The 211,274-nt window shown below is 42.9% G+C and overlaps 10 protein-coding genes across 18 annotated transcripts; 6 read left to right on the top strand and 4 right to left on the bottom strand.

Moving 5' to 3' along the window:
• The first annotated feature begins 10,613 nt into the window (after window positions 1-10,613).
• On the top strand, window positions 10,614-19,197 carry LOC106561534 (BTB/POZ domain-containing protein kctd15). The gene is made up of 5 exons (XM_014125601.3): window positions 10,614-11,228; window positions 12,746-12,921; window positions 13,761-13,905; window positions 17,491-17,793; window positions 18,384-19,197. The coding sequence occupies exons 1-5, from the start codon at window positions 11,202-11,204 to the stop codon at window positions 18,546-18,548; spliced, it is 816 nt and encodes a 271-aa protein (XP_013981076.1). The 5' UTR covers window positions 10,614-11,201; the 3' UTR covers window positions 18,549-19,197.
• Window positions 19,198-22,653: 3,456 nt separating this feature from the next.
• On the bottom strand, window positions 22,654-41,548 carry LOC106561532 (transcription initiation factor TFIID subunit 4). 2 transcript variants are annotated; one of them, XM_014125592.3, is made up of 15 exons: window positions 40,294-41,548; window positions 39,890-40,059; window positions 39,249-39,338; window positions 38,779-38,961; window positions 38,381-38,503; window positions 38,060-38,149; window positions 37,602-37,769; window positions 37,244-37,319; window positions 36,810-36,921; window positions 35,432-35,601; window positions 35,079-35,209; window positions 32,799-32,924; window positions 29,505-29,561; window positions 27,815-27,937; window positions 22,654-25,202 (listed from the first exon to the last, which is right to left on the bottom strand). In XM_014125592.3, the coding sequence occupies exons 1-15, from the start codon at window positions 41,504-41,506 to the stop codon at window positions 25,041-25,043; spliced, it is 2,994 nt and encodes a 997-aa protein (XP_013981067.3). In that variant the 5' UTR covers window positions 41,507-41,548; the 3' UTR covers window positions 22,654-25,040. The 2 variants fall into 2 exon arrangements, with proteins under 2 accessions (XP_013981067.3, XP_013981068.3); XM_014125593.3 differs by having other exon boundaries at window positions 38,779-38,958.
• A 263-nt stretch (window positions 41,549-41,811) lies between these two features.
• On the top strand, window positions 41,812-59,966 carry lsm14aa (LSM14A mRNA processing body assembly factor a). 5 transcript variants are annotated; one of them, XM_082957382.1, is made up of 10 exons: window positions 41,813-42,116; window positions 51,899-52,062; window positions 52,244-52,403; window positions 53,032-53,160; window positions 54,313-54,666; window positions 55,529-55,708; window positions 55,960-56,137; window positions 56,294-56,335; window positions 56,513-56,756; window positions 57,204-59,966. In XM_082957382.1, exons 1-10 carry the CDS (start codon window positions 41,996-41,998, stop codon window positions 57,225-57,227), a joined length of 1,596 nt encoding a protein of 531 aa, XP_082813508.1. In that variant the 5' UTR covers window positions 41,813-41,995; the 3' UTR covers window positions 57,228-59,966. The 5 variants fall into 5 exon arrangements, with proteins under 5 accessions (XP_082813509.1, XP_082813508.1, XP_082813507.1 ...); XM_082957381.1 differs by having other exon boundaries at window positions 52,244-52,436; window positions 57,207-59,966; XM_014125598.3 differs by having other exon boundaries at window positions 41,814-42,116; window positions 52,244-52,436.
• A 9,494-nt stretch (window positions 59,967-69,460) lies between these two features.
• gpia (glucose-6-phosphate isomerase a) lies at window positions 69,461-93,431 on the top strand. Its single transcript, XM_014125588.3, has 18 exons — window positions 69,461-69,765; window positions 71,153-71,243; window positions 75,050-75,118; window positions 75,732-75,851; window positions 76,653-76,736; window positions 81,203-81,349; window positions 81,657-81,728; window positions 81,938-81,982; window positions 82,103-82,156; window positions 83,125-83,185; window positions 83,439-83,482; window positions 83,617-83,769; window positions 84,351-84,480; window positions 84,645-84,721; window positions 85,005-85,133; window positions 85,402-85,477; window positions 92,785-92,851; window positions 92,946-93,431. The coding sequence occupies exons 1-18, from the start codon at window positions 69,647-69,649 to the stop codon at window positions 93,067-93,069; spliced, it is 1,662 nt and encodes a 553-aa protein (XP_013981063.1). The 5' UTR covers window positions 69,461-69,646; the 3' UTR covers window positions 93,070-93,431.
• Window positions 93,432-94,109: 678 nt separating this feature from the next.
• hsd17b2 (hydroxysteroid (17-beta) dehydrogenase 2) lies at window positions 94,110-108,336 on the top strand. 2 transcript variants are annotated; one of them, XM_014125590.3, is made up of 5 exons: window positions 94,110-94,509; window positions 94,761-94,973; window positions 106,609-106,767; window positions 107,085-107,222; window positions 107,466-108,336. In XM_014125590.3, the coding sequence occupies exons 1-5, from the start codon at window positions 94,233-94,235 to the stop codon at window positions 107,816-107,818; spliced, it is 1,140 nt and encodes a 379-aa protein (XP_013981065.1). In that variant the 5' UTR covers window positions 94,110-94,232; the 3' UTR covers window positions 107,819-108,336. The 2 variants fall into 2 exon arrangements, with proteins under 2 accessions (XP_013981065.1, XP_013981064.1); XM_014125589.3 differs by having other exon boundaries at window positions 106,582-106,767.
• mphosph6 (M-phase phosphoprotein 6) lies at window positions 108,048-109,806 on the bottom strand. Its single transcript, NM_001141378.1, is given in 5 exon segments — window positions 108,048-108,441; window positions 108,530-108,630; window positions 108,738-108,828; window positions 109,029-109,141; window positions 109,598-109,806. Coding segments are annotated over 5 exon segments (483 nt in total). The 5' UTR covers window positions 109,646-109,806; the 3' UTR covers window positions 108,048-108,311.
• A 3,208-nt stretch (window positions 109,807-113,014) lies between these two features.
• On the bottom strand, window positions 113,015-140,665 carry snx20 (sorting nexin 20). Of its 2 annotated transcripts, XM_014125586.3 has the most exons (4): window positions 140,310-140,665; window positions 139,996-140,159; window positions 138,944-139,432; window positions 113,015-114,128 (listed from the first exon to the last, which is right to left on the bottom strand). In XM_014125586.3, the coding sequence occupies exons 1-4, from the start codon at window positions 140,428-140,430 to the stop codon at window positions 114,120-114,122; spliced, it is 783 nt and encodes a 260-aa protein (XP_013981061.1). In that variant the 5' UTR covers window positions 140,431-140,665; the 3' UTR covers window positions 113,015-114,119. The 2 variants fall into 2 exon arrangements, with proteins under 2 accessions (XP_013981061.1, XP_013981060.1); XM_014125585.3 differs by lacking the exon at window positions 113,015-114,128 and having other exon boundaries at window positions 136,625-139,432.
• On the top strand, window positions 118,335-134,127 carry LOC106561528 (terminal nucleotidyltransferase 4B). 2 transcript variants are annotated; one of them, XM_014125584.3, is made up of 12 exons: window positions 118,335-119,098; window positions 122,449-122,572; window positions 122,765-122,811; window positions 122,928-123,057; window positions 123,221-123,328; window positions 129,234-129,362; window positions 129,643-129,856; window positions 130,124-130,250; window positions 131,865-131,968; window positions 132,071-132,222; window positions 133,181-133,321; window positions 133,451-134,127. In XM_014125584.3, the coding sequence occupies exons 1-12, from the start codon at window positions 118,770-118,772 to the stop codon at window positions 133,637-133,639; spliced, it is 1,794 nt and encodes a 597-aa protein (XP_013981059.3). In that variant the 5' UTR covers window positions 118,335-118,769; the 3' UTR covers window positions 133,640-134,127. The 2 variants fall into 2 exon arrangements, with proteins under 2 accessions (XP_013981059.3, XP_013981058.3); XM_014125583.3 differs by having other exon boundaries at window positions 118,350-119,098; window positions 133,448-134,127.
• A 17,096-nt stretch (window positions 140,666-157,761) lies between the features above and the next one.
• On the top strand, window positions 157,762-161,912 carry LOC106561588 (sal-like protein 1). Its single transcript, XM_014125690.3, has 2 exons — window positions 157,762-160,963; window positions 161,401-161,912. The coding sequence occupies exons 1-2, from the start codon at window positions 157,784-157,786 to the stop codon at window positions 161,824-161,826; spliced, it is 3,606 nt and encodes a 1,201-aa protein (XP_013981165.2). The 5' UTR covers window positions 157,762-157,783; the 3' UTR covers window positions 161,827-161,912.
• Window positions 161,913-176,550: 14,638 nt separating this feature from the next.
• Window positions 176,551-199,002, bottom strand: rbl2 (retinoblastoma-like 2 (p130)). The gene is made up of 21 exons (XM_014125580.3): window positions 198,325-199,002; window positions 197,374-197,504; window positions 196,747-196,947; window positions 195,670-195,734; window positions 194,781-194,909; window positions 190,430-190,590; window positions 190,173-190,237; window positions 189,948-190,089; window positions 189,669-189,832; window positions 186,870-187,083; window positions 186,478-186,615; window positions 186,147-186,311; window positions 185,888-185,960; window positions 180,833-181,084; window positions 180,358-180,620; window positions 179,952-180,128; window positions 179,723-179,794; window positions 179,425-179,521; window positions 179,078-179,328; window positions 178,764-178,937; window positions 176,551-178,492 (listed from the first exon to the last, which is right to left on the bottom strand). The coding sequence occupies exons 1-21, from the start codon at window positions 198,457-198,459 to the stop codon at window positions 178,325-178,327; spliced, it is 3,237 nt and encodes a 1,078-aa protein (XP_013981055.3). The 5' UTR covers window positions 198,460-199,002; the 3' UTR covers window positions 176,551-178,324.
• Window positions 199,003-211,274: the final 12,272 nt, after the last annotated feature.

The following is a 211,274-nucleotide window of genomic DNA, read 5'->3' as shown; positions in this document are numbered from 1 at the left end:
TTGATTGGTTTGCGCTTAGTGGGACTATAATTTGTTTTTCAACAGGACAATGACCCAACACACCTCCAGGCTGTGTAAAGGGCTGTTTGACCACATTTTCATTTACATTTACGTCATTTAGCAGACGCTCTTATCCAGAGCGACTTACAAATTGGTGCATTCACCTTATGATATCCAGTGGAACAACCACTTTACAATAGTACATCTATATCTTTTTTGGGGGGGGAGGGTAGGGGGGGGAGGGTTACAAGGATTACTTAATCCTATCCCAGGTATTCCTTAAAGAGGTGGGGTTTCAGGTGTCTCCGGAAGGTGGTGATTGACTCCGCTGTCCTGGCGTCGTGAGGGAGCTTGTTCCACCATTGGGGTGCCAGAGCAACGAACAGTTTTGACTGGGCTGAGCGGGAACTGTGCTTCCGCAGAGGTAGGGAGGTGAGCAGGCCAGAGGTGGATGAACGCAGTGCCCTTCTTTGGGTGTAGGGACTGATCAGAGCCTGAAGGTACGGAGGTGCCGTTCCCCTCACAGCTCCGTAGGCATGCACCATGGTCTTGTAGCAGATGCGAGCTTCAACTGGAAGCCAGTGGAGTGTGCGGAGGTGCGGGGTGACGTGAGAGAACTTGGGAAGGTTGAACACCAGACGGGCTATGGCGTTCTGGATGAGTTGTAGGAGTTTAATGGCACAGGCAGGGAGCCCCGCCAACAGCGAGTTGCAGTAATCCAGACGGGAGGTGACAAGTGCCTGGATTAAGACCTGCGCCGCTTCCTGTGTGAGGCAGGGTCGTACTCTGTGAATGTTGTAGAGCATGAACCTACAGGATCGGGTCACCGCCTTGATGTTAGCGGAGAACGACAGGGTGTTGTCCAGGATCACGCCGAGGCTCTTAGCACTCTGGGAGGAGGACACAATGGAGTTGTCAACCGTGATGGCGAGATCATGGAAAGGGCAGTCCTTCCCCGGGAGGAAGAGCAGCTCCGTCTTGCCGAGGTTTAGCTTGAGGTGGTGATCCGTCATCCACACTGATATGTCTGCCAGACATGGAGAGATGCGATTCGTCACCTGGTTATCAGAAGGGGGAAAGGAGAAGATTAATTGTGTGTCGTCTGCGTAGCAATGATAGGAGAGACCATGTGAGGATATGACAGAGCCAAGTGACTTGGTGTATAGCGAGAATAGGAGAGGGCCCAGAACTGAGCCCTGGGAGACACTAGTGGTGAGAGCACGTGGTGCGGAGACGGATTCTCGCCACGCCACCTGGTAGGAGCGACCTGTCAGGTAGGACGCAATCCAAGAGTGAGCTGCGCCGGAGATGCCCAACTCGGAGAGGGTGGAGAGGAGGATCTGATGGTTCACAGTATCAAAGGCAGCAGATAGGTCTAGAAGGATGAGAGCAGAGGAGAAAGAGTTAGCTTTATCAGTGCGGAGAGCCTCCGTGACACAGAGAAGAGCAGTCTCAGTTGAATGACCAGTCTTGAAACCTGACTGATTTGGATCAAGAAGGTAATTCTGAGAGAGATAGCAAAAGAGCTGGCCAAGGACGGCACGCTCAAGAGTTTTGGAGAGAAAAGAAAGAAGGGATACTGGTCTGTAGTTGTTGACATCGGAGGGATCGAGTGTAGGCTTTTTGAGAAGGGGTGCAACTCTCGCTCTTTTGAAGACGGAAGGGACGTAGCCAGCGGTCAAGGATGAGTTGATGAGCGAGGTGAGGTAAGGGAGAAGGTCTCCGGAAATGGTCTGGAGAAGAGAGGAGGGGATAGGGTCAAGCGGGCAGGTTGTTGGGCGGCCGGCCGTCACAAGTCGCAAGATTTCATCTGGAGAGAGAGGGGAGAAAGAGGTCAGAGCATTGGGTAGGGCAATGTGAGCAGGACCAGCGGTGTCGTTTGACTTAACAAACGAGGATCGGATGTCGTACACCTTCTTTTCAAAATGGTTGACAAAGTCATTCGCAGAGAGGGAGGAGTGGGGGGGAGGGGGAGGAGGATTCAGGAGGGACGAGAAGTGATGGAGAGTGATGGAGTGTTGCATCAGATGACCTTGCCTCTCCAATCACCTGACCTAATTGAGATGGTTTGGGATGAGTTGGACCGCAGAGTGAAGGAAAAGCATCCAACAAGTGCTCAGCATATGTGGGAACTCCTTCAAGAGTGTTGGAAAAAAGGGGGGTTGCAACTCAATATTAGGAAGGTGTCCTTAATGTTTTGTACACTCAGTGTACATGGCCATGATCCCAGTCACCTTGTCGTGGTTAAATGCGGTGATTCACACTTTCAGTTTTGCTCGAATGCTGCCGTCTATCCATGTTTTTTTTTCTAGCATTATTACTTAGACAAATAACTTTGGGAAATTAGATCGGCGGTCACTCACCTGACTTGGATCTTTTGTTTGAACTTACCGAGGAAACCCCATTAATCCAGGGTGCTCTACCAAAACATTGGTGCCAGAGAAGAGGGAGGAGAAGTAGGGTTCTTGTCTTCAGACAATATTACTCACTAACGTTCAGTCCCTAGACAATAAAGTAGACAAGCTCAGGATGAGGATCTCCTTCCAAAGAGACATAAGGAACTGTAACATACTCTCTTTTACGGAATCATGGCTCTCTAGGGATATAATGTCCCCGTCCATACAGCCAGCATGGTTCTTCGTTCATCGTGCGGACAGGAAGAAGGAACTCTCTGGGAAACACAGAGGTGGAGGGGTATGTCTCATGATTAACTACTCATGGTGTGATTGTGGTAACGTAAAGGACCTCAAGTTCTTTCATTCTCCCGATCTGGAATACCTCATCAAATGTCGAGGGGAAGAGATGTCCTCTAACCCCAGCTTCCTTATTCCTAGCCCCAGGCAGCCCCCATCCTTACAGTGGCTGCCCAACCCAGTCACTCCAACCTCTGGAGACCCAGCTGAGAGCTCCAGGTCACTGGTCACCAAACGCCACAGGAAGCTGCTGCTAAAGAATGGATCTCTAACCCCTAGTCGCGTCCCCACTGGTGAGGAGTACCATCGGTTACAGGGTATGGCCCAAACCCAGGTGTCCTGCCGCCACCTGCTGAGGGAAGTCTGCTCCAAATACCAGCCTGGTATCACAGAACACCCTGTGTCCTGCCTTCAGGTGTTCCGCGTCTTTGTGGTGGACAGGCATTGTAACTATAGTGGTTAATTTAATTTACAGTACATGTCACTACAGTAGGTGATTTACACGTATAATTGTATTTCATTGCAACTCATGTTCAGGGCTGATCTAGAGGTCCCCCTGTCCATGTAATTTTATTCATCGTGATCTAAAAGGCAGAACACGTCCGAAGTCAGAACTCCTACTCTGAGGTGCTAGATGCATACAGCCCCAAATAACTATTCATATATTTTTTTATTAATAATAGGTCAGGCCTGCAATATTGTGAGGTGCACCGCCCACAACGATGCCCACTTCGCAAACCAGCTCTGCCGACTGGACGCCTATGACCATGCGGTTCTGGCAGAGCGCCTCTGCTCCTACACCAAGGTCCTCTTTGTATGTGAGCCATTAGAGGGGCTGCGATAAGTTTGAGCGCTCCAACGGGTACTTCCACTCAGCATTCGGCCGGCCCATCATCTCCCAGTACCGGGCCAAGGCCTCGCTCTCCGCCCTGAGGACCGGCGATGGGGTCACCTTCAGGGAGTTTGTCCAGTACATGTTGGACGCGAGGCAGCATGGACATCCACAGGAAGCCAGTCAGCCAGCTCTGCAGCCCTTGCCTGCTGCACCATGACTTCATCGGGAAGTTTGAGAACATGACGGAGGAGGCCAACTTCCTGCTACAGAGCATCGGGTGCCTGCCAACGTCAAGGCAGAAAGGACTTCTTTCACCGTTGCTCAGATATACTTTGAACAGCACAGAGAGACAGAGGGTCTATGACCTTTACTACATGGATGTTTAAGTACCCCAAGCCCTTTCAGTACTGAGGTACTGGCTGGAGTGCCAGGTTGAGATGATTCATTTGAGATTTATTAATATGAACACTACGGAAGAGATTGTTATCTTGTGGGCCTTGAATAAGCACTACAGTTAGGGAAAAAAGTATTTGATACCCTGCTGATTTTGTACGTTTGCCCACTGACAAAGAAATGATCAGTCTATAATTTTAATGGTAGGTTTATTTGAACAGTGAGAGACAGAATAACAACAAAAAAATCCAGAAAAACGCATGTCAAAAATGTTATAAAATTATTTACTTATTAATGAGGGAAATAAGTATTTGACCCCCTCTGCAAAACATGACTTAGTACTTGGTGGCAAAACCCTTGTTGGCAATCACAGAGGTCAGACGTTTCTCGTAGTTGGCCACCAGGTTTGCACACATCTCAGGAGGGATTTTGTCCCACTCCTCTTTGCAGATCTTCTCCAAGTCATTACGGTTTCGAGGCTGTCGTTTGGCAACTCGGACCTTCAGCTCCCTCCACAGATTTTCTATGGGATTAAGGTCTGGAGACTGGCTAGGCCACTCCAGGACCTTAATGTGCTTCTTCTTGAGCCACTCCTTTGTTGTCTTGGCCGTGTGTTTTGGGTCATTGTCATGCTGGAATACCCATCCACGACCCATTTTCAATGCCCTGGCTGAGGGAAGGAGGTTCTCACCCAAGATTTGACGGTACATGGCCCCGTCCATCGTCCCTTTGATGCGGTAAAGTTGTCCTGTCCCCTTAGCAGAAAAACACCCCCAAAGCATAATGTTTCCACCTCCATGTTTGACGTTGGGGATGGTGTTCTTGGAGTCATAGGCAGCATTCCTCCTCCTCCAAACACGGCGAGTTGAGTTGATGTCAAAGAGCTCCATTTTGGTCTCATCTGACCACAACACTTTCACCCAGTTGTCCTCTGAATCATTCCGATGTTCATTGGCAAACTTCAGACGGGCATGTATATGTGCTTTCTTGAGCAGGGGGACCTTGCGGGCGCTGCAGGATTTCAGTCCTTCACGGCGTAGTGTGTTACCAATTGTTTTCTTGGTGACTATGGTCCCAGCTGCCTTGAGATCATTGACAAGATCCTCCCGTGTAGTTCTGGGCTGATTCCTCACCGTTCTCATGATCATTGCAACTCCACGAGGTGAGATCTTGCATGGAGCTCCAGGCCGAGGGAGATTGACAGTTCTTTTGTGTTTCTTCCATTTGCGAATAATCGCACCAACTGTTGTCACCTTCTCACCAAGCTGCTTGGCGATGGTCTTGTAGCCCATTCCAGCCTTGTGTAGGTCTACAATCTTTTCCCTGACATCCTTGGAGAGCTCTTTGGTCTTGGCCATGGTGGAGAGTTTGGAATCTGATTGATTGATTGCTTCTGTGGACAGGTGTCTTTTATACAGGTAACAAACTGAGATTAGGAGCACTCCCTTTAAGAGTGTGCTCCTAATCTCAGCTCGTTACCTGTATAAAGACACCTGGGAGCCAGAAATCTTTCTGATTGAGAGGGGGTCAAATACTTATTTCCCTCATTAAAATGCAAATCAATTTATAACATTTCTGACATGCGTTTTTCTGGATTTTTTTGTTTTTATTCTGTCTCTCACTATTCAAATAAACCTACCATTAAAATTATAGACTGATCATTTCTTTGTCAGTGGGCAAACATACAAAATCAGCAGGGGATCAAATACTTTTTTCCCTTACTGTACAGACACAGATGTATTTCTTATTTACATCTGGTTACAATTATGATTTGAATTGATTACTTTGAGCATAGGTTGTACAGATTTGTTTTCTCTTTTACCCCTTTTTTCTCCTCAATTTCGTGATATCTAACTGGTAGTTAGTCTTGTCCCATCGCTGCAACTCCCCTACGGACTCGGGAGAGGCGAAGGTAGAGAGCCATGCGTCCTCCAAAACACGACCCTGCCAAGCCGCTGTGCTTCTTGACACACTGCTCGCTTAACCCAGAAGCCAGCCGCACCAATGTGTCGGAGGAAACACCGTCCAGCTGGCAACCGAGGTCAGCTTGCAGGCACCCGGCCTGCCACAAGGAGTTGCTAGAGTGCGATGGTACAAGGAAATCCCGGCCGGCCAAACCCTCCCCTAACTCGGACGACCCTGGGACAATTGTGCGCCGCCTCATGGGTCCCCTGTCACGGCCGACTGTGACACAGCCTAGGATCGAACCCGTTTCTGTAGTAACGCCTCAAGCACTGCAATGCAGTGCCTTAGACCACTGCGCCACTAGTGAGGCCCCGGGGTTATACAGCTTTTAGTCATAATGCTTTTTATAGTGTTAAAACTGATGTACTTTTTGTCAAATGCACTTTTATTGACTGGCAAACAGCCTACATACAACATCCTCTCAACAATCAACAAGATATCTCTCTCTACTTGTTTTGTATTTTGCATGCAACAGACTTGTTACAATATATTTCTAAAATACAGAAACACAGGAAATAAGGGACAGGGAAAATATATAGAGTTGAGTGGCATTACTGTATAATATCTCGGTTCATCACATATGGCCTTCCAGATGTATCTGTGGGTTCATGATCTTTGAATCGGTTGGTAATGTACATTGAAACATATGTTTGAGGTTTTCTGGGTAATTGTATGGGCCTCGTTACAGTACAGATGATCACACTAAGTGTAAAGAGTTAATGTACAATTGTTCTACATGTCTGTGCAGAAGTGTTGTATGACAAATTATTTAAATCTCCTAGCCTTACACTGCCAATATACATGTACATTTTTGTTTGGGTTTTCAAGCACCGTTACCATGATTAACAAGCCATTTCAATAAAACATTTATATGTTGTTTTTCCACATCTGATTTAAGGAAGTGACAGAAATATGACCATTTTAATTAATTTCAAAATGTTCAGTGTACAATAGAGCCGTGTCTCACTCCCCTAGCCCTGGGGGGCTGCAGGCCCCCTCCCCCCAGTGTCTGGAGGGGGGGCACTCTGCTGCCTTGTATTGGCGCATAGGAAATGAGACAAGATATATTTCATTTGAGCCATCAGCTCTTAGGACATAAAGACAACTGATCTGTTTCTTCTCTTTCCACATCCTTCTCACATCAGACATTCAGCATAAAATTCATAAATTAAGAAAATTAACTGCCAGTGCCTGGGGTGACTTTGCCAGCTATTTAAATCTGTAAATTCACAACATCTTTCTCATACGTCATCTAATTGAACTAACTGCAGGGTTTCTTTTAAGTAGAAAAAAAAGAGAATAGTATGTCCCAAATGACACCCTGTTCCCTATATAGTGCACTACATTTGATCAAAGCCCTATGGGATCTGGTCAATAGTAGTGCACTATACAGAGAATAGGGTGCCATTTGGAACAGAGACAGAATCAAGTCCTTCTGTTGGTTTGCACTAATGCAGAGTAAGACACATGCACAGCATCACCCTGGGGCAAAAACAAATGGAAGAACAGGATTTAACACTGGAGTCTTGGTGTCGAACAGACGTTGTGTGTATGGATTGCTCTATTTCCTAGTTTGATTACACCGATGAAGAGAATGCATGACTTTCATGTAAAATAAATTGGAAATTAATAAAGCAATGAGTTTTATGTCCATCTCATCCTTCTCACTCGTAGCTTCATAAGAGAGGAAATGCATTGGGCAATGCTTGAAATGGTTCAGTTAGGCTAGCCTATGTATATTTTTCAGGTTCATTTTTATGCCAGACATTATTTTTTTGTGTGCTCTCAAAATGTTTTGTCATGCATCCTTAGAATATTAATACAATTGAGAAAAACTAGTTGACAATAAATCTAAACATATGGGCAATTTATATCTGTGCTGTATACAGTACCAGTCAAATGTGTGGACACACCTACTCATTCAAGAGTTTTTCTTTATTTTGACTATTTTCTACATTGTAGAATAATAGTGAAGATATCAACACTATGAAATAACACATATGGAACCATGTAGTAGCCAAAACACTTATTAAACACATTAAAATATATTTTATATTTGAGATTCTTCAAAGTAGCCACCCTTTGTCATGATGACAGCTTTGCACACTCTTGGCATTCTCTCAACCAGCTTCATGAGGAATGCTTTTCCAACAGTCTTGAAGGAGTTCACACATATGCTGAGCACTTGTTGGCTGCTTTTCCTTCACTCTGCGGTCCAACTCATCCCAAACCATCTCAATTGGGTAGAGGTCAGGTGATTGTGGAGACCAGGGCATCTGATGCAGCACTCCATCACTCTCCTTCTTGATCAAATAGCCCCTAACACAACCTGAAAGTGTGTTTGGTCATTGTCCTGTTGAAAAACAAATTATAGCCCCACTAAGCGCAAACCAGATGGAATGGCGTATCGCTGCAGAATGCTTGGGTAGCCATGCTGGTTAAGTGTGCCTTGAAGTCTAAACAAATCACTGACAGTGTCACCAGCAAAGCACCATCACACGTCCTCCTCCATGCTTCACGGTGGGAACCGCACATGCGGAGATCCTCTGTTCACCTGCTCTGCGGCTCACAAAGACACAGTGGTTGGAAACAAAAATCTCACATTTGGACTCACCAGACCAAAGGACAGATTTCCACCGGTCTAATGTCCATTGCTCGTGTTTCTTGGCCCAAGCAAGTCTCTTCTTATTATTGGTGTCCTTTAGTAGTGGTTACTTTGCAGGAATTCGACCATAAAGGGCTGATTGACGCAGCCTCCTCTAAACAGTTGATGTTGAGATGTGTCTGTTACTTGAACTCTGTGAAGCATTTATTTGGGCTGCAATTTCTGAGGCTGGTAACTCTAATGAACTTATTCTCTGCAGCAGAGGTAACTCTGGGTCTTCCTTTCCTGTGGCAGTCCTCATGAGAGCTAGTTTCATCATAGCGCTTGATGGTTTTTGTGACTGCACAAGAAACTTTCAAAGTTCTTGATGTTTTCCAGATTGAGGGACCTTCATGTCTTAAAGTAATGGACTGTTGTTTCTCTTTGCTTATTTGAGCTGTTCTTGCCATAATATGGATTTAGTCTTTAACCGAATAGGGCTATCTTCTGTATACCACCCCTACAATGTCACAACAGAACTGATTGGCTCAAACTGTACCTTGTCACAACACAACTGATTGGCTCAAACGCATTAAGAAGGAAAGAAATTCCACAAATTAACTTTTAACAAGGCACCCCTGTTAATTGAAATGCATTCCACCTTATGAAGCTGGTTGAGAAATTGCCAAGAGTGTGCAAAGCTGTCATCAATGCAAAGGGTGACTACCCTTTTTGGTTACTACATGATTCCATATGTGTTATTTCATAGTTCTGATGTCTTCACTTTTATTCTACAATGTTGAAAATAGTAGAAAAACCCTGGAATGAGTAGGTGTGTCCAAACGTTTTACTGGTACTGTATATCAATTTCCCATACGTTTTAGATATTTTTTCTCAATTGTATTAATATTCTAAGCATGCAAAAAGGGACATCACAGCTTTTCAAATCAACATCAAATCAGAGTTTATTGGTTGTGTGCACAGTTTAGCAGATGTTATAGTGGGTGCAGCGAAATGCTTATGTTATTAGCTCATAGCAATGCAGTGAAATGTCAAAGAAGTACACAAATAATCAAACATTTGGAATTTCTCTGCAATGCTGTGTGCAATGGAACCCAAAGTGGTGACCATATGAATAGATCATGCTTTGACCAATTTTGATGGATTGCAACAGATTTAAAATTGGCCTATATTTTGTTACCAATAGCATACCAAACTGAGCTTGTGTTTGAGGAGTAAAACGGATCTGCCTGCAAGCGCTGGGGGCAAACATCTCCATCTAACAGCGCACAATAATTGAAATGGTGCATTTGACCGGAGGCACCTGAAAGGGGGCCTTTTGCAATGGCATAATGCATGACGATAGATGTAATTTGGCTTCAATGCCAGGGGGATGTTTGATGTTAGAATATTAGCTATTGGGGACAGGGGCGTCACACACTCAAAAAATCGAATGGGGCCCAAAGTATGTAAGAATGGCTGGGTGGTGGTCCCGTCCAGAAGTTGGACAAATGTTCATTTTTCAAACACCTGAAACAGCTTTTCCTGCAATCTAGAGCCGTAATGAGTGTGGTTAATTCTAAGTAAAAAACGTACAATTTTTCTGCATATCTAAGCATACCTATTGAACTGTGTATCCTCCTCACTGGTGGTTCGTTTTAAAAAGAAAATAAATATGCTTCTCTGCATCTCTGCTCAAATCTGAGTAAAGGATTGAACGAAATGAGTCTTATTCAGTACATTTAGTTATTGCTTGCTTTTCTAAAGTCTACCATGTCAGCAGGCATGCCAGCTAAGATAGTTAGACAAGCTAGCTACTCTAATTTGATTGAAAGCCTGAAATGGCTTCTTGGTAAATAGTAATTAAGTTGGGAACCTATGTGGGCTAAAGCCAACTTCTTAAAATTGATAGGTGACTAGTAGTATTACAGAGAAACAAACACATGTTATATATTTATATATGTGTGTGTATATATATATATATATATGTATATGTGTGTATATGTATATATGTTTTCATGTGTGTGTATGTATATATATATATATATATATATTATATTTTTTAAACAGGACAAATCTGAGGGGGCACGTGCCCCATTGCCCCCTATGGGCATGACACCTCTGATTGGGGCCAGAGAAGAGAATACTACAGGACAGAGAAGATCTGCGCACGCTTTGTGCGTCAGTTCTGAGCGGAACCTATCATTTTATAGTTTGATTGATATTGACCGTAGTCTACTTTAGTAGACATTGTATCAACAAGTTAAACGTATGTTTTTTTTATACACACTGCCAGTTATTAACACTGGTAAATCGGTTGAGTGAATTATGACACTAATCTGATACGGAGCAAGATTGAACCGAACACCGTTACCCGTGCAGCAGACCAGACCGCTCTCCGTTGGAAATAAACCGCGATATTTTTGGTAAAATCAAATTTACTTGTGAAATAAGAAACGGGGGATCAAATTTTCATCTTGAAACGAGTTGAGGCGAGAGATAAAAAGCTGCTCTATTGTAACCTAATCCTTGCCCTTCGGGCGTTTGAATAGCCTAGGGCAAGAATTCTACTAGCCCTCCTTTTATTTAGAGACGGACTAGCTTTCTTCTCATAAAACTCGACGGATTCATCATATCAGAAAAAGCAAGGCTCGGACAAAGACGGATTTAAAGCAAACGACGACCCAACTGACATAAACAGAGATAAAATCGGAAGGGAGAAGAGATTCCTATGTCTTCTGTATCCGTGTCCTCCCAGGTAAGGACGCAATATGTTTCATTTGTAGTTTTATTTGGTGGAGAACATGTAGTCTGTCTGACACTACAGTAGAATCTTAAAGACACAGCTACTCTATAAAATCATTGCGTTGGTGTATATTTTCCGTGATTAAACCACAACGTTTTCAAACGTTTGGACTCCACACACCAAGAAAAGTGAGCCGGCGGTAGCTCTATTTGGATACCAGTGGATTGTGACATATTTGTTATATTTTACCGAAACGCAGGAGAACGCAAACTTCAGTGACTGATAGAATCCCCAATTACGTCCTAAATTGTTATTCACCGTTTATTGCCGTGCTGTCAGAACTGAGAGCGTTTGGGGGAATAGCCTAGAGTATATCAAGCCCAAACTTGCTTTTAGAACGTTATTATAGGCTATTCGTTACTCTTTCTATTCAATACATGTGTTCTTGATTGAATTCATGTGTGAAATAATATGTACAGTAAGGAATATTACATCTCAGAATATGGGGAAAATATGGGTGAAATGTATGTAGTTTCCTTTTGGTTTTATAACATGAAATGTTTTTCTTTTTAAATCGATTTCTTAAAATACTGGTTTCTGGCTAAGCAGAGGAGATAACACCCTGGAAATGAGGACTCTGTGTGTTCTGTTCAGCAGCCCCAGGCATCTTTCCCCTGGCAAAACACTGAATGAAGTTCACCTCCTGTTCACCTTTATGGTTCAAAGAACCTCTTTACAATGGAGAGACTTGGTGGGGGGTTGGTTGTTTCAATTTGTCCAGAAGCTGCACTTTACCCAGTGCCCTGGGGTCATGAATGCCCTCTGTTCCTTCAATGTGGGAAACTTCAACTACTGTCTGCAGGCCATGAATATTGTATTCATGTTAATTGGGGAACGTTCAGGCTTATTGTATCTCTGAAACAGTTTGATTGGCTGCTAGCCCTACTATAGTCTAAACTACTGTACAGTCTTGCACCTCATTTGCTACTACTTCATGTCATTACTTCATCAGTAGCCTAACTTTAAAGGTCCAATGCAGCCGTTTTTATCTCAATATCAAAGCATTTCTAGGTAACAATTAAGTACCTTACTGCGATTGTTTTAAATTAAAATGGTAAAGATAGAAACAAAAATAGCTTCTTAGCAAAGAGCAATTTCTCAAGCAAGAATTTTACTAGGACTGTCTGGGAGAGGTCTGAGTGGGGAGGGGAAAACTGAAAACTGGCTGTTATGCCTGGTGATGTCACCAGCCAGGCCAAAACTCCATCCCACCAAAACAGGCTGGAATTTTAGGCGGTCTTTTCAAGCAGCTCTTACACTAAAAGGGCATTAGCATAATTTTCACAATTTAACAGTATTATTTCAACCTCATAAGGTATATATATAAAACACAGGCAAATCACGTTTTTGACTGCACTGGGCCTTTAATGAAAAGTAGACATTTCACTATTTTTCACTTTACTACTCTCAGGGCAGATACAGTACACACTTCTAATACAAAGACTATCTGTTTCCATGTGTTGCTGTAGGAGGGAAGGAGCATGTCCAGGATGTCTATGAGTCGTTCTCCAGTTTCTCCAATGAATGCCCAGGGCATACCATCACCGGCCCAGCTGACTAAAGCCAATGCACCGGTCCACATTGATGTGGGAGGACACATGTACACCAGCAGCCTGGGGACTCTCACTAAATACCCAGAGTCTAGGTAAGGCAATTCAACTGCCTTCATTTTGCTGGACCCCAGGAAGAGTAGCTGCTGCTTTGGCAGCTAATCGGGATCCATAATAAATACAAATACAAATACGGGATGCATCTGGCACCGTGGCATATGGCACCATATTTTTTCATGAGAAATAACATATTATTGAGCGATACAATAAGTTCATGGACAGCTTCATACTGACACTGCATTATGACTGATACATTACTAAAACACTTATAGAAATCCACACAACATCATGTTGAAACAATACCTTTGGTAACCATGATCATTTTTGAGAGATCTAGCAAAAAAGAGAGAGAAAAGGCTGGAGAGAAAAGAAAGGGTAGATTTTAATTGCTTTTTGGAGGACAAAGAAAGAGTAGAGAAGGCAGAGAGAGACAAGGCTGAGCAGCCTGGAGCTGTGAGGTGACACTCCTGCTGGAAGAGTAGAGGACCACCTCAGGCAGAGAGGAGAGAAGGCTGAGCAGCCTGGAGCTGTGAGGTGACACTCCTGCTGGAAGAGTAGAGGACCACCTCAGGCAGAGAGGAGAGAAGTAGAAAGATGAGTAACTGGGCTTATAGAAAGCAGTTGGCATTGATTTCTGGAGAGAGAGAGGACAAATGTAAATAACCCAGTATGTGATTCAGAAGTTGTAGTAAACCCTTAGTATTTTCTATACTAGAATAAACAACATGCAGTTGTAGCCCACTTCCTGCCTACAATGTAAGTGATGATCAAACACTAGAAACAAGTTTTACGGTTTTCTAAACATACTTCAAGTACTACTTGATTCAAAGTATGAATTTAGAGCTCTCAACCATTGTCTTTTTCTGTTCTCCAGAATCAGTCGTCTGTTTAATGGAACAGAGCCCATTGTACTGGACAGTTTGAAGCAGCACTACTTCATCGACAGGGATGGAGACATATTCAGATACATTCTCAGCTTCCTCAGGACCTGCAAACTACTGCTCCCAGAGGACTTCAAGGTACAGTACACACTACAGGACAGCTCTCTTACAGCTCACATCTCAAAGAGTAACATAATACATTACATTATGTACTGTATGTCTAACAAAGGTGGTTTGGTTGAACTATGCTCGCGTAATAAGGTAACTTGCCCTAGCCATGAAGATTTGTTATTTCTTTGAGCTAATGCCTAGGCTGTTGTTCAGCGGGCTAACACAGTCTCTGAACCAGAGGCACCTCATTTCCACACATACAAACAATTACAAACATAGTATCTCTCACAGAGATTTCAGGATGGTTAGGCAAATGCAAACATGACCGTAAAGTCATAGAATTATTCTGCTCTGCCCAGAAACACATCTTTATCTTCATTCTATCACTGTGTACCTCTATAAGCGCTATGTGTGTGTAAACTCTGTAGCTTTCTGACACTTTAATCAGGTCTCCATTTTGCCCTGGGCTCCTACAGGGGTCGATTCTGCATGGCTGGAAGCAGGGACACTGTGTTTTTTGCTAAAGTGATATGTGTGTGTGTGTGTGTGTGTGTGTGTGTGTGTGTGTGTGTGTGTGTGTGTGTGTGTGTGTGCGCGCATGTATGTGTGCGCGTGTGTGTGTGTGCGCATGTATGTGTGCGCGTGTATGCCAGAGTGCTTACATATGTGTGTGTGGTTGTGTATCTGGCATCTCACTCATCTCTCTCTCTCTGTAGTTAGTGTAGCTGTGTTATTCTGTGCTTTGCCCAGGATGACTAAAGTGCCCTGCAGATAGAGCCTTCTTTTATAAAACACATCTATCCCTCGCTTCAAGCCTATGAAGGGAGGGGAGCTAAGGAGGCAGGCTTTGATACAGAGAGGAGCCTGAGGGTGTAGCAGCTCTGTGTATGCCTGATGTCAGAAGCAGTTTGGAGAAAATGCAGAGGGAAAAATAAGCAGCTCTCTCTTTATCTCTCACGCAGTAATTATGAACAGAAGTGTCTGCTGTGTGTGTGTGTGTGTGTGTGTGTGTGTGTGTGTGTGTGTGTGTGTGTGTGTGTGTGTGTGTGTGTGTGTGTGTGTGTGTGTGTGTGTGTGTGTGTGTGTGTGTGTGTGTGTGTGTGTGTGTGTGTGTGTGTGTGTGGGGGGGGGGCGTGTGTGTCAAATCAAATGTGATGAGTCAAAAGAGATTAGTGCAAAAAGGGTCAATGCAGATAGTCTGGGTAGCTATTGGTTAACTGTTTAACTAACTATTTAGCAGTCTTGTGTCTTGGGGTAGAAGAGGTTCAGGTTCCTGTTGGTTCCAGACTTGGAGCATCGGTACCGCTTGCCGTGTGTGTGCGTGTGTGCGTGTGTGTGTGTGCTGCAATAGTATCATAATAATGAGCATGCAAGGGGAAAAGACAGGGGAGGTGAGATGTACAGATGTGTTTTCTGTGTGGAGATAAACATTTGGTATAAATGAATCCATCACATACATTCCACAGAAGGAAATACTTATGTACTTCAAATCAAATCAAATGTTATTTGTCACATACACATGGTTAGCAGATGTTAATGCGAGTGTAGCGAAATGCTTGTGCTTCTAGTTCCGACCATGCAGTAATATCTAACAAGTAATCTAACCTAACAATTTCACAACAACTACCTTATACACACAAGTGTAAAGGAATGAATAAGAATATGTACATAAAAATATATGAATGAGTGATGGCCGAACGCCATAGGCAAGATGCAGTAGATGGTATAGAGTACAGTATATACATATGAGATGAGTAATGTAGGGTATGTAAACATGATATAAAGTGGCATTGTTTAAAGTGGCTAGTGATACATTTATTACATCAATTTTTCCATTATGAAAGTGGGTGGAGTTGAGTCAGTATGTTGGCAGCAGCCCCTCAATGTTAGTGATGGCTGTTTAACAGTCTGATGGCCTTGAGATAGAAGCTGTTTTTCAGTCTCTCGGTCCCAGCTTTGATGCACCTGTACTGACCTCGCCTTCTGGATGATAGCGGGGTGAACAGGCAGTGGCTCGGGTGGTTGTTGTCCTTGATGATCTTTTTGGCCTTCCTGTGACATCGGGTGGTGTAGGTGTCTTGGAGGGCAGGTAGTTTGCCCCCGGTGATGCGTTGTGCAGACCGCACCACCCTCTGGAGAGCCTTAAGGTTATGGGTGGAGCAGTTGCCGTACCAGGCGGTGATACAGCCCGACAGGATGCTCTCGATTGTGCATCTGTAAAAGTTTGTGAGTGTTTTTGGTGACAAGCCGAATTTCTTCAGCCTCCTGAGGTTGAAGAGGCGCTGCTGCGCCTTCTTCACCACGCTGTCTGTGTGGGTGGACCATTTCAGATTGTCTGTGATGTGTACGCCGAGGAACTTAAAACTTTCCACCCTCTCCACTACTGTCCCGTCGATGTGGATAGGGGGCTGCTCCCTCTGCTGTTTCCTGAAGTCCACGATCATCTCCTTTGTTTTGTTGACATTGAGTGTGAGGTTATTTTCCTGACACCACACTCCGAGGGCCCTCACCTCCTCCCTGTAGGCCGTCTCGTCGTTGTTGTTAATCAAGCCTACCACTGTTGTGTCGTCTGCAAACATGATATTGAGTTGGAGGCGTGCATGGCTACGCAGTCGTGGGTGAACAGGGAGTACAGGAGAGGGCTGAGAACGCACCCTTGTGGGACACCAGTGTTGAGGATCAGCGGGGTGGAGATGTTGTTACCTACCCTCACTACCTGGGGGCGGCCCATCAGGAAGTCCAGGACCCAGTTGCACAGGGCGGGGTCGAGACCCAGGGTCTTAATGACGAGTTTGGAGGGTACTATGGTGTTAAATGCTGAGCTGTAGTCGATGAACAGCATTCTTACATAGGTATTCCTCTTGTCCAGATGGGTTAGGGCAGTGTGATTGCGATTGCGTCATCTGTGGACTAATTGTGGCGGTAAGCAAATTGGAGTGGGTCTAGGGTGTCAGGTAGGGTGGAGGTGATATGAGCCTTGACTAGTCTCTCAAAGCACCTCATGATGACAGAAGTGAGTGCTACAGGGTGGTAGTCATTTAGCTCAGTTACCTTAGCTTTCTTGGGAACAGGAACAATGGTGGCCCTCTTGAAGCATGTGGGGACAGCAGACTGGGATAAGGATTGATGGAATATGTCCGTAAACACACCAGCCAGCTGGTCTGCGCATGCTCTGAGGACACGGCTGGAGATGACGTCTGTGTGAGTTGTAATTGTGTTATGCCGTCCTTAGGTTCTCTTCAAGTAAAGTGTTACTGATATGTTTAATACTTTGAATGCACTAATATATTACAATAGTGCCCAACACCTCTGGGCATCCTGAAATTTAAACCCTGTGTGTGTATTATAGTTAAATTAGCTTTGATTTCAGGCAGTGTATTAGTTAAATCCTTTGTTGTTATCAAGTTAAACACGTTTATCTATCCGGACCATGACAAAGCAGTTGGCTAACAAATAACCACATCAGGCTGTACCCATGTCAGTTTGTTTATGAACATTAGTGTGTGTGTTTGTCGGTGCGTCTATGCTTTCTAGCGTATGTGTGCACGCGTGTGTTGTGTGTACAGTATGTATCCTTGCTTCAACAGTATGTGTTTGTTTCTACTATGGCAGGACTTCCCCCAGCTATACGAGGAGGCTCGTTACTATCAGCTGACACCCATGGTCCGCGAGCTGGAGCGCTGGCTGACGGAGCGGGAGGGCCAGAAGAGCCGGCCCTGCGAGTGCCTGGTGGTCCGAGTGACCCCTGACCTGGGTGAGAGAATTGCCCTCAGCGGGGAGAAGGTGCTCATTGAGGAGATCTTCCCCGAGACCGGAGACGTCATGTGTAACTCGGTGAACGCCGGCTGGAACCAGGACCCCACACATGTTATCCGGTTTCCGCTCAACGGCTACTGCAGGCTCAATTCAGTTCAGGTACGGACGGTAATGTAGTTCCATAGGTCAGCGCTGTTATGATGTGGTTCCTTCCAGGTCAACTCTGTTATGTGGTTCCTTCCAAGCTTTACTTTGAGTGCTGTCGGCTCAACTAAGTTCAGGTGCTGTGTAGTTCTAGGTCAAATCCGTCATACGTATAAGGAAGAGGGTATAACAATAGCGTACTCCACACTATAACTATGCAGCCTGAGATCCTCTGGCAGGGCACTGTTGACCATTCCAAAGTCTAGGTTGAAAATGAAAGGAGACCAGGCATTTGCAATTAGGGCCCCTGAACTTTGGAATGGTCTTCCAGGGGAGATCAGGCTTATAGATTCAGTGCCTGTTTTTAAATCCCTGTTGAAGACACACTTTTATAAAGATACTTTTAATGTATGATTGCAATGATTTTAATTGTCCTTCCTCCTGTATTTGTTTCTTGGTTTGTACTTTTATTTTATGAAGTGAACCCCTTTGTTACCTGTATTGAAAGTGCTATACAAATAGTTCTGATTAACTCATGTCAAATGTCTAAAGCTCTTGTCTGTCTGTCTGTCTGTCTGTCTGTCTGTCGCCTGTGCTCCCTGTAGGTTCTGGAGAGATTGTTCCAGAAGGGCTTCAGCATGAGGGCGTCGTGTGGTGGCGGAGTTGACTCCTCCCAGTTCAGCGAGTACGTCTTGTGTCGCGAGCTCCACAGGGGTCAGTCCATCGGCACCACCACCACTATCCGGATCAAACAGGAGCCTCTGGACTAGGTCAGGAGGAACAGAGGGACCCCTGAGATAAGATGTTCCACAACCCCGGTGCTCATCTCCAGGTCCTATCTACACAAAACACTGAAGGACGACTCTTTATGCTTGGGAATATCATGTGCCAATGGCAATGTTTATTGGGCAAGCGAGATGTGAGAAGGTTGTGATTCTATTGAGACTCAAATAGTCTATGGAACTCTTTCTGCTGCCGATTCCAAGGGAAACGGTCAGTCACCTCTGGGCTATTAACAACTACAAGGAACAAGGAAATAGCTCCAGTAATATGGTGCTCAGGTCCAGCTTAGGTTTCACTGGGGACTCCTGTTCAAGCCTAAGGATGGGTCTACAGGTATGCCAGATCCTCCAGTTCAGAGACATTGTCTGCATTTATACCGGCAGCCCAATTCTGATATTTTGCCCAATTATTGAAAAAGTTTCGATCTGATTGGTCAAAAGACCAATAAATGTCAAAAGATCATAATTGAGCTGCCTGTGTAAACACAGTGAAAAATGGCCATGTCCTGCTCTGCCACAGGAAGAACATGGCTCTGTGTGCTTGCTGCATTTCTTGACAACTTCCTACACTGGTCAATCTGAATAGGTCATATACTGTATGTGTAGGTATTTGTACAATTAAATGTTAAATGGACAATATGGGGTCTTTTTCTTTTTAGGATAAATATATTTGTGAAAAATGTAGATTTTATGTGACAATAGAGTGATATAGTGCACATAATTAAGATTTTTTATAACTGCAATTTCAATTAATATTTAGGATATGTGTTTGCTTACGGTAAGTCAACATGTTTTCCATTTGTAAAGTCGTATTGACAAAAAGATAACGGTCTCGACTGCTGTTTGTTTTTTAGAAGACCCTAATCTCTCGTGGACAGACAAATAGCTGGGACAATAAAACCACAATAAGCCACTCAACCTGCCACACACCATCAAAGAAATTAGGATATTTGTGCTTTTCAATCACTTTCTTTATTATTGTTTTTTTTGCAAAGGTACAAACAATACTAAAATTGCATCACCTGAAATGCGTCAGGTTTGAATGCACAGACAGTAGGAAATATAAATAGTCACAAAAATGTGTCCTTCAACACATAATACAGTAGCCGGGTGATTAAGACCCAGACTCTAAACTTGAATATACATACACCACAGCTTTATTTCATTTATCAATTAGAACTATGCACTATATAAACAAATGCATGTTACAGTAAAAAATACATTTAAAGCATTAAAAACCTTTAATGGACAGTCATTTCAAAGTCAAACTGAAAAAGGGCTTTTGACCTCCCAAAAAAATAAGGAAGCAGTAGTATCCCATTAGCATTATAAAAAAGACTTGACAGATCGCCGTGACAGATTGACATTTTGATGTTGATCATCAGCATTAAAAGTCAATCACTCAATAGATATTGTTAAGCGGTGCTGCAACTTCTGCAAATGATGGACTTTTCAGTTGATTGAAAAGTCCCGGATGGAATTTAAGGTCTTGAGAAAACTATATAGGAATGGTGCTCAATATTATGACCGCATTGTTAATTGTCATCTTCATTAACATTGTTGATTAGCCTGAGTGAGTGTGTAAGAGAGCCAGCTCCCTGTGTTCTGTGATGAGGTTGAATCTGAATAATGATACTTATATCTTTAAATGGATCCTGGTAATTCATCTAGATTCACGTCTACAATAGGAGAGATTATTTTATGTATGAACCATTGAATAGAATATTAGATTTGGCGCACAATTTCTTTAACACACAAAAAAACTAAACAAAAAAAAATCTTAAGATGTTTCACTATTCTGCCAATAGTAATAGGAACCCTAAAGTACCATGTATATCAGCCAAACCTGGGTCAAATACTTGAAAGTAATTAAGGTGGGCTTGATTTAGCTTGGCGTTTGCATTTAAAAATGGGACTATTCCATAGGTTCTGTTGTACCAGGCAATCTAAATCGAGCTCATATTTCATATTTGAAAGTATTGGACCCAGGTCTGGAACTAGTATGTATACATGTTGTGTTTTAATAGCAGACATCACAGTACTTCCTGGTACATTTATCTGACCACTATCAAAACAATAGGATTCTCTTCAACATTCACCTTATGGTTTGGTAAATTAAAAGGTAGAATCAGAGAAATGATCTTGCCATGAGCAGCAGATATTAAGATGAGCAAGATGCAGTCATACAGTATCTGCGCATGTGCACGGGTTTGCTTCGCGCTGTTCAAAGCATGGTAGCCGAGGGACCAAAACAGTGGAGAAGTTGAACCTCATGCTTCAACGCTCTTAGTTGTTGAGGAAATTGACCCACTGCGGTTCACTTTCTGCATCTACGTCATATCGCTGAGGCTACCTTTAGAACATGTTAGGAGTTGTTTTTTTCCCCCCAAACTCAGTACTTGCCCAGTACATAACATGCAAACATTATCTTTCATTTTGAAATGGTTCCTTCCTCATCAATATGTTGGGGAAAACGTACATAACGCAGATCAGTGTTTGTAGGTTTTGACCTGGGGCCTCATTTATCAAAGGTGTGTGCACAGAAAAATGACTAAACCAGTTTTCCCACAAAGGTTGGTATTTATCCATTTTAAATTTGAAGTGCATCTCCACGCAAATCTCAGACCATGCGTAGGTACAACTGTATTGCAAGCAAAGATTGTTATTTTGGGGGAAATTGAGGTGTTTGATGCACAGGAATTATAAATAATGACTACCATTTATTCATTGCTCATTCAATAGCCAACCATGCTCAAAAGCAAATAGGCTGGTAGCCTGACAGTATGGGTAGGCTACAGTATTGCTGTGCGATAGGAGCACAATATAATAGCCTATTTCATCTCAGAAACACAATCATGTATTGATAAACAAAATATTGAACAACAATTTGTGTGGGCTGTAGGCAACATTTACTTTTAAATTGTTCAATAGACAATCAATCTTGCAGAATGCATGACCAGTGTTTGGTACTCGCTATTGGCAGAATGCATTTTTATTTTTGAGAGTCTCTGCAAAAGATTAAAACATTCTGCCCACACCTCTACAAAAATGTAATCAAATTTGCTATTCAGCTTTCTTTTCTAAAAGGACATGGCCCAGTTCCAACATTTCCAAATCATACAGCTAATGAGGGTGTTTTTGTTAAAAAAATATAATGTAATTTGGTTCTGATTTATCACTGAAAACATGCGTATATGTTGCATGGGACAGTTTGTAGGATTTATCAATCTCCAGGTATGCCAGAATTTAGTAAGAAATGAACGCACAGTTGATAAATAAGGCCCCTGGAGAGCACAGATCCTGACCACGGTGACCAAACAATCCTGTTGGTCCAAGTTTATATATGATGTGATGCAACATCCTTAGTGGGGTGGCATTAGGCTTAAATAGCAAGGACCCCGACATAAATATGACTACTGTAGGTTGTTTGAGAACGACGCAACAGATTGGGACAGAGACTCAAGGCATCTCGAGGTACATAGGAGTCATGGTAAAAAAAAAGGCGTTTTGTGCCCACCTGAAAATAAGGGAGTCACACACTCTAGGAGCTCAGATGTAAATATTTAATATCCATCGTTTGGACAGCCAAGCTGTCTTCATCAGGGTATCATCACACACACTGCGGGATGACTCGTTTATATAGTGTCAAAAGACACACAGGTGTCTGTAATCATGGCCAAGTGTGGCCTAATATCATTGGTTAATTCTCAAATATAAAAATGGCATACAAAGAACAGCATACATGTCACCCTCCCTAGGAGAGGGGGTGATCTTGATCATTTATTGTTAAAACGAGAGGCTGCCTGGATCTTTAACTTAAAGACCCTTGCTCCCTTCGGTCTCAACATAGACTTTGATCTGAAGCCATTCTTGTGATAATTGTGACTTTGCCATTGTAATTGTTTGTAAGCTTGTGTAGTCTAAAATGAATCTATGATCGTATGCTATCCATTTGTTTTTTTGTATGCTGTTCTTCGTATGCCATTTTTATATTTGAGAATTAACCAATGATATTAGGCCACACTTGGCCATGATTACAGACACCTGTGTGTCTTTTGACACTATATAAATGAGTCATCTCGCAGTGTGTGTGATGATACCCTGATGAAGACAGCTTGGCTGTCCAAACGTTGGATATTAAATATTTACATCTGAGCTCCTAGAGTGTGCGGCTCTCCCTTATTTTCAAGTTTTCTACTCCGCTAGCCAGCACCTCGCCTTAATAGGTGTGTGTTTCTTTTTCTTCTAGCTTGTTGTGTGCCCACCTGCCAGCTTCTAGGCTCTCAGCATTGTAAAGCACACAGCTAGTGAATGAGACTAGACGTGATGTAAAAACAAGGATGTGGCCAAGTGAAAGAGTAGCCAGTGTACCTGTCCCAAGGGGCAGTATGATCTGGGAGCAACGTTAGGGTGGTGTGGGGTTGCTTAGCTTCAGATGCAAGGGGTGATACAGTTAGGGGAAAAAGTATTTGATCCCCTGCTGACTTTGTATGTTTGCCCACTGACAAAGAAATGATCAGTCTATAATTTTAATGGTAGGTTTATTTGATCAGTGAGAGACAGAATAACAACAAAAAAATCCAGAAAAATGCATGTCAAAAATGTTATAAAATGATTTGCATTTCAATGAGGGAAATAAGTATTTGACCCCCTCTCAATCAGAAAGATTTCTGGCTCCCAGGTGTCTTTTATACAGGTAACGAGCTGAGATTAGGAGCACACTCTTAAAGGGAGTGCTCCTAATCTCAGCTTGTTACCTGTATAAAAGACACCTGTCCACAGAAGCAATCAATCAATCAGATATCAAACTCTTCACCATGGCCAAGACCAAAGAGCTCTCCAAGGATGTCAGGGACAAGATTGCAGAGCTACACAAGGCTGGAATGGGCTACAAGACCATCGCCAAGCAGCTTGGTGAGAAGGTGACAACAGTTGGTGCGATTATTCGCAAATGGAAGAAACACAAAAGAACTGTCAATCTCCCTCAGCCTGGGGCTCCATGCAAGATCTCACCTCGTGGAGTTGCAATGATCATGAGAACGGTGAGGAATTAGCCCAGAACTACACAGGAGGATCTTGTCAATGATCTCAAGGCAGCTGGGACCATAGTCACCAAGAAAACAATTGGTAACACACTACGCCGTGAAGGACTGAAATCCTGCAGCGCCCGCAAGGTCCCCCTGCTCAAGAAAGCACATATAGATGCCCGTCTGAAGTTTGCCAATGAACATCTGAATGATTCAGAGGACAACTGTGTGAAAGTGTTGTGATCAGATGAGACCAAAATGGAGCTCTTTGGCATCAACTGAACTCGCCGTGTTTGGAGGAGGAATGCTGCCTATGACCCCAAGAACACCATCCCCACCGTCAAACATGGAGGTGGAAACATGCTTTGGGGGTGTTTTTCTGCTAAGGGGACAGGACAACTTCACCGCATCAAAGGGACGATGGACGGGGCCATGTACCGTCAAATCTTGGGTGAGATCCTCCTTCCCTCAGTCAGGGCATTGAAAATGGGTCGTGGATGGATATTCCAGCATGACAATGACCCAAAACGGCCAAGACAACAAAGGAGTGGCTCAAGAAGACCACATTAAGGTCAGGGAGTGGCCTAGCCAGTCTCCAGACCTTAATCCCATAGAAAATCTGTGGCGGGAGCTGAAGGTTCGAGTTGCCAAACGTCAGCCTCGAAACCTTAATGACTTGGAGAAGATCTGCAAAGAGGAGTGGGACAAAATCCCTCCTGAGATGTGTGCAAACCTGGTGGCCAACTACAAGAAACGTCTGACCTCTGATTGCCAACAAGGGTTTTGCCACCAAGTACTAACTCATGTTTTGCAGAGGGGTCAAATACTTATTTCACTCATTAAAATGCAAATAATTTAATAACATTTTTTACATGTGTTTTTCTGGATGTTTTTGTTGTTATTCTGTCTCTCACTGTTCAAATAAACCTACCATTAAAATTATAGACTGATCATTTCTTTGTCAGTGGGCAAACGTACAAAATCAGCAGGGGATCAAATACTTTTTCCCCCTCACTGTACATGAAGGTGTGTGTAGAGATGGGGGGGCTTTATGATAATGTGGTATGGGAATGAAGGCATGTGTAGAGATGGGGGGCAAAGGGGAAACTTTACTAATCGCAAATGTGTTATGGGCATAGTACAGAGCCCTGTGTTACCCCTACGTTAGGAGAGCCTTATCGAGTAGTAAGGATTTGCATCAGGTCGAGTACAGAACCCTTGTGGACGCCCTACTTCAGGAGAGTTGTGTAGAACAGTAGAGATTTGTATTGGGTCGACTAGAGAACCCTTATGGATTTGTAACGGGCCGGCTGAGTACTAAACTCTGTAGGACGTCATACTTTAGGAGAGCTGTGAAGAAGGATTTGTAATGAGTACTGAACCTTGTGGTACCCCCACTACTTCAGGAGAGCTGTGTAGAACAGTAAGAATGTGTAATTAACTGAGGACTTCACTACTTCAGGAGAGCCTTATAAAGCAATAAGGACCTGGATGTGGCCCTCTCCTGCTCCAGGCAGAAGATAAAGTCCCTGAGGTTGACTCGCGTGATCCGCTGACGGAGCTGTTGGCGGGAGGAGGCAGCTGTGGAAGAGCCATCCCCTGAACCCGAAGCAACCTGAGGACAAAGGGACGACATTAAAAAAGTTACATCTACTAGTAAGTGATTTAGGGTTGTTTTAATTGACTTAAAATATCGGTGTTGGCAATGTGTATCAAAACAAGTAGGCCTAAGTAATAGTAATGAAGGCAGGCAGGGAACAAGCGATGCAGTTTTACTAGCTAGAGAAATTTAAATTCAGCTCTCACGGCCCAGGCTTGTGTGTGCATCACCACAGTTTCATACAAGGTGTGGACACAGCCTGAGGGAAACGGTCACACCCTTAGCCTATGGCTCCAAATCGCCGAAAAAGCTTTCGCAAGATTCTACACCACCTAAATACAACACTTTAAAACAGCCAGTGTCAAACAGTGTGGCTTGAATTGATGCATTGTTTTGAATACTCCTGAAATGTCCTAAAGCTTGTTTGAATGGGTGAGGAAATTGTATATGTCTTAGTGAACTCAGTGTCTAACCCAATAACCCTGTGGAGGTGTATGACGAAATAAAGGGTTAGGATTATTTGGAATTAGGGTTGCAAAGGGTCAGAAACTTTCCAGGAAATTTTCCATGGGAAGTTAAGGCTGGGAATTTTGGGAATTTTCCTTAAATACATCAAAAAAGTTAGCTTATAACAGTGAATCTTTTTTGTGGGATACACATAAGGCAATTCTAGGTTTTGTGGCATATTAAACTATTAAACTATTCCTAATTCAATGGAATTGCAACCCTTTTTTTAAAGAATAAATGGGCAAATACTGTATAATCCAGGTGTGCAAAGCTCTTAGAGACTTACCCAAAGACACTCAGCTGTAATCGGTGCCAAAGGTGCTTCTACAAAGTATTGACTCAGGGAATACTTATGTAAATTAGATACTTTTTGTAATTAATTTTCAATGCATTCGCAAAAATTTCTAAAAACATTTTTACTTTATCATTATGGGGTATTGTGTGTAAAATCTATTTCATCCATTTACAATTCAGGCTGTAGCACAACAAAATGTAGAATAAATCAAGGGCTATGAATACTTTCTGAAGGCACTGTATGTAATGGTTGTTTTGTGAGCCAATGGTGGTTCCTATTATATAAATTGAGTGTATATTCTACTTCTCTGTGCTGAGAGCCTGAGGGGAGAGCTGACACTAGAGGATAGGAATGAGGCTCCAGGTCCATACAGGAACACAATCAGAGCATTATACAGCTTAACAGCCTGCAGGCGTGGTTACCTCCTGCACACAAAACACGCACACACCCTATGCCCAAGGGTGTGTACTCCATACTGGCACAACGAACGCCCCCAACGTTACACACCCAGTGGAGTCTCCAACGAGACGCTACAATCACCCACTGCAATCAAGCATGATGGATAGCACGAGATCACTGCTCTTCTGACTAAAATCGGTCAAAGATCCTCTTGTGATATAACTGTGACCGGTCTGATCAGGGAACTCCCTTTCACACGGGAAGTTGGAGCACATTGAAGTGAATAGGAAATTCAGCAAGTCTTGGAGGGCAGTGGAAGTTGATAAACTATTGATAAAACCAACGCGTTTTGGCTCTTAGCTTTCATCAGGGTTTTTTGGAAAACATGGCAAATAATTGTTCATCTTGTTGTCTTCTCGTCGCTGAACTGCCTTCTTTGTAACTACTCTGCCCTGAGGTTGGAGCCCCATGCAGCCCCAGCAGGCCCCTTAGCTCCCATCTGCAGGCGTGATCAGGGTTGAGATATAGACACATCAGCCTGGCACGAGCCCTACAGGCCGTTTGGGTATGTATGAGGAACGGCATTTCTAACTCATTAGCTACAGTAGAAAAATAAACAGCCCATAAGGGACTACCTTGTTGACTTCCTAACTATTAACTAACTGACTGACTGACTGTAGTCCAACATACCCATATTACAAACTAGCTAGCAACAAATGCAGCTCACCGATTTGAAAGACTAGCCAACTTCCTGACTAGCTCACCGACTGGCTAACCTATCAACTGGTTGACTGACTAGCTTGCTAGATGTACATTTGGCTTAGCAATTCCCCATCCCTTTCACGCTGAGGCATCTGTCAAAGTTCATGATTACACCCTCCCCTTCCCTACAATGTTCCCTCGCTTGCATTCCCTCCCTCTCCTAATCCGTGGCTCTCACCCCGCACAGAGCCCCCTTTGTCTGGGATCGCTGTGGGGATACCTCTGGGCTGGATGTGGGTGGGGGTGGAAGGTGGTGTGACTGAGGCACCCATACTGCAGCCGCCCCGGGCTGTGTTCCCCCCTCAGGCTTATTTCTGCAGAGCTGAAATCTATGGCTCCCCTGAGGGGGTGAGAGGAGGGGGGGCTTGGAGGGGGTAGAGCGGTGCAGACACCCACAACAAGCCTAGAGGCCCACGCTGACCCCCTTCACTCAACTCTGGTCACATTCACACTGCTGGATAGAGAGGGAGGGGGGGGGGGGGGGGGGTGTACTGATGACAGAGTAGAGTGGACAAAGCTATCCCCACTTAAAAAACGATCATGTTTTCTTAAAATGTGATGGAAAGTCAGGTGGTGAAAGTCATTGGGGAATGAGGATATCTGTCAACTTTGAATATCCTATTTGTGTGTTTCTATTCTTACTGCTACATTTTAGCACCCTTACCTCTGTGCCCGATGTGGAGCCCCCTGGCGAGTCCATCTTGCGTTTCTTACGGGGCCCGATGGCAGCCAGGGCAGTGAGGTTGGCTTCACGCTGTCGGATCTGGGCCTGCTCTGCCTGCTGCATCTGAAAGGGGAAAGGGAGAGAGAGAGCCACAGACATGTATAGTTTCCTGTCTGATTTACACCCTGAACAGGATCTATCATTGGTAGCATAAAAGCTGGAATGGAGAAAGTTACAGCGCCAAGAAGGTGCCGTATAATGAGCCCTGAAAAGACCTACAGTTCAACAATCTAATAGGCCTACATATAGAGCTGCATATTATCAGACTATTATTATCTGCCATGAATACAAATACTTCTGCAGCAGTCCTACAAACTGCTAGGGTAAAACAGCAGCCCGCTCCAAAGGAGGAGACTGGGGGGAGAAGAGAAGAGGGGGAAAGAAGTGTTGAGGAGACTAACCAATAGGAGACTAACCAATAGGAGACTAACCATTAGGAGACTAACCAATAGGAGACATAATTCAAGGCAACGTTGACATCCTCATTAAGACACTGTAATGCTAATTGAAAGAGGTGCTGCACATGGTACGCACACACACACCCTGGTGACGAAGTACAGTGACCTGTGACCTGACCCTGGAGGTCAAGATGAAGCAGAGGCCAACAGCCTGAAGCAGGCTAGCGTGTGTGTGAAAGGAACATTGTATCTTCAGGCATTATGAGGTCACAAGGCAGAGAGTGGGGCTCTGTAGGTCTAGCCAAGGTTGCTTCAGGTCAGGTCCTTGCCTGCCTGTCTGTCTGCCTGCCTGTCTGTCTGTCTGCCTGCTTGATGAAGTGGTAAAGGCACTTCATCACACTTTCTGAAACTAGTCTATCACACAGGCCAGAGGCCTGGAGGGCCCAAGGACTGATGGTTCTTTCTACCTGTTAGTAGTATTGATTTATTCATGTCACAGATTTGTTTTATTTCACCTTTATTTAACCAGGTAAGCTAGTTGAGAACAAGTTGTCATTTATAACTGTGACCTTGCCAAGATAAAGCAAAGCAGTGCGACACAAACAACAACACAGAGTTACAAGTGGAATAAACAAGTGTACAGTCAATACGATTGATTGGACAGGGAGTCCATTCACCTGATGTCCAAGGTCTGAATTAATCCCCAATTAGAAAGAGATAATAAAAACCAGAGGTGTTTTGGTTTTTGGCCCACTAGGCGTTAAACCAGGGGTGGCCAACCCTCCTCCTGGGGAGCGACTGGGCTTGTGCATCTTTGTTCCAGCCCAGCACAAACACAAATGATTCAGCAAAACAAATACTGATTAGGCAACTTTTACAATGCACTATAATGTTCAGAATGATTGAACATGTCCTGACCTGGGCTCCCCTGTCCAGATCTTTATGGATAATGCTCTCTGACCTCAGTACCCACTCTGGCTGGTAGTGGCGAGGCACTGTCCAGACAGACAGTGTAGCCCAAGGCAGAGCTATAATACGGGGAGAGCTAGCTTCAAATAGTGGCATGGTTGGGAAGGTAGCAGAACTATATGGACTATATGGAGAATTTGTGTATTTTGGTAGGAAGTTCTTACATACCAGTCTGTAGCTGACAATGGACTACATCGTTTTTTTATATTGTACATGGACATTAATAATATGTCAATTGCTTTAAAAAAAAATGAAGCAATTACCTCCTTAGCTTTCGCCTTCAACCGAGCTTGTTCTGGGTCCTCCTGTCTGGCGCGACTCTATAGAGTAGAGAGAGAGACAGGTTAGAGAGACAAAAAGGTACATGCTCTGTTACGAGAGAGATATCGGGGCGATAGCTTAAGACAATGTTATAGTCAGAAACCAGTGCTTATTATAGCATTTACAGTGCATTTCGGAAAGTATTCAGACCCTTGACTTTTTCCACATTTTATGTTACAGCCTTATTCTAAAATTGATACAATTATTTTTTCCCTCAAATCTACACACATACACAACCCCATAATGACAAAGCAAAAAAAATAACAACAATTGCAAATGTATTAAAAATGAAACATTGATATTGACATAAGTATTCAGACCCTTTACTCAGTACTTTGTTGAAGCACCTTTGGCAGCGATTACAGCCTTGAGTCTTCTTGGGTATGACACTACAAGCTTGGCACTCCTGTATTTGGGGAGTTTCTCCCATTCTTCTCTGCAGATTCTCTCAAGCTCTGTCAGGTTGGATGGGGAGCGTTGCTGCACAGCTATTTTCAGGTCTCTCCAGAGAAGTTCGATCGGGTTCAAGTTCGTGATCTGGCTTGGCCACTCAAGGACATTCAGAGACATGTCTGAAAGCCACTCCTGCGTTATCTTGGCTGTGTGCTTAGGGTCGTTGTCCTGTTGGCAGGTGAACCTTTGTTTCAGTTTGAAGTCCTGAGTGCTCTGGAGCAGGTTTTCATCAAGGATCTCTCTGTATTTTGCTCTGCTCATCTTTCCCTCGATCCTGACTAGTCTCCCATTCCCTGCCACTGAAAAACATCCCCACGGCATGATGCTGCCACCATGGATGGTGCCAGGTTTCCTCCAGACTTGACGCTTGGCATTCAGGCCAAAGAGTTTAATCTTGGTTTTGTCAGATCAGAGAATCTTGTTTCTCATAGTCTGAGGGTCTTTAGGTGCCTTTTACTGCAGGCTGTCATGTGCCTTCTACTGAGGAGTGGCTTCCGTCTGGCCACTCTACCATAAAGGCCTGATTGGTGGAGTGCTGCAGAGATGGTTGTCCTTCTGAAAGGTTCTCCCATCTCCACAGAGGAACTCTGGAGCTCTGTCAGAGTGACCATCGGGTTCTTGGTCACCTCCCTGATCCTATCCCTTCTCCTCCGATTGCTCCAGTTGGCCGGGCAGCCAGCTCTAGGAAGAGTCTTGGTGGTTCCAAACTTCTTCCATTTAAGAATTATGGAGGCCACTGTTCTTGGAGACCTTCAATACTGCAGAAATGTTTTGTGCCTCGAGACAATCCTATTCCGGAGCTCTACGGACAATTCCTTCTACCCGATGGCCTGGTTTTTCCGTATATAGACAGATGTGTGCTCTTCCAAATCATATCCAATCAATTGAATTTACCACAGGTGGACTCCAATCAAGCTGTAGAAACATGTTAAGGATGATCAATGGAAACAGGATGCACCTGAGCTCAATTTCAAATCTCATAGCAAAGGGTCTGTAAACGTATGTAAATAAGGTATTTTCTGGTTTTTATTTTTAATACACTTGCAAAAATGTCTAAAAACCTGTTTTCGCTTTGTCATTATGGGGTGCTGTCTGTACATTTATGAGGATTAAATATATCTATATATTTTTTTATACATTTTAGAATATGGCTGTAACATAATAAAATGTGAAAAAAAGTGAAGAGGTCTGAATACTTTCCGAATGTAATGTGTTTAAAAGGCATAGTACATTCAAATCACAAAATGACACATTCGTTTCCTCACACTGTAAGCAGTCTATGGATAAGGCATGAGACAAATTCATGCTTTGGTTTAGTTTCCAGGGCACCGTTTCCACATGCTAACGTTTTAGCACGTGTCACAAATCCCATTCAAGTCATGGGACCAATATAATTTATTGCGCGTCATGTCCAAAATCATCTATAAGTGACTTTGTTGAGCTTCACAATTGATTTTAGATACTTCGGAATGATTTGGACATGCTTGAAAATTGCTCATAATATTGGTCCCATGGGATTTGTGCCACAAATGCAAAAATGTTATCATGTGGAAACAGTTCCAGGGAAAATAAATCAAGTTTAGTTTCCCTGTGGAAACTAAACCAAAGCATTGCTGTCATACCGTGTGCATAGACTGATTACAGTGTAAGGAAACCAATATGTAATATTGTAATTTGGGTGAACTATCCCTTTAACCACAAGATACATCCAGCCTGAATGAACAACAACTCATAATAGTAACTATAATATAACCATAGTGATCCTATTCAATTACTAAATGTCATAAACCCTCAAAGTTCCAGAATCATAATATCAGCCATTTTGGTCAGGGAGACATCCAAACCAGCCTAATTGGAATGATCGGCAGCAGAGGCGTAGGTAATGTATTTCCTGCTTTTACTTATGGAGGAAAATAAAAGTAAGGCATGTGATATATCAGAAAGTGTAATAGAATTATTTACAACATAAAACATTGTCAACATATACAGTTCATGCAGGTTTTATACCAATTTTCTATATAAATATCCTCTAAAATATATGTAAACAGTCCATCAATGTCTACATTTTTTGGTTTTCTTGGGAAGCTGCGAGTGTTATTATCAGTACTTGTTGCATTTACAACTTGTCTAAGTCCCATCATCAACAGATTTCAGCCAGTGTATGGCTGTGGATGTTGTATGGAACGTTGGCCTATTGGCAGTTAAATTGAAAAATTATTGGAATCATTCCACTAAAACTGGCTGGCTACACTCTTAGAAAAAAGGGTTCTTCGGCTGTTCCCATAGCAGAATCCTTTTTGGTTCCAGTCAGTATCCTTTTGTGTTCCATGTAGAATCCTGTAGAAAGGGTTCTACCTGGAACCCAAAAGGGTTCTTCAAAAGGTTCTCCTATGGGGACAGCCTTTAAGGTTCTAGATAGCTAATTACTCTTAGGAAAAATAGTGCTAACAAACATACTGTGCATATAATCTTCAGATTTGAGTGTGAGTGTGTGTACGCCCCAGTGAAGGTGGGCTCTGTTCAAACTCCACTAATTACCTCTTTCAGGTGTCACATCCTTCCCATCGGGTGGACACACACAAATGCACGCACACACAAGATCAAGTGTACACACACACACACACTTTTGTTGCTCAACTCAAAATAGTGCAGCTATTAACGGGCACTTCGAGTTCAACTTGTAATTTGGGGTAATGCAGTAAAGTGGTAATGACCTAGAGCCAGTGTGCATGTAGTCAGGTGGTGGTCTGTCTCTACTGAACTCTACTCTGTTCTGTAGGTACCTTGGCAGCCTTGAGTAGGACCTCTCTCTCCTGTTCGTCCTTCCTCTGTTTCTCCATCCTTTCCAGCTGCTCAAAAAAGCGGAGCTGGGCCCTGACGTCTGTCGACGGCTCATACCATTCCTCATCCTGCAGAGAGAAGGAAGGGACAGGAGAGAGGGGAGAGTGAAAGCGAGAGGGGAGAGAGGGAGAGAAAGCGAGAGGGGAGAGAAAGCGAGAGGGGAGAGAGGGACAGAAAGCGAGAGGGTAGAGAGGGACAGAAAGCGAGAAGGGAGAGAAAGTGAGAGAAAGCGAGAGGGGAGAGAGGGAGAGAAAGCGAGAGGGGAGAGAAAGCGAGAGGGGAGAGAGGGAGAGAAAGCGAGAGGGGAGAGAAAGCGAGAGAAAGCGAGAGGGGAGAGAGGGAGAGAAAGCGAGAGGGGAGAGAAAGCGAGAGGGGAGAGAGGGAGAGAAAGTGAGAGGGGAGAGAGGGAGAGAAAGCGAGAGGGGAGAGAGGGAGAGAAAGCGAGAAGGGAGAGAAAGCGAGAGGGGAGAGAGGGAGAGAAAGCGAGAGGGGAGAGAAAGCGAGAGGGGAGAGAGGGAGAGAAAGTGAGAGGGGAGAGAGGGAGAGAAAGCGAGAAGGGAGAGAAAGCGAGAGAAAGCGAGAGGGGAGAGAGGGAGAGAAAGCGAGAGGGGAGAGAAAGTGAGAGGGGAGAGAGGGAGAGAAAGTGAGAGGGGAGAGAGGGAGAGAAAGCGAGAGGGGAGAGAGGGAGAGAAAGCGAGAAGGGAGAGAAAGCGAGAGGGGAGAGTGAAAGTGAGAGGGGAGAGAGGGAGAGAAAGCGAGAGGGGAGAGAGGGACAGAAAGCGAGAAGGGAGAGAAAGCGAGAGAAAGCGAGAGGGGAGAGAGGGAGAGAAAGCGAGAGGGGAGAGAAAGCGAGAGGGGAGAGAGGGAGAGAAAGTGAGAGGGGAGAGAGGGAGAGAAAGCGAGAAGGGAGAGAAAGCGAGAGGGGAGAGAGGGAGAGAAAGCGAGAGGGGAGAAAGCGAGAGGGGGGAGGAAGAGTGAAAGAGAGTGAAAGAGAGGGAGAGTGAAAGAGAGGGGAGAGAGGGAGAGTGAAAGAGAGGGGAGAGAGGGAGAGTGAAAGAGAGGGAGAGTGAAAGAGAGGGGAGAGAGGGAGAGTGAAAGAGAGGGAGAGTGAAAGAGAGGGGAGAGAGGGAGTGAAAGAGAGGGAGAGTGAAAGAGAGGGAGAGTGAAAGAGAGGGGAGAGAGGGAGAGTGAAAGAGAGGGGAGAGAGGGAGAGTGAAAGAGAGGGAGAGTGAAAGAGAGGGGAGAGAGGGAGAGTGAAAGAGAGGGAGAGTGAAAGAGAGGGGAGAGAGGGAGAGTGAAAGAGAGGGGAGAGAGGGAGAGTGAAAGGGAGGGAGAGTGAAAGAGAGGGGAGAGAGGGAGAGTGAAAGAGAGGGAGAGTGAAAGAGAGGGAGAGTGAAAGAGAGGGGAGAGAGGGAGAGTGAAAGAGAGGGAGAGTGAAAGAGAGGGGAGAGAGGGAGAGTGAAAGAGAGGGAGAGTGAAAGAGAGGGGAGAGAGGGAGAGTGAAAGAGAGGGGAGAGAGGGAGAGTGAAAGAGAGGGAGAGTGAAAGAGAGGGGAGAGAGGGAGAGTGAAAGAGAGGGGAGAGTGAAAGAGAGGGGAGAGTGAAAGAGAGGGGAGAGAGGGAGAGTGAAAGAGAGGGAGAGTGAAAGAGAGGGAGAGTGAAAGAGGGGAGAGAGGGAGAGGGAGAGTGAAAGAGAGGGAGAGTGAAAGAGAGGGAGAGTGAAAGAGTGGGAGAGTGAAAGAGTGGGAGAGTGAAAGAGAGGGAGAGTGAAAGAGAGGGAGAGTGAAAGAGAGGGAGAGTGAAAGAGAGGAGAGAGGGAGAGTGAAAGAGAGGGAGAGTGAAAGAGAGGGAGAGTGAAAGAGAGGAGAGTGAAAGAGAGGAGAGAGGGAGAGTGAAAGAGAGGGAGAGTGAAAGAGAGGGAGAGTGAAAGAGAGGGAGAGTGAAAGAGAGGGAGAGTGAAAGAGAGGGAGAGTGAAAGAGAGGAGAGAGGGAGAGTGAAAGAGAGGAGAGAGGGAGAGTGAAAGAGAGGGAGAGTGAAAGAGAGTGAGAGAGGGGAGAGAGGGAGAGTGAAAGAGAGGGGAGAGTGAAAGACAGAAGAGACAGGAACAATGGTGCTTATGTAGTTTGTGTACTGCTCATGTTGTTGTTCATACGTTATGCGTGTTATTCATGTACGCTTTATGTACTTCTGTTCATGACAACCCCTACTCTCCCTGCTCTTACCTTGCCCCCGTCGGTGCGGTGCTGGGCAATAGTGGACACTTTCTCCAGCATGGATCTCAGCCTGGCCTGGGTAGCATGGGAGATGTAGTTCACTGTCTCAGCTGGGACCTCGGTCACCCCAAACCTCTTGGCTGAGAGAAAAGACAGCAGCTGGGGTTAAAGGCACACTATATTGGGACAGCCAATCAGTGCCATTATCTGGGGTGGAATGGCAAGGTGTGGCCAGTCATTTATTGATGATCAACAGACATCAGGGCCGAGCTCCACTACTTTCAGCAGCTTGTGTCTTACACCAGTCATTTCCTTTCAAATCCATGAAGGTGAACAAGTGCCTCTCATCTGGTATGACCTACCAGCCTCCATGATGCGTCTGTGTAGCAGACCTGGTGGGAGGAAGGCCTCGTCCTTACAGGAGCGGATCTTGGTGCCCACCAGCTCAGAGTTGGTGGCCATGATGCGGGCGTTTTCCTCGTTCAGGTTTACCCCCGCCATGGACGCCACGTCATTGATGTCATCGTCATCTCTAAAGACATACAGTACACACAGATCAGGGTGTGCCCCAGAAGATCATAGAATTGGCCAGATAACGTTGATAATATGTTGGTTCATTAAAGAAAGCTAAATAACATGAATATGGGTTGATGGTTGCCTAGTCAATTACACCATGTAGATTTCAAGTCAATTTCTCAGAGGATATGAAGTTATTTACACTGATCAGGGACGGGACTTTATTTAGCTTTAGTATGTTTCTACTCTACCGTTGGGCCAAACTTTGTGAAATACTGCCATCCTGTGGTTGATCGGTTTACATACATCATGATGGAAAGGTTTTAAAGTATCTTAGGGGGCTTTCACCCCCCGAATTAGTTTGGAGTGGATGTCTAACTCTGGTGTGTTAACCCCCTTAGTTTGGTTCATTGGGAGCGTTCAACAACACACTGTGGTTCTCTAAAAAAGGATGCTCTCAATCCGATTCAATTCATACTGTGGTGCGGTACGCTGCAGTTGAGAACAGTCTGGACCAAACACAGGAAAATAACCAGTCGTGCATTATTATTGGTTGTTTGACTGAGAACATTTGATAAATACATGCAGCATCATAACTTGATATCTCTGAAACATTCTGTGAGTAGCAGCGCATTTATAATCGCTTCCGGTGCAGATTAGGGGAGATGGGGTCTATACCAGGGATATAGTCAACTGAATATAGTCTATTCCCATTGCAGTTACAGCAGCTATTGCGCTGTTTCCTCACGCATGTTGTTGGAAGTCCAAAGCGAAAGAAATATGAACATTGGGACACACAAGTGATGCTTCATGAAAATCATATAGATTTTTGTTTGTTTGACATTTGACGATGTAAAACCAACCTGATCAAATGAAAAAAATACAATGCAACAAATAATTGAACTCTGAATTGAACTATAGCTCAAAACTGTGTGAGTAAACGCCGTTAGCCCAACAATGCCAAGAGCCTTGAATAGGTTTACATGGTGTCAGATACCCACAGTGAGCCTATAGTTTTCCTCTGCCAACCAGGCTATTACATTGACATGTTAGTCATTTAGCAGACGCTCCTATCCAGAACAAGTTACAGGAGCACATAGGGTTAAGTGCCTTGATCAAGGGCACATCGACAGACTAGGTAAACAGTCTGCTCAGGGATTCGAACCAGGGACCTTTCGGTTACTGGCTCTTAATCGCTAGGCTACCTGCTACCCTATTACGTACCTGAACGTCCCACCTCCAGGCTCATTCAGCTTCTTCTGATTGGCAGAGGCCTGGGCACCAATGCCCACAGGACTTCTGCCCGGGATAATAGCGGGTCCTCTTGTAACTACGCCTGACAAATTAACAAGACATATCATTACAAGCTGTTCAATAGCATGGTGAGTAAATAGGCCTCTGTGCAGTGCTCTTAACCAGGGGTAAACTCAGGTCCTGGGGCATCCCCTGCTGGTACATTGTGTTAGAGCCCAACACCATCACACCTGAGAGCCCTAGTAACAATGCAGGCCTTGAGTAGTTGAATCATGTGGGGAAAACGAGTGCCATTCACCAATAACAAAAACATAGATGGAGAGCACTGGGATGTCATATTGAGCTTGTATGGACAAGATATGTCTGCATAAGGGAAGACAGAGGATGCTATGCAGTACTAGTACCTTGCGGTCGTATGGTCTGAGTGATGACCATGGGCATGCGGGTCTGGACCCCCTGGACCCCTGGTCTTCTCACACCCTGGAAGAGAGAAGGGGAAGAGAGGAGCTATAAGAACATGAAGACAGAAAATGGAACTCACAGTAGTTGAGCGAAGCGGCACATAACAGACAGAACACAACACAATGAATATAAAAGACAACATAGAATGGCCTCAAGTGTGTGTGTGCATGTGTGCTTCTATGCCAATTATAGAGACATAACATAGAACGGCCTTAAATCAATTACACTAGCCCCATCATAGAGAGAACCATTAGAAACTGCAGAGCTTCTCTCCAATGTCTAAGTCCCAGAGGGTCGTACCAGGGCAGTGGTAGGTGTCCTGACGATGCCCGTGGCGGGGCTGATGGTGGTGGGGAGCCGGGGCCTGATGGTGGAGGTGGAGGGGACGGCCAGGGCAGAAGCGGAGGTGGAGGCCAGAAGAGACTGCTGGTTGTTGAGAAGGGACAGCCGCAGAGCAGGGAGGCTTTTCTGTACAGAGGGAAACACATCCGGGTTACATGGATAATGTCGTCAACAGTTGACTGTCTATATTTTGTATAATTATGCAACAGGTCTGCTATGAAAGTTAATGTAAAGTGTTACATAAAGTTTATCTTATACCTGTGCAGTAACACTAATTACCCTAGTAACCTCATTGTAATAACTTGTTCCATAGTACTTTAGTAATTGCATTTCAATTGCATAAAGCATTTCAATTGCAATAAGCTAATTAAAGGGCAGGAATGCTGGGGGCTGAGGGTTAAGGGTTACAAACAAACCTTGAGGAAGGGGATGAGGTACGGCTGTGGAGAGGATTTCAGCTCAGCCTGCAGACTCGTGGTGAATTCCTCAGGCTCGATTTTAGCATCCTAATCAAAGACAGGGGACCGTTAAAAATAATTTTAAAATGAAATGTCATGGACCTTTTCACTCTGCTGACAATAGAACTACAAAACAAAGCATAAAAACACTTTCAAATAACTTTCATTTCTAAACATGAATAAGTCATTCATAAGGCATTTGTTAATGATACAAGGACTAGGTCATCTAGTCATTACAGTTTCCAACTATAGTAGTCCTCTATAGGAGTCTTGACTCACCAGTAGATCCTGCACCAGGGTCTTGACGTTCTTAGATGTGTCAGGGGAGGGGGAGTTGTGGGACGCCAGCTTGATCAGGGTGGACAGGAAGTTCTTGCACTTCTTCACATTCTCTTGCATTTCCTGTAAGAGAGGAGAATGGGTCATTCAGGATGATTACTTTCCATTCAAATGTGCTTCTCATGTCACCACCACCTCTGGTATTATAACATTTTATTAAATCAAACTTTATTTTTAAGAGGATTTAAAATCACAACACACTTCACAGTAAACAACACTTTCCCCAAGGAGGATATTAGCCAAGAAAAAAGGTGGTAAACCCTGCAATGTTCAGGTCTAGCAAAGTGTCAGAAGCAAAGTACCCCTGTTGACAAAAACAAGTAACACAATTGACAAACCTGGGAGACTGTTGCAATAGGGGTTCCAGAGGCACTGGCTGCTGCAGTGTTCAGGGTGATAGTGGGCCGTACAGCACCAGGCTTGACCAGGGCCTGGCCCCCTGTGATCACAGACTGGGCCTTCTGAGGGGTGGTCATTTTCACTGACACAGACGCACCCGCAGGTGCCACGGTTATGGCCTTCTGGAGAGAATGACAACAGGCATAAATGACTACAACTTTATACAGTAGTGGAAACAACACAACCGTTAACACAACACAGCTCAGTTGAGAGACTAAACAACCACTATTACAACATGACATAAATGAAACAACGAAAATAACATCCAAATAAAAACAGGGCTGAAAAATATGTCAAATGTATTTCATACAAATAAATGTACAATCTACTAAGAGGATGTAGTAAGTAGCTACTATAATTAGGTGTGTTCTCTGACATAAGGCGTAGATTGGAGACATGAAGTGCACACCTGTATAGCAGGGCTAGAGGAAGAGGGGGACTGGGCCATTCTTGCCTGGAAAGGGGACGCCAGACGGACAGCCTGGGGCGTACCAGGGGCCTGCAGAGAACAGGGGGAGCATGGGGCCAGAGGGACATTGGATGAAAAAAAGCAGTCATTACGGATATTAGTACCGGGATACATGGTCAACTTGTTGTGACTTCCTAAAAGTGAAATCACACTGGCGCAACACTAGAGGGGAATAGGGTGAAGAGGAAGAAACAGCGGGACACCCCTACAACATCCGGGTAGACCTTCAGTTGAGACAGGGGGCAGTAAATGCCTCTCACGAATGGGACTCTACAGCCGCAGCAGACGCTGCACCAAGACCCGACTACTAACCACAGGCACAATAATCTATGGTCTCATGACAAGCTCTTCTACAATCATGTACAACATCATCTCCCAGAATATTCCTGACCTGAGCAGCATCGATCTTATGCCAAACCCACAAACAAACAGCATGACTGTCCTTGGTCCAATCAAGAGGATTGTGGATGTGGACACTACATGGCAGACACACACCATTCAGATAGACAAAGACGTTTAATATGATAGAATCCATTCCAGCCCGCTCCAGACAACTTTATGCTGATTTCCCCATACAGTACCTGGCTGGGAGTGCTAACTCTGATGTTGGCCCCAGCGGTGGGGATTCCAGGCTGGGGGGAGATGTTGGAGACAGCAGCCTGGCCTTGTTGGGTCTTAGCCTGGGCCTGGGCTAGAACCTGCTGAGTCACCATCACTAGCTGGCCCGTGTCCGTACGCACCAGCACCATGCCTGAGGGAGAAAGACACTCAGGTCACACATCTTTTTCAATATGTCATTTTAAAAATGGTCTACTTTTTTGTTGCTCTTTTGCGGGGTTTTGGCCTAAGCAAAAGTGAATAGCACACTAGGCTATAGGCTACGGACTATATGAATATGATTAATTGAATGACTAATGGATCAAAACATTCCAGGGTGTCAGATCCTAGTTTCAAAAGGTTCTACAACATCAGTAGGGTTCCTTACCGGGTGGTATGGTAAATCCAGGGGGTAACTGAATGGTGGTCTTTTGTGGTGGTCTGACGGCCAGCTGTGGTGCAGCAGTCCTCGTGGTACTTGCTAACAGCCCAGGTCTCTGCTGCTGTACGGGGGTAGCCATCACCGGCGTACCGGGGGGCCTCACGATGGTCACTGTGGGCTGACCAACTCCATTAACAGTTGGTTTCACCCCAGTTGTGAGAGTGGGACTCGCCACACTCTGTGCCTGGCTTATTGGTGAGTTAACAACAACAGGAGGGGGAGACCCTCCGAGAATTATTGATTGGCCAGCAGAGACTGGCTGGTTGGGTGCCACCATTTTAGTGTGCATGAGAGTGTTGCTGTGGTTCATGACCTGAGAGGTGGTGGCCCCTAGGGAACCTGCACCCTGTGTGACCACTGCAGAAACCTTGGGGTCTATTACTCCATTCTGTGAGGCAATGGCCATGGGGCTGGGCTGTCTTTGCAATGCAATAGTGGGAGTAGTAGCCACTGCAGATTGTTGAGGTCCAGTAAAGTTTGGCAGAGAAGGAGGTTGTGAAGTCATGGACACAATGATATTGGAATTGCCCGCACTGACAGTACTTACAACAGTGCTGCTGCCTGACCCGACTTGAGAAGCTGCTGGCGAGTTGACCAACTTCACAGCTCCAGTGTTACCGTTAAAACTCTGTGAACCAGGTGAAGCAGTCCTGATAGTTGTTGTTGTTGTTGTGATGTTTGGATTGGGAACAGTCACCACCGATGTGCCAGCAGGACCCAAAACAGTCCCTCTGTTGAAGCTAGTCGACTGAGCAGGCAAAGTTACCGATCCTGGTGGTGCGGTGGAAATGGTTTGAGATGCGGCTCCATATGTTTGTAGATTGGTACCAGCGTTTAAAACACCCCCAGTAGCGATGGAAGAGGTAGAAGCGCTGATAATCTTATTGGACATCGCCTGATTCGCGATGGGTTCCGCGTTTAACGCCGCTTTTGGGTGTCCTTGTTGTGGCGGCTCCAGAGACCCCGCTTGATCACGCAGTTTCCCTGAGAACTGGCTAACAGCGCCCGTAGTTCCTTCTCGCTTGATATTAGAATATGTGGCGGGCGAAGTCTTTTGGCTGACAAGTTGCGATTCCAAAGAGCCCACTAAGTCGCTTACAGCTTTTTCGTCTACCTCATTGAAGAGCATGTCCTCCAGTGGGTCGGAGGCTCCCGCCATCTTTGATGATAGACCGTTGTGCAAATCGTAATTTAGAATGTACGCATGCGCGTGGGTTTCAAACGTAGAAATAGAATTTCAAGAAAGGACCCCCAAACTACGTTTATGAAGATTTGCGCTGCCTATTGCACCTCAACGTTTTTCATTCTACATGACACCGTACAGTAGTGCTTCAAAACATGTATCATAAAGATATAGAAGGGATCAAATAGGCATACTAATCTGCAAATCAAAGCTATATAATTATTGTTTATATTTAGCAGACATGTTCCAGACTTTGGTGAAACATCGCGAGATTTGGATTTCCCGTTTGCCCCCGTGTTTAGAAAGACGATGAAAAATGAGGTAGCCATATTGTAGTGGAGGACCAAAAATATAGCAAGTCAGAGAAACACAAAACAGAACTAGCCAAAGTTAAATTATTCAAAGAAACGTTCAGTTGGGAGGGAGATAGTTGGCAATTTAGCCATCTAAGACAGGGAAGACACCATGAGTGGAGGAACCCCTTATATCGGGAGCAAAATAAGCCTAATCTCGAAGGCCGAGATTCGTTACGAAGGGATCCTCTACACTATTGATACTGAGAATTCGACTGTCGCACTTGCAAAAGGTAAATAACTCGTGAAAATAATAATGTGTCAGCACTGTTGTGCACCAACTAAATACATACAGAGATGCCTCTAAACAAACGCAATTTCTTCACACCTTGTGGATTGTTATTGTTTCCTTGCTGTTCTGAAAAAGTTGTCTAGTTAGCTAACAAGCTAGCTAATTGACTAGCCAGCTAGCTAAAGTGATGCTTCAAAGGATTTGTATAATTTCTGCCGGAAGCAGTAGCTTTGAATGTAGCGCTCGCGAGCCAAAACAGGTCCCCGAAAATTGCGCACTACGTCATCCATTTTTTGTTTTATTTTTATATTTAACTAGGCAAGTCAGTGAAGAACAAATGTTTATTTACAATAATGGCCTAACCCGGATGATGCTGGACCAATTGTGTGCCGCCCTATGGGACTCCTAATCAAGGCCTGTTGTGGTACAACCTGGAATCGAACCAGGCTCTGTAGTGACTATCACTGAAATGCAGTGCCTTAGACCGCTGCGCCACTCTGGGAGTCCCAAATATCATTTCATAGTAGTTAAACAAATTCCAATTCTTACAAAATGTTAAGAATTTGTAAATGCTTAAAGAGATGCTTCAGAGATTTTGTATAATTTATCTGTGGACTGCACCCACTACGCATCACCACTAACATTAAGCTAGCTAGCAACTTCCTTCACCGTAACGTTTATAGAATTGCACAGCAAGAGGTACCAATGCACCAAGTCTGGAAACAACAAACATTGAATAACAAAGTAAGCTTTATGTAACATTTGAGTAGGAACCCATTACACCTCTTTGTTTACTAACAGGACCCTGAACAGCTCCCCCCCCCCCCAGACTTCTAAACAAGACTGCTAAAAAGCTAATCAAATGGCTACCCGGGCTACTTGCATTGACCGTTTTTTGCACCAACTCTTTGCCCACACTGGACTTTACCCACACACTTGCATTGACACCCCAACACACAGTACATACGCCCACACACAAACATGCATACTGACGCCTTACACACACTTTCACACTCGCACATATGCTGCTGCTACTTTTTTATCAATCCGGTTGCCTAGTCACTTTAACCCTACCTATGGCTACCTCAATTACCTCGTACCCCTGCACATCGACTCGGTACTGATACTTTCTGTATGTAATCATGTTATTTTCTACTCCCTATATATAGCCATGCTATTTTTACTCATTTTTATTTGTTATTTACTGTGTTTATTCCTTGTGTCACTATTTTTATAGAAATAAATCTTATATTTTTAACTCTGCGCTGTTGGAAATGGACCCGTAAGTAAGCATTTCACTGTTAGTTTACACCAGTTGTCTATGAAGCATGTGACAAATAACATTTTATTTGAAAGCAGTGCTCAGCAGACGGGGACGAAGGACACTACTGGTGTCCCCTAGCAAGCTAGCAGCTTACTTATTCTTTGGTGGGATTTTTCGCCGGTTTGCATCCAACATTATTGGTGCATTACCGCCACCTACTGTGCTGGAGTGTGGGCCAGAGACGGCGCTAGCTGCCTCAATGCAATGGCAGTGGGCGCGGCATGTAGTAACCGCAGTCCGCAGATAGACATTAATGACGATTTCAGCCAGTAGTTTTGTCACGAGACAAAATGGGTCCCAGAAAACTACTACGTCATCCATTTTGTATTGTATATGTTACGTCCTGCAATTATCTTTCAGCAATTCGTATGATACTTTACGAATTACAATTCATACAATATGTTATGAATTTGTAAGTGCTTAAGCTCCCGGACTGCATTAGCTACCTGGTGATGTAACTTGTTTTCTAGTTAGCAAGCTAACCATGTTTATTTTAAGTACATGCTGAGAGTATCATGTAACCTTACCATATGATGAAGTAACAGTGCCGTAGCGTGACAACTGCATTGCTAACATTCACAAGCAACTCAACATCAGCTTGTTGAGGAGTGATTATGCTGGATTTTGGCAATTTGCCAGCCTCTAATTTGTGGCGCTGTTCTGAGTAATATGACTGGGAAAACTGGTGCCAGCAAGTTAGTAGCTAAGCTGAGATCAAAATCAGACTAGCTATGTATTTCAGTCAGTGTTTCCAGGTTGTGAGGGTTAAAGTGGTGGTTGTCATTGAACATTCACCTAGCTGAAACTAAAACTGCACCACTAATTGTAAGTAACTCAACAATCTTCCTGATCCTAGTAGGAACCTGTGTACTGTATGTAAGCGACCCACAGGATATCTAACTTTTGTTTATGGACAAATGTGACTCATTTCAGGAAACTAGGCATATGTCGCGGGTCACCACTTCACAGGAGAGCCATTTGAACCTAAACTTTTTTTATATTTGTTTTTGCCAGAAATGTCTTCTGGAATATAAACTTTCATGTGTCTTAATAACAGACTTGTATGCCGTCTGTAAATATGAATAAAATGGTTAAATTATTAGCCTAGTTGGCTTAGCCACAGAAAAAGACAGCAACCTTCCAGCTAGCCATGATTGGCTGAGATAATGAGTGGGCTGGACATGCTGAGAGATGAGTTTAGATCGGTCTGCCATGTAGCAGACTTCTCTCTGTTTGAGCTGGTCAGTATTTGTAGGTAATCCTGTCAAACGCGGCTTTAGAACTAGAGAAGTGTTGCTCTCCACATTCTGGAAGACAGACTTTTGAAGTAAGTGGAACTCGAGTGGAATTTGAGTATGATAGCTAAGGAGATGGAGAAAACACCTGTCTCTGGATTACATCTTCAAACTAAGGGCAACCATAGCATCCGTGACCGGGAGAAGCATCCATCCATGATGTATAGATAGTCTAGCTAGCTACATTTTCTGATTTTACAAGTTTCTAATTTTGACAGTCGTTTTCATTGCTAGTTGGTGTACTGCTAGCTAGCTAGAGTTAGCTGTCTTGCTAGTTAATGTTGTGTTTGATCTGTGTAGTAATATTATTCGTATCTCAGAGCCACTTGCCTTTCTAGTTATAGCCTAATGTTAGCTAGCTAACATTTGAACCTGGTTGGTTAGCTACCTGCAGATTCATGCAGGCTAGTAATGTCATGAGTTAGGATTATGGTTCATTGTTTAGCTAGCTAGCTACGTGTCTTAACAAGACTCCACTATGCAAGTATCCATTTCAATAGGGCGTGTAAAATGGTCAGTGAGCTTTTCTCTCATTTGTGTTTGAAGTAGCTAGCCAACGTTAGCCAGTAAGCTTGGGTGCTTGACTGCTGCTGTTAGGACAGAACACTCAGATCAACCCTTAAAGAAATGGGTTGGGCTAATGCTTAATAGGGTGTGAACGATGCTGAATGGGTGTAGACAAAGAGCTCTCCAGTAGGTACCAAAACATTCAAAGGCTAAGTTTATCAACTTTCAAAGCAGAATTGCTTTCCCATTGTTCCTCAACTGTAGTGTAATGATGTACAATTTTCTAGCTCTGAGTCTCTACTTTTATTCAATGAATAAAAATAAAAAAACACTATTTCAACTTTTGTTATGTAAGATCGAGCTGGTCGGTCACATATTCAATCTCTTCATATCCCCAGTCTGTTGTCCCCACTTGATTCATCATGTCCACCATTGTTCAAGTGCCCAAGAAATTGAAGGTAACTGAATTAAATGATTATCGCCCCATAGCACTCAGTTCTGTCATCATGAAGTTCGAGAGGCTAGTTAACCTCTTACATCTAGATGTTCCGCTAGCGGAACACCTGCTCCAATATCCAATGATAGGCGTGGCGCGAATTACAAATTCCTCAAAAATACAAAAACTTCAATTTTTCAAGCTAGCATATGTCACAAAAAACAAAACCACAGCTAAATGCAGCACTAACCTTTGATCTTCATCAGATGACACACCTAGGACATTATGTTATACAATACATGCATGTTTTGTTCAATCAAGTTCATATTTATATCAAAAACCAGCTTTTTACATTAGCATGTGACGTTCAGAACTGGCATACCCCCCGCAAACCTCCGGTGAATTTACTAAATTACTCACGATAAACTTTCACAAAAAACATAACAATTATTTTAAGAATTATAGATACAGAACTCCTTTGTGCAATCGAGGTGTCCGATTTTAAAATAGCTTTTCGGTGAAAGCACATTTTGCAATATTCTGAGTAGATAGCCCAGCCATCACGGCTAGCTATTTAGACACCCACCAAGTTTAGCCCTGACGAAACTCCGATTTACTATTAGAAAAGTTTGATTACCTTTGGTGTTCTTCGTCAGAATGCACTCCCAGGACTGCTACTTCAATAACAAATGTTGGTTTGGTTCCAAATAATCCATAGTTATATCCAAATAGCGGCGTTTTGTTCGTGCGTTCAAGACACTATCCGAAGTGTAAATAAGGGTCACGAGCACGACGCATTTCGTGACAAAAAATGTCTAAATATTCCATTACCGTACTTCGAAGCATGTCAACCGCTGTTTAACCTCTCTGGGCTAGGCGTGACGAATTCGTCCCACCTACGCAACAGCCAGTGTAATCCAGTGGCGCGATTTTCAAATACCTTAAAAATCCTATTACTTCAATTTCTCAAACATATGACTATTTTACAGCTATTTAAAGACAAGACTCTCGTTAATCTAACCACACTGTCCGATTTCAAAAAGGCTTTACAACGAAAGCAAAACATTAGATTGTCAGCAGAGTACCAAGCCAGAAATAATCAGACACCCATTTTTCAAGCTAGCATATAATGTAACAAAAACCCAGAAGACAGCTAAATGCAGCACTAACCTTTGATCTTCATCAGATGACAACCCTAGGACATTATGTTATGCAATACATGCATGTTTTGTTCAATCAAGTTCATATTTATATCAAAAAACAGCTTTTTACATTAGCATGTGACGTTCAGAACTAGCATACCCCCCCGCAAACTTCCGGGGAATTTACTAACAATTTACTAAATTACTCACGATAAACGTTCACAAAAAGCATAACAATTATTTTAAGAATTATAGATACAGAACTCCTCTATGCACTCGATATGTCCGATTTTAAAATAGCTTTTTGGTGAAAGCACATTTGCCAATATTCTAAGTACATAGCCCAGCCATCACGGGCTAGCTATTTAGACACCCGGCAAGTTTAGCCTTCACCAAAATCAGATTTACTATAACAAAAATGTTATTACCTTTGTTGTCTTTGTCAGAATGCACTCCCAGGACTTCTACTTCAATAACAAATGTTGGTTTGGTCTCAAATAATCCATCGTTATATCCGAATAGCGGCTTTTTGTTCGTGCGTTCCAGAAACTATCCGAAATGGTAAATCAGGGTCGCGCACATGGCACAATTCGTGACAAAAAAATTCTAAATATTCCATTACCGTACTTCGAAGCATGTCAACCTCTGTTTAAAATCCATTTTTATGCAATTGATCTCGTAAAAAAGCGATAATATTCCGACCGGGAATCTCCTTTTCGGTAAACAAAGGAAAAATCACAAAGACTGGGGCGGCCAGTGCACGCGCCTAAGCCCACAGTCCCTTGATCGGCCACTTGACAAAGGCGATAATGTGTTTCAGCCTGGGGCTGGAATGACGACATTCAGGTTTTTCCCGGGCTCTGAGAGCCTATTGGAGCCGTGGGAAGTGTCACGTTACCGCAGAGATCCTTTGTAATGGAATGAGATGTCAAAGAAAGACAATAAATGGTCAGACAGGCCACTTCCTGTAAAGGAATCTCAGGTTTTGACCTGCCATTTGAGTTCTGTTATACTCAGACACCATTCAAACAGTTTTAGAAACTTTGGAGTGTTTTCTATCCAAAGCCAATAATTATATGCATATTCTAGTTACTGGGCAGGAGTAGTAACCAGATTAAATCGGGTACGTTTTTTATCCAGCCGTGTCAATACTGCCCCCTAGCCCTAACAGGTTAAAATAAATTTTTATGCCATTTTTCTCGAAAAAAGCGATAATATTCCGACCGGGAAAGCGTGTATACGTACAAAGAGAGAGAAAATAAAAGCATGGGATCCCCTCGTGCACGAGCCTGAGTTTCATAGTACTGTGACCGGCCACTATCCAAATGCGCTACTTTTTTTCAGCAAAAGCCTGCAAAGCCACGATTCAGCTTTTTGCCGCCTTCTGAGAGCCCATGGGAGCCGTAGGAACTGTCACGTAACAGCAGAGATCCCCTGTATTGGATAGAGATAATCAAGAAATGGTCAGACAGGGCACTTCCTGTAAGGAATCTTCTCAGGTTTTGGCCTGCCAAATGAGTTCTGTTATACTCACAGACAGTTTTAGAAACTTTAGGGTATTTCCTATCCAAAGCTAATAATTATATGCATATTCTAGTTTCTGGGCAGGAGTAATAATCAGATTAAATCGGGTACGTTTTTTTTATCCGGCCGTGAAAATACTGCCCCCTAGCCATAACAGGTTAAGGACCATATCACCGACACCCACTACAATTCTAATACCGCCCCAACAGTTCGGACAGCACAATTGCACTGCACACTGCCCTATCCCACCTGGACAAGAGAAATACCTATGTAAGAATGCTGTTCATCGACTAGAGCTCAGTGTTCAACACTATATTGCCTTCCAAGTTCATCACTAAGCTGAGAGCCCTCACTCTGCAACTGGGTCCTGGACTTCCTGACGGGCCTACCCCAAGTGGTGAAGGTAGGCAACAACCCCCTCCCTCACACTGATCCTCAACAAGGGCCCCACAGGAGTGCGTGCTCAGCCCCCTCCTGTACTCCCTGTTTTCTGAACACACAACAGTGGTAGGCCTGATTACCAACAACGACGATTTAACATACAGGGAGTATGTGAAAGCCCTGGCGGAGTGGTGCCAGGAAAATAACCTCTCCCTCAACGTCAACAAAACGAAAGAGCTGATTGTGTACTTCAGGCGACGGCAGAGCGAGCACACCCATCCACGTCTAAGGGGCCGCAGTGGAGAGGGTGAAAAGTTTCAAGTTCCTCGGCGTGCACATCACCTGCAATGGTCCATTCACACACAGTGTGGTGAAGGCGTACACACCTTTTCTATTCCTATTCTGACCCTACTTTCTTCCCACAAGGCAGAATCGCCGTCATACTACACACTGACCTATCCCACTTCAAGAGGAAAACCTAATGCAAGAATGCTATTCATCGACTACAGCTCAGCCTTCAACACCGTAGTGCCCTCAAAGCTCATCACTAAGCTAAGGACCCTGGGACTAAACACCCCCCCCCCCCCCCCACCCCCCCCCCCTGCAACTGTATCCTGGACTTCCTCAAGGGCTGCCCCAAGATGCTGAGGGTAGGCAACAACACATACGCCATGCTGACCCTCAACACTGGGGCCCCTAAGGGGTGCGTGCTCAGTCTTCTCGTGTACTCCCTGTTCACGCTTGAGTGAGTGGCCGTGCACGACTCCAACACAATGATTAAGTTTGCAGATGACACAACAGTGGTAGGCCTGATCACCGACGATGATGAGACAGCCTATAGGGAGGAGGTCAGAGACCTGACAATGTGATGCCAGGACAACAACCTCTCCCTCAACGTTACCAAGACAAGGAGCCTATCTTGGACTACAGGGAATGGAGGGCTTCGGCTTGGCCCGAAGCCCTCCATTCCCTTTTACAGATGTACCATTGAGAGCATCCTGTTGGGCTGTATCAATTGCACCATCTGCAACCGCCGGGCTCTCCAGAGAGTGGTGCGTAGCCTAACGCATCAACGGGGGCACACTGCCTGCCCTCCAAGACATCTACAGCACCCGATGTCACAGGAAGGCCAAGAAGATCATCAAGGACCTCAGCCACCCGAGCCATGGCCTGTTTACCCCACCACCATCTAGGTGGATACTGTACAGGTGCATCAACTTAAAAAATCGCCACCAACCAGCCTCCGTCCAGTACCCTGCCATGAACCTTAGTCACTAGCCAGTCACCAACCTGTACTCTACCCTGCACCTTAGACTGCTGCCCTATTTACAGTGCCTTTGTGTTCCAGCCTGAATTTAAAATGGATGAAATGTTTTTGTCCCTGGCCTACACACTAACCCATAATGTCAAAGTATAATTTTTTTTGTACATTTTTTACAAATGAATACAAAATGTAACGCTGAAATGTCTTGAGTCAATAAGCGTTCAAGCCTTAAGTTCAGGAGTAAAACTTTGCTTAACAAGTTGCATGGACTGCTTCTGTGCAATAATGGTGTTTAACATGATTTTTGAGTGTAACTCATCTCTTACAAATAATTGTAAGGTCGAGCAGTGAATTTCAAACACAGATTCAACCACAAAGACCAGGGAGGTTTTCCAATGCCTCGCAAAGGAGGACACCTATTGCTATGAGACTCAATTGAGCTCTGGTGTATCCTGTTTCCATTGGTCATCCTTGAGATGTTTCTACAACTTGATTGGAGTCCACCTGTGGTAAATTCAATTGATTGGACATGATTTGGAAAGGTACATGCATGTCTATATAAAGGTCCCAAAGTTGACAGTGCATGTCAGAGCAAAAACCAAGCCATCAGGTCGAAGGAATTGTCCTTGGGGCTCCGAGACAGGATTGTGTCGAGGCACAGATCTGGGGAAGGGTATCAAAAAAATTCTGCAACCTTGAAGGTCCAAGAACAGTGGCTTCCATCATTCTTAAATGGTAATTCCAAACTAAGACTCTTCTTAGAGCTGGCCGCCTGGCCAAACTGAGCAGTCAGGGAGGTGACCAAAAACCTGATGGTCTCTCTGACAGAGCTCCAGAGTTCCTCTGTGGAGATGGCAGAACCTTCCAGAAGAACAACCATCTCTGCAGTACTCCACCAATCAGGCCTTTATGGTAGAGTGGCCAGACGAAAGCCAGTCTTCAGTTGAAGACACATGACAGCCCCGCTTGGAGTTTTCCAAAAGGCACCTAAAGGACTCTGACCATGAGGAACAAGATTCTCTGGTCTGAGGAAATGCCAAGCGTCACGTCTGGAGGAAATCTGGCACTATCCCTATGGTGAAGCATGGTGGCGGCAGCATCATGCTGTGGGGATGTTTTTCAGCGGCAGGGACTGGAAAGTTCGGGGGAAAGATGAACGAAGTAAAGTACAGAGATCCTTGATGAAAACCTGCTCAGGACCTCCGACTGGGTTGAAGTTTCACCTCCAACAGGACAAAGACCCTAAGCACACAGCAAAGACAACACAGGAGTGGCTTCGGTACATGTCCTTGAATGTGCCCGGACTTGAACCCGATCGAACATCTCTGGAGAGACCTGAAATGGCTGTGCAGCGATGCTCCCCATCCAACCTGACAGAGCTTGAGATGATCTGTGGAGGAGAATGGGAGAAACGGGTGTGCCAAGCTTGTAGGGTCATACCCAAGAAGACTAGGCTGTAATCGCTGCCAAAGGTGCTTCAACAAAGTACTGGTCTGAATACATGTGATATTTCAGTTACTGTATTTATTTATTTTATTTACATTTGCTAAAATTTCTAAACCTGTTTTCGGTTGGCTTTGTGGTGTTTGTGTGGATGAATTTAATACATTTTAGAATAAGGTTTAACGTAGCTAATTGTGGCAATGTCAAGGGGTCTGAATACTTTCTGGCTGCTGTGTGTGTCGATAGAGAAAAAATATGAAGGTGTTCTTAATGTTGTGTACACTGTATATATTTCGGACATACATTGGTCATTCTTATTTTGAGGATTTGTGTGTAGTGTTGTATTACTGCACTGTTGGAGCTAGAAACAAGCATTTCCCTTCGCCTGCAATCTGTGTACATGACCAATAAACTTACATTTGATGTCACTACTTATGCTAACTGTATGTTTTGACTTTCCTCCGTAGTTCGCTCTTTTGGCACAGAGGATCGGCCCACCGATAGGCCCATCCCGCCCCGAGATGAGATCTTTGAGTACATCATCTTTCGAGGCAGTGACATTAAGGACCTGACTGTATGTGAGCCGCCCAAGCCAACATGCTCTCTCCCTCAGGACCCGGCCATCGTCCAGGTAGGGGCAGCTTCTCCCAACCCCAAAGAAATTAAATATCCAAAGTACACCCATGTGAAACAAAGACACAGTCGAGTCAGTCAATTTGCATTGCCATTCCACTATACAAAAGCAATATAGTTGTCTTTCCATTGCGCTGTGTACTGATATTTGGCTTGATCACCCTTTTTCTCCTCTCCAGTCGTCCATGGGTTCGGCCCCTCTGCCTGCTCCTGCCGCCGCATCAGCACCGTTTCAGTCGGTGGGCTCCTACGGCCTATTCAACCGAGCCCCGGTGCCCCCGTACAACCAGTTCAGCACCAGCCCCCTGGTCTCCCCGCAGTTTGGCGCCGTTGGTGTCGGTAAGAGCCACAGCAGCACGAGGCCTGGATATGGTGAGGAAGTGATTGCTAGCTAAGTTAATGTCACGTGTTCAAGGTCTATCAGTTATACTTTACTAATGTCAAGTGTGTTTTAAGGCTGATATTAGTCCCGTTAAATGTTTGTCAGTCACATTTTACAAATGTGTGCTAATGCTATGCATTGAGTCAACTACCTGTGAAATGCAGGTAGATATTAGTCTACGTTTTAAGCCAACTGTCAGGAAAGAACATAGTCCTGCATGCTTTCCAAGGGTTGCGGGTCTCCATGTGGTCCATGGATCTGGTTGGCCATGCCACAGGAGCAGAGGAAGTTTGGACTGTAGGCTCCACTATTGTCAGTCACTTTCCTTGTCTCCCCTACACTTATTAGACACTCAAAAAGGAACACAGTACACACTAAATAGACTCTCACTATGTAGTTTCTCAATTAGACAGTACCACTCGCCATGTCTGCTCTATTACACTGATTCTAATCAATCAGGATCACAGGTCAGGAACTCGCCAAATCATGAAATGAGGCCAGTTGGAACGTATACTATCCAGAGAGGACTCTCCACCTTGTGCCGTTGCCCTAAATACTCTACACCTGCTGTTCCTCTCCATACAGGAAGATCAGTCCCCTCCTTTGGGAGTGACACAAGCTCAGCTGCACCCCAGTCTCAGAGCAGTGCTATTGGCGCTGCTCTCCCCACTGATTCACGCTCTCTGGGTACCACTACTACCCTTGTATCTAAAGGTAAAAGAAGGAAACCACTGTGGTATTTATGCATGTTAGGCCTGTGTATAGTCTTGTGAAGAGCACAAGGAGGTCAACCTATACTGCTTTGGAATACTAGAATGTGGATCAGTACGAGAATGTCTTCTCAAATAACATAACGCTTTTCACAACACGTAACCTGCATGTCTTCAACATACTGTATTATGTAGGTTTGTTGTCAACTCCACTACGGTTCAAGATTTTGGTGTCACTTACAAATGTCCTTGATTTTGAAAGAAAAGCACTTGGAAACGGCTTTTCTTTTTTTTTTAATGGAATATCTACATAGATGTACAGAGGCCCATTATCAGCAACCATCACTCCTGTGTTCAAATGACACGCTGTGTTAGCTAATCCAAGTTTATCATTTTATAAGGCTAATTGATCATTAGAAAACCCTTTTGCAATTATGTTAGCACAGCTGAAAACTGTTGTTCTGATTTAAAGAAGCAATAAAACTGTCCTTCTTTAGACTTGTTGAGTATCTGGAGCATCAGCATTTGTGGGTTCAATTACAAGCTCAAAATGACCAGAAACAAATAACTTTCTTCTGAAACTCGTCAGTCTATTTTTGTTCTGAGAAATGAAGGCTATTCCATGTGAGAAATTGCAGAGAAACTGAAAATCTCGTACAATGATGTGTACTACTCCCTTCACAGAACAGTGCAAACTGGTTCTAACCAGAATAGAAAGAGGAGTGGGAGGCCCCGGTGCACAACTGAGCAAGAGGACAAGTACAATAGTGTCTAGTTTGAGAAACAGATGCCTCACAAGTCCTCAACTGGCAGCTTCATTAAATAGTACCCGCAAAACACCAGTCTCAATGTCAGCAGTGAAGAGGCGACTCCAGGATGCTGGCCTTCTAGGCAGTTGCAAAGAAAAAGCCATATCTCAGACTGGCCAATAGAAAGAAAAGATAAAGATGGGCAAAAGAACAGACACAGGACAGAGGAACTCTGCCTAGAAGGCCAGCATCCCGGAGTCGCCTCTTTAAAAACAAGGACATTTCTAAGTGACCCCTAACTTTTGAACGGAAGTGTAAATCTGACTCTTGATGGGCCAGTGTTGAGTAATTGTTGTCTCAGCAGTGTTGAGTATCCCAGTGTAACCCCAACCCCTCTTTTTTCCCAGCCCGCACTAGCCCCTCTCTGGACCCTCTGAGGAAGAGCCCCACCCTAGAGCAGGTTGTCCAGGCCACCCCGTCGGGACCCCCAGCCCCTGGCTTGGGCCGCAGAAGTCCCGCTCCCGGCCGCACGGCCCCCTCGGCTGCGTCCACCGGCCCCGTCCACCAAAAGGCCCAGCAGCACCACCACCATATCCAGGACGGAGGTGAACCCAGGAGGACCGGTGAGACTGTCAGTGGGGCCCGCAGTAACCAGGCCTGGCCTGCGCTCCGCAATGCACCGATCTCTCATCAACACCACACCACTGCCGTAGATAGGGCTTCCACTGCAGGGCTTATGCACTCTATCTTTAGCGCCTCAGGTGAGACCTATCGGACGCTTTACCTGTATGTTTTATATTTTGCGGACTGCAACCCCTAAGCTAGCGTTTGTAAAAACCAAAAATGACCCGTCATGTTGTGATTGTAACGTTCTGTTCCAGAGGTTCTGCATTTGAACCAATTGTGCCTTTTTCTAAAGGTAGGAGTCTATAGTGTTGGGCTAAATCTCTTTATTAAAGTTGATCCGAGCTCTCTAAACTGAAGGACCGTACCATTCCAGGCACAGAGAGCCAGAAAGCACACAGACCAGAGTCTGAGCAGCAAGCGCCAGGTGAAGGCAGGGATGCCAGTCAACGGCCAGCAGGTTAACTGACCACCTCTGCTCTAACCGTCCTCTGAGCTCAGCTCCACGCCTATTCAGACTCTGCATGCCCTAGTGACTTCTACTCAAACTTTCGAACCCATGTTAATGTACACATCCCGTGTGCTGTAGTAGGTTACATAGCTGGTTACATTACATGGTCCGTTGCTTGCGACTGTCTGCATTGCTGTGCACAGATTGACATGCTCTTCATGTCAATAGAAGTAATGAGATGGCGATGGCTGCTGGGTAACGCTATTCATGCTTTATGGTTATGTGACAAATTCCAGCAGCACATCTGTCAGGGTTATAATATTTTGAAGTCTGTGATGGAAGGCAAGCCATTTGTGCTTTATTCTGTTGAGCGTATATGGTTATACCTGGGGTAGTTGGCTGTGCTCTCATCGACTAGCCTAGGATGCAGTGGAAATGTCTGCACACTTTAATTATTAATATTCTACTCATTTTGTGGTATTTAATTGTATTGTTTGTGGTGATTGCTACGTGTTTCATATGCTAACATTGTCTCTTCTGTTTCCCAGCTGGCTGCCCCCAACCTCAGAGGCGTGGTCGTGGTGGCGGACACCGCGGCAGGGGCCACTTCAACGTGCGCCGAGACGGGCCAATGAAGTTCGAGAAGGACTTTGACTTTGAGAGTGCCAATGCCCAGTTCAACAAGGAGGAGATTGACAGAGAGTTCCACAGCAAGCTCAAACTGAAAGGTACCGGAGAACAGTCGAAAAATGGGGGGCCCTGTCACATGACTCAACACCAACACTTGGTAAAAGAGAGATGATAGACTGATTTTAGTATAGTGTCCAGTTATGTGGATGTGCGCCTGCCACAACGTAATGGGCCATATTGAAGAAAGGTGTCTGACTTGTGATTTACCCTTTATATTATTGAGAGTAAATTATAGTGTGCAACGTCCTTTATTTTTCATGAGTGTCTGACCTTCAATATTATCCTACAGATGAGAAGACTGAGAAGCCGGAGAAGGCAGCGGTGAACGGGGAGGATAAGGGCGATTCTGGGGTGGAGACCCTGAACAGCGAGGGCAACGCCGATGAAGGGGGAGAGGCACTAACGCCTAACGTATACTATGACAAGTCAAAGTCTTTCTTCGACAATATCTCCTGTGATGACAGCAGGTAGGCTACAGCTGCCCATATCCATCCCAAAGCTTTTATCCCAGTTACCTCTTTGTCCCTTTGTATTGTTCATTCTCAATCATCTACAAGATAATATTTTTTTCCCTTGGGCATACCCAATACGTGATAATAACCATCTTCTATTCTGTTTTCTAGGAAAGCTGCAGAAAGATCTGGAGGCGGCTCTGGTTTCCCACGGTGCGTCTGTCTTCTCTCAGATCCATTCTATCCCATGCTAATGTTTTGATACTATACAATGTGGCGTTGTTGATACACGTACTCCATGTACTATACACGACCATTGTGGATTCAGTAAGGCACTGTCATCGTCCTCGTCCAACCACGGCTGAGCGTCTAATATTTTGTCATTGGCAGGGAGCGGAGGCAGACCTGGGCCGAGGAGAGGCGGATGAACTCTGAGACGTTCGGGATCCCCCTGCGTGGGGGTCGGGGCCGTGGGGGCTACCGTGGGCGGGGCGGCATAGGCTTCCGCGGGGGCAGGGGACGCTCGGCCAGCAGAGGGTCCTTCGGCCCCCCCCAAGGAGGCCACGGCTACAGGGGAGGATACAACAGAACAAGCCAGGGAGGACGGGAGTTCTCAGAGAACTTTGAGTACAGGGTAATGTATACGTTTGTTACCTATTAAGGTTGGGAATTGCCAGGGACCTCAAGATAAGATATTGTCACGATACTTAGGTGCCGATACGATGTGTATTGCAATTCTCACGATTCTATATGTATTGCGATTTGATACTGTGATTTCATTGCGATTTGATGTTTCAGACATATTGCTCACAATATGTCTGCTGCAGAGAGAGAATGAGTTTTAATCAGTCATGGAAATAAAAGTGCTGAAAACAAATTGGCTCCCTATTTAAAGATGGAGAACAAGCTATGAAGGAAAAATACTGGAGTTTGGTGCAGGTACAGCCAACTAGCCCAAAAATAATATTGTGATATGTAACTATTTGATTTGTTTTTCCCTCATCACTACCTTTAAGCACTTGTACATAACTTTAACCATACTGAAGTCATCAAAATTAAGTGTCACATTTTTGCCTTCCAGAAGGATAACAAGGTGGCCGCGTAATACAACTGGAGGACGGATCAACAGAGTTGCAACACCTCATGTTTAAAAAATAGTTTAGGTTGCTACTTTTGACTAAAGGAATGAAGATGTACTAGCTGTATATTTGTCACCAGCACTGGGTTAGACTGCTTGAATGCAACTTATTTTCCATATCTTTTAACAATGGAAATGATGCAATATGTCAAACACAAATGTCATGATCTCTTCAAAACTATTTCCAGGTGGCTTAATTGTGTATAAATATCAGATTTCAGAGGGATGTCATTTTTTTTTAGCAATTAGTTGTTTGTTTTTCTCCTTAACTTGTATTTGATAATATTCTGTCAAGTGTAGAAGGCTGTATACATGATCCTTCCAACTGAGGAGCACTGACATAGGTTTATTTGTTTGGATATATCCTGTTATAACTTCAGCGGAAAAATAGTCAGTGGGGTCCGTCAGTTACTTCCGTGTATACTACACATACCATACCTAGTCCGCTAGGCATCTATTTATCCCACTTCTCTAAATGGCAGAGCGTGTGGTTTTTTTGCTAAATATTCTCAACTTTTTGTCAATATTCTGTTTTTCATTTACTTCTAGCTCTTACTTTAGATGTTTTTATTAGGGCTTTAACAGTCTTCTGTTAACTCTGGTTTAAACCAACAAGGAATCATCTGTATTGTCTATTACTCCCATTCTACACTGTAGTGTATGGAGGATAGAGATGGTGCTAGATGTTAACACTTAGCTTTATTCTTCTGGTTTTGTGATATAGTTTAACTCTGGATGCGTAACTAGGAATAGGGAAGGATAAGTCAGAACTAATTTTCTTTATTTTAAAATGTTCTGTATATTGCCCTGTACTCAAGGGCTCCTGGTATTGTGTGACTAGAGTTGTATAATGCTGCTGTTTGCTACAGTTCTTTTTCTAGCGTCATCTACAAGAGCTAGCTAAAGCAGGCCATCAAAGTATGCTTCTTCCTGACAAATGGGCCAGTTTATCATTGGTTACACTTTTGTTTGTAACCTTTCTATGGAACTTCCAAAAATGTTGGTTATTCACTTTTACCTCTTTTTTTGCCAGGCAGTTGCTTCTGAATTGGTTAAAACCTCTTCCTGAATTCCCCATTTCTATCAAACAGGAATGCTAGAAATAATTTCACCCACCAACATTGCTTAGTAGTTGAGATGTCTGACAGAGAGAAAGTGTCCTGACTAAGCTCTTGATTCGATGCCACTAACTCTGTCATGGCACTGCATGGTGGTTGATAGCCTGCTGCAGCTACACAAGTGATGGCAGAAGAATTACTGAGTTAAGTACGTAGAATATTAGAACGAGGTGCATAGCCATTTGGTTTTAGCGAAATAGGCATTAGTTACATAGCAACATCGAAGCTATTTTTGGAGGATTTGAATGATCGGGCACAAATTGAGTAAAGGTTGGTTAATGGGAAGTAATGAACTTTGACTGAGTATTTAGAAAGGTACACACAGTTGCACTTTTACTATTGAAGTCGTTTTATAAAAAGGTGTCTTTTTGTTAATTTGTGTATACTGAGGATGTATTCCATTTCTGCTAACTGGATGACAATATGCATGAGTCCCAAATGTCACCCTATTCCCTATATAGTGGACTACTTGGCTCTGGTCAAAAGTAGTGCACTGAATAGGGTGCTATTTGGGACACTTACGATAATGTTATCATGGTAACTGCACAGTGCTATTTGGTGAACTAGGCGCTCCTTCATTTGAAAATGTACTAGATTTATTCAGAAGTATGTAAATGTCAACATCGCAAAATTTGAACGTCTTGTTAATTTCCATTGAAGGATAGTTATTCCATGGCATTAAGGCACTGTAGTGGAATGGTTTTTTGTTTATGCCCCCATTTAACTTTTGAAAGCTTCAGGTAACTTAATGGTAACTTGAAAGCTTCAGGCAACTCAAAAAATACCAAACATCTACATACGACCCTCGTCTAATTTAGTTAGGTTGTTTAAGTCCTGCATAGAATTGTCTTTTCTCTTCCTATTATTTTGGCAATGTTACACGTTTGTCATGCATGTCACCTGTTGTAATTTGTTCAGATACTCTGTCCAAATACTAATTTGGCACCTTATCGAGGCATGCAGAAAAGTCAATAATGTGTTAAATGGGATTGGATGGGGGATGCTCAAATTCTCACAAGTGTCTTAGAGGCGTCTTGTCTAGGACGTAGGTTGGTAATGTAGAATTTGGTGGGATGGGATGAATCTCAACTGTATTGCCTTGATTCCTCTTTCCTTGCATGTTTCTCAAAACACTTTGGGAGAAGATCCAATATGCTTCAATGTGCTTTGTGAAGAAGACAATGAGGGAGGACATAAGGAATCAAGGAAATACAGTTGAGATGCACCTATAGGATCATGTGCCTAGTTCAGGAGGATGTCCTTTGTTTCCATTTCATGTTGGGTTGTAACAAAACAAATGCACAGAACACTGCATGAGGGTCCTGCACATCAGAAGCTGCAAAATCATGACCCAAAGCAATGAAGATACAATAACTTACTGAAATGTCTGTGCTGTGGGTAGTTTGTTTGCACTTCAAGATCTTTAATATACAGACTTAAAGGTTGTTTATTTGGGTTACTTTTCCTAACAGTCTCTGGTGTCACAGCCACGTGTTTTGTCTCTAAACCCAGCATGATGACCTCTCCTGTGGGCCTCAGTGGACTGGGGTTTTTTATTCAGAGCATACAATAAAAGTTGTTCATTACATTCTGTGTTGTGCGTTTTTCCTCCTTATGGTTTGAGTGTGAGTACCTGCTGAGTATTCCATTGCTTGTCTTAATCATTTTCCCCATTCGCAGCTCCCTCAAATAGAAATGGTCAATACCACCTGTGTGTTACCTGTGCCTTTCTTATTTCCCTCCCTCTGCTGTAACCGACAATGGTTGATATGTCTAGCTAAGCCAAATTAGATAGCAAGTTTAAACCATACGACCCCATGGGGTTGTCATCGGAGAGGGTGGTGGTGGGAGGAGACTGGTTGGGTGTCATAGTGACAATGCATGGGTCTGCCATTGGTGCATTGGAGTTATCTAGCGATTTCCTACTACTGCACTAAATTGGGGAGAGGCTATACGGACACGCCTGGTCCCCAAATTGATGACGTTTTAAAGCGCAGCTGAGTCTCAAGTGTGGAGACTAATGGATTCGGTTCAGTCAGTTGTCCTGACGAGCCCAGTGTGTTTGCTAGCTTGAAACAAACGCAACATGGCGCTAGATAAAACTTGTAAAATAAAATATTTTGCTGGGCGAGGGAGAAATAACTTGTAGTCGTGGTCACCATGACATGCCAATAAGCTAACATGACAAGCCGGTTCAATGCGATTGCCGATGTGAGTTCATTCCCACATGTGGTTGGTGGCACCTTAATTGGGGAAAACGGCATGTGGTAACGACTGAAGTGGAATAGTATTCAAACACATGGTTTCTAGGTATTTGATGTCGTTCCATATGCTTCGTTCCGGGCATTATGAGCCGTTTTCCCCTCCGCTGCATCCCGATATGGAGACTTGTGTATGGGCAAGTGGGTGTCGAAAGGAAAGTAGCGGGTGTGTCGATAGCGCTCTGCTTTTGGTTAGACAACAGAACAATTAGCCAGGTTTTACCAGATGTATAAATGTGAAGCATCCGGTTGGCCATTGTCTACTGTCGTCGCGTTTCCACACACTATTAAATATGTTGATGAGGAAGCCCAGTCGCCGGCAGTGGGAGAAGATGGAGTGAGATGGATTTTGGCCGACATTCGGCTCATTTTCTCATTGACAAAACATTTTATCTCAATACAGTTCTGTTTGCAAAACTACAATCTTTAACATAGTTTCCCAAAAATGGTGTCGTTTAGAATGAGTGCAATGATGAATTGAGCTGCTGCACACACGCGCTTCACAGACTAGAACGCGCCAACAGGATCTCGTGGCTCTGCCCACCTTGCTAGTTCTGCCCACCTTGCTGGCTCTGCCCACCTTGCTAGTTCTGCCCACCTTGCTGCCTCTGCCCACCTTGCTGCCTCTGCCCACCTTGCTGGCTCTGCCCACCTTGCTAGTTCTGCCCACCTTGCTAGTTCTGCCCACCTTGCTGGCTCTGCCCACCTTGCTGCCTCTGCCCACCTTGCTGGCTCTGCCCACCTTGCTAGTTCTGCCCACCTTGCTAGTTCTGCCCACCTTGCTGGCTCTGCCCACCTTGCTAGTTCTGCCCACCTTGCTGGCTCTGCCCACCTTGCTAGTTCTGCCCACCTTGCTGCCTCTGCCCACCTTGCTGGCTCTGCCCACCTTGCTAGTTCTGCCCACCTTGCTAGTTCTGCCCACCTTGCTGGCTCTGCCCACCTTGCTGGCTCTGCCCACCTTGCTGCCTCTGCCCACCTTGCTGCCTCTGCCCACCTTGCTGGCTCTGCCCACCTTGCTAGTTCTGCCCACCTTGCTGGCTCTGCCCACCTTGCTGCCTCTGCCCACCTTGCTGGCTCTGTCCATCGATTCATTGACTCCCATTGGAAACGACAGGCTGTGCTCTATCTTGGATTAGTGGGTTTTGATTGAGCAGTATTTTTTTTCCCCAATCGTCCGTTTCTTAAAGTGCAACTACCATACATTGAGCTACCATACCCCAAGAGTTTGGACTTCTATTTTTACACAAGAGAATGTATGAGTCGTATTTCACTATTAGTTTTACACAAATAATTGTACATTTTCAGTTTTAAAACGATTGTTTATTTTTTTATAAAAATGATTGAAGATGGATGTTTTTGTTGCTTCATGCGTTGTGTTTACTGTGATGGTCACCCTGATATTGGTTGGGTAACTACTGCCCACGCGTTGACGTGCTGTCCATGCCCTCACCATTGAGTAGTAGGCTGTATGTATCAAGGTGATATCCAGATGGTTATTAGTTGTTTATTGTGTAGCCTGTTATCCTACTTGAAATAAAATCATGTGAGAAAAAAATGACCATGTAGCTACCACTGGCAACATGACGGTGCTACCCAGTAGGAAGCACTTCAAGTCCGCAGGCACAACACCAGAGCACTGGCAGCCTATCGACTTGTAGTGCTGCCCAACCAGCCATGCAAAACGGTTTATAGTTGCAACAAATCTGCCCAATTAGCTGATTTGCTTTCTATACGCACACTCGCCCATATTCTGGTCGCAATATTGGGCTGCAGCTACCCATACTTGGACATGTAGGCTATCACTTCGCCGGCTATAGAGCCCCACAGTGGATCTGTCCATAATATCCATAAAACCTAGCAGTCAAATAGGGAAATGGCTCCAATCGTTTTTCCACCATTCATTTTTCCCATTGTGAATTTTAGAAACACTTAAAATAAGGGCCGTATTTGAATAAAAGTCTGAGAGAGATTTACATGGTTATCAAAATGTCACTCTGGGGGTAAGTCTACACGAAACACAGCCCTTATTTTAAGTCTTCCTAATATCCCGTATGGGAAAAAGTTATGGTGAAAAACAATTGGAACCATTTCCTTGTTTGGCCGCCAGGTTTAATGGGTATTGTGACTCATATTGCGGTACTCTTATTACCGTTCTCCTTGCAGCATGATCGCAGATTTAGTTTTTCTCAAAATAAGACTCCTCCTGGAAAGGCATGCTAAACTTTGGGAATAGCACTTATTTTTGCACTCTATTGCAGTAAAACTGTATTCCACAGCGTTGCAACCACATTAAAAAAAAAAGAAATTGATAATTTTTTACACAAGAACATTTACACAAATACTGGTATGTTGAAACCTATTGTGTAGGCTATATTTAAAGAAATACACTTTTAATAAAATACATACTGTATGTAAATGAAAAAATGTAGACCTTTACCATTACAAATGAAGACATAGAGGACAGAGAAAAGCTGACTCCCGATATAATTTGGGGTACCTTTAAGGTGTACATTAGAGGAATGATAATCTCATACTCGGCAAAAGTTAAATCTGATTTGGAAATTAGAATTAATGAAAAATAATTCACTGTTTTAGAAAAAGCCCATTAAAGGTAAAGATAAATACTTTTCTGAACTTAAGCAGGAATACAATATTTTACTTTTGAAGAGAGCCATGTTAAACTCAAATAAAGCATACTACTTAATGGCAAATAAACCAGGTAAATACTGTAGCAGCAAAGGGGGGATCAACTTCATATTAATGCCCATGATTTTGGAATGAGATGTTTGATGAGCAGATGTTCACATAGTTTTGGTCATGTAGTGTATCTTGCAGCTCTCATAAAATGAAAACACACTAAAGCAGTTATAATTTTTAAAGATAAAGATACAGAAATGTGGAAATTAGAACCAACAATGCGCAATAAAAATATGAAAGCTATAAAAATGTATATAAATCAGAATTAAACAACAGTTGGACGGATCCTATTGCCTTCTTAGACTCAACAACCCTGAAGGAAGACTGTTATAAATATTTGTACAGACAAAAGCACCAGGAATGGATTGCTTTCCCACAGAATTTTATTAAACTTTTTTCAAATCTTTCAACTTTCCAGCTGAAATAATACATTTAATACAAATATTATATTAATGTCCTAAAGCAAAAATGTACACAAATAATACATTTTTGGATGAAATTGCTTTGGAAAGGGGCACAAGACGGGGATGTCCCCTCTCCCCCCTCCTGTTTTCACTTGCAATTGAACCTCCAAGACCCAAATGTAAGAGGTATCAGTATGAGTAAATATGAATATAAACTAAACTTATTTGCAGATGATCTCCTGATATATCTGACTAATTTTAAAAGCTCAATGCCTCCTTTGCTAAAAATATTTTCAGAATACTTTAAAATATCAGGATATAAAATGAACGTGAAAAATATCATGGAAATAAGAAACATAAAAAGAATAACTCACAATCTACAGCAATCCTTTTAAGTGGACCACAAAATATATTAAATACTTAGGATTCTTAATAAGTGACAACAAACAACAAATATATAAAGACAATTTTATTCAATTTCTGAACAATATGAAAGCAGATCTAATTAAATGGAACATTTTATTCAATTTCTGAACAATATGAAAGCAGATCTAATTAAATGGAACAATCTTCCCATAAATCTTACAGGTGGAATAAACCTCTTCAGAATGGGATGGCTCCCAAAGTGAATACCTATTACCCCAGCGAAGTATGCTTGGTTATAACAGACTTTATATGGGCAATTAAAATTCATAGAATAAAAAAGAAAGTTTTACATCTTCCTAAATTTGAGGGTGGTTTTAACCTTCCAGACATGGAATTGTATCAACTTGCTACCCAAGGCTTTTACTTGCGACATACTATATAGTTAAATGCACTAAAGAGGAACAATGGGTACACATTGAAGATGCTCATCCCCAGAATCTGTTTATGTGTCTATCTTCAAAGGATAAAGCTAAGAACAGTAACAACTTCATAGTTAAGAACACTATAACAATATGGAAGAAAATGAAAGTATTCTACAATAACCAATATCACTCCCTAAAAAACACAACCCTATGGAACAATCCTTGGATAGCTTTTCAGAATCCACTGATAAAGTGGTCCACATGTAAAACTAAAGGCATAAAAAAGGTAAATGACTTGGTAACAGGAAATGCATTTATTTCCATGACAGATTTAATAAGTAATTACGGTGAGGGAGAGGTTGTTGTCTGACCTCCTCCCTATAGGCTGTCTCACAATTGTTGGTGATCACGCCTACCACCGTTGTGTCGTCAGCAAACTTTTGTTAAATTAACATTTTTGTACTTTTACCCCCTTTTCCTCCCCAATTTCGTGATATCCAATTGCTAGATACAGTCTTGTCCCATCGCTCCAACTCCCCTACGGACTCAGGAGAGGTGAAGGTCGAGAGCCATTCATCCTCCGAAACACGACCCTGCCAAGCTGCACTGCTTCTTGACACACTGCTCGCTTAACCCAGAAGCCAGCCGCACCAATGTATTGGAGGAAACGCAGTCCAGCTGGTGACCATTGTCAGCTCGCAGGCGCCTGGCCTGCCACAAGGAGTCGCTAGAGTGCGATGGGATTAGGCAATCCCAGCTGGCCAAACCCTCCCCTAACCCGGACGACGCTGGGCCAAATGTGCCGCCTCATGGTGTTGGAGTTGTGCTTGGCCACGCAGTCATGGGTAAACAGGGAGTACGGGAGGGGACTAAGCACGCACCCCTGAGGGGACACCGTGTTGAGGATAAGCATAGCCGATGTGTTGTTGCCTACACTTACCACCTATGGGTGGCCCGTCAGGAAGTCCAGGATCCAGTAAAATTTAGTCAGGAAGTTTAGTCACAGTGTCCTTAGCTTAGTGATGAGCTTTGTGGGCACTATGGTGTTGAATGCTGAGCTGTAATCAATGAACAGAATTCTCATATAGGTGTTCCTTTTGTCCAGGTGGGAAAGGGCAGTGTGGAGTGCGATTGAGATTGCGACATCTGTGAATCTGTTGGGGCGGTATGCGAATTGGAGTGGGTCGAGGGTTTCCGGGATGATGGTGTTGATATTAGCCATGACTAGCCTTTCAAAGCACTTCATGGCTACCGATGTGAGTGCTACGGGGTGGTAATAATTTAGGCAGGTTACCTTCGCTTTCTTGGGCCCAGGGAGTATGGTGGTCTGCTTGAAACATGTGGGTATTACAGACTCGGTCAGGGAGAAGTTGAAAATATCAGTGAAGACACTTGCCAGTTGGTCCGCGCATGCTCTGACTACATGTCCTAGTAATCCATCTGGCCCTGCGGCCTTGTGAATGTTGACCTGTTTAAAGGTCTTGCTTACATCGGCTACGGAGAGCGTGATCACACAGTCGTCCGAAACAGCTGGTGCTCTCATGCATGCTTCAGTGTTATTTGCCTCGAAGCAAGCATAAAAGGCATTTCAGCTGTCTGGGAGTCTCGCGTTACTGGGCAGCTCGCAGGTGGGTTTCCCTTTGTAGTCATTAATAGTTTGCAAGCCCTGCCACATCCAACGGATGTCAGAGCTGGTGTAGTAGGATTCATTCTTAGTCTTGTATTGACGCTTTGCCTGTTTGATGGTTAGTCTGAGGGCATAGCAGGATTTCTTATAAGCATCCGGATTAGTGTTCCGCTCCTTGAAAGCGTCAGTTTTAGCCTTTAGCTCAGTGCAGAAGTTCCCTGAAAATCAATGGCTTCTGGTTGGGATATGTATGTACAGTCACTGTGGGGACGACATCGTCGATGCACTTATTGATGAAGCCGGTGACTGAGGTGGTATACTCCTGAATAACCAGAACATATTTCAGTCTGTGCTAGCAAAACAGTCCTGTAGCGTAGCATCCACGTCATCTGACCACTTCCGTATTGAGCAGGTCACTGGTACTTCCTGCTTTAGTTTTGGCTTGTAAGCAGGAATCAGGAGGATAGAATTATGGTCAGATTTTCCAATTGGAGGGGAGGGAGAGCTTTGTAGGTGGTCTAGAATTGATTTATTTTTTCCTCTGGTTGCAGATGTGACGTGCTGGTAGAGGTAAAACGGATGTAAGTTTGCCTGCATTATTAGTGTTGTGCTGTTGGTGCACTGGGTAGGCAAAGTTTTCCCATTTTGAACCATTTAATTTGTCTTAAAAGACCGACTCTGCCTTCCACTCCTGCAGCAATGAATGAGTAGCCAAGTGTATCAATAGCCCTGCGTTTTTATTATTATTAGCAGCTCCTCATGTCTGTTTTAATATTGAGGAATATTTAACTTTCTCTTGTAATAAGGAGTTTCGGCATCAGGTGGAAGACAGTGTCCGCTCTCTCTGGTCAGTCTCACTGGAGGAAAGGGAGGAGAGAGTCGGGACCATGAGAGGCGGACCCTCTGCTGCGTTCTCCCTCCCTCCGCTGAGACTAATTCCCCATTCCCCTTTCAAAACAACTGGGAGCTCTGAAAAAAAAACGTGAAAAATGTATTTGAACGGTCATCCAACTAGAAATTCCAACTCTGGCCTCTTTCTAGAGCTCCGGCATTCCGACCTGAAGGTCATTGACATCATGATTGGACCTTGTATTTTTAAGAGTTCCCAGTTATTTTGAACGCGGCATTATGCCTTGTTCAAAACAACTCGGGAATTCTCCGACTTCAGTGCGTTCAAGACAACTGGGAACTCAGAAAAAATGTGATCTGACTGGAAAAAATCGTTTTGAATGGTCAGCCAACTCGGAATTCCAAGTCGGAAACTCAGGCATCTTTCTAGAGCTACGACCTGAAGATCACTCACATCATGATTTGACCATTTTTTTCACCGAGTTCCCAGTTGTCTTGAATACACCATGACCATCAGATGCAGATGCATCAGATGCATTAGTCCAGTTAAATAAAAAATGCAAATTATTTGAAAAGGATTTCAATTTATGCTCAACTGTACCTCGCACGTGCTCACCAACTGATCTATTTTATTGTCAAAGCTCGAGTTTTGAAATATTTATTTTTATTTAACCTTTATTTAACTAGGCCAGTCAGATAAGAACAAATTCTTATTTACAATGATGGCCTACCCCGGCCAAACCATAACCCGAACAACGCTGGGCCTATGGGACTCCCAATCACGGCCGGTTGTGATACAGCCTGGAATCGAACCAGGGTCTGTAGTGACGCCTCTAGCACCGATTAGATTCGGAAAGCTCAATTAGTGAAAGATTATGATCGTGGAGGTTTACAGGCTATTGATTTTGAGTCATTAGTGGGTTCTTTTATAATTAAATGGTTGAAATGATATCTGTCTAATCCTACATCTGTGGTATCATATCCCTATCAGTCTGTTTAATAAACTTGGTGGACTAGAATTCCTAATGAAATGGGATTTTGAAGTCGTCCCCCCCCCCCCCCCCCCCCCCCCCCCCCCCCACAAAACATTGATTTGGAACAATAGAGTTATTAAATTAATTGGAAATATATTTGAAATGGTGTTTGGTTTGACAAGGGTATTAATTTTGTATGTGATTTGTTTGACAACACAGGGGAGTTTTTGCCATTTGATGAGTTCATTGGTAAATTTCAGGTTAATATTACTCAGAGAGAATATATGAAGGTTTTCAAAGCAATTCCACTTCCTTTACTTGGACTTATTAAGAACACTTTGTTATATTATGCAGTTGTTCCCTCTTTTCCAAGTTTACAAATTAATTAATTAAAAAATATTTTCTTACATCTACCCTGTTAATGACTTCTTGCACAAAATATTAAATTATGACAAAATGCCTTGTGTTTTTTGTTCCTCTGATTCAGAATCCATAGAGCATTTATTTTTTTAATGCCGCCATTCTAGTAAACTATGGATTGAAATTCATGGATTGAAATTCATGAATGGTTGTGTATAAAATCTCCAGAATTACCTATGTTTACCTTTGATGATGTTAAATGGCATTATGCTTATCCTTGTAATTCCGATCATAACTATTTTATTAACATTATTATTTTCTTGGCCAAATATGATATTCACAAATGTAAATGCGGTGGGAAAATTCCTTATTTTGGAGTTTCTTTCATTGAACTGTTACAATTTTATAAATCCCTCAAACTGTGAAACTTAAACATTTTGAAAGAATATTAGAAGTCATGTCTCTGAATGTCTGTTAATGTCTCATTGCCTTGTCACTTACAAATTATGTCCTGAATTAGGGGGTTCGCCTGGTGTTCTATTATTTCATATTTTCATTGTATTCACAGAAATATCCCTGTATTGATGTGTAATATTGTTATTATTGTTGCAATAAAAAATCAAATAAAGTAGCAAATCGGACATTTTCGAGTTTCCTAGTTCCGGCTAGTACTTAAACGCGGCAGAGTTTGCCCGTTTGTAGTCCTAAAACCCGGAAATAAGTCACCTCTGGCTTGCCATCCCTATGGGAAACATTTATGTAGAATTAATAGGGTTTTGGAATAAAGGTCGAATATAAGGTATGAGGTTAACACAGGTTTAAGAGATCGTATGCGTTTGTTCTATGAGATAATAGCTGTCAGTTAACATGACCTTAATGAATTATAAAGCTTTGTGTTTTTTACTATTATATACGTTCTTCAAAATTCACAAAACGGGATGTTAGGTGATGAAGATTATAGAACAAAAGGTATAAGATCTCCTAAGCCTGTGTTTACCACAGACGTTATTTTAGGCGTTTATATAAAAACCTTACAAAATAACAATTTCCCCCATAGACTTTGTCCAGCGAACCATGATGAAGTTACTGCCTGCTAAAAAGACGCCATTGCTTTCAAGATGACTGGCTTAACTGAATTTGTTCGTCCTGCACACGACACTCGCTGTGCGACCTACGTCATCAATTTGGGCACCAGGCGTGTCCGCATAGCCTGTTCTTATTCCTCAGCCTCTCACACTGAATTGCCCTTTCATCCTACACGCACGGAAGTAGGGTTTTAACGCGATCATTATCAATTCAACCGCCACCATGGGGCTTTCAAGCGATCCACATTTCCAGAAACTTGAACAATGGTACAAATCCAAAGCTGGGAACCTCAACATGAGGGACATGTTTGATGCTGACAAGGATAGATTCAGCAAATTTAGGTAAGTAAGCTTTCGATTGTTATTATGACCAATAGCCGATGCTGTACAGACATTAGGCACTGTATCTTGCATCAGTAACGGTGTAGGTCAAACAATTGAATACGGAGATAACGTTAGCTAGCTAACTAGAGGCAGTGCATGGGATGCGTTTTTTTGTACACCTTGGTACCAATCAAATGTGATTCCATAACAGCTTTACAATATAAGCAGGGAAGCAAGAATAGTCATTTGTCTTTTAGCTATGTAGTTATCTGGGTAATAGCAAGCGCTTCATACTTGTATGAGTACACAGTACAAGGTCATAGTTTGTGATCGATTGTTTTTCCAGTCGTAAAACATAGCTTAGTATCTGCTTTGTGAAATGTTCGTCATGTTCCATTTCGCTCTACTACACCAAGTTACATTATAACTAGCTATATTGTTATCGAGCTGTCAACTATATTCGTTTTATGTAGGGCCTCATTTAACTGGGTTAGCTTGCTAGGTAATGTTAGCCCTAACTAGCTAAAGCTGTATGTTCGCTTCCTTTCATTCAGCAGCTGGAGTTGGCTATCTACGTGCAGTTTTGCACATACATAGCCTACCGGTAGGCGTTTTAAGTCTAGCTAACGAGGGACCTAAACTCAGTATAGACATATTTTAGGTACCACTGACAAATTTACTGTAACAATGTAACCATGAAGATTGCTGTCACGACTTTCTAACGGAGGGGTCTGCAGTCGCACGTACGCCAGCCGTTAAGCAACAAGGCTAGCTAGCTACGCCCCTACAATAAAACCTGCACCATCTTCCGTAATCAAATTCAACTTCATTTGTTACATGCGTCGAATACCACAAGTGTAGACCTTACCGTGAAATGCTTACTTGCAAGCCCTTAACCAACAGTGCAGTTCAAGAAGAGTTAAGAAAATATTTAGTAAATATACCAAAGAAAAAATAAATGTTTTTATTATATTTAAAAAAAAGTTGCATAACAATAAGAAGGCTATATACAGTGGGTACCGGTACCAAGTCAGTGTGCGGGGTACATGTTAGATGAGGGATGTAGGGGTGAAGTGACTATGCATAGATGATGATAAACAGCGAGTAGCAGCAGTGTACAAAACAAATGGGGGGGTGTCAATGTAAATAGTCCAGTGGCCATTTTATTAATTGTTCAGCGGTCTTGTGGCTTGGGGTAATAAAGTTGATAATACAATTGTGTACCTTGTCTCTCCAAGCCACACTGCAACACATACAGTCAGTAACACGTAGTCTTGTTACAATTCAGAGTAAGTGATGTAATTGACACAGTAAGATACATAGAAATTATAAGGAATTTGTTAGAAACCCTATTTGATCATTCTAGATTATGACATCTGTTTTCTGTTATCTCCTTCCTTGGTAGCACAACCCTTGAGACAGATGATGGAGACATCCTGCTTGACTACTCCAAGAACCTTGTCAATGAGGAAGTCATGAGGATGCTGCTGGCCATGGTAAAACATATCAGTGTTGTGTCTTCTCATAACTATAGCAAACATCTACCAGATGTTTGCTCTCAGTTTTGACTCAATGGGAATGACCGACCTACATCAAGGACCTATACACAGGGGTGTAAAAATACTTTAAAGTACTACTTAAGTTGTTCTTTTTGAGTATCTGTACCTTACTCTACTATTTATATTTTTGACCACTTTTACTTTACTACATTCCTAAAGAAAATGTTGTGCTTTTTACTCCATACATTTTCCCTGACAACCCAAAGTTCTCAAATCAAATTGTATTAGTCACATGCGCCGAATACAACAGATGTAGACCTTACAGTGAAATGCTTACTTAGGAGCCCCTAAACCAACAATGCGGTTAAAAAAAATATGGATAAGAAGTAAAGGTAACAAGTAATTAAAGAGCAGCAGTAAAATAACAATAGTGAGACTATATACAGGGGGGTACCGGTACAGAGTTAATGTGCAGGGGTACCGGTTAGTTGAGGTAATATGTACATGTAGGTAGAGTTATTAAAGTGACTATGCATAGATGATGACAACAGAGAGTAGCAGCAGTGTAAAAGAGGGGGGCAATGCAAATAGTCTGGGTAGCCATTTTATTAGGTGTTCAGGAGTCTTATCGTTTGGGGATAGAAGCTGTTTAGAAGCCTCTTGGACCTAGACTTGGCGCTCCGGTACCGCTTGTTGTGCGGTAGCATAGACAACAGTCTATGACTAGGGTTGCTGGAGTCATTGACAATTTTTAGGGCCTTCCTCTGACACCGCCTGGTATCGAGTTCCTGGATGGCAGGAAGCTTGGCCCCAGTGATGCACTGGGCCGTTTGCACTTCCCTCTGTAGTGCCTTGCGGTCGGTGGCCGAGCAGTTGCCATACCAGGCAGTGATGCAACCAGTCAGGATGCTTTCGATGGTGCAGCTGTAGAACCTTCTGAGGACCCATGACAAATCTTTTCAGTGTCCTGAGGGGGAATAGGTTTTGTCATGTCCTCTTCACGACTGTCTTACTCGCTACATTTTGAATGCTTCCTTAGCAGGACAGGAAAATTGTGAAATTACCGCACTTATCAAGAGAACACGTGGTCATCCCTACTGCCTATGGTCTGGCGGACACACTAAACTCAAATGCATCTTTTGTAAATAATGTCTGAGTGTTGGAGTGTGCCCCTGGCTTTCTGTAAAAACAAGAAAATGGGGCTGTCTACTTTGCTTTTTTATAAGGAATCTGAAATGATTTAAATTTTTACATCTACTTTTGATACTTAAGTATATTTTAGCAATTACATTTACTTTTGATGCTTAAGTATATTAAAAACCAATCCCACCTCAACAACCAGTGTTTAGAGAAATTAGCCATTGAAGTCACTTACATTATTTACCCTAAATTCGTGTGAAAGTATCATGTTTTGCCCACTAGATGCTGCTGTTCCTGCTACTACCACCACACTCTTTTATCCATTTAGCTGGTCGCTTGTGTTCATCAAATGTTTCACAACATTTTTCTTTGCAACTTTGGGTAGAAAACCAATAGCTTTTGTTGCCTGACTAACCGAACTCCTTGCTCCGGTCAAACGCTACTCCACGCCCACAGACGTTAGGTTCTTCTCCGCATTGAGTCTGGATCTGAGTACCTCCCTGACGATTTCTAGAATGCAAACACTTTCCAACCGTTGTGATTGGTCCCAGAACCCAATTGGTTGGTCCAGAGTCAGAACACACGTGGGTAAAGTGGCGTTTTGAAAATGTTTCGTTGGCTTTGATACGCTGATTAACTTTATTTTGTACAACACTCTTCATTTTGATGTCACCGCAAATAACTTCAACGATGGTGGTCTCAGACTGAAGTATGTAGCGAATATAGAGCAGCGGAAGAATTCAGTTTGAGTCATCAGGCAATAGCTTTTTAAAATTATGAAAATAAATTGTGTGATCAAGCCAGTCCACCATGAAAGCAATTCAGTTTATCCTGCTCTTAGCAACCTAATGCTTCTCCTTGAATAGTCCAGCAAATGGCAGCTCTCTGAGAGGACTATCGTAATGGTGCAATTCTCTATTTCAACTACATTGCACCTGTCCAGACCCACCCCCATCTCCAGTGCCCGCATCACTCATCCGCCACATGGTTTCAAACTGCACAATTTGGTTTCTTGCCATCACCCACGCACTAAAATGTACCTTTTTAAACCCAACCCAATACCATTACTGTGTTTGGGACTTTATTGGTTGCCAGGAATGGTCTTGTTAATCCAGACTTTTAAGAGGGGCTGTTTCCTGGACACAAATAAAGCCTAAGAGAAGGACAAACTGAAAAACTTTCATGGAAGACTCATTTCTTCTGATTTAGTGTTGGGTACTAACTTCTAAACATCCATTTTAGAACTGAGGGCATGGAAATCTACTAAGTGAGAAAGGCCATGTTATTGGTTTAACCCTGGTAAATTGACTGAGAACACATTCACAGCAATAATCTGGGGAATGGTTACAGGGGATGAATGAGCCAATTGTAAGCTGGGGATGATTAGGTGACCATGATGGTATGAGGGCCAGATTGGGAATTTAGCCAGGACACCAGGGTTAACACCCCTACTCTTACAATAAGTGCCATGGGATCTTTAGTGACCACAGAGAGTCAGGACACCTGTTTAACATCCCATCTGAAAGACAGCTCTCTACACAGGGCAATGTCCCCAATCACTGCCCTGGGGCTTTGGGATATTTATTTTTGACCTGAGGAAAGGGTGCCTCCTACTGGCCCTCCAACACCACTTCCAGCAACATCTGGTCTCCCATCCAGGGACTGACCAGGACCAACCCTGCTTAGCTTCAGAAGCAAGCCAGCAGTGGGCTGCAGGGTGGTATGCTGCTGGCTTGATCTTAGGTATCCTATGGAGAGGAGAAGGACCATAGTCTGGTTCCAGTCAACAGGTAAGGTAGGACAGGAGTGAGGAATTTGGGCCGAGGTCAGATGAAGTGAGAACGATTTGAATGGCTGGGAAGGAATTAATACCCTAGCGAATTTTTATTTTGAGCATAAAAACCACCAGAAACGTTTTATTTTTTTTAAACAACCTTTTTTAAATATATATATATTTTTTTATTTGACTTTTCATTACAGCTCTTTTTATTATATTATCACAGGTGAAGCACTACCTACCCTGACTGCACATCACTGATGTGAACATATCATACATGCACACAGCCGGCATGGCTTCAGCTGTCAACCCTCATCAACCTTAAGACTCTTCGCTCTTAGTGAAAATCTATTTATAGTCCTACCTCTGCACGTCAACTGATTATTGTTGTGCTAGATACCAGATGGCTGTGAGAAATGTTGATAATGCAATGCATCTAGTAGCATTTAATACTTAAAAATGTCTCTTCATATTATACAGTCACATCAGCAATTCCAGTCCATTCCCCAACAATAGAACCCCTGAGAGTACACCGTTGACAACACATTTGACAGAAATGGAAAAGGTCCTTGTAATTGGAGTTTGGCCAGCCCACCCACTTCTATTCATTCATCCAGAGTATCATTCTAGACTAGTACCCTGGGAATGTGGTGAAACGGACAGTAAATTCAGACCAACACTTCCTTCTTATGTTTAAGGAAGAAGGATTGCTAAAATCAAGACATTTCTAGTCCTACCGGTTAGTGCTGTCGCAAATGCTACTTATGTTGTAATAACCTGTTTGTGGGCATTGAATGATTGCAGATGGTAGCAACAATGTTGCTATTCAATGATTGCATATGATGGCAACAATTAACTCACATTAAGTTTCATCTTTCTTGTGCAGGCCAAGTCCAGGGGAGTGGAGGAAGCCAGAGACAAGATGTTCTCTGGAGAGAAGATTAACTTCACTGAGGTACCAGGACTACCTGAGTTCTTGCTCTCTCTATTGTGGTACTTTGTCTGAACATTTTAACTTTTTTAACACAGATAGAGAAAATTAAAGTCGAGGAAAATTCGGATTTATACTGCAGTAACCGTACAAATATAATAATTGTATTGTAATAACACTATGCTACCTACGAGATGAGAGGAGGCTACTCTGAAATTTGACAAAGTAGGACACTCGCAATAACTCTTCTCTAAAGAGTGGGCAGTTGTTGCACACTTTGTGGTCACTATTACAAAGTCATGCAGGGAAATCGTGCTTCCCACCCACTCTCCAAACACCATTCATGACACAATGACAACATTGTGCAACCACTTCCTCAGTGAGACTGCATGTTATATACACATAGGTCTTATTCGATATGTTTACACATGCGAAGAATGGAATTCAGCTTTTGATATCACTATTTGTATGGTATTGAGATTATTATATATTTCTTAGAGGCTTGGGCAAAAAAAGTTGCACTATCCCTTTAAGTAATAAACATCTTAGTCATGATTAATAAGTATGTTATAATCAAGTTTCTTCCCCCTCCCCTAACTGTGTGTGTTTTTGCATGTCTGCGCGCGCGCATGTGTAGGGCCGTGCCGTCCTCCACATTGCCCTGCGTAACCGCTCCAACACTCCCATTAACGTAGATGGCCAGGACGTCATGCCCGAGGTCAACAGGGTCCTGGACAAGATGAAGGCCTTCTGTCATGTGAGTGGAGTCCAGTTTCAACTGTTACCCCAGCATCTATGCAATGGCATCTTTACATAGAGATAACAGCTTCTACCCCCAAGCCATAAGACTGCTGAACAATTACTCAAATGGCCAACGGACTATTACATTGAAACCCCCCCACTTGTTTGTACACTGCTGCTACTCACTGTTTATTATCTATGCATAGTCATTTCACCCCTAACTACGTGTACAAATTACGTCAACTAACCTGTACCCCCGCACATTGACTCGGTACCAGTTCCCACTGTATATAGCCTCATTATTGTGTTACTTAAAAAAAAAAATATATATATATATATATATATATATATATATATATATATATTACTTTTAGTTTATTTGGTGAATATTTTCTTAACTCTTCTTGAACTGCACAGTTGGTTAAGGGCTTGTAAGTAAGCATGTCACGATAATGTCTACACTTGTTGTATTCGGCGCATGTAACAAATAAAGTTTGATATTTTCCATCTTTATGCATCTATGGGGAAGTTTCCAGGACAACTGTGTCCGGGAAATTGGCAGTATATTTCTTTTATTGGGTGGTCTTAAACTAAATCTGAATGGATTAAAATGCAACACAGTCACTACACAAAAATGTAAAATTTGTGAATAAATGAATTAATATAGTTAATTAACTGTATTGTAGTTGACGGCGTCAGGTGATGGGCGTCAGAAATAAGAGTATTTGAAAAGGTGGTAGATTATCTTGCATTGTGTTTAAATTGAGATGTACGCACACATCTGACATGTGCCTCTATTTTTTTGTGTGTGTTGCAGAAAGTGCGTAGTGGCGAGTGGAAGGGCTTCAGTGGAAAGGCCATCACTGATGTTGTAAACATTGGGATCGGTGGGTCTGACCTGGTGAGTGTGTGACTGACTTGTCAAACAACTATTTTCTTATTTTCAATCCATTGTATTTTCTAAAGCCCTTTTTACATCAGCAGTTGTCACAACATGCTTATACAGATACTCAGACTAAAACCCCAAAGAGCAAGCAATGCAGATGTAAAAGCACAGAGGCTGGGAAAACTCCCTAGAAAGTCAGGAACCTAGGAAAAAGCCTAGAGGAACCAGGCTCAGAGGGGTGGCCAGTCCTCTTCTGGCTGTGCTGGGTGGAGATTATAAGAGTACATTGCCATTTAGACCAGATTGTTCTTCAAGACGTTCAAATGTTCATAGATGACCAGCAGGGTCAACAGTTCAACACCTTAGGAGTAAATGCGCCCTAGGGACGGCATGGGAGAGAGCGAGCAAGCCAGTGATTCAGCCCCTGCAATAGGATCCGAGGCAGAGAATCCCAGTGACGAGTAGGAGCCGGCCAGGCATAGACAGCAAGGATGGTTTGTTACTCCAGTTTCTTGCCATTCACCTTCATAGGACCCCTCTTAATAAACATTTTTTTTTTAAAGTTTAGTAATTTAGCAGACGCTCTTATACAGTGCGACTTAGAAGAGCAATTAGCGTTAAGTGTCTTTGCTCAAGGGCACATTGGCAGATTTTCTTTTGATCTAGTCGGCTCAGGGATTTGAACCTGCAACCGTGTTTTCGTCTCTCACATGATTGGCAGACCATTCAATAAAAAATACAGCTCTATAGGAGAAAGCCCTATCTACAGCTGTTTGCTTAGAAATTCTTGGGGCAATAAGGAGTCCTGCGTCTTGTGACCGTAGCGTACGTTTAGGTATGTGCGGCAGGACCAAATCGGACACATGAGTACGGGCAAGTCCATACAATTCTTATTTTCTTTTTTCCTCTTCTCTTCTTTTCTTTTCTTGTTCCCACTTATTTAAAACAATTCAAATGAAGATGTAGACGTGTCCTATTGTATTGGATGCTTGACTGAGTCATGCTGAATATTATAAACTGTAATGGTTCATTATTTGAGTCAGATATTTCCTGTTGTATTCCTCTGAGCTATTCAATAGTCTCACAGAGCCATATATGGCTTTGGTACAGACCTGGGGTAACTATAGTTTTAACTTAGCTTTGTGGAAAGTAACAATTGTTTTGGTGGGAACAAATAGTTACGATTTTAATACAGATCCAACAAAAAATATAACTTTTTTTTTTAACTATTTGAAATCAAATCTCAGAAAGTGACTACTTTTTAAAACTATTTGAATACAGAATTGTTTTAATTACTATTTGAGTACAGATATGAGAAAGCAACTACTTGTTAAAAATATAAATATTTGAGTACAGGTCATAGGAAATGACTACTTTTCTGAAAATATTGTATTGGCTGCCTTCAACTAATGACATGGCTTTATCTGGAACTGCATGTTGAAGATATAATGTAAATAGAGCACACACAATCTCGTATACTATTCCAAAATGAGTGACGCAGCAGTCTAAGGCATTGCATCTCAGTGCTAGAGGCGTCACTACAGACCCTGGTTCTATTCCAGGCTGTATCACAACCGGCCGTGATTGGGAGCCCCATAGGGTGGCGCACAATTGGCCCAGTGTTGTTAGGGTTTGTCTGGGGTAGGCTGTCATTGTAAATAAGAATTTGTTCTTAACTGGCTTGCCTAGTTAAATAAAGGTTAAATACAAATAAAAAATGAAAGTCATATTTGATCTACACAATACATTTCTATCAGAACATTTTGTAAATGTCCAGTCTCCTGACTGTCATTGCCCCAGGGGTACATAATCAAGTCAAACCAATTAATCAATGATATTATGTATAGATATAGTGCTTATAGACAGTTTACACCACCTTTTTTCACATTTGTTACAAAGTGGCATTGAAATGGATTTAAATGTAATTTCTTGTCATTGATCTTCACAAAATACTCTAATGACATGTTTTTTTTTACAAATTAAAAAACTAAAGTATAATCGTTGCATACGTATTCACTTCCTTTGATTAGGCCAGCCTAAATTAGTTCAGAAGTCAAATTTGGCTTAACAAATCACATAAGTTATATGGACTCACTCTGTGTGAAATAATATGGGGTTGACATGAGGTTTTAATGACTACCTCTTCCTCTGTCCCCATACATACAACATCTGTAAGGTCCCTCAGTCAAGTATTGAATTTCAAGCACAGAATCAACTGCAAAGACCAAGACGCTTTTTAAAATCCTCATAAAGAAGGGCAGTGATGTGTAGATGGGTAACAATAACAAATCACACATTTAATATATCTTTGAGCATGGTCAAGTGAATAATTATGCTGTAGATGTACTAAACCGCATAGATTTCTTTTCTCACACGTTTACACACAATACCCCATAATGACAAAGTGAAAACATGTTTTTATTGTATATATTGAAAATATTATACAGAAACATCTCATTTACACAAGTATTACAGCTCATCCTAATATTTATATATTCCTTAATTTCATTCTTTAACTTTTAGGTTTATGTGTATTGTTGTGAATTGTTAGATATTACTGCACTGTTGGAGCTAGAAACACAAGCATTTCGAAACACCTGCAATAACATCTGCTAAACATGTGTATGTGACCTATACAATTTGAGTCTGTCTGGGTAAATCTCTAAGAGCTTTGCACACCTGGATTGTTCATGAACATCTATGGCAAGACATGAAAATGGCAGTCTAACAATGATCAACTTGACAGAGCTTGAAGAATTTAAAAAAGAATAATGGGCAAATATTGCACAGTACAAGTGTGCAAAGCTCTTATGAGACTTACCCAAGAAGACTCCCAGCTGTAATGGCTGCCAACGTGGTTTCTAACCTGTATTTACTAAGGGGGGGATACTTAATCAAGGTATATTAGTGGTTCATTTTATTAATCTTTACAAAATGTTATAATTGTTTTTTGTGTGTAAATCGTTGACAAAAAATGACAATTAAATCAATTTTAATCCCACTTTGTAACACAATAAAATGTGAAGAAATCCAAGGAGGTGTAGACTTTCTATAGGTACTGTAAGTATAAATAAGTTGTGACGCTCAACTACTGTATGACTCTTTCAACATGCCACTGAAAAGTTTGAAAGCCACAATTGTATGATACATGAAAATAATTCCAAGTTGGATGCTTAGCAAAAACAACTTTGAACCTCTTTGTCCATCTGAGGGTAAGTGTTCTTGTTTCGAACACGCACTATACCATATTTCAAGGGATAGTTTACTCAGAATACAAACTAGCATGATTTTCCACCTACCTTGGCTGTAGTTGATTCAACAAGGCAGTTTGGGGATATTTTGTTTCCTTTCGACACTTCATAGCCATATTTTGTTACTGTTAGCGTTTTCAGTAACACTTAACATTAAACTGTTCTTCTGCCTCTGTAATAATAAAACTGTAATTACTTTTGGAGCAACATTCCTTCTATCCCCCTTCAATGCTTTTTATATATGTTTTTCATTTTATTAGATTTTTTTGCTGGTAACTGCTGTTGTATTTAGTAGTTGCATAATACTTGGTGTCTGTTCCTTATTTGACTTATGTAATAACAATGTTGCTATTGTAAAGAGTTACTACACATGTATAGGAACTTGATGTCAAGTGTTACTGTATTACCTTGTCTCACTCATGAAAATATGTGTGTTAAGTCATTTTGAAGCTGCAAAAGTGGTCTACTCTAATGTTGAGGGGATTCCATGTCCCTCATGTATTTAATTATAGGTTATATAAAGATGAACATCTAAGAGCCCTCCAAACTATGTGCTTATGATCATATATTTAGACTGATTCAACTAACTGTTATAGTTTTTGGTACTTCATCAAATATGTAGCAGCCATCAAATATTTTCTAGGTTTCAAATCACTTGCATATATTAAAATACCTTAAAATATTATTTGGTTTTCTGAGAGGTATTCAAAATCCTTTGAAATATGATTGAGTTTTCTGAGACCTGTATTTGAAAATCAAAGAAAATAGTTGCCTTTTAGTTGAAACTCTAAAATTTCTTCTACTACCTTGAGTATTTGGAAAGTTATTTTCAAACTACAAAATACAGCAATTTTCTGCCCTTGTCTGCTTTGGTATTACAGTAGTGAGCTATAAATGAATTATTATTGTGCCGCTAAGCTGTGGTATAAGCAGAGAATACACTGCTGGGGTGTTGATGCAAAGCTACAGTATGCTGTAGGTGTCACGGTAGGCAACAGAACAAAGAGTATGCTTGAGCTGTTGTCTTGGTACTCGTAGTTACTGGGATTTGATTCAAATCATTTTGTCATGCTGTCATTTCTCATAATATTGTGTATCCTCTCTAAGGACTCTCATGTTGACAGGCTCTGAAGTCCTAATGGATACCGAAAACACAGTTACATTTTAATTGCACATAGGAAGAGGGAAGTTGAAATGGTAACACCGTAATGTTGTGCATCCTCCTCTCAGGGTCCTCTCATGGTGACTGAGGCCCTGAAGCCCTACTCTAAGGGTGGCCCCAACGTGTGGTTCGTGTCCAACATTGACGGTACACACATGGCTAAGACTCTGGCCCAGCTCAACGCTGAAACCACCCTTTTCATCATCGCTTCCAAGGTGACAGACTGACTCTACACACACACACACACACACCTCCTCCTGTTGCCATGGCTACACACATCCTAAAGCCATAGGGGTCTAGATGCTTAAATAATTCAATGCTATAAATCAATGTCTCATTCAGTGCTATGGTGGTTAATAATCTGTGTATACATGGTTATGTTCTGGTAATGTGTGATTCATGTTTGAATAATAGTTTATGGTTTGAAGCTGGAAAAGGTGGCAGGTTAATGGTGCTCCTTCAGTGTCACACGCTGTGTACTACTTCCACCGGGACTCATGTTACACTGTTGTCCTTTTTCAGACCTTCACCACCCAGGAGACCATCACCAATGCTGAGTCTGCCAGGGACTGGTTCCTCCAGACAGCCAATGATGTGAGTAGACTCCTGACAGCCAAACACAAGACACCTTTGTCTGTAACCAATGCCGTTATAAGTTCCGCTTAAATTCAGCCAATGATTTTAATAGTTTCTCTGCGGACAATACATAATTTTAGCCACACAGGTCAGTTTAGGACAGTTCAAAGCGCAGCTGGAGTGTCATATCACATTTGGATCAACTAATTCTATTTTCTTCTTCACAGCAATCTACTGTTGCCAAGCACTTTGTGGCACTGTCCACCAATGCAGTAAGTGGACATTTTTTTTGAATGACACTTTCCACCTTACATTGTTACCTGCCTGCCGACCGGTATATTGCACAAGTAACTTTGACTGTTACTCTTTTTGCTGTCTCCCTTCTCTTCCAGCCCAAAGTGCAGGCGTTTGGTATTGACACAAATAACATGTTTGAATTCTGGGATGTAAGTATACACTTCTATGCACACTGAGTTAGGCTCTGACCCCCTATTTAATAATTGAATGAATCTGAACTAAAGTGAGCCTTTATTTTGCCAATTGTAATTGACATGGTTTGTATAAAAAGCATTTCTGAATTATTTTTCTGCTGGGAGATATTTTGACCACATTCTGGGTGTGGTATTTATTTCAAAAGAATTTGGAATGCAACATTTAAGCGTATGAATTTGTGGATATGGTATCGACACGTTACATTCTGAACCATAGACGCATACGGTAAAGAGGTCATTTGAACTCGATTAAAACAATGGAAATGCCATGGAAACACATTGGGGAAAGATTCAGTGGGGGAAAGATCCCAAATCTCCTCATTGCCCTCCAGCAAAGTTGGCCTACATTTAGGCTATTGTTTATGTATATTTCACACTATGTTGAGGTAAAAATCAGAGTATAATGCTTGTATAATCACCAATCAACTGCATTACAGTTAAAAATGACTGACTACCACCACCGATTTCTCTATGCTACCAGCTTGTACGGACCGGAGTTACTTCTTCTTAATCTGAAAAGGGACTACTTCTAAATGTTATGTGGCAAAAAGAGCCAAATATATTCAAATCGGATTTTAGTAACCACATTGTGGGCCTGTTACAATAATCAATCATGACGAATATCCACAGATTTGTTGTATGTGCGCCAATCCGGCGTTCTTCTATCCCCCACTGTCTGCGTTCCATTGACCTCTTTACCGCATCTATTGGAAATGAGCGATGTTGACGAATTAGTGTGTTTTTAAAGAAAGGGTGCATCGACTCTGTGTACAATTGCAGTATAGTTTGACTAGTACACTGTCGAGGTGATGGCCATTGTCTGTTTTTGTATAACATTTCAAGGTTTTGAGTAAGAAAAAGGAACCTTGCCGCTCTGTAGTGGTTGATTTTGTGACTGTGATGTCATGTTGGCTTTTTCTCAGTGGGTTGGAGGGCGTTACTCCCTGTGGTCGGCTATCGGGCTGTCCATTGCACTGCACATAGGTATGTATGTGTGTCTGTTTGTCAATATTAGAGCTCTATGGATGTAGTGTATATCTGTATATTGCAGATTTGCACTTTTTGTCAAATGCAAAAAGTTGGTTTGTGAATTGAAATGGAATTCATCGAAAGCAGCATAACTACTACTACTACTACTACTACTACTACTACTACTACTACTACTACTACTAGTAATTTGAGTTTAAGAGTTGATCCTCCTAACACTTTTTTTTCTACCTCTCCTGTCACCATGCAGGGTTTGAGAACTTTGAGCAGCTTCTGGCTGGTGCTCACTGGATGGTAAGCACATTTCTCCTTCACATAGTGTCAATTCAACACAACTATTTATCCCCTTAAGGGCAATTGAAAATAATACCAAACTAGATACATTTAGAATTATATGTTGTTAAAAATGACTGGGTTATCTTTCCCAGGACAACCATTTCCGCAGCACCCCCATTGAGCAGAACGTCCCCGTTCTGCTTGCCGTGCTGGGTGTCTGGTATATCAACTTCTTCCAGGCCGAGACCCATGCCATGCTTCCCTACGACCAGTACATGCATCGCTTCGCTGCATACTTCCAGCAGGTCAGGCAGGCGGCTGTACATGGGTTCAAATACTATTTGAAATCTTTCAAATACTTTGAGCGTTTGCTTTAGCATGCTTGGCGTGCCAGGTGGGTGGGGTTTGGACTTTGGGAATTTAATATTGGTTCCATTCAACAGACAAGTCCGAACAACCACAGCTGAAGGGATTTTAAATGATTTTGCATTTGAACCTAGTTCTGAGTAATACAGGCAGGCAGGAGCCAGGAATGGCCACATGCTAGGGTTGTAGGGACCGGGACGGGGCATCTGTTTGGGCTAGACAAGAGAAACCAGGGACAGGATCATGTTGAGTAGACAATTTGAATTTAATTGGATAGGTGATAGTAATATGGTGAAAACTTGCTGAAGCTTTTGCTTGCACCTATCCAGTCTGTCAGATCTACAAAGGGAAGGAAAACACTATTTCTAATAAGGGTGACTTGCAGGTGTGCTAGAATATAAGAAGTGATTCATAATCATAGATTACCTTACATTGCTTCCTTTCAATGTTTCACCTTTTTTATTTATGAAGCAAACATTTCAGTCTAACCAACATAACTTGAACTGTCTTTCATCCACAGGGCGACATGGAGTCCAACGGGAAGTACATCACTAAAGATGGCGCTCGTGTCAACTACCACACCGGACCCATCGTCTGGGGCGAGCCCGGAACCAACGGACAGCATGCCTTCTACCAGCTCATCCACCAAGGTAATTGCCACACACCTGTCCTGTCCTCTAGACCCTTGTTCATAATATAGACTGTTACAGTATATGAACCAGTTGCTATTATATCATTCCCTAGTTACGGCTGAAATGAGATTAAAATAAAAGGTGACCTCTCCATGTAACCTTTTGTGTTTTGACCCTTCCAGGCACACGCATGATTCCTGCTGACTTCCTCATTCCTGCCCAAACACAGCACCCCATCAGGGACAGCCTCCACCACAAGGTAGTGCAACCTCATGGCTCCCTAAATCTATTAGTACCCTAATGGCTAATCCAACATCCTCTACGCTTACACCCTCACTCTCCCACATAACCTATTCTATCGTTCAACCATTGAAACTGTCAACTCTGTCTTAATTTATTCAGACTTTAATTCATTTCATTTTTTCGGACTAGTATTCTTTCTCACAGTCAAACCCAGAATGATGCCAAATGTACATACAGAGTTTGATTTAAAACAGTTCATTAATATGTATGTATTTGACTATACCTCTGGATCTCCATAGATCCTGATGGCCAACTTCCTGGCCCAGACGGAGGCCCTGATGAAGGGAAAGACTTCAGACGAAGCCAGGAAAGAGCTGGAGGCCACTGGCCTGGGAGGAGCAGAGCTGGAGCAACTGCTGCCACACAAAGTGAGTGGATTTACTCATCAGACACAGTTGCATTACTTTTGACCAGAGCCCTATGGGCCATGAGGCTCTTATCAAAAGTAGTGCACTATAAAGGGAATAGGGGACACAGTAACTGCCACACTTACCAGAAAGACACTGGGCCAGTCTATAATCTATTGATGAAAAGATATGCACCATTTGATTGTTAGTGTTGTTTCTGGATTATGCTTTGATGTACAGCATGTTTGGTCAATTATTGTTAAACACTGTATTTTACCCTCAATGAAAGGTCTTCCAGGGGAATAAGCCCAGCAACTCCATTGTTTTCAAGAAGCTGTCACCCTTCATGCTGGGAGCACTGGTTGGTAAGTACTGTAGTAGCTGTTGTCATGTCAACAGCCAATCCCTGCCCAGAATAAAACCGTATTATTTTATAATATTGATTTCTAGAATCGTTAAGGAAGAGGTGCATGTGCGTACTGATAGGACACATGAGGAGTGAGAAGCTCCATTTTGTACCACCAAAACTGTGGTTATATGTAGAAGCCAGACAACAGTTTTTAAATGAAGTCTCTAAAAATCGATAGATCAACATATCCCCAAGCAACTGGGAGAGAGTGAGCGGTCAGTTATGTACAACAGCGAACAAATCAGTTGGTAAAGCGACTAGGCAACACAAACCAAACAAGCCATGGCTTCCTCAGAGGAAAAGACAAGGAACAACTTGGATATGCAAATGAGAGTAATGAACAGCTAAAGGTTATCTAGGGAAACATTGTTAAAATGCTCTCAATGCACACCAAAACAAACAAACTTACAATCAGTTGTTAAAGTAGATTGGCTGGAAATTAAAGTAGATTCTATAGTTGTAGACATACAAGGTGTGCGCATGAATGAACAAGACAATGAAATTAGCCTTCTGGAAACAAGGTTGCGAACAGCAAGAAAACAGAATGAGACGAAACAACATGAGAATATTGTCCTTACCGGAAGATGAGGAAAAGGAGACTTTTCCAGCTACGTGGTAAAACTGATATCAGAGGAGCTTGGCGTGGATATATCACAGGAGGATCTGGAACGATTCCATCGGCTCGGCGTGAAACAGAAGAACGCTAAATAACCTCACATGGTAATCCTCAAGCTGTGGAACTTTCAGACCAAAGTCAAAATTCTGAAGGTACAGGGGGAAAGGAGATTAAAATCCATGGCCAGTCCATTCGATTCGTCCAGAAAAAAACGCAAGCAATACATTCCAATCAGACAGTCGGTGGAGGAAAAAGGAATCAAGTCTCAACTCCGCTTCCCGGCAGTGCTGTGGGTATAGAAGGGAACACAAAAGATGGAATTCACAAGTGCCGATGAAGCCCTAAATAGGCTGCAAGAAACCATTCCAGTTGAAAGGGAGCCCAATGCCCCGAGAGAACGAAGCTGGGCTACACTAGTCTACATACAGTGATGCCCAAGACCAGCTTATTGTAATTTGAGACAATATTATTATTATTATTATTATTATTATTAAAAATATATATTTGACCTTTTATTTAACTAGGCAAGTCAGTTAAGAACAAATTCTCATTTACAATGACGGCCTTCAGGGGGCAGAATGACAGATTTGTACCTTGTCAGCTTGGGGATTCGATCTAGCAACCTTTTTTGGTTACTGGCCCAATGCTCTCACCACCTGCCGCCCTCCCCCCAATACAATCTAAACTCTATTTTCCCCAACTGTACTTCTCTAGGAAGTAACAATAGACATAGCTGATACCACTGAGCTACATGGACACTGAAAAGACAATACACACCCCCTCATGCCCACTCTTTTTGTATGTGTCTGCATGTGAATGGGAGTGTGAAGGAGGGTGAATATGTGTAGGAGGGCTGGAGAGAATGGGTGGGTGAATGCATATGGTATGTGTTGTATGTGAATGGATGAGTACGTTGATATATTGATGGGTGTAAATGTGTCTGAGAAGAAGAATGGGTGGAAAACGATTGGAGGTTGGGATAAACTTTACCTGGGTGGATAAGGGAGGGCAAAGATGGGAGGTGGTGATTGGCTTGGGAGGGAAAGGATGGGAGGTGGTGATTGGCTTGGATGGTAGGTTGGAACAAGCTTGGGTGGGGTAAAGGGGAGAGAACTGGGAGGGTGAGGTGGAGACAGAAGTGTTGGCTTGTGAGACAGAAGGAAGGATTTAACTATACTACAATGTATTTTGGTGACTTGCAAACCTGCTGTCAATTTGATTAAAAGTTCTGGACAGATTAGGAGAGGATGTCAAGTCATTATTATTCCTTGTTTGTCATTATAGTTAAGATTCAATGGTGATTATTAGTGAGAGGGGCTTGTGGGATTGGGACAGGTTGACTGGGAGGACATCAGACACTTCTGTGTGTGGGGCCTCTACTCATCCCACTTCAGTCTCTCGGTGGACCCACTCTCCCCAAGTAGACCCCCACCAGCCACTATACTTTCACTTACAAGGTATTACAAACTGACCACAGTATTTAAGTGGCAATCTTCCTCCATTGTATGTACAATGACATAATCCACAGACTTTAGGGCTTAATGTACCAACAAAGGCATAGCGCCTCAAAGTTCAAAAAGTACTTTGCTTTATTTTTTGTGTTTTCTGCTCACCTCACACGCTCTATATTTTTAATTATATCATAACTATGCATTCATACTATATTACATTTGCAACCTGTTTTGGCTTTGTATTATGGGGTATTGTGTGTAGATTGACTAGACTCCATTTTAGAACGTAATAAAATGTGGAAAAAGTAAAGGGATCTGAATATTTTCCTAATGCACTGTATACACTGAACAAAAATATAAACGCAACACGTAAAGTGTTGGTCCCATATTTCATGAGCTGAAATAAAACATCCCAGAAATTTTACATACGCACAAAAATATTATTTCTCTTAAATGTTGGCCACTAATTTGTTTACATCTCTGTTAGTGAGTATTTCTCTTTTGCCAAGATAATCCATCCACCTGACCGGTGTGGAATATCAAGAAGCTGATTAAACAGCATGATCATTACACAGATCCACCTTGTTTTGGGGACAAAAAAAGGCCACACTAAAATGTGCAATTTTGTCACAATGCCACAGATGTCTCAAGTTTTGAGGGAGCGAGCAATAGGCATGCTGACTGCAGGAACGAAAACCAGAGCTGTAACCAGATAATTGAATATTCATTTCTCTACCATAAGATGCCTCCAAGGTCATTTTAGAGAATTTGGCAGTACGTCCAACTGGCCTCATATCCGCAGACCACACCAGCCCAGGACCTCCACATTCGGCTTTTTCTCCTGTGGGATCGTCTGAGATCAGCCACCCGGATGGCTGATGAAACTGAGGAGTATTTCTGTCTTTTTAATAAAAGACCTTTTGTGGGGAAAAACTCATTCTGATTGGTTGGGCCTGGCTCCCCAGTGGCTGAGCCCCTGCCCAGTCCTGTGAAATCCATAGATTATGGCCTAATGAATTTATTTAAAATAGCTGATTTCCTTCTATGAACTGCTACTTATATTTTTGTTCAGTTACAGTTGAATTAACCAGTCAAATGTATCTAGGCCACTCAGGAACATTCAATGTCTCCTTGGGAAGCAACTCCAGTGGATATTTGGCCTTGTGTTTTAGGTTATTGTCCTGCCGAAAGGTGAATTTGTCTCCCAGAGTCTGTTGGAAAGCAGACTGAACCAGGTTTCCCTCTAGGATTTCGCCTGTGCTTAGCTCTTCCGTTTATTTTTATCCCCAAAAAAACTCCCTAGTTCTTGCCAATGACAAGAATACCCATAACATGATGCAGCCACCACGATGCTTGAAAATATGAAGAGTGGTACTCTGTGATGTGTTACATTTGCCCCAAACCTAACGCTTTCTATTTGGTATTTTTATTAGGATCCCCATTAGGATCCCCAGTTCCATGCAATAAGGGCTCTATGTGAAAAGACCACTGGTGGCATGTCTGGTGGAATAAGTGTGTCTCAGAGCTGTGTGTAAGTTGACTATGCAAACAATTTGGGATTTTCAACACAATGTTTCTTATACAAATAAGTGATGCAATCAGTCTCTCCTCAACTCTTAGCCAAGAGAGACTGGCATGCATAGTATTTATATCAGCCCTCTGATTACAATGAAGAGCAGAACGTGCCGCTCTGTTGTGGGCCAGCTGCAGCCTAACTAGGTATTTTCTTGCAGCACTGGACCACACGACTGGACAATAATCAAGATTTAGACAAAACTAGAGCCTGCAGAACTTGCTTTTTGGAGTGTGGTGTCAAAAAAGCAGAGCATCTCTTTATTACGGCCAGACCTCTCCCCATCTTTACAACCATTGAATCTATATGTTTTGACCATGACGGTTTATAATCGAAGGTAACGCTAAGTAATTTAGTCTTCTCAACTTGTTCAACAGCCACACCATTCATTACCAGATTCAGCTAAGGTCTAGAACTTAAGGAATGATTTGTACCAAATACAATACTCTTAGTTTTATAGATGTTCAGGACCGGTTTATTACTGGCCACCCATTCCAAAACAGACTGCAACTCTTTAAGGGTTTCAGTGACTTCATTAGCTGTGGTTGCTGATGCGTATATGGTTGAATTATTAGCATACATGGACACACACGCTGTGTTTAATGCCAGTGGCAGGTCATTGGTAAAAATAGAAAAGAGTAGAGGGCCTAGAGAGTTGCCCTGCAGTACACCACACTTTACATGTTTGACATTAGAGAAGCTTCCATTAAAGAAAACCCTTTGAGTTCTATTAGATAGATAGCTCTGAATCCACGATATGGCTGAGGTTGAAAAACCATAGGTTTTTTCAACTACAGGTTATGGTCAATAATATCAAAGGCTGCACTGAAATCTAACAGTACAGCTCCCACAATCTTCTTATCAATTTCTTTCAACCAATCATCAGTCATTTGTGTCAGTGCAGTCCATGTTAAGTCCCCTTCTCTATAAGGATGCTGAAAGTCTGTTGTTTAATTTGTTTATAGAGAAATGGCATTGTATTTGGTCAAACACCATTTTTTCCAACAGTTTGCTAAGCGCTGACAGCAAGCTTATAGATCTGCTGTTAGAACCAGTAATATGACAGATAGGTGTGGCTATAGCCAGCTACCATCCTCAGTAGCTTTCCAACTAAGTTGTCAATGCCAAGAGATTTGTCATTATTGATCGATAACAATTTTCCCACCTCTCCCACACTAACTTTACAAAATGTTCTTTGTTTTTTTATGCATGAATACAATTGCTCACTGTTCATTATTGGCATTTTCTGCCTAAGTTTGCCCACGTTGCCAATAAAATAATAATTAAAGGAATTGGCAACATCAACATTCTTCTTTTTGTTGAGTTTAGTCGCATCATTTCTCAATTTGCAGTAAGTAAGCCAATCAGATGTGCAGCCAGACTTAATAGCCACTCCTTTTGCCCCATCGCTTTCAACCATACAGTATTTCAATTCTTCATCAATCTATGAAGCCTTAACCGTTCCAACAGTCATTTTCTTAACAGGTGCATCTTTATCAATAATTTGAAGAAGAAATGTCATAAATTCATCAAGTGCAGCGTCTGGATGCGCTTCATTATTCACATCAGACCAACAAATATGTTTAACATCATCCACATAAGAGTCACAGCAAAATCTTTTGTATGATCTCTTGTACACTTTTAGGCCCAGCTGTTGGAACTTTGGCTTTCCTGGATATAGCCACTATATTGTGATCACTGCATCCAATGGGTACGGATACAGCTTTAGAACAAAGTTCTACAGTATTATTAAAAATGTGATTGATACATGTGGATGATCTTGTTCCTGTAGTGTTTGTAAACACCCTGGTAGGTTGATTAATAACCTGAACTAGATTACAGACACTGGTTACAGTAAGAAGCTTCCTCTTGAGCGGACAGCTTAATGAAAACCAGTCAATATTCAGGTCCCCAAGGAAGTAGACCTCTCTATTTACATCACACACACTGTCAAGCATTTCACACATATTAGTTAGATACTGACTCTTAGCACTTGGTGACCTATAGCAACACCCCAAAAGAAAAGGCTTTAGATGTGCCAAGTGAATCTGCAACCACAACCCTTCAATAACACTTGAAATAAGATCTTCTCTAAGCATGACAGGGATAAGTCTCTGAATATATACAGCAACACCTCCCGCATAAGCATGTATTCAGGACATAAAGTTAATTTCTTAGCCAAATTCTTTGCAGTTTTACTTTTGTGCCATATTCCAAACAGGATGCATGTTTTGGAATATTTGTATTCTGTACAGGCTTCCTTTTCACTCTCATTTAGGTTAATATTGTGGAGTAACTACAATGTTGTTAATCCTTTCAGTTTTTCTCTATCACAACCATTAAACTATGTAACTGTTTTAGTGACCATTTGGCATTATGGTGAAATCCCTGAGCGGTTTCCTTCCTCTCTGGCAACTGAGTTAGGAAGGGCACCTGTATCTTTGTAGTGACTGGGTGTATTGATACACCAGCCAAAGTGTAATTAATAACTTTACCATGCTCAAAGGGATATTCAATGTCTTTTTTTATTTATTTTTATTATTTTTTTTAACCCATTTACCGATAGGTGCCCTTCTTTGTGAGGCATTGGAAAACCTCCTTGGTCTTTGTGGTTGAATCTGTGTTTGAAATTCACTGCTCGACTGAGGGACCTTAGAATGATCTGTATGTGTGGGGTACAGAGATGAGGTAGTCATTCAAAAATCATGTTAAACACTATTATTGCACATGCAACTTTATGTGATTTGTTAAGCACATTTTTACTCCTGAACTTATTTAGGCTTGCTATAACAAAGGGGTTGAATACTTATTGACTCAAGACATTTCATCTTTTCATATTTTATTCATTTGTAAACATTTCTAAAAACAATTCCACTTTGACATTATGGGGTATTGTGTGTAGATTAGTGACACAACATCTCAATGTAATTAATCCATTTAAAATTCAAGCTCTAACACAACTACATTTGGAAAAAGTGAAGGGGTGTGAATACTTTCTTAAGGCACTGTATAACTAATGAAATTACAGTTAGCAAAAATGTACGCTTAATCCAGTATAAAGTAATATATAGAATTTATTATACAGGAGACAAAATTCACAAATTCTACAGTACAACGGCAGAGTCATGTCTTACGTGTAAAACTAACAATGACTCAATAATCTATGCCTTTTGGGAATGCTATAAAGTCAAAGTTATGGGCGGAGTTAGAAAGTTGGCTGACAGAAGTATTACAATGTAAATTTACTTTTAATCTGTCTGTCTGCATATTTCAAGACATGGCATGTGAGGGTGCAGGGGATACCTGATGGGTTGGACGATACTTTTCTCGTCAATCATCTTGAAAGAAATGTGTACTCAACAGGAAATCGACCAGTCCTCCGTCTTTAACAAAATGGAAAGGTCAAATGCTTTATTATATAAATGTTGAAAGTATGGAGAGAAACAAAATGGCCGTTTTGAGGCCATGTGGCAGAGAGTGATGGGGGTGTAAGTATGTGGCTTTGGGCAGGTGTGATGTAGTTGTTTGTGTGATGTTTATGTTTTGTATTGTTTTTTTGTTTTTTTTACGTTACGTTTTCTATTTCCATTTACCGGTACTAAGTTTTCTTTTCTGTTTTCCAGCCATGTACGAGCACAAGATCTTTGTGCAAGGAGTCATGTGGAACATCAACAGCTACGACCAGTGGGGGTAGGTGTCAGCGAGAAGCATAAATGGAATTCTAAATATATATGTTTCCCTATATCTTATTGTACATCTGTCATATTCTCCTTCCTACCCTCAGAGTTGAGCTGGGCAAACAGCTGGCCAAGGCCATTGAGCCGGAGCTGAGAGACAGTTCCGAGGTCCACACTCACGATTCCTCTACCAACGGGCTCATCAACTTTCTCAAGAAGAACTCAGCCTAATTCCTTCTCTTCTTCATGGCTGACCTTTGACCTTTACCCCGTGGCTGATCCCTATTGGAACCATACTATTGGCTGAACTATTTCACATTGTAGTCCTGGCCCCAACTTATAGCCCCTTGACCCGCATAAAAGAGCACTTTACAATTGTGATCACCAGTCTGTTTGAGTGTTTAAGTGAATTGTAAGACTTAACTGTATAATTAAATGTTTATTACAGCTCACCTAATAATGGAATCGATCACTTTTGGGAGGAGGGGAAACTCGCTTAATATTAGAATGTGCAGATATTACTGTAGGTGACAAGGCCCCCTCACTCTTACCTAGTCAACACTGACTTACCAAATAAATGTAATTTGTCACTACACGATTGTGTGTTAATTTTGAGTAATTGAGGTACTACGTACACAGCAACGTCCTATCTGTTGAAAAGGAAGGCCTACATAATTTAATGGCAAACCAACTACATATGAAATGTTATTTCAGTAGATATTTAAATATTTAGGTTTAATGAGTTTGTCTTGACAAGATGTTTTGAGAAAGATTTTAGGGGGGGTAGTTTTTTCTATTACATGTTTTATACTTAAAATAGATTGTAGCCCCGACCCAGCAATAGTAACAGCACAGTCAGATACATTTTTGGGGAAAAATAGCAAGCCATTCTAAGTTTTGTATAGACCCTCAGCTGAGTAGAAATAACTCCATTATCAGTGGTGAGTGAACTGGAACAGACACACCTGCAGATGTTAAGATAAGAACAGGACAGTAGGCTTTTTCTGTTTTCACACATCTGGGATGTATTCACCAGAAACCAAACTAGCAAATGGGCCAAGACGAGGAGGGGCTCACCCAAACTTGTCCAATAAGAAACTAATGAATACACCCCAGATGTCTGGTTTAGAACAGGTTTCATTCAGAGCCATGCCTCTTTCCACTTGCACTAATGTAACAGCACTGTTGATTGGCGGTGCCGGCTGGCAGTGACCGAGGGGTGGGGTTAATGTTTCTTAAAAGGTTACAGACAGAATGCTTTGGTTTTTCAGTTGAGGATACACTTGATATGCACATGTCAAAGAGCCAAGGGGATATCCAACAAAGGGGACAGGATATTGATACCTCAGTGATATCAGGAAAGTAAGAGCAAAACCAACCTGCCAGTGGATAGAATGGAGAGCGTTGACATTGAATTCTGGTATTTCTCTTCTCTGTATACAATAGTTACAGCCCTATACATTGGGGCAATTATAACTAAGGCGAGAGGGAGTTGTGATAGGGAATACTGGACCTTTGCACTTTTGGCTCTTGGGGGGCCTCTGTGCTTTTTGGCCCTTCCAGGCTACGGCAGTCTGCTCTTTCTGACCTGCAGCCTCTGGTTGTGCTATGTGGTTCTGGGCAGACGAGTGGACATGCTGACGATGCATGGAAGAGCTGTGCTGATTACAGGTAGGTGATGTGGGTACATGGGTGCCATACACTGACACTAATCATACCAACCACTGTCAACAAAACATGACTGATACTAGTCTATTCATAACATAGTCATGACGTGGGGCCCATTAAATCTTCTGTACAATGTTATTGAATGTGGTTTCAATACTGCTGAGTGCTTTGTGTACTCATGAATGAAGTACACGTGAACATTGGTACAGAATGTCCTGGTGTCCCATTTATTTGTTTCTCTTCAACATGAACAGGCTGTGATACAGGTTTTGGACATGCCCTAGCGAGAAGGATTAGTGACTTGGGAGTGACTGTATTTGCTGGGGTTCTGGATGAGACCAGCCCAGGAGCAGTGGAGCTGAAGAGACTGGAGTCTGAGGGGCTACAAGTCCTTCAATTAGATGTGACAGACGCTGCGCAGATAGAGCGGGCTCACCACTACATTTGCACTCAGGTTGGGGAAGCAGGTAACGTGTTGTTCACTACAAGAACTATAAGGCGCTGAGGACACATAAGGTGCATTTCCACTAAGGATTTACCCCAGTTTTGAGCCCAAAAGGCAGACTTTTCTGTTTCCATCTATGCTTGCCAGCACCCTTGTCTCACTGGGCCATGGCTCCGGCAGCCTGACTCTGACGTGGAACCGAGGCAATGCCTACTCTGTGGACAGTTTATTAGATACACCACCCAGTTAACGAAAATGGTTCAATCCTACAGACAGTAAGTCAAATGGCCATGGCTTGCTATATAAAGCAGGCAGACAGGCATCGAGGCGTTCAGTTCCTCTTCAATTGAACGTTAGAATGGGAAAACGAGTGACCTAAGCGACTCTGAGCGTGGTGCAGTGGTATGATCGTCGGTGCCAGGCACGCCGGTTCCAGTATCTCAAACGGCAAGCCTCCTGGGCTTTTCAGGCACGACAGTGTCTAGGGTTTAACGAGAATGGTGCGAGATACAAAAAACATCCAGTCAGTGGCAGTCTTGTGGGCAAAAACAGCTAGTTGATGAGAGTTCAAAGGAGAAAGGCTAGAATTGTGCAAGCTAACAGGCGGGCCACAAACAGGCAAATAACAGTGCAGTACAACAATGTTGTGCAGAACAGCATCTCAGAACGCACAACCTGTCAGTCTTTGTCACAGATGGGCTATTACAGCAGACGACCACACTGGGTTCCACTCCTATTGTCGTGGAAAATTGTCTTAAGAATAACACTTCTTACAAGAACTTGTAAGTTCAATATAGACTTTAATAGAGTAATAAAGCCGAGCCGGTCCGCGGACAACAACTGCCTTCCTTAGGCCCCGGCTCTGCTTTTATGCATATACAATACATAGGTCCATCCTTTATGTAAATGAAGTAAAACCCCCTATGCGTTCTGCCACCATTTTCTTTCAACCCAATGGATAACGCCCATATCTGCTTTTAGCTCTAACATAGTAGTGGCTGGATAACGCCCATATCTGCTTTTAGCTCTAACATAGTAGTGGCTAGACTCTCCTCATATGGATATGAAAATAATGCCTGCATTGCATGCTTACGCTTGGCATATATTTAGTCATGGCCATACATTCAGCTTGCCTGGCCGTTCCGTGGTTCCTACTTGGGGATGTATGGCCACCTGTTATCTCCACTCAGGGTCAGCTGCCAGTCTCCTCTTTCGCTAGCTAATGTATTTCTATTTTTCTTTCCCTCAGCAAGTCTACCTTTCTCCCACATAAATCCCTCCTCTGGGACTAATTAGTCCCACATCAAACATGATTAAACTAGAGACAATAAGGATGGAAGCAAAATAATAGATACATAATAGACCTGATTAAAGTTAATATTCTTACTATGAATCTGAACAAGGCCTAAGTGAGCAAAAATAAAAGTTACAGACAACATTCCAAATTGAGACACTCTAACATGATTTTCCCCCGCGGACCCCTCTTTAACAGAAATTAAGCATGTATCACTCATTACTGCTAGAAGATTAAGGGCATGGTTCGTAAACACTTGTAACCAGAATACCTTCTGTTACCTAGCGTGTAATAAATGATCCTCATTTTAGGAAGGCAAAACTAGCTTGAATTTAAAAGAAAATGCATACATTTATATATGTATGAAAACCATAAAACAAACATAAAATACAACATACACTTAAGGTCTGTTCAAAGTCATATCAGAATTTACATCATAGGGGCACATTCCTCATTTCCACATATAGGGCAATCCTCTCTTTGGCACATTGCACAGAATAAGGGTTCAGGATGATGGTAATGTCCATCATTGTCCTCTTGGGAGCACCACTTGCAACGCCTGGGTTGCAGACATTTTTTGTGTACATGGACAAGCACCATCTCATCCGAATCGGTGTCTTTGGCATACACAGGAAACCCACCAGGATGCCAATCATGGCACTCATAACCTCCCCCAAGAATTACCCCATGACGACAGTTAGGATTACCAAAAGGGCAATCAAGGGGTCCTCCAACAGCATTGCAAGGTTTTTCATACTTGTCCGTATAATGTCCAGGGTTACCAGGGACAGGATTGATTATGAGAGGTGGATCCAGTATATGTTCCTTAAACTTCTTTCTTGACCCCCTCTTATGTCTAGGGTCTGCTCCATGTACTGACATCTGTTTAACAGTGGTTTTGACCACAAGTGATTTAACAAAGGGCACCACACAGCAAAATACAATGCCCAATGTCACTAGACCTCCACCCATCATAATGGCCAGCCCAGTAAACATAGCACCCCATTTTCCCAAAGCCAGGTCCAACCAATCCCAGGCATGACAATCAAACCCAGCATTCGCCTTTACTTCTGCTCTTAACCCTTTAAGTTTATTCATAGCTAGGGAAAATGTTCCATTAGGTGCAGTGTTGTTGGGAATAAAAGTACAACAAGCATCTCCATACATTACACAAACTCCCCCCTTCTCTGCCAATAGCCAGTTGAGAGCTTCCCTATTCTGCCATGTCATCTGGTTTGTGGCCTTTACCTGTTCTCCTAAGGCTGTCAAGGCAGAGTCAGTATAATTAATAAATCTTTGTTGGTTATAATATATATAATTAATCCACTCTAAGTTCTTATTGGGTGTTACCCACAAAAATATAGATTCAAATCCAGATTTAATCTCATCTCTGGCCTTAATCTCATTGAATCAAGGTACACTCTAGGATCTGATTCATACTCCCTCCTAGTTCTAGTTTTAACATGCTCCTCCTGTGGTGTTTTGATGATGGTAACCTGTTGGACTGCTCTGACTAAAGCACACAATCCAGTCCATTCTTCAGGAAGAACATTCAGAAGTTTTTTTTTCCCACACATCCAAAAGCTATCAGCAATACCTCTATCTTGGGTTTTTAGTAAGAGATGGTGCAACCTGAGTGATGTGGCCACACGAACCCCTCCTATTAGTAATTAATCCTTTCTCATCAAATTTGCGAATCCCCGCAAACTCTAACACCCAGATAGTGTCACATTTAACAGTTGTGTTTCCTACGTTAATCCCACCAATACCATAGTTATAGAAACATTCATATTTTCCCTTAACCACAGTACTTTTGTCTATCTGAGGTCTAGTTAAGTCAGTTTTAATGTTGTATGCAGCACATTCCTTATTAGCCAGTACAGTCTCATTTAACATTGTTTTACCCCTAGTACTACCCAAGGCCATTCTGCATTCAATGTCACACAAGGGAATATGGTACTTTCCCGGTTTACAATTAGCATTTTTCCAATTAGCACAACTGTCAAATGATGCAGGTTCAGGTACTATTAACACTTCAGACAAGGGTGATTTACTGCACAAGATACAATCGTCCATTCTATGTCTGTCCGCCGTATACCTAGCCCATTTATACCAATCATTCTTTACCGCTTCTTCCAATGTTTTGTCCTTGAGTGGTTCTGGTTCTAACATACTTGCTGTTTCATCCGCGTCGTCCTCTTGAGGTGGACTGTTGGGTTTTGTCAACAAGTTCCAAATGTCAGTAAAGAACCCTCCTGTTTCTGATGCTTTTGGTTTCGTTGTAGGTATAATGGATTTCTCACCCAGAGTAGTAGTTGGTACTCTGGTGGTGACCACTGTGGTGCTTACAGCAGCTGCCACAGTCGTCGTGGTTCTAGTCGTTGTAAGCACCTCTAGATTGGGTGCCGGTGTGAATTCGATTTTCATGGTGGTTGAACTGCTCCCTCCAGTCAGTCCTGTACGTGCCAGTTCAACTATAAATTCTTCTCCTTCAACGGGTTCAATGTTATTTATGCTGAGCACCCATTCATTTTCTTCTTTGATTATTGTTAAGTCACATCCTTTCGGATCCCAAATCACTTCTCCCTTCGTCTGATGATGAGTCCATCCACAGTATGCGACTTCAGGTAGGGGTTTTACCCTGTATAATGCGACCGATTTTTGTTCTCCTGTTTCCGTTATGATCTGAGGTGGGACTGGAATGCTAACCTTGTTTGTCCTACCCGGTTGTTTGGCAGGTTCCTCTCTTTTTTTCCTATTCAATTGTTCATCAAGGGGACCGGGTGAGTGTAAAAGTCCCTTGCCCTTCAGCCCTTGGTACGTCTCCCTCTTCTCTCCTTTGGGAAGTTTCTCCTCCTGTTGTTTTAGTAGTTTCTCCTTCGGCAGCTCCTGTTGGGCTTGTCTCTCCTTCAGTAGCTTCTGTTGGGATATTTTATTCTTCAGTGGCTCCTGTAGGGGTAATTCCTTCTTTAGTTTGTGGATCTCCCTCCTCTGATGCACCTGGCTCCCCATCTGGGTAGGCATCAATTCCAGGGAAGAATTGTTGCCATTCTCTGGGGTGTATGTTGCTTCGGCCACCTCGTAGGGTCCTTCTCTCCTTGGTTGATCCCACTTTCTCCGGAACACCCGAATGTAGACCAGGTCCCCTGGTATTACCTGGCGTGGCCCCTCTGGTCTCTACTCCGGTTCCTTATTTTTCTCCTGTGAATATATAACTTCATGTATCTTGGTTAGGTGCTTTACATATGATTTTAGTTCTGTTTCTAGTATGTCTAAAGAGGGACCTTTGTACAGTCCCCCTAGTGATGGCACAGGCATGGGTCGACCCGTAAGCATTTCATGCGGTGACAAGTGCGTGTTTCTGTTAGTTTCCATGCGACTGCTCATTAGTGCAAGCGGCAAAGCATCTACCCAGTTAAGCCCTGTGGATAGGCAAATATTTTTGTATAAACGCTGCGCCATTGTCTGAGCTGATTTCTGATCTAATACCAAACCTAGGTATTACTTATTTTGATAAGAATTTTATCACGGTGCTTGCTCCTTGATCAGCCGACGGTACTGCTTATATCCACCTGCTAAACCTGTCTATGATGACTAACATGTATCTTTTACCATATGCAGGTTTTATCATATCTACGTAGTCCATCACAATGTGTCGGAATGGACCTTCTGGGACCGGTATGTGACCTATGGGCGTGGTTATGCCTTTACGTATGTAGTTTTTCGCGCATATTTCACATTTTGACAGGATCTCATCTACTGTTGCCTGTAGATAAGGAGACCAAAAACCTTGTTTTCTGATTTGTCTTACCACCTCCCCCCTTGCACAATGATCTAGATCATGTGCATCATTAATAAGCAAAACCAATAAGGTGGTGGTGGCAAGTATGGCACCATCATGTGTTCTCCATACCCCATGTCTATCAATAGAGGCTCCCCTCTGTATCCAGGTATTTTTGGAATGGAAAATCAATGGATTGTCTGTTCTGTCCCATATTTTTCCTTTAGCTTTCCTCATCATGGGTCCTAGATCTTTTGATGTGAAACCTTGATTCACCAGCAATGTAATGTGAGGGACAGAGTCAGAAACATTAAACCATTTCTGTACAAATTCAGATCCATCTCCGTCCATCACATCCATGGCTGCTCCCTGTTCTCCAATGATTATACATTGGGACATAATTGGTGCTTTTCTACCATTTGCCCCCATAACCCAGAACTGTTCTAATAATGGGTCCTGATGAGGGTCAAATTGCATTGTGCAGTGATATTCAGATTTTGCTCTAACGGCTTTAGGTATTTGGGCCTGAATAAATTTACCCCATCTCCTCGCTGTTCTGTCTACATCTGTCTCAATTCCTCCTAACCAATATACGTTGGCCATGACTCCTGTGCTTACCACTGGCAATTGTAGTCCTATTTTTTCTATTATCACCCCGTCGGGGGAACATTTAATTTGTATACCCATTTTGCATAGGGCATCTCTTCCTAAAAGATTAACCGGTGTTTGATCTGATACCAGTATTGGAATTGTGGTTGACTTGCCATCAGCGGTAAGACGAACTGGAGCGGTCATTGGAATCAGCTGCGTATTTCCCGAGAATCCTATTGTTTTGGCATATTTACCAGACATGGGGAGATGAGAGGCATAATTTGAACTCACACATGTGTAAGTGGCTCCAGTATCTATCATCATGGGTATACCTTTATTCTCTATTTGAACCTGCAGCATAGGTTCTTGCTCAGCTCTCGTGGTTACTATTGGGAACTGACCCTCCCCTTTAGGATTCTCTGGGCATCCCTAGTACGTCTGATTGGGTCCTGACCATGGGTTCACAGGGCCCGGGGGTGGGTTTTGGCTGCCCTGCCATCCACCAGTAGGGCCCCAGCCATTCTGGTTTCCACTAGCAGGTGGCTGCCAGCCACCGGAGCTGTTGTTTGTTGGTGGACGCCTATTGTAGGTGTTATCCCCTGTCCGATCCTGCCACGGGTTTACGGGACATTCACGTCTGGTGTGTTCTGGTTGGTAGCAACCCCAACACACACCAGGCGGCCCCCGCGGGGTCCTGGGTCGTCTCCTTTGATCCCCCTGTATGTTTTTCTGTTGTCTATTCCCACCATTCCAATTCGGGGGCTGTGTGTACACATTTGCTACTGGCAATGGGGCAGGCACTTGGGTCCGGCCGGGGGTCAACGGTTGCGGCCCTCCTGGGGAAACAGCAGCCATTGTTCCTATCTCGGGCACAGGAGTGGTTACTGAGGCCTGGATCTTCTTCTTCCCTTTGGTCAGTTCTTCCTGCTGCAACTGGGCCAACTTCTCTGGATGTCCTTTCCTTGTTCAGTTTGTTTTTGTTCTTCCCTTCTATGTTTCTCCACAGCGTGAATTACATAGTCAAAGAATTCTTTGTAAGGTTTTGAAGTAAGTCCCACTACGTCCTCCAGTCGGTTCCTCACCGGCTGGGGCCTGGCTTCCACCACTGAGGTCCGGAACATTGTTGTCATCAGTTCATTTTCCTCCGGGTCCTGCTCTGTTTCCATTCTCTATTTTTTCAATTGTCCATGCAGGTATGCAGCCGGGTTTTCTGTAGCTCCAATGGCCTCTCACCTTAGTGCCTTGGGGTCCACTTTTGTTGGGTATGCTGCCCTTAGGGCCCTCCAGACGGCAGGCCTATACCTGTCAAACATCAGTCCATCCCTTGACACCTCCCACTCTGTGCCGTTGATTCCTCCCTCCTGCATGAGGGTTACGAGCATGGCGCATTTCGTGACAAAAGAATTCTAAATATATAGACCCTCTCTGTCTCTCCTAGTTATCGTAATCTGATCCTTTTTCCCTAAGCTGCGGCCCCCTAGGGATCCAGCAGCTCTATGGCATTTTATTCTTTACTAGTGTTTCTACTGCGCTATGCTATCTGATTCGTGAATGCTATAACTTTATATCGCGGTTCGGTATTTTATCTTATTTTATTCTAACTAACTTGGCTTTATTTAACTACTCACTGTAGTTTATATTTTATTCGTATGTTTTTCCTTTACTGCCTACACACTGTGTATGCGTTTACAGCTTTTTATTGTATCCTATGTATTTCCCAGTTTTATCAGTTTAACATACTTTATTATATCAATGTTCTACTTTTACATATAGCTTTCCTTATTCGTTATCTATTGGTTTTGTCCCCTTTTCCCCAACGAGAGTTTAACCTCTATGGGCTAGGTGGGACGCTTGCGTCCCACCTACTCAACAGCCAGTGTAATCCCGTGGCGCGTTATTCAAATACCTCAAAAATGCAAAAACTTAAATTTTTCAAACATATGACTATTTTACAGCTATTTAAAGACAAGACTCTCGTTAATCTAACCACACTGTCCGATTTCAAAAAGGCTTTACAACGAAAGCAAAACATTAGATTATGTCAGCAGAGTACCTAGCCAGAAATAATCAGACACCCATTTTTCAAGCTAGCATATAATGTCACAAAAACCCAGAAGACAGCTAAATGCAGCACTAACCTTTGATGATCTTCATCAGATGACACACCTAGGACATTATGTTATACAATACATGCATGTTTTGTTCAATCAAGTTCATATTTATATCAAAAACCAGCTTTTTACATTAGCATGTGACGTTCAGAACTAGCATACCCCCCGCAAACTTCCGGTGAATTTACTAAATTACTCACGATAAACGTTCACAAAAAGCATAACAATTATTTTAAGAATTATAGATACAGAACTCCTCTATGCACTCGATATGTCCGATTTTAAAATAGCTTTTTGGTGAAAGCACATTTTGCAATATTCTAAGTAGATAGCCCGGCATCACAGGGCTAGCTATTTAGACACCCAGCAAGTTTAGCACTCACCAAAGTCAGATTTACTATAAGAAACATTTTTATTACCTTTGGTGTTCTTCGTCAGAATGCACTCCCAGGACTTCTACTTCAATAACAAATGTTGGTTTGGTCCCAAATAATCCATAGTTATATCCAAATAGCGGCGTTTTGTTCGTGCGTTCAAGACACTATCCGAAAGGGTAAATAAGGGTTACGAGCATGGCGCATTTCGTGACAAAAGAATTCTAAATATTCCATTACCGTACTTCGAAGCATGTCAACCGCTGTTTAAAATCCATTTTTATGCCATTTTTCTCGTAAAAAAGCGATAATATTCCGACCGGGAATCTGCATTTAGGTAAACAGACGAAAGAAAATAAAGCATGGGGTCGACTCGGGCACGCGCCTAAGCCCATAGTACTCTGATCGGCCACTTGCCAAAAGCGATAATGTGTTTCAGCCAGAGGCTGCCTCGATATCGTTCAGCTTTTTCCCGGGCTCTGAGAGCCTATGGGAGCCGTAGGAAGTGTCACGTTAGAGCAAAGATCCCCAGTCTTCAATAAAAAGAGCCAAGATGAACAACAACTTGTCAGACAGGCCACTTCCCATATAGAATCCTCTCAGGTTTTTGCCTGCCATATGAGTTTATGTTATACTCACAGACACCATTCAAACAGTTTTAGAAACTTTAGGGTTTTTCTATCCAAAGCCAAAAATTATATGCATATTCTAGTTACTGGGCAGGAGTAGTAACCAGATTAAATCGGGTACGTTTTTTATCCGGCCGTGTCAATACTGCCCCCTAGCCCTAACAGGTTAACCCCACTCTCCCTCCTATATCATATATCAAGCGGCTGTCACAGCGGAGCCTCACAGTTCCTTCTATGTCCCAAAATAGCGCACACACACACACACACACACACACACACACACACACACACACACACACACACACACACACACACACACACACACACACACAATATTTCTTCTTCTTGCTCCACACTTCTGGCTCGCTTCTGATATACTTCCTCAACCTGGAGAAACTTTCACTCATTCAGTCTTTTATTTGCATTCATACAATCTTTATTCACATTCGTTCATTCACACCTCGCCTTTCCTAAAGCGACCTATAAACCTGTCTATTCCTGATACACTTCCTCAACACAGGATAACTTTGTATTCATAGGATTTTTGTAGTATGTCGGAAATTCTGCTTAATCGAGTCAGCTTCCCTTCACACTGTTTGCCCCCCCTCGTACTGTCCTCTGTTCCTCAGAGCAGCTACGCGGTGGACCCTACTGATCTTCCGGCGCCGTTAGCAAAGCGGAGCGTTATTATCTGTAGGACTAATTTTTTGCAGTTACCATTCGCTTACCTAAGTCGAATCTCTCCTGCACCCTATCTGTTCACTGCATACAGATCCTCGTTCCTCGAGCGATTTCGTGAACAGCCCACCCAATTAAGCCTTCTAATTTTCTCCTAGGCGCGATTGTGTAGGATTTCTATCTATTTATTTATGTAGCTCTTTTAACCTAGCAGAGCCACATAGCCAAATAGCCTGTCCAAGCAGTCCTTTGCTAATTTTTAATGTTTTAATTTTTTTAATTAATTTTTTCTTAGCGTAAACACAGGATTTATTATCTATATATTTATTTGTTCTGACCACACGCACGCAGTAGCAGTAGCCCCACACTAGGTCAGGCAGTTCAGTCAAAAGAGAGCAAACGCACACACTTCCCTGGCCACACATGGTCCCCAGATGAGTGGTCTCGCGAGAGGAGCAACCCGAATCACACACCCAACACGAATCGCCTGATCAGGTTGATTGGGCTGTGTTCACACACATCCCAAAACAGGTCCTGAAACAGTCGAACTCGGCCAAGTAGAATCAGACGGGACAACCCCACCCAACCAAACATGTGGGTTCGTTAGAATGGTCCAATCAGCGCAAGCGCAAGCCCTCCCTGCTAAACACCCAACACCAGCAGGTTCACAACTTACTACGCATGTAATCCTAACAAAATGTACATATATATTATATTTAACAATCCCCCAATTTATGCATGCATGCAGTTTTATTGAATTCACAAGTTCTTCCAGTACTACTGGGTTTTTAGGAGTTCTTTAAATAGAGAGACCTACGTGGCGTCCCCTTCGTTGAGACTGAATCTCTGAAGCAATCTACACAAACATTTCAACTATTGTAAGAACAAGCTTACCTTATTATAGTTGGGTGGCCACCTGTTTGCGAGACTGTCCAGAGAAACCGTCACCAACCAAAAACACCGTTATCTGAGGTCTCTTCAGACTCCTGGCAAGCTCGCCAAAATATGTCGTGGAAAATTGTCTTAAGAATAACACTTCTTACAAGAACTTGTAAGTTCAATATAGACTTTAATACAGAGTAATAAAGCCGAGCCGGTCCGCGGACAACAACTGCCTTCCTTAGGCCCCGGCTCTGCTTTTATGCATATACAATACATAGGTCCATCCTTTATGTAAATGAAGTAAAACCCCCTATGCGTTCTGCCACCATTTTCTTTCAACCCAATGGATAACGCCCATATCTGCTTTTAGCTCTAACATAGTAGTGGCTGGATAACGCCCATATCTGCTTTTAGCTCTAACATAGTAGTGGCTAGACTCTCCTCATATGGATATGAAAATAATGCCTGCATTGCATGCTTACGCTTGGCATATATTTAGTCATGGCCATACATTCAGCTTGCCTGGCCGTTCCGTGGTTCCTACTTGGGGATGTATGGCCACCTGTTATCTCCACTCAGGGTCAGCTGCCAGTCTCCTCTTTCGCTAGCTAATGTATTTCTATTTTTCTTTCCCTCAGCAAGTCTACCTTTCTCCCACACTATCAGCTAAAAATAACAAGCAGCAGCACTAGTGGGCACGTGATCACCAACACTAGGCAATTGAGGAGTGGAAAAACATTGCCTGGTCATGACGAATCCTGGTTCCTGTTGTCATTCTGATGGCAGAGTCCATGGCCCCATCCTACCTGGTGTCAACGGTACAGGCTGGTGGCGGTGGTATAGGGAATGTTTTCCTGCCACACGTTAGGTCCCTTGATACCAATTAAGCAACGCTTGAATGCCACAGCGTATCTGGATATTGTTGTTGACCCGATGCATCCCTTCATGGCTACAGGCCACTGACTGTACGTAACAATGGCTAACTGAACTTTAACACCTTCTCATAAAGAAAGTCTTGCATGATGCAGAGGTTGCTGATCTGCCCGCCACAAGTCTTTAGTGTCACACTCCTAATGGAAACACCATAACATTAAAGCTTACATTAACATAAAACACTGGTGACGCACTACTTTGGGGGTAAGTCTCAGTGGAAAAGCACCAATAGATGTCATTGGAAAAGGCATCAAACTTAACATATAAGGAGAAAGAAGTGATCCTTTTCTGATCAAAATAATGCTATAATGCACATGACATGGAATGTCTCAAGTCCACACTCCCTTTGACTCTCAGGTCTTTGGGGGATTGTGAATAATGCAGGAGTCCTGGGCTATGTGGCAGATGGAGAGATTCTTCCTGTGAGAGTATACAGGAACTGCTTGGCAGTGAACTTCCTTGCTGCAGTAGAGGTCTCTCAGGTGTTTCTTCCACTGCTCCGACACTCCAGAGGCAGGCTAGTCAACGTCTGCAGTATGGCAGGTAACATATCTGGAATGTTTATTGGTTCTTGTCAAAACAAAAGGGTTAGGGTTGACCTTGAGCAGTCACTCGCAAGTTATACTGGCTACTATCCCACTTATGACACCAATGCAATTTCAAAGCAAGTATTGCTTGCCAAGCAATTTCGAAGCAAGTACAGTTGGCCAAGAACCCCCACTACTACTCAGACAGCCTTTATTAGGTGAGGAAACTGTAAATATAACTAATCTTGTACCCGTAGCCAGCTTGACTTGCGACTGTGCTCAAGGTTAATCCTAACCATTTCCTGATGATAAACCTAAAATCTGTTTGCGCAGGTGATGTGCCCGTTCCTGGGTTTGTTGCCTATGGAGCATCCAAAGCAGCCCTGAACACCTTCTCTGGAGTGATGAGACTAGAGTTGGCCAGATGGGGCGTCAACGTATCCATAATTCAACCTGCAGGCTTCAGGACAAGTATGTATAATAAATAATGATTATTCAGTTAAATGACAGTTTAAAATGAAAATGCTATGACCTGAGACAGCGAAGAAGTTCAGCACCGCTCTTCAGCGCTTAGTTGTTGAGGAAATTGACCCTCTACTGCTGTTTACTTTGTGTATTGCTGAGTCTACTGTACCTTTCAATAAACATTGTTTTCCCCCTTTTGATTTTCTAACTCAACAAACGGACTTGTCTATCATTTGGTTGAAAACGCAGATATCTTCGGTAGCAGTGATGACTGGAGCAGCTACCAAGAGGAGATCTTCACCTCTCTATCCCAGGATGTCCGGAAGGACTACGGCGAGGCCTACATCTCCTCTCTCCAGACCCGCTTTGCCAAGATGGCCGACATGTCCTCAGAGGACCTGCGTCCCGTGCTAGATGACATGTGCCACGCCCTGATGTCAGTGGCCCCCAGACCCGTCTACTCCCCTGGCCAGTCTGCCTGGCTCATTCCCTGCCTCCACCGCCTTTGTCCCACACGGTTCTATGACATCATTATTACAAGTCTGTTTCAGTTCAATAGCAGTCTGCCAGCTGGGCTCCAGGCAGGAGGCTCGAAGACTTGATAACTGATATGTGACGTCGGGCTATTCTTTCCCAAGGTTGTTTACGCGAATGCTTCCATAGATTAGTATCTCTCCATCTTCCCTCATGCTTGGATGGCATTGAAATGTGACTGTTGGCTTTGTACTTTTTTGGCAGCTTCATAAGCAAGGCTATTGAAAACCCTTGTTATTGTTTGAATTTAGTATGTTTTGTCAATTTCTCACAGAAAACAAGACAAGCCACCACATTGGGTAACAGTTTTAATTAAACTATACCCTTGTCCATGGTACAAGGATGTGGGATTCATTTCCTGTGTTCATAACCCTCAATGCATCTTGAAGAAATAGACTTTTAAAAAGAGGATATATAACATCCATTCAACTTTAAAATATATGCCTGTAACATCTATGGAAGTTACCTACGGTTCATGAAAACAGCAGTTAAAATAAAAATTGTTGCACATAAAAACATTGTACAGTCCTGACATACTTCATTTAAATAAAAAGCATGCCCTCAGTCCTGAGGCTTCAAAAAAGCCTTTTTTGTTTGTGTCTCAATTGCGTTTTGATTAACATCCTTAATCGCAGACCTCTCCCGCTTCTTAGCAAACTTCTTCTTCATGCTTCCCACTAAGCTCTCGTACCTACAAGGTAGAGAGAAAAGTTCATCAGACGGCGATGTAACAAAACAGTTTGAAATCATGTCAAAATAAAACTTGAGTTGTTTCCTACCTTCTAGCCATGTCTTCATCTGTGATATCAGTCTCCATTCTGCTAATTTCCTCCTCTTCCAACTCTTCCTCATTTGGAGCATTCATCACGATCATTAGTTTCTGGATGGAGAAAATACATTTACACCAATGAAACAGTCACATTACATTTAAATGTATCTAGTCTTACTTTGATAAACCTTGAGGTGTGATTGTAAATGAATAAGTACCTCTACATCTGTATTGAACCCCTTGAATGACATTCTTCCATACTTCAGGTCTTCACAGGGCCCAAAACTTCTTTCTTCTATGATGAAATTCCTAACCAAAGACAGGAAGAACAATATAAAATATGCCAACCTTTGAGCCGAGGACACTAGAGAGAAGACTCATCTATCTCCAATGTCCGATGGCATGTTGCTGGACATTAGAAAAGGATGGCAGTTGTGTGTCCTCAAACTAGTCTACATCCTTATGTAATTACTCCAATATGTGCAGGTGGACAGTGAAAGGGGTCATACTCTTTAGCTTTGAGTTCTGGCAGGTCCAGATACCAATGCTCATCACTGATGATCCTCCTCTCCTCTTCTTCCAGTTGCTTCTTTGTATCTGCATCCAGGCCTCTTTGCATGAACTAGTAGACAGAATGACAATTGTAGAAGTACAGTACAAGACGTGCAGGACCTTCTCTACACTGCATCAGAGTGAGACATTGCTGAGGAACTTCAACAGTGTGTCTTATGAATCACTTACAAATTAAATGGTATTGGAGAGAACCCATAGCCATAGGTCTGAACTAGCTACACAACAAGATTAATCCAGTTAATTAACGAAAAGTGTGTTGACAAAGATGTCCCAGCTGACAAACCAAGCACATTAGCCAACAAAGCTAGCCTGGTTGCTCAAGCCAAGTTAGCTAGGTTACTTGGCTAGCTAGCTAGATCGTATATGGTTTTAGTTGGATGCCACTTTTACCATCCATCAACAGCTCTATCCGTCTCTGAGGTTTAGAAACGTGCCTACTAGCAGGGGCAACATTCCTAGCGGCTAGTATGATAACTAACTACTGTAGTTAGCATGCATTTCTTACCTTCATTCGCAAGAGGTTTTTGGAGAGTTTCGCGTTGTCATTTGCCATTTCAATTGGAGATTCTTGTGACGTTACTGTTGACACTAAACTATATGTCCGTCTTCTGAGTGACTGCAATAGGTTTGTTTTTCAGTAAACTGTGACTTTTAATCCTAAATGTTCCACGAGCTCGTTTCCACGCCGTGTGGTATAAAACTCAGACTCGACCAATCGATCGAAGATTCATCTCTCTGCAGCGCTCAGATTGGAGAGGAAGTTACCACTAGACACTGTTCTACGATCATTTTTGCATGTTACTCCCTCACGGTAAAGGGTAGGATTTGGGATAGGTAATCTGATCGTAGAGCTGTAGCTATAAGGCTGGGTAACTAACTTCAGTGGATGAAAGCATTCTTGAGGGATGTGGATTTCAGTAGTTATTATTACTGATTTAAAAACTATATTTAACCACCTAAATAATTGTATGGGCACAGCCAAAAACAGATATGAATAAATAGTAGTGGAAATATTCAATAACATAAAATGTAATAGATAGCTAAAATATAGACTGAAGTCTATTTTGTTTATATATTAAGCAGCTGTATTGTTTTCCTTCAGCTTCAGTGATGTTAAACTCCTGTGTGGCTCAGATGGTAGAGCATGGCTCTTGCAGCGCCAGGGTTGTGGGTATGATTCCCACGGGGGACCAGTACAGGGAAAAAGCACAAAAGTATATCCACTCACAATTGTAAGTCTGCTAAATTACTATAATGTACATTTTGGAAACGCACCTACCTCCAGTCTACTGAGTTCTGTCTAGAAGGGATACAACTTTTGTCAAAATTGAATTTTTGTAGCAGGTTTAGGAGAACAGGATAATTAGGTTAAGGTTAGTTAAAGGGTTAGGGTTAGCTAAAATGCATAACAAAAAAACTTTTGATCAGTCTACCTCCAAGAGTGGCGTTTGAGCAGAGAAGAAGAGGAAGGTTCGGATCCAGAAGAAGGCAGAAGTGGTTGATCAGTTAGAATGAAGCAGAGTGTCGAGTTGTTTGATTTCAAACAACAATATATATATATATATATAATTGCAATATATATATATATATATATATCGTTCAAAAGTTTGGGCACATTTTTTTGTCCATTAAAATAACATCAAATTGATCAGAAATACAGTGTAGACATTGTTAACGTTGTAAATAACTATTGTAGCTGGGAACGGCTGATTTTTAATGGGATATCTACAGACGTACAGAGGCCCATTATCAGATTATCAGAAACCATCACTCCTGTGTTCCAATGGCACGTTGTGTTAGCTAATCCAAGTTTATCATTTTAAAAGGCTAATTGATCATTATAAACCCTTTTTCAATTATGTGCTGATTTTTGTGCTGATTAAAGAAGCAATACAACTGGCCTTCTTTAGACTAGTTGAGTATCTGGAGCATCAGCATTTGTGGGTTCGATTACAGGCTAAAAATGACCAGAAACAAATAACTTTCTTCTGAAACTCGCCAGTCTATTCTTGTTCTGAGAAATTAAGGCTATTCCATGCGAGAAATTGCCAAGAAACTGAAGATCTCGTACAACGCTGTGTGCTACTCCCTTCACAGAACAGTGCAAACTGGCTCTAACCAGAATAGAAAGAGGAGTGGGAGGCCCCGGTGCACAACTGAGCAAGAGGACAAGTACATTAGGGTGTCTAGTTTGAGAAACAGACACCTCACAAGTCCTCAACCGGCAGCTTCATTAAATAGTACCCGCAAAACACCAGTCTCAACGTCAACAGTGAAGAGGCGACTCCGGAATGAAAGTTTCTTCAAGTTCAGTCACAAAAACCATCAAGCGCTAGAGTTACCAGCCTCAGAAATTTCAGCCCAAATCAATGTTTCACAGAGTTCAAGTAACAGACACAGAAGAGACTTGCTTGGACCAAGAAACACGAGCAATGGACATTAGACCGGTTGAAATCTGTCTTTTCGTCTGATTTGGTTCCAACCGCTGTGTCTTTGTGAGACACAAAATCGGTGAACGGATAATGTCTGCATGTGTGGTTCCCAAGGTGAAGCATGGAGGAGGTGTGATGGGTGCTTTGCTGGTGACACTGTCTGGGATTTATTTAGAATTCAAGGCACACTTAACCAGCATGACTACCACAGCATTCTGCAACGATACGCCATCCCATCTGGTTTGAGCTTAGTGGGACTATCATTTGTTTTTCAACAGGACAATGACCCAAAACACACCTCCAGGCTGTATAAGGGCTATTTGACCAAGAAGGAGAGTGATGAGTGCTGCATCAGATGACCTGGTCTCCGCAATCACCCAACCTCTACCCAATTGAGATGGTTAGGGATGAGTTGGACCGCAGAGTGAAGGAAAAGCAGCCAACAAGTGCTCAGCATATGTGGGAACTCCTTCAAGATTATTGGTAAAGCATTCCAGGTGAAGCTGGTTGAGAGAATGCCAAAAGTGTGCAAAGCTGTCATCAAGCCAAAGGGTGGCTACATTGAAGATTTGTATAACACTTTTTTGGTTACTACATTATTCCATATGTGTTATTTCATAGTGTTGATGTCTTCACTATTATTCTACAATGTAGAAAATAGTAAAAATAATGAAAAACCCTTGACTGAGTAGGTGTGTCCAAAGTTTTGACTGATACTGTATCATTTTTTGGGGGGGTCGTTTTTTAGTAGTTCAGTTTTTTTGGGGAATCCTGTTTCCATCCCGCATAGTAGGTGGCAGGATGCACATAAAATTGTGTACTTGCCATTATAAATTGGGTGGTTCGAGCCCTGAATGCTGTTTGGCTGACAGCCGTTGTATATCAGACCATATACCACGGATACGACAAAACATTTATTTGTACTGCTCTAATTACGTCGATGAGCAGTTTATAATAGCAATAAGGCACCTCCGGGGTTTGTGGTGTATGGCCAATATACCACGACTAATGGCTGTATCCAGGCACTCTGCATTGCGTCGTGCATAAGAAAAGCTCTTAGCCGTGGTATATTGGTCATATACCACACCCCTTCGTGCCTTATTGCTTAAACATACCATAGAAGAAGAGGAGGAGCACAGAGAAAACCCATGCCAAGAGGACCTACACCCAGACCACAGCATCACCAGCCACACCCCAACCAGCTAAGACCACCCCAAGCAAACCCTGGCCACACTCTATATAGGCCCCCCCATATCAGACCTATGCCCCTTCTGCCCACCTCATGCCCCCCGCCCCTGCGACAAGGGCCTCAACATGACAGTAGGAGATAAGCCCAGGCCGTGAGCAGAGCAACAGGCCCAACCCCCACTATTATACCCGCCCAAGCCCCATCCTGCGACCTAAGAGGTATGTATCAGATGCTCAACATACTCTGCTCACACCTACTGTGATGGTCTGAGCCTAAACCACACATAAACAACACTAGACACTTTGGAACACAAAGCTTTTACTATCTCATCCTGAAATATACAAGGTTTGAGGTCATCTGCCTTTGCCCTAAAGAGCAGGAACCCAGACTTCATCAAAGAAATTGGAAAAACAGACATTGTCATCCTACAAGAAACATGGTGGACCCACTGGTTTCCCTCTAGGTTACAGAGAGCTGGTAGTCCCATCCACCAAACTACCAGGTGTGAAACAGGGAAGAGACTCAGGGGGTATTCTAATTTGGTATAGAGCAGACCTAACCCACTCTATTCAATTAGTCAAAACAGGAACATTTTACATCTGGCTAGAAATTAATAAGGAAATTACCTCAACAGAGAAAAATGTCCTCATAAATGCTACCTATATCCCCCCAATAGAATCCCCATAATTTAACGATGACAGCTTCACCATCCTACAATTTCCAGGCCCAGGGACATGTACTAGTCTGTGGTGACCTAAATGCCAGAACTGGACAAGAACCTGACACTTTCAGCACACAGGGGGACAAACACCTATCTGGAGTTGACAACATTCCCTCCTCCATAATCCCCCCTAGACACAACTACGACAACATCAAATCAAATGTATTTATAAAGCCCTTACATCAGTTGATATCTCAAAGTGCTGTACAGAAACCCAGCCTAAAACTCCAAACAGCAAGCAACGCAGGTGTAGAAGCACAGTGGCTAGGAAAAACTCCCTAGAAAGGCCAGAACCCAGGAAGAAACCTAGAGAGGAACCAGGCTATGAGGGCTGGCCAGTCCTCTTCTGGCTGTGCCGGGTGGAGATTATAACAGAACATGGCCAAGATGTTCAAATGTTCATAGATGACCAGCAGGGTCAAATAATAATAATCACAGTGGTTGTCGAGGGTGCAACAGGTCAGCAAATGTCAGTTGGCTTTTCATAGCCGATCATTCAGAGTATCTCTACCGCTCCTGCTGTCTCTAGAGAGTTGAAAACAGCAGGTCTGGGACAGGTAGCACGTCCGGTGAACAGGCCAGGGTTCCATAGCCGCAGGCAGAACAGTTGAAACTGGAGCAGCAGCACGGCCAGGTGGACTGGGGACAGCAAGGAGCCATCAGGCCAGAGCCATGGTCCTAGGGCTCAGGTTCTCTGAGAGAAAGAAAGAAAGAGAGAATTAGAGAGGACATACTTAAATTCACACAGGACACTGGATAAGACAGGAGAAATACTCCAGATATAACAGACTGACCCTAGCCCCCCGACACATTAACTACTGCAGCATAAATACTGGAGGCTGACAGGAGGGGTCGGGAGACACTGTGGCCCCACCCGACGATACCCCCGGATAGGGCCAAACAGGCAGGATATAACCCCACCCACTTTGCCAAAGCACAGCCCCCACACCACTAGAGGGATATCTTCAACCACCAACTTACCATCCTGAGACAAGGCCGAGTATAGCCCACAAAGATCTCCGCCACGGCACAACCCAAGGGGGGGCGCCAACCCAGACATAACTAACATAACCAACAAAAACGGGTCACAACTCCTGGAGCTCTGTCGGACGCTGAGTATGTACATAGTCAATGGTAGGCTTCGAGGGGACTCCTATGGTAGGTACACATATAGCTCATCTCTTGGCAGTAGTACTGTAGACTACTTTATCACTGACCTCAACCCAGAGTCTCTTTAGACCGTTCACAGTCAGTCCACTGACAACCCTATCAGATCACAGCAAAATCACACTCTACTTGAACAGAGCGTCGCTCAATTAAAAAAAAAAATACTTAAAAAAAAATGTTACCTTTATTTAACTAGGCAAGTCAGTTAAGAACAAATTCTTATTTACAATGATGGCCTTCACCGGCCAAACCCGGACGACATGCGCCACTCTATGGGACTCCCAATCACGGCCGGTTGTGATACAGCCTGCATTCGAACCAGGGTGTCTGTAGTGACGCCTCTAGCACTGAGATGCAGTGCCTTAGGCCACTGCGCTACTCGGGAGCCCGAAATGCCTCAATCATGAGGCATCAAAGCCAAATGAGCTGAATAATATTAAGAAATGATATAGATGGAAGGAGAGTAGTTTGGAAATCTACCAAAAAACAATTTCACAAAAACAATTTCAATCCCTTCTAGACAATTTCCTGGACAAAATGTTTCACTGTAATAGTGAAGGTGTAAACCTGGCAGTAGAAAACCTAAACAGTATATTTAACCGCTCAGCTTCCCTATCAAATGAAAAAATGTCAAGCAGACAAGCTAAGAAAATTAACAACAATGACAAATGGTTTGATGAAGAATGCAAAAACCTAAGAAAGAAATTGAGAAACCTATCCAACCAAAAACATGGAGACCCAGAAAACCTAAGCCTGCGGCTTCACTATGGTGAATCACTAAAACAATACAGAAATACACCACAGAAAAATAAGGAACAGCACATCAGAAATCAGCTCAATGTAATTGAAGAATCCATAGAATCTAAGCACTTCTGGGAAAATTGGAAAACTCTAAACAAACAACAACACGAAGAGTTATCTTTCCAAAACAGAGATGCATGGATAAACCACGTGTCCAATCTTTTTGGCTCTATAACAAAAATCAAACAACAAAAACATATATGATCAAATACAAATCTTAGAATCAACTACCAGAACCCACTGGATTATTCAGTTACATGTAATGAACTACAGGACAAAATACAAACCCTCCAACTCAAAAAAGCCTGTGGCATTGATGATATCTTAAATGAAATTATAAAATATACAGACCACAAATTCCAATTGGCTATACTTAAACACTTTAACATCTTCCCCAATATTTGGAACCAAGGACTGATCACCCCAATCCACAAAAGTAGAGACAGATTTGACCCCAATAACCACTGTGGGATATGCGTCAACAGCAACCTTGGGAAAATCCACTGCATTATCATTAACAGCAGACTTGTGCATTTTCTCAGTGAAAACAACGCACTGAACAAATGCCAAATTGGCTTTTTAACAAATTACCGTACAACAGACCACGTATTCACCCTGCACACCTTAATTGACAAACAAACAAACCAAAACATAGGCAATGTATTTTCATGCTTTGTTGATTTCAAAAAAGCTTTCGACTCAATTTGGCACGAGGGCCTGCTATACAAATTGATGGAAAGTGGTGTTGGTGGAAAAACATACGACATTATAAAATCCAGGTACACAAACAACAAGTGTGCGGTTAAAAATAGGCAAAAAACACACATTTCTTTACACAGGGCCGGTGAGACAGGGATGCAGCTTAAACCCCACCCTCTTCAACATATATATCAACAAATCTGAAGTCAAATGTCTACTGTTTGCTGATGATCTGGTGCTTCTGTCCCCAACCAAGGAGGGCCTACAGCAACACCTAGACCTTCTGCACAGATTCTGTCAGACCTGGGCTTTGACAGTAAATCTCAGTAAGACAAAAATAGTAGTGTTCCAAAAAAGGTCCAGTTCACAGGACCACGAATACAAATTCCATCTACACACCATTGCCCTAGAGCACACAAAAAAGCTATACATACCTCGGCCTAAACATCAGCACCACAGGTAACTTCCACAAAGCTGTGAAGGATCTGAGAGACAAGGCAAGAAGGGTCTTCAATGCCATCAAAATGAACATACAATTTGATATACCAATTAGGATCTGTCTAAAAATACTTGAATCAGTTAAAGAACCCATTGCCGTTTATGGTTGTGAGGTCTGGGTTCCGCTCACCAACCAAGAATTCACAAAATGGGACAAACACCAAATTGAGACTCTACATGCAGAATTCTGCTAAAATATCCCGTGTACAACGTAAAACACCAAATAAGGCATGCAGAGCAGAATTAGGCCGATACCCGCTAATTATCAAAATCCAGAAAAGAGCCGTTAAATTCTACAACCACCTAAAAGGAAGCAATTCCCAAACCTTCCATAACAAAGCCAACACCTACAGAGAAATAATCCTGGAGAAGAGCTCCCGAAGCAAGCTGGTCCTGGGGCTCTGTTCAGAAACACAAATAGACCCCACAGAGCCCCAGGACAGCAACACAATTAGACCCATCCAAACCATGAGAAAACAAAAAGATAATTACTTGACACATTGGAAAGAATTGACCAAAAAACTGAGGAAACTAGAATGCTATTTGGCCCTAAACAGAGAGTACACCGTGGCAGAATACTTGACCACTGTGACTGACCCAAAATTAAAGAAATCTTTGACAGACTCAGTGAGCAAAGCCTTGCTATTGAGAAAGGCCGCCGAAGGAAGACCTGGCTCTCAAGAGAAGACAAGGTATGTGCACACTGCCCACAAAATGAGGTGGAAACTGTGCTGCACTTCCTAACCTCCTGCCAAATGTATGACCATATTAGAGACACATATTTCCCTCAGATTACACAGACCAACAAAAAAATCGAAATATAATCTAATTTTGATAAACTCCCATATCTATTGGGTGAAATACCAGTGTACCATCACAGCAGCAAGATTTGTAACCTGTTGCTACAAGAAAAGGGCAACCAGTGAAGAACAAACACCATTGTAAATACAACCTATATTTATGTTTATTTATTTTCCCTTTCGTACTTTAACTATTTGCACATCCTTACAACACTGTATATATACATAATATGACATTTTATATGTCTTTATTATTTTGGAACTTTAGTAAGTGGAATGTTTACTGTACATGTTTTATATTTTATTTCAGTTTTGTTTATCTATTTCACTTGCTTTGGCAATGTAAACATACCAATAAAGCCCTTAAATTGAAATTGAATTGAAAGGCCCAACTTGGCGGAAAGTCTGCCACCCTCCAGCAGGTATTTTTTTTCGTTGATCCTCAATGATTTTTTTGTATGGAGGCCATGAATGGGAGTTTCGAATTTGGTCAATAAAAAGGTATCTCTTATTGGCTACGTGAGGATTATTTAATAAAATTTACTTTCGTAATGCTTAAAGTTGTTAGTGGACTGATAATAGGTAGGACACGTGACATCCCGGAAACTTTGAGAAAAAACAATATCGGAGTTGTCTCGAGATGTCTATGGATATTCATGGCATGATGCTAGTAGCATAGCATCTCTCTCCATTGAATACAGGCGGTTCAAAAAAAGGATAACAATAATGATATATCCACCAATCCTACTAATAGGCCGGAGCTAGACATCCCGCCGTTCCTCTGTGGAAATCTACTCCCATTGTTAGGGCGAAGAGACATGTATCTAGTCAGTATATCCATCATATTTGGTTTGAGCAATACTATCAGTTCCGCCATTGATGGAGTGTCTGGAGAAAACTACAGTTTGTCACGTTTTGTTCTTAAGAAATACTCGACGTCTGTATTTCCACAATTGAATTTGTTGTCGTGTTAATACAGACTGTTGTTTACATCTACATTATTGGACTGCATATACTGCACGCAGAGCTTGTCAATTCTCCTCTTTCGTTAGCAGATCAACGTAACTACCTCTATCGTGACAGTGCCAGTCACGCAAACCTAGCGAGCGTGCCGTGCACGGGTGCGTGTATCCAATATTCGCCTGGTTCCCAACCCAACAGCTCAGCACTGCCAACAGCGCGTGGTTGAAGATTTGGATAAAGACTCATGGTCTGCGCATTTTGAGTTTGAATAATCATAAGAACCACGACTCTACTGCCTCGAACACGTCCACCAGCAAGACTAGTCCTGGTACAACTGTATCGGGGGCACGGGAAACGTGATTCAGTACGGAGTACCCGACGGTGGCACGAGCAGCAGTGAGGCGAGAATGCAAGGGACGATTAATCCGAAAGGCGATAATAAAATAGAACAACTATCCGATTTATTGGAAGAAAATATCAACCAGCATCCTGTGGGGAAGGGCAGTAGTGGTGCCGGGATTGTGGGTGGCACTGCATTCGGTAGCTGGAGAGGGAGAGAGAGAGAATACGAATCTGGGAACAGAAGGAGGGGAGACAACCGAGCGAGCACTTTCGGTTTTAACCGCAGTTTATTGAGTTTTAGCTGCAACTCTACGGTGGACGAAACTGGATGCCGTAGAGTTGGTTACACGGACACGCCTTGGAAAACCAGGAACTACGCTGCAGGGATTTTGGGGTAAGGAGGATGCCTGGGGCAGCATAACTGCTCTAACTTGTCATGTTTGTACTGTGGCTGACGATTTATTACAGAGCACAGGGAGGGACTTTTCTGTGTTGGCAAGGATTTGTACCTGATAAATTGATCAACATGAGATGATTTCTCATACAGAAGGATGCTACATTCTTTTTTTTCCTAGCCTGAGTGACCTCTCAAACCACAGATTATACATTATATTGACCAGATAACCTAGTTTCCGCTCTAACGATGAAAATAAATGTCTTCAAAAATGTAAGGCAGTCCCGAGGAGGAAATATCAGATGGGACCATTCTAGCCAATGTGGCTAAATCGTAAAAATGTATGTGAACACAAATTAGCTTTTTGGTCTTAATTTAAGGTTAGCATTGTGGTTAGGTTTAAAATCACATTAAGAGTAGAAATGGTATACATAGGCAGGATTTATTACTTTTTGGCTGTGGTAACTAGGTACGACCCTTCCTCTCTGCTCAAACTAAATCAGTCAATAACATTTTATTCATGAAGCCCTTTGTACATCAGCAGACGTTACAACGTGCTCATACAGAATACCAGCCTAAAACCCCAAAGAGCAAGCAATGCAGATGTACTAGCACAGTAGCTAGGAACAACTCCCTAGAAAGGAAGAAACCTAGAGAGGAACCAGGCTCTGAGGGGTGGCCAGTCCTCTCCTGGCTGTGCCGGTGGAGATTGTGTAAATGGCCATTAAGGCCGGATTGTTCATCATAGATGACCAGCAGGGTCAAATAATAATAAGTGGTTATAGAGGGTGCAACAGGTCAGCACCTCAGGAGTAAATGTCAGTTTGGTTTTCATAACAGAGCATTGAGGTTGAGACAGCAGGTCTGGGATAAGGTAGCAGGTCCAGTGAACAGGTCAGGGTTCCATAGCCACAGGCAGAACAGCAGAAACTGGATCAGCAACACGACTAGGTGGACTGGGACAGCAAGGAGTCACAAAGCCAGGTGGTCCTTTGGCATGGTCCTAGTGCTCAGGTCCTGAGAGAGTGGCTATTGCAGCATAAAGTGCCTTTGGAAAGTATTTAGACCCATTGACTCTTCCCACATTTTTGTTACGTTGCAGCCTTATTCTAAAATGTATTAAATAAAAAATCCTCAATCTACACACAATACCCAATGATGACAAAGTGAAAACAGGTTGTTAGATTTTTTTTTGCAAATTAAAAGACCCTTTGCTATGAGACTTGAAATTGAGCTCAGGTGCATCCTGTTTTGATTGATCATCCTTGAGATGTTTCTACAACTTAATTGGAGACCACCTGTGGTAAATTCAAGGCACCAAAAAAATTATGCAGCGTTGAAGATCTCCAAGAACAGTGGCCTCCATCATTCTTAAATGCAAGAAGTTTGGAACCACCAAGACTCTTCTTGGAACTGGCCTCCTGGCCAAACTGAGCAATCGGGGGAGAAGGGCCTTGGTCAGGGAGGTGACCAAGAACCTGATGGTCACTCTGACATAGCTTGAGTTCCTCTGTGGCGATGGGAGAACCTTCCAGAAGGACAACCATCTCTACAGCACTCCCCCAATCAGACCTTTATGGTAGTGGCCAGCCGGATGTCACTCCTTTGTAAAAGGCACATGACAGCCCACGTGGAGTTTGGCAAAAGGCACCTAAAGACTCTCAGACCTTGATGGGAGAAACTCCCCAAATACAGGTGTGCCAAGCTTGTAGCGTCATACCCAAGAAGACTCGAGGCTGTAATTGCTGCCAAAAGTGCTTCAACAAATTACTGAGTTAAGGGTCTGAATAGTTATGTAAATGTGAGATTTCTAGTTGTAATTTTTTTTTAAACACAAAAAAAACCCGTTTTTTTGTTTTGTCATTATTGGCTATTGTGTGTAGATTGAGGGGGAAAAAACTATTTTAATTAATTTTAGAATAAGGCTGTAACCTAACAATGGAAAAAGTCAAGGGGTCTGAATACTTTCCGAAGGCACTGTAGATACTGGGGACTGAGACGGGAGGTTGGGGGACAGTGGCAGGATATAACCCCATCCAAGTCTGGACAGGAAGATAATGTAATTGACTCAAGTCGAGTATAGCGAAAAAAGCCTGGCTAGACGTTATACACCACTCCTAGGGACGGCACTAGCAAGCCAGTGTCTTAGCCCCCGTAATAGGGTCAGAGTTAGAGAATCCCAGTGAAGAGAGGGGAGCCGGCCAGGTAAAGACGGCAAACTAAATTCTTCCACTGCTCTGTCTTTTGAGAAGAAACTAAAGTCTGTGGGTGTGGCGTAGTGTTTGGCTGGAGCAAAGAGTGTGGGTAGCCAGGCAATGTATTTTCTAGCTCATCATTGATAAAGATGACTTTCCCTGAACTTCATATTTCTGTTCAGCAGCAGTTGGTTAGAATATGAGCAGTCTTATCAAAAGGCTAGTGCATAGACACATTTGGGCTCATGTGAGTTGAAAGAGTAGGGGTCCACGGTGTTATCCTCTCATTAGTTTTCTTCTTCAGAATCTGACCGGGTAGATCTGAACTGGCGCCACACAAGGCTAGACCAGTTCTGCTACATTCCAATGCCTCATCTGGTCCACACACCCCTTCTTACTTGACATACTGAGAAGATGATGGTATCTGTGTTAGTCAGTGTAAGGTGTGTATTCCTACATTTTCAATGTAAGATTTTATAATAGTGTGGGCTCCATGAATTACAGGTGTTTCATAGCTATACTATATAGTTTCAGAATCAGAAATGGGGCCTATACCCAAAACTATCACAATTTGCAGAGGGCCTATACTATGAGTTTTCAGTTAAACCCACCACTGCACTGAGACCTGTACATGCAGAAACATTCATTTGAATCTTATCTCCTCCTCTACTGTATTTAAAGCCTAGTGTGATGCCGCAGATAGCCTTGTCCCATGCGCCATTGAGGGTTATTCTAAAGCACTTTATTACCGAATTACATATTGAAAAGCAGCTGGCTGGGCTGGCACATGTCATGTCCTCCTGGGAATACACACTGCTGCTCATTAGTATAGTTGCATACTTACCCACTAGTGTATTTAAAGTAACTTCCTGCTCAGTAATCACAGGCTACATAGTACACTGGCAGACTGAAGGCCACTTCTGGTCTACACACTGTAGTGCTATGTGATTAGTTTGCTATAACAGAAAACATTAAATGTAATAGGTATTTAGCCTGCTTGTTTGTTAATAAGCTTGAAACTTGATATAAAGACATTTAATGAATCCATGTTTCAAGTGTCAAATCTACCAGGGAACCCCTGACTGCATTACTATTGAAGTATTTCAAACGTGTTCTAGAACACATTCTAACCACGGTGTGTCTCTGACTCTGCAGGCTCCATGAGGAGATCCAGGACTTCTATGCCTACATGTCTCCGCGGCCGGAGGAGGAGAAGATGAGGAGGGAGGTGGTGGAGAGGATAGAGAGGGTCATTAAGGACCTTTGGCCCACTGCTGACGTAAGTCAATCACCTTCACTGTAGTCGGAGATGTAAAGCCATTGACTTCCTTGTGTAGTTATTTACTGAAATTGAAATGGTGTAGTAATTCTTATTAGCATGCATACCGATATGATAATATTATAGCTTATCATTGCTGTCATGGAGTTTTATATGCAATCTCATTACTCATGGTGTGAACTTGCTTTGCAGGTTCAAGTATTTGGAAGTTTCAGCACGGGTCTCTATCTACCCACCAGGTAACCTGTCGTTGAATTTCAAGTCCTTTCCTTACTGAAAAAGTATTCATAACCTTTATTATCACCAACTTACGCCAAGGAGGAATATAATGTGATTCTTTGTATTGATGTTGCAGTGACATTGACCTGGTGGTGTTTGTGAAGTTCAGGGAAGGAGACACCCTCCCTCTGTGGAGGTTAGAAGAGGCGCTGAGGAAACACAAAGTGGTGGAGGAGAATTCTGTCAAAGTTCTGGACAAGGCCACGGTATGGGTAGTGTGTGTTTTGTGTGTCTGTCTGTGGAGGGAAGCCTTGTTAAGGGTGTGTGTGTGTGTGTGTGTGTGTGTGTGTGTGTGTTGTGAACATAATTCTGCACAGGGAATTATCGGTGTCTGTATGCCAGTCAAATCTGATCTTGTCTGGTCTTTAGGTGCCAATCATCAAACTGACAGACTCTCTCACGGAGGTCAAAGTTGACATCAGTTTCAACATGAAGAATGCCGTCAAAGCTGCTGCCCTCATCAAAGATTATAAAAAGGTACAATGCTCCCTGTGTGTGTCAAATCAAAATGTATTTGTCACATGCTTCGTAAAGAAAAGATTTAGACTATTAGTGAAATACTTACTTACTGGCCTTTCCCAACAATGCAGAGACAGAAAATTGAGAAATAATAGAAAAGTAATAACATATAATAATAAATACACAATGTGTAAAGATAACTTGGTTATATACAGTGGCTTGTGAAAGTATTCATCCCCCTTGGCATTTTTCCTATTTTGTTGCCTTACAACCTGGAATTAAAATTGATTTTGGGGGGGGTTTGTATCATTTGATTTACACAACATGCCTACCACTTTGAAGATGCAATTTTTATTTATTTATTGTGAAACAAACAAGAAATAAGACCAAAAAAAATGAAATTGAGCGTGCATAACTATTCACCCCCCAAAGCCGATACTTTGTAGAGCCACCTTTTGCAGCAATTACAACTGTAACACGGAACCCAAACCGGCTGCACGCGTGCGCCAGCAGTGCATACATTTATTTTGTCCCCCTACACCAAACGCGATCACGACACAAACTCTGAACCAATTACATTAATTTGGGAACAGGTCGAAAAGCATTAAACATTTATGGCAATTTAGCTAGTTAGCTTGCACTTGTTAGCTAATTTGTCCTATTTAGCTAGCATGCTGTTGCTAGCTAATTTGTCGTGCACGCTACGCGAGCGGTGTGGTCAGCCTATTAGTCTCTTGTGGTATGTCTCTAAGCTTGGCACATCTAGCCACTGGGATTTTTGCCCATTCAAGGCAAAACTGCTCCAGCTCCTTCAAGTTGGATGGGTTCCGCTGGTGTACAGCAATCTTTAAGTCATACCACAGATTCTCAATTGGATTGAGGTCTGGGGTTTGACTAGGCAATTCCAAGACATTTAGTGTTTCCCCTTAAACCACTCGAGTGTTGCTTTTAGCAGTATGCTTAGGGCCATTGTCCTGCTGGAAGGTGAACCTCCGTCCCAGTCTCAAATCTCTGGAAGACTGAAACAGGTTTCCCTCAAGAATTTCCTTGTATTTAGCGCCATCCATCATTCCTTCAATTCTGACCAGTTTCCCAGTCCCTGCCAATGGGGAAAAACATCCCCACAGCATGATGCTGCTACCACCATGCTTGGTCTTCTCGGGGTGATGAGAGGTGTTGGGTTTGTGCCAGACCAGGTGTTTTCCTTGATGGCCAAAAAGCTCTATTTTAGTCTCATCTGACCAGAGTACCTTCTTCTGTATGTTTGGGGAGTCTCCCACCTGCCTTTTGGCAAACACCAAACATGTTTGCTTATTTTTTTCTTTATGCAATGGCTTTTTTCTGGCCACTCTTCTGTAAAGCCCAGCTCGGTGGAGTGTACGGTTTAAAGTGGTCCTATGGGCAGATACTCCAATCTCCGCTGTGGAGCTTTGCACCTCCTTCAGGGTTCTCTTTGGTCTCCTTGTTGCCTCTCTGATTAATGCCCTCCATACCTGGTGTGTGAGTTTTGGTGGGCGGCCCTCTCTTGGCAGGTTTGTTGTGGTGCCATATTCTTTCAATTTTTTTAATAATGGATTTAAGTGTGCTCGCTGGGAAGTTCAAAGTTTCTGATATTTTTTTTTATAACCCAACCCTGATCTGTACTTCTCCATAACTTTGTCCCTGACCTGTTTGGAGAGCTCCTTGGTCTTCATGGTGCCACTTGCTTGGTGTTGCAGACTCTGGGGCCTTTCAGAACAGGTGTGTGTGTGTGTGTGTGTGTGTGTGTGTGTGTGTGTGTGTGTGTGTGTGTGTGTGTGTGTGTGTGTGTGTGTATATAAAATACTGAGATCATGTGACACTTAGATTGCCCACAGGTGGACTTTATTTAACTAATTATGTGACTTGTGAAGGTAATTGGTTGCACCAGATCTTATTTAGGTGCTTCATAGCAAAGGGGGTGAATACATATGCACGCACCACTTTTTTTTCAAATTTTTTGAAACAAGTAATTTTTTTCACTTCACCAATTTGGACTATTTTGTGTATGTCCATGAAAATCCATTGAAATTACTGGTTGTAATGCAACAAAATAGGAAAAATGCAAAGGGGATTAATACTTTTGCAAGGCACTGTACGAAGGGTACCAGTACTGAGTTGTGCAGGGGTATGAGGTAATTGAGGTAGATATGTACATATAACTAGGAATAAAGTGACTAGGCAACAGGATAGATAAACAGTAGCAGCAGCGTGTGAGTCAAAAAAGTTAGTGCAATAACGGTCAATGTCGATAGTTAACCAAATGGCTACCCGGACTTACTACACTGAACAAAAATATAAATGCAACATGTAAAGTGTTGGTTTCATGAGCTGAAATAAAAGATCCCAGAAATGTTCCATACACACAAAGCTTATTTCTCTAAACAAATTTGTTTACATCCCTGTTAGTGAGCATTTCTCTTTTGACAAGATAATCCATCCGCTTGACAGGTGTGGCATATCAAGAAGCTGATTAAACAGCATGATCATTACACAGATCCACCTTGTGCTGCGGACAGTGAAAGGCCACTGTAAAATGTGCACTTTTATCACACAGCATAATGCCACAGATGTCTAAATGTTTGAGGGAGCGTGCAATTGGCCTGCTGACTGCAGGAATGTCCATCAGAGAATGTCATGTTAATTTATCTACCATAAGCTGCCTCCAATGTCATTTTAGAGAATTTGGCAGTATATCCAACCGGCCTCCCAACCGCAGACCCACGTGTATGGCGTCCTGTGGGCGAGCGGTTTGCTGATGTCAAAGTTGTAAATGGAGTGTCCCATGTTGAGGTTATGGTATGGGCAGGCATAAGTTACGGACAACGAACACAATTGCATTTTGTCGATGGCAATTTGAATGCACAGAAATGCCTTGACAAGATCCTGAGGCCCATTTTTTTTTTTTAAGGTATCTGTGACCAACCGATGCATATCTCTATTCCCAGTCATGTGAAATCCATAGATTAGGGCCTAATTTATTTATTTCAATTGACTGATTTCCTCATATGAACTGTAACTCAGTAAAATCTTTGAACTTGTTGCATTTTATATTTTTGTTCAGTATATTTGCCAGTCTTCTGGCTTTGGGGTAGAATATGTTCAGGGTCCTGTTGGTTCCAGATTTGGTGCATCGGTACCACTTGCCATGCGGTAGGAAAAGGAACAGTCTATGACTAAGGTAGCTGGAGTCCTTGACAGTGACGTACTGGGCTGTACCAGGGTTTCCGTTAGAAAAAGGTGGTGCCGGACATTTTACCAGCAAAATTTAGATTTACCGGATCCATATGCATTAGGTGGGTTACCTGATTAGGGTGTCCACCCACGGTGCTCAGAATGACAAATCACATTTATGGTAATTCATATTAATACAACATGCAAGTCGAGGATGCAACGATATCCGGTCCTTCTTACCGAATTCTGATGTCACTTTGAACATGTTAGAATAACTGTCCACATTTACTTTTCCTCAGCCAACAAGACGATTAACGAACAGAAAAATCGCTAGCCTATGTCAATCTACTATAGTAGAAAAGTTTAGGCTACATATTCAATTGGTCAGCTTGTCAAGAAAGAAATAGCCTATTCCAAACATACTCTGAGACAGTTGTGGAACGATAGATCCTAAATTCATACAACCAGTAGGCCATGGATACATGATCTGTTTTTGTAAAAAAGCAATGAGTGATGCAAGAGATCAGAACGTTTAGCTTAAAATGTTGATAAACATTTGTTTCTTCACATTTATGAGTACAGCAATGTGCACAAGGCAGTAGGCTACATGCGAATGTTTATTCCCTAATGCACTTAGGGGAAAACACTGTTGTCAAAAGGGCACTGCACAGGCCTCCCGAGTGGGGCAGCCGTCTAAGGCATTGCAGTGCTAGAGGCGTCACTACAGACCCGGGTTTAGATACCGGGCTGTGTTGCGGCCGCGACTGGGAGACCCATGAGGCGGCACACAATTGGCCCAGTTTTGTCAGGGTTAGGGGAGGGTTTGGCCAACTCGGAATTCCAATTTGGGAACTCGGGACCCTTTCTAGAGCTCTGACTTTACAAGCTGAAGATCACTGACGTTATAATTTGACCTCATATTTCTCTGAGTTCCCAGTTGTCTTGAAAGCATCACAAGATGTTGCTGCAGCGGCTCTCGCGCAGTCTGACAGAATCTCCTCTCAAAGGCTCTGTATCTGTATATCTGCGGCAATTTAATTCTACAAAATTACGCAAATTAACCTATAGACCAATAAGCATGACCAGTCAAATGTATTTCCATCAATGAATAGGCTAAAAAGCATTATTTCGCAATGGGATTTTTTCTTCTTCTTCCAATTTGCCGGTGCCAGTTGTATTCATCAGCTTTTAAATGTTTTATCGGACAAAAGCCGCTTAACGGAAACCCTGGGCCGTACACACTACCCTCTAACACCTTGCGGTCGTATGCCAAGCAGTTGCCATACCAAGCGGTATTGCAGCTAGTCAAGATACTATCAATGGTGCAGCTGTAGAACCTTTTGAGGAACTGATGGCTCATGCAAAAATCTTTTCAGCCTCCTGAAGGGGATGAGGCGTTGTCGTGCCCTCTTCAGGACTGGTGTTGGTGTGTGTGGACCGTGATAGATCCTTAGTGATGTGGACACCGAGGAACTTGAAGCTCTCGACCCGCTCCTCTAAAGCGCCGTCAATGTGAATGGGGGTGTGCTCGGCCCTCCGTTTCCTGTAGTCCACGATCTGCTCCCTTTGTCTTGCTGATGTTGAGAGGTTCTGACCACCTCCCTAAAGGCTGTCTCATCGTCGTCGGTGATCAGTCCTACTACTGTCGTGTCGTCAGCAATATTAATGATGGTGTTGGATTCGTGCGTGGCCACTCAGTCATGGGTGAACAAGGAGTACATGAGGGGACTTTGCATGCACCCTTGAGGGGCCCCGGTGTTGAAGGTCAGCGTGGCGGATGTGTTGTTGCCTACTCTCACCACCTGGGGAGGCCTGTCAGGAAGTCCAGGATCCAGTTGCAGAGGGAGGTGTTCAGTCCCAGGGTCCTTAGCTTAGTGATGACCTTGGAGGGCACTATGGTGTTGAATGTTGAGCTGTAGTCAATGAACAGTGGCTCAGTTGGTAGAGCATGGTGTTTGCAACGCCAGCATGGTGTGTGCAACGCCAGGGTTGTGGGTTCGATTCCCACGGGGGGCCAGTACAAAAAAAAAATGCATGAAATGTATGCATTCACTACTGTAAGTCGCTCTGGATAAGAGCGTCTGCTAATTGACTAAAATGTAAATGTAACATCATTTTCACATAGATGTTAGTTTTGTCCAGGTGGGAGAGGGCAGTTGAGTGCAATAGAGAGAACGTCATCTGGGGGATCTGTTGGGGCGGTATGCGAATTGGAGTGGGTCCAGGGTGTCTGATGGTGTTGATGTGAGCCATGACCAGCCTTCCAAGGCATTTCATGGCTACAGATGTGAGTGTTACGAGCCGATTAGTCATTTAGTCATTTAGACAGGTTAACTTGGCATTCTTGGGCACAGGGACTATGCCAGTCTGCTTGAAACATGTAGGTATTCCAGACAGGGACAGGGAGAGGTTCATCATGTCAGTGCATGCGCTGAGTACGTGTCCTGGTAATCCATCTGGCTCTGCGGCTTTGAATATTAACCTGTTTAAAGGTCTTGCATCCGCTACGTAGAGCTTGATCAGAAAGTCTTCCGGAACAGCTGGTGCTCTCATGCATGGTTCAGTGTTACATGCCTCAAAATGAGCATGGAAGGCATTTAGCTTATCTGTGTGTGTGTGTGTGTGTGTGTGTGTTTCTTTCTAATGATTGAGCGTCATCTGAATTTAGGCACAATCCTCATAGTGTGAACTACTGTTCTCTAAAGTTCTCTCCCCATCTGTTTCTCCTCAGAAATATCCTGTGCTTCCATACCTGGTGCTAGTCCTGAAGCAGTTCTTATTACAAAGAGACATGAATGAAGTGTTTACAGGAGGCATCAGTTCCTACTGCCTCTTCCTCGTCGCTGTCAGCTTCTTACAGGTGGGTCGGTGCCCGTCATCCTGGTATTATTATCATTATACTCTCAATCTAGTATTCTAATTAAATTATTATATGATGCATTTGTCCGGCCTTTCCTCAACCATTGAGAGTATCCTGTGCTTCCGTACCTGGTGTGAGGAGATATACATTTTGTACCATTGAATAAACTTTATTGATCCCCAAGGGCAAATTGGATTTGTCACCAGCAGCATAGTGTTCTTACTGCTACGTGTTCTTAAGATGGAAGCAAGTAATAGACAATAGAGTGTGTGTGTTTCAGCTCCATAGCAGGGAGAACGCCTGCAGTCCCAACGCCAACACTGGTGTCCTACTCATAGAGTTCTTTGAGCTGTACGGCCGCCATTTTAACTACCTGAAGACGGGGATCCGGATCAAGGACGGGGGCTGCTACCTCTCCAAAGACGAGATCCAGAAGAGCATGCTGGATGGATACAGACCTTCCCTGCTGTACATCGAAGACCCACTGCAGCCAGGTGAGCCCGGGTCCACACCTTTGTAGTTTAAGACTCCTTACTACATACACTGGTTACAGTATGGTTGGTAGCTAGCTACCTATATGATGCATCTCTGAAAATTACACATTCAATGTAGTGGCTTGTGCTTCTGACTTCTGCCATAAATAAAACATCAGATGCAGTTGTTTTATTGAGATGATGTTTGAGAACTCCTGCAATAAGCACCTGCCAAGTCTAAGCTTGTACCTGACCTTGAGAGTTTGGTGTCTGTCCTGTGTTGTCCAGGTAATGATGTGGGCCGTAGCTCATACGGGGCCATGCAGGTGAAGCAGGTGTTTGACTATGCCTTCATGGTGCTGAGCCATGCTGTGTCGCCCATCGCTAAGTACCATCTCAACAACCACGGCGAGAGGTACTGGGCAGGGCTGGGACACATGGGGAGGGTTACAGTCACATAATTGTGAGTGATGGGTTCGCTGGAGCTGACTGCCAAGAATGGAACTTTGAACAATACAGTGCATTCGGGAAAGTATTCAGACACCTTAACTTTTTCCACATTTTGTTACGTTACAGCCTTATTCTAAAATGGATTTTAAAAATTGTTTTCCCCTCATCAATCTACACGTGTGTGTATGTATATAGATGGATATCTATCTAACAAAAATGTATTTACTTAAGTATTCAGACCCTTTGCTATGAGACTCTAAATTGAGCTCAGGTGCATCCTGTTTCCATTGCTCATCCTTGAGATGTTTCTACAACTTGATTGGAGTCCACCTGTGGTAAATTCAATTGATTGGACATGATTTGGAAAGGCACACACCTGTTTATATAAGGTCCCACAGTTGACAGTGCATGTCAGAGCAAAAACCAAGCCATGAGGTTGAAGGAATTGTCTGTAGAGCTCCGAGACAGGATTGTGTTGAGGCAGAGATCTGGGGAAGGGTACCAAAACATTTCTGCAGCATTGAAGGTCCCCAATAACACAGTGGCCTCCATCATTCTTAAATGGAAGAAGTTTGGAACCACCAAGACTCTTCCTAGAACTGGCTGGAGGTGACCAATAACCCGATGGTCACTCTGAAAGAGCTCCAGAGTTCCTCCGTGGAGATGGAAGAACCTTCCAGAAAGACAGCACAGGCCTTTATGGTAGAGCAGCCAGACGAAGCCACTCCTCAGTAAAAGGCACATGACAGCCCACTTGGAGTTTGCCAAAAGGCACCTAAAGACTCTCAGACCATGAGAAACCAGATTCTCTGGTCTGATGAAACCAAGACTGAACTCTTTGGCCTGAATGCCAAGCGTCATGTCTGGAGGAAACCTGGCACCATCCCTACAGTGAAGCATGGTGGTGACAGCATCATGCTGTGGGGATGTTTTTCAGGGACTGGGAGACAAGTCAGGATCGAGGGAAAGATGAAGGAAGTTTCATCTTCCAACAGGACAATGACCCTAGGCACACAGCCAAGACAACATGGGAATGGCTTTGGGACAAGTCTCTGAATGGCTAGGCCACTCAAGGACAGAGGCCTGACTTGAACCCTATCAGACATCTCTGGAGAGACCTGAAAATAGCTGTGCAGTGACGCTCCCCATCCAACCTGACAGAGCTTGAGAGGATCTGCAGAGAGAAATGGGAGAAACTCCCCAAATACAGGTGTGCCAAGCTTGTAACATCATACCCAAGAAGACTCAAGGCTGTAATCAATGCCAAAGGTGCTGCAACAAAGTACTGAATACTTAGATGAATATCATATTTAAGTTTTTTTTTATTTATAATACATTTGCAAAATAAATTCTAAACCTGATTTTGCTTTGTCATTATGGGGTATTGTGTGTAGATTGGGGGGGGGGAATCATTTAATCCCTTTTAGATAAGGCTGTAAGGTAACAAAATGTGGAAAAAGTCGAGGGGTCTGAATACTTTCCCGAATGCACTGTATATTTTCAACAATATTAAGTGGAGAAAAAATATTGTGTCCACTGTTCCAACGTGTAGTAATATAAATGATTGTGTGTCCTGCAGTATACTGGGCAGAATCATCCGGGTGACCCAGGAAGTTGCTGAATACAGAGACTGGATCACCATGAAGTGGGCTGCCCTATCACTGAACTCCCTGACCTTAAAAGGTAAGGAGAGGAGACATTTTAGAGCCCAATTATAGCACTATATCAAAACAGTATAAAATTGTCGAACCCCACATTTTTTTCCATTCCCCTACGATGTCACAGGTAATGTCACGTTGCTGGTGGAGCTTCAGGAGATGGAGGAATGCATCAACAATCTCTCTGAGGAAGGGGCAGAGTCCCACAGCTCCTCCTCTCCTCCCCCCTCTTCGTCATTCTCCTCGCCACAGTCTTCATCAGCTAGCTCCAGTGATGCTGTGAGTGCCTTGTGAAACAGAGCGTGTTCTCTCCACACACTTTGCTCCTCTCCACACACTTTGCTCCTCGGAAAGTATTCAGACCCCTTGACTTTTCCCACATTTTGTTACGTTACTGCCTTATTCTAAAATTTATAAAATAAAATATTTTCCTCATCAATCTATACACAATAATGACAAAGTGAAAACAGGTTTTAGAAAATGTTGCAAATGTATTAAAAAAAGTTAAATATCTTATTTACATAATTAAAAAAACGATGTAATACATTTTAAAACAAGGCTGCAACATAACAAAATGTGGTAAAAGTCAAGGGGTCTGAATATTTTACGAATGCACTGTATGTATCAAGTGATACTCTGGCGTGTAGATCTGAGACGCTTGATAACTACAGCCCCAGTGTTGCCCTTTCATTCGCACCTGTGATTTAAAGCTCTAAAATATTTCATCTATCAGAAAGGTCCCTTAGACCACTGTGCCACTCAAGAGGCTCCTAAGGCTGTGCCACTAGAGATTCTGGGTTCGAGTCCAGGCTCTGTTGCAGCTGGCCGTGACTGGGAGACCCATGGGGCGGCGTACAATTGGCCCGTCCGGGTTAGGGGAGGGTTTGGCCGACAGGGATGTCCTTGTCCCATCGCGCTCTAGCGACTCCTGTCGCCAGGTGTACGGTGTTTCCACCGACACATTGGTTCTGGATTAAGTGGCCATTGTCAAAAGCAGTGCGGCTTGGTTGGGTTGTGTTTCGGAGGACGCACGGCTCTCGACCTTCGCCTCTCCGAGTCCGTACGCGATGAGACAAGACTGTAACTACCAATTGGATACCACGAAATTGGTAGAAAACGGGGTAAATAAAAAGAAAGGTCCCTTAGGTAATCTACCCTTTCATGCGTTAAAACATTGAGATGCCTGTCGTTAAATAATATTTTGCCCTCGCTTGATTGGTTGCTATGATCCCTCCAGGATTCGGACGGAATCCACTGTAAACCGGTGACTACGACGCGGGGTAGGCGAGGCTCATCTGCACCCAGTGCTGGATTGACCAATCACAGGGATACAAGTTTCTCTTCCAGCAGCCGCGTAAGCCAGTCGAACAAGAGCAAGGTAGGTGACTATAACAGACAAGTTTTAGTGTTAAATTACCACACATCAAATTATGTCACACTAAATGTTGTTCCAAGGAAAAATGGGACAATAAAGTGAATCTGATCCTATATGTTTTCCTGGCAGCAGGTGGACAGAGCGAGTTTGACGTCTTGTCAGAACAGCCATGCTAACAAACAGCCAAGCACAGGAACAGGACAGTCATCAGGCAGCAACAGCAGGAGCCACCGAGACAGAAAGCAGAGCTGTCCTGGCAGGAGGAGGAAACCCCAGCCAAAGCACCAATGTAAACCTGCAGTGCAGGACCTCTGTAGATAGGGGGCGCTATGTCACGGAACTCAACTCCACTCTCTGCTGCTGAAACGAAAGGATCGAGGCAATCTTACCAGGGCTTTTGGTAGTGATATTTTTTAAGCCAAGTTGGAAGGAGATTTCTCCTATTTCTGTCAGTTGAAAGGGCAGATTGACGCAATCCACATCTTGAGGGCGTAGTCTTTCTGTAATATGAATATGGAGGAAGGTTGTCAAGCCTGAACTTTAGCATTGGTAGTACACCCTGGTGCATTGGACTAGCAGTTAGTTGGGTCTCTCTTACTTCCTGGCAATTCAACTTTACAGCAGAAATTACAAGGAAAAATGTATGGTTATTATGGTGTTTGCACTGACAAAACGAGTCATTGAACATTTAAGCTTTTCAGCAAGTCATCTCCTTCGTTTGTGATTTTCAAAAGGCAAAATGGTGGGGAAAGGAAGAAAAACATTACAATGATTAGGGATTGTATATTAAAAAAAAATAACAAGCTGAATGAATATTGATTTGCCATCTCTTGTGGACTGGGCCAAGTGTGGGTTCTAAGTGGCAACTTCAACCATCAGCAGAATACATCCTTGAGTTGCTACAGCCCAAATGGACCCGTTTCCTTGCATAATGGGGATGATTTCACAATACTGTTTAATCGCGTAATGGCGAACAGTTTCATGTTCCTACTGGTAGAATAGACAATATCTGTAGTTTGCAAACTTCCTAATATGAAAATATCAGTACTCAACTATTTTGCCTATTACAAAATGATTTGTATTTGTTTGTATTTATTTTTGTAGTATATTTATATGAATCTATAATGTGAAGGGGGTATGCATGGAACGCTTAGCAATAGCCCGTATGCCTGTTTAAGAGATGGTTGTGATGCACATTTTGTACTGAATATCTCAGACACAGGCTGTGTCCTAATAGTCATACAATTTCCTTAACTTATCTGGGCTGGGAGGTGTCCAACACTTTGCTTTCTCTTCCTGTCTAGGCCTTAGCCCTTTAGCGTTCACAGATCTAAAAGGGTCGGACTAGATGTAAGCAATATGGTGATGGGACCTCCTAGCTTTTAAAGAGGCTGAGTGCAGCTTCTGCCAAGTTGCTTTCATCCATACAATCCTTTCAGATCCACAAAAAGAATATGGACCTAATTTTGACATTACAAATATATTGTTATAATGTTAATTGAGAACATAATTAACTTTTTGCTCGTAACTGTATTTATTTAAAAGTTACTGAATGTTTAGACAGCACTTTTTACGTTGTCCAAATGCCACCATATAAGGGTAGGGTTAGGCCACTGCTTGTCCTGGAGTTAGCAAGTCTCTTTGACATCCCTCCTCGATTTAGTACGTTCCCAAAATGTCTCCTCACAAAACATTTTGTATGCAGTTCAGTTGTATCCAGACATTTGTTCTAACCTTCAAGATACTTTTGTTTATAAAGTATATGTGGACACCCCTTAAAATTAGTGGATTCGGCTATTTCAGCCACATCTGTTGCTGACAGGTGTATAAAGTCGAGCACACATCCATACAATCGCCATAGACAAACATTTGCAGTTGAATGGCCTTACTGAAGAGCTCAGTGACTTTCATCATGGAACTGGCATAGGATGCCACCTTTACAACAAGTCAGTTCATCACATTTCTGCCCTGCTAGAGCTGACCCGGCCAACTGTAAGTGCTTTTATTGTGAAGTGGAAATGTCTAGGAGCAACAATGGCTCAGCCGCGAAGTGGTAGGCCACACAAGCTCACAGGACAGACAAGTGCTATAGCACGTAGAAATCGTCTGTCCTCGGTTGCAACACTCACTACCGAGTTCCAAACTGCCTCTGGAAGCAACGTCAGCGCGAGAACTGTTCATCGGGAGCTTCATGAAATGGGGTTCCATGGCCGAGGAGCCGCACACAAGCCTAAGATCTCTATGCACAATGCCAAGCGTCGGCTGGAGTGTTGTAAAGCTTGCCGCCAATGGACTCTGGCGCAGTGGAAACACGTTCTCTGGAGTGATGAATCATGCTTCACCAACTGGCAGTGCGATGGACAAATCTGGGTTTGGCGGATGCCAGGAGAACGCTCCCAGCCCCAATGCATAGTGCCAACTGTAAAGTTTGGTGGAAGAGGACTAATGGTCTGGGGTTGTTTTTCATGGTTTGGGCTAGTCCCCTTAGTTCCAGTGAAGGGAAATCTTAATGCTACAGCATACAATGACATTCTAGACGATTCTGTACTTCCAACTTTTGTGGCAACGGTTTATGCCCTCGTGCACAAAGCGAGGTCCATACAGAAATGGTTTGTTGAGATTGGTGTGGAAGAACTTGACTGGCCTGCACAGAGCCCTGACCTCAAACCCATCAAACACCGTTGGGATGAATTGGAACGAGTCTGCGAGCCAGGCCTAATCGCCCAACGTCATTGTCCGACCTCACTAATGCTTGTGGTTGAATGGAAGCAAGTCCCCGCAGCAATGTTCCAACATCTAGTGGAAAGCCTTCCCAGAAGAGAGAAAGCTATTATAGCAGTAAAGGGGGACCAACACCATATTAATGCCCATGATGTTTGACGAGCAGGTGTCCACATACTTTGTCATGTAGTGTAGCTTGTTATTTTACAAATGATAATATGGACCAATGAGAGGATGTTGTGAAATAAATGACATTTCCCATTGTCTGTAGCTGTTATTGTGTAAAGTACTACCACTCTGAACCATTGAGATCTTCAAACTTCATTCTATGCGATTAGAATAGAACAAATGATGAGTAAATAATGTTTTGTTCACTGAAAATGTGTTTGATGTGCTCACTGCTCATTCATTTCAACACTGAATTTGTTTTTTTCGAGCAGACAAGCCACTAACATGCATCTTAATTTAACAAAATGCTTAATTTGATAAAAATATTTATTCAGTATGTTGATGCCGTTGCCTAATGTCTATGCCAATTCAAAACCAGTCAACATTTCAAGCAAAACAAAGTCACTTTCCAACCAATTTGAAATGGAATAGGAAAACATGTTTACTTTATTGCTCTGAACCTTTTTGTTTCGTTGAATGTCCATTTTTTTAGTTTTTCTCATAATTCTCAACAGGAAATGTACAATCCCTTCATTTAATTGTATTTTCATATTATTCACATTAGATATTTTTCATTTAGCTAATTCTATTTTGGTGGAATGTAGATGAATGAGTATAAATATATGAGTGTGTGTGTCTGTGTACACACTGTGTCTGTCTACACACACACACATAGTACCAGTCAAAAGATAAGACACATCTACTCATTCAAGGGTTTTTCTTTATTTTTACTATTTTCTACATTGTAGTGAAGACATTAAAACTATGAAATAACACATATGGAATCATGAAGTAACCAAAAAAGTGTTAAACAAATCAAAATATATTTTATATTTGAGATTCTTCAAAGAAGCCACCCTTTGCCTTAATGACAGCTTTGCGCACTGTTGGCATTCTTTCAAACATCTTCATGAGGTAGTCACCAAGAATGCATTTCAATTAACAGGTTAATTTGTGGGATTTCTTCCTTTGTTAATGCTTTTGAGGTCGGAATGGTATACAGAAGATAGCCCTATTTGGTAAAAGACCAATCCATTTCATGGCAAGAACAGCTCAAATAAGCGAAGAGAAACGACACTCCATCATTACTTTAAGACATGAAGGTCAGTCAAGAACTTCAAGTTTCTTCAAGTGCAGTTGCAAAAACCGTCAAGCGCTATGATGAAACTGGCTCTCATGAGGACCGCCACAGGAATGGAAGACCTAGAGTTACCTCTGCTGCAGAGGATAAGTTCATTAAGAGTTAACTGCACCTCAGATTGCAGCCCAAATAAATGCTTCACAGAGTTCAAGTAACAGACACATCTCAACATCAACTGTTCAGAGGAGACTGTGAATTAGGCCTTCATGGTCAAATTGATGCAAAGACACCACTACTACAGGACACCAATAATAAGAAGAGACTTCCTTGGGCCAAGAAACACGAGCAATGGACATTAGACCGGTGGAAATCTGTCCTTTGGTCTGATGAGTCCAAATTTGAGATTTTTGGTTCTAACAGCCAAGTCTTTGTAAGAGGCAGAGTAAGTGAACGGATGATCTCCGCATGGGTGGCTCCCATCGTGAAGCATGGAGGAGGAGGTGTGATGGTGTGGGAGTGCTTTGCTGGTGACACTGTCGGTGATTTATTTAGAATTCAAGGCACACTTAACCAGCATGGCTAACACAGCATTCTGCAGCAATACGCCATCCCATCGGGTTTGCGCTTAGTGGGACTATCATTTGATTTTCAACAGGACAATGACCCAAAACACACCTCCAAGCTGTGTAAGGGCTATTTGACCAAGAAGTACAGTGATCAGATGACCTGGCCTCCACAATCCTCCAACTTCAACCCAATTGAGATGGTTTGGGATGAGTTGGACCGCAGAGTGAAGAAAAGCAGCCAACAAGTGCTCAGCATATGTAGGAACTAATTCAAGACTGTTGGAAAAGCATTCTTCATGAAGCTGGTTGAGAGAATGCCAGGAGTGTTCAAAACTGTCATCAAGGTAAAGGGTGGCTACTTTGAAGAATCTTAAATATAAAATATATTTTGATTTGTTTAACACTTTTTTGCAGTACTATATGATTCCATATGTGTTATTTCATAGTTGTGATGTCTATACTATTACTCTACAATGTAGAAAATAGTACAAATAAAGAAAAACCCTTCAATGAGAAGGTGTGTCTAAACTTTTGATTGGTACTTATATATATGTTAACACCCTCAGGGTGTAAGTGGGAAAATGTAAGTTGTATCTTTTATTATTAAAATACAGTTTTGAAAGAAAATATTTGGGTGGGGGGGGAGGCATGTCTGCATTTACATGTTCAAAAGAGTGCTCCAACATAAATGTTATTGAAAAGACCCTTGAATTGGAATTTCTACTTCCTGAATTGATTAAATTTAAATGGAATTCGCTCAACCCTGGAAAGAAGGCTAGGTCTAGAATTCCTGAATAAAGTCTATACTTTAAAGGACATGTTCTCCCCATTGAAGTGTTTGCACAACTCCCATTGATGTCATTGGATAATTTAAAGTTGTGCATGCATATCTCAACTGAATCTGGCCTAGGTAAACTCCTGCACCACCAACTCCTTAAGGGAGCGAAAAGACACCAGTCCCCTCTCTGCATCCCTAACTTGAACCAACTCCTCCTGCAGCTGAGCCACAGGTCGCCCTAACTGGTATCCCAGATCCACCATCATCTCCAGCAGTGGCCCTCTGTAGCGCTTCAGCCCATAGCGCCTTACCGTGGGCAGCGCCCTCTGGCCCATGGTGAACGCCGTCTCCGGCTCTTCTAGGTCTCTCTGGCACACTGTGAGGGCACACAGCGTGGGCACTAGCAGAACAGGACTCTGCCACCCTCCCATCTTGTCCTGAAGCTCCAGGACAGTCTCTAGTAGAGCGACCGCTGGCCCAAACTGCCCCGCTCGGAGCAGGCCGTGTGCTCGTCTTTGCTCGGGCTCAGTGAAGAAATCCAGGAAGTGGCGGGAATGTCGGACGCAGCGGACTGCATAGAGCTGGGCCAGGTAGTCCCGCAGAGCCAGGCGGCGTTCCCAGATGGTCTCTGGGTTAAAATTTCCAGTTAGGACTTTCCGGGGAAGTATGACCTCCTCGAGCTCCTCGCTGAATTCTTCAAGGAGCTGCTGGTGGAGGTGGACGAAGTCGCTATAACGACGCTCGACAGACACGCGCTTAGAGTCATAGCTGCCTGACCGGATCAACACGATCTGATACACCTGGAGAACACAGGAACATTGGGTCAAACGCCTAACTTAGAAAACCTCATATCTTGCAACTTTGTTATTAAAACTCACTCGACTATCTTCCAATAGAAGACAATAAATATGGAATTGTCTTTCCTGCAACACAGCAACACTCACTAAATACGGTGAAGAATTCACAAAGTATGTTTTTCAGTGCCCTAAACTATATGCCAGGGATCATCTAGACTCAGCGCTGCTTTTTTCTTGAGCGGATAGTCAAGGGGCGGAACATACAGTAATTATAAATAATTTGTACTCTGTAAATTGACACAAACCGAAACAGATTATTGTGTTTGACAAAAACATAATTTCCAACCTTGATTACATTGGTACACAATCTCCTATGCCTCTATTTCTGAGTGGAACATTTTGAGGTGAATTCCTAGTAATTTTACAGCCTTTTATTTCCAAAACCTAGATACAATTTTAGAAATTGGGCATAGAAAACTTTGGGAGGGGGTCAAATAAATTGAATTTGGACTGAGGACCGCCAGTTGACAATCGTTGCTGTATGCTGTACATAAAATAGAGCTCACAACGTATTTGGACAGGTGCTGCGCTATGATGCGTGCAGACGGAATCTCAAACAACAGCTTGACCGGCTTCAGTCGGTGCTTCACTGCGCCCCAGTGCTGCTGCAGCTCTTTGGTGGTCATACAGGATGAAGTGGGGCCTGGACACAGGTCATGGACACACGCACCTACGTACAGAGTAGATAGACAGGCAGACAGACACATGAAAATGTCATATTACTGCTTACACAAGCAGAGTCAAACGCATGCTTTGCTTAGCTACTTATTTAAAGTACCATTTGAAGGAAAATTACTGAAAGCAACCAGGTGCTTCTTACCCTGTTGATGCAAATCCTCATGGTCCAGGCTCTCAGCTGTTGCTTCAGGGTATGGACCATTGGACTGTTGGATCCCTGTATTGATCCCTGTGTTCTCTTGTGGCACTGCCCTCTCCGCCATCCGGGCTTGTCAGCATACAGTAGTAGTTCTGGGGAAGATGATTGAAATACTCAGTCTGAAATCAGCTGCTTGCTCTGCACAAACAAGCGCATACAAACACACACTCGGTATAACTAAGGTTGTTGACATGCCCTGTTTGAAAAAATAAATGGAAAAATACAGAAAGAGGCAGTGTGTGAATATATAGTAGTACACGCAAGACTGAAGCAAGAGAAAGCAGAGAGACCAATGGGGAAGTGAAACTGTAGTGCAGTGGGGGGATGGTGGGAAGGGTGTGTGTAATGATGAGTTTGGCCAATCTTAACCACCATCTCTATACTTCCCCATACATGTATTTTTCTGTCTGTTTATGGTTTATGTGAACTATGGCTGAATCTCAATAGTTTTAACAGGCATCCTATCCTCCTCTCCTGGTCTTGTATCTGACATCTGCACTGACTTGATAAACATCGGACAGAAGAAAGCATGTCGCTTCACTATAAGGCTTTCCCCTGTCATGTCTTCTCTTCTTCTTCTATGATATCATGGCGGTCTGCAAACAATCGTTTAAGTGCATGTCGCCGCCTACTGTGCTGGAATGTACGATCAATCATGATCTGCTCAATTCTGTACTACCATGAAAATAAAATAAAGACCAAATAAATCCCTACTAACTTCTTCCTATTTACATAAGTATTCAGATCCTTTGTTCTGAGACTCGAAATTGAGCTCAGGTGCATCCTGTTCCATTGATTATCCTTGAGATGTTTCTACAACTTGATTGGAGTCCACCTGTGGTAAATTTAACTGACTGGACATGTTTGGAAAGGCACATACCTGTCTATATAAGGCCACACTGTTGACAGTGCATGTCAGAGCAAAAACCAAGCCATGAGGTCGAAGGAATTGTCAGTAGAGCTCCGAGACAGGATTGTGTCGAGGCACAGATCTGGGGAAGGGTACCAAAAAATGTCTGCAGCATTGAAGGTCCCCAAGAACACAGTGGCCTCCATCATTCTTAAATGGAAGAAGTTTGTGACCGATATGTGACCAAGAACTCGATGGTCACTCTGACAGAGCTCCAGAGTTCCTCTGTGGAGATGGGAGAACCTTCCAGAAGGACAACCATCTACAGCACATCACCAATCAGGTCTTTATGGTAGTAAGATGGCGCCGACAGATATGGCAGCTCCGCTTATATATTTTTTGTACCATACTCTGTTTCACGGAAACATGGCTCTCTCGGGAAATACATTAAGCCATCTGGGTTCTCAGTACATCGCGCCAACAGAAATAAAGAACTCTCAGGGAAGAAGAAAGGCGGGGGTGTATGTTTCATGATTAACCACTCATGGTGTGACTGTGATACATACAGTCCTTTTGTTCACCCAACCTAGAATACCTCACAATCAAATGCTGACCGCATTACCTCCCAAGAGAATTATCTTTGGTTATAGTCACAGCCGTATGTATTCCCCTTCAAGCCGATACCACAACGGCCCTCAAAGAACTACACTGGACTTTATGCAAACTGGAAACCACGTATCTTGAGACTGCATTTACTGTAGCTGGGGATTTTAACAAAGCAAATTTGAGGAAAACGCTACTGAAGTTCTACCAACCCATTGACTGTAGTACTCGCGCTGGTAAACCATTGGACAACTGCTACCCAACAGTTGCTACTCAACTGCCCTCCCTTCGGCAAATCTAATCACAACTCCATTTTGCTCTTCCCTTCCTATAGGCAGAAACTCAAACAGGAAGTACACGTTTTAAGGTCTATTTAACGCTGGTCTGACCAATTGGAATCCATGCTTCAAGATTGTTTTGATTACGCGGACTGGGATATGTTCTGGGTAGCCTCTGAGAATAACATCGACGAATACACAGATACAGTGACTGAGTTCATCAGGAAGCATATAGGAGATGTTGTACCCACTGTGACTATTGAAACCTACCCAACACAGAAACCGTGGATAGATGGCAGCATTTGCGCAAAACCGAAAGCGCGAACCACCGCATTTAACCATGATAAGGTGACTGGAAATATGGCAAAATTCAAACAGTGTAGTTATTCCCTCCGTAAGGACGCAATTCAATGGGTCTACAGACAATCACAGACTACAAAGGGAAAACCAGCCACGTCGCGGACACCAATGTCTTGCTTCCGGACAAACTAAACACCTTCTTTGCGGATCCTCTTTGAGGATGACACAGTGCCACCGAGGATAACACAGTGCTACCGACGTGGCCCGCTACCAAGGACTGTGGGCTCTCCTTCTCCGTGAGTAAGACATTTAAGCGTGTTAACTCTCGCAAGGCTGCAGGCCCAGACGGAATCCCTAGCCGCGTCCTTAGAGCATGTACAGACCAGCTGGCTGGAGTGTTTACGGACATATTCAATCTCTTTCCCAGTGAGCTGTCCCCACTTGCTTCAATATGTCCACCATTGTTCCTGTACTCAAGAAAGCAAAGGTAACTGAACTAAACGACTATCGCCCCGTAGCGCTCACTTCTGTCATCATGAAGTGCTTTTAGAGGCTTGTTAAGGATCATATCACCTCTACCTTACCTGACACCCTAGACCCACTTAAATGTTCTTACCGCCCCAATAGAACTACAGACGATGCAATTGACATCGCACTGCACACTGCCCTATCCCATCTGGACAAGAGGAATACCTATGTAAGAATGCTATTCATTGACCATAGCTCAGCATTCAACACCATAGTACCCTCCAAGCTCATCATTAAACTCGGGGCCCTGGGCAACTGGGTCCTGGACTTCCTGACAGGCCATCCCCAGTTGGGGAAGGTAGGAAACAACACCTCCACTTCACTGATCCTCAACACAGGGGTACGTGCTCAGTCCCCTCCTGTACTCCCAGTTCACCCATGACTGCGTGGCCATGCACGCTTCCAACTCAATCAACTTTGCAGCCGACAACAGTAGTAGGCCTCATACGAACAACGACGAGACAGCCTACAGGGATGAGGTGAGGGCCCTGGGAGAGTGGGGACAGGAATAACCTCTCACTCAATGTCAACAAAACAAAGGAGCTGATCGTGGACTTCAGGAAACAGCAGAGTGAGCACACCCCTATCCACATCAACGGGACCGCAGGGGAGAAGGTGGAAAGCTTCAAGTTCCTTTGCGTACACATCACTGACGATGTGAAATGTCCACCCACACAGACAGTGTGGTGAAGAAGGCGCAACAGCGCCTCTTCAACCTCAGAAGGCTGAAGAAATTTGGCTGGGGCCCCTAAAATCCTCACAAACTATTACAGATGCATAATTGAGAGCATCCTGTCAGGCTGTAATATAGTGCCTGGTACAGCAACTGCACCGCCTGCAACCGCAGGGCTCTCCAGAGGGTGGTGCGGTCTGCCCAACGCATCACCGGGGCCAAACACAGGACACCTACAGGAACCAGAAGGCGAGGTAAGTACAGGTGCATCAAAGCTGGGACCAAGAGACTGAAAAACAGCTTATACAGTGAGGGAAAAAAGTATTTGATCCCCTGCTGATTTTGTACGTTTGCCCACTGACAAAGAAATGATCAGTATAATTTTAATGGGAGGTTTATTTGAACAGTGAGAGACAGAATAACAACAAAAAAATCCAGAAAAACGCATGTCAAAAATGTTATAAAATTATTTGCATTTTAATGAGCAAAGTACAGAGAGATCCTTGATGAAAACCTGCTCCAGAGCGCTCAGGACCTCAGACTGGGGGCGAAGGTTCACCTTCGTGGGTAGGGACCCTACCCACCCATTTGTATAATATAGTGCTAAATAACTGACACCCATTTAGTTCACATTCCATCACAGCTATTGCTTCACCAACTTTTTCTCAATTTTGTCCACACTACTCACCGCCATTCGTCTTCTCATTAAACACTGATATATGGGTATGTCAGTGGTCACCAACCGGTGGATCGGGATCTGGTCGATCTCCAAGGCATTTCTAGTCAATCCCAAACATTTCTGTAAAAACCCAACGATAAAGCCTTGCGTTTAAAAAATACATGTTTTTTCTTCTCGTGCCTTTTGGCGGAACATTTACATTTTAGTAAATTAGCAGATGCTCTTGGGGCGGCAGGTAGCCTAGTGGTTAGAGCGTTGGGCCAGTAACCGAAAGGTTGCTAGCTCGAATCCCCAAGCTGACAAAAGTCTGTAATTCTGCCCTTGAAAAAGGCAGTTAACCCACTGGGCTGTCATTGTAAATAAGAATTTGTTCTTAACCTGTTTGAGTGCATGAACCGCTAGTGGGACACCTATGACAACATCCGGTGAAATTGCAGAGCGTGAAGTTCAAAATACAAAAATCGTAATATTAAACATTCATGAAAATACAAGTGTCATACATCATTTAAAAGCTTAACTTCATGTTAATCCAACCGCGTTGTCAAATTTCAAAAAGGCTTTACGGTGAAAGCATACCATGAGATTATCTGAAAACAGTGCCCCAAACCAAAATACTTCTTCAACCAGCACAGGCGTCACAAAATCACAAATAACGATTAAATAAATCACTTACCTTTGAAGATCTTCCTCTGTTTGCAATCCCAAGGGTCCCAGCTACACAATGCATGGTCGTTTTGTTCGATAAAGTCCTCCTTTATATCCCAAAAATGTCAGTTTAGTTGGTGCGCTTGATTCAGTAATCCACTCATTCAACATGCATACAAACGAATCCAAAAAGTTACCAGTAAAGTTCGTCCAAACAAGTCAAACGATGTTTTTAATTAATCCTCAGGTACTCTAATATCTAAATAAACGATAATATTTAAGATGGAGAATAGTATGTTCAACAGGGAAGATAAATAACGAAGAGTGCGCACCTCATTCACGCGCCAACAAGACTACATTTCTAATGAGAGACACCTTGTAGTTTTTCCAACTATTTGCTCATTTTTCAAAAAACAAGCCTGAAAATCCTTCCTAAAGACTGTTGACATCTAGTGGAAGCCATATGAACTGCAATCTATCTATTTGTATATCCCATAGGCAAGCATTGAAGTGGCCTGTGACCTAAAAAAAAATAAAAAATTCCGGATGGATTTTCCTCGGGTTTTCGCCTGCCATATCAGTTCTGTTATACTCACAGACATTATTTTAACAGTTTTAGAAACAGTTTTCTATCTAATGCTACCAAGTATATGCATATCCTAGCTTCTGGGCCTGAGTAACAGGCAGTTTTCTTTGGACACGTCAGTCATCCAAAATTCCAAACAAAAAACACTATGCTAATGATGTTTAACTGACTTGCCTAGTTAAACAAAGGTAAAAAAATTTATCAAATCCAGTGTCTTTTTAGTGAGTGCACTTTCCCTTTAGTGAGTGCACACATTTTCATACTTTTTTTTCGTAAAAGCAGCTGCACCGGATTCAGCTGCCCTAAGCGCCAGGTAGTCGTAGTGTTCCGATTTAGAGCCATTTAATGTGGCCTTCCCTTCCGCCTTCCCTGCAGCACTGACACCAAATCAACTTCACTATAGGCCTACCGCTGGCCAATTGGATTGCTCAGATTTGTCTGCAGTAGCGTAGCAGGCGTAAAAAAAAGTTGATACTGAGATTTCAAAACTTTTAAAACCATGACCAGAGAGAGACTGTCACCAAATACAGCGAAGAGATGCTGTTTTTATGAGTGAGTTCATGTTTAACTTCTTACTCAGCACTGTCAACACTTTTTATTCAACACTTCAACACTATATAAGCCAGAAAATGTGTGTTCTACCTAATTCCACTCACGCATCTACCAACACTGCAGCTGTAATGAATGAGTAGGAAAGGGTATCAATAGGCTTGGGTCTTTTTCACTGTTCGTAGGAGTAACAAAATGAATTTGTGCATGAGGCAGAAATAATGTGGTGCAACTGGAGTTTCGCCATTAGCTGGAAGACTTGTCTCTTTTTGGTCAGTGTCAGTGGAAGAAAGGGAGAGCGGAGGGATGTTGAGAAGTGGACCCTCAGTCTGCTGCTCTCTCCCTCAGCTGAGACTGACCATTAGATGCAGGCACCATCAGCCCAGTAAAATAAAAAACACATTATTTAAATGTATGCCTCACAAGTAATACAACAACTGATCTATTACCAGTGTGATCATATAGCCTATCTCAAATTCTGAAATATTTATATATTTAAATGGTCCGAACAACAATGCATTGACAAGGCTATTCAAGCAAAGCCAATATGCAGTGATAATGTATTGGGCCTTTAGCCTACTGCACAAACCTCATTGCTACAGTACTGTTTTTAATAGGTTAATGTTGCATAGACTTAAATTTTTTAAGTCATGTTCCAAAAAAATCTGAGCAGTAGATCTTGGCTTGCATTTTGACTCAGAAAGTGATCTTGACTCAGAAAAGGTTGGTACCCAACAGGTATCAGTTCCGATAGTACCAGTTATGTCCACTGGGTGGAGACTTATTCAAAGGATTGCAGTATAGGTTTGCCTGGGTATTCTGTAGACAGCAATCAGTCAGTACCATGGGTAGCCTACTGGTATAGTTAAGATTGTTTTCTTCAGGTTTGTTTCAGGACCTCAATACGGTAAAGCAGAGTGAATATTAAACAATGAACACAGCTTTATATACATACATCCCTATACATGACCTTATACATGGACAGCACATTTGTTCTGTTTGCAAAAGAGAGTACATGCACAGGGGTGTCTGGACCATTTCATTGTTTTGTAGACAGTGCCATTCACTCTACCCTTCACTTGCATAGTGCATTTTTGGAATAACATCATACAAAGAAAAGTGCATATCTATTCTATTTTAGAGAATACAGACAGATATGGACATGCCATATGCATGTGTGTACTGAGCACTCCTCCATCAAACTTTACAGTTGTTGCTATGCATTGGGGCAGGTAGCGTTCTCCTGGCATCCGCCAAACCCAGATTCGTCCATTGGACTGACAGATGGTGAAGCATGATTCATCACTCCAGAGAACGTGTTTCCACTGCTCCAGAGTCCAATGGCGGTGAGCTTTGCACCACTCCAGCCGATGCTTGGCATTGCGCATGGTGATCTTAGGCTTGTGTGCGGCTGCTCGGCCATGGAAACCCATTTCACAAAGCTCTCAACACACAGTTCTTGTGCTGACGTTGCTTCCAGATGCAGTTTGGAACTCGGTAGTGAGTGTTGCAACCAAGGACAGATGATTTTTGCACTCGGCAGATTCTTATTTACAATGACGGCCTACCAAAAGGCAAAAGGCCTCCTGCGGGGATGTGGGCTGGAATTAAAAATAAATGTAATTAAAATATAGGACAAAACACACATCACGACAAGAGAGACAACACAACACTACATAAAGAGAGACCTAAGACAACAACATAGCATGGCAGCAACACATGACAACACAGCATGGTAGCAACACAACATGGCAGAAGCACAACATGGTAGCAGCACAACGTGGTAGTAGCACAAAACAGGGTACAAACATTGTTGGGCGCAGACAACAGCACAAAGGGCAAGAAGGTAGAGACAACAATACATCACACAAAGCAGCCACAACTGTCAGTAAGAGGGTCCATGATTGAGTCTTTGAATGAAGAGATTGATATAAAACTGTCCAGTTTGAGTGTTTGTTGCAGCTCGTTCCAGTCGCTAGATGCAGCGAACTGAAAAGACGAGCGACCCAGGGATGTGTGTGATTTGGGGACCTTTAACAGAATGTGACTGGCAGAACGGATGTTGTATGTGGAGGATGAGGGCTGCAGTAGATATCTCAGATAGGGGGGAGTGAAGCCTAAGAGGGTTTTTATAACATGATCCAATATGTGTTATTTCATAGTTTTGATGTCTTTACTGTTATTCTACAATGTAGAAAATAGTAAAAATAAAGAAAACCTCTGGAATGAGTAGGTGTGGCTGCCCAGACGATTTGCATTGCCACCCCCCACCCCCCTTTTTAACGCTGCTGCTACTCTCTCTTATTATCTATGCATAGCCACTTTAATAACTCTACCTACATGTACATAATTACCTCAATTACCTTGACTAACCAGTGCCCCCGCACATTTACTCTATACCGGTACCCCCTGTATATAGCCTCGCTATTGTTATTTTACTGCTGCTCTTTAATTATTTGTTACCTTTTTAGTATTTAAAAAAAAAACTGCATTGTTGGTTAAGGGCTTGTAAGTAAGCATTTCACTCTACACCAGTTGTATTCGGCACATGTGACAAATACAATTTGATTTGATTTGAAAATAGTAAAAATAAGAAAAATCCTTGAATGAGTACCTTTGACTGGTACTGTATGTACATATATTTTATTTATATATTTGCTAAATATATTTCCCCAATATATTTAAATATATTCATATTTTATTGAAATATATTATTTCTCGTATGGGCCAGGTTGTAACATCAGATCCATCTCCAGCTCAGATATGAGCCACAGTTCCAGTCAGTGTATAAACTGTGAGACTGACACCAACCAGCATCCCTTTATGAAACGATCCAGTGTCTGTCTGTCTGTCTGTCTGTCTGTCTAATACAGCCATAAGCACATAAATCAATGCTTGTGAGGAAAACAATGGCATTTCATGAGGGTCTATTGTTTCACCAAGCAGGCCGGGGATGCTTTGGATTTAATTATTAGATTTGATGATACATTTCTCTCTGTTTGTACCAGTGACAGTATAATTCACTGTTTGTTCTGAGGCCAGTGTGTACAGTGTGCAATAAAGACAGCTGCAAGAGATGAGTCTCTCATTGTGATTGTTAGCCTGCCAGCTGAGCTATTAATACAAGCTGCCATTTGAAATCAGCTATCAGTAATGGGCTATTACTAATAGGGTATAAGTTGTGAGCAGTGCGCAATACTCAAATGTAAACAATTGTAATCAATAACAGCTTTTTCAACTATATTTGTCCCACGTAACCTGTCAGATCTGATATAGATCTTCATCTCATCTCAAGCTAGCTGTCTGTTGAGAGATAATAATAATGATAATAAACTATTAGTTATGTCAGAGTGGGATGATTTTACATGACAGTTATCAGCTTCTGCCAACTGATGGGGTTAAACCTGTGAAATCAATCAAATCTGATCTCTGGCCAGTCTCTCTGGGTGCTAAAACATTCCCTTTATTATTAACCAGAAATGTCAGACCCATTTTGAAAATGATTGGTGTTAAATTGAATACATTTTATGTTTATGAACACTATAGGCCAATTGCTAATGGATAAGGGGGCCTTCAGCAGAATAAATGTGCACGTTGGTGCTTGCTATCTGTATTCATGGGAGTCTTGTGTTTTAATCCAAAACAAAAATCTATCAACAATTTCTAGTGTTAAGAGAAATGTCAAAGTAATTAGTGCAGTCAATGGAAGCCATCTTGTCTCTTAGGCTTGTGGTGTATGATGAGTTATATGCGGCAAGCTGAGCGAATCTAAGGCTTTCTTGGCTAGTAAAATATCTGACTAGTAGCACAGCTGGATGAGGAGTTTATCAATGTATAGAGACCATTTTTTATCATAGGGGAATTAGGTTAGTGTTTGTCATGTGTCTTAAAACGTGTATGGTTTGATATGGCTCTATCTCTGCATGGCAATGTGAATGGCGTGTCACTCATAAATTGTGTAAAGACATACTTTCCCTGGCAGGGCGACAATTTACTCAGGTAGAGCACATATCTGTGGAGTGCACGTATCTGGGGCTTAGTGTTGTAAACATTGTGGGTTTTAAGACTTGACTGTCAGAGATTGACAGGATAGTATAAACTCCACCGGTCATTTAAAGGAAGCATTTGGTCTTGTTTGTCTTCCTTCCTTTATTTTAATGGCATGATTTACTATGTCACAAACTCCATGTTTACCTTTAAAACAAAACTGTAAATTTGGTGAGCATTATGCTAGGAGGAGCTACAAAATACCCTGTGTGTTTAGGTTGGGGAGATGGTTCAATTTGATATTTTTATAAACAGGAAGAACAACTTGACCAAGGTTGTTGCGTTGTCAGCATCAATCTCCAGCTGTCAAATGACATCATCGCTATGGAAACAGAGCTCCTGTGGAATATCTTTCAGAGGGATTATGTGATCATATTTTTTACTATCTTTTCTCACTTTTTTCTAACTCTTTGACCCTTCTGACTGCCATCTTAGTCTTTTCAATTTTGTTTAAATAGAACTTCACAGATCTCTTTTGTGCTTCTTGTCCATTCAGATGCAGTGATATTCCAAAGAAAAGCCTGTCACAACCACATTTAACTCCCTTTCTATACCTCAAGGCCAGATTAGGTTAAATAACTAAAATGTTAATCAGCAGAGAGCAGGAAACGTTGCATTGTTGCACAAGAAGCATAGGAACATGAAGCAATGAATGACTGAGGATGAAATCAACAGGCTGGGTTTAATACATCTTTCTGTCGAGCATATACCTTGTATTACTAATCTGACATCGATGTTTTGAAACAATCGTTTTTCTCTCAGCCTTACAATAATTTTTTTCATATATATATATACACTGCTCAAAAAAATAAAGGGAACACAAAAATAACACATCCTAGATCTGAATGAATGAAATAATCTTATTAAATACTTTTTTCTTTACATAGTTGAATGTGCTGACAACAAAATCACACAAAAAGAATCAATGGAAATCCAATTTATCAACACATGGAGGTCTGGATTTGGAGTCACACTCAAAATTAAAGTGGAAAACCACACTACAGGCTGATCCAACTTTGATGTAATGTCCTTAAAACAAGTCAAAATGAGGCTCAGTAGTGTGTGTGGCCTCCACGTACCTGTATGACCTCCCTACAACGCCTGGGCATGCTCCTGATGAGGTGGCGGATGGTCTCCTGAGGGATCTGTTAGTTATGTTAGTATGCTCATATGATAGGATACTATATAACACTAGTATGATATTAATATATTAATTATATAATAGGATACTATATACCACTAGTATAATAATAATATGTTAATTATATAATAGGATACTATATAACACTAGTATAATATTAATATATTAATTATATAATGTTAGTATGCTCATATAATAGGATACTATATAACACTAGTATGATATTAATATATTAATTATATAATAGGATACTATATACCACTAGTATAATATTAACATGTTAATTATATAATAGGATACTATATACCACTAGTATGATATTAATATATTCATTATATAATAGGATACTATATACCACTAGTATGATATTAATATGTTAATTATATAATAGTATACTATATAACAGTAGTATAATATTAATATATTAATTATATAATAGGATACTATATACCACTAGTATAATATTAATATATTAATTATATAATAGGATACTATATACCACAAGTATAATATTAATTATATAATAGGATACTATATACCACTAGTATAATATTAATATATTAGTTATATAATAGGATACTATATACCACTAGTATAATATTAATATGTTAATTATATAATAGGATACTATATACCACTAGTATTTTATTAATATATTAATTATATAATAGGATACTATATACCACAACCACAACATTTCTAATTTTTGTTGTAGGTTTTGTTCCATCATTAAATCCTTGTGAAAGAAATGAATGCACCAATTTGTAAGTCGCTCTGGATAAGAGCGTCTGCTAAATGACTTAAATGTAAATGTAAATGTAAATGGATCTCCTCCCAGACCTGGACTAAAGCATCCGCCAACTCCTGGACAGTCTGTGGTGCAACGTGGCGTTGGTGGATGGAGCGAGACATGATGTCCCAGATGTGCTCAATTGGATTCAGGTCTGGGGAACGGGCGTGCCAGTCCATAGCATCAATGCCTTCCTCTTGCAGGAACTGCTGACACACTCCAGCCGCATGAGGTCTAGCATTGTCTTGCATTAGGAGGAACCCAGGGCCAACCGCACCAGCATATGGTCTCACAAGGGGTCTGAGGATCTCATCTCGGTACCTAATGGCAGTCAGGCTACCTCTGGCGAGCACATGGAGGGCTGTGCGGCCCCCCAAAGAAATGCCACCCCACACCATGACTGACCCACCCCCAAACCGGTCATGCTGGAGGATGTTGCAGGCAGCAGAACGTTCTCCACGGCGTCTCCAGACTCTGTCACGTCTGTCACATGTGCTGAGTGTGAACCTGCTTTCATCTATGAAGAGCACAGGGCACCAGTGGCGAATTTGCCAATCTGGGTGTTCTCTGGCAAATGCCAAACGTCCTGCACGGTGTTGGGCTGTAAGCACAACCCCCACCTGTGGACGTCGGGCCCTCATACCACCCTCATGGAGTCTGTTTCTGACCGTTTGAGCAGACACATGCACATTTGTGGCCTGCTGGAGGTCATTTTGCAGGGCTCTGGCAGTGCTCCTCCTGCTCCTCCTTGCACAAAGGTGGAGGTAGCGGTCCTGCTGCTGGGTTGTTGCCCTCCTACGGCCTCCTCCACGTCTCCTGATGTACTGGCCTGTCTCCTGGTAGCGCCTCCATGCTCTGGACACTACGCTGACAGACACAGCAAACCTTCTTGCCACAGCTCGCATTGATGTGCCATTCTGGATGAGCTGCACTACCTGAGCCACTTGTGTGGATTGTAGACTCCGTCTCATGCTACCACTAGAGTGAAAGCACCTCCAGCATTCAAAAGTGACCAAAACATCAGCCAGGAAGCATAGGAACTGAGAAGTGGTCTGTGGTCACCACCTGCAGAACCACTCCTTTGTTGGGGGCGTCTTGCTAATTGCCTATAATTTCCACCTGTTGTCTATTCCATTTGCACAACAGCATGTGAAATTTATTGTCAATCAGTGTTGCTTCCTAAGTGGACAGTTTGATTTCACAGAAGTGTGATTGACTTAGAGTTACATTGTGTTGTTTAAGTGTTCCCTTTATTTTTTTGAGCAGTGTATATATATATATATATTATTTTACTCCACCTAAGAAGAACTCAGACACTTTCCTTCTGACAACTTTGTGAGACAATAAGAGATTAGGGTTTGACGGCTGCACCTTTCAGAAGAACAGGGGGACAGAACTAGAAACCTTAACTTTTGAAAAGCAATGGAACCTAAAGGATTCTGCCTGTCATAGTTGAGGCAGGGGAAATATGGGGGAAATTTACAAAAATAATATAATATTTCAGTCATCCAGTCTTCAAAATGAATGATTGTCCCTATAATTTTAAATGTCTCTAGAAGCAGATTTCAAGGGGAATTGTAATGGTGTTCTAGGGATGTCTATAGGGAACAGTGTTGACCACCAAGGAATTCCTCTTAAAACTTTTACCTCAGTATTCAGCACTTAGGCCGAAAATTCATCCTTACATAAAAGCATAATGACTCAAGACATTGTTGTCTGATGTTTCTAATATTGATTCATACACTGGCTCAAAGTTGTACCTGGGGCATACAAAGGTAGCCTGCACAGCATTGGTCACAGGAAGGTAGTTAAGGTGGGCAAGAAACAGTTTGTTATTTACACGACTCACTGTTCTGTAACTGTTTGGCCCCTGAGTCTGTTGCTAAGGCCTGGGGCCTGGGATGTTTGTGTGCTATCAGGCCCCTTCATACCTAATGACGGCAGGTGGGTGAGTCATAGGATGAGGCAAGGAGCACCTGGCACACTCCCTGTCAGCCCCTACCTGTGAAAAAGGTAGACCAGACAGATATGTATTTGTGTATTTGAGCTGTGAAATGAATCAGCCATGACTCAAAGGATCCAGTGGACAGTAATTGTCATGTTCATAGAGCTTCAAAGGGGTAGGTGAATTCCAAACCTCTAGGGTAGTTTGTTGACTGACTCAGGTCATCCATGTTTTTGTTCATGAGAACACTGAAAAAAGGTGCCAGTTAATGATACTGTATGGGAATAGTAGGCTACACAAAAGAAAATGGAAACAGACTTATAATTTTAACATGAATGAGTTACCAATGAGTGTGATAATCATTGAGACTGTTTCAGCCAATTGATTGCACACACTCACATACTTGGATGTGTGACATTGCACCAGCAGATAGCCTCCACACAATCCCACACTGATCAGTACAAACACTCATACTCACTCTCTTCCTCCACCCTTTCAGTTTTGATACAATAGCTTGGTAACCAATAGCATTGCTGGCCAGCATTGAGGACTTCAAGTCATGCTGGATACTAGAAACAGACTACAATATCAAACACATAACAGTGAACACAATAACTTATTTTAAAGTACTTCTTATGAGCTTTTCGCGTTTTCAGTGATTTAATAGAATGTAAGATATGCATTTCAGTATCATCAACAGCATTTCAATAAAACGGTGACCTTTGTTACATTTCAAAATTAGTTCATTAACTTTTTCCAAGGATTGGACAGTTGGAATATGGACACTACCCACAGCGGATTGCCTTGACATAAACTGCAAATGTGCGCGCGTCGTTAACTCTGCGCGCGCTGTTAAGTGCCGTCTCCTCCACGAAAGAGAACGGTGGTGCGCGCTCTGTCAGCTGGCAATAACTACTACAGAGTTCATTGAACACAACAAACTGTATGAATGGATTCAGCTTTCATAACTCCGAACTTCCGAAGCATATTTCTTTTGACATTTTCTCTTCTGTCTGAATTGATGTGTGGAACTGGGACATCATCATGTCGCGCAGGAAACAAGCAAAGCCTCAACATGTACAGTCGGATCATAATTTGGCTTTATCGGAACGCATTGGTAAGTTTGGGACGAAACTGTAGGCTAAATGATTATAAGGGAACATATGATGCAATTGAAAATGATATGAAGATCATTTAATAGTTGTATGCAATTCTGTAATAGGTTTAGGGCAATTTTAGGCTTACAGAAGTTGCAAATGATTACTTAGTTGCACACAACTATTAAATGACAATGGAGGCCTCATTTTTTTATAATGTCAAATATTATTGTTAGGCTAATTGTCCATAGCCTACATTTTATTACTAATAATGTGTCAAAAACAGTCATCACAATTCAATTTTCATGTCAGACATGAAATCTGCGTGTCTGCCCCTTTCAATTGAACAGAAATGATGTAGTCATAAATTATGAGTTAATATTTTCTACTATTCCTGCCTAAATAAGTAATACATATTTTTATAGTCAATAATTCATTGCATTTAACGTATTCATTTAGAAATTGCTGAATTTATAAATGTTTTACTTAACTAGGCAAGTTCAGGGGCAAAACAACAGATTTATACCTTGTCAGCTCAGGGATTCGATCCAACAACCTTTCAGTTACTGGCCCAACATTCTAACCACTAGGATTCCTGCTGCCCCACTACCTGCCTCTGAAATGGGTGGGTAATGTGGCTGCTAAACTACAAGACCAACAAATTATTTTTGATCACTGTCATTGTGATACTCTTAACTACAGTACTATTCATTGGTGGAAAAATTACGCAATTGTCATACTTGAGTAAAAGTAAAGATACCTTAATAGAAAATTACTCAAGTAAAAGAGAAAGTCACCCAGTAAAATCCTACTTGAGTCTAAAAGTATTTGATTTAAATATACTTAAGTATCAAAAGTAAATGTAATTGCTCAAATATACAGTACCAGTCAAAAGTTTGGACACACCTACTCATTCCAGGGTTGTTCTTTATTTTTGCTATTTTCTATATTGTAGAATAATAGTGAAGACATCAAAACTATAAAATAACACATGGAATCACGTAGTAAGCAAAAAAGTGTTAAACAAATCAAAATATATTTTATATTTGAGATTCTTCAAAGTAGCCACCCTTTGCCTTGATGAAAGCTTTGCTCTCTTCCTGGCATTCTCTCAACCAGCTTCATGAGGTAGTCACCTGGAATGCATTTCAATTAACAGGTGTGTCTTGTTAAAAGTTAATTTGTGGAATTTCTTTCCTTCTTAATGCGTTTGAGCCAATCACTTGTGTTGTGACAAGGTAGGGGTGGTATACAGAAGATAGTCCTATTTGGTAAAAGACCAAGTCCATATTATGGCAAGAACAGCTCAAATAAGCGAAGAGAAACGACAGTCCATCATTACTTTAAGACATGAAGGTCAGTCAATGCGGAATATTTCAAGAGCTTTGAACGCTACTTCAAGTGCAGTCGCAAAACCATCAAGGTCTATGATGAAACTGTCTCTCATGAGGACCGCCACAGTAAAGGAAGACCCAGAGTTACCTCTGCTGCAGAGGATAAGTTAATTCGAGTTTACCAGCCTCAGAAATTGCAGCCCAAATAAATGCTTCACAGAGTTCAAGTAACAGACACATCTCAACATCAACTGTTCAAAGGAGACTGCGTGAATCAGGCCTTCATGGTCAAATTGCTGCAAAGAAACCACCACTAAAAGGACACCAATAATAAGAAGAGACTTGCTTGGGCCAAGAAACACGAGCAATGGACATTAGACCGGCTGAAATCAGTCCTTTGGTCGAATGAGTCCAAATTTGAGATTTTTGGTTCCAACCACTGTGTCTTTGTGAGACGCAGAGTAGGTGAACGGATGATCTCGGCATGTGTGGTTCCCATCGTGGAGCATAGAGGAGGAGGTGTGATGGTGTGGGGGTGCTTTGCTGGTGACACTGTCTGGGATTTATTTAGAATTCAAGGCACACTTAATCAGCATGGCTACCACAGCATTCTGCAGCGATACACCATCCCATCTGGTTTGTGCTTAGTGGGACTATCATTTGATTTTCAACAGGACAATGACCCAACACACCTCCAGGCTGTGTAAGGGCTATTTGACCAAGAATGAAAGTGATGGAGTGCTGCATCAGATGACCTGGCCTCCACAATCACCCAACCTCAACCCAATTGAGATGGTTTGGGATGAGTTGGACCGCAGAGTGAAAGAAAAGCAGCCAACAAGTGCTCAGCATATGTGTGAACTCCTTAAAGACTGTTGGAAAAGCATTCCTCATGAAGCTGGTTGAGAGAATGCCAAAAGTGTGTGAAGCTGTCATCAGGGCAAAGGGTGGCAACTTAAAAAAAAATGTGTTACATGATTCCATATGTGTTATTTCATAGTTTTGATGTCTTCACTATTATTCTACAATGTAGAAAATAGTAAAAATAAAGAAAAACCCTTGAATGAGTAGGTGTGTCCAAATGTTTTACTGGTACTGTATATATATATAAATAACCTTTGCCTCCTTCTTGTCTGTTTCAGGGGGCACACACGACAGTTTAGCGGTCTCTTGTACTCATGTCTGCAGCAGATGCTGTGCTGAGTTTGTTGAACTATCAGATCTGGAACTACATGTCAGGGATTGCTCTCCCAATCAGTTAGTCCTGATCATCAATGATAATGAAGATCCAGTGTCGTCTGCTGAAATGTTCCATCTAGCCTTGTCGCCTCGTAAAGCAGTGGAACCAGGTGAAACAGTCAACAACTCTGAAATGGAAGAGTGCGGTGATCTGTCGGAGGAGAAGTCAGAAGTGAAGGAAGAATCCATTAATGTTTCCAGAACTAAGAATAGCCATTGCCGGCTAGATAGCCCCAGTAGCATCAGTAGCAGCCGGAAAAGCAGTGCTGACAGCATGACTGACATTGTTTCATGTACCTCAGTTCTCCCAATTTCATTACCTCAACCTGGCAGCGATCTGTTGGAACATAAGGGGACATTCTCATGGTTCAACAGCAATGTCATCATTGAAAACCTAGAGAGCACTAAAGTGGCTGTGGCCCAGTTTCCCCAGCAGAGCCGATCGGACACCGGCAGCAGTGGCAGCAGTAAGATGGCCATCTCATCTCTGATGGAACAACTCCTGGCCTTGCAGCTGCATCAGATCCACCAGCTACAGCTGATTGATCAGATTCGTCACCAGGTCTTACTATTTGCTTCCCAGAGGTCTGAGGTATCAGAGACACTGACACAAACACCCATCAGCTGCCCTCAGGTTAGTCTAGCATCAACGCAGGCCAGCCAGTTGATAACCCTCAGTTCCCATCTCTCCCAGCAGCTAGCTGCAGCTGCTGGGTTAGCCCAGAGTCTCGTCAGCCAGTCTGCCAGCATCGGACACTTTAAACTATTAACTGCAAAAGTACAATTACCACAGAGCCCCTTTGGAAGGAGTATTGTGCACTCTAGCACTGAACCCCTACAAAGTATAAGTAAACACATAGCTTCAGCAGTTAGCAAGCCCCACTCTAGAAAGAAGTACACTCATGCTAGCGGTCTGTACCCTCAACTACATTTTTCAGCCCAAACCATAAAGAACTCACCGGTACTTGGCACAAGTAGCTCGCTAAACCGATCAAATACACCATGTCTACCTCAGCCACCACCCAGCAATCAAACAGTCTCTAGCGCTGGACCAAGCATTGGCACAATTGTGCAGGACCTGAATGCCTTAAAGGCGTTAGCCGAACAAAGGAAAGGAAAACCACCCAATGTGACTTCTTTCAAACCCAAAAGTTCCTCCAAAGAGGCTTTCTTTAAACATAAATGCAGGTTTTGCTCTAAGGTTTTTGGGAGTGACAGTGCCTTACAGATCCATTTGCGATCCCACACTGGGGAGAGGCCATACAAGTGCAACATCTGCGGGAATCGTTTCTCCACCCGTGGAAACTTGAAGGTACACTTCCAGCGGCACAAAGAGAGGTTCCCCCATATCCAAATGAACCCTTACCCTGTTCCAGAACACCTGGACAACATCCCAACCAGCACAGGAATCCCTTATGGCATGTCTATGCCACCAGAAAAACCAGTTACATGCTGGCAAGATAATAAACCATCCCTAGCCACCTTGACAACTTCTGTAGGCCTGTTGCTCCAAACTGGATCACCCAACTTACCCTTTCTCATCAAGAAAGAGGAGCAGCCTGTTTCAATAACTGCATATTCCAGTCCGGTTGTACATGATTCATCTAGTGCAGTAAAGTCTACCAAGAGTGTAGACTTGATACAGGCTGGAAAAGTCCCAACCTTCCCCACCATGAATCTGAAAACAGACAATGTTAAACCTCCCTTGACCTTTAGCTCGAAGATGAGCTCCACAACAGAAAGATCAGCTGACTATGTATCCACCAATGTCACTTCCATCAGCACAAATCCCATCAAGTTGGAACAGTTCAAGACCAAACATCCCTTCAGAGGAGGAGTCCTTGATCCCATGCAGACATCAGAGACCTTGAAACTCCAGCAGCTGGTTGAGAACATTGACAAGAAGGTGACAGACCCCAATGAGTGCGTCATTTGCAACCGCATACTCAGTTGTCAGAGCGCCCTCAAGATGCACTACCGCACCCACACAGGAGAGCGGCCCTTCAGATGTAAAGTGTGCGGACGGGCGTTCTCCACCAAAGGGAACCTGAAGACGCACCATGCGGTTCATCGCACTACGCCGCCACTGAGGGTCCACCACTCCTGCCCTATCTGCCAGAGGAAGTTCACTAATGCTATTGTCCTTCAGCAGCACATCCGTATGCATATGGGTTGCCAGATTCCCAACACCCCTCTCTCTGAACAGAACTACCCAATGTCAATGGAGTCTGATGGAGGTTCAATAGATGAGAGGAAATTAGAAGAGTTGGAGAACCCTTCTGATGATATAGACTTCAATGACAGTGGGATCGCAGGCATGACTAGGTTTAATAACTCCTCATCCGGCAGCATGTCTTCCTCTCCATCTGATAGTACAGAAGCAGGCTCCTCTGATGCCGAAAGGACAACTAACTATCATAGGCCAGTGAAGGAGAAGCAGGTCAACTGGTTTAAGACGAAGGGAATGGCTAAAGAGGATCAGCAGGTCTATGACTCGTCATCTCTTGGAGGGGACCGAAGTGGTGGGAGCCTTGCTGTTTCTGAGAATACCGTTGACAAGCAGTCTCTTTCCCAAAGCAAGACTGTTCCAGTATGTTCTAGCCCCACAAGCTTTGAGGAAATGTACCAGAAAGCTTTATCCCAGGCACATATCAATCCAAACCTTCTGCAGTTCACTGGCACTGGTCCACTGGTGTCCCTTGACCACCTAAAATCTTTAAACCCACTGAAGGATCCCACTAACATGGTCTATACTTTCCGTGAACAACTAGGCATATTCAAGAACACTGAATGTGATATTTGTGGTAAGACCTTTGCCTGCCAAAGTGCCTTGGACATCCATTATCGAAGCCATACCAGGGAGAGACCATTTATTTGTACAGCGTGCAACAGAGGGTTTTCCACCAAGGGGAACCTCAAGCAGCACATGCTAACACATCAGATGAGGGACCTGCCATCCCAGTTGTTTGAGCCCACCACTCCCAGCCTTGCCTCCAGCCCCAACAACTCTGTACATCCTCTGAGCTCCCAAATGATCAAGACAGAAGTAAACAGTTTCCTGGGTAGTGCCCGCTATGGGGTACCAAGGGATCTTCTAGGCAGTTTGAGTATGAGGACGTCCTCTGCCTCTTCCTCCCCAGCGCTTGCCACCCCGCCACCTCGACGGACCCCCAAGCAGCATTACTGCCACACTTGTGGGAAAACCTTCTCTTCTTCTAGTGCCCTGCAAATCCACGAGAGGACTCACACTGGGGAGAAGCCATTTGCCTGCACTGTCTGTGGTCGGGCATTCACCACCAAAGGAAATCTGAAGGTACATTCCACTTTTACATTTATGAGATAGGGTTTAGAGAGATTGTCAAGAAACAAAATGTGAAAACTTTGAAAGAGATGGACACTTGATATAAAATAATGCAAAGTTCAGTTATTTTAATTTTTTATTAATTCAGTATATATAATTTCGAAAACCCAGAACGGAAATCTTGCGCCAGTTACTCGATTCAAGTCTATGGGCCAAATGTCCCCTCCGGTTCCGAATTTCAAAACATGCTCACACCTGCTAAATCTTGATTTTTCCAACTAATCAGTGGCGAAAAACCAGTTCACCGGAACAACTGTTGCTTGTTAGTCTTCTGACAGATGTTACGATACCATTTATGTTACGTACTCTGTCCACGAGAAATGTAGGATATCGAACCATTTGTCTTCATAAAAGGAGTGTGACTCACCATTGCTCTCTTCCACATGTAGGTCCATATGGGAACTCACATGTGGTGTAGCACCCCCACCAGGCGAGGACGCAGACTGTCTGTGGACGGACCATTGATGTTTATGGGAACTCATCCTGTGAAGCTACCAGAGCCTCCCCAGAGGCCAGACATTAGGTCCAGTAATGGAGACTCCTTTTTTATCTGGAACCACTGTACAGACTCCTTCTCTAAGAACCTGGCCATGAGGACCAATGATATCTCAGTCGGAGGTGGGCCTTACCTCTCTGGACCAATGGGGCATGGGGCCAGCTCACCCATAGGGGACGTAAATGTTGGTCGGGACAAATTGCACCATACAGAACACAATGCTGCTCTTGCGCTGCCTGGTAAAGATGATACCAAAAGAGCGACTCATTTCTGTTTCACTCGTTTGATAGAAGAGAGGAAGGAAATGATTACAAATTAAAGAGACTGAATATTATCTTAGAGTTTTTAGGAGTTTGTATATAAATGATAATAACCTTATTTGGAGTCAAGTGGCTTGGAAAGTCTCCTTGCTTTTCAGTGTGCTTATTAGAGTTGGACTATTTGTATTACCTATTTACATGGGTAGAGTAGCCTACTGCTTGTGTACAGATGTAGGGTCTTAATTTGAGCCAGTTTGCTTCCTGCAGCGACAGGAAATGTGAATTATTATGTGGATTATAATTAATGAACATTTTTTGTAGGGGTTGATAGGGCAAAAACGTTTCAAATAGCTCTTCGTTAACTGTTGCTTGGTGTTATCAACCTTCATCAGCACCGGCCTGTACCCTACCTGGCCTAAGCTCTCTCCTGGCCCCTTACACTAAGTCTGAATTTGTCCTGCTAGGTGACCTTAACTGGGACATGCTTAAACAACCTGACCAAGTCCTCAAGCAATGGGACTCCCTACATCTTTCTCAGTTTATTACCAATCCCACAAGGTATGACTCCAAACACCCAGAAAAGGCTACTCTCCTTGATGTTATCCTCACAAATAATCCTGATAGGTATCAGTTGGGTGTTTTCTGTAATGACCTTAGTGGTCACTGTTTTACAGCCTGTGTTCGTAATGGCTGCTCAGTGAAACGACCTGTCCTAATTTGTCATAGACGCTTGCTAAAAAACTTCCATCATGACCTGTCCTGGTACAGAATCAGCTTGATCCCCTCTATCGAAGACGATTGGACCTTCTTTTTTTATATTTTCAGTGATATTGTTAACAAACACAGCCTTCTGGCATTCTGGAAGGCCAAAGTTAGTTACTTTAAGCAGCAGTTCTCTCTCTGTGGGTCTAACCTCAAGAAGTTCTGGAAAACGGTTAACGACCTGGAGAATAAACCCTCCTCCTTACAGCTGCCCATGTCCCTTAAAGTTGATGATGTGGTTGTTACTGACAAGAAGCACATGGCTGAGCTTTTTAATCACCACTTCATTAAGTCAGGATTCCTATTTGACTCAGCCATGCCTCCTTGCACGTTCAACATTTCCTCATCTCCCACCCCTTCTAATGTGACTAGCCCTGATGCTCCTCCCTCTTTTTTCCCCGCCCCGCCCCGCTACAAAGCTTCTGCCTGCAGGCGGTCACTGAGTCCAAGGTGCTAAAGAAGCTCCTTAAACTTGACCCCCAAAAAACATCTGGGTCAGATGGTTTAGACCCTTTCTTCTTTAAGGTTGCTGCCCCTATAATCGCCAAGCCTATCTCTGACCTTTTTAACCTGCCTCTCCTCTCTGGGGAGGTTCCCATTGCTTGGAAGGCAGCCACGGTTCGTCCTTTATTTAAAGGGGGAGATCAAGCTGATCCTAACTGTTATAGGCCTATTTCTATTTTGCCCTGTTTATCAAAGTGTTGGAAAAACCTGGCAATAATCATCTGACTGGCTTTCTTGATGTCTATAGTCTTCTCTCTGGTATACAATCTGGTTTCCGCTCAGGTTATGAATGTGTCACTGCAACCTTAAAGATCTTCAATGATGTCAGCATTACCCTTGATTATAAGCAATGTTGTGCTGCTATTGACTTGGCCAAAGCTTTTGATATGGTAGACCATTCCATTCTTGTGGCCCGGCTAAGGAGTATTGGTGTCTCTGAGGGGTCTTTAGCCTGGTTTGCTAAATACCTCTCTCAAAGAATGCAATATATAAAGTCAGAACATCTGCTGTCTCAGCCACTGCCTGTCACCAAGGGAGTACCCCAAGGCTAGATCCTAGGCTCCACGCTCTTCTCAATTTACATCAACAACATAGCTCAGGCAGTAGGTAGCTCTCTCATCCATTTATATGCAGATGATACAGTATTATACTCAGTTGGCCCCTCCCCGTATTTTGTGTTAAACGCTCCACAACAAAGCTTTCTTAGTGTCGAACAAGCTTTCTCTACCCTTAACCTTGTTCTGAACACCGCCAAAACAAAGGTCATGTGGTTTGGTAAGAAGAATGCCCCTCTCCCCACAGGTGTGATTACTACCACTTAGGGTTTAGAGCTTGAGGTAGTCACCTCATACAAGTACTTGGGAGTATGGCTAGATGGTACATTGTCCTTCTCTCAGCACATATCAAAGCTGCAGGCTAAAGTTAAATCTAGACTTGGTTTCCTCTATCGTAATCTCTCCTCTTTCACCCCAGCTGCCAAACTAACCTAGATTCAGATGACCATCCTCCCATGCTAGATTATGGAGACGTAATTTATAGATCGGCAGGTAAGGGTGCTCTCGAGCGGCTAGATGTTCTTTACCATTCGGCCATCAGATTTGCCACCAATGCTCCTTATAGGACACACCACTGCACTCTATACTCTTCTGTAAACTGGTCATCTCTGTATACCCGTCGCAAGACCCACTGGTTGATGCTTATTTATAAAACCCTCTTAGGCCTCACTCCCCCCTATCTGAGACATCTACTGCAGCCCTCATCCTCCATATACAACACCCGTTCTGCCAGTCACATACTGTTAAAGGTCCCCAAAGCACACACATCCCTGGGTCGCTCGTCTTTTCAGTTCACTGCAGCTAGCGACTGGAACAAGCTGCAGCAAACACTCAAACTGGACAGTTTTATCTCAGTCTTTTCATTCAAAGACTCAATCATGGACACTCTTACTGACAGTTGTGGCTGCTTTGAGTGATGTATTGTTGTCTCTATGTTTGTAACCTGTGCTGCTGCCATGTGTTGCTACCATGTTGTTGTCATGTTGTGTTGCTACCATGCTGTGTTGTCATGTGTTGCTGCCATGCTATGTTGTTGTCTTAGGTCACTCTTTATGTAGTCATGTTGATTTAGATTTTTAATCCCGTCCCCCGTCCCCGCAGGAGGCCTTTTGCCTTTTGGTAGGCTGTCAGTGTAGATAAGAATTTGTTCTTAACTGACTTTCCTAGTTAAATAAAGGTTAAATAAATTAAATAAAACATTTTTAAAAAGTCTGACATTTTAAAGTGGAAATTACAACCTTTAGAAGCATTTTAAAACCTTGAATACACTACAAGTTTGCGTTTCCTGCTGAGCAGGAAATTTCTCAGCAACAAAAGAGTGATCAAATTAAAATCCTATAACCTGTAATTATGTTTTTTTTTTATCGGTGAGGTGTTGATGTTATTGAAGAGGAATTCAACTTGTAACATACAGTATCTTGTCATATCTTTGTAAAATACATGGATAGATAATTTATGTGTGTCAATATCTATGTTCTATTGTAATTCGTGCTAGTTTGATATTTCTCACAACAACAATATATGAATAGTATGTAATAACAATGTTCAATACAAAATAAGGAGGCAACATATATTGTACATGTAGATCAACTGTAAACTGTTACTTAAGGTGCTGTAATATATTGTAAATCACTTTGCCATTGGTTTTCAGAAAATGAGTGGCCAATATAGAACAATATTATTTCACAACTTCTGTACCTCAGTGGTTGTAGAATCTTTTCTATGATATGCTGTGGACACTTATCTCGTTTCCCCTGTTCAGTAACAATTGATATACAGGTTAACGGTAAAGCTGCACCTCAAAATACAATTTAAAGATTGAGATGGGATATAGCTTTGAAGTATTGTCCTTCTAGATGCCCTTTCTAGATGCCCCTGTTTCTGTCCTGAGGTGTATGGTCACCACATTCAGCATTCAGGTGTGTGTGTGTGCTTGCACACCCGCATCTGATGCCCTCTGCTGAAGATACTCTGTGTTCATTTGATATGACATATCACTTTCCAGGTAACAGCTAATGCAGACATGCTACCCTAAAGCAGATGAATTTTCAAAGTGACTTGTTGTCTTTCCTGTTGTGTACTACACCATGTCACTGTTAAATTGGAGACAGTGCGATGTCAGTCACTCGGGATCACCTCAGGATATTATGTGTGGTTATCTTGACACGTGGACTCAACATTGTCTTGCTATCATATTGTCAATTTGTCAGTGTTTAAACGAAGACCAATGACCGTATTTTGGCTTTGGTTTTTCAAACATTGCTGCAAGTTTAATTTCACGTTTTCAATAAATTCTGAAACTTTTTCTGTTTGAATATTTTCATGTTGATACAATAACTCACCAAATGAAGATTTGAGCCAGGGCTGTTGTCTCCTGTTCTACACTAGGGAGTAAACCTGATATAAAATGCACCACCAGTCTGACTTTCCACTGGTTGTGAAACACTACCCCATTGAGTCATCTATGCAGCCTTTATGGCTGTAGCAGGATCCCAGTGCAAAGCTTAACGAAATGCACAACACCTCTGACTAATAATGGCCACTAAAATGTCCATTGACAGTAACCACATTCATCCCACATATCAAATCTCCCTGTGCCACTGTCACAACCTATTGCACATATGTCACAGTCCCACTGACCAGCTGACAGGGCTGAAACCTTAAACCAGCCTTCTATCATTAGCATTAGAACATGAGTAATCAACTGGAATGAACCATCGCAGAGCCCTAAACAACGGCCAGTTGGTCTGAAGCTTTTCAAAGATATATATCTGATAGAGACAAAGATGAATCAGTCACACGCATGCGGGGACACACACACACACACACACACACACACACACACACACACACACACACACACACACACACACACACAGACACACACACACACACACAGACACACACACACACACACACACACACACACACACACACACACACACACACACACACACACACACACACACACACACACACACACACACACACACACACACACACACACACACACACTACAATTTGTTCAAGTGTGTTATCACTTGAGATATAACTAATTTAAGTCATAAGCCATGTTAAAATTTGTAGAATTTGAATGTTCTCTTTGTGAGAAATTAGATACTGGCAAGCTGAAAGGTTTTCAACAATATGTATTGATTGTCAGACTGAGTTTTCCCTTGACTTGCCAATAAATAACAGATAAAGTCAAAACAGTTGGTTAACTAGTTCACATGTTATAATCTTTTGAATGTGAGTCTGACACCGCAGAAAATATCTCTGGTGATATCAATCTTACAAATGAATGGTTTGTGTGGGTGTGAGTGAGTGTATGTGCTTCACAGTGGAATAATGTCCTTGGTGTTGACTCATTTCACAATAGAACCATAGAATACTCTGGACTGGAGTGTCAGAATACATTCCAAAGTGATTATACCTCTGTCCAGGTTTCCAGTGTATTTTTATATATTTTCAGTGTTTTTCAGAATACATTGAAGAGGAACAGACAGAGGAGTAAGGCAGGTGGGGGTTTCAGAAGCGGCACACAATGAACTCAACAGTGTACTTTTTAAACTCATCGCAGGAAAACAAACGTGCCTTTCTAATCATTGCATATTTCACTTCAAAACTGCAGAGGTCAGCATGCTGTTTGCAAGATGGCATTTCCTTTGTAAGCATTTGAACAGTGATCATCACACTTTTGTTGCAGTAACAATGGAAATATTCAATAACAGAAGACCTGCCAAATCTCCGGCAGGGTGAAAATCGAACCCCCCCCCTCCCCGAACCAGAGCGTTGTCAACATTGTTCTTATGCTTTTGTTTCTATCTGACGTGCCTATTGCACAGATCATTTCTGATCATAAACTTGCATGGGTCAACTGTTTCATGGTGACCCGCCGGTCGGGCTGGCACTGTTTATGCCTGTGTTTCTAGAGCGAGGTTGGCAGCAGGCAGCTTTAGCCTGGTCCATATTTGTCAACCTTCTGATAGCTCAACGCTCATAGCTGGCTTAGTTCCGTCGCCTAGTACTGTATAGCCTCTCAATTTGAACATGACAAGAATTGCGTTATTATCTGAATAGAGTTATAGGCCCCACTTCAAATTAACTGCAACTTGTGAATGTCATCTTTACAGGCATTACGGGTCTATGAAGGTTTATTGTGGCTTCATTAAGCCTTAAAAGTATTACTTTATTGAATGTATGACTAGAAGGGTGATTCCATACTAATAATAATCAGTTATTTAAAATTACTTGGTGGGCTACTTTTTTGTAAATGTTTTCTGTTAGCTGCAATTTGCATTTTTCTACAAATAACCTCATGTATGAAATCTTTAATAAATGAATCTGTTCTTCCATCCAGACATTTCTCTTGTCGTCCATTAGTAAAGGCTGGGGCCTCATAACTGACACTTAATGTTAACATAATCTTTCAAGTCTGCTTGATTTTATACAGGTATGTATTTATCAGTCACTGCCTGAATCCATAAAACCGCATTGTGTGGATTTAGTTAGTTAACAGTGACAAATAGCACTGTGTTGATGCATCTGTCATCAGTCATACTATATGATCCCTTCTTCTTCCATTATCAACGAATCACACCATTGCCCTCATCATAGGATAACAGCCCCTGTCTGAGATATTAGTAGATATGGATTTAGTGGTGTGTCAGTAATACTATTGTTTGTGTCCTCACTCCTCTCACTGCTGTAAGCTGCCCTCTCCTTTTACAAGCTCACTGTTTTATCATACATGTATTAAATCGATCAATATATCTCATCTCACAATGTTGCATTGAGGCATATGCCAAAAACAGAGAGCCAACATCCAATATACCTTTCTTATTCAGTATGTCTAATACAGTGGCGTAAGCTCTACTTCCGAGTGACATTGTATCAGGTGTAGCGGTGTATAAGTTATCCTTCCCTCAGGGTTGGCTAGTTCTCTGTCTATCCTAATATCACTCAGCACCTGTCATCTTAACCTCATATCCTCACTAAACACCTGATCTCCACTTTGTCACACACAGCGGCCTCCTGCTTATATGTTTTAATACATTATTATGGTAGCCTGTGGCTAGGAGACTCTGCACCTGGGCTGCATTCCTCTAGGGCTACTGGACTGCGTTTGTTTTCTAGTAATCTTGTATCTTCTCGACCCAGTTGATGTACAAAAGACATGACAGTATTTCATTCTGAACAGCAGGCCTCTGACCTCCAATACATGGGATGTGTCCCAAATTGCACTCTATTCCCTATATAGTGCATTACTTGAAGTTTTAGAAAAATGTTTCAAGTTGATGATTGGCAGGGACAGATAGCCCTTTAAAAATCCAGCTAAGAGAGATGGGTACCCCTAAAAACAACCGTTGGATGCGCCCCAAATGGCACCCTAGTCCCTGTATAGTGCACCACATTTGACCAGAGCCCTATGAAGTACGCTACACAGGAATTCAAGTACCATTTGGGACACAAACCTAGTGTGGTGTTTCATTCAGTGAGAGAGCGGTGTGCTTTCTGAATAGTAATAGCTGGGTGCTGCTGTAATGTCTGTGTCACAGAGGAGAAACTGGGGATTTGAGCAGGGTGGTGAGATCACCTGAGCTTCACTGAGATTAGTAGGGGGAGAACGGGGAGGAGGGAGGGGAGAGAGAGAGAGAGAGAGAGAGAGGAGAGAGAGAGAGAGAGAGAGAGAGAGAGAGAGAGAGGGGGTACAGCATATACCCCCCATTCACTCCCTATTCTGCTCTTTAACTTGACACACCGTAGAGGAAACTGTCATTGTAAATAACAGCATTACCCATGCATTATGAATAATGCCTGTATAATAATTATTAAAACCTGATAGGCTATAGCCTACTGGATCCATCTGAAAATCTTAGTAAGAATCCTGTGTTGTCCAAGCAAGTGATTAATACCAGATCAGGTAAGGTGAATGACCAATACATGAATCGCCTACTATCAGCAGCTACACCTTGTATCAGTAACCTATAATATAAATATGCAAATCTACTGCTCAGACATTACAATCTTCACTAGAGGCTATTCACCTCCTAATATATTTCATTTGCATTGGGAGAGGGACCATGGATCAATGCGTGACACTTTTGAAACCAAATATTTATCAATTGTGAGACTGAGGCTTGAATTGGCCCAAAGCTGGCAGGCTGATGTACACACAGCAAGGCTATGGACTTAAAACTCTGATGTACATATTCACCCCTATAGTGGGGACGAATGTCAGATGATAATTCCGCTTTGGCATCAAAATTCATTATTAAGGAGCAAGAGCTGCTATTATCAAATCAAATCTTATTGGGCACATGCACATGGTTAGCAGATGTTATTGCGAGTGTAGCGAAATGCTTGTGCTTCTAGTTCCGACAGTGCAGCAATATCTATGATGTAATCTAACACTTCCACAACAACTACCTAATACACACAAATCTAGTGAAGGAATGGAATAAGAATATATACATATAAATATATGGATGAGCAATGACAGAGCGGCACAGGCAAGATGTAATAGATGGTATAAAATACAGTATATACATATGAGATTAGTAATGCAAGATATGTAAACATTATTAAAGTGACGAGTGATCCATTTATTAATAAAGTGGCCAATGATTTCAAGTCTGTGTGTAGGCAGCAGCCTCTCTGTGTTAGCAATGGCTGTTTAACAGTCTGATGGTCTTGAGATAGAAGCTGTTTTTCAATCTCTCAGTCCCAGCTTTGATGCACCTGTACTGACCTCGCCTTCTGGATGATAGCGGGGTGAACAGGCAGTGGCTCGGGTGGTTGTTGTCCTTGATGATCTTTTTGGCCTTCCTGTGACATCGGGTGGTGTAGGTGTCTTGGAGGGCCGGTAGTTTGCCCCCGGTGATGCGTTGTGCAGACCGCACCACCCTCTGGAGAGCCCTGCGGTTGTGGGCGGTGCAGTTGCCTTACCAGGCTGTGATACAGCCCGACAGGATGCTCTCAATTGTGCATCTGTAAAAGTTTGTGGTAAAGTTTATGAACAGATTGTACGTAGAACACTATTTATGGTATTCACTGGAATTGTACAGAAACATCACATCATCATTATTAAACTTCCCTTGATTTGAAATCATTTGTCAGAATTCTGTTCAAAGCTGTTGTAACTACTTAGTATTGCCATTAAAGGCCTTTCCTTCTATTTCTGTTTCATTGGTCTTTTCTGTGCTGACATCATGAGAAAATGACAGTCCAGACCAGCTGTGTTACAGTGGTCTGGACAGTGTCATATAGTGCACTACCTATGGCCCCTTGTCAAAAGTAGTGCACTATATAGGGTATAGGGTACCATTTGGGACGCACACACTGACTGTACAACAAGTGAATTAACTGGTACTGAATATGACTATGAATTCTGTCCGCCAAGCATGGCACGCTGCCCGCCTGACACATGCTGGTACACCATTGTTCATAAATTATGTCTCAGGGCAGCTGTCTGATATGATAATTGAGAGTAATTGATGAGCCATTGTTTGTGTTTATCTGTGTGTGTGTGTTTCTGGTTTTACTATCCATGTGGGGACCAGAAGTCCTTACAAGGATAGTCCCTACAAGGAAAAAGGCCATTTAGGCCTAAGGGTTAGGATTTTGGGGTTACAGTTAGGGTTAGGATTTTGGGGTTACAGTTAGGGTTAGGATTTTGGGGTTACAGTTAGGGTTAGGATTTTGGGGTTACAGTTAGGGTTAGGATTTTGGGGTTACAGTAAGGGTTAGGATTTTGGGGTTACAGTAAGGGTTAGGATTTTGGGGTTACAGTTAGGGTTAGGATTTTGGGGTTACAGTTAGGGTTAGGATTTTGGGGTTACAGTAAGGGTTAGGATTTTGGGGTTACAGTAAGGGTTAGGATTTTGGGGTTACAGTTAGGGTTAGGATTTTGGGGTTACAGTAAGGGTTAGGATTTTGGGGTTACAGTTAGGGTTAGGATTTTGGGGTTACAGTTAGGGTTAGGATTTTGAATGGGTATCAATTGTTTGGTCCCCACAAGGACAGTAAAACAACGTGTGTGTGTGTGACTCAGCACTACAAGAACAAATACGATGTACAGTGCATTCGGAAAGCATTCAGACCCCTTCACCTTTTCCACATTTTGTAATGTTACAGCCTTATTCTAAAATTGATTAATTCATTTTTTCCCTCATCAACCTACACACAATACCCCATAATGACAAATCAAAAACCGTTTTATAGAAATGTTTGCAAATTTGTGAAACAAAACCAAAAACTATTTACATAAGTATTCAGACCCTTTGCTATGAGACTCGAAATTGAGCTCTGGTGCATCCTGTTTCCATTGATCATCCTTGAGCTGTTTCTACAACTTGATTGGAGTACACCTGTGGTAAATTCAACTGATTGGACATGATTTGGAAAGCCACACCTGTCTATATAAGTAAGATGGTGCCGGAGAGAAAGGCAGGCGTTTTACGTGTCCCCAACCTATTGTGTTTTTTTGTTTGTAACTTATTGTTTTACTTACTTTGTACATAATGTTGCCGCTACCGTCTCTTATGACCAAAAATAACTTCTAGACATCAGGACTGCGATTACTCACTACGGACTAGCAGAATCCTTTTTTTCCTTTTTCCTTTTCTGACTAGCCCGACGCAAAGGATATACTGCTTTCTCGGGAACAGGCCCAGGGCGGACTGCCTTCTGAGAATTTGTAGGCAATTGAATAAACCCCCACTTCCCTCCATTCTGCTAGCAAACGTGCAATCTTTGGAGAATAAAATCAACGAGCTACGCGGAAGATTAAACTACCAACGGGTCATTAAAAACTGTAACATCTTATACTTCACAGAGTCGTGGCTGAACGACGACACTATCAACATACAGCTGGCTGGTTAAATGCTATACCGGCAGGATAGAACAGCGCCGTCTGGTAAGACAAGCGGCGGCAGACTATGTATTTTTGTAAATAACTGCTGGTGCACAATATCTATGGAAGTCTCGAGCTATTGCTCGCCTGAGGTAGAGTATCTAATGATAAGCTGTTGACCACAATATATATCTATAGTTTTCATCTGTAGTTTCGTAGCTGTTTACATAGCACCACAGTCAGATGCTGGCACTAAGACAGCATTGAATGAGCTGTATTCCGCCATAAGCAAACAAGAAAACGCTTACCCAGAGGCGGCGCTCCTAGTAGCTGGGGACTTTAACGCAGGGAAACTTAAATCCGTTTTACCAAATTTCTATCAGCATGTTAAATGTGCAACTAGAGGGACAAAACACTCTGGACCACCTATACTCCACACACAGAGACGCACACAAAGCTCTCCCTCGCCCTCCATTTGGCAAATCTGACCATAATTCTATCCTCCTGATTCCTGCTTACAAGTTAAAACTAAAGATTGAAGCACCAGTGACTAGATCAATAAAAAAGTGGTCAGATGAAGCAGATGCTAAGCTACAGGACTGTTTTCTAGCACAGACTGGAATATGTTCCGGGATTCCTCCGATGGCATTGAGGAGTACACCACATCAGTCATTGGCTTCATCAATAAGTGCATTGATGACGTCATCCCCACAGTGACCGTACGTAAATACCACAACTAGAAGCCATGGATTAAAGGTAGAATCTGCACTGAGCTAAAGGCTAGAGCTGCCGCTTTCAAGGAGCGGGACTCTAACCCGGAAGCTTATAAGAAATCCCACTTATGCCCTCCGATGAACCATCAAACAGGCAAAGCGTCAATACAGGACTAAGATCGAATCATACTACACCGGCTCTTACGCTCGTTGGATGTGGCAGGGCTTGCAAACCATTACAGTCTACAAAGGGATACACAGCCGAGAGCTGCCCAGTGACACGAGCCTACCAGACGAGCTAAACTACTCCTATGCTTGCTTCGAGGCAAATAACACCGAAACATGCATGAGAGCACCAGCTGTTCCGGAAGACTGTGTGATCACGCTCTCCGCAGCCAATGTGAGTAAGACCTTTGAACAGCTCAACATTCACAAGGCCGCAGGGCCAGACGGATTATCAGGACGTGTACTGTGAGCTTGCGCTGACCAACTGGCAAGTGTCTTCACTGACATTTTCAGCCTCTCCCTATCCGAGTCTCTAATACCAACATGTTTTAAGCAGACCACCATAGTGCCTGTGCCCAAGAACATTAAGGTAACCTGCCCAAATAACTACCGACCCGTAGCACTCACATCTGTAGCCATGAAGTGCTTTGAAAGGCTGGTCATGGCTCACATCAACACCATTATCCCAGAACCCCTAGACCCACTCCAATTTGCACACCACCCTAACAGATCCACAGATGACGCAATCTCTATTGCACTCCACACTGCCCTTTAACTAATGGCACACACCTGGGGTCCCAGGTAAAACTGTAGTGGAACTGGGTTCGAGGTCCAGAGTTGAGTTTGTAGGTAATAGCCTAACCACTGATCAAGCAACATTATAATTCCTGTTGCTGCAGGATTATTTTGCTGTGACAATATAGGTCAAATTAAGATCCTACATCTGTATAACAGACACATCAAATCCATAGAGGGAGAGATGCTGTGTACAAATGTATTTAAAAGGTGAATATCAACATTAAAATATAAGGATGAGAGTGTTGTCGCTCTGTGACACTCACGACCACAGCAGCTCATGCAAATAACATTTTGCAGCACAGAGTGGCAGGTGCATTTTGAGTGCCAAAAGGTATCTGACTTGATTTGAAGAGACCAAAGGTTCTGGAAGGACATGGAGAATTAAGTGAGAAACATCCTGCCTAAGTTTAGGTCACAATAGTACAGTGGGAGCAAAAACAGCGTGATGCTTTTTACCATGAGCCAATCATGTCTTACTATCACTCTTCAGGAAGCACATAGGGCCATTGACAAATCTCCATCACATTCTGTTCTGGGTAGTTTTCTTCAGCTCGCTCCACCCTATGCCGGTTTTCTTAGTATCTGCCTCAACCTCCCGCCTCCATGTGTTTCTTGGCCTATTCCCTTGTGGGTTTCAGATTAAGGCTTGACAGCATGAAGTAAAGGCAAACAAAAAAAGTACTCATTTAATAAATGATTTGGCGTCATTTAGACAGTTCACCTTTTGAGTAGGAGCAATTAATTACCTGACCCCAGAAAAAAACCTTAAAACATATCAGAGTAAAGAAGCTAAAGGCACGGGAGGTAGAGGCTTCGTGTTCTTTCAGGAAGCATCCAGCTTCAGTGGCGGAGAAGCACAGCCCAGGAGTCTTTTTTGTTGTTGTTGCTAATTTCTCCTCAATTGACCAATAAACCATGAAATGAATGAGCTTCTTTTCCAATCACAATATGAGAGCCAACACTTTGTCTCCGACAAGACCAACAGGGGGATAGTTACATCTTTCTGTTCCAGCCACCCCCAGAACCACCAATTGAGAGAAAACTGAATCTACTCCACATCTGCCCACTAAAGCTATGTTTACACAGGCAGCCCATTCTGATCTCATTGGCAAAAGAGCTGATCTGATTGGTCAAAAGACCAATTAGTGGAAAAATATCAGAAATGGGCTGCCTGTGTAAACACAGCACCAGATCCTGCCAAATGTCAAAAGGTGGAAAATTGAAGGGGTTGATATTGGATTGAGCAGCAGCATGAAGTAGAAGCTAACACAAAAGAGTACACATTTAATAAATAATAGAATGGTTTATACAGTTGTTCACCTCTCAGCTGGGGAAATTATCTGAACACATTCACAAATTCTTCTCTGAACACATTCTCAGAAACAAGCATTCAATAAACCATGCAAATAAAACGGTTCAAAAGAAAATAAGTGAAAAGCACAGGAAGTGGTGCAGCCCAGGAAGCATCCGTCTGCTTTCCTTGTAGTTTTTTGTCTGTCAAATACTTTCTCAACAAGACAGAACAAAGGGTTAAATATAGTACAGATGACCACTTAAATAGTCAATTATTTAATTTCCATTAGAGTCAATTAATTAATTTAAATTATAGGCAATTAGTTACATCTGTGACATAGCCATAGTCCCATTTTGTTGTGTGAATACCTTTTAGTTGGGTTTATTGAATGTATCTTTTACCCAGGTATCTTTGCTGTGGACAGAGCTTTGTCAAAGTCACAACATAACACACAACTGTCCCTGTTGTGGTTATCGTAACCTTGACATATTTCAGTTCAAGAGCAGGAACAGGTTGCTTTGTATTCTGTACCATTGAAGTTAAGAGATGGGATCAAGGCACATTGCTTATTTACGTTTTAGTAATTTAGCAGACGTTCTTATCCTGAGCAACTTACAGGAGCAATTAGGGTTGCCTTGCTCAAGGGCACATCGACCAAATTTTCACCTAGTCAGCTCGTGGATTCAAACCAGCAACCTTTTGGTTACTGACCCAATGCTCTTAATCACTATGCTACCTGCTGCTTATGACCTAGTCAGGTTTCAGCCCTGGCTATCTTCAACAACTGCGGTCGGACTGTCCCCCTTACAAATCAGATGTTATGTTGAGAAAATGCGTATTATTATGATCTGATAAACTATTGGCTCATGGTATTCTCAGACAAAAGCACTAGCAACACAAGAGAAGGATCAACATTGACATATGTACATGTGGAGACAGTTGAATGCCTAATTGAAAAAGTAACAATAAAGACATTCGCATAAAGCACAATCCCTGTCCTCCTGTATACTCCTCACACATTATAGAAGTCTACAATTACAGACAATACAGATTACTTGAATGGCCCATTTGGCGTGAGCCACTGAACTATGGTGTTGACATAGTGATTCTGTACTTTGTAAAGACCTCTGCTCTTTTCACCATAGTATTTTACTACTGGATATACATTCAGCACCATCTAGTGGTGAACATATAGCATAAAGGATAAAGGAAAGACAAGTTAAACAAAGACATGTACAAGTACTACATCGCTTAAATGAATTGCTTCAGAAACGGATAAAGGCACTAATCACACTGCCTACGATAAAATAATATGCTTTATTTTTTATTTATTTTACAACAATGTTCAGACAAAGACATTTGCCATGACTTTTAAGTTGCTGATCAACAAAACGATAACATGCCATTGTGACTAACAACACAATTATAAAATGTATTGGATACTAAAAGTATTACCTTATAATTAATGGAAGCTACATGAGAGAGAAAATAAATATTGTTGTCAGTGATTCTACTATTAAGTATCGTCATTGCTAAAATGGAAAGTTACCGTTTCTTGCTAACATATCTAAAGTTAGAAAAATAGCATAAATATGTTATGGCGGCAGGTAGCCTAGTGGTTAGAGTGTTGGACTAGTAACCAAAAGGTTGCAAGACTGAATCCCTGAGCTGACAAAGTAAAAATCTGTTGTTCTGCCTCTGAACAAGGCAGTTAACCCACTTTTTCTAGGCTGTCATTGTAAATAAGAATTTGTCCTTAACTGACCTGCCTAGTTAAAAAAATGATGCACAAAACAACAACATAAAATTAAGCTCAAAGACTTTGGAAAAGAAAGCCGTCAGAGTTGACAACACCATGTAATGTTCTCTGGTGTTACAAAAGCTTTAAAAATACTTATTTGAAATGCTTGCATGTACTCAAGGCCAAACAATGTACAAAATATTTTAAGAACATGGTTGGTCATTGTTAAGTGCTTTCTTCTCTTCTGACGCAACTCATTAAAAAACGAATCTTATAAACTTCTGAGATATGAAATCCTAAATACATACTGAATATGAGTGTAATGATGGATTTTGTCTCAAGAAGAATATCAAAACACTGAAAGGAATTCCTTCATAGTATATCGAACAGCTAAATTGTGGGCATGAGCAAGTTAGTAACACTGATAGAATACACTTCAAAATGCATGTGATTTTGAATTATACTCCACCATATATGCAAACTTGCAAAGCTCCACAACAATGGCAGTCCATTCTGTAATTGCTGTGTATTCTAGACAAAATACATTCATTTGACTCTGGACATACACAGTGTACAAAACATTAAGAACACCTGCTCTTTCCATGACATAGACTGACCAGGGGAATCCAGATGAAAGCTATGATCCTTTATTGATGTTAAATCCACTTCAATCAGTGTAGATGAAGAGGAGGAGACAGGTTAAAGAAGGATTTTTAAGCATTGAGACAATTGAGATGTGGATTGTGTATTTAAGTGCCTTTGAACGGGTTATGGTAGTAGATACCAGGCGCACCAGTTTGAGTGTGTCAAGAACTGCAACGCTGCCGGGATTTTTCTTGTATCAAGAATGGTCCACCATCCAAAGGACATCCAGCCAACTTGACACAAGTGTGGGAAGCATTGGAGGCAACATCGGCCAGCATCCCTTTGGAATGCTTTCGACACCTTGTAGTCCATGCCCCAACGAATTGAGACTGTTTTGAGGGCAAAATGGGGGGTGCAACTCAACATTAGGAAGGTGTTCCTAATATTCTGTGCACTCGGTGTATATAGAAAAATATGGTGTTAAGGGACTCACAATCTGGCCATGCTAGAATAGATGGAAGTAACCTAAAATCTGATGTTTAACTACCAACCACTAGGCTAACTCTGAACTTAAACCATCATACTAACCTTAGACTAGAAGATCTTATCCTTTATGGAATACACATGTATCCTCATCAATTTTGATATTGATGATGTTGCCCGTTTATTTTTTTCTAACATGGCAGTCTAGTATGGTGACTACCGACTTCAGCCAGTGGTGTGTTCTGAAGAGGGTGTGTTCAACCTTAGTGGGAGGAGCTACGATCATTGGCCACGTCTTGTAGCCTGCGGACGAGGGCTGTCTGGTTGTCCGGACACAACCTCTTGGGGGATGGCTCCTCTTCCAGTTGCATGCTGCGCTTCTTGGTGGGCGTCTCCCCGGTGCGGATCATACTGTTGATCTCCGCCAGGCGCTGCACATTAAGAGATAGAGGTCATAGACACAGGTTAGGGAGGTTCATCATCATCATCATCACAGGTCAGGTAAGGTTCCAGAAACAGTTAGGGTTTTTAGATTAAGGACACTAGTACGAGATGCCATCAAAACCTGGTCCTGAAGCTCCACTATAGGGTGTGTAGGCTTTTGTTCTACCCCAGCATTAACACACCTGATTTAACTAATCAAGTAGCCACTGTCAGGCTTTGTGTGCATGAGTAATGTATGTGTGTGTACTTGTGACTCACGTTGGCTGGGCCGCTGCAGATGTAGTACAATATCTTGTCCTGTGCGGTAGCGGTGGGGAGGCTGTCACTAGCCTTATGGGGGGAGATATAGATGGAGTGGTTGTGGGACAGGAGGACCCTGCGAGGGGAGCTGGTCCTCAGGGAGGGGTACAGGCACAGGGGAGGAGACTCTAGCTGTCAAGGATAAACACACGCAGCAGAGTTCGTTTTCAAAACAAAAGACAATGCAAAAAGTGAAAGGTTTGCAGAATAGAGGCTAGTTTGTAAACATAACTTCCTTCTTTTCTCTCTCTCTCTCGCTCTCTCTCTCTCACCCCTGCAGAGGATGAGCTGGGCGAGTAGCGCAGGGCAAAGTGGCTCATCTGTTTGATGTAGACCTGGTTGTAGAAGTGGATAAGGTCTCCTCGCTCCTCCTGCTCCCCCCCCACCACCACTCCCCCTTCATCATCCTGCTGCTGGGAGGGAGGGAGGGATGAGGACGGGGAGAGGAAGGTGGAGGGGGCCAGGGTGGGGGTGGATGGGGTGCTGGTGGAACGCATGGGTACGGGGCTGCTGTCTCCACATCCTAAGGGGTGTAGAGAGAAAGGGAGATGGAAAATAGCGTTTGTGTGTGTGTGTGTGTGTGTGTGTTGTGTGTGTGTGTGTGTGCTTGTGTTCCTACCCTCATGGCTGGTCTCTGTAGGAGAGCTCTGTCCATTTCCCTCACTGCTTCCTGAGTGACGTCTCTTCCTCCCTGAGATCAACACACTCCTGTAGACCTGGTAAACAAAATCAGACAGCTGGTGGTCCAATGATAGCTTTGCCACTATTCCTTCCAACTGACAATACTCCAGTGTCTACAAGGGAAAAACAATGACGCTGCCACAGTGCAATAGGCTCAAACTAGGGCCTGGAGTTATTACTGGTCAGGTCAGGAACATCTCCTGACCCTAGCCATAAGGCCCTACTACATTACTCACGCTGCTGCTGGCCTGGGGCTGAGAGCGGTAACACTTCATGATGTTCTGGAAGGACTTGTCCTCTTTGGTCACCTTAACAACGGTAGGAAACACAAATACAAGTCTTTAGGAAGAGGACACACAAACAATCTGCATGCTACACATAAACTGCATGCTACAGTACCTTATGCACACGCACACCCATAAGCCCCGCTCCACACAAACATCCCACACACACACTCTAACCTACCTTGGTCATGACGTACACAGCACACATGAGGAGCTGATCTAGGTGTCGGTCCATCATGAGCTCTGTGTAGTGCACCAGAGAGTACTCGAAACACGTCCAGATCTTCCTCCGCAGCTCACTAGAGATGTCCAGCTTGGCACACATGTCTCTGAGACGCACACTGGCCAGGTGGTACACCTGTTGGCACAGCACAGCGGCTTTAAGTCTTTAAACTCAAGCAAAAAATCTATAATTTATGGTATGAAGCGCTATAGTTGTAGGGTTCTTAAAGCTAGGGCAGAAACAGACTACTAGGACGGATCCAAACGACTTTCTCCATATCCAAAAGATGAGTTAGATTTGTAACATGCCTGAAGTATCCCTTTAAATTCCGTGCCAGATGAAGATGGTGTTTGTGTTCCCTTACCTTGCGGAAGAACAGCGAGAGGGAACTCTTTTTCTGAGGCCCGTTATTGGACGGGCCCTGGGCGGCCGGCTTCTTGATTGGCTTGCCGGCGGCGTGGCTGCCCTGGAGAGTGGGACTGTTCAGCGTGGTGGTGGTCTGTGGTTGGCTGGTCAAAGTGCCAGTCAGGGACTGGGCAGACAGGGGCTGGAGCGTGGCCGTGCCTTGTCCCGTCACACTGACCTGGACAGGGATGAAGGTGATGCCTCCGTTCTCATTGGCTATTCCTAAAAAGGTCAGAGGGCATGATATTGCTCATTTATAATATGTAATAATTGTATAGGATTCATCATAGTGTTGCAACCTGCATGCTGCATTGGAGTCAGAAACCCCCCTATATAATGCATATAGGAGTCATACAGTAATTTGGCAGTAGGGGCATAAGGTGTACAAAAAAACATAATGACATACTGTACAGTAATTAATCTGCAAATGTCACCTTGCACAGGTATGGTGACCGTCTGTCCGTTGTTAGCGGTAACTGTGGCCGTTGCCATGGTGACCACAGTCTGTCCAGCAGGGATGGTAGTGGTGACGATGGCCTGGGAGGTCCTGAGGTTGGTAGTAGGGGTGGTGGTGGAGGGGTCCGAGGGGGCGTCGCAGGACGCGTCCACAAACAGCCGTCTCCTGGCCGAGCCCATGGTGGAGCAGCTGTAGCGGTCCAACATGGTGGTGGTGGAGGTGGACACACCTGGGGGGAGAGGAACTTGACTGAGTAACCAACTGACTGTAACCCATTGACTGACTGACTATTTTAATTTATTACACAACAGACTGACAAATTGACTGCCTGACTGGATGACTGATGGCTGGGAATAGCAGCAAGATGGCGTCGACAGAGATGGTCGCCTCGCTTCGAGTCCTTAGGAAACTATGCAGTATTTTGTTTTTTTATGTATTATTTCTTACAATGTTATCCCAGGAAGTCTAATTACATACAGCCGGGAAGAACTATTGGATATAAGAGCGACGTCAACTGACCAACATTATGACCAGGAATACGACTATCCCAAAGCGGATCCTCTGATTGGACCACCACCCAGGACAATGGACCTAATCCCAGAAGCCGACCCAAAACAACGGCACTGCAGAAGGGGCAGACGGAGTGGCCTCCTGGTCTGGCTCCGTAGACGTGCACATCGCCCACCGCTCCCGAGTATACTACTCGCTAATGTCCAGTCTCTTGACAACAAGGTAGATGAAATTCGAGCAAAGGTTGCCTTACAGAGAGACATCAGAGATTGTAACATTCTCTGTTTCACGGAAACATGGCTCTCTCGGGATATGTTGTCGGAATCGGTTCAGCCACCGGGCTTCTCCATGCATCACGCAGACAGAGGTAAACTCCTCTCTGGGAAGAGGAAGGGCGGGGGTGTATGCTTCATGATTAACGACTCATGGTGTAATTCTAACAACATACAGGAACTCAAGTCCTTCTGCTCACCAGACCTAGAATTCCTTACAATCAAATGCTAGCCATTTATCTCCCAAGGGAATTATTGTAAATTATCGTCACAGCTGTGTACATTCCCCCCAAGCAGACACCATGACGGCCCTCAAGGAACTTCACTGGACTCTATGTAAACTGGTAACCGTATATCCTGAAGCTGCATTTATTGTAGCTGGGGATTTTAACAAAGCAAATTTGAGAACAAGGCTACCTAAATTCTATCAGCATATTGATTGCACTACGCGCGGGTGTAATACACTCGATCACTGCTACTCTAACTTCCGCAATGCATACAAAGCCCTCCCCCGCCCTCCCTTCGGCAAATCCCACCACGACGTCATCTTGCTCCTACCATTTTACAGGCAGAAACTCAAACAGGATGTACCAGTGACTAGAACCATTCATAGCTGGTCTGACCAATCGGAATCTACGCTTCAAGATTGTTTTGATTACGCGTACTGGGATATGTTCCGGTCAGCCTCAGAGAACAACATCGATCTATACGCTGACTCGGTGAGTGAGTTTATAAAGAAGTACATTGGAGATGTTGTACCCACTGTGACTATTAGAACCTACACTAACCAGAAACTGTGGATGGATGGTGGCATTCGCGCAAATCTGAAAGCGCAAACCACCTCATTTAACCATGGAAAGAGGTCTGGGAATATGACTGAATATAAACAGTGTAGTTATTCCCTCCACAAGGCAATCAAACAGGCAAAATGTCAGTTTATAGACAAAGTGGAGTCGCAATTCAACGGCTCAGACACAAGACATATGTGGCAGGGTCTACAGGAAATCACGGACTACAAAAAGAAAACCAGCCACGCTTCCAGACAAACTAAACACTATCTTTGCCCGCTTTGAGGATAATACAGTGCCATCGTCGCGGCCCACTCACAAGGACTGCACCCCCCCCTCTTTTTCTGTGGCCGACGTGAGTAAAACTTTTAAATGTGTTAACCCTCGCAAGGCTGCTGGCCCAGACGGCATCCCTAGTCGCGTCCTTAGAGCACACGCAGACCAGCTGGCTGGTGTGTTTACAGACATATTCAATAGCTCCCTATCCCAGTCTGATGTCCCCACATGCTTCAAGATGGCCACCATTGTTTCTGTCCCCTAGAAGGCCTTGATAACTGAACTAAATGACTACCTCCCCGTAGCAATCACTTCTGTCATCATGAAGTGCTTTGAGAGACTAGTCAAGGATCATATCACCTCCACCTTACCGGCCACCCTAGACCCACTTCAGTTTGCATACCGCCCCAACACGTCCAGAGACAATGCAATCGCCATTACAATGCACACTGCCCTATCCCATCTGGACAAGAGGAATACCTTTGTAAGAATGCTGTTCATTGACTACAGCCCAGTACCCTCCAAGCTCATCATCAAGCTGGAGGCCCTGGGACTCAACCCTACCCTGTGCAATTGGGTCCTGGACAATCTGACGGGCCACCCCAGGTGGTGAAGGTAGGGAACATCATCTCCACTTCGCTGACCCTCAACACTGGGGACCCACAAGAGTGCGTGATCAGCCCCCTCCTGTACTCCCTGTTCGACCATGACTGCGTGGCCATGCACGCCTCCAACTCAAAGAGGCCTTTCTACTATGTTTTCATAACTGTGACCGTAATTGCCTACGTAAGCTGTTAGTGTCTTAACGACCGTTCCACAGGTGCATGTTCATTAATTGTTTATGGTTCATTGAACAAGCATGGGAAACAGTGTTTAAACCCTTTACAATGAAGATCTGTGAAGTTATTTTGATTCTTACGAATTATCTTTGAAAGACAGGGTCCTGAAAAAGGGACGTTTCTTTTTTTGCTGAGTTTATAAATATATGGATGAGCAATAGCCAAGCAGCAAAGGCAAGGTGCAATAGATGGTATTATATACAGTATATACATGTGATATGAGTAATGCAAGATATGTAAACATTATTAAAGTGGCATTATTTAAGTGCCATTGTTTAAAGTGACTAGTGATGCATTTATTAAAGTGGCCAGTGATTGGGTCTCAATGTAGGCAGCAGCCTGTGAGTTAGTGATTGCTGTTTAGCAGTCTGATGGCCTTGAGATAGAAGCTGTTTTTCATTCTCTCGGTCCCAGCTTTGATGCACCTGTACTGACCTCGCCTTCTGGATGGAAGCGGGGTGAACAGGCAGTGCCTCAGGTGGTTGATGTCCTTGATTATCTTTTTGTCCTTCCTGTGACATCGGGTGGTGTCTGTGTCATGGAGGGCAGGTAGTTTGCCTCCGTTGATGTGTTGTGCAGACCGCACCACCCTCTTGAGAGCCTTGTGGTTGAAGGCCGTGCGGTTGCCGTACCAGGCTGTGATACAGCCCGACAGGATGCTCTCAATTAGGTGACAAGCCAAATTTCTTCTGCCTCCTGAGGTTGAAGAGGCGCTGTTGCGTCTTCTTCACCATGCTGTCTGTGTGGGTGGACCATTTCAGTTTGTTCATGATGTGTACGCCGAGGAACTTAACCTGTTGGGGATAGGGGGCGGTATTTGCACGGCCGGATAAAAAACGTACCCGATTTAATCTGGCTACTACTCCTGCCCAGTAACTAGAATATGCATATAATTGTTTGATTTGGATAGAAAACACCCTAAAGGTTCTAAAACTGTTTGAATGGTGTCTGTGAGTATAACAGAACTCATATGGCAGGCCAAAACCTGAGAAGATTCCAAACAGGAAGCGCCCTCTCTGTCCATTTCTTGGCCTTCTTTGTCATCTCTATCCAAAACAAAGGATCTCTGCTGTAACGTGACACTTTCTAAGGCTCCCATAGGCTCTCAGAAGGCGCCAGAACGTTGAATGATGACTCTGCAGTTACTGGCTGAAAAACAGTAGCGCATTTGGTAAGTGGTCGATCTGAGAACAATGAGACGGGTGCACGTGAAGAGTCCATTTTCTTCTTTGAGTCTTTGAACGAAAACAACTTCTCCCGGTCGGAATATTATCGCTATTTTAAATCGCATAAAAATAGATTTTAAACAGCGTTTGACATGCTTCGAAGTACGGTAATGGAATATTTTGACATTTTCTGTCACGAAACGCGCCGGGCGCGTCACCCTTCGTTACCCTTCGGATAGTGTCTTGAACGCACGAACAAAACGCCGCTATTTGGATATAACTATGGATTATTTGGAACCAAACCAACATTTGTTGTTTAAGTAGAAGTCCTGGGAGTGCATTCTGATGAAGAACAGCAAAGGTAATCCAATTTTTCTTATAGTAAATCTGAGTTTGGTGAGTACCAAACTTGGTGGGTGTCAAAATAGCTAGCCTGTGATGGCCGGGCTATCTACTCAGAATATTGCAAAATGTGCTTTCACCGAAAAGCTATTTTTAAATCGGACACCGCGATTGCATAAAGGAGTTCTGTATCTATAATTCTTAAAATAATTGTTATGTTTTTTGTGAACGTTTATCGTGAGTAATTTAGTAAATTCACCGGAAGTTTTCGGTGGGTATGCTAGTTCTGAACATCACATGCTAATGTAAAAAGCTGTTTTTTTTTATATAAATATGAACTTGATTGAACAAAACATGCATGTATTGTATAACATAATGTCCTAGGAGTGTCATCTGATGAAGATCATCAAAGGTTAGTGCTGCATTTAGCTGTGGTTTGGGTTTATGTGACATATATGCTTGCTTGGAAAATGGCTGTGTGATTATTTTTGGCAGGGTACTCTCCTAACATAATCTAATGTTTTGCTTTCGCTGTAAAGCCTTTTTGAAATCGGACAATGTCGTTAGATTAACGAGAGTCTTATCTTTAAAATGGTGTAAAATAGTTGATTGTTTGAGAAAATTGAATTGTGGTATTTTAGTTGGTTTTGTATTTCGCGCCGTGCGATGCCATTGGCTGTTGGCTAGGGGTTCCGCAGGCGGAACGGGGTTCCGCTAGCGGAGCGTCTGTCCTCAACAGGTTAACATTTGCTAACCATGTGTATGTGACCAATAGAATTTGATTTGATTTTGAGCTAAATGACAAACTGACTTTCTGAATAAAAAGCTACCTGACTAACCTTTCCCACCATGGTTGTTGGGGTTGAGAGGGGCGGCTCCGTCCCCATCCTCCAGATGCTGTGGTGGCATCACCTGAACATCAATGACAAAAATGATTATTTTGTACTAATTTCAGTCCAGTCCATCTTTTTCAAGACATTGAATTCAGTACTCCTTTGGGTTCACATGATTCAGCATGTGGGTGAGAAGTGAGACTTGGCATCATTTTCCTGTCTGTTAATGTGATGAGGATTGGGAGGGGTGCTGTGGATGTCCTACCTCCTGGCATGATGGCGGTTGGTTCTTGGTCCCCCTGACGCTGTCCCACAGCGGGGATCCCCCCCTCCAGGCCAGGCTCTCCAGAACCTGCTCCTCCACCTGGTTCAGATGCTTCACCACCTTCCTGAACAGACCCTGCTCCACCCGCACCAGCACCTCGATCACCTGAGATACATTACACAGATATGATATGCATGCACACATATATCCATAAACACATGGAAGCACTCAGACAGGGGTTACATACAGTCTAATCAATTACTCGTGGATACAACAGTCAACACATAACACAGTACAAATACATAATACAGATTTAAGTACAAGCATGTGCCTTATAAAAGTGGTATGCAGGGAGCTGGAAAATGTGTATGATTCGTGGGAAGTCCCCTGGGGGTCGGTAGGAGAAGATGACAATCTCCAGACAGCAGGCCAGCAGAGAGCGCTGGAACACATCCTGCTCCAGAATACCCTACGGACAGACACCAGAACACAGGGTTGATCATATTTTACAAGCAAGACTGGCAGGGACAACAGTGTCAAAGGTGTCATAACATGCAATATCTCAAAATATGGATCAATTTAAACACATCTGTGAACCAAAAATACAAGAGTGTAACTTGGACCTTTCCATAAATCATGCTTTGACGTCAATGGGAAAGTTCTGTGAAATTTCTAGTTAGTTACAGCAAACTGAGCTAAGCTAGCAGGGCAGGTGAGACTCACAGAGAGATCCAAGTTGCCCAGTCTCTTCTTCTCCTGGTCAATGACGGCCTCCAGGGTTTTATAGTAGAGCGCCTCCGCCAGGCGGAAGTACACTACGATGTCTTTCCCCAGTCCTGTGTTCTCTTCCCCATTGCCCTCATAGTGCTGGCAGAAGAGCTGACACATGTCCTTCAGCATAGTGGAGATGACCTCACTGGGGTCTCTGGCACACGCCCTGACACAAGATAACACAGATGAATGTACCCTTACTACACCACTGCTGTTACAACACCACTGCTGTTACAACACCCCTGCTGTTACAACACCCCTGCTGTTACAACACCCCTGCTGTTACAACACCCCTGCTGTTACAACACCACTGCTGTTACAACACCCCTGCTGTTACAACACCCCTGCTGTTACAACACCCCTGCTGTTACAACACCCCTGCTGTTACAACACCCCTGCCGTTATATCGTAGTTCCTGAAAAAACAACACTACTTGACTGCCTGTCTGCCTCCTGCACAGCTAAGCCAATGTTTGCAATGATGATGAAAAGAGAACATTCAATCGCTGTTTAGACTGCATGTCTGTGTCTTGCTGTGTTCCACCTCTGGGCAGCCGAACGTTCTAAGCAGCCGAGCGTGTATCTGGACTGGTAAACATGGGCGAGTTCGTTTAGCATCGCCCGGTGCCATAGCTATGCCACAAGCCATATATGCAGATATACAGTTGAAGTCGGAAGTTTACATACACCTTAGCCAAATACATTTAAACTCAGTTTTTCACAATTCCTGACATTTAATCCTAGTAAAAATTCACTGTCTTAGGTCAGTTAGGATCACCACTTTATTTTAAGAATGTGAAATGTCAGAATAATAATAGAGAGAATGATTTATTTCAGCTTTTATTTCTTTCATCCATTCCCAGTGGGTCAGAAGTTTACATACACTCAATTAGTATTTGGTAGCATTGCCTTTAAATTGTTTAATTTAGGTCAAATGTTTTGGGTAGCCTTCCACAAGCTTCCCACAATAAGTTGGATGAATTTTGGCCCATTCCTCCTGACAGAGCTGGTGTAACTGAGTCAGGCTTGTAGGCCTCCTTGCTCGCACACACTTTTTCAGTTCTGCCCACTGATTTTCTATAGGATTGAGGTCAGGGTTTTGTGATGGCCACTCCAATACCTTGACTTTGTTGTCCTTAAGACATTTTGCCACAACTTTGGAAGTATGCTTGGGGTCATTGTCCATTTGGAAGACCCATTTGCGACCAAGCTTTAACTTCCTGACTGATGTCTTGATATGTTGCTTCAATATATCCACATCATTTTCCTTCTTCATGATGCCATGTATTTTGTGAAGTGCACCAATCCCTCCTGCAGCAAAGCACCGCAACAACATGATGCTGCCAACCCCGTGCTTCGCGGTTGGGATGGTGTTCTTCGGCTTGCAAGCCTCCCTCTTTTTCCTCCAAACATAATGATGGTCAAACAGTTCTATTTTTGTTTCATCAGACCAGAGGACATTTCTCCAAAAAGTACGATCTTTGTCCTCATGTGCAGTTGCAAACCGTAGTCTGGCTTTTTTATGGCGGTTTTGGAGGAGTGGCTTCTTCCTTGCTGAGCCGCATTTCAGGTTATGTCGATATAGGACTCGTTTTACTGTGGATATAGATCATTTTATACCTGTTTCCTCCAGCATCTTCACAAGGTCCTTTGCTGTTGTTCTGGGATTGATTTGCACTTTTCGCACCAAAGTACGTTCATCTCTAGGAGACAGAACGCATCTCCTTCCTGAGTGGTATGACAGCTGCGTGGTCCCATGGTGTTTATACTTGCGTACTATTGTTTGTACAGATGAACATGGTACCTTCAGGCGTTTGGAAATTGCTCCCAAGGATGAACCAGACTTGTGGAGGTCTACAAAAAAAAATTCTGAGGTCAAGGATGATTTATTTTGATTTCTCCATGATGTCAAGCAGAGGCACTGAGTTTGAAGGTAGGCCTTTACATACATCCACAGGTACACCTCCAATTGACTCAAATTATGTCAATTAGCCTACCAGAAGCTTCTAAAGCCATGACATCATTTTCTGGAATTTTACAAGCTGTTTAAAGGCACAGTCAACTTAGTGTATGTAAACTTCTGACCCACTGGAATTGTGATACAGTGAATTATAAGTGAAATAATCTGTCTGTAAACAATTGTTGGAAAAATGACTTATGTCATGCACAAAGTAGATGTCCTAACCGACTTGCCAAAACTATAGTCTGTTAACAAGAAATTTGTGGAGCGGTTGAAAAACGAGTTTTAATGACTCCAACCTAAACTTCCGACTTCAACTGTAGCTGCATGTAACTCAGCAGCTAAGAAGATCATGACCTCGCTAGACTGCCTGTTTGTGTCGTGCTTATGTTTGCAATACTGACAACAAAGTTTGTACGAACATGTTGATAATGTATTTTGTGTAAAACATGTAAATAGCTGCATGTAACCTACTCCCCTCCTGAAAAAGGAACATGAAATGGCGCTTTTGCTTACTGAGACAGGGAACGCAATAGTGAGAACAGTTTTGTGTACAACATGAAGTTTGTAGGCTACACCAGCGACCAGACAAAGTCGATGAAGGAGGGGGGAGAGGCAGGGGAGCACTCAGCACAGCAGCTACATTGGCAGCGGAGTGGGCACTCGGCTAAGTAAAAAACAATCCTGCTCATGCGCAGAAATATCTTACATTTTTGCCTGGGCAAATTGGGATAGAGAAACTCCGTATCCGTAGCCACTCTGTAAATGTATTATTTGTATGGTGTGCAATACCTCAGTAAGTCTGTGAGTCTCCGACTGGGGCCGCGCTTCAGTCCAGTGAGCAGGCTGTGTAGTCGACCAACACTCTGCATGGCAGTAGAGACGGGCGTACACAGACTGTTGTCCTGGACATAATTACGACCCGTCAGGGGAGTGGACACCTTCAGGACTGAGGCCTACAGGGCACACACAGGAGACATAACACAGGGATTACTGTACATATGATTGAATTCAGACTCAAAGACACAAGTAACGGATGTGTGTGTGTGTGTGTGTGTGTGTGTGTCTTACAGTCTGACTGCTGTAGAGTCTGTATGCTGAGGCCTCCTGGTTCTCCCCAATGTCTTCATTGGCCCCCTCTCCCAAAAAGATCCTATCATCCAGACCTCCAGTGGCCAGAACATGCTCCTCATACACACGGCCCATGGACACACTACACAAACAAATGTATACACAAATATATGAGCAATGTCACTCAAAAGACTATCAATATAGTCTTATAGGATTGACACATACAAACTGTCTCCAAAATTCGTAGGATCTAAGAAGCCAGTCAAGCTCTCTTCTTTCCCTTTGAGAATCTGTTGAGGACACAGAATATCCAAGATGAGGCAGAGCATACAAGTAGGACTGAGGCATGTGTGTGTGTATGTGTGTGTGTGTGTGTGTGTGTGTGTGTGTGTGTGTGTGTGTGTGTGTGTGTACGTGCCTGTGCTTGTGTTTGAGTGCATGTGTATGTGTGTCTGTGTGGCTCATGTGTGTGTTTGCCTAACCTTCTTATGGAAGAGCCTATTGATGAAGGGTTTCCAGAAGTGTTCCTTCACCCCTTTGGCCTCCAGCACCAGGCCACCATGCAGTTCACACAGCTGCTCTATGAAGCAGTAAGGCCTTGCAGTGGGCTTGTAGTCCTTACTGCTGAAGTCCTCAGGAAGGCCTGTGGATCAGAGGAGACATAATAGCTTCCTGCATTAGATGCGTGATAAGGTATTTCAGTAACTATGCATATTTGTATACACAAACGTACCATACAGATTTAACATACTCTACGTACGGAGGGTAGTGTGTACTAGAGGTCGGCATGGCCGATTAATTAGGGCCGATTTCAAGTTTTCATAACAATCGGTAATCGGCACTTTTGGATGCCGATTATGGCCTATTACATTGCAATCCATGAGGAGACTGCGTGGCAGGCTGACCACCTGTTACGCGAGTGCAGCAAGGAGCCAAGGTAAGTTGCTGGCTAGAATTAAACTTATCTTATAAAAAACAATCAATCTTAACATAATCACTAGTTAACTACACATGGTTGATGATATTACCAGTTTAACTAGCTTGTCCTGCGTTGCATATAATCAATGCAGTGCCTGTTAATTTATCATAGAATCACAGCCTACTTCACCAAACGGGTGATGATTTAACAAAAGCGCATTCGCGTCAGGGTATATGCAGCAGTTTGGGCCGCCTGGCTCGTTGCAAACTGTGTGAAGACCATTTCTTCCTAACAAAGACCGTAATTAATTTGCCAGAATTTTACATAATTATGACATAACATTGAAGGTTGTGCAATGTAACAGCAATATTTAGACTTAGGGATGCCACCCGTTAGATAAAATACGGAACGGTTCCATATTTCACTGAAAGAATAAACGTTTTGTTTTCGAAATGAGTTTCCGGATTTGACCATATTAATGACCTAAAGGTTGAATTTCTGTGTTTTTATATTAGAATTAAGTCTATGATTTGATATTTGATAGAGCAGTCTGACTGAGTGGTGGTTGGCAGCAGCAGGCTCGTAAGCATTCATTCAAACAGCACTTTCCTGTGTTTGCCAGCAGCTCTTCGCAATGCTTAAAGCACAGCGCTGTTTATGACTTCAAGCCTATTAACTCCCGAGATTAGGCCGGCAGTACTATAGTGCCTATATGAACATCCAATAATCAAAGGTATATAAATACAAATGGTATAGAGAAATAGTCCTATAATACCTACAACCTAAAACTTCTTAAATGGGAATATTGAAGAATCATGTTAAAAGGAACCACCAGCTTTCATATGTTCTCATGTTCTGAGCAAGGAACTTAAATGCTTTTTAACATGGCACATATTGCACTTGTACTTCCTTCTCCAACACTGTATTTTTCATTATTTAAACCAAATTGAACATGTTTCATTATTGAACATGAACATGTTTCATTATTTATTTGAGACTAAATAGATTGTATTTATGTATTACATTAAGTTATAATAAAAGTGTTCATTCAGTATTGTTGTAATTGTCATTATTACAAATATGTATATAAAAATCGTCGGATTAAATCGGTATCGTTTTGTTTGGTTCTCCAATAATCGGTATCGGCGCTGAAAACCGGCGCTGAAAAATCATAAATCGGTCGACCTCTAGCGTGTACGGCCCAGTACATCACTGGGGCCGAGCTCCCTGCCACCCAGGACCTCTACACCAGGCGTGTCAGAGGAAGGCCCTAAAAATTGTCAAAGACTCCAGCCACCCAAGTCATAGACTGTTCTCTCTGCTACTGCATGGCAAGTAGTACGGACTCACCAAGTCTAAAACCAATAGGACCCTGAACAACTTCTACCCCCAAGCTATAAGACTGCTAAATAGTTAGTTAAATAGTTAACCAATGGAGTATCTGGAGTATCTGCATTAATCCTGTTTTGCACTAACTTTTGACTCATCACATATGCTGCATTTCCTGTTTATTATCTATCCCGTTGCCTAGTTACTACCTTCAGTGCATTCGGAAAGCATTCAGACCCCTTCCCTTTTTCCACATTTTGTTACGTTACAGCCTTATTCAAAAAAATGAAAAACAATAAAAATAAATCCTCATCAATCTACACACAATACACCATAATGACAAAGTGAAAACATGTTTTTAGAAATGTATTAAATTTTTTTAACTGAAATACCTTATTTACATAAGTATTCAGACCCTTTGCTATGAGACTCGAAATTGAGCTCAGGTGCATCCTGTTTCCATTGCTCATCCTTGAGATGTTTCTACAACTTGATTGGAGTCCACCTTCGGTAAATTCAATTGATTGGACATGATTTTGAAAGGCACACACCTGTCTATATAAGGTCCCACAGTTTACAGAGCATGTCAGAGCAAAAACCAAGCCATGAGGTCGAAGGAATTGTCTGTAGAGCTCCGTGACAGGATTGTGTCGAGGCACAGATCTGGGGAAGTGCACCAAAAAATGTCTGCAGCATTGAAGGTCCCCAAGAACACAGTGGCCTCCATCATTTTTAAATAGAAGAAATTTGGAACCACCAAGACTCTTCCTAGAGCTGGCCGCCCGGCCAAACTGAGCAATCGGGGGAGATGGGCCTTGGTCAGGGAGGTGACCAAGAACCCGATGGTCAATCTGACAGAGCTCCTGAGTTCCTCTGTGGAGATGGGAGAACCTTCCAGAAGGACAACCATCTCTGCAGCACTCCACCAATCAGGCCTTTATGGTAGAGTGGCCAGATGGAAGCCACTCCTCAGTAAAAGACACAGGACAGCCCCCTTGGAGTTTGCCTAAAGGCACCTAAAGACTATCAGACCATGAGAAACAAGATTCCCTGGTCTGATGAAACCAAGATTGAACTCTTTGGCCTGAATGCCAAGTGTCACATCTGGAGGAAACCTGGCACCAACCCTACGGTAAAGCATGGTGGTGGCAGCATCATGCTGTGGGGAGGTTTTTCCGTGGCAGGGACTGGGAGACTAGTCAGGATCGAGGGAAAGATAAACGAAGCAAAGTACAGAGAGATCCTTGATTAAAACCTGCTCCAGAGCGCTCAGTACCTCAGGCTATGGCGAAGGTTCCCCTTCCAACAGGATAACAACCCTAAGCACACAGCCAAGACAACGCAGGAGTGGCTTCGGGACAAGTCTCTGAATGTCCTTGAGTGGCGCAGCCAGAGCCCGGACTTGAACCCGATCAAACATCTTTGGAGAGACCTGAAAATAGCTGTGCAGCGACGCTCCCCATCCAACCTGACAGAGCTTGAGAGAATCTCCAAAGAATGGGAGAAACTCTCCAAATACTTATGTAAATGTCATATTTCCATTTTTAATTTTTCATGAATTTTCCAACATTTCCAAAAACCTGTTTTTACTTTGTCATTATGGGGGGGAAAAAAATCCTAAAATGTTACAATAAGGCTGCAACGTAACTGTATGTACATATCTACCTCAATTACCTTGTACCCCTGCACATCGACTCAGTACTGGTACCCTGTGTATATAGCCAAGTTGTTACACAATGTGTATTTATTCCTTGTGTTATTATCTTTTATTTATTCCTCTATTTTCTTCAATTTTTTCCTACTGTTTCAAAAAACATTCTCTCTGCATTGTTGGGATATAGGCCTATGAAGGGGATATAGGCCTACGAAGGGGATATAGACCTACGGAGGGGATATAGGCCTACAGAGGGGATATAGGCCTACAGAGGGGATATAGGCCTACAGAGGGGATATAGGCCTACAGAGGGGATATAAGCCTACAGAGGGGATATAAGCCTACGGAGGGGATATAGGTCTATGAAGGGGATATAGGCCTACGGAGGGGATATAGGACTACGAAGGGGATATAGGCCTACGGAGGGGATATAGGTCTACGAAGGGGATATAGGTCTACAAAGGGGATATAGGTCTACAAAGGGGATATAAGTCTATGGAGGGGATATAGGCCTACGGAGGGGATATAGGACTACGGAGGGGATATAGGCCTACGGAGGGGATGCAGGCCTATGAGGGGGATGCGGGCCTACGAGGGGGGATGCGGGCCTACGAGGGGGATGCGGGCCTACGAAGGGGATATAGGCCTACGGAGGGGATGCGGGCCTATGAGGGGGATGCGGGCCTACAAGGGGGATGCGGGCCTACGAGGGGGATGCGGGCCTACGAAGGGGATATAGGCCTACGGAGGGGATGCAGGCCTATGAGGTGGGATGCGGGCCTACGAATGGGATATAGGCCTACGGAGGGGATTTAGGCCTACGGAGGGGATATAGGCCTACGGAGGGGATATAGGTCCTACGGAGGGGATGTATGCCTCCGGAGGGGATGTATGCCTATGGAGGGGATGTAGGCGTGGGCTGGGAGTGCACCTTTGAAGTTGGTGTTGAGAAGCTCCTTCCTGGTATTACAGAGCAGGGCGTTGGAGAAGACCAGGTCCAGAGCACACAGAAGGAGATGGTATGAGTTCACCAGGTCATCACTGATCATAGGGAAGTTTCCTGGCAGAGGGAGAGAGAGAGAAGCGACATGTCAGAGAAATGTAGGAGACATAATCATACATAGGATTTTATTGTGCTTTTCTAAAGACCAAAATACACTTTGACACAACGGACAATGGAATCCCCCTCAATGATCTGGTCATTCCAATAAAGCTTGTTGAATAGAATTAATCTGAAGGATAGAGGTCTTGTATTGACTGCAGAGTAGTGCTGGTCGCCTCAAACATTGATTTTGCTCACTGCAATTTGCGTATCCAAAATGTCACCGCAAATGTATCTATCTGAAAGTAGAAATCACTGGGTTCCAAGCTAAATAGGCTGCTCTGTGGTATTGCCAACTATTATAAACACATGTGCCTGCTGGCAGTGCTAAATCCAGGCTGTGACACAGGCAAGTCCTGACCTGCCCCAATGCAATATGTTGCCAAGATAATGGATACACCCCGAAGGATCTGACTGTGTGTGTTTGTGTGTTATTATTAATGATTAAAGAGATATAAAAAGGACACATCTACAGTACTTGCCTTGGCACCTGGTCTCCTGCTGATGTCAACACGTCAGTGCAGGCTTTGGCATGCCCAGTGTAGAGTACCTAGCCCTTGTCACTGACTTATACTTTGACTGTAACCAAGCAGCAAACACTTCAAATACAATCAAACCAGCCTTTTCTCCTTCAAAGTACCCCACTGAGCCCTAGCCCTTTCCCTCTGTCCTCCCCTCTTTTCCTGTATTTTACAATGAACAAAACAGAAGTACTCACCTTTAGCATGGACAAACAGAATCCAGCAGAAGTTGAAGACTTCAGTAACGGTGCAGGGATGGCGTCTAAATCAGAATAAGTCCATACATAAGTTTAATCAGAATAAGTCCATACATAAGTTAAATCTGAATAAGTCCATACATAAGTTTAATCAGAATAAGTCCATACATACATTTAATCTGAATAAATCCATACATACATTTAATCAGAATAAGTCCATACATAAGTTAATCAGAATAAGTCCATTCATAAGTTAAATCTGCATAAGTCGATACATAAGTTAATCAGAATAAGTCCATACATAAGTTAATCAGAATAAGTCCATACATAAGTTTAATCAGAATAAGTCCATACATAAGTTAATCAGAATAAGTCCATACATAAGTTTAATCAGAATAAGTCCATACATAAGTTTAATCAGAATAAGTCCATACATAAGTTTAATCAGAATAAGTCCATACATAAGTTTAATCAGAATAAGTCCATACATAAGTTAAATCAGAATAAGTCCATACATAAGTTTAATCAGAATAAGTCCATACATAAGTTTAATCAGAATAAGTCCATACATAAGTTTAATCAGAATAAGTCCATACATAAGTTTAATCAGAATAAGTCCATACATAAGTTTAATCAGAATAAGTCCATACATAAGTTTAATCAGAATAAGTCCATACATAAGTTTAATCAGAATAAGTCCATACATAAGTTTAATCAGAATAAGTCCATACATAAGTTTAATCAGAATAAGTCCATACATAAGTTAATCAGAATAAGTCCATACATAAGTTTAATCAGAATAAGTCCATACATGAGTTAAATCAGAATAAGTCCATACATAAGTTTAATCAGAATAAGTCCATACATGAGTTTAATCAGAATAAGTCCATACATAAGTTTAATCAGAATGCTTAAGCCTGGTCAAGCAGACTGACCGCGTTGATCAGAGATATCGCGCGATCAGGCTGGCACCAGGAAAGAAACCCCTTGGCTTTGTTCAAGAGTGGCCAAACTACAGTATAAAATAGTAAAGCATCAGAAGTTCATATCTATCTACAGTATCAACAACTGACTCACCTCTGTTTGCGGCTCCTGTTGACTCTGGGCGGTTCATCCGAGGGCGCCTTAAATATGGCTTTGAAGATGGGGACGTATTTCTTGAAGATGACAGCGGAAACTGTGAAATTTCTCTCCAGCTTCTCCGTGCTCTGGCGGAAGTCCTGAGGAAGACTGGCCATATCCTGCCATTTCTTTATCTTGTTGAAGAACTCAATGAGGCTGGAATCAGAGAACAGGGCAACTGCTTGAGTAATTCCATTAGTACTGTATTTTACTGTTCTTTTATTTATATATTACAACAAATAGAAAGGATTAGTTGATGTGTGGTCATTTGTTTAGCATTTTTAAACATTACTACATAATTTATTGCACAAAGAACCAGGCTGGAACAAGAATCTAAGACCATATAGACGTATGAAAGTCAATGATGAATTTGGATGAGGATTTAGGTCCTACAGTAAATTGTGTACTGTATGATGTGGGATACATTTAGGGCCAGTTTCCTGAACACAGAATAAGCCTAGTCCTGAATAAAGAGGCACGTTCAGTGTGTAATCTCCATTGAACACGCTGTTTAGTCCAGGATTTGGCTTAATCTGTGTTTGGCAAACTGGACCATTTAGATAAGTGCATGGGCGTACGTACCTTTGTTCTGAACAGCGTAGTATTCGGGTCAGGGAGACGTAGTTTCCCTCTGCAGTACCCTTACCCACTGTTGGTACTGGTGTTCTACAGGCCACATAGATGGCACAGGCCAGCCAGTGTAGGTCACTGCCCTGTGTGTGTGTGTATGCGTAAGCGAGAGTGTGAGAGATGTTCAATGATTGTTCTGTCACAGGGTTATCTCTCACTAGTAAGTCAGAGCTGATGGGGCCAGGGACTAGAGTTGCCATGTTGCAAATTCTCCCTGACCAAATTCTCACTGACCTGTATATAACTGCATTCTCATGTTTTTCTTATCTCGTATTTCACGTGTTTTTTTATTTTGAGCTATATTATTACCTTTATTCTGCATTGAAGCGAATGTGCTCGAGAGTTAAGCATTTCACTGTATGTACATCTGCTGTATCCTGTGCATGTGACAATAAAACGTTGAAACTTGAAATAGGCACACCACTGCATATCCCTAAGGACATTTTTAAATTAGGCCAATGTAAAATGCACTGTCATTTGAATTTAGAGGTTGCGGACTATATTATAACAATATATTATAGAACATTTCAACATCATAATAGTCTAAAAACGGAATTATGTTAAAAGTTTGATCATACTCAGTGTTATGAGTAAGCAACCTAGTCCCAACCTAGTCCTATTCTAGACCCTGAGATTGGTCCGCCTCCAAACCTGACAAACACCGGAAAACTCCTCCCCTTCCCATAGAAAAATATTAGCAATAATGCCGTTTTATGATATATTTATGCAAATCTGCAAAACATATTAGAAGCTGCGTCTTTAAATAGAAAATGTCACGACTTAACATGTGTGCAACATAAGGTAGAGGCGAGGCAGACTACTCTGCACGTGAACTACCGCTAAACCGGTTGCCAAAATAGGAACAATTATAATTTACAATACAACAGACATAATTAGGCATACCTCTAATGTGTATTTTTTGCTTATGCTTTCGTAACTCCTCCATGCTTCGTTGCTCGCCTCCACGTCCATATTCAAAGCTCGACAGAGTTCTTCAAACCCCAGCCTTATTTTCTGCAAAAAGTCTTCCTCGTTCATTTCAAATGTGTGCTTAAAAACGTCGGGGCAAATAGATTCGGGTACAAATAACACTGAGGTTGCAAAGCAGAGTCGACTCAAGCGCGGTTTGTTACAAAGTACATGGAAACAATGTTAGTCTTCGTACATTTTGAGTACCGACATACAGTGCTGTACAGTGTAGCCATTTAAAAGTCATTTGAGTGAAAGCTACTACCGTGCGTTGAAGACTACGCCAAATGCTAGCGTACAGTACAACGTCACATTTTGGATGGTATGTTGTTTGGTGAATGCAACATCAAGCGTACAGGAGGTTTCCGCCCACAAAAAATGCGTTCGGGTGTTTATACTCAACATTCGACGATCAACAACGTATGACACTACATACTAAAATACATCTGATAACTTTGATACTTTCCTTTTTAGATGGATGGATGTTTTGAAAACGTTCCCATTCTGGCCACTATAGGGTCCACCACCCACGTGCCTGCCAGTCAACGTTCAAGTGCTGTGCAGGAAACTTGGTAACAACTATGTAACAACAACTTGCATCTTAGCCCAATAGGCCGCCAGATGTCGCTGTTATTCGTTTTACGGCGCTTGTCATCTGCAGTAATAGTGCCATCAGGCGGCCGGTTGGGCTACTTGCGGCTATATGCAGATTGAAATTATACAATGTAAAACGTGAAAATCCTTTGAGGTTCTTTTGTTCCATCAACACTGCATCCAATTTTATTACATGGCATGTTATTTTGTCAGGAAACTCATTGTTGAAAAACATAACAATGTTTATCAGCACAAAGGACTGTCCCACTAGATTAGATTGCTATGCAATGAGTGGCTTGGGAAGAGACAAGCATTTTTATTTTGTATTTTATTTAACTAGGCAAGTCAATTAAGAACAAATTCTTATTTACAATTACGGCCTACCTGGCCAAACCCTAACCCGGACGATGCTGGGCCAATTGTGCACCACCTCTATGGGACTCCCAATCACGGCTGGTTGTGATACAGCCTGGAATCAAACCAGGGTCTGCAGTGATGCCTCTAGCACTGAGATGCAGTGCCTTAGACCGCTGCACCACTCGGGAGCACCTGAGTTTGGATACAGTTCTCATATGGTGTAACAAAGCTTATACCATGGCATCGTTGAATACTTGTTTCTGATTTTCTTGAAGGTCATTCTAGAGCCTACATTATTTCCATATAACGCACGGAATTCATGGGTTACGTGTATCGTCACAATAGTTTTTGAACATTCGTTTTGGACAGATGCCCAACTGAGCATTCTACTCAATGTACCGTCAATGAGCGCTGATGAATATTTAATCAAAAGTGCATTACAGTGGCTTGGAAATACAATACCATTCAAAAGGAGGCAAATAATTAGTAGGAAAACCCAGTGCTGTAAAGTACTTAAGTAAAAATATTTTAAAGTATTACTTAAGTTGTTTTTTGGGGTACAGTGCCTTGCAAAAGTATTCATCCCCCTTGGCGTTTTTCCTATTTTGTTGCATTACAACCTGTAATTTAAATGGATTTTATTTGGATTTCATGTATTTGACATACACAAAACAGTCCAAATTGGTGAAGTGGAAAAAATTATCATAAAAAAATAAAATAACGGAAAAGTGGTTTGTGCATATGTATGAATCCCCTAAATCAGATCTGGGGCAACCAATTACCGCCATTACGTTTCAGGTTTTACTTCTTGTAGCTCCCAGAATAAATAAGCAAATTGATGATTGCATGTGTAAACAGCAGTAAAATGTATTTATAGTGTTACAGTGGTGATTTGGTGATCCACATTTATGAGATAAGTAACCTTGCCTGAGACCAGAAGACTTGTGCTAGCTAATACCTAGGCTTTAGCTCAGTGAGCCAACACAGTCTTGTGGCATGCAGGAGACAGTGATGTGCAGTCTTTCGCACTAGTGAAATGTGTGGTGTGATTTAACCCTCTGCCTCTGATTCCAGTGAGGAGAGAGGAGTGTGGTTATGGTCTGGGTCCTCTATGATAGACTGTAGTGCCTCCAGTCCCTCTACAGACAAACACAGACTACCCATCACCACACTGCTGTCCTGCACATCGACAACTACACACCCAGACAGACAAAGAGGGGGAGAAGGAGCGGAAAGGGAGAAGAAGTAAAAGAAAAGGAGGGAAGACAGAGAATCGCACACAGAAAAAGAGAGGGATTACTTCCTGTTGCACAAGTTGATATAAACACCTAGTTTGCAACACTCTATACACACACACAATACTTACTGTTTAGGCTGGTCTCAATCAGGTCCTGCTGTTGCTCCAGGATATTAGGGATCCTAAAGTAGGCCACGCACCAGAGGTCAGACAGGACCAATCACAACAGGTCAGTTGTCAGGCAACGGTCTGTACATTCACAGATCTACAGTCTGTCATCTCTAGACCAATTCAGTCTACAACAGTCTTCCATGACGAGCAACGCCACAGAGAAACACATAGCTCATCACTATCTGGTCTATTGATTTAGGTTATTTTCTACCTGGCAGTAATGTTGTCTAATGTTACTTTCAGTCTTGCCAGGGAAATCTCAGCTTTGTCTAATGTTTTATATGCATGCACAGGTAATGTACAAAACACTATTTTTTCCTAACCTTTCCATTTGTGTGTTGCGTTCCTGTAGTACCCCCCTCAGAATCACCCGTCTGGTCTTGTTATTCTCTATGTCCACATGAATCACTGTCAGTAGAAACAAGGCATGGCTTACTGAATCACATCGGACCCCCCAAGTATACACACCTGACCCAATAGAGGAAACATTTCAGAGCTGCTCCATCAAGCCTGTCAGTTTCTCTCTAGATACCTAATTGGAAGCTAAAATTCTACACTGGCATGGGTTCCATCAAGGACAATAACAGAATATATATACACTGAATGGACAAAACATTATGAACACTCTTTCCATGACCTGACTGACCAGGTGAATTCAGGTGAAAGCTATGATTCCTTATTGATGCCACTTGTTAAATCCACTTCAAATCACTGTAGATGAAGGGGAGGAGACAGGTTAAAGAAAGATTTTTAAGCCTTGAGACAATTGTGTGCCATTCAGAGGGTGAATGGGCAAGACAAAATATTTAAGTGCCTTTGAACGGGGTATGGTAGTAGGTGCCAGGCGCACCGGTTTGAGTCAAGAACTGCAACGCTGCTGGGTTTTTCACTCTCAACAGTTTCCCATGTGTATCAAGAATGGTCCAACACCCAAAGGACATTCAGCCAACTAGACACAACTGTGGGAAGCATTGGAGTCAAATTGGGCCAGCATCCCAGTGGAATGGTTTTGACACCTTGTAGTCCATGCCCCGACGAATTGAGGCTGTTCTGAAGGGGGTGCAAGTCAATATTAGGAAGGTGTTATTAATGTTTTGTACAGTGTATGAGTGAGTGAGTCAGTGTATGAGTGAGTGACTGTGTGTATGTGAACACTCTCCATTATCCCTTACCGTTGCTGTAGTTGTAGTGGCTGGTCTTGCCAGGTGGGGGCTTGGGCAGGGACAGAGGGGTCTCCTCAGAGGGAATGTCCAACAGGGAGTACTCTACAAACAGCCTGACCACGCTGCTGTCTGCTGCTGCCCGAGACTCAGGCCTCAGTGTCTGAGACACGGTCTCCACACGCACACGCTCAGATTTTGGATTGGATTTTGTAAAGTCTAGTGGTTATTATTGCTGTTGTGGATCCCTATTCAGTAGGCTGATGATGGCTCTATAGGAACACACCATAGAATCTTAACCTACCAGCCAGGGTAGTAATGACGGAAGTATTCCACACGGTCATGGCCCCTGGAAAATCTTGGGTGAAGAGAGGTCAACAGCACTGCACCCCCCACAGCAACTCGCCCAAGCCTTCCCCATTTCTCCTTCTCCCAAATCCAGTCAGCTGATGTTCTGAAAGAGCTGCAAAATCTGGACCCCTACAAATCAGCCGGGCTAGAAAATCTGGACACTTCCTTTCTAAAATTATCTTCTGAAATTGTTGCAACCCCTATTACTAGCCTGTTCAACCTCTCTTTCGTGTCGTCTGAGATTCCCAAAGATTGGAAAGCAGCTGCGGTCATCCCCCTCTTCAAAGGGGGGGACACTCTTGACCCAAACTGCTACAGACCTATATCTATCCTACCCTGCCTTTCTAAAGTCTTCGAAAGCCAAGTCAACAAACAGATTACCAACGATTTCGAATCCCACCGCACCTTCTCCGCTATGCAATCTGGTTTCAGAGCTGGTCATGGGTGCACCTCAGCCACGCTCAAGGTCCTAAACGATATCATAACCGCCATCGATAAGAAACAATACTGTGCACCCGTATTCATTGACCTGGCCAAGGCTTTCGACTCTGTCAATCACCACATCCTCATCGGTAGACTCAATAGCCTTGGTTTCTCAAATGATTGCCTCGCCTGGTTCACCAACTACTTCGCTGATAGAGTTCAGTGTGTCAAATCGGAGGGCCTGTTGTCCGGGCCTCTGGCAGTCTCTATGGGGGTGCCACAGGGTTCAATTCTTGGGCCAACTCTTTTCTTTGTATACATCAATGATGTCGCTCTTGCTGCTGGTGATTCTCTGAGCCACCTCTACGCAGACGACACCATTCTGTATACTTCTGGCCCTTCTTTGGACACTGTCTTAACTACCCTCCAGACGAGCTTTAATGCAATACAACTCTCCTTCCGTGGCCTCCAACCCTAACCCTAACCCTAAATACAAGTAAAACTAAATGCATGCTCTTCAACCGATCGCTGCCTGCACCTGCCCGCCCGTCCAGCATCACTACTCTGGACGGTTCTGACTTAGAATATGTGGACAACTACAAATACCTAGGTGTCTGGCTAGACTGCAAACTCTCCTTCCAGACTCACATCAAACATCTCCAATCCAAAGTTAAATCTAAAATTGGCTTCCTATTTCGCAACAAAGCATCTTTCACTCATGCTGCCAAACATACCCTGGTAAAACTGTCCATCCTACCGATCCTCGACTTCCCCGATGTCATTTACAAAATATCCTCCAATACCCTACTCAATAAATTGGATGCAGTCTATCACAGTACCATCCGTTTTGTCACCAAAGCACCAAATACTACCCACCACTGCGACCTGTACGCTCTCGTTGGCTGGCCTTCGCTTCATAATCGTCGCCAAACCCACTGGCTCCAGGTCATCTACAAGACCCTGCTAGGTAAAGTTCCGCCTTATCTCAGCTCGCTGGTCACCATAGCAGCACCCACCTGTAGCACGCACTCCAGCAGGTATATCTCTCTGGTCACCCCCAAAGCCAATTCCTCCTTCGGCCGCCTCTCCTTCCAGTTCTCTGTTGCTAATGACTGGAACGAACTACAAAAATCTCTAAAACTGGAAACACTTATCTCCCTCACTAGCTTTAAGCACCAGCTGTCAGAGCAGCTCACAGATTACTGCACCTGTACATAGCCCATCTATAATTTAGCCCAAACAACTACCACTTCCTCTACTGTATTTATTTATTTTGCTCCTTTGCACCCCATTATTTATATTTCTACTTTGCACTTTCTTCCAAAGCAAATCTACTATTCCAGTGTTTTACTTGCTATATTGTATTTACTTCGCCACCATGGCCTTTTTTGCCTTTACCTCCCTTATCTCACCTCATTTGCTCACTTTGTATATAGACTTATTTTTCTACTATATTATTGACTGTATGTATGTTTTACTCCATGTGTAACTCTGTGTTGTTGTATGTGTCAAACTGCTTTGCTTTATCTTGGCCATGTCGCAATTGTAAATGAGACCTTGTTCTCAACTTGCCTACCTGGTTAAATAAAGGTGAAATAAATAAATAAAAAAGGTAAAAATCTGTTGTTCTGCCCCGAACAAGGCAGTTAACCCACTGTTCCTAGGCCATCATTGAAAATAACATTTTGTTTTTAACTGACTTGCCTAGCTAAATAAAGGTTAAAGAAAATGTACTGAAATATAAACTATAAACTACTACAATAATCAAAGTAAATTGTAAATTCAGTGTAAAATAACATTCTATGCAGATGATGTGAAAGGGACATACAAACAACTCACTTGCAGAACAATCGCTCCCATCCAGATGACCAGTGAGAAATATTTTTCTAGCTATCTTTCTAAGCTTTTCTATCCATCAACAACAATAATGCTGCTAATATTAAATTGGACATCATATCTCTACAGTGCAAACCCACACCATGAATGATTCATGAACACCTGTGTTTTGTTTTGTGCTTTCAATAAGAAGAAAAAATTCCATCTGCCAAACTGGTTATCAGTACCAAACCTCAGCATGAAGCAGATATACCTACAGCACTAGAGGTTCTTCCAAACAACGGCGTTGGCAAGATAAACAATACAAATCTAATAAAAACAAACAAAGGCAACTAGATTTGTTGAGAAAAAACTTGTCTTTCCAAAGCTGATGTACAGCTTTCACCGGGATGCTGCTGTTCTATTCCTGTGATACTGGACCCTCAAGATCCAACGGCCTTGATATAAACACAACAAGCCCAATAACCTTGATACAGTACTTCCTATCCAACGGTACTATACTCCTATCCTCTACGGACTGAGGTTCATCGAAGTGTACAAGGTAAACAGGCTAGGTTCTATCCTGTATCCCTGGTTCACCCACCTTCTGTCCCATGGAGGACTGGCCAGGAACAATGCAGTCATCACTGTCTGAGAGGATCGATTCAGTCTGATCCTCATCTTCTGCTGCTGGCACCTCTTCTACATTTGGGTGAGGGAGAGATGGAAAGAGGGGGGCGGATAACATGCTGACAAGACCGCTCGCGCACACGTGCGTCAGCGTGCGACATCGCGCGCATCTTGAATTTGTCCACCCACACCAGACGGGATCAGGACACTCAGGTTGAAGTATCAAAATTAACTCTGAACCAACTATATTAATGTGGGGACAGGTCGAAAAGCAAACATTTATGGCAATTTAGCTAGCTAGCTTGCGGTTGCTAGCTAATTTGTCCTGGGATATAAACATTGGGTTGTTATTTTGCCTGAAATGCACAAGGTCCTCTACTCCTGACATTTAATCCACAGATAAAAGGGTAAACCAAGTTACTTTCTAGTAATCTCTCCTCCTTCAGGCTTCTTCTTCTTCTTTGGACTTTATATGGCGGTTGGCAAACAACTAAGGAACATTACCACCACCAACTGGACTGGAGTGTGGACCGCAGTTCATCTTTCAATCACCCACATGGGTATATGCTCCTAAAAAACAATGAGTAAATGGGAGAGGCAGGACTTGCAGACCGTCAAGTGTCACAACTAGAACCAAGTTCTATTTTCAAGCACAAAACATTTTAGCGGCCCCCCTTGACAGTGACAAGAAAAAATATATGTTTTAGAGTTAATTCCCAACAATTCTATACATTTTGCCATGAGGCGGAGAGACAATTTTAAAGTTGTATAACTAATTTGCTGGAATTCCACGCACCTCCTCCACCGGTTCCAGGAAGCCCAGCTCACCACTCCTCTGGGACTTACGCACCTGACGGAGGGATGAAGGGGTTCACTTCAGTGCCAACAGTAATGCACAGTGTCCCCCTGTGGATGGGAGTGGTAGAATAACGTGATTCAGCATATGGTCAAAGTGGACCTTATAGTATGATTTGGATAGAGAAGAGAGACAGGTTAAATGACCAAATACCTTCACTAGCATCATTGCCTCACTGAGTTCAGCCACATCGATCTCACTCTCTTGGAAGAGAAAAAACCTTATGACACATCTATAAACATGTTGGTTAAAGGGGCAGCAGATAAAGGGGGTGGCAGGTAGCCTAGTGGTTAGAGCATTGGTCTAGTAACCAAAAGGTTGCAAGATTGAGCTGACAAGGTAAAAAATCTCTCGTTCTGCCCCTGAACAAGGCAGTTAATCCACTGTTCCTAAAAAAAAACTTTTGCGACTACTATGTATTTATTGAACCTCCAGCTTTAGGCTGGATGTATCAATGTGTAGTTTGAAAGCAACTGTTTTTCTGGAAGCTCTGCTGCGCCATTTTCCATACATTTTCCCCCACCTGGGTCAGCCCCCTAGCAATTTGAGTTCCACCAATGAGCTTCAGCCCCTCGCCATATGAGTGACAGCTAGCAAGATGTATGCACAGCAGAGTAATGACGTGGTGTACATATCTGCACACAAAAAACATTCATTCATTCTTATTTGGAGTGAGAACCTTGGTGTAGAACTTCATCTGATCCTTTATTTCATCCAACTGCTGCTTTTGCTCCAGAAACCAAAGCTGAATCTCTTTATTTTCTTGACTCCTAATAAAATAAAAAATGTTTGTAAATCTGAATTCACGCGAAACAATTTTAAAGACACAAAGGTCCTGGTTGACAGATACCTCTTTCAACAGATACCTCTTTCAAACGTGATCTTGTCCAGAATCTCGTTTTGGTCTGTCAGGTCAGACTTCAGTGCCACCTCTAGCTGGGCTATCTGTAGTTTCAGCTGCTGCTCTCACGTCCCGAATTTCTGTTCCCGGGTTACGTTGAAAGCACCAGGAACACAAAACCAAATGTAATCCACAAAATGGTCATGCAGAAAAAAGTTTTCAATATAGGATTTCAACATGCAAAGAAAAATACAAACGTGGAGTCAAATCCCTCACCTGTTCATTAGTTTATCACAGTTCTCCTTTAGCAGCTCTCTCTCCTTCTCCAGGTCATGGATTTGCTCCTGCAACGGTGTTTCATTTAAAAGAGGATAGTTAATTAGTCAAGAGGTTAGCCAAGAGTTTCCCTACGATGTTGAGATTGTATCAGCCTCATCAAATTGCTCTTGATAAGAGAGCCTACTTAAAGGCTAAACCAAAGGGCTGTTTCCCAGACACAGATTAAGCTGAGTCCAGGACTATAAAGCATGCTCAATGGAGAATCTCCATTGAAAGTGCTTTTTTAGTCGAGGACTTGGCTTAATCTGTGTCTGGGAAACCAGCCCAAATGTATTGCAAGGTTACCTCTGTCCTCCTCTGTGAGAATGAGTTGGCCTTGTAGTTGGCTCTCCAGGCCAAGACTTCTCAGTCGCTCGTCTTTCAGATGGCCCGTGAGCTCATCCATCTTGGCCATCACAGCTTCATGACTGGCCTTCAGGGTCCACTGACTCTGCAATCACAACATAGGGGTCATTACCATGGTGACTGGGTTTAAATAGTATGTGTTCTTTCGAAAGAACAAGTTATTTGAAGTTTCCACGACGACTATTGATTACAATGTGCTGGGGAGACCAAAACATTTTCCAAAAGTTTGCCCGCCCGTGTGCTAGAGCATTGCTAATCAACTAGTGTATCCTGTAACGTGCTGTTGTGTTTCACCTCTTGGAGTTGTAGGAATCTGCCCTCGAGCACAGTGAACGTGTTGCCCTTCTCAACTAGCTGTTTCTGCAGCCAGATCATCTCCACCTTGTCCTCGCTAGGAGACCTGGAGACACCACAACACAATACAGGAGTATGCTTTTGTTCACTATTCCCCATATAGTGTGTGTGTGTATTTTGAACGTTATTTATTATTTCAAATAATTATCGAGGGGGTAGATCAGCTTTAACATTGCAAATAGACTTTAGCTTCCATCTATGTAATTGTCTGCATCATTTCCAATCCACAATATAAACTCAGAAAATAAAGAAACGTCCTCTCACTGTCAACTGCGTTTATTTTCAGCAAACTTAACATGTGTAAATATTTGTATGACCATAACAAGATTCAACAACTGAGACATAAACTGAACAAGTTCCACAGACATGTGACTAACAGAAATTGAATAATGTGTCCCTGAACAAAGGGGGGTCAAAATCAAAAGTAACAGTCAGTATCTGGTGTGGCCACCAGCTGCATTAAGTACTGCAGTGCATCTCATCCTCATGGACTGCAACAGATTTGCCAGTTCTTGCTGTGAGATGTTACCCCACTCTTCCACCAAGGCACCTGCAAGTTCCCGGACATTTCTGGGGGGAATGGCCCTAGCCCTCACCCTCCGATCCAACAGCACAGAATGAGCAGTATGGCTGGTGGTATTGTCATGCTGGAGGGTCATGCCAGGATGAGCCTGCAGGAAGGGTACCACATGAGGTTGAAGGATGTCTTCGCTGTAACGCACAGCGTTGAGATTGCCTGCAATGACAACAAGCTCAGTCCGATGATGCTGTGACACACCACCCCAGACCATGACGGACCATCCACCTCCAAATCGATCCCGCTCCAGAGTACAGGCCTTGGTGTAACGCTCATTCCTTCGATGATAAACGCGCATTCGACCGTCACCCCTGGTGAGACAAAACGACAACTTGTTAGTGAAGAGCACTTTTTGTCAGTCCTTTCTGGTTCAGCGATGGTGGGTTTGTGCCCATAGGCGACGTTGTTGCCGGTATTGTCTGGTGAGGACCTGCCTTACAACAGGCCTACAAGCCCTCAGTCCAGCCTCTCTCAGCCTATTGCGGACAGTCAGCACTGATGGAGGGATTGTGCGTTCCTGGTGTAACTCGGGCAGTTGTTGTTGCCATCCTGTACCTGTCCCGCAGGTGTGATGTTCGGATGTACCGATCCTGTGCAGGTGTTGTTACCCGTGGTCTGCCACTGCGAGGACGATCAGCTGTCCGTCCTGTCTTCCTGTAGCGCTTAGGCGTCTCACAGTACAGACATTGCAATTTATTGACCTGGCCACATCTGCAGTCCCCATGCCTCCTTGCAGCATGCCTAAGGCACATTCACGCAGATGAGCAGGAACCCTGGGCATCTTTCTTTTGGTGTTTTTCAGAATCAGTAGAAAGACCTCTTTAGTGTCCTATGTTTTCATAACTGTGACCGTAATTGCCTGCCATGTGTAAGCTGTTAGTGTCTTAACGACCGTTCCACAGGTGCATGTTCATAAATAGTTTGTGTTTACAGTGTTTAAACCCTTTTCAATGAAGACCTTTGAAGTTATTTTGATTTTTACAAACTACATTTGAAAGACAGGGTCCTGAAAAAGGGACGTTTCTTTTTTTGCTGAGTTTATATTTTTTTGCTACAACTTTTTCAAAATGTTTGAAATAACGTGCTCAGTGGAGTTGTTGGAATAGAGTATATTGTTAGGGTACAGAGTAGCTACACTCCCTGTCAAGTTTTAGAACACCTACTCAGTCATGGCTTTTTCTCTATTTTCACTATTTTCTACACTGTAGAATAATAGTGAAGCCATCAAAACTATGAAATAACACATGGAATCATGTAGTAACCAAAAAAGTGTTAAATAAATAAAAATATATTTTATATTTGAGATTATTCAAATAGCCACCCTTTGCTTTGCACACTCTTCTCTCAACCAGCTTCTCTCAACCAGCTTCACCTGGAATGCTTTTCCAGCAGTCTTGAAGGAGTTCCCACATGTGCTGAGCACTTGTTGACTACTTTACCTTCACTCTGCGGTCAGAATCTTCCCAAACCATCTCAATTTGGTTGAGGTTGGGGGATTGTGGAGGCCAGGTCATCTGATGCAGTACTCCATCACTCTCCTTCTTGGTAAAATAGCCCTTACACAGCCTGGAGGTGTGTTTGGTCACTGCCCTGTTGAAAAACAAATGATAGTCCCACTTAGCCCAAACCAGATGGGATGGCATATCGCTACAGAATGCTGCGGTAGCCATGCTGGTTAAGTGTGCCTTGAATTTAAAAAAAAATCACAGACACTGTCGCCAGCAAAGCACCCCATAACACCTCCTCCTCTATGATTTACGGTGGGAAATACACATGCAGAGATCATCCATTCCCCCACACCGCGTCTCACAAAGACAGAGAGGTTGGAACCAAAACTCTCCAATTTGGACTCCAGACCAAAGGACAGATTTCCACCGGTCTAATGTCCATTGCTCGTGTTTCTTGGCCCAAGCAAGTCTCTTCTTATTATTAGTGTGCTTTAGTAGTGGTTACTTTGCAGCAATTCACAGTGTAGCTGATGAGAACCGTACATACAGGTTACGGATTTCAGCTCTGGTGTCGTCCAGCAGACTGTGTCCATATTTGGGCAGTAGACCCTGGTGGGGCCTGCCACTCACCTCCACCTCCACACTCCTGGGTCCTGGAGGGGACACAGACACATCAAGGCTTACAGTTTAATCAGGTGTATTAGTGCAGGACAAGAACAAACATGTGCATTATAGGGGGGGAGAAATACTGCTAAAATTGCCATATAGCAACACAGGCATGCCCAGAGTTTGAGGCTTTGTTGGCCAGAGTATTCACCTCTGGGAGCAGTGGGGTGTGTGACCGTGTCCTCCCTCAGCCGCCGCAGGCCCGTGTTGTCGCGTGATTGGACATGGCCGTAGGGGGTGGTTCGTTTGCTCTGCATCTGCAGCTGCTGTTTGGCGGCCAGAAGACACTGCTTCAGGGCCTCATTCTGCATCTGCAGCTCCTGGACCTTGAATTCAATTTTATTTGGGGTTGCAAATAAACAAAACATACAATCGATAAGATGCGCATTTAAAATCCCAGAAGATAACACATGGAAACACTGCATGTGTCCCAAATGGCATCCAATTCCCTGCACTACTTTTGACCAGAGTCCTAGTAAAAACTAGTGCACTATACAGGTAATAATAAGGGTACCATTTTGGACGCATCCACTTATTTTCAAAGTGGTCCACCTTCTCCTGCAGCTCCTCCATCATCTCCTCTAGCTCCACGTCCCAGCCCCCTGGATGCACCTCGCCTGCAGATACTTGCTCCACCCGGCAACGGTCCTTCACCAAGTGCACTAGCTTGGTGGCTATCCTGTGAAAAGTCAAGGTGAAATTAAATAAGTTAGAGCGTCC

This window comes from Salmo salar, chromosome 10 (assembly GCF_965601325.2).
Source record: "Salmo salar chromosome 10, fSalSal1, whole genome shotgun sequence".
NCBI lineage: Eukaryota > Metazoa > Chordata > Actinopteri > Salmoniformes > Salmonidae > Salmo > Salmo salar.
The sequence above is the reverse complement of the archived record's forward strand: the minus strand, read 5'-3'. Positions and strand labels throughout refer to the sequence as shown.

Bases quoted from the DNA above. Each gene is read 5' to 3' on its own strand.
- LOC106561532 (XM_014125592.3), bottom strand. From the start codon at position 41,506: ATGGCGGGAGCCTCCGACCCACTGGAGGACATGCTCTTCAATGAGGTA. The intron at 29,562-32,798 runs GTACCTACAGAA...TCTACTCTATAG, and splicing joins TCCTACTCAAGGCTGCCAAG to AGTCGCGCCAGACAGGAGGA. The intron at 27,938-29,504 runs GTAATTGCTTCA...TTCCCCTTTCAG, and splicing joins TGAAGGCGAAAGCTAAGGAG to ATGCAGCAGGCAGAGCAGGC.
- LOC106561528 (XM_014125583.3), top strand. From the start codon at position 118,770: ATGCAAGGGACGATTAATCCGAAAGGCGATAATAAAATAGAACAACTA. The intron at 122,812-122,927 runs GTAACCTGTCGT...TTGATGTTGCAG, and splicing joins GGTCTCTATCTACCCACCAG to TGACATTGACCTGGTGGTGT. The intron at 129,363-129,642 runs GTGGGTCGGTGC...TGTGTGTTTCAG, and splicing joins TCGCTGTCAGCTTCTTACAG to CTCCATAGCAGGGAGAACGC.
- snx20 (XM_014125585.3), bottom strand. From the start codon at position 140,430: ATGGCGGAGAGGGCAGTGCCACAAGAGAACACAGGGATCAATACAGGG. The intron at 140,160-140,309 runs GTAAGAAGCACC...CTCTGTACGTAG, and splicing joins TGAGGATTTGCATCAACAGG to GTGCGTGTGTCCATGACCTG. The intron at 139,433-139,995 runs GTGAGCTCTATT...TGTGTTCTCCAG, and splicing joins AGCACCTGTCCAAATACGTT to GTGTATCAGATCGTGTTGAT.
- LOC106561588 (XM_014125690.3), top strand. From the start codon at position 157,784: ATGGAAGAGTGCGGTGATCTGTCGGAGGAGAAGTCAGAAGTGAAGGAA. The intron at 160,964-161,400 runs GTACATTCCACT...TTCCACATGTAG, and splicing joins CCACCAAAGGAAATCTGAAG to GTCCATATGGGAACTCACAT.
- lsm14aa (XM_014125598.3), top strand. From the start codon at position 41,996: ATGAGTGGAGGAACCCCTTATATCGGGAGCAAAATAAGCCTAATCTCG. The intron at 56,138-56,293 runs GTAGGCTACAGC...TCTGTTTTCTAG, and splicing joins ATCTCCTGTGATGACAGCAG to GAAAGCTGCAGAAAGATCTG. The intron at 56,757-57,203 runs GTAATGTATACG...TTTGCCTTCCAG, and splicing joins CAGAGAACTTTGAGTACAGG to AAGGATAACAAGGTGGCCGC.
- LOC106561534 (XM_014125601.3), top strand. From the start codon at position 11,202: ATGTCTTCTGTATCCGTGTCCTCCCAG. The intron at 13,906-17,490 runs GTACAGTACACA...CTACTATGGCAG, and splicing joins TGCTCCCAGAGGACTTCAAG to GACTTCCCCCAGCTATACGA. The intron at 17,794-18,383 runs GTACGGACGGTA...TGCTCCCTGTAG, and splicing joins GCAGGCTCAATTCAGTTCAG to GTTCTGGAGAGATTGTTCCA.
- hsd17b2 (XM_014125589.3), top strand. From the start codon at position 94,233: ATGGAGAGCGTTGACATTGAATTCTGGTATTTCTCTTCTCTGTATACA. The intron at 94,974-106,581 runs GTAACGTGTTGT...TTTGACTCTCAG, and splicing joins CACTCAGGTTGGGGAAGCAG to GTCTTTGGGGGATTGTGAAT. The intron at 106,768-107,084 runs GTAACATATCTG...CTGTTTGCGCAG, and splicing joins CAACGTCTGCAGTATGGCAG to GTGATGTGCCCGTTCCTGGG.
- rbl2 (XM_014125580.3), bottom strand. From the start codon at position 198,459: ATGAACGAGGAAGACTTTTTGCAGAAAATAAGGCTGGGGTTTGAAGAA. The intron at 181,085-185,887 runs GTTAGTCAGGTA...CTCTCCCCCCAG, and splicing joins CAACAACCATGGTGGGAAAG to GTGTGTCCACCTCCACCACC. The intron at 179,795-179,951 runs GTAGGTTAGAGT...ACCGTTGTTAAG, and splicing joins CTGTGTACGTCATGACCAAG to GTGACCAAAGAGGACAAGTC.
- gpia (XM_014125588.3), top strand. From the start codon at position 69,647: ATGGGGCTTTCAAGCGATCCACATTTCCAGAAACTTGAACAATGGTAC. The intron at 81,983-82,102 runs GTAAGTGGACAT...CTTCTCTTCCAG, and splicing joins TGGCACTGTCCACCAATGCA to CCCAAAGTGCAGGCGTTTGG. The intron at 83,770-84,350 runs GTCAGGCAGGCG...TTTCATCCACAG, and splicing joins TCGCTGCATACTTCCAGCAG to GGCGACATGGAGTCCAACGG.